This window comes from Hippoglossus hippoglossus, chromosome 13 (genome assembly GCF_009819705.1).
Source record: "Hippoglossus hippoglossus isolate fHipHip1 chromosome 13, fHipHip1.pri, whole genome shotgun sequence".
NCBI lineage: Eukaryota > Metazoa > Chordata > Actinopteri > Pleuronectiformes > Pleuronectidae > Hippoglossus > Hippoglossus hippoglossus.
In genome coordinates, this window is record NC_047163.1 from 28,215,136 (window position 1) to 28,472,500 (window position 257,365).

At 41.5% G+C, this 257,365-nt stretch overlaps 2 protein-coding genes and 2 long non-coding RNA genes across 9 annotated transcripts; 2 read left to right on the forward strand and 2 right to left on the reverse strand.

Annotated features, from left to right (window-relative positions):
* Window positions 1-6,468: 6,468 nt before the first annotated feature.
* Window positions 6,469-195,396, reverse strand: fat3a (FAT atypical cadherin 3a). Of its 6 annotated transcripts, none has more exons than XM_034603732.1 (31): window positions 195,130-195,396; window positions 108,985-112,305; window positions 83,448-83,771; window positions 69,070-69,131; window positions 66,611-66,925; window positions 66,251-66,461; window positions 64,492-64,560; window positions 59,272-59,411; window positions 54,633-54,908; window positions 53,055-53,265; window positions 50,201-52,929; window positions 48,719-50,090; window positions 44,543-44,739; window positions 44,221-44,374; window positions 43,708-43,941; window positions 42,439-42,831; window positions 37,558-37,772; window positions 34,234-34,371; window positions 26,801-26,944; window positions 22,198-22,395; window positions 21,060-21,861; window positions 19,539-19,673; window positions 19,118-19,272; window positions 17,796-18,047; window positions 16,925-17,171; window positions 15,915-16,068; window positions 13,993-14,705; window positions 13,357-13,470; window positions 11,525-11,584; window positions 10,782-10,817; window positions 6,469-7,413 (listed from the first exon to the last, which is right to left on the reverse strand). In XM_034603732.1, exons 2-31 carry the CDS (start codon window positions 112,286-112,288, stop codon window positions 6,788-6,790), a joined length of 13,980 nt encoding a protein of 4,659 aa, XP_034459623.1. In that variant the 5' UTR covers window positions 112,289-112,305; window positions 195,130-195,396; the 3' UTR covers window positions 6,469-6,787. The 6 variants fall into 6 exon arrangements, with proteins under 6 accessions (XP_034459623.1, XP_034459627.1, XP_034459625.1 ...); XM_034603736.1 differs by having other exon boundaries at window positions 112,261-112,305; window positions 195,130-195,395; XM_034603734.1 differs by lacking the exon at window positions 64,492-64,560.
* LOC117772571 lies at window positions 101,547-117,220 on the forward strand. Its single transcript, XR_004615798.1, has 3 exons — window positions 101,547-101,556; window positions 114,387-114,389; window positions 116,986-117,220. It is a non-coding gene; the product is annotated as an uncharacterized LOC117772571 (long non-coding RNA).
* On the forward strand, window positions 122,107-136,957 carry LOC117773157. The gene is made up of 6 exons (XM_034604862.1): window positions 122,107-122,147; window positions 122,499-123,413; window positions 129,724-129,787; window positions 130,116-130,151; window positions 133,105-133,235; window positions 136,517-136,957. The coding sequence occupies exons 1-6, from the start codon at window positions 122,118-122,120 to the stop codon at window positions 136,955-136,957; spliced, it is 1,617 nt and encodes a 538-aa protein (XP_034460753.1). The 5' UTR covers window positions 122,107-122,117.
* A 33,792-nt stretch (window positions 195,397-229,188) lies between the features above and the next one.
* LOC117772575 lies at window positions 229,189-231,189 on the reverse strand. Its single transcript, XR_004615802.1, has 3 exons — window positions 230,752-231,189; window positions 229,413-229,460; window positions 229,189-229,223 (listed from the first exon to the last, which is right to left on the reverse strand). It is a non-coding gene; the product is annotated as an uncharacterized LOC117772575 (long non-coding RNA).
* Window positions 231,190-257,365: the final 26,176 nt, after the last annotated feature.

The window sequence follows — 257,365 nt, forward strand, 5'->3', positions numbered from 1 at the left end:
CTCTGAGGACCAACGCTGCAGAGCTGGCCTCTCGTTTGGGAGTTCGATCCGTTGGACCACCTGCTCAATATTTGGAGGAGTGAGCTGACACAAACAGAACTATCCTTGTAGAATACTTTCTGTAAGGGTCACTGTCAGTTAAATGCTGACGATCCTTAACCCTGCACTGACTCTTACTCCTGACTTTATAGCCTGTACCGGTCAGCTGTTGGAGTCCAGTGAGGCCTCAATAAACAGGTTCAGTGTTCTGGTAGGAAAAACATGTACAAACTGATGGTAAAAATCTTAAACAAAGACAAACTCAATGGTCGAGCTGACACTATACAAAGTGGTTTGTATAGTGCTGTCCTGAGTGGACAGCACTATACAAACCACAGCTGACCAAAAGAGTTGGAGACTTGCAGTTTTATTTTGTTTTGTTTATGAATTTCTCCCCGTATTGAAAAAAACTATTGTTTGGATATAGAAAACCTGTTTTGAGGATATAAAGAAGTTCTGAAAATCAAAAATGTCTCTGTCTCTCTCCCTCTTTCTCTCTGTGTCTCACTCTCAGTCCTTCTTTCTCTCTCCCTCTCTCAGTCCCTGTTTGCATCTCTCTGTGTCTCTCTCTCTCCGTCTGTCTGTCTCTGACTCTGTATCTATGTCCGTTACTCTCTCTCTCACTCTCTTTCTCTCTTAGACCAGCCAGTCTGTCTCTCTCACTCTCAAACTGAAACAGTCTCTCTCTGGACCCGGCAGTAAGCACTAGGCACACATTCAAAATTTCTCAGGAAGAATTTTCTAGTTCTCTCTCACACGCACTACTATTCTAATTCACATATATCATTCTGACTTACATTCACTGTTATTTTGTGCCTCACACATGGTTATTTGCATTGACATGTTCTATTAATTTATCTTACATGTGCTATTATTCTGTTTCAAATATAATATCTCTGTGCAAGATAGATCACTGCTGTGTGTATGAGAGTATGATTGTAAATAAAAGAGATTATGATGGAGCATGTAAGAGAGTACAGTAGTGTGTGTGAGAGAGTATGATGGAGCATGTAAGAGTACAGTAGTGTGTGTGAGAGAGTATGATGGAGCATGTAAGAGTACAGTAGTGTGTGTGAGAGAGTATGATGGAGCATGTAAGAGTACAGTAGTGTTTGTGAGAGAGTATGATGGAGCATGTAAGAGTACAGTAGTGTGTGTGAGAGAGTATGATGGAGCATGTAAGAGTACAGTAGTGTTTGTGAGAGAGTATGATGGAGCATGTAAGAGTACAGTAGTGTGTGTGAGAGAGTATGATGGAGCATGTAAGAGTACAGTAGTGTGTGTGAGAGAGTATGATGGAGCATGTAAGAGTACAGTAGTGTGTGTGAGAGAGTATGATGGAGCATGTAAGAGTACAGTAGTGTTTGTGAGAGAGTATGATGGAGCATGTAAGAGTACAGTAGTGTGTGTGAGAGAGTATGATGGAGCATGTAAGAGTACAGTAGTGTGTGTGAGAGTATGATGGAGCATGTAAGAGTACAGTAGTGTGTGTGAGAGTGTATGATGGAGCATGTAAGAGTACAGTAGTGTGTGTGAGAGTATGATGGAGCATGTAAGAGTACAGTAGTGTGTGAGAGAGTATGATGGAGCATGTAAGAGTACAGTAGTGTGTGAGAGAGTATGATGGAGCATGTAAGAGTACAGTAGTGTTTGTGAGAGAGTATGATGGAGCATGTAAGAGTACAGTAGTGTGTGAGAGAGTATGATGGAGCATGTAAGAGTACAGTAGTGTGTGTGAGAGAGTATGATGGAGCATGTAAGAGTACAGTAGTGTGTGTGAGAGAGTATGATGGAGCATGTAAGAGTACAGTAGTGTGTGAGAGAGTATGATGGAGCATGTAAGAGTACAGTAGTGTGTGAGAGAGTATGATGGAGCATGTAAGAGTACAGTAGTGTTTGTGAGAGAGTATGATGGAGCATGTAAGAGTACAGTAGTGTGTGAGAGAGTATGATGGAGCATGTAAGAGTACAGTAGTGTGTGTGAGAGAGTATGATGAGCATGTAAGAGTACAGTAGTGTGTGTGAGAGAGTATGATGGAGCATGTAAGAGTACAGTAGTGTTTGTGAGAGAGTATGATGGAGCATGTAAGAGTACAGTAGTGTGTGTGAGAGAGTATGATGGAGCATGTAAGAGTACAGTAGTGTGTGTGAGAGAGTATGATGGAGCATGTAAGAGTACAGTAGTGTGTGTGAGAGAGTATGATGGAGCATGTAAGAGTACAGTAGTGTGTGAGAGAGTATGATGGAGCATGTAAGAGTACAGTAGTGTGTGTGAGAGAGTATGATGGAGCATGTAAGAGTACAGTAGTGTGTGTGAGAGTATGATGGAGCATGTAAGAGTACAGTAGTGTGTGTGAGAGTGTATGATGGAGCATGTAAGAGTACAGTAGTGTGTGTGAGAGTATGATGGAGCATGTAAGAGTACAGTAGTGTGTGTGAGAGTGTATGATGGAGCATGTAAGAGTACAGTAGTGTGTGTGAGAGTGTATGATGGAGCATGTAAGAGTACAGTAGTGTGTGTGAGAGAGTATGATGGAGCATGTAAGAGTACAGTAGTGTGTGTGAGAGAGTATGATGGAGCATGTAAGAGTACAGTAGTGTGTGTGAGAGAGTATGATGGAGCATGTAAGAGTACAGTAGTGTGTGTGAGAGAGTATGATGGAGCATGTAAGAGTACAGTAGTGTTTGTGAGAGAGTATGATGGAGCATGTAAGAGTACAGTAGTGTGTGTGAGAGAGTATGATGGAGCATGTAAGAGTACAGTAGTGTTTGTGAGAGAGTATGATGGAGCATGTAAGAGTACAGTAGTGTGTGTGAGAGAGTATGATGGAGCATGTAAGAGTACAGTAGTGTTTGTGAGAGAGTATGATGGAGCATGTAAGAGTACAGTAGTGTGTGTGAGAGAGTATGATGGAGCATGTAAGAGTACAGTAGTGTTTGTGAGAGAGTATGATGGAGCATGTAAGAGTACAGTAGTGTGTGTGAGAGAGTATGATGGAGCATGTAAGAGTACAGTAGTGTGTGTGAGAGAGTATGATGGAGCATGTAAGAGTACAGTAGTGTGTGTGAGAGAGTATGATGGAGCATGTAAGAGTACAGTAGTGTGTGTGAGAGAGTATGATGGAGCATGTAAGAGTACAGTAGTGTGTGTGAGAGAGTATGATGGAGCATGTAAGAGTACAGTAGTGTGTGTGAGAGAGTATGATGGAGCATGTAAGAGTACAGTAGTGTTTGTGAGAGAGTATGATGGAGCATGTAAGAGTACAGTAGTGTGTGTGAGAGAGTATGATGGAGCATGTAAGAGTACAGTAGTGTTTGTGAGAGAGTATGATGGAGCATGTAAGAGTACAGTAGTGTGTGTGAGAGAGTATGATGGAGCATGTAAGAGTACAGTAGTGTGTGTGAGAGAGTATGATGGAGCATGTAAGAGTACAGTAGTGTGTGTGAGAGAGTATGATGGAGCATGTAAGAGTACAGTAGTGTGTGTGAGAGAGTATGATGGAGCATGTAAGAGTACAGTAGTGTGTGTGAGAGTGTATGATGGAGCATGTAAGAGTACAGTAGTGTGTGTGAGAGAGTATGATGGAGCATGTAAGAGTACAGTAGTGTGTGTGAGAGAGGGGGTACCTCCCAGATCCTGGGACAGGACTTCCCCAGTTAATGAGTTACATCAAGACAGTATTTTCAGCAGAAATGAATGCGTGTGTGGGTGTGGATGTCATTGTAGCGCACCTCTTAAAGGGGTTAGAGGGTTGGCAAGTTGGAGCTGAACTATATACTAAATATGTATAAATATAATTTTATAAGCTCTCATATCAGATTTTTTTTTTTGCTACCAATTTCATGGCAGTAGAAATTGTAGGTAGTGACTGATCAATTTCAATATGAGCATTATCATATACTCTATTGTAAACAAAATATACAATCTCAACTGGTATAGTTGAAGATTTTAATTATGACAATAAATGATGAGGATGAAAGGGCGTCAATTTCATACTTATTTAATCCATTGGGTCAATGCATTAATAAATTAAATTATTGTTTATGGAGTTTTAATATACTATGCATTTAGTTAAAAGGTGTGTGTTTATATGTTTTGCAGCTCCAGACAAATTCTATTTGGTGGAAGAGGGGGCAAAATGGCTCTTTTGATAGTAAAGGTTGCCTACCCCTGCCGTAGACAGATGCCTAATTAAAAAACATCTTTCATCTTTCCAGGCCACTCATCAGTTGAGGGCAGCATCGTTGTCCTTAAATACGGCTCCTCTGTCACGGCTCCTTTAATTTCACTTTGACTATTATTACTGCTCTGCTGCAGCTTGTTTTCAAAATAACCACAATTACTATACAATAAGAAAAAATTGTCTTCCCATCTCTCCATTCACCTCTAGTGTTTGTGGGTGAATCAGCTGTGATTCATATTCATCACAATAGCATGTCAGATGTGTGAGACTGTGCAATGCAAAGTATTATCAAATATATTGAGCATGGCAGCCAGTAAACAGCTGTGATAATATGTCCAAGGAGATTAATCTCAGAATTGAGAACATTTGTTATGGCGAGCACCAACCTTTTTATTTTCTGCACTGAATTTAAAAAAAGTAAAAAAAAAAAAGATTATAATTTTATACACTCAGTTTCTGCAGACAGGGGACATATTTTTGACACTGCCTAATGTCTTTGAAAACAAATATTTGAAAAGAACTTTAGAAATTTATCAAAACATCCAGCATGAAAGAATTAAACAAAAACATTCCCTCCTTACGATAACAAGATGCAAAACGTCCTCTGGGATGTAAATGTCTGAATTCACTAATGTGCAATACTCATATAGTATTGAAATGGCTTTCTTGTTGAATTAAAAAGCAATACTACAAGAGTTAAAAACAACTTTCAGCAAGTCAGTGGCAGAATAAGAATGAGAAAATATTTGATATTCCACAGTCTCTTAATGTCCACATTCACATCAAACAATCAAAAACAAGCTCATTGGCAGCTCAGGATTGCCCAGGATTCCATATCTACAAAATCTGCATTTTAACATCCTAGTTATGTACACTGTACAGAGGTTTAAACACAAACATACATCTTTTACAAAGAGTAAGGTAGCTGCATGTCCAAGTGGATCAGGCAGTTCTACAGTATAGAACAATACAGTGATGATCTGAAGCAGTCTGTACTGGACCCCGGATGGGAACTAAGCCATTAGTGACCGACTTCTGTCTGAAAATGTGGTGAGGAGTAAATATCAGGAAACACGGAAATCAAGAGTTTAGCAATGTATCTACTCCACATGGATGTCTGGAAATAAATTGTGTAAACGTTAAAACTCAGCTTTACAGCATAATCCAGCTGGTGCTTTTTTCCGAAGGTTTTCAACTCTGAAGTGACATTTTAACCTTTATAATGTCTTTTCACTGCTTCGAAAAGAACAATTATAGTGGCATACCGCCACCTGCAGGATTTGTGAATATGGCACCACTATATTTAACCAAAAACACCATGACAAGCCAAAAACAAAACACTAGTGCAACATAGATAAAACAAAACAAAATGACTGAAGCTAAGAGTAGCTGTGGTTACTAATATATATTTCAAAGGATTTCTGTCTCAGTGATACTACTTAAGTATTTGGTTATGTGAAGATAAACCATTTAAACACAACACACTATGTTTTCGTGATGTCTGTATTTATTTGTGAAAATTATTCAGACTATTCAGTATAAATATAGTCCATTACAATGAAAAGTCAAGTGAAATAGAGCAGCATTAGGCATTGTTGTTGTTATAACAGTGCAGTGGCATTGCATGTGTAATAGCTCGTTAGCTATTTATGCTTCACAATGACTCAAAAGTCCAGATTAACCTAGGACAATGTTTGGCTGATAATAGCATTAAATATTTGTCCTAGTCTTTAAACACTAAATAGAAATACTCTAATCCGGTTTGTGATCTTGAGACAACAGGCCTTGAAATACATTACAAACTACATCAGCTATTAGCTTCATCACAAAAGATAAGGCAATTGAAAGATTGATGACACAATGGACATTTTGTGCTACTGACATAAGATCAATGAAATGTTCTGACTTGATGGGGCTTTGATATTTCTGGAAAAGGAGCAAGCACATTCCACATTAAAACAAAAACATGGCTTTTTGATACGTTGGCCAGAACATTGTTTCATACTTATTCACCTGTAAGGTCATACTATTTTACAAGTCTGTACAAGCTTGGAGCACCACAAAAGGTTACAAATCCAAGAGGGAAAATGGAAATTGTGTTGTTTTTCGTTTGTTTGTTTGGGTTTTTTTGGAAAAAAATGGTCCGCTGGGCTTCTGTGAAGGAGCAGGGAACTAAACAACCCTTTCACTTTCATGATTGTCCTTTCTCTTCTTTCAATGTTTCTCAACCTCTTTTAGATTTGTCTTTCTCATTCACTTTCTCAATACCATTTTTCTCACATAACAATTGACTCCCAATTGAAAAAGGATAGTTTTTTAACAGATCTGACACAACAGTCAGTAAGTTGTTCTCGGTATCGTACAACATTTACATCTCTGGAAAGGGTTGCATGAACAAGTGAAATGCAGTTTTAAGTTTGTGATCTCAATATTATTCTTCCAGAATGTGGTTGTAGCAGTACCTAGTGTTGCTGACAAAGCATTTCTTCACCTGTGATAACATCCACTTGTGCATCTTCTTACATCTACACTAATCTTATGCTCCTTCTGACCCATTCAATCAATCACACCTCAGTCTGTTGCTGTGAGTCAGTGATGATGGTCACCCCTCGACGAAGCTCGTCCATACTATCAAAGTCACTGCCATGTTCAGAATCATCCAGCCCACAGGGAGCTGACATGTCTGAGGCTGATGATGCTCCAACAGACAGTCGCATATTTAGTGACACAGAGTCATCAGTGTCCCCATTTCCTGGGGTTACGCCACAAGTGCTTAAGTCCCCATGAGGTGCCTCCCCAAGGGGTAGCTGGTGAGGAGGTAGGTACTGACTGGGATGGAAGTGTGGCCTGGAATGCTGATGCCCAGTGCTGCCAGAGCTCAGGGTGCTCTCCTTGGAGGCTGGTGGATTGGCGGGCAGTGGTGCGTAGGGCTCTGGATAGTCCTCACCTGTGGGCAGCGGAGGTGGCAGCTGGTCCTGGCTCAAGAACTCCTCTTCATGAGGAGGTGGGTAGTCACTGTCAATGTCGTAGCCCCCCAGGTAGTAGTCTGACTCCAATTCACGTGTGCTTCCTCCAAGTCGGGGCACTGAGCCTGCTACTTCGCTGCCAGGACCGGTCTCATAGCTTGGCACCTCTTCAATGTCTGACAGCCTGGTGCTTGGCATCCAGTCTGATGTGTCCCAGTGATATGCTGGACAATAGAAGGGCAGATGGTTACTAACTTTAATCAGCACTTTAAAAATGAACAGCCCCCGATGTGGCTGAGCCAACAAACTGGTTTCATCAATGTAGAACTGTGCAGCAACATGCCCTGAGTATGCACCAGGCACAGTGAACTCAGTAACATCAACATTACACATAGGTGTTGAAGGTCAAGTATATGACATGGCACAACCTGTACAGAAAACATTTTAGGTCTATGGAGGTATGTGACATGCACAATAGAAGCCTTTTAGGGTCAGGGTCACAGGTGTCACAGCATGCTGAGATCATCATGAAAAACTGCAGCAATCAAGCCATGTTGAAGAAAAAACAGCAATATATGATTCTGGATGTTAGAAGGATACAACAAATAGCTGGTAGATTGTCCTTTTGGTCAGTGTAGCAATCTACTCTTTGTGTAGATAATGGGTTGCTAGCTCAGATGCATCATGTTGCCACTGGCTAACACTTAAATGCAGTGTGAATACAATGAATAAGCCTCCATACAATCAGCTTAGTCGATGTGTTCCACCACAGCAAGAACCTCCTCATCAGAGCCCTGGTGAGATGATATTTTTTTTTAAATTCCGGGAAGTGACTTACTGAAGTCTTGTAGATGAAGACCACTTTCTCTCAGATCTTAAAATATTTGTATGTCTAACTAGGGGCTACAACAGATGCTGTGATGCCTAAATTTCAACACCAGAACCAGAACTACAAATTTTCTATCATGTGTATAAGAGATTTCAGCAGCATAAAGTGATGGAAGTGTCCAGACTACTAAAAACAGCCAATTGTATATACCTGGATTTCAGAATGTACATGAAGCATATGTCCTAGTAATAGAACAAACTAGTAGACTTGATTTTCTGATGTTGCAAATTGTTAAGACTCAATGCAACATAAAGAGGCGGGAATCATGGAGTACTACTGAAACATACATTGTCTCCAGATTCAAGCAAAAAGGTTGAATTATTGGCTAAATTTGCTAAAGCATTTAGAAAGGAGGAGAGTTCTTGACCCATTAGAGCATGTCCTGTATTGAAATTAAAGAAAACCCAATTAGGATATGCTATGTTATTAGCACTGGAGCCAACAGTCTAAATGATGTAACTAATCACAAGGTTTGGCTGACCAAGAAGACAATGTACAAAGAAATATTTAGAGTCATTTAACTGAAGGCAGATGTCATTTAAGAGCACATGTGAGTGAAGTTAAAACAAAAGCAATGACAAAACAAACAAAGATATCCATGCATCAAAGCAGAATGCAAACGATCTGAAGACTGAAGCTGTGAAAACCTCATCAAGCAACAACCGGTACAATACCATCACTTGGCTGGATAAAAAAATCCAAAGAATTATAGTTGGCAAAAAAGCCGGGGACCGTTTGGGGGTATGGGGCGGGGGGGGGGGGGGGGGGGGGGGGTTGAGTGACAGGCCAAGTCAGCTAAGCATGATGGGGTGGGGGGGTGGGGGCACATATACACAGATGTACAGAGGTAGAAAGATACAGGGGTAGACAACATTTTTTTTAAAATTAAGATAGACTGGCTTTAATAACTATGGGCTTGACAGAGGACAACCACTTATGACCATGTGGTTGTAGTAGAGGTTGGATGTTGGCTTCAGGTTACAGAGCTAAGAGTACCTCTCTAAAGGTGCAACTAATTTATTGGGTTTTTTTGCTTTCCCTTACAAAGTTTAGAGTGTAAATAAATAGATGTATACATGTAAAATGTGTAAATAAATACAATCCTCTTCATGAATAATATCTGCCTTTGTCTGGCTTACTTCTGTCAAGGTGAAGGAATTAAGTTATATTCTGGAGACAGATGATGTCTTAAGCAGAAATATTAATTTTCAATACCTGATGCATCAGGAAGACTAGGTTGATGAGTCTCATCTCACCACATCACAGTGGTCATATACCATTAGTCTTTATGTGGAGTAAAACTAAAAGTATCATATTTAAGTTTCTACTACAGTAAAAGTAAGTTCTTGTTTTTAAAAATATACTTACAGTATTTTAGTAAAAGTACTTGCCAAGAGTAGCCTATCCCCTGATGCAATGGTCTACTACATCACTAGCTGTGCCAATACTGCATATTATGTTTAATACAATACAAGGGAAACACTAAGCAAATCTGCAAAGTTACTAAGCCACATAAATGGGAACGTGTACAATTAATGGAGCTTTGAATGGTGTTAAATGTTCTTGAATTTTGGATTAAAGGGGACGCCTGATCTCACTTTTCAAAAGTGTACACACATTCTTCCACTTGGCCATATCATTCACAACAAATAATCCAATAACTGGATGCCACAAAATTACCTAAAACTCAACAAAGAAGTTGCCGTATGTGGAGCTGGCACCCCATCCCAAGGCTTCAAGCCTCTGCAGCGGCCCAGGTTTGGTTACGGCTTGCGGCCCTTTGCTGCATGTCACCCCTGTTCTCTCTCTGTCTGTCCCCTTTCACACTTAATTCTATGTCCTGTCAAATAAATACCCAAAAATATACCTAAAAATAAACCATCAAAGAAAAACTGAAAATAATTGTTTTTGGCAGTAAAGATTAGAGACTCAGGGTTGCAGTTTACCTAAAAGACTGATTTTACACAAAAGAACAGGTTACAAATATTGGATTACTGGACTAGCTCCTCAAGTTTGGTTATGTAAAAATAAAAAATAAAAAACAGGTTTCTTTTTCCAGAATTGAGAGCAAGTGTTTCATATATGTCAACACCTATAAGTGAATTCCAAGATTGTGATGATTCAATCCAAATAAACTGGTTTCTTTTCAAAATGTTGCTGTTTTGAATTTCATGTGCCTGGTCCATTATGCTGGATGCATAGTGTTCTCCATTATGTCTATAGGATGAGTGTATGATCTGTTCATTAACAGACACCTTAGTTGACTAACACTTTAGTGGGGATTAGTGGGGGGTAAGTGACTGATGACTAATGACTGATTATAATTATTTGTCATTTGAAAACATGTGTGGTAATCAGCACTTCAAGTATTTGAATACAGTCTATGGATGAAATTATTGCATAAAACCTACTTGAGCTCTAGAGAGGTTCCAAGTTGAAAAATGCTTCTGATTGAGATACAGCCTAATATAGCATATATACATTTTTTTCGCAGTATTTGAATTAACTTTATTTTGTCTACTCCCTGCAGACAGACAGACAGACTGATAGAGAGATAGATGATGGATAGATAGATAGATAGATAGATAGATAGATAGATAGAAGGATAGAAGGAAGGATAGATAGATAGATAGATAGATAGATAGATAGATAGATAGATAGAAGGATAGAAGGATAGATAGAGGAAAAGGGGCTGGTTTTCACCTCTGTTGTAGGTTTGACCTTGGTCCATGACTGACACTGTCAGATGGAAGAACAACATAACACAGAAGTTTTAAACATTGAATTCTGAGTGTGTCCACAATTGTAAATGTATGTTGGAGAGGCTCTGGGCACTCATCAATTTACTTGCTATCATACCAGTGTGAAATTCTTGATATTCAAGGAGGTTTTTCTAAAACTGCTGGTCCCGATTGAGAGGGCAGCTGATCTGACCCCACTGCTTTTTTACAGGAACTGTGAATGATGATTCGCCACAAAGACCAAACAGCCTGCAGGTTTTCATTCCAACCAAAGACTCAACAATTAACACTCTACTGTTCAACGAGTAGAGTAGAAGGCAGGGACTCCATCTATAATGATGATCAATTGCAATGACAACCAGCAGATGGCTGTCTGTTGGTGGAACATTGTTGGCCATCACTGGTCTTTGAAAAAATATTCTGAAAATACTAATTTGAGAACAGGGAATAGGTTGGACAAACTCTCTGACTGGGATTATGTGCGAGAGAAGAAATAATTTGTAAACATGAATAAAATTTGATTGATTGATTGTACACAAAGGGGTTCACTTGCATATAGATACAGTAGTTTACACACATAGTGTATTTAACTTGGTTATATTAATGAAGACACCTCTTTTAGAAGAGACACTGTAATAACAAGACTGAGATAAGAGAAGAGTGGAATAATGAAAGGATAGACACAAAGGGGATGAAACATGGTACCTTCACTTTCGATTGTGTCGACTGCATCATTGACCAGTCGAATGACAGTCACTATGGAGGCTTGTGGAAGGAAAAAAGGAGGAGACAAGTTTTGAAATACAGTCATTCAAAATGAAAACATGGTGTTTTCAGGTGTGTACCCTCACACCTATGGCATTACTTATGGTTGACACTCATGTCTGCAGAGAAGATTGCCTGGTGCGCCTTATACACAGTCAAGACTTCCTGCTGATTTTGATGTTTGGGGGCAATTTACACACAACATTGTACAGTACACAGATATAGTTTACATTACTAAACAAAGAAAATTGACTCCATTAATGCAAAGAAAGCCATGTGAGAACAAGACGAGTTTATGAAGTATAAAGCCACTCAAACATTTCTACATCTCTACACTTTAGCATCTGATGACACCAATCTGACTTTAGCAAGCAGAGGAATGACAATTGCAACATGTTCAAACAGTTGATGATTTGTTGAATTATGACCATTGTGAACATTTTTCGATGGGTTGCAAAAAAAAAAAAAAGAAGTGAGAGCAGCACAATGTAGTGAAAATGATTCACAAAACAAAATACATGGTTCCAGCACAAAGACCATGACCACCAACACCACTGTGAAGCTGTCAAATCCTTTTGGTCTCTTTGAGAAGCTTAAAATTATGCTGCTGAGAAATCATTATAAGGACTATGCACAGTTGTGAGAAAAAGTTTGTGAACTCTATGGTCAGGATAACATGGCAGAGAGACATGTGTACGACATACGACAAATGTCCTCGACTGCAATCAAAGTGAGGACACTATGGCCATGTGGAATGTAACCCCAAATGTGGAGGAACATTTGACGGGAAGAATGACACTAAAGTCATTGACCATGCTGTTTGTCCACTGTAACATTACACCAGATGGTGGTGTTAGAGGGGGTAGTAGGGCCCATTCTCTGAGAGCAATGAATATCCAGAGTTAAGTATATGTGAATCAAGTCAATATGTCATTGCTATAAATCTTTTTGTCTTCCTCTGAGCATGTTTTGTTCCTCATCATCATGAATTTATTAGATTTTTTTTAAAGTGGTCCATTTGTAAACAAAATACCTACATGTATATTTGTCCCAAAGGTTCAACACATGTGAAGACCTGCTACTTGGCAAAGACTTGCAGGACTTTACAGGAGCCATTTCCTGGCTCCTGGTTATCCCAGGAATATAGCTAGTCTTGTCTCAGTAGACACTAGTGTCTATAATATATTTTAAACATATGATTTAATTATTCATATAAGATAAGACTTATTAGTCCAAGGGCTCGGTGTCCAAATCCACTTTTGCTGGTTTAATGTCACCAGCTGGACTGTCCTCTTTGTGTTTTTTAATTTTTGTTTTTGGAAGTACAGAACTGTAATTGGTATTTATTTGGAGTGCAAGGAATGAAAACTGGAACTGCTCAAGCCATTTCTTAAATAACAAGCATGCCATTAGTTTATTCAGAGCATGTCTATATCTCAATGATGACGATTAGCTTCTGCAGTATTTTAGAAGCAAATAATTCAGCAATCTAAGTATTAGTTAACAATACAAATGTATTATATAATAATGATCCTAAAAATAGTACAAATGTTTTCTCACAAATGTATGTAAACCAAGTGTGTGATTCAATTGATTTTGCATAAACCTATATGAGCAAAGCTTTCAAATACAGACACACTCAGTGTAACCTAACCAAGAACAAGCAAACAAAGCATTTTAAAATACCCACATAAAAAAAAAACACAGAAACACTGCAGAACTTTGAAATTCTAGGATCCTGAATCGCTCTTGTTGTGAGGGATGTGTCTTACCATTGTCATCACAGGAGTCAGACTGGAAGGAGCTCAGTGATTGGACCTCTGAGTTACTGCCTTTGTTGCTCCCTGAGAAACACGTTAATTCTTCAGCCATGTCAACCATTTTACCTGTGGATAAAGATCAGGGATTCAGGTGGGTCAGAGTGTAGATTAGAATTACTACCTTGCAGTTGTATGCCCAGTCCCTGTTCCTTTCTGCTCCTTAGCATGTTAAATAGTAACCAGATTTTTTTGCACAACATTTTGATGTCAAGCTAAGATAAACTTTGACTTTTTGGATATTAAATGCCTTTAGTTTATCATTTTATCCTTTTAGACATTTATACAAAAACTTGTTATAACCATCAGATTGATTCTTGAGTCGAGGCAGATGTCCGCCCACATTGAGTCTGGTTCTGCTAGAGGTTTCTTCTTTTTTATCTCCAAAGTGCTGCTCACTATGGGAGCTGTTGGGTTTCTCTATAAAAAACTTTTAAGGTCTTGACCTTCTATGTAAAGTGCCTTGAGATAATGTATATTATGATTTGGCACTATACAAATCAAATTGAATTGAATTGAATATTCTTTCATTAAGTATCACTCGCTGCCAGTTCTACTAGCTGGTATCAACATGTGCACACACATACTTACCCTCATCACTGTCCCATGGGCTCTTGTGTATGGAGTCACAGTCTGAGCGACAGGGTGACACTGGCGGCAGGTTGGGGGCCACACTGCACACCACCACCCCCCTCCTGGTGGTTCCTGAAAGGATCCTTGGTGATTCTGGGTGAAAAGTGCTCATTTCTGTATGCTCCACACAACACCCATCCACCATCTTCTCCAACGTTGAGCGTGGGTCTCCTTGGAAACATGGTGTGTACGCCATGGGCCTCACAGGCACCTGTGGGGGTCCAATCATCCCACCCCCTCCCACCACGGTGGACCCCAGCCCTGGCTCTGAGTACAGGTTGAGTGGGTCTCCGGGTGAGCAGTGTAGGGTCTTAAACTGAACACCATTAGCTTTGTTGAGGAGTGCTGCAGTGGCCGGGTCCTGGACCAGAGACAGGTTGTTTCTCGAATAGTTCTTCTGGAAAACCTTCTTTCGGAAAGCGATGAAGAGGATGATGAGGGTGATGATGACAAAAAGAACAACAGCGATTCCAATCAGCTCCTCTTTACCGACCACAGTCGGACCAGCCTGCATGTTGGGGACGACGACAGGGCGCAGTCCGCAGCGCTGCCCCACGAAGCCTGCCGTGCAGTTACAGTAGAAGGACCCATGAGTGTTGACGCAGATGCCACCATTCTCACACTCACCCTCTGGATTGCTGCGGTCACATTCGTTCACATCTTCCTCACAGCTGCAGGATGGAGATCACGTTCCAAAGGCCAAAGATAAACAGAGTAAAATGACATGCATTGAGGATGCAGAAAAAAAACACCTCTGTGAAGGCTTTTATTTAAGCCATGCTGTACATGGAATATCAAAAAGTTGGCTGTGCCATTGCTTTGCACAAAGTCAAATTAGAATGTAGTGTCACTAGTGGAGGCTAGAGAGAAAACACTTGATTGATTTTGGAAAGACCTGTTTTTACCAATCCATTCTTTTAAAGATCTTAACCCTTTTAACATAATTTAAACACTAATGTATCAGTGATTATAAAATCTACAAAAGCTTCATAAAGAAATGTTGTGATATATTCTGATTGATTGATTGATTGATGTGTATAACATGCATAAGGCTTCTTGAATGTTTATAAATCAACATCTAAACTTAAAGTTTGTACTTCATAAAGGTGAAGTACAACCAACAAAAGTAGGTCTAGCTGCTGTGTGAGTTTCTAGTTGATTCAGTAGCTTTGTCTTAGATTTGTGAAAATTGCCTCAGGGCCATTATTATTTAAGTTTGTACAAAACATTCCTAATTAAATTTGTGTTTAATGAAATGATCACTTACTGAAACACATAAAAGCTGGGCCCTGGTGGTAGTATACTACTTCATTAATATGGCTTAGAGTCTGTACGCATTTATGTAAAGGCATTTGAGCAAGATGTTTGCTCTCCTCTTAAGATGAGATGAGATGATGGTTTTCGGTCCATGGGAGTACAGACCTAAAGTCAGGATTTGTCTAATCCTCACTAATGATCACGTTGTATTTCATTCATAAACTGTAACTGTAGTAAACGCCAAGGTTTAGTTCGTTTTTAGTTAGGTTAGGTATGAAGTAGTTATTGTTAATATTAGACATCACTGTGTTTGTGTGTGCGCGTGTGTGTTTTGCATATGTGTGTGTGAAAGAGAGAGAGAGAGTAAGACCATGCTTAAATTCATCTCTGTGTGTTCTTTGATGTCAGCTGTCACATTGCATTTACTTTTAACAGTGACGGAATTCTCCCTGCACCTGGGAAATGTGACAAGCTCGATAATATGTCTACAAAGCTGAAACCCCACCCTTTTTAGACAGTATTAGACACATATTTTCCAATGGATTATTCTGTATTGCATTGTCTCCGGGGTGGAGACAAACACCTCCGACAGATAATGTATCTATGTTTGGACTGGAACTCACGTCAAGCCCTTAAAGCCTCTTCTGCAGCTGCAGAGGAAAGCATTGCCAATGGGTTTACACACGCCACTGTTCTGACATGGGTTGGGAACACACGCCGTTATCTCCATCTCACAGTGCCCTCCAGTGTACAGGGGGTTACAACTGCATGAGAAACCTGGTGGTCAGAAAGGGAGGAGGAGGACAAGGAGAAAAGCTTCATTAAAAATTTAGAGCAGTCAGAGCACAGTTTACAATGCTGCTTGGCCAAAACACAAATCACACCTTTGGGAAATCATCTACACAGCATAATGAACACACGCACGCACGCACGCACGCACGCACGCACGCACGCACGCACGCACGCACACACACACACACGCACACACGCATATATACAAGGAATCGCTCAGACATGTAATCAGAGTCACAACCTTTCTAGCACTGTATAAAAGACAACAGTGGGCTGCAACAATTCCCATGCTGACTTTCTCATTACAGTGAAAATGACAAATATTTGGTATGTGGGGAGTCTTACAGCAGTATGCCTGCAGGTTTGCTAAGATAGCTTTACAACAAAAACGCACCTCTGCTGTGTGCTATCACTGCGACTGCTACATTCACTTTACCTGCTCAGTATAGGGATTCCAACCATCAGTTGCTGATCACACTTGACCTACTTACCTGGGCTGTCTCTGTTTGGAAGATTCCAAACCAAGTCAAATGACCCAGAGGTATCTAAGTTGCAGCCATTATAAGTGCTGGTTTACTTCTCTTAATACTAAGGATATATAGGATAAACTGGACAATCCTCTATTAAAGGATAGAAGATAATGCTGTCTCACAATTTTATTTGGATGCTACATCTAAAGAGAAGCACCTTTTTAGTTTAACCAGTTTTATTCTTGTGCCACTATGTAAAATTATCTTCACATAATTGGCATGTTGAAGAACAAACATATTGAATTTAAATACATAAATGTTGCATCAATGAGCTAATGCTAATAATAGCTGCTGTATTTCCTGTTACTCACCGCCAGAGGGCAGGCTGGTGCAAGTGGCTCCATTGCGACAGGGCTGCTGCAGGCAGGCGTCGGGGTAGAGGATGCAGCCCAGCTTCAGCTCCGTCAGTCCCACCACCTCTGCGTAGCGAGAGCGCTTGTTCTGCAGCGGCAGCTCATTGTTGTTCAGCATGACCGAGTCCAGGCAACCCTGGAAACCCTCAAGCACCCGCGGGTCCTTCTGGGAGTCCATGAGGCTGCGAGAGTTTGGGTGCTGCACCTGTAGTGAAAGAGATGAGAAATGTATAGATTAAACAAACACCCACTGAAATTACAAATCTGGACAAAATGTAATCAAATGAATTCAGAGGTAAAGATGACTACTTCAATAATAACAATTATGATGATGATGCTTGTTATTATTATCAGCATGTGCTTGCATTCAGTGTTAATCATGAAAATGCATTGTTTATATGAGATGAGATCTAGCACTGTGTGCAATGCATTTCCTTCCTTATGAAGCAGTTGATTTTCCTTAAGTTTGAAACCAGCCCAGATATACATGCACACAGATGATAGAGGATGAGACAGATAATGTTGTATTATGTTGTATTTGTGTCATTGATAAAAAGAGAGCAGAAAAAGGGGCCTTGTACAGCAATGCACACAGACATTGATCACACATCAAAATAATGATTAAAAGACACTTACATTCAGCATTCAACTACACTTCTACCTTCTACCAGATTCTAGGTACTGCCAGCTAGTAGGTGTACTTAAGCATCATTTTATAACAATCTGAAAGTGTTTCTGAATGCCCCAAAGGTGAGGTGCCATAACATGAATTGCAGTAACATCCAATACAAAACCCATGAAGTGTAGCTACAAATACTCATGGACTGACCAGTGCTCCAAAGTAGATGGTTCTATCTGGAGAGAGTGGTTGTATGAACGGTGGTCCCCGGCGTTGCTCAACGTAGCTGTCATCCAGCGCCAGGCTGCTGAAGTTGCGGTTCAGCTCCAGTGCCACAGTGTGCCAGCTGCCGTCGCTGATACGGCGGCCAGAGATCCCCAACATGTTGTGACTGTCACCACCTCCACCTCCATCACTGCCAAAGCCACAGGCCAGCTGGAACCAAAGCTTCCCCTCCTCCAACTGCTCACACAAGCACACAAACATGCACACACGTTCATTGTCCAGCAATGGATTATATCCAATCAAGAGATTCATCAATGGAAAATCTTCTTGTTTACATTACATCTTCTATCAAACTTACATACAAACATTTTAAATCCCTTGTTGGGATTCAGTGTTTTCTTGGTTGTGCCTAAAAAGGCCACTCAGGATGCTACTGTAGTTTTGCAAAATGACACGTCGTGAAGTCGAAATATTATGTGAATAAAGTAGTAATATAGAGTGAATAAAGTAGTAAAGAATAAAATTGGTATTTTACAAGAGGTAATAAAGTCGTAGTTTTATGAGAATAAAGTCATAATATTACGAGAAAAAACACAAAAGTCAGAATCTGTGAATATCTTTCAAACTTTACCGCAGTAGAAAAAAAATAACATTTCCTACTCCACAAAAGAGGCGATTTTCCTCAAGTCCGTGTGGTTCTTTCGGCTGAATAAACCCAGTTTCTTGTTCAATCTTTTTGAAGTACGGATACTTAGATAATGTGGTGCTGATGTGCCAAAAGATTCAGTATTTTGTTATTTGTGAATCCTATACTGAAGTAGTTTCACAAGATTCTGCATTCATTTTAACACTGGGGCAGGCTGCTTTTCTGAAATAACATGTAGCCTAAAATTACGAGTTTATTTTCTGAATATTATGAATTTATTCTCGTAGTAAATTTTACAACTTTATTCTCGTAATATTATGACTTTTTTCTCGGTATTAGATAGAAAACCTTGACGAACAAAAATATTTCAACAAATTGCAAGTTTGATTGAGTTCATTTACACAATAATATAGTATAATAATAGTTCAGGGTTTGTCAGCTCTGTCAGTAAATCTCTCATGACTTCAGCAAGAGAGTTGACCTGAGGATCTATATCTAAAAAATCTTTTTAATAATTACATCTAATATGTAATACTTAATGTCCTTCAGCTTGTTTGTTCTTTGAACAATTCAGGAAACAGAAGTATGTCCTTTCTAGCACTGATTAGCCTAAGAGTCTTGACCAACATCTTTGTGTGTGTGTGTTTGTGTGTGTGTGTACCTTGAGCACAGTGCAGGGCTCCGTGTGTGAGTACATGATGATTCCTCGGCTCTGCAGTGTTCTGATCCTCAGGCTAATCTTCAGCTCTGTCTGCAGCCAGTCAGATAGTCTGTACTTGATGTAGCTGTTACCTGAGAAGCTCAGAGACGAATGACCTGCACCCAGAACAATCACATGTACATAAATCAGGTTAAGATAGAACTATATAGGAACAATTAGACACACAACACAAAAATTACAGTACAGCTGTTAGTTATGATATTGAACTTGTGTTGTCAAACTAACAGCAAGTCAGCAGATATAATGTATGTTAACATGACATTGTAAATACATTGTCTGCTGCATGTGTTACTTTCATACATTACAGATCTGTAATGGCTGCCTGTTTTTTTTTTCTCCTTGACAACACAGACTCACACACCTGCACACTCTCCCAGTTTTCCTGGTGGACACTGGCACGCATATCGCCCTCTGGTGGCCTCAACAGAAACACACTGCATGTCTGCTGGACAAGGCTGGTCCTCACATTGTTCTGTCAGCACAGCACAGGTGGCATCTACACGAACAGGAAGAGAGAAAACATACAGTTATCATAGCTCCAGGGGGATGATTTCTTTAGTAAGAGGAAAAGGAAAAGGCTCTGCAGGTTTGTTTTTCATTCAAATGATCCTTATGGGGCTCTGTGGGCCATGAATGAACTAGAGCCTTGTACTGATTTTCATGTTTGAGTAAGATTGTCATATAAGCAGTGTTAGCCCATAATGTGTTATTTTCTGCCACAACGCATTAAGTACACATTAAAGGGGAAATCACTGTGTATAACATAATGAATTACTACATTTGATTTTCGAAATAAGTGTATTATAACTACAATTGTTGCACCTCACCGAAGTTTCGCTGGGCAAGATTCTGAACCCCAAATTGCCCATGAAGTGTGTGAATGTGTTGATGAATGGCAAAAAACTGTACTGTTAAGAACTTTGAGTGCGCATCAAGAGTAGAAAAAGCTCTATATAAAATACAAACAATTTACCATTCATGCATCTTTGTGAAATTTCATCTACAACGTGAATGAAATCATGTCTGCCAATGTAACACTTTCTATTCATGCACAAAACACAATTGGTTAGCAACTACTCCCATCACACATGTTGCAATCTGATTCCAAGTTTCCATTGATGCACAATTACATTTTAAGTCAATATCTAGTCAATTGTAATGATATTGCCAATGTAATCAGATCGGTTTCATTCATTTGCTTCAGTTTGTCGGACACTGATGGTGCATTTTGTGCATGAAATCATGACACTCCTGGCTTCACACCCACACTGCTCTGTGGTCTTACACACACATACTGTATATACTACTGACTACATCAGTGTATGTGTTCATCAAAGGCATCTGAAAAAATCTCAACACAACTAAACTGCATCATTTTTCTAAAGACTGCCTTTTATGCTAAATGGTCTGTATTATTGAGCTTTTCTAGTCTTGATGACCAGTTAAAGCATTTTACAGTACTGTTAGCTATTCACACACACATTCATACATTACATCTAGGGGCAAACATCAATCACACACTGCCGGCATAGCCGTCAGGGACAGTTTGGGGTTCAGTATAGTTCAGTTTATTGCCCAGGGACACTTTGGCTTGCAAGACAGGAGTCGAGCCACCAACCTTCTGGTTAGTGAAGAATCCACACTACCTACTGAGCCTATTCATTTGTAGACATATGTAGACATATTGACATATAGACATAAATAGCTGCATAACTCAATAAGAGGATCTGCTCCAAGGCTGGAGTTTTACTTTTTAGGATGACTATACATTTCAATTGGATCTTACATGTGCTCTGTGTTGTGGAAAACACTACGCATATGAAGACAGAGGAAGACTTCAGACCTCTAAGCCCGAATCACCTGTACAGATTTGGTCACTCACCACTGCATGTACAGCGCGAGGTCCGTTGAAAGCGTGGTGAGACAAAGCTGACCCGTGGCGTGCTGTATGTAGCCAGGTTGTGTGAGTCCAAGATGATGCTCTGTTCACACTGTGCCCCGCGACACTCCAGCCCTGAGCAGTTCTTATCTAGGATTGCTGACACTCTGAGGACCTCTTCCAGCTGCCGCCTCAATGCACTCAGTTTCTGGGTGAGGTAGGCCGCCTTGTAGTAGCCACCCCCCACTGTTTCCACGGCGACAAGCAAGTCCAGTTGTTGCGTCCCACCAACTGGCTGCAGACTGAGAAGATGCAGCATGTCTTGCTGCTGTGATGCAGCCGCCCGTTGAAGCACCTTCAACACACTCTTCAGGTGCAATGCCACAAAGTCTTGTGGTGCCACACTTTCAAAACGCACTGTCACTGCTTCGTGCAGCATCTCCGGTGTCGCCTGTTCCACGTGCACACTCACAGGCACAGGCACGGCAAAGCGGCCATCACTAACACTTGCATTAAGGGAGTACCTGCCTGCATCCAACCCACCAAGGGCAATTATTTTCCCATCTCGAGGACTAATCTTAAAGAGACTGCGTTGGGCCGGGGGAGAATGGCCAAAGGTCAGCACATCATAAGGGTCAGCATCAGTGGCGTGCAGCTGGCCAATCACACCACCAGGAAACTCGTCCTCCATAGTGATGATATGAATCTCGAGTGGTAATGCCACTGGGCGGTGAAGACTCTCCTCAATTACCCTGACCGTCAGCATGGAGGAGGAGGACAGGCGAGGTTTCCCAGAGTCCTTCACCTGGGAGGAGGAAGGAGAACATTGAGAGTGAAGAAAATACAGATGACTGTTACTTTGGTCTGGAAGCTAATTGATGGCATATACAGCACTCATCATGTTTCCAGAGGTCTTGTAAGCCTTAATTAAAACTTAAACTTTAATTACTTTAATATTACTTTAATATTATCATAACCTTACAATTGTTGTTATTTAATCCACTCTACCATTCACAACTCTCAATATGTTAACAAACCCAGAGTAACTATCTCTAAATGATGCTTAATAAAGAAAAGAGTTTGTGATTTGTTAGAAAATAACATCAGCAGCTCTGTAGGAGAAACCACAGTTCGACTTTACCTGTATCTGAATAATATATTCAGTTGCCAGGTCTCTTCTGAACACTTGATTGGTCACCAGGGTTCCATCCTTCTCGAGCACAAACTCTTCGCCTTCATTTCCTGACAGGATGCGGAAGTCAAAGGGCGGGCCATTGTGGGAGGAGTCCTGATCAATTACAGATAACTGTAGGATGGTGGTGCCAATTGGCTTGTTTTCCTGAGGGACAAGACACACAAGCATATAACAAGTGTCATCAAAGGGCTAAACGCAATAAAAATAATCAAATGTAAATTATAAGAAAGGCAACATTTTTTAAGGAATTAAAATGTAAAGAACAGACACATAAGATGTTTTTAGACATGAACTCTGGAGGATGTCTTTAGAATTGAGTCCGGACTTTCTCCCGAGTTTGCCGTTCACGCATGAACAATGAGCTAGAAATCACAGAAATCTCCGGAGAGCTCAGGTGAGGGTTGGCACAGCATGCAGAGACAGAATGTAATGTATTATTTTTCTGCTAAGATCATGTGTTTTTCTTTACACCGGTGTCATCCCTTAGTACCAAAAACTCACTGATGTGTATGGTACCCCCACTGGAGGTATTTGTATTTTTTATTTATTTAATTATCTGTCGCGTGATATAAACAGCATCAACACACCCACTCACTCGTGGTGAACCCTGCGGAGGATCTCCTGCTGTGTTGTCACATTGGCTCCTTTGGACATTATCCAGAATTTTTACTAGGGGGCTGGCAGGAGAAACTCTGGAGAAAATCCGGAGGCTGTCACTTAGACATTTGCTCTCACGCAGACAGGCAGAGAATGTCCGGAGTTTCTCCTGAGTTAAGTGCATGTCTCAAAAGCTATTTTCAGACATGAGAAATTGTTTTTTCATTTTTGCGTCGCGCATTAGAAGCGTCATCAAACCCCCACTCGCTCGTGGTGAATCCAGCGGAGAATCAGCCTTCACACATAGACTTCTCCATGTGTGAAGGAAAATGTACAAGTGAGACGCTACGCAGTTTCGACGGACTTTATCTGCCTGTAGTCCTACTATAAAGTCCATAGAAACTGCATAGCATCTCACACGGACATTTGCTTTCACACATGCTCCTCCTCCGGAGAAAATACAAAGGATCTGCGGAGTTCAGTGCATGTCTGAAAGCAGCTAAAGCAGTGATAGAGTAAATACAACAGAGGCAAAGTCTAAGCAAGTCTAAGGCCCTGTTCACACCTGTATTAACATCAATCTATGGTGAAAGTTTGTCAGTTCACACATTCTCACTTTCCTATTCTCCACACAAATAAAGAGCTACTTAATTGTTATTTGCAAAGACCCAATGTCTCTGTCTCTGTCTGTCATCTGTGTGTTTGTGTCTGAGAGACAAGGAGAGAACGATAGGCAAGGAGGGTCTGAGTGAATCAATGCACTGCACAGCTTTTTCAACAAAATAAGATTTTACAACAAAATAAGATTTAATTGTTAGAGGCCACAAATAAATAGATGTCGGTGAAACACTGAGAATTGTAGATATACTTAAGTTCAGAGGTGGGTGGTCCTTTAATGTGACACATTTGCATCTACACTGAGAAAAGAATGTGGCCACGTATGTCCCAGGTCCTGCTCACACCTGTTCTTAACATCAGTCCTGAGAGATCCAATCACAGGTGGACAACACTAAAATCTTCTGTTGACACCTGGCATTAAAATGCATCCAGAATGCGTCTGTGACCACTTGTGATTGCATCTCATTCGCCCACTAAACATACAAATACACACTTAAGTCATTTCAGTTTGCTAAGCACAAATTATATTGTTTTTACCCAGTTTGTGTATACAGATGTGTTTATTGTCGATGTGTTGTGCATGTGTCTTTCTTTGTATCAGCATGAGCTAGCGTGTGAGAAGGAGGTAGAAAAAGAGAGAGAGAGAGATGGGTCAAGAGGGGCTAAATGAATCAACGTGTTGCATGCAGCTCTGCTGTGAAGGAAGATTACACACATTTGAAAAAAATACATAATATGGGGTTATCAGTGTTGATATTGTGGATGTTGCCACAAACTAAATACATTCAATTTTTTGTGAAACTGTTGTCAGAATACATCAACTGAGTAGCTGGTCCTTCTTATGTTGCCTAGGATGGGGTCCCACGCGACCATGAATGTGGTATGAGAATTTGGATCTCAACTGTATCCTCAAGGTATTTTGAGTGTGTTCACAACTGAACTTAGAGCTGCAGAGAGATCCTGATGGCGGATCATGGATCGTGATCTTGTTGGCAGCTGGTCATGGACTATGATTACATCAAGACTGCTTGATATACAATATGCCTACTCATATACTCTACCTTTACATACAATAACTCCTCAGTTCATTTGTCATTGCTGCTCCTTTCATCTCTATCAGACATTTTCTAATGTACAAATATTTAAACATTGACACACTTTTCCATTATGTTACAAACTGTTTCTTTTAATCAATGCTGTAAATACTATTATTTTGCTGATGTTCTCAGTTACACATGACATCTATTGCACTTCTGTCCATCCTGGGAGAGGGATCCCTCACATGTGGCTCTCTCTGAGGTTTCTACGTTCTTTTTACCCTGTTAAAAGGGTTTTTAGTAGTTTTTCCTTACTCTTGTTGAGGGTTAAGGCCAGAGGATGTCACACCATGTTAAAGCCCTATGAGACAATTTTGAATATGGGCTATACAAATAAAATTTGATTGATAGATTGGATTACTCAGGACAGATGTAATTACGAGGTGTGAATGGGGCCTGATATTCAATTGAAAGTTTGTTGCAATTCTGTGGTGCAGTCACTAAATGAAGCTTATGTAATGAGGGTTGTTTCTTTAGTCTGGGTGTGCTTTGATTTTCTATTGATTTTCCTGAAGTCACTGGGGTTTGACAGACATGGTGATCGACTAGTTTCTCTTTACTGCAAGTTCACAACAGTATAAAATAATTGTACTTTAAGGTGTAAATTGTTGCCGTGGTTTTTTCTAACTTACGTCAGTCAGTTTATGATATCCAAACCTTTGTTGCTTGTTCAGGTTAATTCTTTCATAAAAATTAATTTGGGCATTATTGACAATCACTTGACTGATCACCAAGGGAAACTGCTATTATTTTCCTGCGCTGAAAGTATAATGCTGCTCAAACAATTTTGTTTTGCATTACAATTCTGATTAACACCACATTTCCTTTCATTTTCAACCATAGAGGTCTTAGTGCTGTAATGGGGCACATATCAGAACTAAATGGCTCCAGCAAACCAGAAATTGTAGTACTCTGTCATATAATTGATTCATTGATAACTAACCCTGATCCTTCATCTGGAGATATGTCATTTTACTCAGTCCCAGAATTTCTCAGGGCAAGCTTGCAAACTGCATAATGCAAATTGAACCAAACTCTGTTGTGGTTGAAATTGTGGTCAGCCCTAGAAATATCTGTTACTATTCCTCCGCTGCTTCTCAGCAACTAAACACAGCCTTGTAAACAAAAAGAGGAATTTTTGAATGATCGTTTTGTCTAAATCTAACTTCTGAGCACTCATATTAGCTTACAACAAACTTTGGAATATACTTTAAGCAGTATGATGGCTGTGGAATTTGTATTTTATTATTTTCTTTGAAATGGAGGAAAGAATCTCTCAGCGAGAATGGAGAGGGTGAACGAATTTTGAAAGCCAAAATCGACCTATGATGGGAATCTAATTGTTATTTTAAGACCAATTTAAAAAACTCTTACTCAAACTGGACATCTTGTCCCACCAGCACCTGACAAAAACACACTGCCTCCAACAGTACAATATTCCCAATTTTCTGCCTAAACTCAACCTTAAAGGTTGGGGACATGGCATATTTCCTTGCAGCAGTTTCAGCAGTAATTCAGGGTATAAAAGAGCTGGGGAAAAGTTTAATCTGTAAAGCTAGCTACCTACAGAGTACTAGCTACTGAAAATAGTGTAGTACAGTGGAAACCAGATATAGTGATTTAGTATATAGTTGATGAACCGTTTATATGGATCAAAAAGCATGGGACAGAATCCTGCTGATACAAATGCTGTTTAAATAATTTGGTTATAGTAATTAAGTAATCCGCTTACAGTGTTCATTTGGGCTGTTTTCATGTGTTTGGACCGTAAAAGTTTTATAATTTTAAATTTTTTTAAAATTTATTTTTTACCTTGTGTTCTGGCTCTGTCAGTAATTGACTGCTTCTCTCTGTGTCTTCTATCACTGTGCAGAAGCTACGCAATTTGTTTATAGTAATCAACCGCTTATAGGGATCACTTTGGCCCGGTATAAACATGGTGAATTTAACAGGTTTGCACTGTAATACAGTAATTACCAGGAGACACTTGTCCCTACAATGTCTACATTGAACTGTTTAATTTATATTGTAGTTTTGGGGCCCTCAAAAAGACCGGAGTTAATTATAAATTGTTAGCATTATAAGTAAATCATTACCTTATAATGATTTACACAGTAATTTTTTAAACTCTGCTTATTACTGACTGTTGACTTTAATAACTTTAAATACTTTAATAAACGATACATTCTTGTCTCAACTGTGTTGTAAGTGAGCATCATATCAATCAGGAGATTTACCTGTATGACAGTAGAGAGGTTGGCCGGGGAGAAGGTGGGCGGGTTGTCGTTGATGTCAGAGATATCTATGTTGAACATCACGTTGGAGGACATGGGTGGGATTCCACTATCCAGAGCTCTGATAGCCAATGAGTAGCTGGAAACCTAAAGGATAAATACAATGAAAGGTACATGAGAAACATCCACACCATGGAAAACAAAAAAAAAAACCTCATCGTCATAGAGTCTGTGATATCACAGCCACAAAGTAGTTTTCTGAAAGCAGGACTGGCCGCTTCAAGTTTTGCAATCATAGCAATTTGTAGAGGTAGAAAACTGAGATTTGATCAAAGTGGTTTTGTTGACCTGAAGTTGGAGGAACAGTTTATCCTCGATACCCTCATATTCATTTCATCCAACATGTTAAAAACTGCTGGACATACGCACACAGTGATGAATTTACTATTATTAGAGCCTTTCCTTGTGGTGAAAATGTAAGGTTTGTCCTCAGGGTAGCAGCGCAGAATAAACAATTGGATATTAAAATCGGAAGTAATTATCTCTGGAGGAATATGAAGGTGTTCATGATGTCATCATTTTAGATTTATCCTGTGTAGGCTGATGTTTTTTTTTTTAGAATGAATCCTGAGCAATGGACTACTCCTAGCCTGATGCCCAGGCTTAATTACTTTATTTAATCTATATTAAATAAAATTGTTTATTTACCCCTTTACAGGAAGTTTCAAGTTTATTGGACTCTTATTTTTGTATCCCTCACTTGTGTATTAAGTCTCTATGTCTTCTTGGCTCAGCTGTCCAGTAAATGGTAAATAGTCTGTATTTCTTTCCATTTCCAAATCTAAACTGCATAGTTTTTCTAAAGGCTACCTCTCTTATGCTAAATGAGTTTTTCTAATCTTGATGACCATTAAAAGCACATTACAGTACAGTTTTTTGCAGTTTTTCACCCATTTACACACAGTTTCATACAGTGCATCTGTGTGCAACACTCTATCATACACAGTGCATATTTCTACCTCCGGAGCCACAGCCGCCCCATAAGCGTCACCTAATGTTGCTGTTCTGTTCCCTGGAGTTTCCTTGTGCTTGTGTATCTGCTGTTTTCCCCTGCCAGTCTGCCAGAAGTTCGTCTAACCTGTTGATTGTATTTCCAACCTATTACCAACCTATTACCAACCAAACCAGAACAGTGTAATCAATTAACTAAAGTCCAAGCATGTCTCAAGGACATAAAAACCTGGATGACCCGCAATTTTCTTTTATCAAACTCAGATATAACAGAGGTTCTAATACTTGGCCCTAAACACCTTAGAGATACATTATCTAATGATATAGCTGCGCTAGACGATATTGCATCCAGACTGGATTATTGTAGTTCCTTATTATCATGCTCCAGCAGTAAGTCGTTAAAGACTCTGCAGCTTGTCCAAAATGCTGCAGCATGTGTCCTGACAAGAACCAAGAAAAGAGAGCACATTTCTCCAGTATTAGCGTCGCTACACTGGCTTCCGGTTAAATCTAGAATAGAATTTAAAATTCTCCTCCTCACCTTCAAGGCCCTTAATAATATGGCACCATTATACCTCAAAGAGCTGATAGTACCTTATCAACCCACTAGAGCACTGCGCTCCCAGAATTCAGGCTTACTTGTCGTCCCTAAAGTCTCTAAAAGTAGAGTAGGAGCCAGAGCTTTCAGCTATCAAGCCCCTCTCCTGTGGAATCATCTCCCACTTTCAGTTCGGGAGGCAGACACCATCTGTACATTTAAGAGTAGGCTTAAAACCTTCCTTTACGATAAAGCTTATAGTTAGAGCCGGTCCAGGCTTGTCTTAGACCTGCTCTTAGTTATGCTGCTATAGGTCTAGAAGGTCGGGGGACACATGACACTCGGAGCTTCTCTTTCCAGCTTCTCCTTCCTCTTCTCAATCGTTATCACATCAAAGAAATTAATATCTCATCAATACATGTTACTGACTTGACTTCTTCCCCGGAGTCCCCATGCCTTATAAGGGCCACCGCTGCGGCCACATCGTGGATTATGATGGTGGATCGCGAATCAGAGATCTTGATAATAATGGCGGATCCTGTATCGTGTTGGCATCTGATAATGGTAGTGGACCACGATCGAGGTGGCAGCTGATGGTGGATCCTGATGGCGGCAGTGGATCATGATTGTGGACTATAGTGGCATCCGATCTTGATGGTGGATCATGATCGTGGTGGCTGCTGACCATGGACTATGATTACAACAAGACTGCTTGATATATAATATGTCTACTCAGTGTTACGACCCTGAGGTCATGTGAAATGTTCTATACATCGGTGTATGTGCTTTTATCTACTGTGCCTGTGTTGTGGATCTCTCTCCCTCTCTCTCTCTCTGCTGTGATGCTTGTGTGTGATGTGTTGCAGGTGTGTCTGGCTCAATGACTGACTGAGTGGATGATTGACTGTGAGTGTGTAGGTTTGTTTCCAGGGAGCTGATTGGTTCCAGCCTCCAAGCTGCAGGATAAGAGGACGGCTTCCCCCAGCTCTTGCAGTCTCTCCTCTTGCCACTGCCAGCCAGAATTGTTTCTTGTAAAGTGTCTTAAGATCTGTTGTTTGATGTACCAGCCCGGTCTGATAGGGGTGGGTAGCATTTTTGTTTAACCCATGTTTTGTCCTGTTTTGGGATTAGTAGTTAAGTTAGTAATATGTCTTTTTGTTTCTTTAATTTGAGTAGGTAAATTTAGGTTGTTAGCCTTAAGGTTGTTTTTGTATGTCTTTTTTGCTGTTAGCCTACCCTCAAGCAAAAAGAGTTAATAAACCTAAATGGGCTGTAATAATTTGTTGCTGTTTGTTGTTGGGAGCTGAGAAGAGGGGAGACTCATTCATCATGTTGCAACTGGGTTTTCTCCTGGGCTGGGTCGTAACACTCAGATACTCTAGCATTACTGACAATAATCCATCAATTCATTTACCTTCCATTAGGCTACAACATCTTTATTCTAATCAATGCTGCAAATACCCTTATCTTTCTGATGTTTTCATTACACGTGGCCTCTATTGCACTTGCATGCAGTTTTTCCTTACTCTTGTTGAGGGTTAAGGCCAGAGGATGTCACACCTTGTGAGACAAATTGTGATTTGTGAATATGGGCTATACAAATAAAATGTGATTGATTGAACCTGTCTGATCATCTGACTGTAATGTTTCTCCAATGGTATGACTTCTTTGCTTTCCCAAATCTTAGCAGTTAACATGTGGGCAATGTTAATATTATAGGTACAAATAACAAACCAAGGAAAGTCAGACAGAAACTTAAACAAACCTGAACTGTCAACCTTTTCAGTCAAAGGCCAAAGATGTTTTTTATATTACATTCACCTATCTGCCTCTGAAAGTTTCCAATTACTTTCTAATATGGATATTTTCTATATAATAACCACAATTATTTGGACACAAAGGACATTTATACTGATTGATTGCTGATTGCTTTCCTCAAACTTTACCAACTTAAAGATGGCCTAATAAATATTTTTATAATAAAAATGACAAGTCAGTTGTGGAAAATATGAGATTCACACTTGATTTTCATGCAACAGGACTGTTGATTATTCTGGATAAATGTATGACAAAAAGAGGAATCAGCAGCTGAGTTATCATTGTTCTGAAATTAAAGGTCAGAGTTTTAAAATCAGTTTTTATTTGCGCTGGGCTGGAGAGGTCTGAGGACAGAACCACACTCAGAATGTCAAGAGCCCTGAGTGAGGAAAAATACAACTCATGCCCTGACTACTTGGTACTGACAGAAGGTGGTACAAATTTGATATCAGGAACTCACCGATATTGTAATTTGCTGAATACTGTTGCATTTTTTTGGCCAAAAGGAACACTTATTTTAACAAATAGAATAAATGAAACAAGTGGATTAACTTGAACATAAGAAATGTGAAAATCTGTCTTTAGGAGAGAAACTTGATCTTAAACTGATATACCTAGAGAGTTATCAGCTGAATCAGCAGCACTGCTCGGCTTTACAGAAAGTTTCAGCCCAGTGTTTCTGGACTACTTCTTTATTGTTCTAGTTCAATCCCACTCTGTTCTGTAAAGCTGGTTATTGACTGGCTCTGTTAACTCTGTGTTTTCTTATACTGCTACGAGTGTGTTCATGTGGCAGAATCATTAATTACAGGCAACGTCATCAGAACCATGAATATAGTAAAATGATACAAATGTTTATACCTGTAGGCATATTCCGTTATAATGAAAGATGAGGGTGATTTGTTGGTGTTTTGTGCTTGATTTTGGAAAGACCTGTTTTTACCAATCCATTCTTTTAAAGATCTTAACCCTTTTAACATAATTTAAACACGAATGTATCAGTGATTATAAAATCCACAAAGCTTCATACATTATTTTTGTGATATATTCTAAACTGTTTTAATGTGTATAACATGCATAAGGCTTCGTGAATGTTTATAAATCAACATCTAAACTTAAAACTACATAAAGGTGAAGTACAACCAACAAAAGTAGGTCTAGCTGCTGTGTGAGTTTCTAGTTGATTCATTAGCTTTGTCTTAGATTTGTGAAAATTTCCTCAGGGCCATTATTATTTAAGTTTGTACTGAACATTCCTAATTATCACTGAAGCTGCTTTCAGACATGCACTTAACTCTCCACAGGGGCTGTATGCGTGAACGTGTCAGAGTGAGAGCCTCCTGGGTTTCTGTGGACTTTCTGTCTGCCCCCAGTATAAAGTATGCAGAAAGTTGAGGGGAACGGATGTGCGAACACAATAAGAGATCCTTTGCAGGATTGTGGGGGAGTTGATGATGGCACAAAAAAAAAAAAGAATTCAAATATCTCAGGATGAAATAGCTGTGTCATACACATAGAAGACACTGACGAAGATGTCTAGAGAGTTTTTGATAACGGCCAAAATAGTCATGAATGTGAGAATCTCCTGCTGCGTTATTCATGTATGAGTGGAAACCTTTAGGGAAAGTCCGGACCCACTTCCTCTGGAGGTCCCGTCTGAAAACGGCTATAGAGACAAACAACCATTCACACCTGTTCTGCCCTCACTGTTAGACCTGCGCACGGGGTGACATATCTGCATTCTTCTAGAGACTTCTCTCGGAATGCCCTGCATTTTTTGAGCGCATGGGGTTGGGACAGATGATGGAACTGGAGACCTGAAACTAAGGTCATTAATCTTCCTTGCTTTATTCTTAACAAAGCTGGCAAAAACAGAAAGGAGGAAATTGCACCAAATGTTGTTCTTTGTCCTGCAGGCCAAACAGGAGTTTTTCCACTATGGTATCGATTCCACGTGTTGTGTCGACGTATATAAGTCCTGGTATGTAGCCTTGGTTCTTGGCGGAGTCTATCTCAAAAAGAAGGTCCCCAAGATCACACAGAAGTTGAGGCTCCTTTAGTGAGATTTTAGGGAAGCGTTCTAGCCAATCAAAAAGAGCCTTCTCCAAAGCTTATGGAGAGCCATTCCCCACACTTTGGTCAGTCCAGAAAAAGGGTTGTTGATGTGCACTGCTTTGCATGTTGCGAGGATTCATCACGCAACCACTTAGTCAACAAGTCAAGCTCTTCACTAGCCGTTAGGTGTAGACCTTGAATAGCATCCTCAAATGAAGATTTCCGTGCCCAGTAGTTGCCTGGCTTGTCACTGAACCTTCTGAGTCCTCCCATGAGCAACTCGCGTCTGGCTAGAAATCTGGTGAGGTCAAACATATTTGAGTTTTCTTATGTGGGTTGCTGAGGCGTATAGAATGGTTTGGGTTGATGTGTAGCAAGGCTTGGATATGTCCCTTTACTGTAAACCCTTGTGTCAGGATCCTGTAGAATGATAACTGGTTTTCCAGGGATCGGATTGGTCAGTAGTTGGGCTGACGACGGTTTTTATCTGCTATTTTAAACTTAACCTGCTCTGGGGCAGGGTAGAGGTGCAGTGTCTATTACCATGGTGATTAACATCGGGAGGAAGTGACCCAGCTTCGTAGGACTGAAAACCATGAATTAAACCTGAAGTTATTCTGATAACAACAAATCCTGACTCGTAGTACATGCTTTTGGTGAATATAGTGGCGCATTTGGCAACTTAAGAGACAGAAGCTGTTGCACAACAGAAACAGAGTGAATGATCCTGTTGCTCTGTAACTGTCAGATGTGAAAATAAGCAGCTATTAATCAAACATTGCTATATTAACTTAAAGGGAGACAATATGTCAGTGCTTAGTTCACAGCAGTTGTCATTACCTCAAAGTGGCCAAGAAATCAATCATCACAGGAATAGACAGCACACAGGTTGTCAGTATCCCGGGGGGCTGTATCCATGTTGAAAACACCACCAGACTATAATTTAACTTAATAGGTGGGAATTTGTAATTATCTTGCAGCTGCCATAATAAAAATAAACAATAGCAGCAGATGCTAATCAATTATCACTTTTTAATGACAAACAAAGAAGTTGTAAGTAGCAGATAAAAACCATGACGTTTAGTTGATATATTTGGTCCTTTGACCGCACACACACACACACTTCTGGCATGTTGCTCCTTCTTCAAAAAACCTGCTGCGGCATATTTTTCTGTTTCCCTTCACATTGCACACGATGGAGAAATGTAACAGAAGCAACTAAACAGTATTCTGCTGCCTGAGATGTATGAAAAAATGAATGTCAGTAATTAACAACTATGACCTGCTTCCCAGAGAGGGAGAGGGGCAGAGGAAATAGAGGAAGATGTATAGAAATTAGTCGATGAAACCTATGTAAACACACACACACACACACACACACACACACACACACACACACACACACACACACAGCACAGGAAGCGAGAGAGAAGAGAAAGCTGCTGCTCTGTGTGATAACCCCAAACACACTTTCATCAGTGAAAAGCTTTGATCCCCCACACGCCCCTGCGCTCTCTTTCTGAGCACGCTCAGCCGGCTCATCGGCTGTTCTCATGAATACTTTATGATAGGAATATGAACATTTCTGTTTTCAAGCACTGCGGAGAAGGAGATGAGGAAAAAGCAGTTGATGAGAACCAAGAGTGAAAAAAAAAATCAGACAAGGGAGACTGGTTCAGGCCTGCTGCAAATCAGCTAGAAAAAGCAGAGCTGCTAGGCAATAACCTACTAAGTAAAACAAAGTAAGAAGCTAGATTTTTCTGGCCGTTATGACCTTGCAGATTATAACAATGCAGCTTGCAGGTTGATATACAGTATATCATGAGTAGCGAAGCTACAAGGTAACAAGTCTTTAATCTTTGTTCACACTCTGTAAAGCCAGTGTCTGTGTTTGAAACATTTGTTGGATCCATTTTATAAACATAGAAAGATGGCAACACTGAACAGTGAAGCCAAAACATCTCGATCTGCCCCTGTAAGAACTGTGTGTGTGTGTGTGTGTGTGTCTCCTCACTGTCTCATGGTCCAGTTGCTTGTTGACCTTGATGACCCCACTGAGTGGGTCAATGAAGAACTGGTTGTCTCGGTCTCCACTGACAATGGAGTAGAGGATGGCTCCATTCAGCTGACTGTCCACATCCTCTGCTAATAGCTACAAACACAGCAACACAGTAGCATGAGTGAATATACAGCAGTCACACCACTTGTTCCTTTCTTATATTTAATAAAAACATTCTATGATGAAGTATTTTTCATCCATGTGGTATTACCATTTACCAAACCGTCTCCTTTGTAAAGATCAGGTTTAACTTAATCCAAACTTAACCAAGCTAAACTCAAACTTCTGTGGCGATCAGAATCGTCTGTGATCTCAGGCTACAATATACTCCAGCAATGAATGTAATAGTTTTAACCATGCAAAGGCAACACTGTTTTAAATAAGACTGAACAGATAACAGCAGAGCAAAAGATTCTGGCAGTTTAAAATAATACGACACTATCAAGGCTACAGACAAACGCATTTAATGCTCTGCGTTCACTTGTTGCTTTATAAATATAAAACACTAACAAATAAAGAGGATTTTCTAACTAAATGCCTTTCAAAGATATAAAGGTATATTTCACTGCCTATGGACGCCTTTTTATTGCAGACATTTTGACTTGTTAAAGCAGAAAACGCACTGGTGGAATGAATAATATGATTGATGGCTGCATTCCATTAAGATAAGACAGTCCCAGGTCTCTGACATTGTGCATTCTCAGTTGCTGACATGGTTTACTTGGAAAGTTATTGGAATGGCGCAGATATTAATGCCATTATTTATAGCTGTGCTTTCTCTGAGAAAATGTCTGCTGTGAAAAGGGTATGATACATCGCAAGTTTAAGATACTTTATCATAATTTATTATCTAGTGTCACTTAACATTGGGCATCATGATAACCTATATTATGAGGTTGATTATTAACTGTGGTGCCGTTATTAACAAGAAACATCTTCAGAATCATGAATAAAGTATTGGATATGATACAAGAGGAAACATTTACACCTGCCTGTAAATGTGATGATGATCACAGCAAATTTACCGGCCATTGGAAAAGTTCAAATCAAGAGGATTCATGATCAATGATGAAGCGACAGAAAAAGCCACATCATAAAAAATATTAAAAAGTTATCCTCAAATGTAGTGAGTGTGTGTGTGTGTGTGTGTGTGTGTGTGTATGTGTATATATATACACATATATGGCCTGAATGAGAACAATTGAAGAACTATTCGTTACTGTAACCATCCTATGAGCATTTTCTCTCTCTTGTCATCCAGGTTTAGGTGAATATCATTCATGTATTGATTAGTTTCTTGTCTCAATGCAACTCTTATCAAAGATTAAAAGCTGCAGGTATGATAGCATAGTGATTAGCGATCATGCAATTATTTCATTGAGTATGAATATATAGAAATTGTTTCAGTTGCTACAATTCGTTACATAACCCAAACTTTGCTACATGTATGGACAAATAAATTTGACAGTTACTTTGTTGAATACATAAAAAACTAGTGCCTAGTGAAACATTCAAAGTATACATTAACATGAAAATGTTCTGTCATACAACCGCTAAGCTCAAACAAAAGAAACATGGAAACATTGGGATAACAAATTCAAACTGTAGAGATAGATCTAAAGAAAAGGGGACGATCCAACAAAAGCATTCCAACCTCTTTTGTAATGTAATCTATTCTTTTATGAATCAGAATCAGAAACTGGGTTTTTGCCAGGTAGGTTGGATCTGATCATGGTTGCAGCTGATCGTGGTGGTGGATCGTGGTGGCAGCTGTTGTTGCGGCTCCCTTCCTCTCTATCAGATATTTTCTTATGTATGTATAATATACACATTGACACACTTCTCCATCATGTTACAAACTGTTTCTTCGAATCAATGTTTTAAATACTGTTATTTTGTCTATTGCTTATCTATTGCACTTCTGCCCTCACATGTGGCTCTCTCCGAAGTTTCTATGTTTTCTTTACCCTGTTAATAGTTTTTTGGGGTAGTTTTTCCTTACTCTTGTTGAGGGATGTTGCACCTTGTTAAGCCCTATGAGACAAATTGTAATTTGTGAATATGGGTTAAACAAATACAATTTTAACTAGGAAATTGAAGGTTTACACATAGGAGGAATTTGCTGTGGTGTGTTCTTTTTAAGAAATATTAAAAAAAAGTATAAAAATATTATAACACTCTATACGAATTTGAACAATTGTACAAATCAGAATGCCCTCAAGCCTCAGAAGAGACAGATTTCTTGATCAGCTTCAATTCCAGACCCTGATAGAAGATGCAAGGGAGATTAGATAAAGGTTTAACATGGGATGCAGGCTATCCAAATTATTGCCAATCGTAAAGTACCACGTCCTGACGTCCTACCTATTGAATTTAACAAGATATTACAAGAAAAATTACTAATTATTTTCTTGAAAATGTATGAAAAAGCTCATTCGAATTTTTCATTTGAAGAAGTGGTCGCCATTTACTTCAATTATTGGATTATTGTATTTGGCTGCAACACTGTTTACCCATGAAACTCCACAAGTCTTTTGTGGACTTAAACAGTTCACCCACCCCTCTATCTGCATAGTGGTGAGTAGATAATAGGTGAATTTAAATTTTTGGGAGAACTATCTCTTTAAGAAGCTGATTGGGGAAGAACATGCTTAAAAGCCTCAAAACAATCAACATGAAAGTAAAGTTGTTTCAATACCACTGGTTGATGAGAACTTATATTACTCTGGTCAGTCTGAACCAGTGGTTTCCTGATGTTCTGAATACTTGTGCAAAATGTTGAGAAGTAAAGGTACAATGTTAGGAATCGTCCAACAATTTTGGAAATAATTTGTTCTATTTACGATAAATTTAGAGTGAAGGGGCCTTTCCAAGCAAATATATGTGTACTAGATATACATCTAGGAAGCTTTATTGTTAGTTCAAAAGAGTCAACTTTAATCGACTTTAGACTCCTGCAGGCCAGGATGATGATTGCTCTATCTTGGAGAAAAATGGATGTGCCATCAATGCATATAGGATGAAGGAGATGGCATTTTGTATTGTACTGGAGAGACTTAAATAATTAGCGGGGTTAGAGGTTTTTTTTAAATGAATTGCTCTAGGTTTGAATTTGAATTCTTTTTTTTTTATTGTGTTGTTTGTCTAATTGATGTGTTCTTGATTTGAAAAAAAGAAGTTGTCCTATTTGGATCTTATGTTGTGCAACACATCTGGACCACTTTCATGCTCAGGTCTTCCACACTTGCAGGGAAAGTTTTACTATGTTGCTGAGCTTACCTGTACTACAGATTCTCCAATGTTGGCATCCTCGGACACCACTGCACTGTAGACGTCATGGTTAAACATGGGTGCATTATCGTTGACATCCGTCAGGTTTATGTTCACTGTAGAAATTGCACTCAGTGGTGGTGTGCCACCATCACAAGCTTCCACAGTAAGGAAGTAGTCCCTGCAGGTCTCATAGTCCAGAGATTGGGCAATTAAAATGGCACCTGAGGAAGGTGAGGAGTGAGAGGAAATATAAATATACATTTGATCATATGTAAATATTACAGGTTAAATGCACATGGGGATTTTTTAAGTTCTACTGTCAAATGGAAATCCCATCCAACTCTTGTTGGTTGCTATTACTGATTATCGCCAGTGCAAAATTGGTCAAGGTCATTCAGGTTAGATCTGCATTCTATTTTTGCTGACTGATCAGCAAAGACATCTCTGATATGTATAATGCTGTGGGCAACTTTTAATGGATACATATCGGCTAAAAGAAAGCTTGGTGCTCCAATTTTCTGTACTGTCCAAATTAGCCTTCTAGTGCTGCAGCACTGCTTCACTTTCCAATAATAATAATACATTGCACTTATATAGCGCTTTTCACAGAGAATAAAATAGTGAAACTATCAATATACTCTTTAAAATCAATGAAAAAGCTAAAAAGTCAGGTATACTATGAAAAATATAAAATATAAAATTAAACAGAATAAAAACATGGGGCCGGGGGTTTAGCTGGGGAAGGCAAGTCTGAAGAGGTGGGTTCTGAGGGCCTTTTTGAAAGATAGCAGCGTGGGGGCATTTTTAATGTTGGGTGGCTGCAGAGAGTGGGGGCGGCGACTGAAAACTCCCTGTCACCCCAGGTTCGGCGCTTGGTTCTGGGGACCTGAAAGAGGTTGGCATCAGCTGATCTCAGCTGTCGGGTGGGGGTGTGCTGGTGGATGAGGTCCGAGAGGTAGGGTGGACCCAGGTTGTTGAGGGTCTTGTAGGTAGTGAGTAGAATTTGGAAGTTTATCCTGTATTTTACCGGGAGCCAGTGAAGGTCATGGAGGACTTGGGTGATGTGATCAGTTGATTGGGTACTGGTAAGTAGGCGGGCAGAGAGCTGACAATAATCTCCACAGTACAGCATATTGTAGCATATTTATCGGAAAATTTGTGTGTGATTGTGAACAAATATTTGGGCAGAGTAGTGCAAGTGCTAGTTCAGACACTGAGGTTGGCAGCAAAGAGAGGTGTAAAAGCATTCTAGGCCGCAATAATGTATATGAAAAGTTCAAGTCTGGTTTTAAACCTCATCATAGCACTGAAACTGCTCTTTTAAGAGTTTTTAACCCTCGTGTTGTTCCTGGGTCGGATTGACCCAGAGTGTGTGTGCGTGTGCGTGTGCGTGTGTGTGCGTGCGTGTGATCATACGCAAGCCCTGGCCGGTCAGGGTTAGGGTTAGGGTGACCCAAGGATTGTCATTATCCAATTCTCCTGGGGTAATTGAGACCAATGGATTGTCATTCTCGATTCTCCTGGGGGGTCATTTAGACCCACACCTGATTCCAATTGTAATCTAGGGGGGTACATTAGACCCACATAGAAGCCGGTGCGCCATTCTCCGTGTGCCACTCTCCCGGACCATGGCACGATGTCACGTCAGGAGCGTTTCACCAGAGAACAGGTTCTCCAACAGCTATTCTCCCAGCAACCATCCTCTGAACCCGAAGAGGACGCGAAAGAGCCAGACTGAGAAGCAGACAGAAAAGCAGACCGAGAAGAAGACAGAGAGGACGGCGACGACGATGACAGCGACGAAGACGACGGTGACTACGAAGACTACGACCCAGTGGGTGATGCTTCTGCAGATTCGTCATCCTTGGAAGAAGAAGAAGGACAAGACCACGGCGACACCACCACCACCGGACTCGTGGAAAGAGACCTTCCTGTCAAGAAACGGGGAAATAACATGGTCCTCGAGAGCGTATGGCCGAGAGGAGGGCCGCTGCTCCTCCTCCTCCTCCTCCTCCTCTTCCTCCTCCTCTGCTGCGGCTCAAAGCGGGGTCCCCCCGGGCCCCACCATCCACACGACGTCCCGCCCGGCCGCTCTTGGCGGCCGGCAAGCCGGTGAAATACGGGATCAAGTCGTGGGTGGCCTGTGATGCGAAATCCAGCAAGCTTGGAAGATGCAAGTGTACACTGGAAAGCCGAGCGGCGGGCGCCCAGAACGGAACCAGGGGTTGCGGGTAGTGCTCGATGTAACGGAGGGACTGCATGGTCGTAACGTCACGTGCAACAATTACTTCAACTCCTACGAACTCGCGCAGCAGCTCCTGGAGAGGAAGCTCACCGTGGTCGGCACTGTTCGGAAGAACAAGCCCGAGCTCCCGACCGGGCTGCTCGCAGTCAAGGGAAGAGAGGTGTTCTCATCCAAGTTCGCATTCACGCCCACCGCCACTCTGGTGTCCTACATCCCAAAGAAAAACAGGAACGTGGTGCTCCTGAGCACGCAGAGGCCGACGTCAGCGACCACGAGGACGGGAAACCAGTCATCGTCCTGGACTACAACCGCAACAAAGGTGGCGTGGACAACCTAGACAAGGTGATCGGAACGTACAGCTAACCCTAACCCTAACGTACGCTGGTCCCTGGTCGTCTTTCACATCATTCTCGACGTCTCTTCCTACGATGCCTTCGTGATATGGAGAGAGATCAACCCAGACTGGATGGACTGGGGCAAGCGGAACAAGCGGAGGGTTTTCCTAGAGCAGCTGGGAAAGGCTCTCGTGACTCTGTTCATCGCACGAAGGGAGCGCATCCCCCGCACGGAAGCGTCCGCCGCGGTTGTGAAGGCTGTAAAAGCCGCCGCCGCCACCGCCGCACAGAGAGCTCTTGACCACGGCGCTCGACCCGAGCGTCCGGCCTCCTCCATAGCCCTAGCAGCAGTCCCACTCGGGGCGTAAGAGGAAGAGGTGTCAGATATGCCCCAGGAAAAAGGACTGTAAAACTCACACCGTGTGCCGCGGGTGTAACAAATACATCTGCAAGGGCTGCTCACTTGTCTATTGCCCTATGTGTGCGTCCTAATATGGGGTGGGCTATGTGGGGGGGCCAACAGCCGGGGGAAGCAGGGACAACACAAGGGTTAATGATCTGATTTTAACTGTTGATTCTGCCGTCCTGGTGTTCTTAGACCTTAGTACAACACCATCACTGATCACAAGTTATTAGGACATGTACAGGACTGACTTTTACTTTGTGTTTGTTTGATTCGCTCGAGAGTTTATGACACATAAGTTTCAACCTGCTATATACACAACACGAGACCTAACGTGGCGCACAGTCCGGACATCAGGGATAAGACGCAGCACAATCATTGGCACACTTGTTAAGGAAATGTTCAAAGGTTTTGCCGTCACGCAGCCTGTATTATTTAGCTTGATTGATGTTAACACCTCACAGCCTCTAGGTGCCAGTAATGCGCCATAGGCTGGATGCTAATCGCCATTAAATAATAAGAAGAAGAAGCCTCCCAGCCGGCGCTGCTCACGTTTTCCCACATGAATCAGACTATGGCTTTGTTTTTCATAAGGACCGTGCTGTGTGCACGTTATGTTTTGAAAATGTTGTGTGACGAACGTCCAGTTAAGCACCACTTTGAGACAAAGCACGAAAGAAGTTTCAAGGATCAGGCAGACAAGGGAGAATCAATCAAACGTGCAGTGTCCAGGTATGGGAAGCAAACTCTCTCAAAGTCTTTGAACCAAGCTTTTGCAATTCTGAATATGAGTGGGGTTGGTGTGGGTTAATGACAAACTTATTATTGCAATCATAATGAGATAAACATGTTTCTTGTGTTCTATATATAGCCAATATGGATGGAATAAAATGACATGTCTGTTGGAAATATCAATGTGGTTCAATAATAAAACTTAATATAACATTTTTTTGATATGGCACACTAATTCACAAGAAAATTTTACATTGGCACTTATTGTCAAAAAGGTTGCCGACCACTGGTGTAGAGGCTATAATCAGAGTTTGTCCTTTTAAGCCTTAAGTGCAGCACACAAGTCTAAACTGAATGAATGTCAAATCAGTGTGGAGAGAACTGTCATAGACCACTGTTGTAGTCTGATTTATGAATTGAAAACCTTATTTTGTAAATTACAGCACACTTGTAATAACAGTAACAATAATACTTTTTAAAGCACCTTCTAAATAAAAAGAGAGTTCATATTTGATTAGTTCATAACTGATGAAAAAGCAGCCATGTGCAGTAATATAGGAAATTGTTGATGTGATACATTGAAATACATCAGGATGCATCATTGTTTCCTTTGTTGTTGTCTGCTCTTGTGACAAACTTAGTGTATACCAAAGAAGACCATTGTCTCTGTGTGAACTGTTGAGTATTTAACAATTGCGTGAGTGTGAGGGTAATAAAATAAATTAAGTAAGTCAGAGATGTTCTACTATATTCAACTTTTTGTTTTAAAACATTTGTTTTTATAAATAATTATGATAATTGCCCTTTTTCTCATGCTCCTGCCCCCCCAAAATGTCTGTGCATGTCACTGCTCATTGTGGTAGTTTTAGAAAGGAAAGAAATGGAGAATAACACAGCATCACAGTGAAAGTGACCTAAGGAACGTGATCAGTGATAGTACTATAACTATAACTGACGTTCCATGCGGAATATGGCTAACCAGTTGAGCCCCTGAACCCCTGAGATACCTGTGTCAATGGAGCTCATTTGTCAGTGGGCAACGTACTTCATTCCCCACTGGACAGCTTGGAGTGTTCATGTGTACAACAATACAACAGGAACTTGTTAAAATGTGAATGAAGAGTGAATAAAATGATGGATGACTAGTGAAGAAATGTGCTTAGCACTCTCACCAGTCAGTGGGTGGATGTGGAACCTCCCGTGCTCGTTGCCTGATCGGATACTGTAAGTGATCTCAGCATTGGTTCCGATGTCCTTGCTTGCAGCATAAACTCTCAGAACTTCAGTGCCCACTGGCACATCCTCCAGCACTGTTGCCATCTGGTCACGGCGCTCAAAAACAGGCGGGTTGTCATTGATGTCAAGCACGGTGATCGTCACATTGACCAATGAAGAGAGAGGCAGCGGTGAACCCTGGTCTGAAGCAAGGACTGTTATCTGATAAGCTGACTGGACCTCACGGTCGAGAACCCGTTCCAGGACAACAATGCCTGAGGATTTATCGATGGAGAAGGAGCCTCCAGCAGAGTCAACCAGGGAATAGGCCACCATCCGGCCTGGACCTGCTGCAGAGCCACAGGAAGAGTGCCAGAAGAACAGCAGGTGTTTAAAGGCATCAGAATGTTTGACACAAATACCTGATATCATTGACCTCTGTCTCCCTATAATGGTTTCTGAAAAATGTTTTGAATAGTTTGACAATCACATCTCATTTGCAGAAATTGGTCAGTTGTGTACAGAGGAGGCAGGGGTTTTGAGGACTTTTACGGTAAAGCTTGTGTTTTTCATTCATTACATAGCTTCTTATGTCACTTTCCAGGCCTAATTATGTTTTAGGAGCTGGTGCTTTGTTATCAACATTGTGTTTTTTCCCAGTTTGACATTCTATATTGTTACCCAAGTCATATTTCATCTGCGTTTGTTTGTGTGTTTGTTATTTGTCAGTTTGTTATATAACAGAAAAACTACTGGACTGTTTCCCACAAAACTTAATGGAGGCATTTGTTATGGGTCAGGGAAGAACCTGGTGCTGATCAAGCATTGCGTTTTCATTTTTTAACATTGCGAGTATGTCAAAGTCTTTGTTGATTTCTTTGAGAATCATTAATGGATCTTGATGAAAAAATTGTGGCATGTTTAGGGGACTGATATCAAAGACTGTATCCAATTTGGTGCAGCTCCAAATAAAAATATGTATCGAATAAATGTACGTGTAAAACTACTTGGCGGATTACCAGAAAACTTCGATAAAAATCTGTATATAATGAATTTAAATGTGGTTTCATAACGAGACTGTTGGGCAAAGGTTTGCCATTGTAGTGGAAGATTGCATTTACTGAATTAAGGTTTTTTTTACAAATAAAATAGTGTATCGTTTCAATCATGACCTGAAGTAGTGGTGATAATGGCAGTAATTTCAACAATACTTATAGTTGCATCACCTTCATCAGGGTCAATAGCCTGGATACGGGTGAGCAGGGCTTTGTTGGCAGTGTCTTCATAGATGCTGGCTGTGTAATGTGGCATGGTGAAGATTGGGGGGTTGTCGTTCACATCAGTCACTACCAGCTGCACCTTAGAACGACACCATTTTCCACCACCATCAGTTGCCTGGGCAACCAGGCGATAGCTGGGCGTCATCTCATGGTCCAGAGTCACAGATGACTTGAGCTCACCTGGTCAGATGATAAATGACATGTGAAGCATTGAGAGATGGAAGTAAAGAGTTGGACATGACAATGTGTCACACAAGTTTTAAAGTATCCACACAAATAAATGTATGTTTAACTGTGTAAGCAGAGCGATAAGATGGAGATAGGATATCGTTTCTCTCCTGCATCTCACTCAATACTGGACTGATCATTGTAAAAAATTATGAGTTTAGTTTAAAAAAAAGTTCCACAAAGAGAAATGTAATTTTTAAGTGTGCTTTCAAAGTGAGACTTTATCCATACCAGTGTCTTGGTTCATGCTAAAATCCTGGGAGCCAGGACCATGTAAGGAGTACTGGACCCATCCACTGATGCCCACATCCGCATCTGTAGCTCCAACCCTCAGCAGCACACTGTTGACTGGGAGGTCCTCTGGAAAGGAAGCAGTGTACACAACCTAGACACACACACACACACACACACACACACACACACACGAAATAAAGAGAGGCAGTGTATGGAATAAAATGTTAATAAACAGTTAATAAATAGACAAACAATGTATCTAACAATATCTGCCAATTGCAAAAGACTTAAACCATTATCATATGGTTTTATTCCTCACCTGGTCACAGACGGGGCTGTTGTCATTCGTGTCTATCACTGTAATTTCCAAGGTTGCCTGGGAAACAAAAAGTCCGTCGCTTGCAGTGACATTGATGATGTAGAGGTTGCGCTCCTCCCTGTCCAGCAGTCCCTTCACATACATCTTCCATTCACCCTGAACCAGGCCCAGCGCAAACACGCCCCGATAGTTTCCACCTTAACATAAAGACAGATATCCAGGTCAGCAAACATTTTTTGACATGTAAGCTGACATGGAGTTTGAAAGTGATAACAATTTGTATCACAAAATAAGTTTAAATGTCACATCGCATCACACCACAATCAATCAATCAATCAAATTTTATTTGTATAGCCCATATTCACAAATCACAATTTGTCTCATAGGGTTTTAACAAGGTGTGACATCCTCTGTTCTTAACCCTCAACAAGAGTAAGGAAAAACTACTAAAAAACCCACAAGACAAGTGGCGTTCCATTGTACTTTTTATAGTAGCAGCTTGGAAATCTTTTGTTTGTCTGAAACGCAATCGGGAAATTGCAAGTCAGACATTTCCAACTTCCGAATACGAAACGTAGCATATGGGACATAAACTGTTATGGATGTTGCATGATGCCTACTTGGGGAATGGCCAAGTACCATAATTACGGAGGTGTTCATTTGTCAAGTCCTAAATTTACATTAAACAATTACATTAATCATTTAGATACTGCTCAAAAAAAATTAAGGGAACAATTAAATCACAAATCAGATCTTGATGAACTAATATTCAAGTTAAACTTCGTTACTGATGTACATTGTATAATTTGCTAAGAACAAATGTGGTAAAAACGGTCACCAAAATCCTCAACCCATTAAGGGCTGGATTCAAAACCACTCTGAAAATCATAGGCTGATCCAACTTGCATGAATTTCCTCACTGCATCACTGGGCTCCTGGACAGACTGTGGCGGTTCTTGGCGGCGTCGAATACACCGATACTTAACGTCCCATAGCTGCTCAATTGGATTTAGTTCAGGGGAACGTGAGGGTCAGTCAGTTTCATCCTGGTACCTAACAGCAGTCAGGGTACTGTTGGCTAGGACATGGAGGTCTGTTAGACCCTTCAAGGATATGCCTCCCCAGACTATCAGTGACCCACCGCCAAACCGGTCATGCTGGATGATGTTACAGGCAGCATAACGTTCACCACGTCATCTCCAGACTCTTTCATGCCTGTCACATGCTCAGTGTGAACTGCCCTCATCTGTGAAGAGAACAGGGGGCCAGTGGGGAACCTGCTAATTCTGGTGTTCTCTGGCGATTGCCAATCGAGCTGAACGGTGCTGGGCTGTGAGCACAGGTCCCACTAGAGAACGTTCAGCCCTCATGACACCCTCATGGAGTCTGTTTCTGACAGTTTGGTCAGAAACATGCACACCATTAGCCCTCTGGAGGTCATTTTGTAGGGCTCTGGGAGTGGTCCTGCAGCTGGGTTGATGCCCTTCTATGGCCGTGTCCAGCTCTCCTTGTGTAACAGTCGGTTTCCTGGTATCTCCTCCATGCTCTTGAGCATGTGCAACCTGATTGGGCTGTCCACCACATGCAAAACCATCACCTTTTTGAGGGTTGTCTTGCTTTTGCCTCTCCATTGCACCTGTATTCACTTTGCTCTTGGAATGTGCACTGAATAATTGTAAATACATTTCTGTCTAAATGTTTTATAAAAAGTAACAGTTTTTTTTCTTGGACCACTGCACTAATGAGAGTTACAAAAAAAAACACAAGACAAAATAAATGTGTAACCAGGGTGGGGAAAATCAATGTTGCAGCAAAATGGACAAAAGTTGGACCATAATATTGTGGATTTATGAGATTGCTACGAGACTGGCTGCAAGAAGCACATTCTTCCAGCCCTCCATCTTGAGGCAGCCCTGTCTCTCAGAGTGATGGCTGGAGGTAGAAACAGCCCGTAGCATAAACAGAACATGACAATAAATCACTATAATGTAAATAATGGGACAAACACACACGCACACACACCATAACTTCAGAGGACATTACAGTTGCAAGGTAAATTGAATGGAAATATAATGTCTTAATTTAGGATTAGGATATAGACCTAAACTGGCAAATATATTTTTTTAGAAGTATTGCTTAAATCTTGTGTTTTTTCACTGTAAGTAGAAGTTTTTGTTATCACACAAAGTTATAGAAACATGTATTATTTATTTTCAATGGTTTCTGTGTCAAATGTTTGTGGAACAATTTTTTTTTTTTATCATAAATACAGAAAATATATGATTTTCATCATTTTTTGTGTGGATGCATGCTCCATCATTTCTTCATAGTTTGACAACTCTATTGCAATTGTCTAGCATTACTGTTGGTGTGTTAATGTGGGCATTGATGGAATTGAACCTTATATTTAAACGGCTGTCAGGCTGCTGTGGAACTGCTCTCAAACACAGTACTTTCACACAGGACAAGTCACTGTGCATTTATTAATAGACTAATACTGTAGCATTAGCTGTGGTTGTGGCTCTGAGTCCAGAGAGTTTAGTACTAGTGCAGTGCCCATTCTAAACAGTTTGGAATGGGCTGTTTGCTTGGCCTCTGGTAATTTCAGTTGCAGCTTTTTTTCTTAAACTGTAAAACTGACCTGCAATAACTGAGGCTTGGCAAGTAAAGACCGGCTGTGGGAGTCAGGCCTAAGAACCCTGTAGCCAGACAAAGAGCCATTCACCTGTTAATTTAAAGTTCAGTAAACCTTGACTCAGTACTCAGAACCTCAAACTGGAGAATCATTTGTCATCGCTGTTAAGACCACGTCCATTGTGAACACGCTCTTGTCATGATTTACCAGCCGCTGCTGCTACAGACCGCAGGTCGTCTGTTTATTCAAAGTTTATTGGTATTGATTCTTATGTCGAAATTAAACCAAATTTGACAGTGCACTTTCTTAGGCCTGTAACAATACACATGCCAAGTGGGAAACCGATCAGAAAGCCACATACAGACAAAAAGACAGACAGAGATTTTGGAATTATTAGATAGATATGGGTTTCCAGTATAGGTCTGCAACAATCATTTGTGGACATAAAATCACTTTTTTTTAAAGTCATGTCTGCCGTTTACTCCAGCTGATGACTCATACTCATTATAATACGGTCAGGGGAAGGATTTCCTTTCCTTTCTTTCCCTCACTGCATCTCCTGTTGGCACTGTAGTCCTCTGCCACAGTCTCTTGGGGTGTCCTAACTTCATTATTACCTTATGCAGACTGCAATTCAGCCAAGTAAGTCCTTCATTTTCATCAATACAGTTTCACCATTCACCTGGCTTTCCTCTCCTCCTTTATTCCTTTTGTTCTGTTTTGGGGGAAAAAAATACCCTTGCACCTTTGCGTATAACAACTCAAACAGTTTTTCTTCTTTACTTGATTGCCATACAAAGATTTGACATTGATCTCCCTCTGATTTCCATGAGTAAACCAGACAGTACTTTAAATTATCTACTTTAAATCTATTTACAACTTCTTTCGCCTCTTGAGATCTGTAACTGTGTAAATGTTATAGGCTGCCATGAAATGTCATCTAATTTCAATACCTGTTTCTCATTTTTTTATATACTTTTAAACCGTATCATGGCTTTAATTTAGTGTACAGTTTTTCTCCATGACTACTACATAAAATAATCAGATGCAAATCTGGCACCAAGACAGAGAGAGACACACACAATGGTTCTCAGTAATCAATGTTTGCACGCACAAGGACGAAAATACACAGCCCAGGATTTTGGTATTTTTTCCTGCTCAATTTATGTCAAACACAAAAATTCAGTGCCATTGCTAAAAATTCTATTCCTTCTATGTGCAGTTCAGGGTAGAGGATGTTCATGTACAGTATCTAACCTTCATGTAGAACACTAGGGATCCTGTCAAAGATTATCTTATTGTTGATGTTATTATTATTTCTATAACCTCAATCAAGTGATTTAGTTGCTATGACAACCATAGTAACCATAACCATGATAACCATAGTTTACCTGTCACAAAAACCTCTGCCTTTATTATACCAAAGTTGCCATCCCTAGATAAGGAAAACAGGAACTAAACATTGACATTAGATGTTAAAAAAAAGAAAACAAATCGGCCAGGGTTATGCGGTAATGATGGTCATTCACAGTGGTACTCACCAGTGATGTGGTAGCTGACTTGCCGGTTAAGAGCAGAGCTGTCATCATCTCTAGTGTTCAGCACAGCTACCACCTCTCCTGGATGGTCACTCTCCTGAACTGAACTAAAGTAGTGCTGCTCCAGAAACCTGGGTGGGTTGTCATTGATGTCTGCCACTGCTACTGTCACGGTAGTGGTACTGGAAAGAGACAACGTTTCCCCAAGGTCTGAGGCCACAACTGTGAATGTGTAAGATGGATTGGTCTCATGGTCCAGGTCTTTGCATGTTGAGATCCAGCCTGTGTTGCTGTCAATACTAAAAGTGTCAACCAGTGTGTCTGAATCTCCTCCTGACTGGATTAATGCCCCAAGATTGTATGTTACCTGGCCATTTGCCCCTGAGTCTGGGTCTACTGTTTGCACTTGAATTATTTTGGTTCCAATTGACATTCCCTCCATAACTGTGGCCTCATATGAGTTAGCTTCAAAGGCTGGTTTGTTGTCATTTAGATCAAATACTTTGATTTCCACATCAACAGAAGTCACAGAATCCAGCTTAGCCTGTTGTACAGTGGTAGTGATTTTGAAGTGGTATCCTTTGATTACCTCATAGTCCAAGGGCTTATCGAGCTTGATCACACCAGTGTCCTTATTCACTAGAAATACTCCATCTTGGTTGTTTTCTCCAGTCTCTCCATTAACCAGGGCAAAAGTAGCAGAGAGCAAAGCATATCCAGGAGGAGTATTGAGTCGCACCATCCCTATGGTTGACCCTATGGGAGTATCCTCTGGCACGCCAAATGAATATTGATGTTGGCTAAAGTAAGGAATTAAGGAATCTGGAGAAAGAACATGGATGTAGACAGACACTAAAGAGTGTCTGACTGGATGTCCTCCATCCACAGCTTTCACAAAAAAAGATAATACAGAGTTCCTCAAGTGACTGAAGCTGCCTTTGGTCACCATCCAACCATTGTCTGGGTCTATTTCCAAAATGTCTACCACTGGGACATGTGCCTCACTGTAAAGTGAGTATGTAACTTTGGCGTTAGTGCCATCATCAGGGTCATAGGCCTGGATCTGTGTCACCAAAAATCCTGTGGCAACATCAGATTTGACTGAAGCTCTGTACTCAGTGGCACGGAAGCGAGGTACATTATCATTATCATCCAAAAGAGTAACTTGTACTGTACAATAGGAGTCACGTCCACCAGAGTCCCGGGCTACCACTGTCAAAATGATGTTCTTGTTGGCTGGGTCCTCACGATCAAGCTTTTCTGCAGTGGTGATCTGACCATTTGCATCAATGCTGAACTGGTCCTTTCCCACATCATTAACAAAGGAATAAATGAAGTGACCGAACACTCCGGGATCTGCATCTGTGGCCTTAACCTGGAATTAAAATGCATTTGTCAATACAGTTAAAAGTATTTTATCATTTCAGTAATATAGTATCAATATTACTCCTGAAAAAAATTAGAATGAATTCCAACAGCACTTACCTGTATAACTTTGGTTCCTACTGCAGCATTCTCTCTTAACTCCGCCTCATACACATTGTGTCCAAACACTGGACTGTACAGGTTGGCTCCCAACATCTTAATATGAACCTGTGCAGTGCTGGTGAATACCCCATCAGACACTGAAACATTGAGACTGTATGCAGGCTCCATTCTTTGCTTCCGGTGACTAGACAAGGTGAGGATTCCTGTCTTTTTGTCCATCACAAAGTTCATCCTTTCATTTCCTGACAAAATGCTGTAATCCAGTTTTTCACAATCTGAGCTGTCAGCGTCTGAGGCCTGGACACAGGCTACAAAATGGCCCCTTGGTGCTAACTCATTCACATATGCCTCATAGAGTAACTGATTGAAAAGTGGTGGATTATCATTCACATCATTTACTAAAACTGTGACAGATACTTCACTACTAAGTGGTGGGAAGCCATTATCAGTGGCCCTGACAATGAAGTCATACTTCTGGAGTAGTTCATGATCTAGCATACGTGCTGTGAGGATTAATCCACTGCTACTATCAATGTGAAAGTAATCTGTGCTGTTATGTGCATCTGAGAAGATCTGGTAGCGGACAACATTGTTCTTCTCTGAGTCTTTATCAGTGGCAATAACTTGAAGGGCTGGGGTTCCAATCATGGCTGTCTCAGACAAAACTACCCTGTAGGACATTTTCTGGAAGATAGGCGGATTATCATTAACATCCTGGACAATCACATCAACATCGACCTCTGCACGGGCACCAGTTAGATAGTCTGTGGCTCTGATGGTCAGGTGGTAAGATGATGCTGCTTCATAGTCCAAACAGTGGATGACACTTATGACTCCAGTGTCAAAACCAATGTCAAACTGAAGAGATGGATCTCCATCAACAATAGTGTAGATGATGTTTTGACCTTCAGGACTAGTGGCATTGATGCCCATGATAGGTGTGTGCAAAACTACATCCTCATTAACAGAAACAGAATAAAATGATCTGTCAAAGACAGGCATTGCCTTGTTGACTACAGTGATGGGGAACTCTATAGTAGATGAGAGAGGTGGATAACCACCATCTCTGGCATATATCACCATCTGGTATTCCACAATAGACAGGTCGGATTCAAAGGCTCTCTTAAGGCTGAGAACACCTGTCTGTTGGTTGATCTCAAAGTGATCATGGTCATCCTGAAGATAGTAAGATATCTCTCCATTAATCCCTTTGTCACCGTCTACTGCCATGACCCTGAAAACAGGTGATCCTGGCTCAGCTTCTACTTGAACAGCTGCATAATAAGGAAGTCCAACAAACATAGGAGTATTATCATTTATGTCCTCAACTTGGACTCTAACCATAACTCTAGCCACATGCAGATGGTCATATTCCCTTCTTGCCTCAACAACCAGTTCATAAAACTCTTGCTCTTCACGGTCAAAGGGTATTCCTGTGGTTTGGATCACACCAGACGTCGGACGAATTTTAAAGCGTGTACCAGAATTCAATAAGGTGTACTTCAAAGGTTCATTTAGACGGTTTCCCACGGCATTAACCACAGCAACTTGGGTGATGTTTGACACGTTCTCCTGAATAGAGGAAGAGTAAAGACTATGGGTGAAGCTGAGGCCAGAATCCAGAGCTTCTTGGACAAGAATAGTCACCAAAGCCATGCTGGAGAATTTACCATCTGAAACTTTGACACTAAAGCGGAAATGTTCTTTGGTGAAGTTATTGTTTTTGACAATGATGACTCCACTTGAAGGTTTAATGTCAAAGTAATCCAGTACATCATCAGTCAGAGAGTAGGTAAGCTCTGCGAGAACACCTTTATCAGGGTCTACAGCTGAAACCTGCAAAGCTTCTACTCCCACAAAGGTGGGAAGTAGCAGGACTGTTTCATAGGCATTCTGGGTGAAACGAGGCGGTGAATCATTCGTGTCAATCACTTGTATTGTAACTTCAGTTGGACTGTCTGCTGTCAACTGTGGCCTACCGTTATCCCTCACATGGACATGGAAGTAAAAATTGGAAAATGTCTCATGGTCTAGATTAGCAATTGTTCTAATGGAGCCAGTCCCTGAGTCTACTGTGAAGAACATTTTTGCTGTATCCTCAACAATCTGGTAGACTAGCAGAGCATTTTGGTTGCGGTCAGCATCTGTGGCCTTTATTACGAGAGGTGAGTCATCTGAGTCCCATACCACACTGTTCACTGGTGCTGCCTCGCTGATGCTACCACGATAATGGAGCAGCTGGAACACTGGCGGGTTGTCATTTTCATCCACGACCTGAATTAACAGAGTAGCATTGGAGGCCATGCCAGCCATGTTGGTGGCCCGGACTATCAGAGTATAAGATGCTGTGGTCTCAAAGTCTAGAGGCCTTTGAATAGTAATCACTCCACTGTATTGATTAATCTGAAAAACACGGTCTTTGTTACCTTGCTTGATGTCATAAGTTAGGGTGGACTGGCTTACAGCACTGACTGTAGTTACAGAGGTCCCAATCACTGCATTTTCTGTGATTTCAGCTTGGTACTCAGGCTGAGGGAACTTTGGGCCAGCATTGTCAGAGAGGGTGACAGCAATACGCACAATAGTGGTGGTGGATAGGGGAGGGGAGCCATTGTCAGTGACTCTGACAGTGAGAACATAATGGCCTATGCTGGACAAATCCAGGTCATGTGCAACAGTGATGATACCCAAAACTGACTCAATATTGAATGCATTTCCAGTGTTCCCTGTGGGAAAATAAACAACAGAGATTAAAAAAAATGTATCACTGTGGTAGACATTTTAAGGACAGTTACCTAAAGAACACTTACAACTTACAAGAACGGGTAGGCTAGTTGTCAGAGATGCCTACCTGCTTCAATGGAGTAGTGTAGCTCTGCGTTCTCTCCTTTGTCTTTGTCAAGAGCAGTGACCTGGACCACACCTGATCCCACTGCTGCTGACTCATAAACTTGGCCTTCATATAAAGCACTAGTAAAGATGGGTACATGGTCATTTATATCTTCCACCTCTATTAGCACACGAGCCAGGTTCTTTCTGTAGGGGAACTCTTGGTCCTTTACCTGTAGTACACAAAAAACAACAAGAAAAAAGCAATTATTCATGGTCATTATAATCAGTATAATTAGATTATCATTCAAATGCAAAATCTAAAAGTGACATCATAAAGTATAACAGACAAAAACTAAATTCTAAATGGCATCAGACCAGACCATTCACTGTCCTCTGGCATATATATTTCCCCTAATTTCAGTAGTTTACCAATAGATGCATAATCAGTTCAAAAAGTCCCTTTTCTTGATGAGGTGTAGAGACTGGTTTGCTGTACAGTGTAATTATCTGAATTGCTAAGTGATTAGTTCATGAATAGAATGAGAGCACAGATTCAACAAATTGGACTTAGGAATACAACCCTGAATTTATTCAAATTGAATTGATTAATTAATATCCACAAACACTTCTTTTGTTCTGACCACTCCAGATCAATTCTATAGAAACAACAACAATAATATTATTATTAATAATAATAATACTAAGAGTATAACAACTGCAGTGTTCTCACACTGCACATATTTTGTGTACACTGTATATATTATTTCTGCCATTTATATTTTTTGTATTTTTTATACATCCTTGCATTTACAAGTATTGCATGTTTATGGGGGCTGTGGCTGAGGGGTAGAGCAGTCGGCCTCCAACCAGAAGGCCGGCGGCTCGATTGCGGTCTTCCCCATCTGCATGCCGAAGTGTCCTTGCGCAAGATACTGAACCCCGAATGGCCCCTCATAGAAAAAAGTACTGTACTATAGAGTGCTTTGAATGGTCATCAAGACTATAAGAGTGCTATATAAATACAGACCATTCACCTACTATTACTTTACTTTACAGTACTGGTTAATATGTCTTTTTTTATTCTCTTTGACTCTCTTCCCCCTTTCATTTTAAATGAAAAAGAAATAGATGTAATATCACTGCTTTAAACAGAATTAAACTAGCAAAAATTCGCTCAGCTTTGAAACCATTGTAATTGAGCTGCATTCTTCTTTTTAGTGCAAAAATGTTAAAACCTTCTATTGCCAATATTTCATCTTTTGGGTATTTGGGGTTTGACAAATATCATGTCAATTGATTATTACCCGCTATATGTATACACACAAACTGTTAGCGATATATCCCTTTAACACCTCAATTATTTGAATGCTCTTAACCAGTCCGGAAACCATCAACAGGATGAACAACCAAAGGGAGTGAATGAACTTAATACAACACTGTAACTTTATTGGACGACAATATAGGCCAGACTGGACCCTGTAAATGTAAACTGAGGCAGTGAAAGAGTCACAACTGTTGGCACAAGATCCTAAATATAAGGCATTGGCAGACACTGACTTAAATTTAGTGGTGCATACAGGACCAAAGCAAGTCTTACAACAACAGTGAGGATGTGCTGGGCGCAGGCCTCATGATCCAGCCTCTGAGCAGTGTAGATGGTGCCCACGGTAGGGTGGATGCGGAACAGACGCATGCTGCTGGGGTCGATGGAGCTCTGTAGTGAGTAGGTCAGCCGGTGATGCTCGTCACGGTCAGATGCCAAAACCTGGACCACCTCAGAGTCTGGTGGTGTATCTTCAGAAATAGTGACATCATAGGTTGATTGGGAGAAGATGGGAGCATTGTCATTGTTGTCCATGACAATGATGTGAACCTAGAATATGAGGGGCATTGACAAAGAAAAGAGAACAGAAGAATAAATGATGTGACATGATAAACTGAGTGCATAGTAGTTTGTCATATTTTCAGTTTGAGCTCTTTACATATAGATATTTTGAACAACACCAAATATTGGCATCATAACATTTCCTACAAAACATATTTGCAAGCACAGATTAGTTGTATTTGAACATATTTTGTAGGAAGCAGGATTAGCAATTCAGTTAGGACAAGTTGAGGGAGTTTCAAATCCATTAAATTCTCAGTCATTATTATGCCAGAAACAATCACTGTACAGTACAATGATGTCGCAGAAGACAATAGGATTTGGCTTTCTGTCTTTGGTTTCTGCTTTTGTTAAATCACTACTTTCATAATAGCCCAGTTTGACCAAGTCCTGGCTGTATCAGCACCCTTGAGGGCTCAGGCATTTCATTACCACAGTGACAAAGAGTAATTGTACACAACTAATTTTCCCATTTTGAAAACTGGTCTATACACTCACAAAGACAAAGGACATTTCTGTGCTTTTATGTTCAACTTTACTGTTCATATCTGTGAATGGCAAACTTTTGTGTTATTGGAATTGTGTAACAGAATATAGGTTAAACAAAAATTAACAAGACTGAATGCACGTCTTTGGGCCCACTGCAGCGAAGTCATGCAAGGTGTTGGATGAGGTGTGTGTCATGACTCATGGGAAGTTCCTGAGTCACAGATGACTGGTATAGAATCCCAGCATGAGTCAGGACAAAACAGGGGGAAAGGCAGAGATAGACAGGTAGTGAGGCAGACAGAAAGGCAGGAAATCAGAAAAAGTAAGTGTAGATTTAATTCAAATCAATTCAATTTTATTTTATTTGTATAGCGCCAAATCATACTACTACTATACACAGAGAAAATAGAAAAAATGAAATCTGATCAATCACCGACTTTAGCAATATACCTGCTTAATGCTAAAACAACACATTGGTATCAGGGCAAGTATGGCAGGATGCCAACCATGGTTCACATAAGAGGCCAGGACAGGAAGCCAGAGGCATCAGGATGCAAGCTGCTGCTCTGGTGAGGAGCTAAGCAGGTGGAAAAGAGGTCAGGATTTTGTGCAGTCTTGCTGGTTACAGAAAGTGGACCGCCCGGAAGATGAGGCTGATGGGCAGGGTAGAGGGGTATAACATATAGAGAGAATTTCTGCCATAAAATGTACAGCGTGTTTTTTTTATTTTTGCTCAGTGTCGTATTTTATCCATAGACTTGGACATAGACTCTGGGTCCAGAAGTGAAGCCAATGCGAATGGCTGCATTATCGCGAAAGACGAGCAGAGACTATACTAATTGCACAAAGTAGTCGAAGTCTGTGACTCTACTTCTCACTTGATTTATAACATCAGTAAACATTTTCATACAGAGTAAATGGACTCAAAATAGCCTCTAGTTTTAAGTTTTCTTCAATATAGCACAATGTTCAATGTGTCAATATGGTTCCATGCGCCGTGAGCATTGGAGCATGGATACTGTGTAATTGAAAGCTAGTACTGCCCAATGGGGGAAGGTCACAGGTGTAAGTGCGGCTACAGCTAGTGTCCTTAAACTCTGTCAGGATCAACCCCTCTCCTTCAAACATGGTTCCGCCTGGTTTCAAAAAAACAAAATAGCAATGGCCAAAATTCGAAATAGCAGATCACAAACCACTGAACAGCTCTCCATAACACTAGGGATGTCATGCTCTGTATAACTATGTAACTTTCGGGGGCGGCTGGGCTGAGGGGTTGTCCTACAACCACAAGTTCGGCGATTCGATCCTCCCCACACTTCCCCATCTGCATGCCGAAGTGTCCCTGGGCAAGATACTGAACCCCTCAATTGCCCCTCATAGATGTTGAATGCACTAATTATAAGTCGCTTTGGATAAAAGCCAAATGACATGTAATGTAATGTATCTGGTTTTAGTATTTTTCCCTCTAGTGGTTTTTTGTGAGTGATGCACTTTTCTTTCATTTCAACTCTGTTGTTTTTGTCATGTGACACATCCAGGTCAGAGATAACATCAGGAAATCCTTTAGCTGACAAGTTACACATGCCCTGAGTACAGCTCCAGCCACCTAATCCTTTCCATCTTTCATTCACATTACTTGTAAGTCAATTTAAAGTTTACAGTTAATTATGATAACACACAGGTGGTGTGTGGTATTTGTATGTTGTAGATTTTTATTTACATACTTTTGTTGAGCATTTATTGTGTTATTTAAATAGCATTAGGTAATTATTATTATCTATTACAACAGTATGGAATCTTCCACTTTACTCCAGTGTCTGACTTTTTCCAGTGTCTCAACAGCCTTTCTTTTAGTTTTTGAAAAAAAAAAAATTAGAAATCAAACTCAAACCATCTGTCTGACACCAATCATAATTTCATATTTTTTTTATTTATGTCTTAATTTCTTCATGATATTTCTGATGCAATATTTACTAAAGCTCCTGACCTGTGCACTGCACTCACCACATGGCTGGCGCAGTGCACGACAAAGAGGATGTACAGGTGTGCGTAATAAAATAACATCATTCTCACTGACAGGAGATTGCTGACTGGGGATGCTGTGAAAATAGGAGCCAGATTATAAACCACTTGTCCTTTATCTACAATCTGACTATTGCTCTCAGTGAAAGATTATTTCCCTATATGGGACCCACTGTTTACTGACGAGGTGAGGAGCTGCATGGATTTAAAACTTCCTGTAAAAAAAAGTAACTCTTGCAGTTGACCCATAACATACCAAGTCAGCATTTTGGTAAAATGACAGGACTATCTCTTTGTGTGTAACAAAGGGGTTATTGTTATTAGTTCAGTTTAAACTTGAACTTTACTACTACCTCTATCAATTTTTAAGTGAACAGCGACATATAACATGATTTATGTCTGAGGAGATCTGAATTCATTCAGTTCACTGAACATCAACACTAGATTTGCGAGGTCAGGAGCCAGGAGGAGGCTACAATGCTCTATAATCCAATGTGGCCATTTGGAGCAGGAAGGAATGCTTTGCCCTTTAGACACAGCTCCAAAGCACATTTTATGACCTGATTCATAGGACCTCTTGCTGAAATGACCCAATATTCTTGAGCAACTGAGGACAGTAGGGCAGACAGTGGATGCATATGTAGTTTTGCTTACACTACACTGTATATCTGCTATATAGTCGCTGTGGCCCTAAATTGTAGGTTGCTCACAGCAATCTACCAAGATAATAGTGAGTATAACATGAATGATCAAAATAAAAAAACACATTTGACACATCGCAGGCTTTATATGGCCGGATTTATTCAACACTTAAACTGGACTGGAATGTATAAGCAATGTATAATGCAGCTATTATTGTGAATGTTATGCTTGACATATTTTTGTAGGCAAGCCCTTACATCAACATACTGCAACTACTACTGTTACTACTGCTAGTACTAGTAGTACTAGCTGTACTACTGACAGCATGTGATAGACAGCAGAGTGGGAGCCATCATGACAGAGAGATAAGTGAGGATGTGATGAATCCATGTTACTATATGTGACCGGATACAGACTGCATAAATGACCCTGTCAATGACCAATGTCCCTGTTCACTATGTTTTATTTAGTTTACAATCTCCAGAGTTTTTCCTGCAAGCCCCCTCGTAAAAATGTCCGAATGAGCCCATGTAAGAATACAGCAGGAACATTTTGAAGACATTCAGGATTTGTAAAAGACAGTAGTTCTCCCTTGAATCAAACCTCAAAGTGGTCTCATCCCTGAAGATGACCTTTGTGATTTGGTCAGTACATCTGACTTTACTGTTCAGTTTTTCGTAATTAACTTTTCCATGCTCAGATGGTGAAGGATGTGTATCATTTCTACTGAAAGGCAAGATAATTACTCTTTCTACATTATCTGTTTAGAGGAATCCTTGTATCTAATATTTTTGAATAAGGGGGACTAGATCATACCATAAATTGGAATGGCTAAAACTGAGTTAAAATATTTATTTTGACATAAAAAGAATTATGATGTGGCACCACAGTTACAACATATTGGCTGTAGGTCTCAACTGGCTTTTGTGGGTGGCGTTTGCATGTTCTCCTCTTCCTGGAGTGGGTGGTTTTTTCCACTTACTCCTGTTTCTTCCCACAGTGCAATGGTTAACTTACAAGTCTAAATTGTCAATATGTGTGAATGTGTAGAATGATTGTTTTTCTGTCCCTGAGTGGCAGTCCTATGACTGACTGGTAACCTGTTTACCCAACCTCTCCCCCAAAGCATGTACAGTTGTAAGGTACAAGTCTAACACACCAAACAATGAAAGGCTGGTAAGTAACGGTAACGTGGTACCTGTGTGTATGCAATGTTGGTGCCATCTGTGGCTTGCACTGTCAGGTTGAAGAAGGAGCGCTGCTCAGCATCCAGAGGCTTGGCGATGATAATAGTGCCCACAGACTTCTCCACATCAAATACACTGTCGCTGTTCCCACCTGCTCCACAGGAGGAAGGTTAGACAAGAGGAGGGAGAGGCATATTGTCAAACAGAGTGTCAATCATATAGATACACCCAGAACACACACCAGTAATGATGAATATATTAAAACACTTTCGCACCAGACTGTTTATTTATGGACCAATTGTTTACAGTCATGTCCTGAAACATCCAGATATTTTGTAAGTATGCCATATACGAGTTCCTCACAGGAACTAGAAGAAGATTACTCCTGTCTAAGCTTCTCTGCATTGGCTCCCTGTAAAATTCAGACTAGAATTATGTGTCTGTCACACCCCCTCTGCCTTTCATCCAAAAAAAAAAAAATATATAAATCTTAAATATTGTCTTAAATAAGAAATTCTAAATAGAAATTCAAAATCCTGCTCCTCACATACAAAGCTATTAACAATCAAGCCCCTTCCTCTACAGCAATACTGGAGTCAGTAAGAGCAGAAGAGGAGGTAAAGCTCTCTCCCTCTCTTTTCTCTCTCTCATATCCTGCAGGCATCTCTGAATCCAGAGCTGAAGGATCCAGATTTGACACAACTCAATAACATTAACAATTATTATCATTAGTAACTGGTGATGCTATCATTAATAACATTATTACATCCAAAAATATCACTCTGATTATTTTCATTTTAACAACCAGTCTGACAGAGATAAAATATGATGGTTACACACACACACACACACACACACACACACACACACACAGTCAAAAGACCACAGAAACAGTGAAGCATAAGCACAGGCCATGCAAGCACACAAAAAACATTCAGTGCGTGTGTTCCAATTACTGTCTGCACTGCATGCATGCTGATTTGATTTGAAACATATCGGAATCACAGGTTCAAGATCTCTCGCTGTAATTTACTACAAAATAGATGATGTCATTAGGCCACATGGCCCCGCGGCTGTGGCTCAGGTCGTCCTCTTACAGGAAGGTCGGTGGTTCGACCCATTTGCCAAAGTGTCCTTGGGCAAGATACTGAACCCTAAATTGCCCCCTTCTAGTAGAGAAAGTGCTGCACATAGATGCACAGTATGCATGTGTAAAATGTTTTGAGTAGTCATCAGGACTAGAAAAGTGCTATATAAGTAAAGACTGTTTACCATTTACTGATGATGTTGATTTCACAAGGCAGAAAGGGAGCTGGAACTAACCATTTTTTTGTTGTTGACCTCTCCAACCAAAGTTTCAGCACTATGTAGGAAGAGGTAAAGCTGTGATGTTCCATCAGGCCTTAATTCTCATCTCAGCACCCATAAAGTGAATTAAAAACTGAATTTAGTCAGAGCTGGACTGTTTGTGTTTGTGTGTAGCAGACTCATAAGGATTGGTGGCTTCTCTGTTTCGTTAATCTATGATCCCAGCTCGACAGCTCATAGCCCCTCCTGTTACCACACACCACGTAAGTGTGTGTGCCCAACAATATGTACCTTTATGTCAGTTCAGTGACAGGTCGAAAAAATTATTTTAACTGCAGCCTTTTCTTAATAACTCCACTAGGGAACACAAATTTATTTTGAACTCAAAATTAAAATTTCTAATATTACATGTGACATGAAAGAATACATGAAAATATCAACAAAATGTTCCAAAAGATAATCTCCAATGCAACTAATCTCTGCTCTCCTCAGCTCGGTAAATATATATGACTGACCTATACAGAGCTGTATGAAGAATTAATTCAGCCTAAGAAGCTAAATTTGACAAACGGTGACCTACTTGATTGACAGCGGCAAAAAAGAAAACCTAAACATGATAGAAATCATCTCAGGCTGTTAAACCGTACTTCTCAGGGGATGGTAATGATTTCCAGTTCCAGGTCCAGTGGGGACTACTGACTTCTTTACAGAAGTCAGTCAGATGGACTGAAACTGCTTCATCTATTTAAGTACACAGCCATTAAAACATTTTTAACAGAACTAATAAATATTCAGAGAGGGCAGAATTTTAAGTTGACCTTGGAGTGAGGCAAGCACTCATCAGCACGACACTTTTTAGACATTTACAGATATATAATACGAGGCAAGTGACTGAGTACTGTCATCTGGGCTGTGCTTGTGTATACCAAAAAATATTAATGACCAAATGAAGACAGTAAAGGCACTAAACCATTCTGTGATTAACGCAGCGTCAAACCCCATCCAACCTGAACATACACACTAAAGGCCTTTACATTCAATTTATTTTAGTTTTGTGCAATTAATTTGCACATTATTAATGTTTTTTGAATCTGTCCCCAATTAATGCAAGCTTTCACATTAGCGTAAGAAATTTGCAGAGTGGTATTACGACTTTTATTTTTTAGACCAAGGTAGATTTTTCCAAGGTTTTCCTTCTGACATGTACACATCTAACCACTCAGAATGTGTGTTGTTGATGATGTCACATACTGAAGCACTCTGATATCATGTTTATTTGTCTATTTATGCCATATACTATGATGTAGCCTAATAGGATCAAGCAACAGGCAACCCAACTCTTGTTGAAGAAAATTAATGAACTAAATGTGGAAAGCTGGGACTGTTTACTAACAAACACAACCTTCCTAAAATTAATTAAATAAATTCTCATGAAAAATTATCTTGGTGCACCAGTTCTTCACACTGTCGAATGGAGGTACTGTAATTTTCCTAAAGCTGGTGTGGTACAGTTTAAACTATTAAACCAGTGAAACTCACTAAGTTCTCCTCTCTTTGTCAATACCCAGGTATTTCGTCTTTTTTCAGATATCATTGCTTGATGTTGATTCCATCTTTCGTTTATGCTGTGCAATTTTTTCCATATAAGTTATTCACTTAATCTCGTCGCACTTAACGTGACTATTCAGGCACGTCTAAATCGCCTCTGAATTATTCTCTATTTCGTGAAGTTTAGTTGATGTGCAAAGGCCTTTAGCCCATAAAGAAGTAGAGGGATGGGCAAGATTCTTGCTGAGGCTGGAAAAAGCTTCTGCTCTGCTGATGCCAAATTACAGAGAAAGAAAACCCACAAAGTAGGGGAGACGAAAAAAAACTAACTCTGCTCTGTTCTAAAACAGTTTCCTATGTCTGTCTCACCACAGAACATGCTGGTGTCTCACCTAACCAACATTAGTAACATGAAGCAGAGAGACAAACAAAAATATTTTTTGGATGTCCGAAGTTCTAGGAGATTTTTATCAAACCAAAAACGTCCCATGACTTCTTATGACATTAACATATATTTATTTTTGCCAGTATGTGTGTTCTGATAGCTTATTATCCTGGAAAAACTTGTTTTCAATTAGAATTAGAAGTTTAAATTTGAGTTATTTGCCTGTGTGTCAGCATGTAGCTAATTGTGTAAACTGACAAACAAAGCTAGCATGCATAATGGATCTGGAGAAATCTCTGGATTATATGGAGCCAAAGCCATGGCACATATGGGAAAGACTGTCATCTGAATCTTAATTCAATCTCTCATTCTACATTTCTTTCCTTGGTCTTTCGGGGCAATTTGGGGTTGAGCATCTTCCCCAAGGACACTTTGAAATGCAGACTGGTGGTGCCAGGGATCGAACCACTGACCTTCTGGTTTGTGGATGACCCTCTACCTCCTGATCCACAGCTATATAAGAATGGTGTGACCCAAAGCCACAGCTGTTAAAAGTGTCCAAATATACAATTTAAATTAACCCTGTGTTCCATGGTTATATAAAGACTTAATAATGTGCACATACAATTTGTGTGGAGGTTTATGTGGGTATATACACTGTATATTTTAGTTGCAGAATGTGGGTGTGTATGGATTCTGTAGACCAGACTGAGGCTGTCTGTGATCTCGTCAGATCTCCGCTCTCTGCGAATGTGTGTGAGTCTGTCTCACTCAGCCTGCTGGGTGGGGCACGAGCAGCTCAAGCTATAAATGGATCACTGGTTTGTGTTTAGAGGATGTGGTGTGAGCATGCATATGGTCTGTGTGTATTTTGCAATATACGTGTGTGTGTGTGTGTGTAGAAAGTACTCTTTTCTATCACACAGAGGCTCCAGCTTCTCTACTCATCCATCTATACTGTTTTTTGTTTCTAAGGTAAACTGCTGAGCCTCTCTCTACACCACCTCTGAGAGACACACCTCACACTTCATCCTCTGTAGTATCCAGTTTTACATTTTTTTCGACTCTGGTGCAATTTTCACACACATTCCAAGTTGGTGTGCATTAAAATGAATGGATAGCTCAGCATCATGCAACTAATGTCTCTTGTGAGGTTAGGGTCACACGCCAGCCTTTCTTTGCTTCTTCAACATACAAGATATAAGTCTATGAATTCCTCATACAGTTTCTTTGCTTGTTTTCTCTTCTCTTTGTCTCTGTCACTCCTCTACCATGTCTCACTTGCCTTTTTATATTCACACTGTTTACATTTTGTGAGGGATTTTATTAACATGCTGGATGCTAATTGCTGTCTGCTGCCCTTGAAGGAATGATTTGGGGACTGGTGTTTTTGCTGGAAGTGGGGGGTGATAAAGGTTATGTTATGCTTCTTCAGTTCCAAACCAGCTGCCCAACAGTCAGATAGATCCATTAGTGTAGCTAATAGGTCAGTGAGTAGTGGAACATTTCCGTGCATGTGTGAACCTGCCTTTATATTGTGCCACATGAAGGCATGCATAGATTCCATAAGGAATGTGTGTACAGGTGTTGCTAACAGCAGGTCATTAGATAGGCTGTCACCCAAGTGACCCGAGGGTTGTTGACATGGGAGTAGATAAAAAGGTTGTGAAACATTTTTACTAAAGTTTCATCCCTTCAATTAACCATGGCTGCAATGTAGTCCATTAACGTGAAACACACACACACACACACACACACACACACACACACACACACACACACACACACACACACACACACACACACACTGTGTGATTTAATCCACCCATCCAACCAAGTGATCATAGGAATATATCAGCAGCACGGATAATTAGCACAGGGGTGGACGATGAGCACCAACAGAAGAGACAAGGTAAAAGAAATAAAGGAAAAAAATAGGCAGTGGAAAGAAGATAGCAAAGAGAATTAGTGGAAGTTGGAAGTGAGATACCTTCTGATGAACAGTTCCTGCCACAAGCGCTCTGCAGAATATAGAACATCTCACGAAAAGACCTGGGACCTTCCAGGCAAGAAGCATTGAGGAGAGAGAGGAGAGAGAATGTGAGACAGGAGGGAGAGACAGGCTCTAGAAGAACATCAAGAGGATGACATGATAAGCAAGGAAATGAGGAGACGGACTGACAAGACAGGTAGAGACACAACTGCCTCCGATGAGCTGAATCTTCCTCAAATTATTTTACTTTGAACCCAGTCTACCGAAAATACATGTCACTTTATGGAACACTTTTTTGTCAGAGGGAAATTGTTAGTCGTCTTGGTTTTGTGCTTCTACACTGATTCATAGGTTTTCACCACACTGATGCTGATATTTGTTTCTAACAGACATCCTCCCTGAACTCTAACATAAAAAAAAAATAACAGTCCCAAAATTTGTATTATTTCGGGCTGTTTCATATCAACTCTTTTGATAAGGCTGTTTTTTGTAAAGCCTTTGCACACACACACACATATATATATGCTACGTCATTTGACTCTTGTACTGCAGTAATGCTATATTGTTAAAAGATGATGGTGACACTAATTATCCTGATGATTGTCTCGTTAATAGAAGTTAATGAAAAGTTTAAGAAAATATTTAATTATTTGAGATTGAGAGTGGCTGTAAACACAGAAAAATGGGAGAGTGTGAACAGACAGAGAGAGAAATGGTCCCAGAGATAAAGAGAAAGATAGAGGAGATGGGCGGTGCTATAGGGAGCCAAAAGCCTGAACCTTGGCTGCAATGTAGTCCATCAACGTGAAACACACACACAAAAGCACAAGCCAGAAGGTATCTCCAGCTGGATACACAATGACTGTCACTGCTCAGTGACAATAAAAGGAAAGATGGATGGTGCATTGTGGGAACCTGGTTGCTGTTTTCAATTTAGTTTGGGCTGAGTTGGAGCCCACAGTGCTTACATCACAACAAGGGAACTATCAGTGTATATGTTGTACTTTATGGCATTGAAAATTTATAGAAATGAGAATTATTAAATCACTTTTACCACTTTTACCAAAACCACTATACATAATAAATGAAAATTAAGCTTAGTGAGCTGGGCATGACATAATCTGGTTAAGCCTTTCAAGTGGGCAAAAGTGAACTTTGTAGGAATTTAAGTCTACCATACTGATTTCCTATTCATACAGGTGAACATCACACTAGCTTTACAGTGTTCTTCATGTAGCGCAAGTCTGTGCCTTCTCTGAGCAGAGACTTCAAACTAAATAGGTTAATATTATTAACAAGAATAAAACTACATCTCCTGTCAAGTCAAGTGAAAAAGGAGTCTCAGGATAACAAACATAAATATACTTTTATTTATATATAGGGTTATAGGGTTAGGGTTAGATGTCAAGGTAATTAAAAATCCTGCTCCTCACATACAAGGCCCTTAACAATCAAGCCCCTTCATAAATATATATCTTGTATTCAAGTTCTTTATGAAAAGCAACAGTTCTAATTGCTTCACCTCCCACACGGTATACAGACCTGGCCACTGGACAAGCGGTTGCCATGGTGACTGGGATGGGCAGAGCAAAACAGATCATGCCGCGAGGCCACAAAACCTGACCTGCACCTCATATACATATACACTGTCAGCCCCACTCACACCATGCACCGAGCCTGGGCAGACAATTGCTCAGACTACACAAAGACCTCCACTCGCTTACAGACATCGTCCTCAACTACAGGGGCATTTTACCTGTGATGTCAAACCATAAGTGGGCAGACCTCCGCTGCAGGGACACCACACCAACGATCTCTGCCACCTTATCATTTTCCATGACAGTGAAGTTGTAGAATGGCTCATCAAAGAGCAGTGGGAGAGTCAAGGGAGTAGGTCGACGGACCCACTCAATGTGCAGGCGAGCTGTAGAGGACTTCTGAGGACGCCCATTGTCTGTTGCTTTGATCTGAAGCAAAACCGCACAGAAGTTAGTCCAATGCCAATCATTTTATATTTTTTGTGGTCATATTGTCATAATATGTGGTCATAATATATTCAACTACATGTCCTAAAACATGCTAGCCAACATGCTTCATAATTGATTAGTTTTCGCACAGTTAGGATGTCGTAGCTCCCGGCAGTGAAAGCCTTGCGTGATGAAACCACTGCTGTTTTGGGGTCGATGAAGAACTTCCCATCCTCGTTGCCATCCACAATGCTGTAGGAGAGGTCGCTGTTGGGCCCCTCATCACGGTCGTAGGCAAACACCCGATAGATGGGCTCACCCTTTTTCTTCCGCTCTCTCTCTGGAAGTTTGACCTGGTAGACCTTCTCTGGAAAAGTGGGCTTGTGGTCATTTTCATCCAGGACCTGAACCATCACCCACACTGTAGTCTGTCTGGGACTAGGACCCCCATCCGACACCAACACCTGGAAGGGTGGAACAGAGTGAGAGACTCAATACACATTCAATGGCCCCCGTTCAGATCTGGCATTAACATCACATCACAATTGGACAGCTCAAAGTCAAAGTAAAACACCTCAATGCACTGCTCAGTGCACAGATGTTGATTTGTTTGTGGCAACTTCCCCAATTTCAAATCTGATCACAACATATTATTTCCAAAATAAGGCTTTTCCCTTTTTTTATGAGATTGGCTTTGGCTCAGGAGATAGAGCTGGTAATTTACCTACCAGAAGGTCTGTGGTTTGATCCCAGTCTCCCCTAATTCTTCGAGCTTGTCCTGAAGCAAGATCCTGAACCTCAAATTGCCCCTGACAGCAATGTGTGATTGATGTGTGAAACTGCTTCACGTGGAGCAGTGGTTCTCAATCTTTTTACACCATGTACCACCTTAGAAAATATTGGGCTCTCCAAGTACCACTGTTATGACCAACATTACAATCCAGTAGCATAAGCCGAACCTATTCAGCTACAGACAGTTCACTTAAAGGGGACATAGCATGCCCATTTTACCACAAGTTGATATGGTTCCTTGGGGTCTTAATGAAATGTCTGTAACATACTTTGGTCAAAATACCACAAGGATCATTTAAAACAGCACCCTTTTTACCCTGTATAAAACAGCCCTCCACAGAGTGACCTGTTTTGAGTGCCTGTTCCTTTAAATGCTAATGAGCCAGCTCCCCCCTCCCCCCTCTCCCCCCATGATTTTAAACGATACAAATTATCAAATATGCATCCCATACTTTGTATTCCCCTTCTGTTGTCCTGGAGTTTTAATTTTCCCAATCACATAATTAAATGTCCCCCTCTGCCCATCCACTACAAGCACACAAGCAGACAGACAGAGAGAGAAAGAGAGGGGTGGGGGGGGGGGGGCTATGAAGACCATCATTTACCCCCGAACCCCGACATTCAACGGGTACAACAACAAGCGGAGAAAGCAGAATCGCGGGCTGACCTTATATATACAGTCTATGGGGCTGACCAGCGCGGAGAAATGCGAGTCCCGTGTGAACAGCCAGGCGGCTGCGCGCTTGAGAACGGCGCTGCGCTGCCTCGCAGCCTCGCTGCGTCCGGTGTTAACCCGGCGTAACGAGTGTGGGGGGGCGGGGGGGATGAGTGTATTGTGACGACATAATACACAGGAAGCTCATTCGAGTCACTCAAGCATGACGTTTCTGACTTAGAGGAACCATAACAAAACGCGCGAGTGGTTTTTTTCCAGAGTTTTTGGGTTGGTAGACATGCCAGATACCCACATTAATGTGTAGAAGCACTAACAAAGTGGAATTTGCATGATATCTCCCCTTTAAGGGAAAAGTTTATTCCTAATAAGAAAATGTTTTTTTGTTAACAGCCACGCTGTACAAAGGTGTAGAACTAGAACTTAAACCCTTCCACACACACTGGTGTATAGATATAGACGTGGCTCCATCAAATCTCGCTACGCCTCCTCCAACTAAACTCTACGGTGGAAACTTCCAGTGATCTTGTTTGCCCGAGTTAAATTCATCATTATGAGCGGTTGATTATATAAAAGGGTTAGGGCTAAGGTTATTGTGAAGCTTATTAATGATCCCAGAACCTGAGGGAAAAGTAACAGCACATACACAGAGGCACAAACACAGACTCCGCTGCTCTGTGTGTGTGTGTCTCTCTCTCTCCCAGCTGAAGCCTCATGACTTGCTACACTTTTAAAGTTTATTTGTTTGTCGCCACAATATCAACACGGATCATCACATAATGATCAATTAATGAGTTAAATCGTTCTTCAGGGCAGTGCATTCATCAGCTGTCAGGCTCGCTCTAATATTCTCTCTCTCTCTCTCTCTCTCTCTCTCTCTCTGATCAGACACATGTATAAACTTAGTCTGTTTTGGTGTAAATAAAACATGCTGAAAAGCAACAGGACCGTCTCTGTCTGTGTGTGGAAGAGCCCCGTGGCATGGTCAACTGCCACAATGACTTAAACAGTTAAGTAACAGTATTTGGATCTTTGAATTAGGTTATTTCAGTTTCTGCGTGGGTTTGTGATTTGTTAAAGTTCTGTGAATTGGATATGTGTGGTGAGGCTTTTCACACACTTTCATTACACACACACACCCACCTCCAAAACATGCTCTGTTTGTTGTTCACGGTCCAGTTTCCTTGAGGTTGTGGTGATCAGACCTTAGACAGAAAACAGCAGAGAAAACTATTAGAAAAAAGACAAGACACACACACAAACACACTCCACATATGCATGCACGCACAAACAAAGACACTGCTGTGCCACTAAGCCCAATGAGCAGAGTGACATGGTAATTATATGTGGATGTCAGACACGATGACTGACTTGATCTAATTACATGCAGAGAGGAGTAACTTTAACACAGGAGACGAGAAAGGCAACAGCAACTAGGATCATGGAGGAGCCAAAGGAAGTGTCCAAGAAAAGTTTCTGATGCTTCAGATAAATAAGAAACTCTGTGGTTACGATTACTGTCTATTAAAGAAAGTAATCAATAGCCAGATCAGAAGTACCTCATCAGTGTTTGTGTAATTACTCTCACTGCCAAAAGAGGGATACAAAAGTTCCGTACCCCAGGTTTATAGGAAAAATGTTTGCAAAGGAAATATTTTAAGAAATGTGCATATTTGTCATAAAATGAAGATATGGATATATGTTCCATGTTAAGTAAAGAGGTCTTGTGTATGCACCTATCTTGTCACTCCACAGTACATTTTAAAGACTGCAAAGCTATGTTAAATAAACTCATGGACAGGGAACATTAATATCATTAGCATGCCTCATAAGTTATGTTCACAAGTATTCAGTCAGTTTGGATAGGGTTGGTTGGTTGTCATTAACATTAATTATCCAATCATGTCATTATGGATTATAGAGCCCTTATATCTGACTTTGGTAACATCATTCCTGATGATTTTTGGTGATGAATTTAAAGATGTGATGTTAAAAAAGGGATTGAGACATAAAACTAAAAAAGTGGGGAACTAAGAAGGAAAATTTAGCATAGCATTATGTGAGCAAGGAAGTGGCCCCCACGGTACCAGGGGGTTTATCAGTGCAGCTGATAGGTGTTGGCTGATTACTTATAAACTAAAGGCAGCAGGAGAGCTGCCACTGGGGCAGAGAAACACATAAGGGTGACGCATGAAAAGACTGTACAGACAAAGCAAGAGAGCTGAGCTGCTGGGGGATTTCAGTTGCTGTTTTTGAATTTATGTTGGTTGATTTGGCAGTTAAATAAAGCATGTTGAAACCTGAGTGGTTTGTATCTGGCTGTGTTGGGAGACTCCCAGTGGCAACATCCCAGATAGTTCCACCTATCTGCAGCAATGCCATAACAATATGCCAACTTTGGGAACTTGCAAACTGCGGTCCCTGGTCTGTGTTGACAGTGCTGTTCCTCCCACATCGCATGTATCAGCATCTGCAAACAAAACTGCACAGTTCATGCTGCTGAATACTCTTTTCCTGAACAGAAAGGCACTACTCATCCACAAAATCATTACTGGCAAGGAACTTGACCCTCTCTGGCCCACTGAAACATGGTTAAACCACCAGGACTTTATGGCACTCATTCAAGCCTCACCCCCAAAGTGTCATATACCCAGACCAACATCTTTGCTGCGGAACTTCCAGTTCTCACTGACACCTCATTTGAGCGCATTGCCATCACACTGGCAAGATCTTCACTGCTCCCAGTTGTCCTTATCAATCACACACTAAAGCCTCCACTACCTTCTCATCTGAACTGTCTGCTCTACATTTCCATCTCCACTTCTTCTTGGTGATTTTAGCATTCATGTGGACTCGATCAGCTGCATACTGGCTAATGAATTCTTGTCACTGCTGGACTGCTATAACATCACAGAGAACGTCAAAGGGCCCAACCACACCAGAGGTCACACATTGGATCTGGTGTGGTCTACCAGCACAACTCCCTCCTACCTGTAGTGCCTGAACTTAGGGGAATCTTACCTTCATGCTATTCTTTTTCCAATTTCTCTGCTTTTTTCTCCCACTGCTTCACCTGCACACCTGCAGTCAACAGCCAATCATGACCTTAGGCCTCGGTCATACACATTCTGATATATGGTTCAGTCACCAATGCAGTATAAATGTCTTGGTTTGTGTGTTTTGTTTTTTTAACTCTACACATTTCACACTTAATGATTTCAATTGCATGATGATTGAAGTGATGAAGAAATTAAACAAAAATCAATTCTCATATAAAATCAGAGAAACATCAAATATTTTCAACTTTAGAAAGAAAACCATGAACACCAAGACCAAGAAATTAATTTGAATATAGTTGGTATATGGTTTTTGTGTTGCAGAGACCCTTTCAGAGAGGTTCCTCATACCATGTAAAATGAGCTTTACAATATAACACTGCATACAGCCTGTTATCACAACTGTGGTAAAAGTATTTGACAGCTACTCATGTTTTGTCCTCTGGGGAGAGCAAAGTATTTCTCTAACTTAGCTGACAGAACCTCTTCAGAAAAATAAAAACTTTGTACTTGAGGAACTTGACAGGAGAGACGGAAAAGAGAGAGAAAGATGCCAAGAATAGCGAGGATCAAATGAAAGGAGGGATGAGTGTAGAGATTTTTTTGCTGACTGGAAATGACCTGGAGGACAGTTCACCACATTAAAAAACAAAATGATATTGGCCGTTGGTTGCAGAGATTTTTTTTTTCTGAATGAAAATAACTATACTATACTACAGATGTAGCTAATATCAGACATTTCTCCTGGTGCCTTCTTGTACTGGACAAGAAAAGGAAGGACTTACAGATGAAGCCTATTGAGAAAGCAGGGGTCAAACATACATTGACAATGAACCCTCAGCCCCAGAGTTAATCAGTCAACTCTCAACACATATCTCATAATCACTCATCTGTATAGACCCTGATTTACAGAGATAGAAGCCTCCAAAGAAATGTTGCTTTGTCAACGTAGTCTACTGTCGTCATTAATCGTTTTAATAGGATTGATGGTGCTGTGTTTCAGATGAGCTAACACTGCAAGGAACCTTGGAGTTATGTTTGACCAGAAAATGTAATTTGACCCACAGAGAAAAATAAGTCTCTTGGACAGCTTTCTTCCACCTGCGCAATATTATGAAAATTAGTAACATCCTGTCTCAGAAGGATGCTGAGAAACGAGTCCATGCATTTGTTACCTCTAGACTGGATTACTGTAATTCTTTATTATCAGGATGTCACAGTAAGTCTGTGAAAAGCCTCAAGCTTGACCAAAATGCTGCAGCACGAGTGCTGACAGGAAGTAGGAGAGATCATATGACTCCTGTCTTAGCTTCTCTGCATTGCCTCCCTCTAAAATTCAGAACAGAATTCAAAATCCTGCTCCTCACATACAAAGCCCTTAACAATCAAGCCCCTTCATATATTAAAAAGCTCATAACACCGTATTCTCCAAATAGATCAATTTGCTCCCAGTTTCTTCCAGAGTATTTTAATTTAATTGAAATATTTATCTACGACCTCTGTACGTAGCACTTAGCTGTGGACTGTTACAGTCATAAATGTAAGCTTAACAAAAAGCTACTTATTAATGAGTTCACAACTTGTGGGTTTTACTTTAATTGCCAGGCAGGCTGACATGCTAACAAGCCAGGAGCAGCTAAATTCAGCTCCTGCATGCCACATTAATAGAACTGACAAAGAAGCGAATGTGACAGCACGCAACAGCGACACTGCGCACACGCACACACACACACACACACACACACACACTTCTGTATACTCTCCTTTCCTCCTGGAATGTAGCAACCTTATAAATAAAGCAGGAGCCTATTGGCAATGCGAGTATGCAACATTAGCTCAAACGCCCTAGCAGACAAGAGTTTATTTGCTGTTGTAAGACAGAATCAGAAACCCAGGGAAGAAATGGCTTTCGTCAGAAATGGCTTTAGTCTGTATTATGGATTTGACAAATATGGCAAAAACTGAGGAGAAGACACAGTCAGAAGTGGTATCATCAGAAATACATAATAGACTGAACAGAATGAACTTAACTTTTCATTCTAGAATTAAATACAGAAAACCAAATTTCTTCAGCTCTGAGTTAAGGCGTCTCAACCAAAGGCATAATTACTGTTCCAAAACAATGTAGTCTATCACAGGTCTGACATATAGAGACCAAAGACAACTCTTCACATCTATGAAGAAGTTATTGTCGCATTATAACCTAAAATAAATTAACTCTTTCTCTAAAACTGGAGGAACTCTCACTATCTGCACTTTCTAATCTCACTGACACATTGCATATTGCAAAATACAGTGTCAAATTGCAACTACACATTCCAGATGCATGGTGGTTATGTGGATTTAATCCTACACAACAAATGGGAAATAGTCTGTATTTAAAAAAACGCTTGTTCAGCACTTTCTTTATTACACATTACCACAATTAACAGTTATGAAAAAACAAACCCAAGAAACATATTCACAATGCAGGGAACATACACTACAATAACCAAAATGTAAGATCCTAAAATGACTAAAGATGAATAAAAGACACACATTGTTATTCTGGGTCTTTGCTAAGAGTCTGGCAACATTACACATGTACTATTAGATGCAGTTGAAAGCTCTGTGAAGTTAAGGAGTGATTAACAACTCTATAGAAGAGGTAATTATGCCAATCATCTAGAGCAGGGGTCAGCAACCTTAGGCACGCGTGCCATCATTGGCATGCGGAGCCATAATCATTGGCACACAGGTGATTTCTTATTAAAGAAATGTTCAAAGGTTTTGCCGTCACGCAGCCTGTATTATTTAGCTTGATTGATGTTAACACCTCCCAGCCACTAGGTGCCAGTAATGCGCCATAGGCTGGATGCCAATCGCCATTAAATAAGAAGAAGAAGCCTCCCAGCCGGCGCTGCTCACGTTTTCCCACATGAATCTCCGTAAAGTGCAGCCGTTCAGGTGTACTGGTGATGGCATGCCCGCTAGCTAACAAACCGAAGGTACGGGCATTTCAGCCCTCATGGGCAGAAGACTACGGCTTTGTTTTTCATAAGGACCGTGCTGTGTGCACGTTATGTTTTAAAGTGTTGTTTGCAGAACGTCCAGTGTTAAGCACCACTTTGAGACAAAGCACGAAAGAAGTTTCTAAGATCAGGCAGACAAGGGAGAATCAATCAAACGTGCAGTGTCCAGGTATGGGAAGCAGGCAAACTCTCTCAAAGTCTTTGACACTGCCAAAACCATGTGACTGAAGCAAGCTTTCACAATTCTGAATATGGGTTGGTGCAGGTTAATGACAAACTTATTATTGCAATCATAATGAGATAAACATGTTTCTTTAGAGTGTTGTTCTATATATAGCCAATATGGATTGAATAAAATGACATGTCTGTTGGAAATATTAATGTGGTTCAATAATAAAACTTAATTTTAATATTTTTTGGTATGGCACACTAATTAAGAACATTTCACATTGGCACTTATTGTCAAAAAGGTTGCCGACCCCTGATCTAGAGGATCTGGAAGGTTTCATTTAAAACAGAGACGGGGGGGGGGGGCTGACAAACAGGTAGATATATTATATAAAATGTCAACTTCATACTTTCAGCATATAAATGTGAAGTTGTGGTAGTGACCTTTCCATTACATGTCTTACAAGTAGTGGGATTAACATGTCAGGTCCCATTAAATGAACAGTGGAAATTTCCTGGAGAACTGATTCAGATTTCACTGACTTCCTTCCTGTGTGTGGCGGGTTTAAAACACATACCTTTCCATCTGCCCTCTTAAACTGCTTTTCTCTGTGTTACTAAAAGCTTATTGGTTTAAGAATTATTTTCTTGTGTCATGCATCCATATCATGTTTCATAACACAATCGCTATAAGGCAAGTAAGCATTTAAGTCGTCATTATAAATGCAAGCCTTCCCTCCTTAATGAATTTCAAGTTTAAATAAAGAACTAATAATACCATTTGATGGTAATTATGCTAATTTTCTGGGATTGGAGATACATCCTGAGTGAAATAAAAGAAAGTAATGAAGACAACTGCAGCTTTCATGCAACAAAATCACTGGCTCTCGCAAAAAACCTGAAGCAAAATATTTCCGCCCCCATGTTAAACAGTTGGAAACTTGTTCTTTTCATCAATCACTGTTCCTTTTTTCCTCCAAGCACCTTTTTCTGCGAAAAGCTCAAACTACATGGCTTATCCAGATGGTGCTCTGCAGACTTCACACATTGACATATGATGAGGTAACAGGTAAGGTTTCCTCCTGATGTCTTTTCCATGTGCACATGTTTGTGAAATCAGTGAATTATATAATTGGCCCCATGACTCCCATATTTTACAACTGCATATAAAAATAGATTTTCATTTAAGTTTGCCATGACTTTGCAGAGACAAATGGGAAATAGTCTCCTCTATCCAAGACCCAATTGGTGACTGACCAAAATATATGAGTGGATCAACAACGACAATGTTCTGATCATGTGGTGCACACAGGTAACAGGGCAAAAGATTTCAGTATGTCACGGACAATCAGATTAAAACATGACCTTTGTGAAAGAGTAAAAACTGTTAAGTGCTGTGACTGTATATATATACAAAACATTTATAAAAAAATGTGAGCTGGAATGTTGACAGTTAAAGAAAGTAGGCAAGAAAATGCAACCTGTCATCCTCTGCTCCGTGGCCGCCAATCCCTCCTCTGGGAGTGTGAGTATGTATGAGGATGTGTGTTCTTCTGATTGGTGCGGCAAGTGTTGGTGTAAGTATGATTGGTAAGGCAGGTCTGGCTGTTGCTTCTTCCCTCTGCAAGTCCTTGCGTACCTGCAGCATATCTCCATTGATCTGTACCTTAATTCTGACTCTCTTTTTCAAATTAAAACTTATTATTACTGCCAGTAGTGGTCTGAGTCGTGCGTCTGGGTCCAATTCCTGATCTGCTCACAACACAACCAAAATGTTGTACTTTTTAGAGTAGTGGGAAGAAGAGAGGACCGAGAAAAGTTGAAGCACAAGAAGAAGCTTGTGATCAATAGGGCTTCAAGGATTTCACAATCCGTGTCAGGGAGCATCGAGGTCAGTGACACAAAGTGATAGTACAACTGACACTAATCACATTCTACACTGTGCACTTTACAAACTGACACTGTCTGCAATGTTTGGTAGTTTCCTGTTGTTGAAATATATGAATGTTCCTAGAGTTCAAGCAACATTTAGTTGATGAAAGACCTTCTTTTTGGGAAGTAGGAAAATTGTATCATTGCGTTTTGTTGTTAACCACATTGTTAATCCAAGCACTCATTCCTATAACAGCGCAGGAAAGAAAAAGCTATATTCAACAAAGGAGGAATTTGGAAGGAGGAGGAATTTTGAATTTAATTACTATGAACTAGTGCAGTGCCCATTCTAAACCTGCCTATTTGAAATGGGCTGTTTGTTTGGCCTGTGGTAATACTCCAGAGCTACTTCAGATTTGTTCCGTCATTACAATATACAGTCACTTTTTATGTTTCGATGTGTTCATCACTTTATCTGCAATTAATATTGTTTCATAAAATGAAACTGAATTTGCTTTATTACTGTCCACATGTGTGGCTTATATATAGGTTTGAATGATTTATTTATCTCACTGAAACCTGAATCACACCGGCCAATACATCCAGGGGTGGATGCTCTCTCCTCTGCCTACTCTTTCACCCACACACCCAGACCCACTGGTAGGGGTGGTGGTACAGGTTTACTCACCACCCCCAAATGGAGTTCTTCTCTCTTCTCGCTGCCACATTTTACTCCACTGTCTTTTGAACTTCATGCTGTGACAGTAACTCATCCGGTACAATTAACCATTTTTGTTCTCTACCATCCATCAGGTCCTTTGGGAGATTTCTTGGAGGAATTAGACGTCTTCCTCTTGAACATCCCAGAAAATGGACCTCCACTTGTCCTCCTGGGTGACTTCGACATCCAGACAGAGAAGTCGTCTGACCTACTACTTTTACTCTCTTCATTTGCTCTCTCACTAAATCCTTTCCCTATGCACAAGGCTGGTAACCACCTTGACGTTATTTTCACTAGAAACTGCTCTTCCACTAACCTCACTGTAACCCCACTTTACGTCTCTGACCACTTCTTTATCTCTTACTCTCGGCCACTCTCACAATCTGACAACCCTATCACATCAACAGATTCTGTACCTGTCAGCGCAAGATTCACTCCCTCTCTCCCTCCTCTCTGGCCTCATCTGTTTTATCAGCCCTGCCTTCATCTGACTCTTTCTCACTCATGCATCCTAGCTCTGCCACAGACACTCTCCTTTCTACTCTGTCCTCCTCTCTTGATTCTCTCTGTCCGAGTTGTACCGACAGTACCAGAAAGCAAATGGTGAAAATCTAAACACCCTAATGACCTGCGCACTTATCAATCTCTTCTCTCCTCCTTCTCTGCCTCTATTTCTGCAGTCTCTCTCTCCTCTGTGGTCATCCTTCTAGACTTTCTGCTGCATTTGACACAGTGAACCACCAGATCCTTATTTCCTCCCTTCAGGATCTGGGTGTCTCAGGCTCTGCTCTCGCCCTGCTCTCATCCTACCTCAAAGACCACACTTACTGGGTAACTTGGAGATGAACTGTGTCAGAACCTTGTCTTCTCACTACCGGGGTCCCTCAAGGTTCCGTCCTGGTTCCCCTCCTCTTCTCTCTGTACACCAACTCTTTTGGCTCTGTCATTAACTCACATGGATTTTCTTACCACAGCTACGCTGATGACACCCAACTTATTATCTCTTTTCCCAAATCTAAAACACAGGCAGCAGCACAAATCTCTGCCTGTCTGACTGACGTCTCTCAGTGGATGTCCACACACCACCTGAAAATCAATCTTGACAAGACCAAACTATTTTTCCTTCCAGGGTAATGCTCTCCCATCCAAGACCTTACCATCACCATCAACAACTAGCACCCACCCAGACCACAAGGAAGCTGGATGTGACACTCGACAGTCAACTCTCCCTTACTGCCAACATTACTGCAACAACCCGTTCCTGTAGATACATGCTGCACAACATCAGGAGAATACGTCCCCTTCTCACTCAGAAGGCAGCGCAGGTTCTGGTCCAGAGTCTGGTCATCTCACGCCTAGACTATTGCAACTCCCTCCTGGCTGGTCTGCCTGCTAGTGCCATCCAACCTCTGCAGCTCATACAGAATGCAGCAGCTCGACTGGTCTTTAACCTACCTGAATTCACTCATACTACTCTGCTCCTCCGCCCTGTTCACTGGTTACCAGTGGCTGCTCACATTCGCTTCAAGAAACTAGTACTTGTGTACCGTGCTGCAAACGGATCAGGCCCAGTCTACAATCAGGACATGGTTTAACCTTACACCCCAGCCCGTTTACTCCGCTCTGCAGCTGCGAATCGACTTGCTGCTCCCTCACTGCAAGGGACAACTAGGCACTCAACAAAATCACGACTGTTTGCTTGTCCTGGCTCCTAAATGGTGGAACAAACTCCCCATTGACATCAAGACAGCAGAAAGTCAACACATCTTCCACAGCAGACTAAAGACTAATCTCTTCAGACTACGCCTTGATTAAGAAGATCTTAGGTCTAGTAACCAATTAAAAAAATAATAATTATAATAATTTAAGTTTAGTTGCACTTATATTTGTTAAGTTTAGTTGCACTTAATATATATATTTATATATATTTTGCACTTACATGTAGCACTTGTGGTTTGGCTTTTGAAGTTAATGTACTTACATGATTCTTGCTGTTCTGGGTTTGTACCCTCGTAGTTGAATGCACATATTGTAAGTCACTTTGGATAAAAGTGTCAGCTAAATGAAATGTAATGACAGGTAATCTAATTTAACTGGTATTGTTTTTCATACATTGCATGTTGGCTATTTTATAGGTCAGAGGACACAATCTTCAGGCCCATTTCACAATTTTTCTAAATAAAATCTATGATAGAGATCAGCATCCGTAACACCTGTACATGTCTGTGTCAGTCAGATATGGTGAAAATAAAAAACGAATTACCATAATGATGTGATTTTTAGTCCAGGTGAACATTTATGTGTTCCTGAGATATTGCATTCATAAGACCAAAAACATGTTTTGTAGTGTCACACTGACCTTGACCTTTGAGCATTGACAAACTAAATCAAATAAACTTTTCATTTTAACTTTACATTGGAACTAAATTTGCAGAAATTCCCTAGACCTCCGGCCACTGGTTGTTGCCAGCACAGAGGCATGAAGTGTCAGTAGATGTACAAAAATGTGTATATCAGAGAGGCTTTGGGCTTATGGACCCTCATCAATGTTTCATAAGAACAGATACAACTATTCTACATCCACTATCAAGACTGAGAAACGTGGCTAAAAGTGTATGTAAGGATGATGCAGAGAAAGGAGGCGATATAAGATGACAATACAAAGTTATATCTTCCCTACTCTCAACCAAAAGCCTTATCTGTAGACCAAACTGTGAGGCAGCATATAGAGGGGATATGTGTGTGTTCTCTTTTTCCCTTACTTCTTCTCCTTACTTCATTATTTCCCTCAACACATGAACTGCACCAGCTATCTCCAATTAGATATACAGTGTGTACTGTAGTGCTATCATTACCCATGTGAATGGCATTTATGATAAAACATCATCAACGCTGGTGAACTAGAAATGTCAATGGTTACTGTCAACTCGATATCACATCACTGTTTATGTCCAGTTGCTGGTCTACTTTTCTCAGCTTCAATCTGGGACTTTAAGAGAAAATTAACACTTTTAAATGAACACTGTTGTTACAGATAAAGTTTGCTGCCTAGCTCCCACATAAACCTTAGTCGTTTTATGATTAGCCATAACCAGAGCCGCTAGCTTACTTGTAACTTAACAGACAGCTAATGTGGCTATTGGCTAAATTCTAATAGTTATATCTTAATATCTCCATTAGATGTCCATTAGTCGCAGCATCGCCATGTTGGATCGCCATATTGCTAAAGATGTCGAGAGTGGACAAGCCAGTCTGAGGTGGCATCTGGCGTATGTTTACTACCTCTTCTTCTGGCTTTTTTGGCGGTTGGCAAAGAACGATTTGATGCATTACTGCCTCTAGCTGGTCTGGAGTGTGGACACATAGACTGTGAGTGTGCGTTTGTTTACTGAAGAAGCTTGAATTCCCTGAAAAGTTTCATGAGTTTTTGGGCATGTCTAGGCCCTGAAAAAGCTCCCAAAAGAAAATAATTATTATAATAATAATAATAATCATTTCCATCTCAATAGGGCCTTCGCACAGTTGAATTAAAGTTGTAAAGCGAGGCTTACTTCTTGTTGCTACAGTCCCTGACAAAAGTCTTGTCGCTTGGGTACAAGTTGACCTTAAGTGCCCCTCAAATATATTTGTAATCAATTTTTTTTTACAAGAAATGGCTAATTTCAATCCCAACAGCTTTTGAAATAATGTTTTGGTGCCAAACGAAACTGCTGAAAAGCATTCTAACGTTCACAGCTTGGTAAAGCCCACTGAGTCAGTTTTTGCAAAGACAAAAGTCTTGTCGCCTTGTCATATGATGCACCCAATCCTAGATTACAGCCTCGCCTGTGATCAATAATTGATCAATCAATTAGTGGGTGTGTATAAAAAGAACCCCAGCACACCAGACCTTCACATCAACTGCAACTTGACCTCTGACAACATGCCTAAGATTCACCCTGAGACCAAAGCGTTGATTATCAAGAGGTTGAAGACCAGATCCACTGCTGAGGTGGCTGACACCTTCAATGTGTCTCAGCGTCAAGTACAAAGAATAAGAAAAAGATTTGAAGAGACTGGAGATGTTTTTGACAAGCCCAGGTCCGGCAGACCCCGCAAGACAACTGCTCGGGAGGACCGTTTGTTGGCTCGAAAATCCAAGGCCAGCCCCTTTTCCACTGCAGCAGAGCTCCACCAGGCCTGGTCACCTCAAGGCCCCGTGTCAACCAGGACAGTTTGTAGAATTCTGTCTCGAAATGGCCTCCATGGTCGAATCAGTGCCCAGAAACCAGCACTAAACAAAAGGCAATTAAAAAAACGTGTGGCATTTGCCAAGGCCCATAGCCTGCTAAAAGGATGGACGCTGGAAAAGTGGCAGAAGGTGGATTTCTCAGATGAATCTTAGGTTGAATTACATCACAGCCGCCGCAAATATTGCAGGAGACCTACTGGAGCCCGCATGGATCCGAGATTCACCCAGAAAACAGTTAAGTTTGGTGGCGGAAAAATCATGGTCTGGGGTTACATCCAGTATGGGGGTGTGCGAGAGATTTGCAGGGTGGAAGGCAATATCAATAGCCTAAAATATCAAGAAGTATTAGCTACCTCTTACATTCCCAACCATACAAGGGGTCAAATTTTGCAGCAGGATGGTGCTCCATCGCATACTTCCATCTCTACATCAAAGTTCCTCAAGACGAAGAAGATCAAGGTGCTCCAGGACTGGCCAGCCCAGTCACCAGACATGAACATCATTGAGCATGTCTGGGGTAGAATGAAAGAGGAAGCATGGAAGACGAAACCAAAGAATCTTGATGAACTCTGGGAGGCATGTAAGACTGCTTTCTTTGCTATTCCTGATGACTTCATCAATAAATTGTATGAATCATTGTCGAACCGCATGGATGCAGTCCTTCAAGCTCATGGAAGTCATACAAGATATTAAATATGGATCTCACAGCACCACTACTTAATTCACTGATGTTATGCAACATATTTTTGTATTTGAAGTAAATTATTTGTTAAATTTTCACATTACTCTCTGTAGGCGACAAAACTTTTGTCTTGCCAAAATCGGACATTTCTGTGTTCATTAAATGATCAATCTTTCTTCAGTGAAGCAAATTTATTTTAGTATATTAAACATAATTTGGGAGGGTTTTAGCTTTCATATGAGCCATTTCTAAAACCAATGGATAAATTAAAAGTCAGGTTATAAGCTGTTGTTTCTACAAAATGGATAAGTGACAAGACTTTTGTCAGGGACTGTAGTAGGTGGCGCTATCACTACATACAGAGTAATAGATATGTTCAGGTCGGGGCTCTGATGAAGCCTGAGCAATTTGGGGCTGATTGGACAATGTGCAGTGAAGTTAAAATAAACTTCCTTTTTCATGGCGAATCAGTAAGTGGCGCTTTGACCCTGAGTTAGCAGTTGGAGCAGTTAACCCTTTGATACACAACATGGGTCAAAACTGACCAGGCTCAGTTTTTATTTTCTATATTTTTGCAGTGAATGAATATCATCATTCAGTATTTAAGGTATTCCCCAATTAACTTGTTTTTGATTACCACAAATCATTATTTTCCTTTTTCCTTTCTTACTTTATAAACAAATGTAAATTTTGCATTTCTACATCACTTTTACACACATGGGTCAAAATGACCCATACAGTATGTATTCACTACGGAACACCTACCACTCATTTCACACAGCTGCTTTTGCACGTCTAATGAATGTAAGTCTTATTTTACAATCCATTACTAGTGAGAAAGAGAAATATGTACCTTACTAACTACCTGTTAGCTAGCTAGCTTCTTTTCTGGCTAGCTAACCATTGCTAGATCAACAAAGTAAAACTCAAAATATAACAGAATATACTTAATAGGACGATTGATATACATGCTTTAGATTTTCTTTATCCAGAGTGTTAGTATGTCTGGTCACATCCAAGTGTCCACAAGCCCCGACATTCATAATCAACTCGAAACGGCGTCATTTACACCGTGTTTTAAAGCCTAAATGTCTGCTGATATCTTCCGATGAGGTGCATTCAGGGACCATCAGAAATGCTAATGTCCTAGCTCAGCCACTTCTGGTGGACTTTAAAGAATTTCAGTATGTTCAAGCAGTCAAAAATGTGATTAATTTTCCTGAATAATCAAACGAAAAGCAATAGGTGGATTCTGTGCTGTGCAGTGAGGAACTCTCTGACATCACAAGAGACGTGCTACAGGCACAAGCACCCATTGGCTTTAGCCTCCTTGCTAGCAAAGCCATGTGAGATCAGAGTCGGGGTTCAGAACTTGCTTGTCTACACAACGCAGGTTACACAGAGAATAGATAAAACAATAACTCAAGAAATAAAAAAGATAATGGATAGGCCCCCTTAATGACCTATTTGAGTAATAAAATGCTTTTAACTACCAGTTTTATCTTCCCTTTCTACATTGTGAATAATACATGTGCATTATAATCCTGACTGCTTCTTTGATATGCTGTGGAGACTACGCAAGAATTATTACATGGCACTAATGAGCCCTGTTTCAAGAAGACTGAATTTGCTTTATTACTGTTCATGTGTGGCTTATATATAATTTAGAAATATTGACTTTACTGCTGTTAATTATTTTTCCTTTCTTTTATGTTAGAGGTCTGTCAAGCAAGCAACACAAGTTTGAGATGTTTAAAGGACAATTCATGATCCTTCTTACCGGTGCGGCTGTTGATGATGAAGAAGTTCTGTGGATTTCCACTGATTATGCGGTAGTTAAGCCTGTCAGCAGCAGCGGGGGGCGCGGTATCAGGGTCCTGGGCTTGAATCTGGATTACAGAAACATCACGTGGAGAGTTCTCAGGCACTGAGGGTCTGTACAGTGGCTCTGAGGTCAGTGGGGCATTGTCATTAATATCCTCCACCTGGACGAACACCTCGATAGTAGTGAACTGGGGAATCACACCATGGTCGCTGGCATACACAGTTAGCCAATACGAATCCTTGGTCTCTCGGTCCAGCACATCAGTAGTGTAGATCATTCCTGATGGGGGAGGAGAAAAAGAGAGCAAACACTTTCTGTTTATTTATATCCTTTACCCTGTTTGTTCTCATTATACAGATGTATTTTTGAGTGAATAAAGGACTGTGGTCTAGGTCTTGATCAGGAGGATAATTATACTGTATACAAAGTAACATCAAGACTGTTATTTACTGCAGTGGCTGAGCCAAAAACTTCCTTTTTCATCCAGGGTAAAAATGTCACTGTACTTTATAGCAGGAGTCCTCAACACAATGAGTCAAAGGTCAGGAGAGCATGTAACAAACACAAACACACAGCTACCAACGCATCCACCATTTGCACAATAATATTTAACATGCTCAAGAGTTTCCCACTTTGACCTGAATGTAGTTCCTTGAAATACCCACAGAACATAGTGTCAACAGGTTCCTACTGCCTTGGTCCAAAGAAGCAAGGACTTTCCAGGGTAACCAGTGAACTCTTCTTACTTACTTTTTGTCAATGCTGTGAGCTCTACAAACTCAGGTCTGACCAATCCAATTTAAGTTTTTACCAATACATCACACAACCTGGACACACTGCAAAAAATAAAAATAAAGCAATGGTTTTTGTATATTTCTAGCATAGCTAGTGTCCAGCAGCCCACTACCCATTGGCAGTTATCATAGCAACTGATGACTGTCATGATTTACACATATCTTCTCTGAGAAAAATTCAAGTGTCTCATAGTTACACACTATAGTTGCTTTCAGAAATGCACTGAACTCCGCAGTTCCTCTGTATTTACTCCAGAGGAGGTGCATGTGTGAACGCAAATGTCCGAGTGAGAGGCTCCGCAGTTTCTGTGGACTTTATCTACCTGGCTACCTTGTATAATGTCCGTAGAAATCCAGGAGAAGTCGATTTGTGAGAACACAGCAGTTGAAAAAAACCCAAAAGAAAACAATTATCTCCCGGTGAAAAGGTGGTGAAACACACGTAGAAGTCACCGACGAAGATGTAAATGGATGTGATGTGGTTCCATGAAGACTAACTTTATTTTGACATGTAGTAAGTATGGGATGGCAAAACAGGAATGTTGACATTATAAGTGTTGACCTGTACTGTTCATCTCATTTCTCCCTGATTGATCAAGTTTTAATAAGTACTTCTATTCCATCAGCCCTCAGTCAAAGGCTGTTTGACAGCTGTGTGAAGACTTATTTTTTCTATCACAGATGCCTCACAGCAGTTTGGTTCGATGTGGCATATACAATTGAAGCAGTAGGTAAGTGTCTCAGTAAGACGTGATTTTATTCTTAAATATTTTGACTGTCAAAGCTAACAAATATTCTAAACTAGAAGGCCTCATGTTGGAGCCCTGTGATCTCCTCTGAGACTCTAAAGTTACAGTACACATACCTCCCCCCCCCACACACACACTCATGCACTCACGCACACACAGCAATGAGCTGCCTCATAAGAGCTCTTGACAGCCCACCCCATGTTCTAATAAAGCACTTTGTTCCTTTCATCTAAATGCAGACAAGATGAGTAAACAACCGCCCGACCACAGGCTTTCAGACAGGTGAAACAATGTGACATAGGGATATGTGGGTGGGGGGATATCAAGGCCAAAGACAATCTGTTAAACATATGATCTAATCCCATGATGCCTTGCCAGTGGAAAGTCTAGTCAAAACTCATCTGACCTCAGTGTGTGTCTGTGTGAGTGGGTGTGTGTCTGCTTTCCTGTGCCTTGTGTGTGTCACTGTATGTGGCATAAAAATGATGCTTTTGTCTACACCAGCTTGTGTCTGCGAGGTGTTTGTGTGTGTGTGTCTTTGACGGCAATATGTATTAGGCATATTGTCAAAATGGCTGACTACTTCCTTCTAAAAGCATCACTTTTCAAGTGGACTCCTCTACAGCTTTCACAAGTGCTGCTGGCTAGAAGCACACACACATGCATGCACACACGCAAACACAGATTGGGGTATCTTTGGCATGGTAGTGTAAAGCTCTTAGCCTCTCCAGAGATATTTAGAGTGGGTGTTGCTGCTGCAGCTTTCAGGACGACTGTAAAAGGTGGACACACCGGAGCATTACAGGACCTTTTACTGTGTCCTGTCCCCAGTAACCCATCTTCACTAGCAAGGACCTTGTCACAAAAACATGTAATTCAAAGGTCTGAATGAATATTGAATTTTGATGAGAAATGAATGGACGCTGAGGAAAGGGGTTGGGGTGAACATGTGTTTGCTAGGCTGGTCAAGGAGGATGCACTGGTGACCAGGCAGATTGCAACTCAGTTTGAGTGTTCTGTCTTCATCATTCGACTTGAGTTTATTACATGGCCCCCGACCAGTACCTAGAATGAGACACGTGAGAGGTATGCACCAAACTGAAAAAGAAAGGATGAGGGACATGTGGGTAGGGATGAGTAGAGGGAGGGATGCGGTAGAAGGGTCAATGGATGAAGGGAATGGAAAGAGTGAGTCGACAAATATCAGGTGAGCCCTGAACCATCCTTTAGTGATGCTTCTATAGGCCTAGACTGCTGGGGGAACTCCCATCATGCACTGAGCACTCCTCTCTCTCTCTGTCTCTCTACCCCCCCCCCCCCCATTTATTTTACTACATGTTAATAACTCTACATTATTAATATGATTTAATTTCAAAATATTACATTACATTACATATCATTTAGCCTACGCCTTTTTCCAAAGCGACTTACAGTAAGTGCATTCAACCGTGAGGGTACAAACCCAGAACAGCAAGAATCATGTAAGTACAATTTGCCTTAAAAAAGCCAAACCACAAGTGTTACATCTAAGTGCCATATATAAGCGCAACTAAACTTTATTATTATTATTGTTATAATATATTTATAAATATATATATTTTTTTAAACATCAGAGTTGACGATGGTTAGACATCATCTTCTTAACCAAGGTGTCATCAGAGAGGTGGGTCTTTATTCTGCGGCAGAAGATATGTAGTTTTTCTGCTGGCTTGATGTCAATAGGGAGCTTATTCCACCATTTGGGAGCCAGGACTTCAAACCACCCAGTTTTTTGGGTGGTTAGCTCGCAGTGAGGGAGCAGCAAGCCCATTGGCAGATGCAAAGTGGAGTAGATGGGCTGGGGTGTAAGGTTTGACCATGTCCTGGATGTAGACTGGGCTGGATCCGTTCGCATCACGGTACACAAGTACTAGTGTCTTGAAGCGGATGCGGGCAGCCACTGGTAACCAGTGAAGGGAGCGGAGTACTGTGAGTGAACTTAGGTAGGTAGAAGACCAGTCGAGCTGCTGCATTCTGGATGAGCTGCAGAGGTTGGATGGCAGTAAGGGAGAGTTGACTGTCAAGTGTCACACCCAGGTTCCTAGCAGTCTGGGTGGGGGCTAACACGGAGTTGTCAAAGGTAATAGTCAGGTCATGGGTGGGAGAACCTTTCCCTGGAAGGAAAAGTAGTAGTAGTAGTTTCTCCCTTTTTTTCTCCGCTCACCTCAACAGGTCGAAGCAGATGGTTTCTCCCAGTTAATGAGGTAGTTTTTTTCTCTGCACTGTCACCAAAGTGATTGCTCATTGTGGGAACTATTGGGTTTCTCTATAATATTATAAGGTCTCAACCTGACTATGCCTTGAGAAAATGTATGTTGTGATTTGGCACTATTCAAATAAAACTAAATTGAATTGAAAACCAGCATTACAACAGTTTAAGCAAATAGGAAATTCCAAACAGACAGATTTACAATGGGCACTGCACTTGCTTACTAAATGCCAATGCATCCCTATCTCCACCTATTACTCACAGGTTTATTATCCAGAACCCTGTACAAAACAGACCGTCATCTACATAGACAGTTGTCCAACTCTTCCCTCTATATAACAGCTATATAGCGTTGCAACAAATTATTAATAAATCAATTAGTCTGTTGTTAGAAAATTAATGTGAAACTATTTTGGCAACCAAAAACATAATTGGCAGATTAGTTAATAAGCTGCTGCTATAAGGTGTGTTTGCTTTCATTAGCTTGGGTTTTAGTTCTATGTAAACAATATATCTTAATGTACACTTGCACTGTGTAAAAGTATACTGAAAGCGAGAAAGAGAGAATTCTGTAGACAGACACGGTAAATTAAGTTCTTAGACACTTAGATATACAAGATCATTTTTTTTAAGACCTAAGAGAGTTGCATAAAGAAACACTCCTTTTAGAATTGTTTAATAAGTACTGAACACCACTACAAACCACTGCTGCAGTACAATTCACTTCTCTGCTGTCCATTCATTAGCTTAGAAGGATCCCCTCCTATTTTATAAATATGGGTTTAGAAATGTACTGCATTCATTGCTCACAGGATGAGCTGCTTATGTTGGTCATGATGTGACAAATATCCTTTAACTGCCACCTTTAAGCTGCAAAGGAGAAGTGCTGCTGAGAAGTGTCATCCTGAGTGAAATTAATAAACCCACTAAAATTTGCAGTTGATCGTATTTGGTGTAGAAAATTACTATCATCAACTATACACACACAAGCTCTCTCCCTATCTCTCTCCTCCGCTCTCTCTCATGAAACACACACACACACACACACACACACACACACACACACACACACACACACACACACACACACACACACACACACACACACGTCACTGCATGTTCAAGGTTGGCTGGGATTAAATCAGAGTTGCCCTTGTGCTGTGTTCTCTGCCTCACTGTTCATTCATCTCTGACTCCTTCTGCCATGCACCATAGCCTAAGCTCCTGCTTGAAAAGCCTGATTTAAAATTAGGAGTGTGAAATTAACAACAAATATCAGAGTGCAAGACATAAAACACTGTTGAATGGGTCAACTTCCTCACAGCATAGAGCAGGAGCACATTTTTGAACAGCTGCAGCAAACAACTGATATATACTGATATAACTGAGTATATCCGTGAGGTAAAGCTGCCATGTGATTATTGGGATCATTTATAGACAATAAGACGATTTGTCTGACAAGGCTGAAGAAAAATATTAATTTAACATTAATATTATTAATAATACTGTTTCTGATTAGATTTATGATATCACTATTGAACAGTCAAAAACATAAAGATTGACTATAAACTGATGTCTTTGATATAATAAGAAAACATATCTTAAAGTAGAGATAATTCAAATTAAATGAGAAAAAATTAAACTCAATAACTCAAAACTTTGAACCATAATAGAAATTAATTTAAGTTGCGAATTGTGGGCAAATTTTTACATGAAACTGATATTTGAAAAATTCATCTTTATGTTCATTCAGGTCTCTGCTTTTGGTATTTCTGTATCTCTTACTTGTTAGATGTCTGGAATGTAGAATCATTTGACAGAAATATAATGTAATATTCATCTTGATGTTTTCTTTGTGTATTATATTATGTGAAGTGCCCGTCCTCTAACTAGAAGGTTGGCGTTTCGATCCCAGTCTTCTTCTCAAGGTGCACAGTCAGTTAAGCATTTCACTTTCTCTCTGCTCTCTTTAGGGCGCACATATACTATCTGTATTTAAAAATGTTTCAACATCTTGATTTGGATCAAGGTCAACTGAGGAGGACAGAAGTGCATCTATAAAATTAGATGCAGATAAAGAAATGTGCACTATACAGGGTTGGACTTCTCATTAAAATCATAATTTGGTACCACAGTTGTAAACATTATGCATTTGTGTTCAGCAGGGGTAGACTGGGGCAATAATTCAGGCCAGGAATTTGACTCCTTTCCAGGCCACCCTTTTCATGCAAATTACCAGACCTCTAATTTTGTATAGACTAATCCTATTTGTTGATGTAACGGTTACCAGACTACTAAACAAGTAGGCAGCTCAGTAACTCACTGCACTTTGCCATCTTTCCAATGACCTCATTATTATCAAGTGCCATATGAATCTCCTTCTCTGTTGCCACAACCAAATTCTACATCAGATTGTCCTGATATTGTCTCTATGAAAATCCAAGGTGGTGAACTGTCATTGTGAAGGGAAGTTAATCTGTGGAATTAGGTAGTTTGTTTTAAGTATCATCTGAATTTAGAGGAAAAACTGTGAAAATAAAATACTTCCAAGGGCTTTTGCTTTGAAATTCTACATCAGGATGTCCTGATATTATCAGAGTGAGACTGTGAGATGGTGACCTGTCATTGTGAAGTGAAATTAGTCTGTAGAAACAGGGAGTTTCTCAATGACAGTCTGTTGTTTTGTTTCTTGAATTGTCATGATTCATGATTCATGAATTCATGATTTCCCATTACCACTGTGTATGGTAATGAGAAAAGTTAACATTTTCTCAGAAATTGTTTCACACAATTTGTTATCATTTATTTTATTTATTATTTATCATTAAGCCCCTGCCCTTTATCTTTGTCGAGAGAAAGTGCCTGTTTTCTGGTGTTAATTATTTTTCCTTTCTTTTATTCCTTTCTGGTGCTTATTATTATAAATTTTTTTTAAAAATAATGAATATTATATGTCATGATTATGGGCTTATTTGTACTCTGGACTTTTCAGTTTTGGATCTTATGCCTTCTGAAATGAGGTGTTTTCATTTTTATTATAGAGTTTATTATATTATTTTGCCTTATCCTGTGTCTCCTTGTGTTTGGATTAATGTTTTCTCGGTGAGTTCTGTTTCCTGTTTTATTTTGTAGTTTCTGCTCCTTGTGTGTTTTCCACCTTGACTTCCTGTCTTTGTCCTGTTTCCAGCCCTTGTGATTGTCTGCACCAGTTCCTCATGTGTTTCCTATTACCCCTGCATTACCTGTGTATATAATTCTCTGTGCTTCCCTTGGTCTTTGTCGGTTGTCGTTCATGGTCGTCATTTACATGGTCTCTCCACCCCGTCGTCTTTCCTCCAGTTACCTCTTAAGTGAGTTCCTAGTGTATCCTGGTGTTTACCTTGTTTTTGCTGTCAGCCCGTCTTGAGTTATTTTATTTTTAGATCTTTTTTGTTTTTGTAAGAACCCTGCTTTTTATTAAAGAACACCTTTTGTTTCCCTACACCTTTTGTTCCGCATTTTTAGGTCCACCTGCTTCCTGCTTTAACTAAACCTGACATTATGCTTGTGACGCACAGTCAGGATATCAGGGTTAAGACGCAGCACAGTGTTTTATCTTCAAGCGACGCCCTGTTTATCCGGGAACATAAATATGAATCCAGCAGGTTTTTATAAAGATCAGTTGTATGTGTGAGTGATTAGAAAACAACAGAGGAGCAGAGTCACTTGTTGACCTGCGCATTAATGCGCCTCAGTGCCGTGGCCCTGCCAAGGGGGGCCAGGCGGGGCCACTTTGATACAGTAGAGCAGGGGTATTCAACTAAAATTTAAAGAGGTCCAGTTAGAGAAAATTTCTTGAAGCAAAGGTCCGGAAGATCATAATGTCTAACTATTTAGTGTGATATATATTTAAGTAGCCTAGTAGTTGTATCAACATCTGCATGTACTAAATACCTGACTGTCAAATCAAATGAATTCAGTACGATTCAAAAACTTTTTGACAATATTTATTGTCACGTAACATAGAACTGAACATATATGTATGATTGCAGATATGTATAATGTTCTCTCATTAACTAAATAAAAGTAGGACTGCATTTCAAAATAAGAGAAAATAAATAAAATGTGAAAATTGTGCATGTTCAAATAAAGGGCTTAACTTCAGAAAAATTAAATAAAGGGAGCAAAAGCTGGAATTTCCCTTTTTCTGTTTCACATCTTGACTCAAAAGTCTCAACCAATTTTACAGAAAATAAATCTCAACACATCTTAACAATTGAACAGTTTTAGAATCACTTTCTTCCCCTCTTATATCCCACTCCCCCACTTTGTTCGTCTGTTTCTCTCCCTTTCTCCGTCTCACTCCTCCGTTTCTCTCCCTTTCTCCGTCTCACTCCTCTGTTTCTCTCCCTTTCTCCGTCTCACTCCTCCGTTTCTCTCCCTTTCTCCGTCTCACTCCTCTGTTTCTCTCCCTTTCTCCGTCTCACTCCTCTGTTTCTCTCCCTTTCTCCGGCTCACTCCTCTGTTTCTCTCCCTTTCTCCGGCTCACTCCTCTGTTTCTCCACTTTCTCCGTCTCACTCCTGTTTCTCCACTTTCTCCGTCTCACTCCTCTGTTTCTCTCCCTTTCTCCGTCTCACTCCTCTGTTTCTCTCCCTTTCTCCGGCTCACTCCTCTGTTTCTCTCCCTTTCTCCGTCTCACTCCTCTGTTTCTCTCCCTTTCTCCGTCTCACTCCTCCGTTTCTCTCCCTTTCTCCGTCTCACTCCTCCGTTTCTCTCCCTTTCTCCGTCTCACTCCTGTTTCTCTCCCTTTCTCCGTCTCACTCCTGTTTCTCCACTTCTCTGTTTCTCTCCCTTTCTCCATCTCACTCCTCTGTTTCTCTCCCTTTCTCCATCTCACTCCTCTGTTTCTCTCCCTTTCTCCGTCTCACTCCTGTTTCTCTCCCTTTCTCCGTCTCACTCCTCTGTTTCTCTCCCTTTCTCCGTCTCACTCCTGTTTCTCTCCCTCTCCGTCTCACTCCTGTTTCTCCACTTTCTCCGTCTCACTCCTCTGTTTCTCCACTTTCTCCGTCTCACTCCTCTGTTTCTCTCCCTTTCTCCGTCTCACTCCTGTTTCTCAACTTTCTCCGTCTCACTCCTCTGTTTCTCTCCCTTTCTCCGTCTCACTCCTGTTTCTCAACTTTCTCCGTCTCACTCCTCTGTTTCTCTCCCTTTCTCCGTCTCACTCCTGTTTCTCTCCCTTTCTCCGTCTCACTCCTCCGTTTCTCTCTGTCTCACTCCTGTTTCTCTCCCTTTCTCCGTCTCACTCCTCTGTTTCTCTCCCTTTCTCCGTCTCACTCCTGTTTCTCAACTTTCTCCGTCTCACTCCTCTGTTTCTCTCCCTTTCTCCGTCTCACTCCTGTTTCTCTCCCTTTCTCCGTCTCACTCCTCGTTTCTCTCCTGTCTCACTCCTGTTTCTCCTCCCGTTTCTCTCTGTCTCACTCCTCTGTTTCTCTCCCTTTCTCCGTCTCACTCCTCTGTTTCTCTCCCTTTCTCCGTCTCACTCCTGTTTCTCTCCCTTTCTCCGTCTCACTCCTCTGTTTCTCTCCCTTTCTCCGTCTCACTCCTGTTTCTCTCCCTCTCCGTCTCACTCCTGTTTCTCCACTTTCTCCGTCTCACTCCTCTGTTTCTCCACTTTCTCCGTCTCACTCCTCTGTTTCTCTCCCTTTCTCCGTCTCACTCCTGTTTCTCAACTTTCTCCGTCTCACTCCTCTGTTTCTCTCCCTTTCTCCGTCTCACTCCTGTTTCTCAACTTTCTCCGTCTCACTCCTCTGTTTCTCTCCCTTTCTCCGTCTCACTCCTGTTTCTCTCCCTTTCTCCGTCTCACTCCTCCGTTTCTCTCTGTCTCACTCCTGTTTCTCTCCCTTTCTCCGTCTCACTCCTCTGTTTCTCTCCCTTTCTCCGTCTCACTCCTGTTTCTCAACTTTCTCCGTCTCACTCCTCTGTTTCTCTCCCTTTCTCCGTCTCACTCCTGTTTCTCTCCCTTTCTCCGTCTCACTCCTGTTTCTCTCCCTTTCTCCGTCTCACTCCTCCGTTTCTCTCTGTCTCACTCCTGTTTCTCTCCCTTTCTCCGTCTCACTCCTCTGTTTCTCTCCCTTTCTCCGTCTCACTCCTCTGTTTCTCTCCCTTTCTCCGTCTCACTCCTGTTTCTCTCCCTCTCTCCGTCTCACTCCTCTGTTTCTCTCCCTTTCTCCGTCTCACTCCTCTGTATCTCTCCCTTTGTTTTCTCTACCTGTATCTCTATCTTTCTTTTTCTTTCTACCGTCTCTTCATGTGTAACTTGCCTCTAACTCTCTCACCTGTCTGCACTGTAGAGTCGCAATGTTTACCGCCTGGAATGCACAGACTTGATTGGCTGAGTAGTATCACATGGGATGGCTTAACTCGCATGCAATTGGTCTGTGCGTTTCCTCATCCGCTAAACTATTACCGTAAAGACTACAAAAGCTGCGCCGGTTACAAATAGAAGCGCCCCGTCAGGTTTTTAAATCATAACCTTCTGTTTTGGCTGTAGGTCCGGGTCCGTACGGGACGGCTTCTGGGACGGCTTCCACTGCGGTCCACCTTCTAGTGATCCTTTACATACACACCATTTATGTTCGCAAAGACCAGAAGTGTTGTTGTTTTTAATTGACATAAGGCAGAAATTCCTGTGCCTAGTCTGCAAGAAATTAAAAGAAGAATTTAAAACAATACAGACTGGGTCAACTTCTTTACGTGTTCCTGGCAAACCAAATCATGCAAGATGATTTAGCAGTCAAAATATTGCTCTGTAGGGGCTTTTGTCATTGTCTGAGGTTGTGGACAAACCTAACTTACATTATTTGTAATGTTTGCTAACGAGTACACGCACACTTACAATTACATGGAGGACATACGCTGATTAGGTAGTCTTTCAGTGTTTCCATGGACAAATTTGCGTTCCCACTGCTAAAAGAATGACGCCAAACAAAGCCCAGATCTGATTGCTCTGAGTGATCAGATCTGCGTCCTCATTGTGTCCTGGATTATCTTTTCATCTGTACTTAGAGCGATCCACTTGTTCTTGGATCACCTGAGATGGATGTAAATACCTGGTCTGAACAAGGCCAGAGAGAATCTCTCTTGACACCACACCTTATTCAACATTCAAGAAAGGTCAGAGGAGAGGTGGAAGATGAGGATATACAAAGGAAAGAAAGAGAGGAGAGGAGCAGAAAAAGTGAGGGCTGCTGCTCCATTAAACCTAGGCAAACACTGCAGAACCTGCATCAGTAAAATAGCCAAATCCGTCTGTGGGGTTTGGCAAGGTAATTTATGAGTCAGCACTGACTGCATAGAAAGGGAGGACTGTAGGTGTGAGAGGTCAGCTGGTCAATCATGTCAGATAGTGAGGAGGCTATTAGTGAAAAATGAGGAGCAGGAGCCTTTCTCATCGGTTATAATGAGTACTCAGCTAGTCCCTCTGCTGTGAGCAGAGATTAGCAATTGAGACCCCTCAGGTAAAACCCTCATTAGCCAACTTGCAGAGCGATAAAGTGCTGTTTCACATTGTGGGGAGAAGAGCAGCCTCTGTATGTAGGGGAAGCTAAAGGTCAGCACAATCAACTCAAAAAAGGAGCCAAGGAAAGGTGCTTGCTTGGTAAAAAAAATTACTTTATCTAGTAATGTTTACCAATAAAGTTGAAAGAAATAATGTGACTTTTATGCTGATAGTTATCGATATTTACATTTTTGGTCATATCACCCAGCCCTCTGCAGTGGCGACTCTGTAGAACCTAAAGAACAAGCTATGAGCTTTTCTTTGGAACAATTTTCTATTAATGGCGGCTGTGCTGCAGATGGTTGGAATGAATGGATTCAGTCAGCAGAAACGCTGGAGTGCTTTTAATTTGAAATGGGTGCAGGAACTGAAGTTCAGGTGTAAATAGTGTTGCAGCCAAATCTAATACAATTGAAGTAACTGGTGACCCCTTCTTAAGATGTAATAACACAATAGAAAACTGCTCATATGGTGTTAGCCAAGTGTACGGAAGCCCCGAAATTCAAATTTGACTCAAACGATGCTTTAAGTCTAAATGTCCTCTCATATCCTCCTCGGAACCATCTTCAGGTCCGTGTGCACACACCGGAAACACGCACACACTGCACACAAGCTCTCGCCCAAGGGCGCACATGGGATGTGCATTAGCATTGCTACTTCTGGTAGTGGACTTTTAGGCTTAAAACACGGTGTAAATGAAAAATGTCAAGAGAACAGGTTTACAGGAGGCAGAAACAATGCGAGGAGAAGCTCAATATCAAATGAATGTAATAAATGTTTTGGACGAGTTCTTGAACTATTGCTTCATTATTATCGAAACAAACAAATTCATTAGTCAAATATCGGATGTGTTGCAATTGCTGTGTTGTAAGCAATACAATTTTGGGGCATCATGTCTCTGTGTATTTGTGGAGAGCTTCACTCTAAACCTTCTTAGTAGAAAGTAGAGAGATGATGGAGTCTGAGGGATGATTAAGTGATGGATCTGTGTGCAATGACATGAAGAGGAAACTCTCTTTGACTGACTGGGTCCTATCACAGCTTGATTACTGGAGCCCTGATCATGGTTTAATAACGATCCCACCTGCTTTTTTAATCTGCTGCCATTCAGAACTATAGTGTGCTGATGCTGTTATTACAAAGTCAACACATCCTTCATGTTAACATGTTGTTTGCAGCACTAATTTAATAAGTACAACAGGGATGTCATACTCACTGCTCTGCTGCTCTCATTTTCTACTTTAACACAATGTACTAAATCCTCTAAACTAAACATCTGCCCATACACTGCAATTAATTGTACCTCTCAGTTGTTATTTGCAAGTTACCATCAATACAACCAATTCCTGCACTTTCACATTAAGAGCATAATAGCACATCAAAAGTCACAATCTCTTCCTTTACTGGCAAGCGTTTTAATATGTAACATTATTTTGTTTGATACATTATACATTTATTATTGATATATAATTGGTCAAATCTGGAATTGAATGAACCAGAATTGTCCACTAGCACTCTTCTTTTTAATTTAAGAAAATTAACCAAACTTGTTTCACTTTTAGTTGTGTTACAGATGAAGGAAAAGACTGCGGATACTCGGACAACTGCTGGTAAAAATGCCCTGCACCTGATTCCACTCTCTAACTCCACCTGACTACAGCACGGATACCCTACACTAATCCTACATCTGTCTAATCAGCCCCCCTCCAGGGCCTGTTTACAGTGTGCCCTGTTAGCAGCTTTCTAATTAATGTTTTCCCACAACACTGAAAAACCCTAAGGAGAAACAAACAAACAAACATATAGACACAGGCACACAGACAGGAGGGAGGCCACATTTGACACAGAAGAAAAAGGTTATAAAACAAGAGTATTAATGATAATAGAGGACCTGCAGTAAGAATGTGGCTACAGCTTGTGTTTTAACACTAATAGAAATGGAGAGCTATAAACAGATACATCATTTAAGGGAGATGTAGTGAGTGACATCGAGAGGTGACTGACAGTTTTTATTTCTTATAATGCTGTTAATGTACATTCACCCATCTTTTTGGGGAACTACTGTGAGATGTGGTTGTGGCAATTGACCATGCCACGGGGTTCTCCCACACACAGCCAGAGACAAAGGTGTCGCTTTACAGCATCTATATTTATTCACACTGTGCAAACGTAATTAAAAGTCAACCTAAACTTGCCAGCAGAAAGTGCTGGTATCTAAGCTTTGGAGCTTTGTTGTCTCCAGTCTCTTCAGGTCCTTGTGTCTCTGTGTATGTCTCCCAGAGGCAGCTCCACTGCTGCCTTTTAAAGGTGAGGAGCTAACAGCTCTCACCTGCGCTGATTGATCCTCTCGTACAGGTGGCGGTGCTCTCCCAGCCCCCTCCACAGTGGTATATCGCACCAATCCAGAAAAGTCTATTAATCTCACTTAAACTCCACTTGAGTTTGGACAGTGGAAACCCAAACACTGTCCAAACCTCCACACAAGCAGATAACATTCAAACAACTGCCAGATGCTGGAGCTTGCAGTCTCATGCACTGTGTGTGTACTGACATACAGCAGCATGACACACAGCGAAAACAGCACTATACCAGGGCAGTAGTCATAATAGTCATTGGGGGGGACACATCCCCATGGTGTTCTAAATGTACCTCAAAGGGATTTTTTTTCAAGTTTGTAATACTCTTATCAACATGGGAGTGGATAAATATGCTTGCTTTATACAAAATGTATGTTTATTATTTTTGCAGCAATAAAAAAAAAAAAGACAAATACCATCCAGAATATTCTCCAGAATACCCTCAAAGGTACTGCGTGATCAAAAAATATGCTGAAAGCATAACATGGCAAACTCAAGCCCAACAAGAAACAACAGATGGGAATATTGACAATGTTAGTTGGCCTACAAGCTGTAGCCACCCATTTTGCTATCACTGTTGAAAGGTTGTTGCTTGTGGAGTTCTTCATGTATCTCCATTGTAAACTATTCAGCGTGGTCTGCCTTTGGCGAGGGGGAGGAGGGCTCTCTGCATCAGCTGTATGCTTGGCCAGCAAGTGGTATCTAAGCCTCAACGTACTCTGGTGATAACTCATTTCACATCGACAGTAAATGCATATTATTTGGGTCTTGTCGAGAGAACCATCTCGCTTGGCTTTGAAGCTGAACTTGCCATTCAAAAGACCCTTTTCGTTATCCATTTGAGGCTTGTTTCTGCTTGCCATCCACAATCTTACATCTATCAGTAGGATGGCGCCGAGGACGGCTGCCGTGTCTCAAGCTCCCCCACAGTTCTGCTCTTTTTTCAGTTTTTTATTTGATATATTCTGCTTTATTCTGCATTGTGCACAATGACCAAGCAAGCCCTATCATACAATATGATAGAGAACAACTTCTGCATATCAGGTCGACGGTGGAAAACACTTTTTCACCGCCACCAGCAAACAAAGGGGAATACCCATGGCGGTGTCTACCTGTTGTTCCTTGAGCACGGAGGCGACAAAGGAAATAAGGGTCGTGGGCCGGCGTCCTAGTCCGGCTGAGGAAACGTGACAACCGGCCTCCACTACCGAGTATTCTTCTTGCTAATGTTCAGTCTCTGGATATTAAGCTGGACGAACTACGGAGCAGGATGGTTTTTCAACGGGACATTAAGTATTGTAACGTTATTGCTTTCATAGAGACTTGGCTCAACCCCTCGATCCCGGACTCCTCCATTGTTACCGAAGGGGTCTCCATTCACCGCCAGGACTGGACAATAAACTCGGGGAAGAGCAAGGGAGGAGGTGTCTGCTGCATGGTGAACAATCTGTGGTGCTCAGATGTGGAGATTCTTTCTTGGGCTGTTCTCCGGACCAGGAGCACCTCATGATCAGATACCGACCTTACTATATCCCGAGGGAGTTTAAATCGGTCGTTATAACAGCGGTGTATATTCCACCACATGCCGACACTAATCAGGCACTGGACGAGCTGCATGCGGTTAACGACAGGAGGCTGCGTTTATTGTGGCCGGTGATTTTAACAACACCAAGCTGAGGAAAGTCCTGCCGAGATACCATCAACACATCAGCTGTCATACATGTGGTGAGAACACAATCAACCATGTTTACACTCCCTTCCGGGGATGCATATGAGGCCCTCCCTCGCCCCCCGTTCGGCAAATCAGATCACGTCTCAGTTCTGCTTCCTATAGGCAGAAACTCAAACGTGACAGAACGGTGACTCGGACCATTCAGCGGTGGTCTGTCAAATCAAACTCGGCTCTACGGGACTGCTTTAGCACTGAGGAGTGGTGTGTGTTCAAGGACAACAACATCAACACATACATGGACGCGGTCATCTGCTACATCAGCAAATGCATCGATGACGTCGTACCAAGGATTACTGTACGAACATTCCCAAACCAGAAGCCCTGGATTAATGATGACATCGATGCCAAACTCAAAGCACGGACCGACGCCTACAACTCAGGTGATCTGGAGGAGTACAGGAAATCCAGGTACTCGCTCCGATAGACAGTGTAGGGGCAAAGTGGAGTCTCACTACCAGGGTTCCAACACAAGGAACATGTGGGCTGGACTAAAAACCATCACAGACTGCAAAAGAAAGACCAGCAGTGCTGAGATGTTGTGTGCATCTCTCCCAGATGAACTGAATGACTTTTATGCTTGCTTTGCGAGCAACACCCCGGCTGTGGAGGTACAAGAGGCCCAGGAGGACCGCTGCACCAATGTAATATCCAGGGCAGATGTGGGAGATCACTTAAGCGGATTAACACACGCAAGGCACCTGGACCTGATGGCATCCCTGGTCGAGCTCTCAAGGTGTATTCAGATCAGCTGGCAGATGTGTTCCTAGACATTTTCAACCTGTCACTGCTCCAGTCTGTAGTCCCCACATGCTTCAAGCGGACCATCATTGTTCCTGTTCCTAAGAAAACTGAAACCCTCTGCCTAAACGACCAGTAGCACTCACCTCCACCATCATGAAGTGCTTTGAGTGGTTAGTCAAATCTTTCATCACCTCCTCCCTCCCTGACTCACTGGACCCACTTCAATTTGCCTACCACTGCATGAAAAGAAGAATTTGTGTCAGTTAGTGTCGCTGCAAATTTCGGTGGAATTTCAGGTTAACGGCTGTTCACAGGAATCTGCAGGCAGCACAGAAAACTGCCAGGAACTGCCGGGAATTGACGTGGGGTTCCAGTTTCTGGCAGTTTTACAAGACTGAGAATGTTGGCAGGTGACCCCCCTGCTCCTAGGCCTAGAGGAGGCTTTCACATGTAAATTACAATGCTGTGAGCTTTACAAATGCAAATCAGGATAGTTTCTAAAAGGTACTAACTAACTAAAATATCTGGCGTAAGTACACCAGGCTTCAAATAAATATAAAATCTGAAATTGTAGCTTATATAGATGTCCCTTATGTAAGTAAGTGTGCTATAATGAATTACATTGTATACCATGAGCAAAGGTCAATGCTATGAAAAAAATTAGAAACAGTGCAATTTATTTCAACATTTGCCTGTCAAGCTCATCCAAGATAATACGTTGGAATGGAGAGAGTGGCTGTACAGTTTTCTAAGAGAAGTCTTTCTGCTGACACCAAAACACTGTGCTTCACATAAATCAGTTGTGTCATCGCGTGTCAAAGTTCCAACCATTTGTCCTCCCAAAATACTGGCAACCTCAGCACCATATTCACATGTCCATGGCATGCTAGGCTGTTGACTCTGCTGAAATTGCCTCATAATTTGAACTTCAATTGTCCTATTGTTGTTATTAAACTTTCTCAGTATTCCATTAAAACACTCAACACTTTTATCCAAAGTGACTTACAATAAGTGCATTCAACTATGAACAGCAAGAATCATGTAAGTACATTAACTTAACACCAGAAAGAATAAACTGGTCCTTAGTCACATACTCATCCCATATAAATGTAAAGTACAATTTAAAAACTGTTATAACCGCTGCTTCAAAAGTGAAAAGGTAATTTGTGAAGTTTAACTCTGAAAACGTCACACTCAGCTCGTGAATACGTCCATTCCTGAAGATGCCACGTCAGTCGTTAACGTCAACGCGGTAGAGGGCTTGTCCAATCACAGCCTCGTGAATGAAGCGTCTGTCTCCTTCAGACATGAAACTACCGACTCTTGTTTTGCGTGGTCCGATGAGTGACTCTGTTTTCGGTGTAAAAAACTTGCTGAAGTCGACACGACACTGTTTCCCTGGAGGAGAGGATGAGTGCGTTGGAAAGTAAAGCCGCGGGCCCAGTGTGGTCGAGTCGAAGCGGAAAAGACAGGCGCACAATCCACAAATTACGGTAAGAGCTAAGCTACAGAGAGAAGCCATTGCTAACTGCTAAGTAACTCTTAGATCTGAGTAGCGTGTTAACAACTGTGGGATTAGCGAGAAAATTGCTAAAAGAAGAAGAGAGCATCGAGTGCTTGAGCAGAACGAGTGCATGTTTAAATATGTACTAACTGCTTAAACTTAAGAGTTTGTTCTCGTTAAGTTTTTTCATAAACGTGACTTTTTGTCCTGTTGTATTTTATAGGAAACTGCCTGTCTCTTCACACCTCTGATGCAAATGGCCGGCGCCACGAACCGGAGCAAGGGGAAGATTAAAGAAGAGCCAGGCTGTGCTGTATAAAATACACTGTCTAAATTCACTTAATCTGATCTATTTCATCATTGTGTTTTCACAGCCTGAGCCCCCCCCACACAACGAGGCAGTCACTGCACATTAGGCCGAGACTCTCGCTGCAAGTCCGGATTTGCAGTGTGGAAAATGACGCCATTGTATGTAAGTAACTGTTTAGTAATTGTGTTTTTTTGCTGTAGATGAATTAGAATTAGAATTAGAACGGTGAATTAGCGAGGCTATTTCCATTTATTAATAATATATTCATGTTACTCATGTTGTTTTCCAGCTGGATCCATCCTTCCACAGCCAGGAGCTCACCGACCTGTGTGCCACACTTCAAATAAGACTGGAAGCTACACTGAATCTCACAGCTACACATCACAGACGTCTACACACTGGAGCAGATTCGGACAGAGTCCCGCAAAGAACTTATTACCCAGAGGTGGCAAAGAGACATTTCAAGCTTCACCTGATTAGTTTTTCACTGGCTAGGCCAGTTGTGTTTTTACATTATTTGTGCTGTATGTAAATAAAGCTTTGACTCAACATATACCTTGTTAATGTTTTTTCCCCCCTACAATATGTTCAACATATAACATCAAGCATCACATGAATGAATGTATAGTCTTCAGTAACTGCAGTGCTTTTGGTAAAGGCTTACTAATAATTAATAATATATATTAATTAATAATATATTTATTAATATATAAATTATTAGTAATAATAACTATATATTAATTATTATTATTATTATTAATATTGTGTGGGAGGGGTTTACCCACGTGTGTATTATAATGACCCAGGGTGACCAATAGCAACAGATCTACCAGCCAATCACAAGTGACTTTTCGTTTCAAAGGTCTGTGGTTTCATCCAATGGTGAAGTGAGATAAGTTCTCACAAGCAATTGCGCTGCGATTCATATGCTAATTAGATCACACCTTCGCTCCACGACTCCCCGGCAGCACTCCCCCCTCCCCAGCCCCCACCACTGTGATACCGGGGGTATGTTTCTGACCGTTTGTGTCACGGGCGAACGCGGAATTCGCATCCTGTAAATGGGCACTAACTGCCAGGAATTAGGCGAGTTTGCAGGCGTTTGCAGTGGCGAAAATTCGGCTTTTCGTGCAGTGTACAGGCCAAAAACGTCAACTGCAGATGCTATCTTCCTCAGCCTACACACTGCCCTCTCCCACCTGGACCAGAGGGACACATATGTGAGAATGCTGCCACAGTTCAGCGTTCAATACCATTGTGCCCCTGAAGCTCGTCACCAAGCTCAGAGACCTACGGCTTAACATCTTGGTGCCAGGACAACAACCTCCATCTCAACATCAGCAAAACAAAGGAGCTGATCGTGGACAACAGGAAGACACAAGGAGTAGACCCTCTCCATCAACAGGACTACGGTGGAGAGAGTCAGCAGCTTCAGGTTCCTTGGGGTTCACATCAGTGATAACCTGACCTGGACTCACCACACAGACTCCATCAGGAAGACGGCCAGAGAGCGGCTCTTCTTCCTCCGCAGTCAGGATACTCTCCATAGAGAGTATCCTGACTGGCTGCATCACCGCCTGGTACGGCAGCTGCACCGCCCTGAACCGTAAGGCTCTACAGAGGGTGGTGAAATCTGCTCAGCACATCACCAGGATGGAGCTGCCATCCATGGAGGACCTCTACACCCAGCGGTGTAGGAAGAAGGCCAACCGGATAATTAAAGACCCCTATCACACCAGCAATAAACTGTTCTGCCTGCTGCCGTCTGACCGACGGTACCGCAGCATCCGGGCCCGCACCACCAGGCTCAGAGACAGTTTCATCCCCCAGGCCATAAGACATTTAAACTCCTACAATCTGCCATAATTCCTCTAAACTCTGCACCTTACCATATTTGCCTTACCATATTTGCACTACTTTTTTTAGGTGTATATTTCTTTATATATTTTTGGGGGATATTCTATTCTATATTTATTTAAATTTTTTGCTTGTGTAATATTTTGAGCATCGCTGGAAGAGACCCTGTGACCCAAGCATTTCATTGCCAGCGACTGCTAAATGTAATTGTGTGCACATGACAATAAAGTCTTGAATCTTGAACTTTACTGCTCCTATTTCATGTGTTTGTATGTATGTTTTATATATACTGATATACTTATGTAATTGTATTTATAAAAATATATAAAATTAATATATAAAGTTATATAAAATACACATAAACATGTTTATATTACCAAGCACACATTATACTTACAATACAGTATTAAACATTGTTTTAAATAGCTAAATACATAAAAATGTATCTTGAGTGTTAATGAGTTGTGAGATTTTGGTCCACCCCCCAATGTTCGCATCATGACTACGGCCTTGCACTATACACTTCTTAAGCTGTTTTCATAGTGTCACGCTACAGTGGCTACTGTACTTTTATTGTTTATAAACAAGATAAGGGTGAGAGATTAATTCTTGGTTTGCTAGGCTTCAGTGTGGCCTTTGACACTGAAGTTCCCTCCATCTTGGTTCAGTGTCTTGAAACTAAGGTTGGTGGAATACGATCTGCTCTCAATTTATTATGGTCTTATCCGCCAAATAGAAATTTCTCTGTTGTTGGCTATCAGTTTCCTATTTCAGACTTGTGACTCCTCAGTGGTAAATTCTGGGTCCATAACTGTTCTCATAATTGCTCTTATGAAGACACAGTTATTCGTTCAGTTACTCTGTTCCTCTGATTAAGACTTTTGTACTTCTGAGAACCTCTTCAAACCTAATAATGACAAAATCAAATTAAACAAACCAAATTCTTAAAAGGTGCAGTGTGTAAGATTTAGGTGAAAGGGATCTATTGACAGAAATTTTATATAAAATTATTAACTATTGATGTTTTCACGAGTGCGTTTCATCTAAATTATACAAATTGTTTTATTTACCCTAGAATGGGATTTTTATATTGAAATACATTATATTTACATCAGGGGGGGTCCTCTCTATGGAGGCCGCCATGTTTCTTGTAGTAGCCCAAACTGGACAAACTAAACAGCCTTTGAGTTTTTATGAAAACTGAAGGCTACCACTGTTTGGAAGGGGAGGATGAGGTGAGGGGTATTCAGCTGCAACATGCAACTTCACCACTTTATGTCACTAAATTCTACAGACTGCAACTTTAAGTCAGACCGGCCAGTTGCCATGGATCTGCTGCACTGTTCTGTGTAGCCCCCAACTACTTCAAAAGTACAAACTGCATCATATCTCACTAATAATGATAACAGACTATATTTCTACATCTTAACCATAACAGTGTCTGAAATTCGCATCACCTGCAGGTTTGTTCTTCATGGCAGGAACACAGCAGTACAATGTTTTGTGTCTTTGTTTTTTGGAGAATGTTTTTCCTTTGGGTGAAGTAAGAACACTTACTTAACCCAGTGTGTGTGTGTGTGTGTGTGTGTGTGCGTGTGTGCGTGTGTGTTTTTCTTTAGTCATGAGGATGAGGTCTTTAGCCTATTCATACAGGTTTAATCCTATCTGCTTTCCAAGCCGCACTGCTCTGTCACTGAAATTATACACTACCAGTACACATATGCGCGTGTGTGTGTGTGTGTGTGTGTGTGTGTGTGTGTGTGTGTGTTGGCTGCCCCCGCAGTAAGGGTGACCCCAGGCTAACATAACCAATGTTTTTTTTCTCAGTGCAGGAAATCTAGCCCCACCCCTACGAGTGGGTGAGTGCAGCCAGAGGCCTACCAATGTTCTCCACATGGCCAAGCCACAATCAGGTCTACCTCAGCCAAGAAGAGGCACAAGATGCAGGAAACGCATAAAACATTGGTGAAGGACATGAAACCACTTCCTGGTTAACGATATATATTAAGGGTTGACTGATTATCACATCCAATATGCATTTTTCCTATAATTGGAATCTATGATATCTTGAGCAACGTCCAACCCACAGCATCTGAGTGAGTGGAGCTGTGTTTTGGAAGTAAATGGTAAATGGTCTGTATTTATATAGCGCTTTTCTAGTCTTGATGACCACTCAAAGAGTTTTACAGTACAGTTTGTTGCCATTCACAGACACATTCATACAGTGCATCTACGGGCAACACTTTTTTTTTTTAATTATGGGCAATTGGGGGATCAGTATCTTGCCCAACGACACTTCGGCAAACAGATGGGGAAGACTGGGATTGGGTAAGAGGATGACCGCTCTACCCCCTCAACCCCAGCCACCCCAGCTAAGTAAAGCTGAAGTTGACATAAACATAAAAATCCTCGGTATGAAGTTGCAAAAACACCACAATCTTTTGAAAAAATGTCTTTGCCAATTCAAGACACAAAGAGCGAGAGAGAACCGAAGAGGGAGATGCCATCACAAAATGCTAAGCTAAAATAACTACCAGATCTGAATGATACGTGAACCATTGACAGAAACTCTTAAGAAGGATGGGTGCAAGTTTACAAGTTTACAAAACTCAGACACTAATAATCATTAGCAAACATTACTAGCATTAGCAATGTGGTGTCAAAACACCCTACTGCAGCTTCTCATCTTTACTTGCTGCTGAGCAATGCTGTCACCGTTAAAACAACAAACATGAGGCTGGTGCTTTGGAGCAGACGTAACTAGATAACTAGATAACAGCCTTGAATTAAACTAGGCTATTGCCAGTTTGTGTTCCTCTGCACATCACTGCCTCTTCAAAGATAGTTTGTGAGAGAGGAACCAACAGTCTGTAACAACACTGTTTCTGCAGCTCCAACAAATCCAACAGAGTGAGACATGGTGAACCATGACCACAATGTTGGACTCAACATGATGACAGCTATTAGCCATCAGCAACTGACGATGGCCTACCCTACTTACCACTGTGAAGTGCTCTGTTCCAGTTTGGTTTATGAAGGCGATTTGGGTCTATCGGCTGGTACATCCTGACTTTCCATTAAGGCTGCACAATTAATTATAATTAAAATTGTGATCTCCATTAACGCTAATATGCAATCTCATTTCTAAATGACAACAATTATGCTGCATTTTAATTGGGGACTTCCGTTGCATCAAAACAAGTGCTCCTACTTTCTCCCTCAACCATTGACAAGGTGGCGTTACCCCATGTGATGCAGAGTAGCAGGAAACCATCAGTGAAATAGACAGAGTGAGTCTGAGAAAAACAAGTTTTTGATTACAAGTTAATGAATCCAGAAGAGAACCCTGCAGAAGGCGGTGAGAACCAGATAACCAACCCCATCATGTTTGTACAGAAAAAATGTGGCCCTGCTCAGACCTGGTATTAACATATCGTACATACAATGAATGTGTCTACTGTGACCACTTGAGTCTAGATCTCACTTCCTCGATGTACATATAAATGATATACACATAGGTCATTTGTGTTCATGAAGACCAAATAATGTTTTTATCCAGTCTGAGTACTATAGAGAGGCGTCCAATAACAGTTAAGTGTTTCGGTGTGTGTGTGTGTGTCTGTGCGTGAGAGAAATATTCATGATAGTCAGGAACATTTTACCCATTTGAAAAGGGTATATATGCACACTCCAAGGATATCCTAGGTTACACCTTAACACAGTAAAGACACTAAACAGTACACAACAAGACACTCATATACCTTCTTAGCCACTAATTATGATAAATGCAGTCAATAATGTACAAATTATGATTATAGAGGGATAGAAGGGGCTCTGTGTAATGAACAGAATGTATGATTAGTGTGTGCTGATGGTCAAACATGTTGCTGTGTGCTCCTTGTGTGCCACAACAGGCGGCAGAGGGCTGTAAAAGGGAGTGCGAATTGGGCTTCAGAAGTCACAGTCACATCTAGCTTATGTGAGACATGATCAAAAGTTGTCCACATCCATTACAGAAGCAAAACCATAATAGGGTCACTCAACCCAAAATAAAATTAGACAAGCCATCCAACTGCGTGTCACCTAAACCACAAAACATTGACATGGAGCCACTGAGTTAGCTGCCTACATGTTAGCTCTTTCTTTCACCCTACATTTCTTCAAATATTGGAGCATGAAAGATCATGATCCATCATATTATAGTAGCTCCTGTTTTAACCATACACATGCTGACAACTATCAGCTGGGATCACTTGACTCCGAAGAAGTTTTTTAATCTTGACGATTAGGTAACACTTTATATTAGTTACTTATTAGCAAGGACATTAGAAACACATTGGCTCTTTATTATTCATTATGAAGCATTTATTAATGTTGTATTTTGGTATGGAGAATGACTATCCATGTGGTGCTACTACTTTAAAAGGCCCATAGTGAGTTAATCATATAAAGATTGTTATTCATGTAAAGCAGCTTCCTCACTATCAATAAGCAGAAACAATGCCACATGAATAAATTAAATAGGTTCACAATATCATTCAGTGCTATATATATATATATTACTTTTCTTTGACTCACTTCTCAGTCTGAATGCTCATTGAAAAGCACAGATTTGATTGGCTGAATTTTAATCACAGATGATTTACAATGCAATGGTCTGTGTATCAGTGACATTTGCTCAATAACATGACTCAGCTGATTATATATACAAGCATAAATGTTTTTCAACAAAAAAGGCATCTTTGCCAGACCCTCCTGGATGACCAAGCAGAAGAAGAAATTCCACAAGTTTAATGGGAGCACTGTAATACTGCAAGATAACTAGCTTTGTACTTTCCATGTTTAGCTTCACCTTGTGAGCTTACCATAAATGTCAACCTGTAATAGGAATTTTAAAGTGTGTGTAAATGTGAGCGTGTGAGTGGTAGTATGGGTTTTCTTAGCCTCTGTGTAACCTTCTGGCTCCATAGTCAAAGCTTTCCAAAATGCTGGTTTTGTTGGGAAACAAAGCTGTAGGCCTCCTGTTAGTAGTTAATCACTATTGAATTTAGAGCCACGAATTCTCCTTTACCTCCTCCTCTTTCCTTTCAGTTTCTCCAATAACACATCAGTTCCCAGGGTGGACTGCCCCTGTGATTAAAAATTATCTGGATGTGAAGAGCCTCTTGCTGAGATGTTTGGCTTCCAATGTAAGTGTGAATGTGTGTGTGTATGTAGTAACTAAAGGCAGAAATTCAACATGAAGCCTATGCAGTTACAGCAGCTACTATACTACAATACATCTATATCAACATATAAGGCTAAGATTTCCTTTCTCCAGCATTATGTTATATCTCTCTCTCTCTCTCTCTCTCTCTCTCTCTCTCTCTCTCTAGGAAAAACTACCAAACATTTTTTCTACTGGGGTGAAAAAAAGGAGAAACCCTAGAGAGCCACAAGTGAGGGGTCCCTCTTCCAGGACAGAAATGCAATAAATGCAAAAAATTTGAGGTCAAACTGGACTCACCAGTGAAAAGAAAAACATGGCAAATTTACACGAGTCAATTGCATTTTTTTTAATGGGTTTACCCATGTCGAAAAAACCCATGTATACCCACTAATTTTTCAGGCAATACTGATTAAAAGCATAATACACATTGGACAATTTTCCAATGAAACTCACCTGTCTCTTCATCAATGGCAAATCGTCCAAGCCCACTCCCATCACGAATAGAATACCGGATTTCTCCATCTCTGCCAGTGTCGTCATCATTAGCGGTGACTCTGAGTAGGGTAGTTCCAATGCGGTCATTCTCTTTAACTAATGCTGTCAAGGCAAATTGGGAAAAGTATGGAGCGTAGAGGTTTTCATTTACATCTACCACTTCCACCTCAACGAATGTGACAGAAAGAAGAGAAACAGGCCTTCCCTTATCTTTGGCCTTCACAGTAAGGTTGTAGAATTGTTGGATCTCATAGTCAAGCTCTTTTGTCAGCCGAATAGCCCCGCTGGCCCTGTCTACCTCAAACCATCCATTGTAGTCATTGGCTAAAGAGTACCTGACCTGGCCTCCCAAACCCAGATCTGGATCCAATGTTTCTAACCATGCCACAACCGTACCGACTGGAAGATCTTCCAGAGCCTTGGCTTTGTACACATTGGGGATAAATTGTGGGGGACAGTCATTCACATCCTCCAATATGATCTTTAAACTTGTGACAGATAACCTCTGACTCCCTTTATCTGCCATGTCCCGAGCCTCAATTTTCAGATTAAAAGAAGAAATAAACTCCCTGTCTAGTTGGCCAGCAACATATACTATCCCATTAGTGGAGTTTATACTAAACTGGGTAGTGATGGTCAAAACAGAATATACAATTTCCCCATTGGGTCCAAGATCTTTGTCAGTGGCCTCAACCTGGATGACTTCTGTGCCTATGGCAGTATTTTCAGGTATTACAATTTTATAGCCTCCTTCTTGCAAAAACTGAGGTGCATTATCATTAGCATCTTCTATGTAGACACTAAGCAATCGCCAGGCAGTTTTCTGTGGCAGGCCAAGATCAAAGATTGTTAGGTTGAGGAGATAGCGATCTCTCTTTTCCCTATCTATGGGCAGAAAGACACTGATGAGGCCTGTCTCCATGTCAATGGTAAAACAGCTGTCAGTGTTTCCATCTGAAATGGAGTAAAGAATCTGACCATTGAAACCTGTGTCACCATCGTAGGCATTCACCTTGAAAACACTCGAGCCAATCTTTAGATCTTCCCGCACAGCTATATCTCTAGGAAAAGTTTGATCAAATCGGGGTGTTTGGCGATTGACAGAGAAAAGGTCAATAAAACCTTCCTCAATTTTGGGCTTGGTGCTAGCTTTGGACTTTTTAAGTAACTTTTCTGCTAACTTTTGGGCTACCCTTGTCTCTTCACAGTTAAAACCTCTGGGAGGAGATTTTCCTTGAACAACTGAGATGTTAACAAACATAGGATCAGAAAAGTTCTCACCATCTGTGGCTGTTATTTTTAGACTGAAGACGCTGTTCTTTGGACTAGCTGTCACAAGGGGACGTCGCAGTGCAAGGACCCCTGAATCTGGGTTCAGGTCAAAGTAACCCCATTCGTTCCCTGAAATTATTTTATATTTCACTAGCTCTAACTCATCTATATCAATCGCTGACATTGTGGTGATCACTTCCTCCACTGGAAAATCCCTCGAGATCACCCCCCGGCATGCTACATTCTCAAACAATGGCTGGTTATCATTAACATTTTCCAGGTGGATTGTTACATTGACTTCACTCTCTCGCCTATAAGGCGAGCCCCAGTCAGATGCTCTAACAACAAACACAAAGCTCTCTGGTGAGGATTCAAAGTCCAGCTCTTTAGTGGTTCTAATGATACCAGAAAACTGATTGATTTTGAAAGGTAATGGCAGAAGGCTGGAAATGCTGTAAGTAATGTATCCATTTTCTCCTTTATCCTCATCTACTGCAAAAACTGTTAATACATCGGTCCCAACTTGTACACTTTCATTCACAAAAATCTCATAAGAAGACTGATCGAATGTAGGTGTGTTATCATTGGCATCCTCAATTGTCACACGCACTTTAACTTTGAGCTCACTACCTATTTCCAATACCTCAAGACTAATGACATCCTGTGTCCCCTGAGTGAGCCAGGCAGTGGTGGATATGACACCTGTTAGGGTGTTCATTTGAAAGAAAGCTGAAGTTGGAGAAGGTGCCAGGATATATTCTGCATCATCAGGCTCTGGTTTAATTTTAACAACTTCTACAATTGTTCCTGGTGGTGACATTTCATTCAGACAAACTTCATACAACTCCCGTTCAAACTTAGCTTCCCCTGTCTGCCGTTTCTTGAGGATAATGTGGACAACCTTGACAGCAGAGAACTTCTGTGGGGCTCCCCTGTCTTTAGCTTGCAAAGTGAGGTTAAATCCATAAGGATATATCTCCCATTGCACTGACTCAGAGGCCTTTATTGCAAATTCGCCTTCCTCAGATCTTCCTATGAAAAACTGCTCTGAGGGGTCTCCTCCTACAATATCCACTGAGTCTATTTCTCCATTTATACCTTCATCTAGGTCTTCAACAGTGACCATGGCATACACAGGGTTTTTATCAAGCCATGTGGGACTGTGGGTGACCACATTCATCACTGGGGCATGCTCATTCACGCGCTCTACATGAACAAAAAGCTTGGCTGTGCTGCTGACACCATTATTTCCATAGAGCTTCATTCCGCGGTCCACTGCAAGAATTTCTAAGTCGTACCGATTTTGCTCATCAACATTAAGCTTTCCACTGAGAGAAACCACTCCACTGGTTGGGTGTACTGCAAACAATTCCATTCTCTCCTTGAAAAAATAGTAAAACTCCCCATTGGAGCCAATATCTGCATCTGTGGCAGTAACTTGTGCTATGCTCGTCCTGAGAGGTGTGGTCTCCGCTATGGTAACTGAATAAGTAGTGGGTGAGAACAAGGGTCGGAGGTCATTCATATCCAAGACTTGGATGCTGACTTTAGTCCAGGTCTCAAGGAAAGCTTCTCCCTTGACAGAGGCTTTCACTGTCAATACATAATTATCCTGAATCTCTCGGTTTAAGATGGCTGCATTGCCACCTTTAGTCCTTATGCGCAAGAAGCAGAAATCCCCAAGCACAAACTCCTCTGCTTTGAAAAGCCCTTCATCATCACCTAAAGTGATTCTGTAGCGGACCTCCCAGGAGTGCTGAGCCAGGTGGATGCCCATTTTAACTTTACTATTGGCAAAGGTGCGTGCAGCTGAGTTTTCATAAACTGTAGCATGGTAGACAGCGTGAGTAAAGCCAAAATTAGGTCCATCCTGAGGAGCCCCCTGTGTGCTCTGGCTGCAGGAGAGTGGTAGTTTGAAAAGCAGCAGCAGCAGGGCCAGGCCGAGGAGAGGGGCTCGCATGCCTGCCCACTGGCACATCTTCACATCCATCCCATCATCACTCAATCCTAAAATAGAAAGAGACAGAGAAATAGAGAAAATTGTTAGCCACAGGGGGAGGGAGTCACAGCAACAAAAGGCATTCCACAAATCCAGGACTTGACTTTTCAACTCCCTGGCCTGACAGGATACTAATTATCCATTGGACTACAGAGATTGATTAGAGTAGGGAGGGGAGGAGGTGTCCACAGTTACCAGGGAACCAAAATGAAGGCTGACATCATCTTTGTGTGGTCTCTGGACACTGATTTTTAATTGCAAGTTTCTGAAAAACCAGAGGTGATTTCAGAGGGAACAAAATAATTGTATAGCTAGGAAGAGCAGTTTAGCAACAACAAAACAAGCACTAAAGAAAATAAAAGCAGAGAACGAAATGGGCTGCTGCACCATGACACTATCGTGACCCTTTTCTTAAAATATATGACAACTGTAGCCCTGTGTCTCCAAACCATGGAATATCTCCAGAGGCAAACCAGATATGGTTATGAAACAGTTAGACAAGTCAATGATGTGTTTCTGTTCTCTTTTTCAGAAATAAAAGTGTTCTGAAAGTAAGAAGCCACAAATATGTGCCAATCTAGGCTCTTGGGGTAAAGCCTGATCCGCTAAAAGCCATGTTGTGGCGATGGGGGTGCCACAAAGGTCTGTATTTTGATGATTCGCCACTTTCCACCACAAGGGATGGAGAGATGAGACAGGAAACGACAGTCCATGTCCGAGCACACTGATAATAACACACTACAAAAAGCACAGCAAAATCTATTAATTGTCAGCATAACAGATAATTACATACACATGCATACAGTTCCCGCAAGAGGGATCGGGCGGCTGTGGCTCAGGGGTAGAGCAGTTGTCTTCCAACCAGAAGGTCCACAGTTCAATTCCTGTCTTTCCCATTCCACATGCCTAAGTGTCCTTGGGCAAGATACTGAAACCCACAGAAAAGTGCTGCACTGTATAAATATGTGTGTGTGAATGGGAGGATGGCGGAAACTGTACTATAAAGTGCTTTGAGTGGTCATCAAGACTAGAAAAGAGCTATATAAATGCAGTCCAAAATGGTACACATTTTTAGAGTCTTACCTTCTGACAAAAAGAAAAAAACATTTGACTTTGTAAGTGTAGTTTCAGCCAAAACAATGGAGACAAATGCTCAAGCCAGCATTTAAATGCAATTCAGCAGCCATCCAGGATGAAAAGGATAAATCCCAAAACATAACACATCAGTTTTTGTTTAATCTCAGTGTCAACTTCATTATGGGCAGATGTGGGAGGAGGGCAATCAGCAGCACTAGTAGTGTCTCAGAGCCGTCTCGGTCAGCTTTACTGGGTCAGTACATCTTGCCTTTGAAAAAACTACTGCCAGCTGGGAGGCAAAGTAATGCAGAATGCGGAACATTGTGTTAACCCTTTGGATCCAGGCTGTTATTGAGCAAATTTTACTCTTTACTTACTAACTTATGGCAGAGACGCTACATCTCTAACCTAAGTATATGGATAATGCTCATCATTTGGCATACAAGTGGTACCAAATTTGCATGGGTTTTCTGCCTGTATATCAACACTACAAATTCACAATGTGAAAATATATATGTGAAAGGCATTAGTGCCAGTGTCCAAGTGAAAATAACAACCCTGTTGAAAGTCATTCTGAGCTCTGCCGAAAATAATGAACCCTTTTTGATTCTCTTATTATTTGTGTTTAGGTTCTCTCTCTATGTGGGTAAATATGATTCAGTTACCAATGACAAGAACTGTGCAGTGTAATACAGCTCATTAGAAATATAGGGCTACATGTCAGTATGCAGTACTTTACCTGACAGTATGTCAGACAAAGCATGGGAGCTATTAGGTAAGGTTAAAAAAGGTATGTCGTTCAATTAACTGCAGTTAAACTTTTGACACAGCTTTTAACCAACTACATAAATATGACATTTAGGCAAATCTGCTCAATGTAATGTCATGCTGCATTAGATACTCCCAATTCTTGTTTGTAATGTATCTCCTCCGCCCCGTGAAAACCTCTGAAAGTGTGTGTATGCTGAAAGAAATGGAATGTGTGTGGAAAATTCTCATTAGACTGCAACAGCTTGTGGTAGGGCTGCACCTATCGATTATTTTTTATTGATAAATGTTTCGATTAATCGAAGGATTATTTTTTATTACTATTAATATAATGATGAATTCATAAAATATAAAATTTCCTCAAGCAAAGGTCCAAAACATCTAATGTCTAACATGCGTTATGATTCAGTGCCATATATTTTTAAGTAGCCTAGTAGTTGTATCAATGTCTCAAAAACTGTCAAATAAAGTAAAGAAAGTACAATTCAATAGTCTTTCAACAGTGTTTATTATAAATTTTCACATTGAACTGGAGGGTACTCTAAAAATTAAATAATACCTTTCTCCCACTTTCTCTTGTTCAGTGAGAGAAGTAAACTCTACCATGGGCTGCAAGGATTTACAACAGTAAATGCAAGAAAAGTTGCGCAGGTTAAAATAGATACGCTCCGTCTATATCTAATAATAGGTCCAGGTCCGTATAGAATGGCATCTGGGTCCAGATCTGGACCACAGTCGGCCTATTGGTGACCTATACTTTAGATGATCTTGGGCGATTTTTATTGCTTCAGCTTGGTCTTCGGGTGAATCCATGCTTTGACTGCAAATCTACGTATTTACATAATCGATGACGTCAATTACATCAACGCATCTCCCCAGCCCTAGCTTGTGGCACCACTGCTGTTACTACTGTGGAGCTTAAATTTTGCCTGCTGTTATTCTCACTTGTTACTATCCCACAATACCTTAGAGGCAGCCAGATTTGGAAGGACTATAAACAGACATCTGGGTAGATAGTTCTCTAAAAATGTTGATATCACACACACACACACACACACACACACACACACACACACACACACGGCCATCAGAGCTAATTCTTGCCCCCATATGTAAAGCTTTGAAGGGGAGTGTTCAGCAGGTTGACATTGAGCATATATATCTAATATGCTGCTCTGGTCTTCCCTTTGGAGAATACTGCTGAAATACGTGACAACATATTTCACAGCAGACGATCTACCAGAAACAGAAGCCAACGGCAGGATGGAAAGTGCAGCTGTAAACACGTCCCTTGTTCTGGTTCACAAACTTATAATAGGGAAAATAGCATCCCTGCCATTGCCACAGTGTTCCCAGAAAACCTAGACTTGCACTATGTAACTCTGGTGTCCTGTGCAGGAACATTTGCAACTTGTTTTACAGTAAAAGCCAACAATACACCAACACCTACCACAACCAGAACTGGTGCTATAAACTGGAGCTAGCAGCTCATAGCAGCTTGAGTTAGCAGCTATCTGTAAGAAAAAAGTAAGCTCTGTATTATTTTTTTACCATGTATTTTGTAAAGCACTGTGTAACCTACTATTATTATTATAACCTGGCAGAGCTATCGAAGAAAATGAACAGGAAATTGTTGGAGGAATGGTAGAAGAGGAATAGAGAAAGTGGCCCAGTGATATATGGCTGAATGTTACTCATTGGCAAGAGCTAAGGATACAGGACAGATGCTACCCTGGTCAATCATCTTGAGACTGTGGTATATTCAGCTAACATAGATTGTTAATGACATGTTCATAATTAGGGGGCCCCTTGTTAATGACATATTCATGGTTAGGGGGCCCCTCGTTTCCTGACTCTCAGAGGAATCTAATTATTATTCGATATGATACTTGTTAAGTTCTCTGTGACCCGGAGAAACTCTCTTTGACCTGTTAGATAGAGGGGTTTCCATCTTTAAGTAGGAAGTGGATAGAGGGGTTTCCATCTTTAAGTAGGAAGCATGTTTTGTATTAGAGGCCCCTATGTATGACGTCATTTTGTCTTATTTCCTGGGCGGAAACAACTTCCCTATATGAAGGCTTGTCCGGCACCGGCGAGGTAGACTTCTTCATTGGCCGAGAACGTCTCCGGGTATACCTAGGTACCCGTCCTGACCTGTAACTTCTGTGTAATAAACCTTATTATACAAGCAAGAACGGTGTCCGCGGAGATTCCTTCATCATCATCTTCAACATCACTGCTGCTTAAATATACGACAAATTTGGCGTCACGAACTCTGGACGTGCTGTGGCCTGCGGCATCTCCAAGACCTTCACACACGGTGAGCATTTCTCACTTGACTGGACGCTGGTTCATTCATTGAGGCTGTTGTGTGTCTGCTGTCTGGTCACACCGTAAAGAACCTTTTCTTTTTATGGACATGTCATGTTGTGTTGATGTTTGAAGTGAAGCTCCGTGCTAAATTTGCTTTTATTTGCGTAGTGCACAACGCAAATAAAGGGGGGATTATTATAAGAGAAGATAAAAAGTGAAGAAAGGAAATAACATAAATACAAGAGATGTATTGTATGTGTAGAATAGCTTCATTGTAACGATAAGGTGAGCTAAATAACATTGTGCAAGATTAATGAAGATTGGGCCCTCAACTTCTTAACGGTAAGACATGTGTAGATTAGTCACTGCATGACAGTTGGCTTTGGCATAGTCAGGAATTGAGTTAAAAAGAGAAAATTGGGATAATCCTGGATCCAGGAAATTTGAATAAATAAATATAAACAGTGATAAGGGACAGAGTAATGAGAGAGAAATAGGATCAAAGAGATGATCAGGGAAAGACGCCGCAGAATCTGGATATAGAAGCCCTCAGGAAGAGGAGCTGTTAGAATGGGCCGCAAATCCTCACCACAGGTCAGTTTAATAAACTGGAGATTGTAGAATTAAAAATTCGATTGTATGTTCTCACTCTGAACATTTGTTGACGAACAGTGTCTGATGCAGCCTCTCATCGAATATTTACATCTCATAGGTAGCATAAATTTAAAAGAATAAGAGAGAAAAGTGCGCGGCAAAAAGCATGCTATATGAATGTATGGTATGAATGAGTTGTTTTGGGGAATATAAGATGAGTGCTGTTTGTGTTTTTGGGTTGAATTTGCAGTGTTTTTCATTGTGTGGCAATGTGTGTGCGTTCATGAACAGGGAGACATCTCCCAGCCGTATCCTGTGTGTGTGTGTGAAGCGTGGTCATTACTGTGTTCCAGCTGTGTGTGACAAACTGCAGCAGGGGTTGGTCTATGTGGTTTAGGTTAATAAATAAGATTTTATGATTGAATAAACATATATAGGTTGTGGTTGATAACGGGAAATTTGATAACTTATAAGGAAAGATATTCTGCTTTCTGTATTAAATAAAACAATGAGCCTCTTCCAGAGGACGTAATGAATCATGTGGGTCTAGCTTTCCCTCCCTCCACTCGCCCCCACCTTCCCCATGTGTCGCACTGGTGTGTGTGTGTGTGACAGGCTCGCTCTCTCTCTCTCTCGTGTATAAAGAGAAAAAATAACCTCTGTGATTAACACCCTCTTGTGAGACGCAGGGGCAGAGTCACAAAGTTTTTAAAACCAATTCTTTAATGGGGTTTAGTTTAAGCTAAAAAAGACAATTTGTTTGTTTGTTTGTGGGACAGCGAGATTGTGCAGACAGTATTAGGAAATATTATTGTTTGTTTGATTCAGCTAGATTGGATATGTTTGTAGTTCTAAAATTTCTTTAATCGCTAAAGCTTTTTGATTCATTTGGTTTTCATTAAATTCTACAATGCTTAGTTAGGGGTTTAATTTGGGAGCAAATTGAGTTTAATTTGACATTTTGGACTTTAAATACTGGATAATGATAATTTTGATAGGAGAGATAGTTAGAATTTGTTTTAAGGTGATAACGAGAGGAAATTGGTTGCATTGACTAGAGAATACAAATATGCTGGTATCAAGAGTGTCCACATCTACACTACGGGCTGGTATAAATAAGAATAACATATCTGTTTTTCCTCACTGGGACTGACACATGTGCTGTGTGCAGGCAGAGAGTCATACAGATATATATTGGTTTATGAAAGGACTGTTGAGTTATTAATACAGCCGTGAATAAATAATAAACTATTGAGAACTTTAAAGATATTATTAGAGTGAAATAAACTAAATTATATATTGATGATGCATGGTATGGGATTATTACTGGTATTTAAAGGGGAAAAACATCTATTGACCTAAATGCTGGCAGATAACGTGTGCAAATGTGTGCAAATCATACTGAATCGCTTATGATGCTGTTCAAAGGACCTAATGGGTTCATAGGATACTAAATCATTGCCTGTTTCTTTCCCTTATCCATTTACGGTGAGTGGGAATTGAGGCAGGAAGACGAGAAGGCAGCTGGCCGGTGCATCACACAGATTGAGGCTTGCTGACATCTGCGTGTGCAGCTCCTGTCTCCAGTCTGATCAAGGCCGGTACAGTTTATCCAAAAATAAATAAATAAATAAATAAATAAATAAATAAAAGGCTTGGCAACGGACTGACCAGTTAATACATTTAACTAATTAATAGAATATGATTGTTTGGTCTAAACTCTGCTGTCAGTTGCAGATGTGAGTTTTATTGTTTGTGCGTGGTTTATTCTGATCTGTGCTGTGTTGGAGATTCACTATTGTGACTGTTTGACGATTTGAGGTGAATATTGGGTGATAATTAGGTGATTGTCTTGCTGCGACCAAGAGCGCATTTGGTGACAGTGAGTCACTTGTGAGAGTGTGATCTTTTTGTCAAATATTATAAGCGGACTTTGGGTTGTGCTATTACATCAATGAGCTTTTGATTCCTTTGGAGTTGGCAAATCAATTTCATTTTTATTATTGGCTGTGGTGTCTTAATGGTTGTAATACATGAATTGATGAATTGATTAATTTGTTAGTTGGTTGATTGACTGATTGAGTGCTTGATTGATTTGTTGATTGATTAATTGGTTAGTTGACTGATTTGCTAATTGTTTGATTGATTGATTTGTTAATTGTTTAATTGATTGATTGGTTAATTGGTTGATTGATTGAAAAAAAAAAAAAAAGGGGGGAGATAAGTAATCTAAATAGCTTTAAGTAGTTTTAATCTTAGCAATTACTTTTTAATTTACAATAAGGGAACATAAGGAAGCCGTTACAATGGGGAAAAAGGGCACTAAAAGTCCAAAAGTAACTACTCCTGTTGATGTAGTACAGAAGAATAATCCTTTAGTTAAAGGCATCGCAAACATTGCAAAAAATATCGGAAAAATGGCATAAATTCTGGCCTGAAATTGACCAACCATGGCCAGTAGAGGGGACTCTTAACCCAGATGTAATTATAATAATGGAGGTACTTGTGTCCACATACAAGGCAGAGAAGGAAAAGATGGAAAATGAGAAGGTGGACAAGGAAAAGATGGAAAATGAGAAGGTGGACAAGGAAAAGATGGAAAATGAGAAGCTGGACAAGGAAAAGATGGAAAATGAGAAGGTAGACAAGGAAAGGATGGAAAATGAGAAGGTGGAGAAGGAAAGGATGGAAAAGAGAGGAGATGATACCACTAAATGACAGTGAGAATGGAGACAGCGATGAAGATTTGGAGACCAGGACTCCTTCATCTTCAAGAAAGTTTTGTCCTGCGACATTCAGTACTGAAATAGAAGAGGATGTACGGAGGACTTTAAGAGAGGTCGAAAGAAGTATGGACCGATGCTCCTATGACTTGGGAAAAACTAGTAGTCCAGAAAGACAAAGAACACTGGAGAACCAGTTAGAGGAGTTGCAGATACGGAGGGATGAGCTGCAGAAAGAAGTCTCCCAACTATTGGGCATGAAAAATGCATTGCGCTCAAGAAAACAGTTGACACTCAAGAAGCAGAGAAATACTCTAGGCTTAGATCAGATTTACAAGCCCTCCCATTGCGTGAGGCGGACCTGGAGTATTGGACTGATGGGTCCTGTTATCGTGTGGGCGATAAATTGAGTGCTGGCTATGCAGTAGTAAAAGCCCAAGGAACTGGATTTGTTGTTGAGAAGGCTGAAGTGATACCACAGCCTGCATCTGCACAGCTTGCTGAGCTTGTGGGGCTAACTGAAGCGTGTTTGTTGGCAGAAGGTAAGCGAGTGACAATATATACCGACTCTGCATATGCACATAATGTGTGCCACTTGTTTGGATCGGTGTGGAAGAACCGAGGATTTAAGAAAACGGATGGTTCTCCAATACAGCATCACGCCCAAATCATGAAATTGTTACATGCTATGATGAAGCCTAAAGAAATAGCAATAGCTAAATGCACGGCACATAAGATTGATGCGTCAAAGGTTTCATAAGGGAATAGAGCGGCTGATGAAGCTGCAAAAGCAGTCACTGGAGCAGATAAATTGGGCAAAGTTCTTCTGGTCACTCATGAAGTGAACTTGGAAGACAAAATTACGCTTAAGGATGTGATTTTAATTCAGGAAGCTGCTCCTGAAATGGATAAACAGTTGTGGCTAGACCGAGGTGCCACCCGAGATTCTACTGGACTTTGGAGAAATCATGAGGGGCTGATAATAGCACCTCCAGACTTGTTGGGTCTAATGATTCAGGAGGCGCATGGGTTGGCTCACGTTGCAAGGGGGGAAGTTAGGAGAAAAATTACAAAGGAGTATGGTTTTTGGGCACCATGTTTGCTTGAACAGATTGATTATGTCATAGGCAGGTGCACTATCTGTCTGAAAAACAATGTTCGGAGGGGAGTGATGGTTCCTCCTGGTCACATTCCAACTCAGAGGGGTCCTATGCCTGAACTAGTTGTGGACAATGTTGATGATTCTGTGCACATTTCTGATGATGCTAGAAATGACTTCGCAGTTAATGAACAGGAAAGAAGATTTAGTGACATTGTCTTTCAACATGTCCCAGACACAGCAGGACCTATTTCAGTTGCCTGCGAAGCGCCAGAGATATCAAAGGGCTGTGACTCCGCTGCAGGACAACTCAGGGATCCAGTTAGACCAAGGAGCCCGAGACCAGTTAGGAAAAGGGTTAAACCAAACCGTTACTAGAACCAGGGTTGAAGTAACCTTGGGGAAGTCAGTTCAGCTTCCATGTCAGTGTACAGGAGAAAATAGTGATGAAGGGAAACTTAGAGTTGAGTGGAAAGATAGCCATGGTAGGGTTCTAGTTCTGTTAGGGACATCACCATTAAGGAAGTATACGTTAATTAATGATAAAAGGAGACTGAAGGTTGAGGGAGATTGTAGTCTTTATGTATATAGGCCTCAACAGGAAGATCAAGGTGATTATAGGTGTTCTTTTTATGATCCACGTTTTGGAAGTGAGCGGTCTGAGTTGGGATTTAGAGTTCGTATAGTGTCTCTAGTGATAATAGGTGAGAATAAGAATATAGACCTTCAAGATGTTGGGGAAACAAGAGAATTGACGACGATGACATCAACTCCCCAGACGAAAGCTGGGAAAATGGAAGGGAAATCTACCCTTTTAGTGTTAAAAGTTATTGAAGGTATAAATGTATCGCATTTAACTACAGTGGCGCCTCAGATGATTTCTATAACGCCACCTCCTTTGAATACTGTGATCAGAGTTAAGTTAGGAGGAACAGCTTACCTTCCTTGTCGATGTGGAAGGTGGAATGTTGGTAGTAACATTCCCCCCAAGTGGGAAAATAGTCGTGGTGAAGATGTGTTGTTGACAAGACCTGAAGTTGATATTGTGCCTCGTGATCAAAGGAAGTATGTTTTGTATAATGACATGAGGTGGTTGAAAATTAAAGATGATTGTTCACTTGTCCTGCGTAAAGTTACATGGGAAGACCAAGGGGAATACATGTGTACTTATTTAGAACCGGAGTTTAAATTTGTTCCATATCAAAATTATTGGATAAAAGGTCATATAACTCGTAAAGTGACACTCATGATAAAAGATTTGAGTCCTATTGGAGTTTTCACGGTTACTAAAGGGGTTCAGGAACAATTTACCACAGTAATCACTCCAAGGCTGAATAGTACACAGATGAAGCTTGTTACTTTAGCTCCAGAAACAACTAAGAGTGTTCATACATCAACTCAGGCTACTACTCTAGCTATGACTTTGAAGGGGATGAATGCTACAACAGTGATGACATCTTTGACGTCTACGACATTTGTAAATGTGACGCAGACATCTGACATGACACCTTTGACATTTAAGGATGTGGTTAATGTAACCCAGAAGCTAATGTTAAAGATAGAGCCTAGGGTGAACAGTAGTAATGAGATTGTTGAAGTTAGAGAACAGATGATGGAAGAGAATGATGCAGATTCATCTGTGACAGCTCAGAGGACTATTTCAGACGTAGATAATGATTTCTTTGACTCTGATCGGACACCAGAACACATGACTGATCAATACCATACATTACAAAAGAGAGAAACTAAATGGAAGGCGTTTGGGTTTGATCCTTCAGTATTACAAATTGCAGACCCATGGGCAAGTAGGAACTTATGGTTCCAGCAATTAACGCATTCCGTAAGATCGGTTACGAATTGGAATGGTCCATGTGTGGTAAAGATTCCATCGCCGAACTCATGGCCTTCAATTTTAGAGACTGTACCAGAACCACTAACCGCTATATGCCAAAGTTATGCACTATCGTGGCTGTTGTATCAGCAGCAGTCAGCAGAAGATATAGTGATGGCTTGGTCAGTACATCTGTTTAGGCCTAGATCTACTTGTTCTTGGTTGGGGGAATTACCATATGTAAATTTACTTGATCAGCATGAAAATATCAAAACGGCGGTCCCTGATATAATGGAAGTGACATCAGTGAGAGCTAACAGCTGTTTTTGTTCAAATAATACTCATGATGGGCCGGGAATGTTTATGGGGATATCAGATTGTGACGAATATATGATGGACTTGGGTAAGCGTGGACATAAGATGAGTAATGATTCGTATGAAGTAACTTTTTATGTACCACATCACAGACAGAATATAACTTTAAGGGTGCAGATCCAAAGTTTGCCTGGGAATGTGACTATAGGGAATTTCAAGGATATTTGGTGGGTTTGTGGTGATAAGGCATATATATTTCTACCGTATGGGTGGACAGGATGCTGTTATATGACAATGTTGAAACTCCCATATGAGGTTTTTACTATGCAGAAGGGAAAAGGGCCAGATGAGGTCCAATCTAATGTCGTTTCCGGAAGTAGGAAGAAACGGGAGATGGCACAGTTTAATAATTTGGAATCGTACCATTGGAGAATAAGTCTAGCAGAGAAGTGGGCTATAGGATTATTTCCATGGTATGGGGTGACATTCTTGGCAGATCACATTGATAATATTACCTATACCCTACAGGGTTTTGCAAACGAAACCATAAAAGGTTTTGAATATTTGTCAAATACTCAGAAAAGCCACAGACTGACGTTGCTAAAACATGACATGGCTCTTGACTATATTTTGGCCAAACAAGGTGGCCTATGTGTGGCTTTGAACTTAACTGGGAATGCTTCCTATACTTTGATTCCTGATAGTTCTGATAATATGACTAGTGTTATAGATGCATTGAAGCTTATAAGGGATGCATTTGGCCCGTCGGAAAATGCTGGATGGTCTGCAAATGCTTGGTTGCAAGACAAATTAGGGCCAGTAGGAGCAGTGTTAGTTCAGGTTTTGGCAGCACTTGTTCTAACGTTGAGTGTGATGTTTTGTTTTTGTACGCTGTTGTTGACCTTTGCGAAGGTTATGATATTGAGATGGGTTGGAGTTGTGATGCCCGGTGATCAAACTCAGATGCCATTATTATGTGGTGCTGACACGGACCTTGATGAGGACGACGTGATAAGGGTGGATGTATATCCATTTTGAATATCTGATGTTATTATAATCCTAACATTTACCTCTGTTATTGCTTAGTTATTTTGTAGTTTCTTCTTATATTAGTGGTGTGTTACAGGGGGGAAATGGACAATATGACTTATACTTTCACATTTACTTAAAGAGTGTTAATCTATATTTGATGTTTAATTTGTATCTGTTTTGTATGCAAAAGATACTGGTTTTCTTTTCTTTCATTCTAGAACATATTGGGGGAAGACCACTGTGAGGGTGGTTGATTGTTCAGGGACTCCGATGTGTTGAATGGATTCAGACACTTCAAACATGGACAATATGAATGGACTGAAGGATTCTGAACAAGGACTTATGATACGATATCCAGATTCAACACGTCATCGATACTACAACTGAGAATCAATGCTGCTGAGAAACTACAGTGTTATACATTCTTATGTTTTCTCTTATATATTGCATGAGTAATATTAAAATTGAACTATATTCTCTGTGTGTTAATTGCTAGGAAAATGATGTTTTCTGTTATTGGGTAAATATACTGGGACCTCAGATGTTTTCTTTTTCTTGGTGTTTAGGGATAGAGGGGTTAGGCAGGAAAAGGTCCGTTGGAAGGTGCGATGGGTCGACCAGCCTGACTTTGGACATTTGTTTTGTTTTGATTTGCTGAGGGTTCCATATGTATTTGCTTAAATCATTTCCTTACACAATTTGCTAAAATTCCTAATTTCATTGGTATGGAGTACTATGTATGGTCGCCTAGGCAGAGGGGCCGTGAGAGAATTTTCCCGTCTAGTTTGTTTGATGGATATTTCAGGAAAGATAGCTGCCTGACGGGTTTTTCACTCTCACTTTTACGCTCCATACAGTTGCTTTATTGTTACAATTATGTTACAGGACGGATTGTTATTTTTGTCATGATTATACACCTGTATGTTTTCTTCTTTTGTTCTTTCGAGACTTTGTGAAGTCTCGAAGGGGGGAAATATGTGGTATATTCAGCTAACATAGATTGTTAATGACATGTTCATAATTAGGGGGCCCCTTGTTAATGACATATTCATGGTTAGGGGGCCCCTCGTTTCCTGACTCTCAGAGGAATCTAATTATTATTCGATATGATACTTGTTAAGTTCTCTGTGACCCGGAGAAACTCTCTTTGACCTGTTAGATAGAGGGGTTTCCATCTTTAAGTAGGAAGTGGATAGAGGGGTTTCCATCTTTAAGTAGGAAGCATGTTTTGTATTAGAGGCCCCTATGTATGACGTCATTTTGTCTTATTTCCTGGGCGGAAACAACTTCCCTATATGAAGGCTTGTCCGGCACCGGCGAGGTAGACTTCTTCATTGGCCGAGAACGTCTCCGGGTATACCTAGGTACCCGTCCTGACCTGTAACTTCTGTGTAATAAACCTTATTATACAAGCAAGAACGGTGTCCGCGGAGATTCCTTCATCATCATCTTCAACATCACTGCTGCTTAAATATACGACAAGACTGAGATTGTATTGGGTTGTATTGTGTGAAACATTTGATTATCTTTTTGAAACCACACATTGTGTATACATCATAGCTTATATAGAACCATCCCCCCAAAATCAATCACAGTGAACATCATCTGCTCTGGTTAGTGCTTGTATCAAGTCAGTGGTATATTACTTCTGTGCAGCAATGCATTTTTCATGATCATATAGAAGAGTGTGCATGATATTCTCATGAAATACAAACACAAGTTTGACGGCAATAAAACCTTTACTGTGTGATTATTTTTGAAAGAGGATGCCCACTGTATGGGTAGGCTTTTCCTAAGATTGTGAATTTGGGTAATTATGTCAAACTGACACATAGAGAAACTTTTAGATGTTTGCAAGACCTCAAAATAATTTTCTGTATGATCAAGCGATGCTTGGCTGTGCCACAGGAGTGTGTAATGATAGACAAAAGTGGTGAATAATTCTTAAAATGTTATATTCCTTTGAAAAAAAACTAAAGAGAGCCTGGGAAGTGAAATCAATCTGCTTCTCTGCTTTTAAACAAATAATTGCTAGGTTGCTTCTATACAAGGAAATCCCACAAGCCAGTGTCTGCTGAAAGTCTAACACACACACACAGCTGAGATGCAGAAAAAACTATCATTCTCTAAAGAGAAGCCCCACTTACTGTCAGATCTACACTACCTCTCATTAGCTTTTCATTAGAGGCTAATTGGCTTTGAATTTTGTGGCAAACAGCAACCAGCAGCCTCCACGCCCTTGACACACAGCTGCCATCACCATCTCTGACCCTGCTAATACACAGCTATATGTTCAAAACTAACAGACAGAGGCAGGTCAGCGGGTGAGGCTGCCAACTTCATCATCCCACCTTAGCTACCAGCTCCAATGCTGACAAAGCAATACACACACACACACAAACACACACATATACACACACTCAAACACTTTTGCCCCACATACAATAGAGGTACTGATTTACTTTAAAGGTCAGAGATCTATATTTGAAATTTTTATTACAGGCAATAGGGGAAATAGTTTGCAATGTGCAAGATATGAAAATATCAACCAAACACCAAATGTAATGATGCTGCTCCATTCGAGTAAAAGATCAAGACTGAGACGTGAGAAGATCTCCAGTCTCCTGGGGAGAAGGAGTGGAGCCCACCGACCAATCATATTCAGAAATCTAAGTGTCTTCTTGGCCGTTAAGAAGCTGTCAGTTATCTCCTCTTGGTACACACAAAGGAGCTGTGGAGACACATAAGACTTCCTTCTGTCAGCACATACACACACACACACACTTCTGATTGTTGATACTTGTGTATTGTCACATCTCTTTTCCCTGTTTCTCTTCTCTTCCTCTGTCTTCCTCCCTTTTAAATGATTTCCTCTTCCCTCTACTCTTCCTTCCCTTTTTTTATTTACCCTTAATTTGCTCTCATTCGTTTCCTCTCTAGCTGACATAACTACAGCTGTTTTCACACTAAAGTAAGGTCCAGATTTTTCTCTTTTTGTCCTTCCTTTTATGCATCTTTTCCTCCCTACACATCGATCCTTTCTCTATTTTCCTCTGTCTCATTATCTGCTTCCAATTCTCATCCCTTCATCATTTTCCCTCTCCTTTATCTCTTGCCCATCCATCCACCCACTCCACTTCCTTTTCTCCTACCTCTCCTCCTCCCCTAAACCCAACCCCCTCTCTTTCTCCTTGTCATCTGTTTGACTTTTCTCATATTCTCCATTGTCTCTCATAATTCTCCCTCCCAGCTCACCCAGCTCATGAAATGTGTGAAGAAATGTATTCCCTTCAAAGTCATTGCATGAAGTCTTCTAGTTATCTGTGTATTATACATGTTCATATTGAAATGGTGACGAAATCCTGAAAATATGATTTATGACACCATTATGACATTTAAATGTGCAATAACATACAAACTTTAATGGCACATAGGACCTGCCAGAGACTTTACAGCTGCACATCCGAAAACTCTCCCCAGTGATAGCCTACAAAAAGCTGAAAACAAAAGCGCACAGTTAAAGAAGCACTTTCCTGTCGAATGCTTTCTAATGAACCCACATTGGTGGTCAGAGCAAGGACATTAACCTCGACTGAATTAAGCGACAAAAGGTGGAAGAGCTGATGAAGAGGTTGAGGAAAGTTTTCGACTGCAAGCTCTAAGAGAGGAAGCTATGGAAGCCCATTTCCGCCACTGTGATGAAGAAAATAAAAATCCTGTATCTCATTATTATGACTTACTATCTCATAATTATGAGATACTGACTGTGGGCGGGGCGCAATAGAGCAGGGAAGCCGTGGTTGAGAGGCTGCGGTCAAGACAGCCGCCTGTCTCGCAGACGTGGGTGACTATGCATCGATGCAGAGACATAACATAATCGATTCATGTTTTCTGCTACGTTCATTGTCTTAGCGATGTGCTGCGGCTGCATAATTATAACCAGCGCTGCTCCACGATCATTAAAGGTCCGGTCGTCCTGCATGTGTCGGAGTCTGTTTCCGCCTCACTTCCCCCCTGACCTGCGCTCAGTTTACACTTTAACAATAAACACCAGCACTGATGACAAGTTATTAGGACACGTACAGGAGTGACGTTTACTTTGTGTTTGTTTGAGTTCATGAGACACATGTTTAAACACCGTGTGCACGCATTCCCCTGCCTCACACAACACAAGACCTAACGGGCACAGTCAGGAAATCAGGGTTAAAGTGACGGAACGATCTGGAGTCATGATCCGTCATCATCGATAAATAACTAAATACATGTGATTAACAGTTTGTGTGAAGAGGGACAGAGACGAGCACACACACACTCCCGCAGACAGACCCTGGCATTCACCAAAGTCAGGAATCTGAGTGTTATCTTTTGATAGGATAGGCGTTGTCCTTCTGACAGAGGATTATTCAAAAAGTACACATTTTGAGTACTTCATAGCATTTGTGCCAGTAGTCTAACTAGTACTCCAACAATATCAGTTTCATGAAGAATTTATGGTAAAAAAGCTTTTTATCCTTCATCAACTATAGCAGAAGAAGCTCATTCTTGTTTTGTGGAGGGGACTTTGACACAGGATTACTCAAAAACTACACAGTGTCAGTACTTTGAGGAAAGAAACAGCTCCTCTAAACCTCAGAACCGCTTCACAACGATTACCGTAAATGTGCAATCAATTGCACATGCGAGAAACAACAGTCGGCTGTTTTGACAATGCAAACACGAGAGACGGCTGGTTTGACTGCAGTCTCTCAACCATGGCTTCCCTGCTCTGCTGCAGTCAGAGTAGCAGTCAGTAGTAGCAGTCAGTAAGTCATAATATTGAGATACTATCTCATAATAATGAGATACTAAGTCATAATTATGAGATACTAAGTCATAATTATGAGATACTAAGTCATAAAAATGAGATCATAAGTCATAATAATGAGATAAGAGAGGAAGCTATGGAAGCCCATTTCCGCCACTGTGATGTGGCGGAAATGGGCTTCCATAGAAGCTGAAGGACTAAGTTACAAAGTTGTAAAACTACTTGTTTCTCAACCAAAATGATCTAACATCTACATCTTTGTTTTTGTGACTAGTCAGGCATACTTTGATTTTTCTGATAATCTAAAGGCCAAATACCAGTTCAATGATTAGTTGCGACAGTAACATTATGTTTAATATATGAGGATATGTTCTCAATAGAATAAAATAATAGAGTGGGATAAACAAGTTATTGCAAAACCACCATTAATGATGCGTCAGAATATTAATGTAATTAAGAAGCTAATAAATAAGCAAAGGAAGGAATGAATTAATTAAATTCTCAATTTTGTCTAAACGACAACATCTTATACAATCATATACAGGAAAAGCTGTTCTAATATGTTCTAGAACGTGAAGCGGGGTAGAACATTTAATTGCCCTGATAATAAAAAATACCTGCGGCTCGTGTGGTGAGACTTTGCTTTAAGAAATGTTTAGTTTAACCACAACTAGAGAGAGGTTTATTTGAGGTTTGTCTTGCAGGCCTGGAGTCACAAACCACACAACTGCATTATGTGGGGAATTTCTCTCTCTTACACACACACACAACCTATGTTAATCAAATAATTCAGCCACAAGGACAAAATGGCTGCAGAAAATGAAGCAGTGTTTCACACACTGTGAATCCCCCTCCCCCAACCCCATTCAGCTGCTGCAGAACATGAGAGCCCCCATGTTTACCCAGTTGAGTGCTCTGAAAGAGGAAGAGGAGAGTAAGATTGGGCAGTGGAGGATTGCAGTTTAAATGCTTTTGGAGAAGAGGAGAAGTAAAGACAGAGTGCAGGTCTGTAATATCAATTACTTGACCTGCAGCTCAACGCTACAACAGGATGGATGAGGGAGGGAAATCTATGGGTTGGCCCTCTTTGGTCACCTGTTAAGTCCAAACACACTGTACTAAACATGGGTTCATCCATCTACTAATTCCAGGAAATCTCTGTCTTTGTGTCTAGGCTTTAGCTCGTGTTTTAGCATGAAGTAGCATGATCATCAGCGCCAGCTTTCAGGACTTGAACAGTTCGTGTGTTGTGTTTCATTCAGGTGAAAAAGGTCACACTGGCTGTGTGAGCGGCAAGGGTGAGTTGCTGAATGTCTTGCTTTTAATTTCGGTTATCAGGTTAGAGCAGCAACACTGCCTGCGTGAGCACCACATCTCAGGCGTGTCTCAGGTATGTGAGGTGCAGTTCAATTATTTGCAACACTTCCTGTACCAGTTTCAAAGTAAAAGCACTACAGCATTTAAGGAAAAACAGTAGTCATACAAGAAACCCATGTGGCAGCTCTGCTGCAGGCACACAGCAGAAAAGCTGTCTGAACAACACACCTGTGTGACGGAGCCACCGCGTGCCGCACATGCAGCCAGTGTGGCTCAGGTGTCCCAAGGTATAGCACATCCATATTGACAAAACTTTATTTCATATGATGATACTTTGTGCCTCGTTAGAGTGTGTAATATAGCTGCTGACATTAGAGAGGATAAGATGCTCACTGCACACCACTACCCACTTGTTACCGTTACATATGCATCTCCCACATGCCTGAATAAAGACACAAGCCAGATTATGCGTCAATCTTATTGTAGACTTACTCTGCCACATAAAAAAAAATTGATCCTGGCACACCTCTGTGCCTCTGTTTGTTTATGACTGACTGTACAACCCAATTTGATGACAGTAAATCAGTTCACTAAGCACTCTGTAAAAGTCTGTCACAAATGTCACTGCATGGCTTACAAAAAATTGGCAAGTGGTAAAACTTACCATGTGATACATTTAATATTAATACAAATTTTATAAACAGGTGAACAGCGCTCTGTTGCAGTCAGTGGGGCAGGCAGACTAACAGTCACGCTATAGACTGAGTAGAACATGTGTTCTTCTACATCCTCAGATACACTACACCAGATAAGTTTGATGATTCGATTATATTTATTTCACAATATCGGACTGAGACACAGACGGAGTGACCCACGACTGATGCAGGTCTCCATCATGGCAACAATATTCAGTGAATCACTTTGTGTTTGGTAAATTGTCTTCAAAGTAAAAGCACAACATTGATTTTGTTGCAGCAATTCTTTATATCCAGCTGAATTACAGAGCTTTTACTTTGAAAAGTTGTGAACTTGAGTCAGAAGACTGTCGATTGCTAAACAGCCCTCTGAAATAGCTGACATGTAATGTATGAAAAAATAACACCAGTTCAGCAAATCATTTAAACATATAAAAGCCACACACATGAACAGTAATAAAGGAAAATAAGTTTCATTTTATGAAAAACATTGACTTTAAAATCTTTATTGCAGAAAAACCAAGTATGATAACTGCAAAATTTTACTTCACTCTGCACCATAGACTGTATATAAAAAGCTCTGTAGACAATGTCCAGCACACAAACAAAGAAAAGTCACAGTATATTGTAGAACTGTTTCAGGAGGACTCACTAATTACGAGGAATAGTTCTGAAGAAGCTCTGGAGAATGAACACAGAATAAGCACAAAGCCCATTCCAAACAGATTTAGGAGTGGCACTGCACTAGTACAAATAACATTGAATCAAAAAATATTAAACTTCGCTAAAGTTAGGGAGTCACAAGAGAGCAGAAAAAAAATATAATGCAGAGCTAGACAGCCTGAAATGAGCCAAGCTCTAAAGACACCCAAGTGTCCTTGGGCAAGATACCGAACCCCTAAATGGCTCCTCATAGATGTTGAATGGACTAATAGTATGTAGGTTTGGATAAAAGCATCTGCCAAATTATGTAATGTAATATAATAAAAACACAATTTACTCAATCAGACTCGACCAACCCAGCTGCTTTATTTGACTTTTGGAAATCATACTCAAAGATCTAATGCTGACAGCTTACATTATGGGCCTACCCTGCTCTTTGAAGGTGTGTCAGAAAGTGAGGATGTCCTCAGTCCAATAGTCCAACACCCAAACTGGTCTTCATAATGTTAGCCATACAAGTACACACACACACACACACACACACACACACACACACACACACACACACACACACACACACACACACACACACACACACAGAGAGATAATGAATCCAAGTGAGCAGCCATGTCTGTGTCTCCAAGTCTTGACTCTATGAAAGAAGATACTTGAGCACCAAAGACGACAGCTACTATCTGCTCAGTACTTCAATAAATATAAGTGGCTCCCTGTCTCTCATACACACACATTTTAAAGGTGTGATACAAAAACAACACACACAAAGTGAAAAAGCAGCTTTGACCTTGAAGCTGCCTGATGAAGTGCTATCTCCACTCATGGTCATCTGGCAGCTGGATAAGCATCGTTTCACGTTCACTCAGGCAATTTTCAGATCCATACATGAGTTGAATCAAAGAGAATCTGGCTAAGACTCATAAATATGCATGATGTGCAGCTCTCTTTAACTAAGACTGGCTGTAGTGTGCATGGGATGGTTCACACTTGCCATGTTTCAGTGATGCAGAAAGCATTCATTTTTCACCAGAGAGGCGTGGGTGCTGCTGTGATTCAAGAAGATATACCCTTTATCTCACACACCCCCACACACACACAAACACACACACACTTCAGATTGGGTGCATTGCAGAGAAGTAGAAATAATTGCATAAGACTGACTTCGACACCCTTTTTACTTTAGAGGCTCTCAAGAAAGACAGGGGGACAGGAAGTGTGTGTGTGTGTGCGTGCGTGCGTGCGTGCGTGCGTGCGTGCGTGTGTGTGAGAACGCAAGCGAGACAGTGTACCCATGCAGAGCTGTATAAATATGAGAGCTATGTCCAGACCACCACTTGTCTCTGCTTCTGTTCCTACTGGGCCCATTTGTTCTGCTCTTGAAGCTGTGATCCATTTAAAACCTGTGTTTGTGTGTGTGTGTGTGTATGCATGTGTGTGTGTGTGTGTTTGTTTGTGTGTGTGTGTGTGTGTGTGTGTGTGTGTGTGTGTGTGTGTGTGTGTGTGCGTGGTTCATTATTCCTAGCCTTACCATGTAACGCTATCCCCACCATGTCCCTCCCAGAGTCCCCAGAGGTATTGAGCTGTAGAGGCAGAATACAATATGGGGAGGATGTGAAGGTGAAACATGAGGAGGAGGAAGAGGAAGAGGAGGAATGGTGTCTGATAAAGCGTTTAGTCAAGAACAAAAGAAAGGTAAATGATTGAGAAGTGAAGTTAATGTAGTTCCTCAAATGGTTAGATGCTGGCACCACTAAAGTTCCAGCGGAATGTTGTCAACATTCTCAGTTTGAGGGCTCACATAATGTAAATGATGGGAAAGATTCCAGTATATATTGCTTATGAACGCTCACATCATCACACAGCTCAACATGATCGGATGTAGTGGTGGAACAAGTAAACTTAAGTAAAAGTAACAATAATATATGTTTTAAAATATTTAATTAGAAGTAAAAGTCTTGCATAAATATATATATATATATATATATATATATATAACAAAATAATATACAGTAAACCAAAGCTATGTATAATATACTTTATTCTACAGCTACTGTATACTGTAACTACAACTATAACTGTATGTTACTGTAGCTTCACACCTCATTCTACCAATCTTACATACCCTTGTGGAGGTGGCTCAGTGAGAACCTCCAGGTGAACCATGGAGAGAGGATTGGCAAAGCTAGGACTAGTTGGCCAATCAACTCTTCCTGGATTCAAAAGGCAGCAGCTGAGCTGCCAGAGAGAGAGAGAGATACTTCATGAGAGACCCTAAGAGACACTGAGCGGAGCTGCAAAGCTGCCATGCCAGTAGAAAGTGCTGGTTTATTTAAGTTGACTGTTGTGAGTTTAGTTAATAGAGAATGCTGAAAAGCGAATGGTTTGTCTCTGGCTGTTGTGGTGAGACCCCTGTGGCATCGGACATTGCCACAACCCTGTAATGTAATATAATATGGAATTTAACTATGTACTTTTAAGTTTACATTTACATTCATGTCCTGAAGTGGCATATTGCAGAATATTCACATATTCACAGAAATCTGTTTATCACTGTACCACATTGCACAGTAACATTTAGCAGCAGCCTATCAAGGCTGGATCTACACACAGTGAAAGTAGCAGGTCGAAAGTTCAGCGCCAAACTAATTAGCAATACATTTTTCTTGCTGACATTCTAAAATGGCATGACAGAGACCCACCTAAGCTGGCTTGAAGTCGTGTGTGTGTGTGTGTGTGTGTGTGTGTGTGTGTGTGTGTGTGTGTGTGCTTTTACTTATATATTTGTTAGGACCATTTTGAGCATAGACCTTAAGGAGTGAGGACATATTTGGAAAGTGAGGACATTTTGGCCAGTGTGTGGGTGTATGTGTGTGTGTGTGTTGTCCAAACTTGCTAAGCGCTGATGGATAATTCCACATGGTGAATCAGCTTCACACAATTAGGCCAAATGTAAGAAAACATTGGGAATGTCAAACAAAGTGTCCAACAAACAGAGTGGACTGATGAATGATTAGCAGATCTACATCTGGGAGGGTGCAGTGGGTGTGTGAGAAGAAAAATTCAGGGTTTTATCAAAACACCAACATTTGGAACAGAAAAAGAAGAACAAGTTGGACTTGACTTCACATAAAACTACGTAAATAAAAATAATAGAAAAGAGGTGAGGGTGTGTGTGTCTCCCACCGTCTAAACGTCCAGAGTTCAATCCGTATATATTTACAAAGTCCGTTTCAGTCCCACTCCCCCACAGTTTAGTTCAATGCAGTTCAAACAACAAAAAACAGATACATCAAAACATCTGTTCCTGATTTTACTGCAGATCTTCAAAAATCAACAACTCAGGAAAGTAAACATAAAGAGAAGCGTCCGTACCACTTCAATACCAACAACATTCCCATACACAATATGTACAGTACCGTCAATGGTCAAATCGGTCAGTCGGGCATACGCCGGCAGCTCAAGGAAAACTCCATTAGAAATAAATCCATCAGTTGATAAAACCGAAAAAGTGTACGGCTGGACTGCAATTTCGGTTTTGGTTCGAGAAATACAGCCCAAATTATTATTATTATTATTATTATTATTATTAAAAAAAACAGAGAGCAAGCTGTGAAGGGGGGGAGGCAGAAAGTGGGGGAAGACATGCAGCACAGGGCCATGGGTTTGAATCGAACATGGGCTGCTACGGGTGAGGCCTAGCCTCGATGGGGCGGCAGCTCTACCAGGTGAGCTATACAACGCCCCACAGCCCTAATTATTATATAGAAAATTGTGGTATTATTTGAACAACTTGGCATTTGAAATGATTAGAATACTGAAAATAAATGAATATTTGCTTGTTAAATCACCAACTCTACCATCACTCAGATCACCAATTCCCCCATCACCCTGCCTGAACAGCTCAACCAATTCTACGCCCACTTCGAGACCGCCAGCAGCGACACACAGGGGAGGCACTCACACACCCACACCACACAACTCCCCCCAACTGACTGTCTAATCAGCTGATGTACATAAAGCCCTGAGGATAATTAACCCAGACAAAGGCAGCAGGCCAAGATAACATCCCTGGGAGGCCCTCAGGGTATGTCCATCGTAGCTGGCTGATGTTCCCACCTCCATCTTCAACCTGTCCCTCTCACAGGCCACGGTCCCCACCTGTTTCAAAACCACCACCATCATCCCAGTTCCCAAAAGGAGCCCAGTGACTTGTCTAAATGACTGCAGGCCAAGTGTTTTGAGATAGTGGTTTTGTCCCACATTAAGAGCAGAATAACTGACACGCTGGACCCCTTGCAGTATGCCTACCGCCCTAATAGAAGCACCTCGGACACCATCTCTGCAGTCCTTCACATAGCTCCCTCCCAACTGGCAAACAAAGACGCCTACATCAGGATGCTGACCACAGCTCTGCTTTTAATAAAGTTGTCTCCTACAAGCTCAATAACAAACTGCTAAACCTTGGACTCATCTCCACACTCTGTGACTGGCTGTCAGATTTCCTCACTGGCCCTTCTGACAGTCTGCCAGAATTGGAAATATAACATCAAACAGCGTTGTGATTGTTGGGGATCGGGTCCAGACAAAGGAATGGTGAGGCCTACATCACATTTGAGCAGCCTGCCTAGAGTTGTTTGTCAACCATGAGGCCAGAAAACCCCCAGAATTCCCTTGGGGCATCCATGTTTTTTTGAGCGCCGCCCGAGGTCAAACTCGGGCCTTCCATTGGCTGAGAGCCAACAGACCCCATGGCCCCCCCTAAAGGGAGGCCGGACACTTCTCAGGTAATAAATACCGAGAACCCCTGAAATTCATCGCTTTTTTCCCATGCGCTGAAGATAGGACCAGAACCTCTCCCGGTTCCTCCAGATGATCCAGACACTTAAAGGGAGCAACCAAACGTTTGTATTTTTATTTGTAACTTAAGTTCATTCTCTTTTAATTTTGTGAACTTCCCTTTTTTTTTACCCGAGCTTTATTTTGAAAAGACCGCGGCAAAGTCGTTTCACTCGCGGGCCGAGTTCCACAGACTTTTCCCCGATCCAAATTCACAGCTGCTCCTCAGCTGTTCATTCCTGCAGAAGGGCAGGTTAATTCGCACTAAGAGCAAGAACATTCACACTAAGAGCAAGTCAAATTTCGCCAAAACATACGGCAAGATTCCATTCGCCACGAAAGGCAAGATTCAATTTCGCCACAAGGAGCAAGAACCATTCGCCCCAAAGAGCAGGAAATTCACCAGAAGAGCAAGAACTTCCGCCAGGAGAACGAGACGAATTCTCTCCTATCCGGCCCGCTCGTTTCCCACTGCCACCGCACGAATCAGCTACTCTAGAGGCCACGAACACAAATTCACTTGTCTTCCCGGAATGCGCCACTCGCGCATCAATGAACCGCGGACCAGCAACAAGTAAGAGGCTTATGTCTGGGCAGAGACTAGTTTTAAACATTAGCGTGTTATTATTTGAGTGTATATTTGTGTAGGACCGCCGAGTCCCTTTGTTTTGTGCCAGCGCGTCGTGACGCGTCTGCATTTCCGGCCACGCTGCCGTACTGTGTGATCGTCAGACCTATTTTGCGGAGATTTTAACCCATTAAAAGATCGGTACACAGCTGGACGGATCCCAGTTCGTCCGCTTGGGTACCGAGTGGTAAAGTCCCCGCAAAACTGTCTCTGGCGGTGTTTTAGATCTCCTCTGATCGTTCTTTGCATGTTTCCTTTTCTCTCTCTCTCTCTTTTCTCCTAAACCCGCCTGTACACACGTTCCGACCTGCATCCACATAATTCGGCGCCTTGAACCACGAGATAGACCAAAGCATCCCTTTGTTCTCCATTTCCTGTTGGTCAAACCACGAGTTTATACCGCCATCTTAAATTCAGTAACACGACACCACGCGGTTAGACCGCCATCTTGTTTTCAGTAATACGACGTCATCCCCCATGACTTTGTACGCCATCTTGACTCCCCCTTCTCTCTCTCACACACGCACACACAGACCTACACATAGGTATTACATGTGTGTTATAAATCGTGTTAAGTGCTAGTGTTGTGATCTTTGATATAGTGGATTCTTGTTAGGATAATAGTCATTAATTAACATTGATGTTATTATCTTTAATAAATTCTATTGTATTTAAAGTACCGGTATTTTGTGATTATTTGTGCATATGTATGTGACTACAGCTGGAACATGATAGCCAGTGCTTGAACTTTAACCATCACTGTTCATTTTACAATCATTAATAGTAAATATTGAGATTTTATGAGACTGATCTTTACAGATTGATTGTTGGTCCCTGATACCAGGGTGGTGCCCCGTCTTTGATCAATTATAATTACAAATTGTATTATTCTTAATTGATAATTTTATTGTTTTTAATTAATAATTGTATTATTTTGATAATTTTATTTATTTAATCATATTTTAGGATTATTAATAATTAGCCAACATCAAGTCTATCTACTATTGCACAACATGATCAACATTTGTTCCCCACAGGGATGTGTTCTCAGCCCCATGCTCTACACACTGTTCACATACGACTGTGTCGCCAAGGACAACACCATCCTGAAATTTACTGATGACACCACAGTCATTGAACTTATTACTGGCGGTGTGGAAACAGCATATAGAAGTGAGGTGGCAAGTCTTGTGACATGGTGTGAAGAGAACAATCTCCCCCTCAACACGGACGAGAGCAAGGAAATGATCGTTGACATGAGAAAGGAGAGGAGAACCCATCGGCCGCTGTTCATCCGTGGGCTTGAGGTGGAGAGGGTAAGCAGCTTCCTGAGGAGGATGAATACATTTGGCATACATATGTCTCCAAAGATCCTCAGACTGTTAAATACTCACTTGCCCTGACACAACCCTGGGCAACCTCAACACACAGATACTGTTAGGATTTTAATAATATAATTAGACACTATAGCCCCGAAAAGGATCGATTTTACACGCACCATGTTTGTACCTTAACAGAAAGAATTAATGTTTTGTTATGTGTTAGGACTGTAATCCGTGGCATACAATACACTGTACTTAAACTTGTTCTCATACATAAACCTTTATATATATTACAGTATTCCTTTAGCTTTATTCAACATCACACATACATGAATGCACTGTGCTCATTAAGACACTGTGACCTATGCCTTAGAAAGAAATGAAGAAGCTGCCCCAGCTTCTGAAGGCCAGATAGGAAAGGCGTTGTCTTGTCTGATAAATACGCATGCTTACACACACAGAACATACAGACGATAAAACAGAAACACAATGTTTCACACTCCAATGAACAAAAACACTGTGTCTGCAAAACTACTGAAGACTCACAAAGCTTCAGCCGGATAAAGGCTTTTTCTTAATACACAAAACTTAACACTGTCAGAATGTGAAGATTTGCCCAGCTACTATCAAAGGAGTGACGAACCTGGGAGCGGCTCCTCATCATTGGTGGATTCCAGTTCCAAGATGCTGGGACCACGCCTTCAACCTACTATTATAAATATTGCACCTGTCATCCGTTCGGGGCGACTCTTGACTACCCCGAGCTACGGACTAAAAGCCGAGGCTGTGCATTGAGTGCCCATAGCTATGCTGTACCTTTTTCATTGCTTCTAAATAAATACTTTTTGAACCAAGACCGACCCTTCTCATACCTAAGGATAAAAGAACACGACAATACTTCACTCTTATACGATTTTTTTTCCCTTTACCCAATAATTATGATAATTAATTTATCAAAAATAAAATTTCCTCAAGCAAAGGTCAAAACATCTTTATGTCTAACATGCGTTATAATTCAGTGTCATATATTTTGAAGTAGCCTGGTAGTTAATGTCTGTATGAAGTCAAAAAGACATCTTAAAATAAAGTGCTTAATTTTAGAAAAAAATAAACATGTAGGTGAGTATCACCTTTTCTTAATTACATTACACATATAAACAATCTCAACCAATATTAACAACAAAACAGCTTTAACACTCCTTTTCTCTTTGTTCCCACTTTCTCTTGTTCAGTGAGTGAAGTAAACTAAGAAATGCGCTGACAAAAATCTAATAATAGGTCTCCGTCCGTAGAGAACGGCGGTGGACTGCAGTCCGCCTATTTGAGGATTTCTTTCTTCAGCTTGCTCTTCGGGTGAATCCATGCTTTGACTAGGCGCAGCCACCTTCCTTACAACCCAAGCTCTAAAATTAATGCTGGTATTAATATTATATTCATTACCAAATTTGTTGGACATGGCTCATAACCCTGCCTAGTGTTTCAAACTGTCTTAGGGGACCCCGACTACCAGCAACTGTTGTGAGTGGATCTGGAAATTTATTTCTCTGCAAACTGGAAAAAGCTCATCACAGCATAACAACAGCTCTGCATGGTCACCTGAAGCTAAATTATCCAAAGCCAAGCAGCATCATACATCAGGATTATTAGCAGCATAAACATCGCTGTTTTTATGCACCATGCTTTTATTCATTTATCCTTGAATGGCCATTAATGCAGACTATTAATGAGATAAGCAAGTTTTGAAATGACACTGCATTACAACTACTACTAGTACTACTACTACTACAACTAATAATAATAATAATAATAATGATATGAAGAAGATATTATTGGTATCTGCAAAAGATAAACTATGAGTCTGATCACTCAAACTGATCTCTAATCAATCTGCATTAGTCACAGAGCTGTTTGCTTCCTCTACTTCCATTGCTGCTAAACTAATGTCTGACTGATTAACTGACATGCACTTGATTAAAAAAAAGTGAACTCACTAACTAATGAGCTACCTGGCAATAGCTTGTTCGAGACTTGGGAATTGTTTCCATGAGATTTGAATGTGCACGAGATGAGCATACCAACACTATACTACAGCGCATAAATTAGCATAGTGCTTTGGGAAGAGTCTCATCCACTACCATGAGTAGCAGAATTTATTTTGCAGAATCATGCATCCTGCAATTGGAAAGTTTACAGGTTGAAAGCTCGTGGGAAGGCTGTGTAAAAATGTTTTTAAGTTTTCCTTAAAACACTGTCTATTGACTGTCTGAGTCCCCAGACAAACAAATAGCTTCCTCGCTTATTTCTATATTGATATTATGCTACCTCAGACTTTGGGTTAAGACTAATGATTCAGATTCTACTTAGAAACTGCAGCCAGCCAGCCTCCACAGTATGAGGTCTAAGAGTGCATAGCAATTGCATGACTATTTTAGTCTTGATTGTGGGTTGATTCGTCACTGGGGTGCTTGGTGTAGAGGACAAGCCTGCAGCCGTAACAGCCACAATGTGTTAAGGTGAGACAAGATGTATGGAGCCCAACCAGGCCTGGCTGATGGGATACAAGATGAATTAAGAGAGTGGAAAGCCAGAAGAGAAGAAGAAGAAAAAGATACTGGAAGAGAACATCGTACTCTTGAGTCTGGGTCTTCCTAGAAACTGACACATAATGCAACCATGATGCATTTAGAGCAGATTTGAAGGTTCAACATCCTCCTGGTTTTAAATAGGAGTCATCACCATATCTGCTGCTGCAGCAGTTATCAGGGATTTTCCAATAGGATTGTGCCAAATCTGAAGGCTTCAGTCCTGGCCTGTTCACTGGGAACACAAGCTGGTATTTATAGCAAACCTACACTCTTGTTCTGTCCTGAAAGAGATGCTATTGTTGGGAGAAAGCTTCTGTGCCTTAGTTTTCGCCTGGGGCTGTACACACAATAATAAAACACATATAGACACACATTCACATGCACCGGCATGCATACATTTACACAGAGCAGTTTTCTTTGAGGAGAATTGAGCTGGGACATCTTGCCTGGAACTTAACAGCAAGTTTTAAAAAATCCTCCAGGTTCTTTTCAAACTCCATCTCAACTGTAATTTGTGTTCATGTGTGTCTTCATGACTTATGTGGGTTTCGGCAATACTTCGGCTACAGGGGGCGGCTCGATCCCAGTCTTCCCCATTCCAAATTCCAAACCGAGTTAGCATCTCATGCACAGCGTCACCACGGGAAGTCAACAAGATAGAGAATGGGGGAAGATAGCTACTGTAAGTGAAGGACCGAGATCAGAGAAGGGCTGGAGGAAGATAGAGTGCATAAGCAAGCTTCTCTTACCCTATCTAAAAGCTAAGTGTATATTTGCTGTGGTTTGAGGGGGTAGAGCGGTCGTCCTCCAACCAGAGGGTGGGCAGTTCGATCCCAGTCTTCCCCATCTGCATTTCAAAGTGTCCTTGGGCAAGATACTGATACTATTCTCATAGAGAAAAGTGCTGCACATAGATTCACGATATGAATGTGTGAATGGGTGAATGTAAAACTGTACTGTAAAGCGCTTTGAGTGTTCATCAAGACTAGAAAAGTGCTATATAAATACAAACCTTCTGAAAAACTGACTTTCTGAGTTCTCTAAACTTTGCAGTTTGCAGTGTGGAGACATTGGAATTACAGTCACAAAAAACAGCTGCATAATGCTGGTGGCATAATGATACAACATATCAACACAAAGGCTTGAATTAGTAAATGGTTTGTAAATATATCACTTTCTGAGGCTTATTATTCCCTCATTCACACACATTTTCATACATGTACAGCACTTTCTATACCACACACTACCCACAGCCATCAGGGGCAATTTTGGGGTTCAGTGCACTTTGACACACTGAATGGGTGAGACTGGGATCAAACCAATTGGTTCGTAGACAACTTGCTCTCGCTGCTGCGCCACAGTGGCCTGTTTTTTTTTAAGCAGTCAGCAAGCAGGTTGGATTAGAGGAAAACAGACGATGAAGAACAAATTGTAAATGGTCTGTATTTATATAGCACTTTTCTAGTCTGAAAGACCACTCAAAGAGCTTTACAGTACACTTTTGCCATTCACCCATTCACACACACACACACATCACTCACACACTGTCAGGGACAATTTGGAGTTCATTATCTTACCCAAGGTCACTTCAGCACACAGAATGGGGGAGACCTGAGCCACAGCTGTAAGTGCAAATTTATAAATAAACTTGCTTATATGTAATGAAAATTCTCTGTGAAACTTTGTACTCAGTGACCACCTACTCTATGAAATTTCCTTTACCCTGTGCAGAGAACATCCTGGTATATAAGCAAATACAAATGCAACTCTAGTGCTTATTGCACTTAACCCACAGTGTGAGGTGTTTTCCACTATCTGACAACAGCTGTGGATGTTCCCACTATCTAACAACTGTGTAAGCTGGAGTACCATAAATATCCAAAGAAGGGAGTTCCTCTTGGTCAGACTTCTACACCACGCTGTGGTTTTAAGAATTCTGTCCTATTCAGCTGTTATTATTCTCTGTTGTATTTCCTACTTAAATAAATTGTCGAAGATAATTTTGTCTTCAGGCTCTTTATTTTATTTCTCTTACCAAGAATTTCCACCACAAACTTGGCGATGAGGACGGGATTGGAGGCATGATCTGGACTCCGAGGGAAGGACAGAAGGCACCACTGTAGAACATCTGATTCTTCCCCACAGGTGAGAAGCTGTCATCCAACAGAGTCAGGTTCGCCAATCCAAAGCGAAAAGAATAGAGAAACCATGCGCTGAGAGAAATTTTAATTTAACTCGAGAAATATAACAGAATCAAAGAATTTATGATTGATATTTATCTCACATCCAGGAAGGGAGTTGTTGACAGACGTGTCATAGTTGTTTTTTGTTGTGTTGTATAGTACTGATGTATACAGCATTATAAGAGTAAGAGAAGCAGAGGGCTGACAGCACAACCTACCACATTTATTGAAACAAAATAATTAAGCCTATCCAGGTAGTCTCAGTCAAGTGGACTAAAATGGGATTCCCAGCAGGGGCAAGTCTCAGTCTAAGACAACTCAAACAGTTAAAAGAGAAAATGGAAAAGAGACAAACAAAAGATCGAGAGCGGATTGCAACTCTGTCCAAAATGAAACAGAAGAAATGTAAACCATTTCAAGCAGATTGGAAAGCTTACAGTATGTGGGTAAAGGACGGAGAGAAAAGGGAAAGACAGAGAATAAGAGTGCAACAAACAGAGCACACAAGATACTCAACAAGTACAGACACAAACACAGCAATCTACTAACACATTGTATCCTTGTCTTTCTGAGCATAAGAGGAAAGGTGGACGAGTGAACCTAGATCTGGAATCCGCTTCCCCTCCTCCATATGCCCCAGTACCAGCCTAACAACGTCAACCACTGCCAGACCATGAGGACAACTGTCAGCTCCACCCCCACAAACATCTCGCCTGGATGAAAAAGGAGATGATGCAAGTGGCAACGATCCAGATGAGGGTGCAGTAGGACAACTACCTGACTCCACCACCAGAGGCAGTATGACCACTAGAGTAACAAGAAGTACAAGTGGTCAACCATTACCCAAGGTGCTAATGAGAGTGTCTATTTGCAGAGACTTACTGCATCTTTTGATCTGCACAGTGGACTCACTTCCTCCTCACTCCCCCACTGACCTGTGCTCACTTTACACTTTACCAATAAACACCATCACTGATCACAAGTTATTAGGACACGTACTGGACTGATGTTTACTTTGTGTTTGTTTGATTCTCCAGAATTTATGAGACACATGTTTAAACCTGCTACACAACACAAGACGTAACGTGACGCACACAGTCAGGACATCAGGGTTAAAGTGACCGGAACAATCTGGAGTCATGATCCGACATCATTGATTAATAACTATTTTAGAATATAGGACTAGATGGTGAATATCCAATATGATTATCAGTTTGTGTGTGAAGAGGGACAGAGACGAACGGACACACAGACACACACTCACACTCCCGCAGACATAAGTTTCCTCCAGCAGATTATGTCGCAGCGCGGTGTTTTAACTTTACTGTTGCAGAAGAAGCAACGCCCCATTTATCCAGGAACATGAATATGAATTCATCAGTTTTTATAAAGATCAGTTCTAAGTGTGATGATTAGAAAACATCAGAGGAGCAGAGTCACTTGTTGACCCTAACCCTAACCCCCAATGCAGTGGCGCTGATTTAAGTTAAAATAAGATAAGATAAAACTTTACTGATCCACATATTGAGAAAGTTCAGTTGTTACAGCAGCAGGCAGGTCAGAATGAGGTAGACATGAGAATAAAGAAATAGAAAAAGGCAATAGGAAGAAAAAAAATTGTATTAAATAAAAAAATGCTAAATGAGTATTTACATTATATACACCTTTTCACTGTAGTGGTTTTGTATGAAATGTTTAAAGTAAAGTGGCACAAGATGATTGTACGAGCAAGTAAAATCTGTTTTGTGCGCAAGAAAAAAGAAATTTACACAAGAAACAACATTTTACATAAACACAATGTGCAAAAGATTTATTTTTTTGGTTATTTGATTTATATCTCGATATATATCGATGAAAAAAAAATTGTGATAGGATTGTTTCCCATATCGCCCAGCTCTACCCTGTTGTTGCGTGTACCAAATCACTAAATGTAGTGCCCCCACCACACTTGCTTCACATGTTGAGTGCCTTTCTTCAAAGCAGACATTACTATTATCTCTCATAAATATTGGTGCATGAATATTAATGAACCTGTGAATCAGTTAATCTATCATGCTTTCATGATTGGAGACCAGAGTCACCCTCCAGTGTAGACTTTGGGAACTGGAGGTAATGTCGAGCCTTTTTTCTGCTCTTCAGAGGAGAGTCAATGGAAAAGAGCTGAAAAGCAACTGCAAGGACGAGTGGCAGAGGAGTAGATGTTCGAACCCTGAGCCATTAAACTCTTTAGAGGAAATGTACCTCTGCAGTTTTGACCCTTGCTTTGTTACATTGTTTACAACTAGTATAAACATACTTATAACTTATAAATTAGAATTTTGTATACTGCCCAAGCAGGCAAATTACGAATCCTATTCTGAATTATTCATTAAGTATTAGTCACTAGTTATGGCACATCCATCCAAGCCCAAAAACATCTCAAAAACAACATCAAATCATTATATCCATAATCTGTCCTTCCTTATTATTTCTTGAATTAATCCTGTGAAATATAAAATGTCAAAAGTCCAAAATACCTATCACAATTTTCTGAAACCCAGTGTGACAAAACGTTTTCAGTTTAGTAGGACTGAAAAGAAACGCATGGAAGTAGAGGATATTTGATATCGTCACTCAAAAATTAAACCACAACAATCATATTACAAATGTCAAGTTCTATGTTCATTCTACTGATAATTTATATTAAACTAAATGGAAGAAAATAGTTTATTATGTTGCCACCTGGGTGAAACTTACTTACAGCACTGCACAATGTAGGGTAGCCTGATAGGTGAGTATTCATGCAGACGAGCACTGTCAGCGTCACTGAAAACCCTGTCTCCTAGAATGATGTGTATAAACGAAAGTACAACAGGAAATTTGTTTTGAGGGAAACACAGGTCTGACTTGATAATATATTCTGTCAATGTCATAAGGGTATATTGTTAAAGTTGAGGAAAGTGACTTAAATTCAATAGACATTTGTAAATTTCTGCCAATATCTCCTCACTGACTGATAACTGTACGTTCTGTGTCTATGTGTAATACCGGTTACATCTTAAACCCGATAAGGTAATCATTCCTCAGCCTTCTACTATCAGGGGATGAGAGGATGACCTGAAAAAGGGCCTCTAATAACATACTCCACCACTGTTTCAGAACTTTCAACTATTACAAAAGCCTTTATGCTAGCACCGCTAATTTACAGGCTATCTCACAGAAAGTTATAGCTATAATCATTATTACAATAGTGTTCCAGATGTCCTGAAGTCCTGAAGCACCAGAGTTCAGTTTACCCAAAGAAATAAAAGAGCTAAGTAATCAGGGTGAACAGTGGAGAGGGCTCCGGGAGTTGCAAGTGATCAAAAAGTGTCATGTTACACACACACACACACACTCAGTATTTCCTGTTTTATGTTGTATGTCACTTCCTGTTTTACTTTGATACTCACGTTTGTCTCTGTTCTCTTTAGGTAACTTCACTCCTGCCCTTGTGTGTCTCACGGATTACCTGCCCCTCCTTAGCCTCACGTCTTTTGGATACCTCTGCCTTGTCTTTTGCCTTCTGTGTACCGAACCCTAACTGGAGTAAAATGACCACTGTTTTTGGAAACTGGACATTGTTTCAAGAGTTGGTCTTTTGGGTTCTCAGTTTATGTACTCAGCCTTTACAAAAAGTTTTTCTGTTTCTGCTTGACAGGTGGTTAACACTTTTTTTTCTACTTTTCTTTTGCTCACATTTGGTCAGTAGTGTGATGTCCCTTTTGCTGATGTATGTGGAAGCTAATTCTAACATTTTGAAATGAGTGGTTCACCTTAATTATCCCACCTTTAATTTACATATTTGGCAAGTCACTAATACTTTGATACTGAACATATCTGTTAAAATCTTCAAACAATGTATTTTTTTTTACAGTAAAATATCTACCTGTAGTGACTCCAGTATCTTTAAACAATTGTATGGCTCTGTTTGGACTCGCAGCTCTTGGTTAAGGTTAGAGAAAGATCCATGTCTGGCTCAATACAAAAAAGTTTGCAATGTTTCAGACACAACCTGTTTATTAAACCAGAGCAACAAACTTTCACTGAACTTAACCAAAGTGCTGTTATTAAAGGAGACTCTTCTTCTCTTGCTTCATCCCCTACAAAATCGGAGCTTGGTGTGTTCATGAAAGGATAACCTTATTAAAACATTTAGTGAGCCAATTCTCAAGAACTTAACCCGCAAACAATTCAATTAATTTAAGGGGCAAATTTGTGACTTTTCGACGCACACTGCATCCTCTTAAGGGGTATAAACATTAGTTGTCTCTCATTTATAAATAAGGGTGGTAGGTAATAATCAATAAGCCACAATTTGATCGGACTCATACAAAATGGGTGCTACATTGTGAAATAATGTGGAGCAGCAGTAAACCCAGTGTTGCTAATTACAGGAAGTAACAATCTGTATCAAAATCAACATAAATCCCTCTTTTTGAGGACATAGAATACAAATAATATTAAGCGGAATTATTCTTCAAAGTGCTGTTGTTGCCTAAACCACTGATCGCATGGATCTCAACCATGCTCTTGGGTTTGATTGCTATGCACTTTGTACTTTGTCTGCCACATCGACCACCCAATGATGACACTGCTCCTGTAATAAATGTAATTTTTCGTTTGGAAAAGACATTTCTTCTGTTCATAATGCAGCCAATATACGTTTGCAATAAAACATATTTGCTCGTGCAGTTTAGTTGCATAGAAACATAAGTAGCAAAATGAGTTTTCATTCCTTCTCTGGAAGTCTGGGCTCACATTGGCAGGTCCAGGTGGTCAGGGGAACACACAACATGATCCCATATCAATCTGGCCAGGGAACACCTTTTCACCGGCCTGCTTGCATTGTTACAGACAATATATAATCAATGTCAAACACTGATCAACTTGAAATTGCCGCATGAATTTACTCCTCTGCTGTAAGCAGATACACTGCTGCAAAGTCAGTGAAATAAAATGCATTTTGAGATTTCAGCATTATTTAAGTGGGTGTCAGGATGCCATTTCACCAACTTTACCGTCTCACTCTGTATGGAAACAAACAAACAACTCACTGACCTGCAGATACTCCACAAATCTTGTGTGTAGTGCTGCAGAGCCCCAACGACACACCTCTCCACCGTCTCCCTCTGACTCTAAATCCCAACCAGTTACTCTCATTTAATTCTTTCCATCTTACTTTGTCATTCTCCCCTCCTCTTCCCTGACTCCACTTTCCCCATCTCCTACTAGAGTGAGCTCAGGTCTAAAAATCGTTACTGCTGCCACCTTATAATCTTTAACAAACAAACAGGCAAACATCCGTGATTAATGGCAGTTCGGTGGCTGAAAAGACTGCCTAAGATTTAGGACTACTGCACAGCTTCACACACGCATGCATTTCCCAGAGAACCCGGACACACACACACACACACACACACACACACACACACACACACACACACACACACACTCACACAAACACACACACACACACAGACACTTCTGCCTCAGTTCAAGTATGGGAGGGACTAACAAACTGACCGTTACCTCTGTCTCTAAGAGTTATTCAGCTTGTCCATCAGTCTTTTGTTTTTTCTTTCCCCCTTCTCCTCTATCTGCAGTTATAAATGGAGGTCTGGTGGGTGGGGGTTGGCGAAGGGGGTTGCCATGGCACTGAATGCCAGGGACTCTGGCTCTGGCAGTGCCTATTGCCTAGCATTCCTACATTTTAACACTAACACTACTCCTCTTAGCAACTGCAATAACAGTTAGTAATGAACTTAACGGTTTGGAATTGAGATCACCATCCCAAACCCTCTTCACAATTCAACGGAAGTCTGGGCTATGTGTTTGTAAAATCTACTCACAAATCTGTATTAACTGGGCTTTAAGTAATGCTATAACTTGGCAGCAGTAATAACCAACAGTCCTTTCTGCCATCTCTAAGTTGTATAAGCTATGAAGCAGCTTTAATCAGGCAGTAGTAAGCAAAGGGAGGCAGGAAAAGCAATGAAATAAAAACCTTGTATTCTCATCTGTCGAACAAAGGAACCAATTTTCTGGACTTTATTGCTATTTAACACTATGGTTAAATGTTTAGCTACATGTTAATCCACATGCAGACTGAGCTGATCGTGTTTCCACGTTGAATTCAGGCCTCTCAGTGTTAACAGAGCTGAGTGACATAAAGCAGGTGGCAACCCTACGGGCTCTCTGCAGTTTCTCCTCCATAAAGAACTGTATCAGTGTTTTACCACCACAATCCCACTGACTTCCAAACAACCTATATAAGATGTTGTGCTTCTGTGAGATAGGTGAGTCATTTAGAGGAAAATCGTTTTTGGTCATAAAGGTAGAAGTGTGAGCAAGGTCGTTTTCATAGTGTTGTGAAACAAACTGAACACAATGGCTGTCTGAAGCCACAGAGAACACATTCAAAAATTCAACACTACAGCCATCTACAAAATGCACTAATGTTCACTTTCACCACTCATTTCATTGTACATTAATGTAAGAATTAAAAAAAGGTCAAATTCAACACAACAATATGTGGCATGTAACTTACAGTGGATGGTATAAATCTTTTTCCAGTTTCCAAAATGATTAAAAGTGAACCTGTGTCATTCAATCATGTTGCAGCTGCTGCAGACTATACATTACAATGTGTTCTTTAAAAGCCCTATCATGACTAAAACAGATTTCCTGTGGCTGGCTTTCAGGGCCGGGCTCAGCTTTCATACCACTGAGGCTCATAAAGGTATTTTAAACCTAGAAAGACTTGTACAAGGTTGCTCCTTTACAGCAGGTTCGATGGAAAACATGAAGCTGTCATGTTTGTGCTATGGACACCTTCTAGTTGTCTTGTTGGGGCTTAGCAGAAACTGAGACCTGCAGTGTACATCAGCACATTAGGCTCAGTCATTATTACATATTCCATACCTTAGTTTATTCAGTAAGGCCTTCCACTCAGAGCCAGATGGGGATTCCTTCCCTGAATCACATAGTGCTGACAAGACTGGAGTGCTCTCATAATGTAATCGACTAATACATACCACTTATGTAAACCTTGTTTGAGCTGCTATTGCTGCCCTTTCTTTCTGCAGACACACATTTGTACTTTGCAGTTTTCTTGATCTGCTTGACCTGCTCATTAACCACAGTTCTATGCTTGAAGACCCTTTATTACACACACTGAGGAAAAACTAAAATTTTAGTTGCACAGTGCGACTAAAATCTGGTGAGTGCGACTAAATATTTTGATTGGTTGCACCAGTGCGCCTGAAATTTATCAGGTCCCAAACTGTTTTTTTTAAATGAATAAAAACTGTGTATGGACATTTGCCTTTGACAAACATTAAAGTGATTAATAATGATTATTTTATCAGCGTATAGCTGGGATTTTATTTTGTCCCCGAAGTTGAAATGCCCAGCGCAGACCCGACATCATCGGCGAATGTCATTCCATCTCCCGTGGAAATGGCTTCATCCGATTCAGAGCCAGATCAAGATCCAGAGCCTACTAAAAAAATAGCTGCGCTTTGAAAAAGCGACCAACTCGATGCATTGCGTTTACTGCAAACATTGCGGGGAAAAGTGCTTTTGCTGTGTTGACATCAACATTCAGAATTGAAACCCTAATAAAGCACAACTTGTCTAAAAAGCACATCTTGTGCCGTGACAGGTGCGTCCCTGGCAGAGCAGCTCTTCTCACCGCAGCGTTTCAGCACCAGGCAGCGGCAAATCAAACAAGTGAGGAATCACAAATGATGATCAAATTTAACACTGCTTACAATATAGCAAATGAGGAGTGTCCCTTCACTAAATTCAAATCACTGATAGTCCTCATGAAAAAGAACGGGTTAAATGTCAACCCGACCTACGCCAACGACACTGCCTGCGCATAGTTCATCGGAGTGATCGCTGACTCATAAAAAAAAAAAAGAAGTCTGTCAAGATCGCGGATTCCATGTACATTTCCACGAAAGAGTGTGAAATCGTCTACTGCCGCATCCTTTTGTGTGAGTTATATTTGTTTGGTTTATCTATTTATTTGAGTTTTTCAAGCACTTTAAGTTTGTTTTATCATCACAATTTTTTGAGTGCTCTGTGATTAAAATAAAAAATAATTCTACGCCTTTCCTCCTGTTTACAATAATTTACAAAATTAGATATGGATTTACCTATGTCTATGGGAAGCGACGCTGAAAATTAAATATTGGGTGCACCTAAAATATGTGGTGGTGCACCTAAATGAAAAAGTAAGGCGCACCAGTGCAACCAAGGAAAACGTTAGTCTGGAGCCCTGGTGCATAATCCAAGTGCATTGTCACAAAGAAGGACTCTCAAGGGATTATTTACTAAAGACAGGACATCTGAGAAACCATTTTCTAATGGAAAGATTGAGCATAAAATTATTCAATGTAAAGAGCTGTAGTAGGGATGTGGGGATGAACTGTTGCTGTTATATGTTTAAATAATAGAAACAGAGCGAAGGAAAGTATTAAAATGTTTTGTAGAAACCACCTTTAGCACTTAGGGAATGTTTGTAACAGCAAATGTTTTTAGAAACATCATACCCTGTTCATAACACGATGCCATTCATGGTAAACTGAGCCTGCCCACCCCTACTATTGACACAAAAGGAAGCATGGCAAAATGAAGTTGAAAAGGGTTAAACATTATTCTTTTACTGTTTGTTTGTTTCAACCCACAGGTTCTACACAAAAACTACAAGACATAAAAAGGGAAGACCTAGGAGATCTAGTGGAACCCATGGACACATTTCCACTTCAGAATAGGGCTGAACGATATTAGGAAATCATGCGATATGGGATAACGTTGTTTAATACCGCGATGAAGATATGATTTGCGATAAATAAACATAAACCGTCCCTGGCTACTGACACAGAGACCACGGACAGCTCCTTGGCCCGGAGAAGGCGCACAGCCCGGCCGCAGCGCCACAAAGTTGGGTGCTGACAGAGGGAGCCATGCACAGCTTTAGCGATACGTCTATCGCGCACGTTGATATCGCAATGACTTTCGATATATCGTGCAGACCTATTTCAGAACCTCTTCACAATAAATACACTGCTCAAAAACAATTAAGGTAACACTTAAATCACATATCAGAACTTGATGAACGAATTATTCAAGTTGAAAATCTTTACTGATACATTATAAACAATTACAATGCATTCTATAATATGTTGTGTATGGCCTCCGCGTGCCTGAATGCACTCTGACAACGTCTGGATGTGCTCCTGATGAGTCAGCGGATGGTGTCCTGGGCAATCTCCTCCCAGACCTGGATCAGGGCATCACTGAGATCCTGGACAGTCTGTGGCTGTACTTGGCATTGCGAATACACAATATATAACGTCCCATAGGTGCTCAATTGGAATTAGGCCAAAGGAACCCAGGTCCCACTGCACCAGTGTAAGGTCTGACAATCGGTCTGAGGATTTCATCCCAGTACCTAATAGCAGTCAGGATATGATTGACTATATATATATGACATGGAGGTCTATGCGACCCTCCAAGAATATGCCTCTCTAGACCATCACTGACCCACAGCTAAACCGATCATGCTGGATGATGTTACAGGCAGCATAACGTTCACCACGGTGTCTCCAGACTGTTTCACGTCTGTCACAGTGAACTGCTCTCATCTGTGAAGAGAACGAGGGCCAGTGGGGAACCTGCCAATTCTGCTGTTCTTTGGTGAATGTCAATCGAGCCGCACGGTGCTGGGCTGTGAGCACAGGTCCCACTAGAGAACGTCCAGCCCTCATGACACCCTAATGGAATCCGTTTCTGAGTGTTTGGTCAGAAACATGCACACCATGAGCACTCTGGAGGTCATTTTGTAGGGCTCTGGCAGTGCTCCTCCTGTTCCTCCTCACATAAAGGAGCAGATACCAGTCCTGCTGCTGGGTTGATGCCCTTCTACGCCCCTGCCCAGCTCTTCTTGTGTAACAGTCGGTCTCCTGGTATCTCCTCCATGCTCTTCAAACTCTGCTGGGAGACACAGCAAACCTTCTTACACCCACCCGTATGGATGTGCCTTCCTGGAGGAACTGCACTACCTGTGCAACCTGATTTGGCTGCAGGTACCACCTCATGCTACAAGTAGTGACAAGGACACTAGCAGTACACAAATCTAGATAAGAATCAGTCAGGAAGGATAAGGAGAGATCAACTGTCTGTGGCCACCACATGCAAAACCATTCCCTTTTTGGGGGTTGTCTTGCTTTTGCCTGTCCATTGCACCTGTAGTCACATTCATTTGCACCTAAGCCGGTGAAATTGATTTAAAATCACTTGTGCTTCCTAAATGGACAGATTGATATCCCTGAAGTTTAACTGACTTGGTGTTATACTGTGACGATTAAGTGTTCCCTGTATTTCTTTGAACAGTGTATAAACCAGGCCAAACCAGTGGCTGTCATAATCAGTGCCCTTGGTTATTGATTAGATGTGAGGTCCGAAACTAAAATTAATTTTATTATGTTACAGAATCTGATCAAAGCAGGTTACTCACTTAACATTTAGTATTACAACATCTTGGTACATATCTTATTCACCCACATGAGGATTGGAATCAGTCCTGAGTGCTCTTTGAATCTGCTGACTCAAACAATAATATTCGGGCATAATTGTTCGCTATAGATTTTAGCTGTTACCTCAAATAGCAATTGTTGTAGGCTTAATTGGCCTTATTCCATATTATTGTGGTTGAATTGGCTTTCTTTATTAAATTATGTAGCCTATTCCTCCTTCTGCCAATTACACACAGCAAATGGAAGGCCAGGGAGGTTTGTCTGGCATGGTTATTTGGGGGGGTCATTAGATGCTGCTTACACTGCCTCAGACTTTCCACGTGTGTCGAAGGGCAGGGACATTCCAGAACAGAGCGATATGACAATACTATAACTTAGTGCAATTATTATTCAAATTAAAATGGAATCCTAATTTCATCTCAGTTTGATAAGTCTGGCTTTCTCAAAGTTTACCATCCATACTGAAACACCAACATGAAACAAGAACAACAGAACAGTGCATTTCCAAATGTATCTGCAGATATGTCCTTCTGTGTGTATTTCATTGCCAAAGGAACAGGGTTAAAAGCACACATGTGAAGGATAGGGAAGTATGCTCCTGCAGACAATGGTAATGATCCTAAGTATAGTCTGCAAGCCTCTGAAGAAAAGGTGGCCTATGGTATGCAGGCAACGGTGACAGATGATAGTGAGGAAGCGAAACGGGTCAAAGAGCTGTTCTCTGCTGTGTTTAGTATGCATGGCTACACTCATGGCTGTGGCATGGCAGCAGAGTGTTGATTCAGATCAAAGCTCACTGCTTAGCTCAATTCAGTCACTTATTCACAACTGCAGAGCTTGCATCCTAATAGCCGCTGTGCCCTGATCTCTGCTGAACGATGAGCACTTCTTAGGTTTCAGTGTAGTTGGCGCTGAGTGAACTGAAGCTCACATTCTCTGTGTATGCTCCCTTTGATTTCAGTTGCTCTTACTGTGTTAAGACTAACTTAAGGCACTACAGGTTACTGTTGTGTATAGAAACAACAGGATGTCAGCTTTTCCTACAGACAGGCAGTCCCAACATAGGTAAGGTGACATATGACATATGTGTTATTATCCTCATCTGCTACCATCAATTCAGTATGAATGAATGATGCTACTGTTATTTGTCTGACAGTAACAAGGCTGGCAAGCTCAGAAGGAGCAGTGCCGATGCCAAAACCGAGCTAGTCAGTATGTACTGCCAATCAATCTATAGTGTTGGGACCTAGTATATGTGAACTATAGTTGGGCCTACATGTTTAGCCAAAGCCTGCAAGCACATGTTTTCTTTGTTCTGGAGACAAAGGAGAGCCTCCAGGACACAACTTTCAGCCACTATTGGTCACTCTGGGCCCACCAGGCCTATAAGGTCACCAGGCCTATAAAAGCCCAGTTCCCCCTCTTTTCCTTTCTCTTTTTACTCACTTCTCCTGGAGGAGAGGTGTAGCTCTCCAGCTCACCCAGCCAGGGAAACTTCCTCCCTACCCAAGCTCTACCAACCTTCAAGCAGGCCTACCTGTAGCAGACTGCTAAAACCTTCCAAAAGGCAGCGACGCTAGAGCCTGCCTAAGAACTTCAGCATGAGCTGCTCCGACAACATCTTGCCAGCAGAACCACAACAACAGGAGCCACAAACCAGCAAGACCACTTCACTGGACTTCAAAAAAGGACCTTTCCCCCTTTTCCTGGACGGGTAACACAATTGGGCTTAACAATTACACTAGGCTAAGCAAAGACTGTTCAATTCTATTCATATCATGTTTATAAGTGATATTTTGGTAATAAGTTATTTGAAAACTAATGTTAGTTATGATATGCTCTTCACTGTCTTTCTTTGCATGCAACTAACTACTTTCTCTAACCTGGCACCAACACCTCACACACACATCTCCCCAAACTTAACACATACATGTGACATCAAACACATGGTGTAAACACTCCAGGGGGTCTTTTGTTTCATCGTGGCCAGCCGCCATTTTGTAACTTACTCACTTACTCACAAATACGCACACATACTCACATACACATCTGCACATCTGTATATAGTAAGTACACCTTTAGTTAGTTTGTGTGTTTATACTTTTATTACTTTCATAATAAATGTTTTTCTTCAACACAAATGTTGTCTTCAGTAATGTTGCATAAGTGTGAATTTTGCCAACCTTTACACTGTCAAGAATTCCATATCCTTCAACTTTGCTCACTACTTATGTGGTAATTTTGGTTATAGTTATTCATTTAATTATTAATCAGAGTTCCAAATTTGTAGTACGTAATTTCATGAGACTTAATCAATAATTTGGCTATCTTTCCCCTTCTTTTGAAAGGTGGTGCCCCGAGGTAACTTTAATCAATTAAAGTTAGTATTAAAAAAAATTTTATGAAAAAAATATTTTATATTTTTCGGATAACCAAATTTATTGAATGCCCAAAGGCACACCACCTAATGGTGTCATGCTTAAGGTATAATAATCACAAGAATAGATTAGATAGATGGATAGATGGATAGATAGATAGATAGATAGATAGATAGATAGATAGATGGATAGATCTTGCAAACCGTTCATCTAATCGACTTGAATCTTAGTATATCTATTTTCAGTGGTAATGGTAAGTGCAAAGCTGAGTTTGGTGTGATTTGGACACACAATATGTTCAATATTAATACAAATTGACTGACCAGCACTCTGTAGCAGTCACTGTGTGTGTCACCATATCGGACTGACACAGATACAGACAGTCAGGGTAGCAGCGGGTTCTGCAATGCTTTTTATCAAGCTGAAATACAGAGCTTTTATATTAAAATGTTGTGACTTTGGGTCAGAAGACCGTGTCATTGCTTAACAGACCTCTGAAATAGTTGACATGCAATGTATGTAAAAAAAATTCATTCAAGCTTATAGGTAAATCACACATAGGACCTGTATTGAAACAAATTCAAATTATTTTAATAAAGAAAACATTGACTGTAAAATATTATATGCAGATAAACCATCGCCGTATTTACAAAGCTCTGTAAACAACGTCCAGCACACAAACACTAAAAAGGTAACAATTTATTACGGAAATGTTTGAGAAGGACTCACTAATGATGAGCATTACCCCAGGCCAAGTTTGATAATTGTTATGTCACAGCTCCTCTGTGCCCCCCAGTGTTTTCACCCCTTCACTTGTGTTTCTCCTCTCCACAGGTGTGTGCCATCTCCCTCTGATGACTCTGCGGTGACGTGGTCAGGGATAGCTTACCAACTCACCTGCAGCTCATCCACTAAACACCTGCAGTAAATGTACCCTGGTCGTGATCCCAGTCATTGCCAGTTCCTCCGTCAACGCTACAGTGGTAGTCGCCCGTTCTTGGCCGCTCTGAATAGTGGATTTAAGAGTTTTTTTCCCATGTCTTTACTTGTGTTCGCTCACAGTGTTTCTCTTTGTGCCTCCAGGATTCACTGTCCGGTTCTCCTGCCATCACTCCTCGCTGCCTGGACTGTGCAAGCAGAACATTCACTCTCCACTTTCTCCTCTCATCCTCTTGCCACCTTTGGTCAGAAAATAAACACCCCTGAACTGTTCGTACTGTGTGACGCCTTGTGTTCTGTCTCTGTGGTAGTTTAAAGTCGCTTTAAACATGACATGTTAAGGGAATTTGTGACAGTGTTTCTCACTATTTCTTTGCTGACAAAGAGTAAATCAAAACCCAAACCCCAAAATGGTTGACTTGAGGAATATCAGTCAGCTGAAGGGTTTTGAACTGCTTATTCGTATCATCAACTATCAGGGGGCAGAACCTTTTACAGTGATATTTGTACATTTACTTATGTAAAACATATGATACTAAGGCAATTAAGTGATAACTGAAAAGAATTATAGCAGGGTTTTTGCACCACTTTAAAGTCAAATTTATATATGCATAAATACTATATATGCACATATACTGTATATATATATATATATATATATACACACACACACAAGTGTGTTCTTTGTGTTGTTAATATCCTGTTTAAGTACAAGTATCATGTTATTACCGTTGTTGTTGTTACTTTTATTATATTATTATTAGTCTGTTTGTTTATTAGTTGTACAATGTTGTTGTCATGTCTGTCGATAAAGCTTCATTGACTTGAACACAAAACTTGTTTCCGATTATGTCAAGCAAAATTCAAGTGCTCACTTATTCTTTACATACACCTCATGACCACACGAGAAAGTTCTGATTTGCCAAGGCAGGCAGGAGGGGTAAACACAGGCTACCTACCAGAAGTGCCAACTCAACATCACCATCAACCATCTATCACACTGCCTTACACAATGAACCAAACAACTCTGCCTCAAACCAAATTTCTCTCACTTTCTCCAATCCACTTGGCCTCTGTCTCCTCTGTGCATAATTCATGGCTGTGGTACTTATACATTCCTTGTTGGTGGCTTAGTGGAGCAGTTTAAAGAGAGAGGCCGGTCCAGCCAGGCTGCCTTTCTGTCAGTCCTGCTCTCCTGCTCTGTTGGGAGCCTCTCAATTGCTAAGTGGCTGTTTTAACATCCACGACAAACTAGAAAACCTAGAATCATCTCAACACTGTGTCAATATTCATGCAGCGCTGACTGAGCTGACATTTACAAAGTGACTAAATGTAAAAACACTCCAAAGTGATGCTCACACTCCAAGGCTCAGTGTGCACACTGTTGCACAGCAGAGTAAACACACAGCGACTTGCCATTGTTTGTAATCCTTCACAATATTTTCACAAACTGAATTTTCTTCAATTTCTTACACTCAAAGCTTAGTAATAGACATCTCCTTCACACACAAACATGGACATGCACACAGTGAAAATCGTATTGGGTACAGACCCACATCTGAAGTGTACGGAGGTCAGAGGTCAGAGCTCCTCCTTATCACCCAGCCACCAGCCATACCTGCTTTGACACACTATGAGCCTCCAGAATGGATTACCAAACAGCTTCTATGAAGTGAGACGAGGGCCCACCATTGGCTGTTTGCTACTATTTGGTATATCTCATTTATATACTCTGCCCTGCTCCCTCCAGCCTGAATCTGTCACCCTCAGCTACCAGGCCAGTGGGAGTTTCCCACTAGTCACCTCCCTTCTCCTGCTGGCTGACCCTCCTTCTGTTAGACCTGATCCTCCAGTTTTTCCCGTCTCTATATATATTTTGTGGCAATTTTATAGGACAGCAAGGCAAACAACACCAAAGCGAGTTAGCATCTCATGCACAGCGTCACCAGGGGAAGTCAACAGGATAGAGAATGGGGGAAGACAGTCACAGTAAGTGAAGGACAGAGAACAGAGGAGGGCTGGAGGAAGATAGAAAGGTCATGAGCAATCTTCTCCATACCTATCTAAAAGCTAAGTGTTTATTTCCTGTGGCTGAGGGGGTAGAGCGGTCGTCCTCCAACCAGAAGGTGGGCAGTTCAATCCTAGATACTGAACCCGACATTGCCTGTCATAGAAAAATTGCAGCCCATAGAATCAGTGTGTGAATACTGTAAAGGCGGGCTGGGGCGATGTGTCGACGTAATCGATGTTATCGCTTCCGTAAATACGTCAACTCGTGGAACGTGCGTCGACGCGTTGTATGAAAGTTGGCTGCGTTTTGTTTTGGAATAATGCCTTGCAGTGCATACTTTTTGATATCAGATTTGTTTGTATTTAAGAGAAGATTATTAAATAAATATAAAAGACACAAGTTTTTTAATTTGTATTTTTGATAAATCCATTATTATATAAATCTAGTAATAAAAAATCATCATTAGATTAATTGATTAATTGAAAAAATTATCGTTAGATTGATCGATAGGTGCAGCCCTACTGTAAAGTGCTTTGAGTGGTAATCAAGACTACAAAAGCGCTGTATAAATACAGACCATTTACCATTTAGACTGAGGAAAAAACTAAACAAATGTAGCTGCAGAAAGGTTAAACGAGAGCGTAAACGCTGTTAGAATTCTCATAACATTTTTATAGTCTTTGATTAGATAGTTCTAAATCTGAATCTAAATGTGGCCAATTTAGGTGACTTTCAAGGTTAATATTGAAAAGTATTCAACAACTCAAGCTGCTTTCAGACATGCACTAGACTCCGCAGATCCTCCATACAGGACGAGCGGACCTCTAATAAGCTTCTGTCCTGATCCTGAAGCAGCGGTGTTATAATTATTCAGCTGTGGAAACCCAAGGAAACCATGAACGTAGCAGAAAACATGATAATGTTCAGTTACTGCATCGATGCAGAGTCATCCTCCTCTGTGCAGGAGCCCAAACATGAACACATGTGCTGCTCCTCCTCCGCTCGGTGTTGTGTGCGTCAACATAACCTGATGTGGGTGTTACTCTATTTCAGCCACATGATTGGTTCGGTGCGGAGCTATACTCATTATCATTGGCTGTCCGTGTTGTTGGTCAAAACATGGACGGGATGAGTTTTATCGACTTTATATCGACATGTCTTAAATTTCTATTACACAAAAGTTATATTGCGATAATTATCAATATCATTTTATCGCCCAGCCCTACATGAAGGAGATCAGAATTTCAAAATAAAACTGAAAATACAGAATGAACACAAATCTAAACACAAGGAAACACAGGTAACAGTCAAATAACCAAAAGAGTCCATAATCAGAAAGTGTTCAACTGAAAAAAATCCCCAAAACTCTTATCTAAGAGTTGAGAGCCTAGAGTCATGACACAATATGCATGTGTGAAAGGCAAACTGCAACGAAAGACCAGATACAATTCCCCGGACTTCACCCGCAGGTCTTGTCAGAAAACAGCCTTAATGGTGTCTTAAGTGTCGAAGCTACGCCACAGGTGCGCACGTAGCCTAAGCACCGGGCAGAGCATTCATAGTTGCTTGGTTCGTAGGTGTGTGTGAGATGCGCTGCAATTACACCCCCAAAACACTGGTGGCGGTAGACTTTCTATGCTGGTGTCTTCTGGTTTCTAAGCGGATCGTGTTGGAGTTGGAGCTGATAGATGTTGAAGTGCAATTACTTTTACTTAAAGAACTGCAACGAAGACATGAAAGATGTTGTCTGTGTTCGTTTCTTCAACTCAATTAATAAATGGCGGCGAGTCTGCTTGAGATGTGACGCTACCAAGCGGACCAATCACAGCTCTTGTGGTCTACATCGCCTTGACACGCTACATTTTCGGACTTCCATTTCTATTATCTACATACAGTTTTCACTTCGCTTCAACTAAGAATTTGCCAGTTTATCCAATTCACAAAGTCCCAATATCTTCCCACCCTAACAAACACCAGGCACGCTTTTAATAAATTAGCTTAAAATTAGTTTGCTGAATCACATCAGATAGTGAAATCAAACCATGACCCTATTCTCATTAATTGTCTTTTTTTAATCTAATTTGACTGAAACTAGAAAATATGCTCAGTAGAGCGTAGTCCTCCACCAAGGACATGTATTGAGTTATTTGTGTTCAATTAATTTAAGTGCACTGCTCTAGTGTGTAGGCTGATAATCCTGAAGTTTGCACTCATTCACAGTTATTGTAATTCATGTTTATTAATTTCATGCTGAAAAAAACTGTAGTCTATGTGATGATTAGTGTTTTCCATGCACTGTGGTGATCTGATGTTCCCTTTACATATGTTGATGTGATTCCTTTGGTTACATTTGGGCGATTGTGGCTGAGGGGTAGAGTGATCATCCTTCAACCAGAAGGTCGGCAGTTTAATCCCCAATCTTCCACATCTGCTTGCCGAAGTGTCCTTGGGCAAGATGCTGAACCCCTTGTATTTCCCCTCATATAACAAAAAAAAGCTGCTAATAGATGCACTGTATCTGTTGTTTGTGTGTGTGAATGGCAAACTGTACTGTACAAACACATTTTATAGTAATACAAATGACAATTCATGCCATGATTACCAGTAGCAGTTAAAGAGTATAAATTTATTATTAATGTTGTTGATCTCAAACTTGACAACAGTGTTGTGCAAGTTCACACTTAGATAAAAAAAAGATAGCTCAAAGTTCAGTTAATAAAGATTAAAATGAACAAGGTTACGTTCATATTCACAATTTTGAAATTTGAACCATGTTCACTATCCCAAAAATGTCCACAAGGCCAGTTTCCAACAATCACGCTACTTCTATCAACACAAGCCCAGATGCCAAATATTCTAACAGTATCTTTCTTGTCTTTCTACAACCAACACTCACTGAACTAGCTGTCAAAGTTCACATCAAAGAGCGACATACATAAGTTACATTTCACCTCAAAATTTTTTTCACCATAAATTTTGTTTTAGTCCATAACTCTGGTAAAGCTACTAATCCAATATCTCTGTGTCACTTTGAAACAACTGCCATGTGCCCCACCCACTGTTATTCTTCTTATTCTTCTCTCGGCCCCTGCTAAAACCTCTCTTACTTTGCCCTGCTTCATTTTATAAGGATAAAATGTCGCTCCCTAGTGGCTCCCTGTTGTCTTTTTTCGTTCTTTCTTACTGTCTTTCGTGTGTTTTTGTTAAACCAACATTTATGCACTATGGACACTGAGTGCATCACGCTTGTGGTGTTCTTTCTCCTGTTTTTTACACTTTCGACCGTGTCCAGAGATCCTGTGTGGAGCCATGGCCCTATTTCTTACAGTAGGGATCAGCTGTCAGCACTCTGTAACACAGCTGTGCTGCCCGAGGAGAGACCCGATGTCCCCCGCGAGCTAGGGAGAAGGAGACGGGGGAATCGTGCTGGAGCCCAGCGTGGGGGGGGGGGGGGAGCGATACAGACCCGTGCTCCCTCCTATCGTCATGGGGGGAACGTAAGATCTCTACCCAATAAGATGGACGAGTTAGTGGCATTGACCCGACATGAGAGGGACATGGCTAACAACACCGGACACAGTAAGGAGGAGGAGGGCTGGCAGTGTTTGTGAATGATAGATGGTGTAACTCTGGGCATATCACTATTAAAGAACAGCACTGCTGTCGGTACATTGAGGTGGTAGCTGTTAGCATGAGACCCCACTATCTATCGCGGGAATGTTATCGCAATAGCTGCGTATGTTCCCCCCTCTGCTAATGCTGATGCAGCCTGTGATGTCCTGCGCTCTGTGGTGAGTAGGCTGCAGACACAGCACCCACAGGCTCTCCTCCTTATCTCTGGGGACTTTAATCATGCCTCTCCATCCTCTACTCTGCCCACCTTCACCCATTACATTACATGCCACACCAGAGACAATAAAACACTGGACCTTTCCTATTCCAACACCCAAATCCTGCGCTGACCAGCTGTGTGGGATTATGGAGAGGGTCTTCAACATGAGCCTGACTCGGCAGAGTACCACAGCTATTGAAGACCTCCTGCGTGGTAACGGTGCCAAAGATTTTGCACCCAAAAGAACTCAGCAGCTAAAGGCCACTGGCACTAACATCCCACCTAATGAAGACCCTGGAACGGCTCGTCCTCAGACATGTCTGCCCCCTGGTGAGACCATCGATGGACCCATTGCAGTTCGGCTATCAGCCTGGCATCGGGTGGATGACGCCGTCAACCTACAACACAGAGCCCTTTCCTATCTGGAGAAGCCTGGGGGCACTGTGAGGATCATGTTCTTTAAATTCTCTAGTGCTTTCAACACCATCCAACCAGCACTTCTGAGGGACAAACTGGAGCCTGCTGGAGTAGACCTCCACCACAAATCCTGGATATTGAGCTAGCTGACCAACAGACCCCAGTATGTGAGGACTGTGTGTCGTACACAGTTGTTTGCGGTACAGGGGTCCCGCAGGGAACGGTCCTGGCTCCATTCCTCTTCACCCTCTACACTTCAGACTTCATCTACCACTCACCCTCCTGTCACCTGCAGAAGTTCTGATTACTCTGCGATTGTCGGCCTCATCACTGTCGAGGACGACAGGGAATACAGAGGACTGATGCAGGACTTTGTGGACTGGTGCCAGCGGAACTGCCTCCAAATCAATGCAGGGAAAACTAAAGAAATGGTGGTGGATTTCCGCAGGCGCAGACACTCCCCCCCCGACACCGGTGAACATCCAGGGAATGGACATAGAGTTAATGACCTCTTATAAGTATCTGGGTGTTCACCTGAACAATAAACTGGATTGGACCGATCATGCCAGTGCACTCTTTAAGAAGGGCCAAGGCAGACTGTATCTGCTCAGGAGACTGAAGTCTTTTGGAGTGCAGGGGGTGCTCCTGAAGACTTTTTATGACTCTGTGGTGGCATCTGCCATCTTCTTTGGAGTAGTTTGCTCGGTTAGCAGCATTTCAACTGACAGGAAGAGACTAGGTAGACTAATTAGGAGGGCCAGCTCGGTCCTAGGATACCAGCTTGACTCAGTGGAGGTAGTGGGAGAGAGGAGGATGATGGCGAAGCTGTTTTCTCTGATGGACAACCAGTCCCACCCCCTGCAGGACACCATCTCAGCACTGGGTAGCTCCTTCAGCAACAGACTGATCCACCCTAAGTGTCTGAAGGAGAGGTATCACAGGTCGTTCCTTCCTGCAGCAGTGGGACTGTACAACCAGCTCTGCTCCTAGTAAAAACTACATGCACCATCATTATGGACTGCACTTTCACATTTTTAAGTCTCAACTGTGCAATATAACAAAAATGGTTCATGTGCAATCCATTCATTGTAAATATCCTCACACTGCATATATTTATTTCTGTCTTGCACTGTATATACTAGTTTAATTACATTCATATGTTTCTATATTTCTATATATTTTTTTGTATTCCTTACCCTTAAGTATTGCATGTTACTTATTACTTGCTGATGTCTTTTTGACTCTTGCTGCTGTAATACTGCAAATTTCCCCATTGTGGGACTAATAAAGGACTTATCTTAAAATATGGCACTGATAATGTTTCGATGTGCTATGATAACTTTGGACTACAACTGCATGATTTCATAGGGGGTATTCCCTCTTAAAGTTTTAATTTTGTTCGGCAGAAATTAAATCTTTAATTTTAAGGTGCCGTAAAACATGTTGGTCGTTCAGTCCCACAAGACTAGAGGTTTCTTCCAGTTAATGAGGGAGTTTTTCTTGCTCGTTGTACGAACTGTTGGGTTCTTCTATTATATTGTAAGGTATTGACCCATAATGTAAAGTGCCTTGAGATAATGTATGTTGTGATTTGGAACTTGGAATGTTGAGATAAAATTTCATTGAACTGAATCGAATACCCCTATGAAAAGCCTTGAGGATGCTATATGTGAAATTGTAAAATTGTTTCATATATTCAAATTGCTTGGTCTTTGTGTGTGGATTGGACAATGCATTTGTTAGTACTGACAAATTAGGCACAAATCAATGTACAGATCTGTCAATCTATACTACATGTAAGATCAAATTAATAAAAATGGAACAGGTTTTTGCTTAAAATGCCCTTCAATTTTTATGTTACTCCTGTTAACGTACTTGTTAGACTTGATTTCTATTTTCATTTGTCGCATTTCCCTTTGGAACCTTAAATTTTGTTTCTTCAAAACACTCATGTCATGTTTCAATGACGTTTTCCTTTCATCACAACGTCTTTTTATGTCGTTCATATGTTTAGTTCCTCAAAAAGTGTTGTTATTGTCATAAATAACAAAGAAAAAAGTCAACCTGCATTCCACAGGAGGTTATAGATTAATGAGAGTAAATTAAGGATGGATGTGTGGGGAGAGAGTAAGAGAGGGGGGGTTGGGGGGTTGTGGCATGGGACGCTTCATTCCTTTTTGCATCTGCAACAGAGCCCATGGTTACCGCCTGAGTGTGTGTGTGAATGTGTGTGTACTTTTGCTAAATGAAGCGGGAGAGAGAGAGATAGAGAGGGGAGCAGTGTAATGTTAATAAGGGCAGTGGGATGTGAACAAACAGCTTCCAGCCTCATGAATTAATTCAGACAAAGATGGCGAGAAGAGGCTGGGGGTGTAATGCAGGAACTTCAGGGGTCAGACATTCAAAATTTAAATATAAATGGACACAGATGACCCAGCAGCTCAATGCTGTGTGTGTGTGTACATGTAAGGAGTGCATACACACATGCACCCCTTACATGAAAAAGAAAAAAAAAACATGCTTTTTCCCATATTTATTCCATTTTTAGTTTTTTTCACTTTTTAGTTTGAGAGCAGGGCTTAATGATTTCATGCTCAGATTTTGCAATGCTTTCACTCAAAACCCTGCACTTGCACTCAAATTGCCCCTGTTTGCACTTTGCTCTGCATTTGCTCAAACTGGAAAACTTGCAGTCAGATTTTCTGCCCTCCAGCTTCTGCCCCTGTTACTTCAGTGCTCGCATGAAACATTTGCTGTCCGATTTCTACTCTGATCTCAGATTTTTTTTATGCCAGATGTAGTATTGACATATGAAATTGTTCCGCCCTCATTGTGGGTTTGTTAGCTCTATGTCTCTGAGAATCCCCGTATGGATGGTTACTTTAACCGGGCTCATTTACTCCTGCCCTCCATGGCATTAGTATTACACCAGCTTCCTGTCTGGGAGTTTGAAGAAAAAACAATAACAACTTCATGGATCAGAAGTCCAGCAGATCCCTGGTCCACATGGAGCGGCAAAATCAAGAATGTCAATTAAGTGTTTTACATTATGGGAAAACTATTGCTAGCAACTATAACAACAAAACTATAACAACGCCCTATTTCTTTCCCACCTGTCTTTTATGGGAACAGTACCAACAGCAAAAGCAACCACAACAAAGGCCAGGCATATTTATTTGTCAACACTACACATTGCATTCTATCAGAGAGAATGTTGACCTACTGGTTGCACAAAAAAATAAAATCCAAGCACAAAAGAAAAAATCCAAAAGTTCATCACCAAGTCACTCTTATAACAATGAGCCAGTGAAGAGTAGGGGCTCGTACAGCATCAGTCATATTCAACCCCAAATCAGAAAAAGTTGGGACGGTATGTTACATTTACAATTAAAACTGAGAACAGTGATTTATAAATGATCTTTGACCTGTATTACAATAAAAACAATACAAAAACACATTATTTGATGTTTGACCTCATGAATTGTGTTGTTTGTGTTGTTATTTCAATTTAGATTCTTGCAACATATTTCATCATATAAAGCATTTACCAGTTTGTAATGTTGCCTTTTCTTTTCACAACACTTTAAAGACGTTTAGGAACTCAAGACACCAAGTGATGAAGCATTTCAGGGGTCATTTTGTCCCATTCTTCCTGCAAACAAGTCTTAAGGTGTGCAACAGTACGGGCTCTCCGTTGTTGCATTTTGTGTTTGAAAATGCACCACATATTCTCTATTGTGGCCAAGTCGGGACTGCACGCAGGCCAGTCCAGCACCCCCACCCTCTTCTTCCGCAGCCATGCTGCTCCAAAATCTCTATGTACTTTTCATCATTAGTGGTGCCATCACAGAAGTGTAAGTTACCTTTAACAGGGGTACTGACACAAGCCCATACATGACAGACCCTGGCTTTTGGACTTGTTGCTGGTAACAGTCTGGATGGTCCTTCTATTCTTTAGTCCTGAGTACACAGCGTCCATTTCTTCCAGAACATTACATTTCTGACCACAATACACGTTTCCACTGTGTTATGGTCCATCCCAGATGCCTTCGAGCCCAGAGAAGTCGACGCCGCTTTCGAACACGGTTAACATAAGGCGTCCTTATGGCACAGTAAAGTTTTAACGGGCATTTTTGGGATGTAACTATGTATTGTAGTGCTTGACAAAGGTTTGCCAAAGTAATCCTGAGCCCATGTGGTTATATTGCTAAATGACGGTTCTTGATGCAGTGTTGTCTGGTACTGAAATTCCTCCAGATTCTTTGAAACTTTTAATGATGTTATGCACCGTAGAGAATGAAATTTCCAAATCCCTTCATATCCTTCTTTGAGGAACACTGTTTTTAAACATTTAAATAATTTTCTCACACATTTGTTGGCAAACTGGCGATCCTCGGCCCATCTTTGCTCCTGAAGAGCTAGGCCATTCCTTGATGCTGCTTTTGTACCAAATCATGATTACAATCACCTGTTGACATCACCTATTTCAAATCACTTAATTTTTTTATCATTGTACCTCATTACTAGCCCTAAATTGCCCCCGTCCCAACTTTTTTTGTAATGTGTTGCAGGCCTGAATGGCAGGAATGGATGTATATTAACAAATAAAATGAAGTTGACCAGACAAAACATAAAATATCTTATGGTCATACTGTCTGCAATGAAATACAAGTCAAATTAAATTTAGAAATCACTGCTGCTCTCATACCGTCCCAACTTTTCTGAGTTGGGGTTGTACATTTTGATGTTAGGATTTCCAGGATTTGGACATGAAGTTCTCCTGGGTGAATCATCAGTAGGGCTGCAACTAACGACTATTCTGATAGTCGATTAATCTATCGATTATTGAAGCGATTAATCGACTAATCGGATTATGAATCACACAAATACTCAATGGCTCTTATTTAGCTATCAGCTTTTAAATTTAGCTTGAGGTTTTTCGCGGCATGTGATGACTGACAATAAAGACAATAAAGATTGATACTTCATTCAAAAATGTCTTTTAGGCAAAGTGCTCATATAAAAAAATTTAATTAAATTCAAGTACCCTTTTTATTGTGAACCAAGAACAGGCAAAGTGATATTCATTATTCATTCAGGATAACATTACGCTTTTAAACTCGTTAAAAAAAAGTTTAAAAAAATCGACATTCAAACCATATTTTTGTAATGGATTCTAGAATCCTACACACAGGTATTGAGGGAGTTGCCAAGACAACTCCGTATATATAGCAAGCTAGATAACAGGCTATCTTACCGAGGCGAGCCTGCATCGTCTACGTTATGATGTCCAACGTGCCTGCTCTTCAAATGCTCGTGCATAACGGACGTGCTCCCATGGAAAGCAAGGTCCGCCTTATAAATATTGCAGGTAGTTTTTTTTCGGGCTATGTTAAGGGTGAAATTCTCCCATACTTTTGACTTTCTGGTACGCGATGGTGTTGCAACGGACGCCGCCATTGTGCTATGTTTTGTCGCTATTGCACATGCGTGACTTTCAGAGATAGGAGGCGAGCGAGATGGCTCACTCCTCAGCTACTTCCATCAGCACCTCCGGTAAAACAACATTTAGTTCAGCTGCACGGCACGAAAAACAAGCGCTATGACGTAACCAACGAATCATCGACTATTAAATTCGTCGGCGACTATTTGTCATCGATTTTTGTCGACTACGTCGTTTAATCTTTGCACCCCTAATCATCAGAATGAACATTCCTGCTTTTTGATGGCAGCAATCTGCTTCTTTGTAAGAAGTCAAAAGTACAAGACAGTATCAACAACAGCTGCAGGAGAGAACAGCTACAGACCTATAGCACACGATTTTAAACATCTGCTACTACACTAGTTCTTGATCACTCAATAAATCAATCAAATTGTATTTGTATTGCTCATATCTCAAATCACAAGATGATCTATCATGTCAAGACTATCTCCCCACCCTAAATATTCCATTTCCATATTCCATATTCCATGTATGCAGACCGACCCCCACAGGGGCAGCTGTCTTTAAGACACATCACCTGTGATGGCCACGCACTCATTAGCCACTCCAACCCAGTCATGTTGGACATCATCCACACTTTGGTAAATCCGAAAGGAAACAAAACAAAAGAGATGGGAAAATGGGGACAACCCCTCGGCCCACTTGGGCTTTCGTGTCTGAGTGGCTAAATGTATGAGGGGTGAAAAGTGTCACAGAGTGCAGTAAACACATTCTTTTTTTGAGAAAAAAACACAGGCAATGGCGAGTTCTGCTAGCCACACCTATGTGGGCTGTGGGATAAGAATGCCTATGGAGAACGGTCATGAGCGGTGAGTGCATTGCTAAGGACATGACCAGCCAGGAAACCAGTATCCTGCATGAATTGTTTTATCCTGCCAGCTAGAGTGAGGAAAGCTAGGGTTCAAGCTGTTTCTCGCAAAAGGCCAGCCACTCTATTTGGGCAGCCTCAACAGAAAATGAAGCAGCCAAGAGTAGTGGTGTGGAATGACCAGGTGGTGTCTCAATTGATTCCTTATCAGGGTATTGTGGTCAGGAAGGAGTTGGCAATACCCTCCCCAGCGGCTGCCCGTACAGCCCCATCCACTACCCAGCTCCCAAACTCCTGTTTGATGTTGGTATGATATTATATGGTTATAATTAACGGATATATCCGTGTATGCTCAAAATATATCTGAAATTAAACAAAATTCAGAATCGGAAAAGTTTATTAAAAAACAACTGTCACATCAGCATGACATACAAAATTCAAACAACATAACATTTCTGTAGCAACATAAATAGCACCAAAATAAATTATAAAAATTCAAATGAAAACAAAATGGTGTCTGTAGAACAAAAATAAATCATCAATAAGAGTGCTGATTTTAGCACATTAACAAAACATTCTCATCACCATAACTGAGACTACAAATAAACTCACACCAAAACAACACTGCAATCTTCTAATCTGACAATCAACTAAATCAAATGTGATTATAAGTGATCAGAAAATGAACTGAGTCAATCACTCTGAAACTTTAGCACAAAAATGAAGCTACTACTATGAAAATACAGCTGCAAAAGTCCGGTAGCCAGCTATAGGTTTCATCTTTTTCTTCGGTGGCATTTTTAAGTTTTCCTTCTTTTGTTTACTCGAGAAAAAACGGGATCTCATCTGGGGCGGTATGTATGTGCAGACCCCATCCGAGCATAACTAAAAGGAGGCAACCTTTCAAAGTATTTTTTTTAATCACAGCCAACTGAGTATGTTTTTTTTATTTTATTACAGCATGTTCATTCCACGTCAAAACATTGTTGACATGAGTGAACGCAGTATGGAGAAGTGGAAATGTGAGTTTATTTACTACTATGAAGTTTGTATACTTGATTGTTGAAATTAAATCTGTGGTGACTGGCTTGTTGTTGTGGTAGTGGCTAAAGTACTATGCCGCAAGTCTGGGCAAGTCTCCCTCAAAGGTGGCAGCCATAAAGGCAGTCCGTATTTGGCCTCGTAACCTGGCAGATGTTATTGCAACTTCATCTCCCAGTTTCTTAAGGGTGCCTGTAGCGTTAATCAATACAACGGAAGGCCAGCTGTGCCGCCATTGGATTTGGAAGTGGTCCTGTCAGCCTTACAGCATGAGCCATCGAGCACCTGGAATCGGTGGAGCTGAAATTGCTTTCTCTTAAGATGGTATTGTTGCTGCCAAAGAATGGGAGAGCTCCCTGCACTTTCGGTGCATGAGGAATGCTGTAGATTCTTGCCGGGTGATGCTCGGGTGGTGCTGCGCCCGAACCCTGCATTCCACCCTAAGGTTTTGTCCGAGTCCCACACCAGTCAGTCCATTGAGCTCCACCCTTTCAAACCTCCTCAGGATGGTGGAGCAAGAGTAAGGGGATAGTCACTATTATGCCCCGTCAGGGCCCTGACTGTGTATCACACTTGATGACTCTAAGGTGCACAACTGAAGTTATGTCCCAAACATCCACTGGTGATCACAAATAACTGCTAACATCTACTGGTAGTAGACCTGATATTAACATCCATAAAGTGTAAAGCTTTAAGTTTTAATGTGTTTCCTCCACTTGTGATTGCATCACACTTCCAAAGTTGTCTTTACCAGGTCAGACTATACAGATGTGTCCAATGTCAAGGGTTGTGTGTGCCGCGCAGCTCAATTCTCGTGCACGCAGCCGCCTGGCTGTTCACAATGCAGGCGCATTTCTCCGCGCCGGTCAGCCCACGATTCTGCTTTCTCCGCTGGTTGTTGTATGCTGCGTTCAATGTAGGGGTTCGGGGGTAAATGATGATGGTCTGTCTGCTTGTGCGCTTGTAGTGAATGGGCAGATGGGGATATTTCATCATGTGGGGGAAAAAATCTGGGAAATTGAAACTCAAGGAGAACAGCAGGGAAATCCAAAGTAAGGGATGCATATTTGATAATTTATATCATATATAATATGTCATTTATATCGTTTAAAATCGATTTTCATTGTGTTTTCTGGTGCGATACGCTAAAAAAAATAGACCAGATGGCGAAACCATCGCTGCAGAGCGCGAGCCGTCCTCAGCGCTGCGCACCGCTTCGCAGTCGATGTGAACAGCCCAATTGATTAACAAGGGGGCGGAGAGGAGGCGGACAGCTTTTCTTGGCGCTGCGCTGCACGGCACTTCCGCGTCCGGTGTGAACCCGGCATAAGCCCACCTGCCTAATCTCCATTAATCTTCATTCTGCACCAAACCTGTGCTGCTCTTATTTTCTGTTGATTTCTCTTGTTTACACTGACTACATGCACCACATATCAATCACTGCAACCCTGCACTCTCACCCATCACTGATTCTAACTAGCATATCTCATTCTGATTATTGTGACTTTATTAATTTCAGATTTTTATAGCTTTTCTGCATCTCACATAGAGAGAGAAGGTGGAGTTCAGAGGAAAATCAATACACTACTATGGATTGAAAAGTCTCAAGTAGTGGTAGTTTGGAAGCCAGGTGTAAATATCAAATTGTTTATTTCAGAAAGTTAAAGACATTGTTGACACACCAATTGACACAGTATAGAACAGAGTATACAGACTCAGAGTCAGGGCACTACACTTTGTTTAAGGATGGGAGAGGATAGTGGTTTTGATTAAATATCAAAGAAATACCCTCATCATGTCTTCTGCTTCCTGCAAAACATATTTGCTAATGGAAACAAATTGTGTGAATGTATTTAAGGAGTCAGAGACAGAGGAAAACTCTGAGGTCGAGATGAAGTTTGACCTTGAATAAACCATCAAGTCACCTTGACTTTGCGGAATTCCTCACCTGCATAGGTATATTTTGGTATATATATAGCTAAGCAAAGCTTTCTGTATAATCCACCTCTGACTGATTTACTGTTCAAAGACACTTTGCTATTCATCAGAAGCTTTATCAATTCTGCTAAAAATGCATTGAAAATAGATTGTAAGTAAGTTCAATGAGCTGAGCTGACTATCCTTTTACATCCTGTCAGGGTTTAGCTGCTGTTTGAAATTTAACTGTCTAAGCTGTAGCTCCTCTTTCTTTGCATTTAAAGATAACAAGACTGTTCTCCTTTACAGGTTTTGATACCTCTGTGCTCACTTGTCAGGCCCTTCAAAAATACAGTCTCACACACACACATTTACTTTACTTGACTATACATCAGCACCCAGCTCTGTTCCTCAAAGAAATTAAAAATCAACTATTGAAAGAGGTCCATGACGAAAAGTATTAAATAATTTCATCTAGTCAGGGACAGATACAGAAGACAAGCCAGTAGCCGGTGAAGCTTCATAGTCCTCTTAAGCAGAGAGAGACTTTGACCCTGACTCTTCCTCTTAATAGTACAGTCTCTATGGATTGGATAATTGACATAGTATTATGACAAGCAGTTCAAGTCTGATTAATGAGATTGGTAAAAGGGAAACGAGGAAGTGACTTACATGTGACCTCCTAAAAAATAAAAGACCCTGTGTAGCCAAAATTGTATTCATGGTTTTGAATAGTGTATAGTGCCTCCAGGAACGCCCACCACAAAAAAGGGCTTGATTTCTTATTACAAATTAATATGTAGTGTTGGGACCGGGTATTTGTGAACTACAGTTCGGCCTACATGTGTAGTCAAAGCCCTGAGCACATGTTCTTTGTTCTGGAGACAAACCAGAGCCTCCAGAACTCAGTCTCCCAGGGTGCTTCAATGTCACACAGAGGTGTGAAAACTGACCGGGGACACAAGTTTCAACCACAATTGGTCACTCTGGGCCCCATGACCCATGAGGTCACCAGGCCAATATAAGCCAAGTCCCCCCTCTCTTCTTCCTCTTTTCGACTCATCCTTTCGACTCAACTCTCCGAGAGGAGCCCACTCACCGAGCAAGGGAATCTTCCTCCCTACCCAAGCTCTACCAACCTTCAAGCAGGCCTGCCTGGAGAAGACTGCTAAAACCTTCCAAAAGGCAGCGACGCGAGGGCCTGCCTAAGAACCAGCACAAGAGCTGCATCGCACAGAAGAAACAACAAAAACAGGAGCCACGAACCAGCAAGACAACTTCACTGGACTTCAAACAGCACATCAACCTTTTTCCCCTTTTCATGGACGGGTAACACAACTGGGCTTAATAATTATACTAGGCCAAGTAAAGACTGATTATTCGATTCCGTGTGATGTTTATAAGTTTGATTTGTGTTGCTGTGATATTTTGGTTATAAGTTATTTGAAAGTTAATGTTAGTTATGTTATACTCTTCGCAGTCTTTCTTTGCATGCATCTAGCTACTTTCTCTAACCTGGCACCAACACACACACACACACATGCATATCTCCCCACACGTCTCTCTGACCCCCGCTACATGTCGTAAACATTCCAGGGGGGAATGGTTTATTGCCCTCATTGTGGCCAGCCGCCATTTTGAAAGCACACTCACTCACACAGACACACACACACATACACATCATTATATAGTAAGTACATCTTTAGTAATTTGTGTTTTTATACTTTATTATCTTCATAATAAATGTGTGAATTTTGCCAACCTCTACACTGTCAAGAACTCTATATCCTTCAACTTTGCTAACTATCTATATGGTAATTTTGGTTATAGTTATTCATTTAATTGTTAATCAGAGTTCCAAATTTGTAGTTGGTACTTTCATGAGACTTAATCAATAAATTGGCTATCTTTCCCCTTCCTTTGAAGGGTGGTGCCCCGAGGTAACTTTAATCAATTAGTTATTATTTAATATTAATATTTTTAATATGTAATTATGGTCTCACGTTTAATGTATCAATTGCACAACAGTAGCTATCACATTAAACAATGAAAAAAAACATTGTGATCATTCACCAGCACAATTAATCCAATAGATTTAACAATCAAGTCTACAACTTGCCTCCTCCTCCTATGAATATAAAATAATCATGGCCAGCGAACTATTACTAAAAGATAACTGAGGGCTTTGCGTCAAAGTTAACAGGCAAAATAAAAATGTCTGTCTCTGCAATACATTTTATGGGTCCAACGGTCATCCATCAGAGAGAACTTCTTACTCATGACATCACTTAACCTATAAAGTAGCTCTTTTAAAGATTTTTTGGGATAAATAAAATACCATAAATATAAAAATGTAAATAAACAATGAATAAAAAGTTAAGAAAGGAGTGAAGAGATGGCCAGAGCAGTTGCTCTGAACGTCCAAATATAATGCGGGTGGGAGTTAATTGAAAGCCCAATGCGTCTCTTTTAGAAACAGAAGGGTATGTTTTGTGACATCACAGTGACCTTCTGAGAGCTAGATTCTATGCACTTTTGAATCTTTGATACCAAGAGAATGTTTAGCAAATTTGAATAATTTCCCTAAAGGCATTCCTAAATCATCATGTTCATGAGAATGGGGTGGACGAACAGACAGACAACTGTCAAACACCTGTGTTAAGCCCCAGTGATGAAATGTAACTGAAGAATGAAGCAGCATGCCTGTAACATCAACCATTCCCCTGGTTCACATTCACACAGAGAAAATGGCAGGTCAGAGGAGTGCGGCCGACAACCTCCTGGTCACAGGCCTCTGATTTCGGGACAGCTGCTGTCCCAAACGACTACGTTCCCAGGACATCACAGCCTTCAGGCTACACAGCCACAGACGCTAGTTGCAGGACTGCACAGAGTTTTTGCTTGATCCAACAAAATGTAATCAGGGGGAAAAAAGCAGGTATGAACTGCTCAAATAAAGCAAAGAAAGCCTCCAAGTCAGACGCTGCACAAGTCTGAACAGATCAGAAACAATTCAAACAGAGATAAGACATGTCCTATTATGAACATGAAATATATAAATTGTATTTATGAGTGAGTGAAATGGTTGATGTAATGACATATTTTGCAAGATGGCAAACACAACTCCACATTATTTCTTTGAACTGATTTTTACATGAGACCAAGCTCTTATTCACTCTCTGTCAAATATAAAAAAAAACGTTGATAACTAAATGAGTTTGTAATTCCAGTTTTACAGAACTTCCTTGAACCCTTAACATTTAAGGAGCTAAACAAAAACTGCAAATCTGGATCAAATAATGAGTAAACAACATTACAATTGTGACCAGACTTTTACCTCCAATGTCTGTCATTTGAGAGATGGTTAGAATCACTTTATTTAGCTTTATTTACCTAAACACGTTACAGGAACAGGGCTGTGGTCACTAAGGGGTGTGGTCACCTCATGGATAATGATAAGGGTAAGTGGTTTCAAAAATATAAACTTTGTACAAGTTTGTGATTAAAAAATTTCTACATTTATTTAAAAATGTCTACATTTATTTAAATATGTAGTTCTGAGTCCATATGTTAATTAGGTAGGCAGGGGTAACTCAGTTAATTTCTGCATTGATAAATGTAATTTTTTTGTCCTTCATAACTCTGAACAACCTCTTATTCTGGTCCAGCATGTACATTCTACCAGTCTTTTAGTGCATTCCAATACTGTATCGGTGTGTAGAGTTTACATGAGTTGTTCTGACTTGAGGTTCTTTGATTAGCGTGTAAACAACAGACTTCCCAACAAGCACTGTGTACACAGAGAGAGAGAGAGAGAGAGAGAGAGAGAGAGAGAGAGAGAGAGAGAGAGAGAGAGAGAGGTTACTGTGTGTGTGTTGCCCTACACATGCAGGCACACACACCCACACACAGCGAAATTGGCAATGTACAATTCCAGTCATCTTACTTCGATACCAGTGGTGAAGTGAAAACATACTCTACATTAATGCCAGTCTAAATTTTGTGAAGAAGTGAAGACTAAGGGAGCAGCACAGTTAATATCTTAGTTAATAAATGAACATCATTCTACATTCCCCAAGAGGGAGGCCGGACACCTCTCAGGTAATAAATACCGAGAGCTCCCCCAAATCATTGCTTATTTCCCTGTGCACTGAAGATAGGACCAGAACCTATCCCGGTTCCTCCAGATGATCCAGACACTTAAGGGAGCAACCACCAAGCGTTTGTAGTTTTATTTTTTTACTTTAAGTTCATTCAACTTCTTTTGTTTTTCCACTTGAACTTTATTCTGAAAGGACCGCAGCAAAAGTCGTATACTCGCCGGCCGAGTTATCCCCAGACTTTTCCTCCGCTCCCACAAATCACGAACCAACCGCGGAACATCGACAAGTAAGAGGCTTATGTCTGGGCAGAGACTAGTTTAATCATTAGTGTGTTATTATTTGAGCGTACATTTGTTTGGGACCGCCGTGTCCACTTTTGTCCACATTGTGCCAGCGCGTTGTGACGTATCGGCATTTCCGGCCACGTCACCGCATTGTGTTACCGTCAGACTAATTTTACGGAGACTTTAACCCATTGAAAGATCGGTACACAGCGGAGCGGATCTTAGTTCGTCCGCTTGGGTACCGAGTGGTAGAGTCCCCGCAAAGCTGTCTCTGGCGGTGTTTGAGATCTCCTCTGATCAATTATTGCATATATTTTCCTTCCTCTCTCTCTTCTCTCCTAAACCCGCCTGCACACACGTCCGAACTGCATCCACACACATCACGTCTTATATACATTCTAGAATCTAGATAGTGCGGTCGCATCTCGACGCCATTCGGCGCTTTGAACCACGAGATAGATCAAAGTAACCTTTGTTCTCCATTTCCTTTTGGTCAAACCACATGGTTGCACCGCCATTTTGTATTTCGTAACACCTCGTGTACGACTTCGTACGCCTTTTTTGATTTCGTAACACGACACCACTTGCACGGCTTCAGACGCCATCTTGTCTCCGTCTTCCCCGTACACATACACACACACACCCACCCACACACACACAGACACACAGACACACACGCACCCGCCTCCGGGTATACACAGTGGAGGTATTACATATGTGTTACGGTTGTGATAGATGCTTGTGGTGTTTTATCTCTGATATAGTGGGTTTTTGCTGTGATAAAAGTCATTGATTGACGTTGATGTCATTATCTTAAATAAATCCCCTTTGTAATTAAAGTACCGGTATTTTTGTGATTCTTTGTGCATATGTATGTGAATACAGCTGGATTATGACTGCCTGTGCTCGAACTTAAAACCTTCACTGTTCATTATATAATCATTAATAGCAAATATTGAGATTTCTAATTGAACTTTTCAGACTATGAGACTGATCTTTATCGACTGATTGTTGGTCCCTGATACCAGGGTGGTGCCCCGTCTTTGATAAATTATAATTACAACTTTTATTATTCTTAATTGATAATTTTATTGTTTTTCATTAATTGTTTCATTATTCTTAATTGATAACTCTATCATTTTTAATGAATTATTTTATTATTTTAATTAAATATTTTTTATTATTTTAATAATCATATTTTATGATTATTGAAAATTAGCCAACATCCAGTCTACCTACTATTGCACAACACTCCCCTAACGAGCTATCGATCCCCAAAAAAACACCATTCTCTGCTTTAAACATAAAATTTAGCAATTTCCTGCCAAAAAGGTCTCTTGCTCTCCAAAACAACATCTATCAAAGGCAGGAAGGGAGCAGGCAACTACAGGGACTGGCCTATTGGTGAACACCAGTAGAAATTGATGAAGAGGTTCTCGCTGACCAGCAGCTCTGCTCAGGAAAAAAGTCACAAGCAGTTTAGCCTCTACTGTATAACTATTTTACTCTTCAAACTGAGCCAGAATTAGGGCTGTAGTCATAATAGTCATAATAAAACATGTTTATTGTTTAAATATGGTGAAATTGTCACACCGAATAAACTAAATTGTAAACTGGCCGATGTTATTGCAACTTCATCTCCCAGTTTCCTTTTATAATAATAATAATAAAACTGTTATGCTATGATGACAAGCAAAAAAGCACCGCCGTCCGAAACGGTAACTATGAAACTTTGAACAATTAAGGAATTACGGTGTGGTGTAGCTCATATACTGTTTCTGGCAGCTCTGCATGTGGGTTGTCCAATATCACTTTTCCACCAACGCTAACCAGGTTCCAGTTCTGGGTTGGTGCTATTGCTGGTTCGCAGTTGCTTTTCCACAGGCCAGTGCCATTCAAAGAGCCACATCATGACATCATTGTATACGTCTGTATACGGCTCTGCTCTTCCAGCTAATGCTAGCGCTAACTTTAAGCACAACAACAAAAACAGCGGCGGATACATCCTATTTTAATGTGTTGCTTGTGGCTTTGCTTTTCTGTGTTTGAGCATACACAGACATCCAAACACAACTGGTTCAGCATATTTTTGCTGCTCGTCGCGATAGCTACGGAAGGCAATCAAACCTCACAAATGTTGGCAGTCATTAACGTAATTTGTTTCCATGAATGCTATTCGCTAGTTGCATTAGACGCTGTTCTACTACTTCCGTTTTGAGGACGGTGTACACAATCATTTCCAGTTCAGGATGGTGGTCAGTGACAAGACAAACAACAAAATTACTTTCTATATGCGGCATCTCCAGGATCTACCAAAGATCACAATTAAAAACACTCATGTACTCTGTTTTTTGGGCCTCTAAAAACAAAAAAAGTGAGTTGAGAACAGTGTGGAAATGAGTACCAGTAAGTGGATTACTAGTGCACGAGATGTGTTAATGCTTTTTAATGTAACTTAAATAATCATTGCTATTCAGACCTCTTTACTGATAATATTTATTTCATGTTCACTGTGGAGCGTTCAGAGTAAAGAGAGAGAGGGAGAGGAACATAACCTGGATGCTGCAGGGAGAGCAGGTGACATGGAGGTAGAGGTGACAAGGAACCAATGTTGATGATTATAACCAAATAAGGACATCATACCAGTCTAATCCGAATATACAGACTTGGCCCACATGTATTTGTATTAGGTCTATCAATCGATTAAAATATTTAATCGTGATTAATCCCACATTTTTTATCTGTCATTAATGTACCTCAAAGGGATATTTTTCAAGTTTTTAATACTCTTATCAACATGGATAAAAATGCATGTTTATTATTTTTGCAACAAAACAAAGACAAGTACCATCCAGAATATTCTCCAGAATACCCTCAAAGGTACTGCATGCTCAAAAAACACTCTGAAAGCATAACTTGAAAAACTCAAGCCCAACAAGAAACAACAGATTGACAATGTTAATCGACCTGCAAGCTGTAGCCACCCATTTAGCTATTGCTGTGGAAAGTTTGTTGCTTGTGGAGTAGTCCATGCGTGGGGTAGGGGAGAAGAGAGAGGAGAGATGACTGGAGAGCAGCAGAGAGAGGAGAAGAGAGGAGGAGAGGAGAGGAGGAGAGGAGAGAAGAGTGGATAGGAGGGGAGAAAAGATGACTGAAGAGAATGTTACTGTAGGATCAATCAAAACCAATTTGCTAAACCTTTTGCTAAAATAACTGTACTTTTCTTCATAGATCTATAGCAATGCATATATTTATTTTAATTGCTTAAAAAATAATACAATAAAATATTAAACATTGTGGGCCCTAATGTGAATTTAAACATTTTATTTAATGTGATATACTGTACTTATGTAATTGTATTAAAAAATATATATAAAAAATGAATATATAAAGTTATATAAAATACACATAAACATGTTTATATTACCAAGAACACATAAGACTTACAATACAGTATTAAACATTGTTTTGAATAACAAAATACATAAAATGTATCTTGTGTGTTAATAATGAGTTTTGAGATTTTGGTCCCCCCCAATGTTCACTTCATGACTATGACCTTGGCCAGAACATACAATCTTTCACAGTGTCTTGAGTTGTAAGATTGTGTGGGAGCTGTAATTCTGACACAAATATTCCCAGAACCAGTTTCTGCTTGATGAGATACTGTAGCATGTAGTACCTGCTGTTCCAGCGAGTCTGTATAATGCATACTTCTCAGAGCTAAAAGACCCTTATTAACAGCCAGCTAGAGGGTGTGGGCAAAACACGACAGCGTGGAGTCCAGCATCATTCATAGCTTAAATTAAATTTTTGGCATTATTCCAAAGCACAACATGAACAAAACTATTGGGAATGCTGCACATCTGAAGATTGTCATCAAACACACCTGCGATAGCTGACTACTGTGTGAACCCCGAAACAGTTTTGCATGTAGGGCTTTTCATATCAGTCGATATCGATATATATCACAATATTAAGTGGCCCTATGGGGCGAACAACATAAGATCACTGACCACCACTGACACAAATCAACAACAGAAAGCCTTTAAAACAGCCCAAACCATGGGATTTATTAACATCAAACGACAACACACACAATGTTAAAATCCCAGGCTGAGGCCCAGTAGAACCAGCAGTTCCCCCCACACCCTGACACAGGAGGTTTTAAAGGACCTCTATTCACTGGCCAGGTACACCTTATTGATGACTATTCAGTTTAATCAAGGTGGAGCTAGAGGAGAGACAAGAGAAAAAACAGGGACACAGAAAAGGAACACATACAGCCGTAACAGAACTGATCTTTATTAAAAAAAACTGCTGAATTCATATTTATGTTACTGGATAAATGGGGTGTCGCTTCTTCTGCAACAATGAAGTTAAAACACCATGTTGCGTCATAATCTGTGGGAAGAACTTCTGTGTGTGTGTGTGTGTGCGTGTGTTTGTGTGTCTGCTCAACTCTGTCCCTCTTCACACACGAACTGATAATCACATGTATTTAGTTATTAATCGAGGGTGTTGGATCATGACTCCGGTCACTTTAACCCTGTTGTCCTGACTGTGAGCGTCACGTTACGGCTCGTGTTGTGTGGCAGGTTTAAACATGTTTCTCATAAACTTTAGAGAAAATCAAACAAACCCAAAGTAAACATCAGTCCTGTATGTGTCCCAGGGACATGCACAGACATTTTTTGAGGCAGGGGCTCGAGTGAGAAAAAGGCACTTCTTATAATTATTTCTAAAAAATATATAGATAATATAAATGAGTATAGTAGAACATCTCTGACTTACTTAACATTATATTTAATACCCTCACACTCACGCAATTGTTAAATACTCAACAGTTCACACAGAGACAATGGTCTTCTTTGGTATACACTAAGTTTGTCACAAGAGCAGACAACAACAAAGGAAACAATGATGCATCCTGATGTATTTCAATGTATCACATCAACAATTTCCTATATTACTGCACATGGCTGCTTTTTCATCAGTTATGAACTAATATTAACTAATCAAATATGAACTCTCTTTTTATTTAGAAGGTGCTTTAAAAAGTATTATAGACTGTTACTGTTATTACAAGTGTGCTGTAATTTACAAAATAAGGTTTTCAATTCATAAATCAGACTACAACAGTGGTCTATGACAGTTCTCTCCACACTGATTTGACATTCATTCAGTTTAGACTTGTGTGCTGCACTTAAGGCTTAAAAGGACAAACTCTGATTATAGCCTCTACACCAGTGGTCGCCAACCCGTCGATCGCGATCTACCGGTCGATCTCCCAGTCTTCACTGTCGATCTCCGAACTCTCTGGACTCACTGGCTGTCGTCGCGCCGCAGATCAGCTGTGTGTCGGTTGTCTGTTTTTCACACGCGCTGTGTGTCCGCTACTGGTGGTGGAGCAGCTGGTTTATCTCCTGCATTTCCTTCAAACAAGTCAGTTTATGTACTAAACTAAATGTCAGGATACGGTATGAAGACGCGCATTTTCCGGTCTGTCGATAACAATCAAAGCCCCGTTGGAACAAATTAATAAGAAAGTGAAACGCTGGAGTGCTTTTACTTTGAGACGGGTTCCGGAAATGTTGTAAATATGTTTGTGTCATAGACATAATTTGTTGGAATTATGTCACAAACATGGATTTTAAAATGTTAAAACCACTTTCTGTATGCGTTTCAAAATAAAAGCACTCCAGCGTTTCTGATGTGTCAATATTTGCAGGAGCGGAAGACGCACGGCTTCATACTGTATAGTACTTGTATTTATTTGAGTACAAGGGACAACTTTCATACAAGGAAAAGTAAATTTTATGGACATATTCAAGGCAAAGCCTATGTAAAAACATTGTGATGCAGTAGCAGCTCCTCTGCAGAACATATTGTCGAGCTGAAGCTAAATATTGTGCACTGAACAGATGCTGTAAATATGAATTGATATTAATGTGAATATTGTGCATTGAATAGATAAAGTTGCACAACTGCCTTTCTTTGTGTATATTCATGCTCGTACATTCAGCCTTTAACAGAAATTGCAAAAACTAATAAATATGACCCTCCTAAGTGGGTTTTTTGGAAGATATCAGGGTGGTAGCTCTCAGCTTATGTTTGGAATTAAAAAGTGATCTTCGGCCCGAAAAGGTTGGTGACCACTGCTCTACACTATCAAGGTGCCCCCGCCTGGCCCCCCTTGGCAGCGCCACGGCACTGATGCGCAATAATGCGCAGGTTAACTAGTGACTCTGCTCCTCTGTTGTTTTCTATTCACTGACACTTAGAACTGATCTTTATAAAAACCTGCTGAATTCATATTTATGTTCCTGGATAAACGGGGCATTGCTTCCTTTGCAAAAGTGAAGTTAAAACACTATGCTGCGTCTTAAGCCTGATGTCCGGACATCACGTTGCGTCTCGTGTTGTGTATATATTAGGTTTAAACGTGTGTGTCATAAACTCTCGAGCGACTCAAACAAACACAAAGTAAATGTCAGTCCTGTACATGTCCTAATAACTTGTGATCAGTGATGGTGTTTATTGTTTAAAGTGTAAAGTGAGCGCTGTGAGGAGGTAGCGGACTCCGACAGAGACTCTGACACAGGACGACTGGGCCTTTAATGAGCGTCTGTCTGATCCTGAAGCAGCGTTTGTTATAATTATTCAGCAGTGAAAACCCGCTAAAACAACGAACGCGGGGAGAGAGAACAGGAACAGTTGTGCACCATCAGGTTTTTACACAGGGTTTATGCTGAAAATGACCATACGTGTGAGAATGAGTGAGAGAGAGAGAGAGAGAGAGAGAGAGAGAGAGAGAGAGAGAGAGAGAGAGAGAGAGAGAGTGACTACTGCCAATCACTTGAAGTTATTTACATTAACTTTTAATATAAAACCTTTATGAAGTTTCTGGTATAACTACAGTATTTCCTTGCTTAAAAGTAGTCCTGTGTACTCAAATAAATACCAGTACTATACAGTATGAAGCTGTGCATTCTCTCTATTTCACAATAAAACTATTTTTAAAAGAGATGAATGGATTCAGTCAACAGAAACGCTGGAGTGAATTTGGCATATTTATAGATGACAATGACTGGGATAGTGCAGTAACTCGAGTGAATGACAGTACGTCCTGCTCCAGGCTCAATCTGATACAATTTAAGGTTGTCCATCGAATCTATTTTGCCAACTCCAAACTCTCCAAAATATATCCCAGTGTCACAGATGCATGTAATAGGTGTTGCATGTCGCCAGCAAATATGACACACATGTTTTGGTCTTGCCCTCATATACGAGGTTACTGGACAGCTATTTTCAAACACCTTGTTGAGGCTTTAAACATGGCACTGACACCGTGTGAAGAGGTGGCTATTTTTGGAGTATTACCAGGACATCAAACAATTAGGAGGGACACAAAGATTAGTACTGCCTTTGCATCCTTGTTAGCACGTAGAAGAATATTGCTGGAGTAGAAGTCACTATTTGCACCAAATGTTTCTCTATGGCTCAAAGACCTCATGATGTTCTTAAATCTAGAGGAAATTAAATACAACTTGAGGGGATCACATGGAAAATTCGAGTCTGTTTGGGCCCCTATGATTAAATACATAGATAAATTAAAGACACTACAGGACAAATGAAGCACTCACCATTGATGCACACTGTCACTACATTTCAACTGATTTACAGTGCTGATTGGCTTACATGCTCTTTTGATTCATCATTTTCTTAACCAATATGCTATTCCCCTTATTTATTCTTTCATTTTTATTTTATCTATTTATTTTATAATTACTTTTTTTTAATACATCATTTTTTTTTGTATTTGCAGAAACTATATGTGGGACCAGTGGGGTGGGAACGTGGACTAAATGTTATAAAAACAAAAAAAAAGAGTCCTTAATGCTCATTGTATTTCATTGTACCTTTTTAAAGGAATAAATACATTTATCAGAAAAAAAGAACCGCTGGAGTGCTTTTATTTTGAAAAGGGTGTTCTACAGGAATTGTTAGGGAGCAAGAAGAGCGCTGGCAGCGCTGAAAAATAGCTCTTTCGCAGTCGGAGTGCTCCGGTCCTGAGTGTTACAATACAAGCTGTATGTTTCCTGTGTGTGCAATGCTTTGATTTCACTCCATGCAAGAGAACCTGCAGTGCCTCACTGCAAAACGTGCGTTTCTTTTTCTCTCACTGCAGCAGCTGTCACGTGTACATCTATAATAACACGTTATGTTAAGTTAACAACTTATTCTTTACAATAATCAAAATTATACATAGCCTTCATGCATGAGTACAAAGAAAAGACAAGAAAAAACTATAAGTCTGGCATTTCATGGTGATGAAGCTCAAACCCCGGATTAGCAGGCACACTACTGGTAGCCTCACAAACTAATTAAACCCTCTGCTACGACAAATATATAATATAAAAAATATTTTCAACCAATTTTTCTGTCCTTTTTTTTCACAATTTTCTGGCATTTCATAAACCAACTCATAACTATATATATATATATATATATATATATATATATATATAATGGGCAATCGTGTATCTCTTGAAAAGAGCTTTAAAACACTATGAGAAACATTCCTTTAGGACCTACTGTACATCAGAGGATATATGACCAGTTAAAGTCACAGCCACAAAAGAAAAGTTCACACTTGGTTGTCCCATATCTATTAATTAGAATCCGAGATTCATAACATTCATTTTCGGTTCCATAGGTTTCTCATGTGATCAAATCAGTATGAAACAGTTCATTAACTGTGACTGTGTGGTCCAAATGTGTGATGATTTGACATGGAATGGGCCACAAATGTAAACCAATAAAATGTTTTATATAAAAACATATTAGTAGTGACAACAGACATTGGTCAGTATCTGCCCTCTCTCCTCCTCCCTCTGCTGCTTCTGTGATTCACTGTCTCTAAGTACCACTGTGGGAGAGTTGTTTGTCTCAGATAGAAGAAAGGTTTATAAATATCAATAAATTTAACCAAATTCATCACAATCTCACATCATCACTCAGACATAGACAGACAGCTATCGTTTTGATATTTAGCTTCAGTTCAACAATATATTTTGGGAGAGGAGCTGCTACTGCAGCACAATGTTTTTACATACAGTCAGCTTTGCCTTGAATATGGCACTAAATATGACTATTTCCTTGTATGAAAGTAGTCCCTTTTACTCAAATAAATAAGTACTTTACAGTATGAAGCCGTGCGTCTATCGCTCCTGCAAATATTTCGCAATAAAAAAACGCTTTTTAAACAAAAGAATGGTTTCGTCAACAGAAATGCTGGAGTGCTTTTATTTCGAAATGCACACAGAAAGTGGTTTTAACATTTGAATGTGTCAATGTGTCAATTATATCAATGTGTTTTTTAACACATTGACATAATTTCAACAGATAAACATTAAAACTCAGGTAAAAGATCATTTTCTCTGTTTATTCTGCAGTGAAACACAATGTTTGTCTATGACACAAACTTATTTACAACACTTCCCGAACCCGTTTCAAAGTAAAAGCACTGCAGCTTTTCACTTTCTGAATCCATTCATTTGTTCTAAAGGGGCTTTGATTGTTATCGACAGACCGGAAAATGCACGTCTTCATACCGTAGAATCCTGGTGTTTAGTTTAGTACATAAACCGACTTGTTTTGAAGGCAATGCAGTAGATAAACCAGCAGCTCCGCCGCCAGTAGCGAACACTCCGCTGTGTGAACAACAGACAACAGACAAACAGCTGATCTGCGGCACAACCGCAGCCAGTGAGTCCAGAGAGTTCGGAGATCGACAGTGAAGACTGCGAGATCGGCCGGTAGATCGCGACCGACGGGTTGGCGACCACTGTTTTACACAACATACATGTGGTGTCTCCTGTTCACATTCCTGCTCGTTCATGACTTGGACCTAGATTTTCAGCCCAATTAAACACCTCCAAGCCAGTTACACAATCTCTTAACTGCCCTCTTGTTGTATAGACATGCATACTAGCACTAACAGGAGCCATGCCTTCTACTCACGTCATACACATAGAAACTGGAGTATGCTTGCCCCACATGTTAGAGAATACAACTGGCTCGAAGAGACGGTACCTTACAGTCTCCAAACAAATGCCTGCCTAAATTAAGATTCTCCAGTTATATTAGCAGAAGTACAATAATTCACCAATAATGACTTGTGCTAGCAGTCATTGTGTCTTGGGGGAAATGAAATGCTAAAGTGATGTTTTCTGCACACACTGGCAAGAAGTAAATTTTTCTTTCAGTGCATGTGGATCTAAAAGGAGGTCCTAGCACTTTGTCAGCTAAATTTTACACATATGAACAACAGTGGACATGATTTAACAGGACAAACAGCTCTCTGTCAGCTGTTGGCTGATTATGCTGCATCCAAAGAAAAGCAGTTGCTTTTGTAGGTGCACTAATTAATACAGAGCTTCATGTACATGTTTGGCTAACCTGTCTAGATCAGTGGTCACCAAACTTTTCAGGCCCAAAATCACTTTTTAATTTCAAACGTTTTACAATTTCTGTTAAAGGCTGAATGTACGAGCATATATACACACAAAGAAATGCAGCTGTGCAACTTTATCTATTCAATGCATAATATTCACATTAATATCAAATTCATATTTACAGCATCTGTTCAATGCACAATATTTAGCTTCAGTTCAACAATATGTTTTGCAGAGGAGCTGCTACTGCAGCACAATGATTTTACATATAGGCTTTGCCTTGAATACAGACAGAACTATGACTATTTCCTTGTATAAAAGTAGTCCTGTGTATACAAATAAATACCAGTACTATACAGTATGAAGCCGTGCATCTTCCGCTCCTGCAAATATTTCACAATATAACCCCCTTTTTAAACAAAAGAATGGATTCCGTCAACAGAAACGCTGGAGTTTTGAAACGCATACAGGAAGTGTTGCAACCATTTATTTTTGTCACGTAAATTCATCAGATAAACATTAAAACTCTGGTGAAAGATCATTTTCTGTTTATTCTGCAGTGAAACACAATGTTTATCTGACACTTCCCGAACCCGTTTCAAAGTAAAAGCAATCCAGCGTTTCACTTCTGAATCATTCGCTTAACGGGACTTTGATTGTTATCGACAGATAGGAAGATGCATACCGCACAGTCCTGATATTTAGTTTAGTACATAATACGAATTGTATAGAAGGAAATGCAGTAGATAAACCAGCAGCTCCGCCGCCAGCAGCGGACACACAGCACATCTGCAAAGCAACCGCAGCCTGTGAGTTGACAGTTAAGTGAGCCACTAATGTTACATTGTTAGCTTTCCACCCAGGTGATATTCAAAAATATTTGAAAACATAGTGCGTCATGTCAACTTGACTTTTGCAGGTAAGATTTTCTGCTTTGGCTAAAAATCACCAAAAAAACACCAAGCAATGGAGTAATCTTACATTCTATAAAACTGCAGGGACAATACCAATATACAGCTAACAGCTATTGTCACTCACGCTGTTATGTGTTCACACTTGTTAGCAAACAGCTGAGTCTGTAGCAATCATAAATGTGAAAATGAAGTGAAAGAAAATGAGCCACAGTAAAAGTGTTGTTTGTGCAGGCAGGGGTCACAAATGTTTGCAACTATGCAGCACGTTTAGTTTTGTACTGAACGTTCAGTGTGTGTATTAGGGCTGGGCAACATGAGGACGGTGTAACTTACCGTTCAGAAACATCCTGTTGTAACCGACTGTAAATATGTGGATGGTCTTCTATAGCGGTATCCAAACATAATGTGTCTTTCAGCTGTGTTTACCATCGTAAATGCGCCAGAATGAGACCAGTGATGGGCCTGGTTGCATGTCACTCAAAGTGTAATCAGCCAATCAGAGGAGGGGCTCAAGAGGCAGGATAAAAAAACAGCCTGTTCTGTCTACAGCTCCAGAAGGAGGCAGAAGAGAGGACATGGAAATACACATTGCAGCAGTTTTTTCGACTTTAAACCACTGATATATCATCTTAGGGGTACCAATACCTCAAATTAAATCCCAGAAAGGTGTAAAATGTGGGCCCTTTAACTAGTTGATGCAGCAGAGATCTGAAGACTTTCTGGGAAAGTGTCTACATTTCTTCATGACAGTGTAGGCAAATTTGTGAGTGCTAACTCTCCAGGATGGGTGAGCTGGGACTCTGCTGCCTCTTTTGCACATACAGTGCTGCTGGCAGTAAATCTTGGATTTCAGGGCTGCAACAAGTAATCAATTTAATCGATAATAAAAATAGCTCGTAACTAATTTAGTAATCAATTAGTCGGGTCTGTTATAATGCATGGCACACACTGTGGCAAGGTCTCCTGAGGTGGGGGCAGTAAACCAGCTGTTACACTGCCGTCTCCTCTTTTGAACACTTTACTACAGTCTTAACCCTCGTGTTTGAAGATAATCGTGATATTGAAGTCATATCACTGAGCCCTAGTTGATACCACAGTGATGGTGTGATGCTGTGCCATGTGAAATCAGCTTTGTACAGGTTCTATTTGATGCTTTAATGTTAGGTTTTTCCACACTTTTAACGACAGTTGCTTCCACGACGCAACAAGGAGAAAGAGAGAGCAGCAGTGATCGAGAGACACAGACTGAATGAGGAGAGCTGATAGTGAACACAAAGCAGGGAAACAAAGCTACAAAATGTGGATTTAACCCTAACCCTAACCGGGTTACGTTCTAAATCACAAAAACAACCTGCTTGGAAGATGTTGTATTGTCAGGTTTTGTCAAAATAGAGACATTAATTCAGCCCAGTGCAACTTGTCTGCTGTGAGACTGCTAAGTGACAGCCATCAGTAACACAGAGGCACATTCAGCAGACCAAGCTGTTTTAACTTTTGTTTGATAATCGAGAATCAACTTCACAGACAAATTACATACTTTTGTTGTGACTACAAATCATTTTTATATAAGATATCTAACATCACTCTACCCAGTCAAAACAATATCTTTAATAAATAAACAACTCAAAACTCTACATACGTAATAACATTTTGACTAATAACATTCAAACTACTTTTACAGTAACTTTGCAGATTGCAGTAAGCAATCACAACAGCCCTCCATATAGGCCCTTGAGGCCAAACTAGAACAAATAAAACTTCTGAAACATCAGCTCATTTAGTCATGCAAAACTCATTGAAGTCACTGTGTGACATGTTCGGAAGACTTCTTGAACAATCGTGGTTAAGAACAGCTGTTGTCTTCAACCAAACAATAACAAAACTGTAAGAAACAAGAACCCTGGAGACCCTATACAAGTACTGGAAGATAATGCAGAGATTGTGCCTGTGTTGACATTAAATGTGCAACCACTGCCATGTCTATAGAAAATGGCATGTCAACATTTACCCCAATACCTTCTGCCTACCTTCTGTTCAAGCTGAACAGAGAGAGTGAGAGTTATTTTCATTTATGGTGTAAATGTTTCCTTGTTAAATGGAAATAAAGGCAGATTTATTTTTGTCAGATTGTATTTGTCCCGGCATATTATTTTCAATTCAATAATAGCCTATTTCTATCAGTGAATAATGTCTGTTATGAATTAAGAGTATCATTCATTAGGCAATATTCACCACAGGTTGACATGAATTAGTTGGTGGCTAAACCAGCCCTGATTGTTTCTGTCCTGGACCTCCTCCTCCTTATTTAAATGTGTCCATTTTTTACAACAAGGGAGAGAGAAGCTCCTTCAGTAAAATGTTCAAATCCATCCACTGATGTCAGTAATGGAGGCGTAGCAGCTGGCAGCGAAGCACTTCCGCTACATTTCTGGGACATTGGTACCATCTGAGCCATTCTTCTCAGCCACAGGGGAAAAAAACTCTAGGAGAACCAGACTCAACATGGGTGGCCATCTGCCTTGACCGGTTGGGGTGAGCGGAGAAAAATTTGGGAGAGAGGAGAGGTGAAAAAGATGGGAGAGGAGAGAGGTGGGGAGAAGGGGAAAAAGAGGAGAGAGAGACCAGAAACAGTAGTGTGTCATATTTAAGCTCTGTCAATATGTCCTAAATAGTGTCAATCAAGTCGACGACCTTAGGTATTTCTGGTTTCCACCACAAAATCTGAAACAAATGTAATTATCAACATGAGAAGACGCATATTCTGAAGAACCCACACATTCTCCAACACGTAAAAAGGTATTGTATAATATCTCTTTTGTAATGGAGTAATTAAGAACCCAATGAAGTTTTTTTCTAGCAAATTCTCTCAAAATATATGTATTTGAAATTTTCCATTGCAGCTCATATAAATTCTCCCTTTCCTCATTTGTTTTTTCCAGGTTTCCTTAATTGTCCCATATATGTTTCACAAACAATGACTAACATTTTGCTTGTTGTAAGCCCCTCTAAAGTTTTACGATGGATTTTTGATTTGATTTCAAAAGATATGCCAGCATTATCCAGGTACTTTATTTATTCAATTAAATTAATTGCTCATTAAATTGTTGGGTTTCCTAAATTAAATCTGTAAAAAATTATTATTACTCAAGCCATGCTGCATCTTTAGGTCTTGAAAAATCATCATAGATCCCCAATGAAGAAGATAAGCTGTTAGACCTTGAGTCACCTTAAGCCTTACATCTAATGTAGGTACAAAATCTGGTTCATAAGCAAACCATCTCAAAACTTTTTTACATACATGCATACCAGTATGTGTTGCTGCTGTCGGCACATGTAAAATATGTATGTATGTAAATAAAGCACTTGCAATAAAAATATAGGCCTGTTTGTTTGTTTTGAAAATGGGTCACTGGCAGCACTGTTTAAGAAAATCATCTCATGATTAAATGTTGAAATTATTTATTGATGGTAAACTGACACAGCAACTTGAAATTAAACAAAATTTTAATCTAGATTTTACACAGTGTTGACTAGTCCACATGCAGACAGCATGTTCAGAGACAGTGTAACAGTGAGACCAAGCTGTCGGATACATGCAAGCAAAAAATGAACTGTACAAATGAAAAGACAATGCTGATGGGCATCAGTGTCTACACCACCATTCAAAAGCTTTCCAGCAGTTGCTTCGAACAATAGCAGGCCGTTCACACGCACACTCACAAACCAGCCAATTTCTCAACACAGTCAGGGTGAGACACTAGTACACAACAGGCAACCCCCAGCCAGAATGAAAAGTGGAACCAAAGAAATCCCCCAATCTCACCCTCTCCGTCTTTCTCTCATACATAGCGAGAGGAGGAAAGAGGGGGGAATGCAGAGTGCTGGCATTTGGCACAAACACACGCTCACAAAGCCCTTGGGACCCTAAGGATGAGGGGGAGGGTGGAGGAGGACAAGGAGCGGTTGCAACAAAGCCATTTATTTCCATGCTGGCAGCCTGTGGAGCAAGGCACTCATGGAGAAGGGGAACAAAACGAAGAGAGGGAGGGCTTCTAACCCCCCACTCCCTTTCTTTTCCATGTGGAGGTCAGTGTTCTCAGGAGGTCAGCCACTGCAGGCAGCAGCTCCTCTGCAAAATCTCATGCACATTTTATTTATTATTGTGCAGCCACTTCATTGTCATTTAAATGAATATCTCACTTCCAAATCAGTTGTATTAGTAAATCTGAGCAAATTCATCCAAAAGCATTAATGTGTTTGTCAAAAGAGAGGAAACGCGAAATCATGGTCCAAAATTGTGTAACATAGTGTAATTCACTCAGTGCCAACCTCATAAAGCCTTAAAAAAGTGCTTGAAAGGGTAGATATTCTTGTAAAGACAGATAACATGTAATCATTTGTCTGTCACGTGACCCTGAGTCAGACGAGAGGAAAACTACTGTGTCCAGTACAGATATGTTTCGCCTAGCTTAGCAAAGGTTACTAACTTGCTTACTAACTCCATTAAAAAGTGGGAAAAATAATATAAATAGAAAAAAAAGAAAAATCCTACAGAAAACCTCCTGTTAGTCTATCTTGGAGGCATTTTACAAATTATTCCTAGATGAATGTGTAGACAAACTATATAAAGAGTGTAAATAGTAAATATTATCAATTAGCAAACACTCTGGGTGACCAAGTGTTGCTGTCACAAAATCCCAATGTCTCAACACAGAATTACAACAAGGTGGCTAATGTGAACATTTCCCCCAATTAGCTGCTCATATCTAGTTTGGTTCTGAACCCAGCATAAAAGTTGACTTTTGAGATCTACAAGTGATTGCACCCAGTGGTTGTTGATCCTAGAAATAACTTCAGAGAAGACTGCTCTAATGATAGCAGTCTCTTCATGTGACTGTGGGAGAGTGTATATAAAAAAAAAAAAATGTTAGGACTTTTAATTATAGAAAGTTTAGTAAGTCATAGAAAGTTCTGACAGCCAGGATAACCCCTGTTCTGCTAGCCTGGCTGCTAATCACACTTATTAAACAAAACTTGGTTTTCTTGAAGGTGCAGTTATATTTGAGCTCTTTTCCCATATGAATGTATTCAGAAGGGGGGAAGAAAGACTCGGAGGTTGAAGGGATAGTTCACCCAAAAATTAAAACTCTCTCATTATCTACTCACCACTATGCCAATGGAGGCATAGGTGAAGTGTTTGAGTCAACAAAACACTTTTGGAGTTTCAGGGATAAACAGATAAAATGCCTCCATAATGCTCCTGTGGTGTCATCCAAGTGTCCGTAAGCTCGCTCGTGTGCGTGAACGAGGTTCCAGGCTGAGGATAACAGCGGACATTTAGGCAAAAAACATGGTGTGAATGGCGCCGTTTGAGTCGAATTTGAATGTTGGTGATTACAGATACTTCAATGACACCAGGAGCAGTATGAAGGCAAACAGTTAACATTTCACCCACCCCTCCATCAGCATATCTTCATTTTTGGGTAAACTATCCCTTTAATAAATTTAGAGGGCAACCATTCAGGAAATAAATGGTTGTTTTCTGAAAATGAAATTTCTTTGGTATCTTTCTAGTAGAGGTCATGCATTATCTGCCATTATAGTCACTAGCTGCAATTAACAGCAGCAAGAAGAGAACATGCTGCTGCTCACAGTAATTCATACTAACACAGCAGTGTATAAAGGGCCTGTCTGAGGTCCAACCAGCCTGTGAAAAACAGGTGAAAGAGAAAGAAGTGAAGGGAAGAGAAGAGAGGTGATAAGGAGGACTAAGAGGAGGTGTTGGAGTAAGAGGTAAGGAGGAGAAAGAGGAGCGTAACAGGGGCCAGTACAGCAAGTGAACAGACAGCTGTGTGGCTGCTTGGCCGCTTGCCAGCTGAAAGGTGAGAAGAGGAAGGAGAGAGAGAGAGAGAGAGAGAGAGAGAGAGAGAGAGCAGATGTATGTGCATGTTCGTGCTTGTGGTACACACAGCCAAGCAAGCAGACGAACGTCCTCTTCAGTCTAATGCAAACCCTGTCTCCTGCATGTTGATGGTTTTTACAGAAGCCTCCCTATAAAATGACAGTTCATGGAGCTCCACCCTGACAGAGCAGCCCTTCACTGACTGCTGGTAACCTTCATGATGCAGCCTCCCTATGAACACCCACGCACGCACACACGCACACGCACACACACACACAGAGGGAGAGAGCGAGAGAGATTCACTGAATGCCCATGGGACACTTCAGACCAGCCCCAGTTGTTGCTTCCGACTATCGGCACCAATACACATGCACCTATTAACTCTAACATGTTAGCACTGCCATCACATTCTGCATTTTTTTTCACTGTTACCAGGCCTCCAGCTTATTAAATAACACACTCATTATGATTTCTTCCATTCACTTCCATTACATTCCGGCAGTGAATGTGCCGCACTGTAGGTTTCAGTGTTCACATAAAGGCGCAGGGAAGGCCTTCTTTCCTTAGAAGAACATTCTGAAGTTGTAATATCTCATGCGTAAAGAATAACAGAGATACACCTGCCAACATAGAGAATATACTAGCCTGCGTGGATTCAGCAAAACGTTCCTATTAATGCACATCTGACTAGACCGCAAATTATATTTAATAATATCGTTTACAATGCAAGGAGAAAGCAATGTCAACTACACAGCGATCAGGTATGGATGGCTGCAGCGGGGACCGATATCTTGTTTGTCCCATGCAGCTGAATCTCGAGCCCCACAACCCGCTGTTCATCTGCACACCACACTCTTCTGTACCGCCCGGTTAGCACTGCGTGGAGCCCCGCGGCTGCTGCGTATCGACCGCTGTAGCAGATTATTACAGCACATATTACATGGCTCAAGTCACCCACCTTGTCCCACTGTGTCTTGCGGAGGAAAAACGAAAACGCATCACCGACTGTGGGAACTGTCGACACCGCACGTTGTTCTGCGCAGCACTAACTTCGTCCACGTTTCTCCATCGGGACTCACGCGATCCTGCTGCTGAATATCTCGGTGAAAAGGTCCGTCCCGCTCAGTACCATCCACACCAGCAGAGCCGCCACAGACACGGACGGACCGCTCACTGCTGACTGACCGTGCGTTACGCGGGCTCGGCTCTACTACTGCTGCTGCTGTAGCTGCTGCGCGCTCATGACGGTAGCGGGTCGCGAGCAGGGGTGCGCGGGCACAGCGCAGCCTGCCGGAGACTCCATATTTCTCGCTCTACATTTGTTAAACAGGCTACGTTAATGCAACTAAAATATTTATTCAATTCATTAAATAATATTAACAGCATACAACCAGCTGGTCGGCACACATTAACAGACGTTTACAGTCGTGTAAAATAAACACAGGTGATCAGGGACAGTTTCTTCAATTCCCAAATGAATTTGACTTCAATTTGGCACCAATTGATCTTAATACATTTGAAGAAATAGACAGATAGAAATAGTCTTTATTAATAAATATGATTCAAAATGCACAGTATATGTGGCACTGTACATGTCCACCATAGGCTGATGGAGAACATAATTATCAATGTGAGGATTACACAGAATCATAGAGCATTCTTCTACCTTCCTTCCTCTTTTGTTTGTGAAATAAAATCCTGGATGCAACAATTTTCTCAAACCAAATTCAGAAAAATCTAACATAATCATCATTGGTCCCAAATCTCTCTCAAATCCTCCCTTTCGCCACACCTTTGAATTCCACTCTGTCTCTCTCCCTAGCATGTCAGCAACCTTGGAGTCTCTTTTGACAATAACAGCTATGCACCACAGACAACTATATAGAATGTGTTGCACATGATATTGAAATGAAGCACTCATGATAAATATATTTGTGTGAGAAATATAAAATTGTAAACATTTGTGTCAGCCTGTGAAATGTTCCTGAGATATCACTCCTAACTAGCAGAGTAATGACTATTTTCCAAGAGCTTTATTCACTGTCCATGATATTTGCGAATACAGTGTACCAAAAGGTGGGAGAATGCAGCAGTCAAACTACTTTGGCAGTATTAATACCTTCATGTTTCTGCTTGTCATGTTTGCAGGAAAGCAGCATGCATATCCCTATTTCAACAACTCCATAGCCAATTCTTTGGATTTTACCCAGAGGTCATGTCTGAAAACGGTTAATGAAGACAAAAGGCCACATAGGATCCATTAGACCATTGAAAAGTTTTACAGGCTCCAATGTTAAGAAAATGCTTAAGTTTCTTTATTTTGTAAACTGCTGTACCAGCTGCCTCCGCTCAGACTCCCAAACTTCTGCCTCAGCTCCTGCCCCCCTCACAAGAAAACTAAGTCTGCTCTGATTAAACAACAGTAGTAAGTAGTAGTAAGTAACTACTACAAGGTTGGATACTGTATTCATGCATTAGTAGATGTTGAAGTAAACGTATACATAATACATGCATATTAGACTGTCATAAATATATAGGTAGGTATGGTATACAAAATTACCATAAAAGGCTATGTGCTCTATACATACAACTGCTCAAAAAAATTAAAGGAACACTTAAATCACACATCAGATCTTGATGAACGAATTAATCAAGTTGAAAATCTTGACGTGGAGGTCTATGAGACTCTCCAAGGATATACCTCCACAGACCATCATTGACCTACCGCCTAACCGATCATGCTGGATGATGTTACAGGCAGCATAACATTCCCCACGGTGTCTCCAGACTCTTTCACGCCTGTCACATGTGGTCAGTGTGAACTGCTCTCATCTGTGAAGAGAACGGGGTGCCAGTAGCGGACCTGCCAAATCTGACGTTCTCTGGCGAATGCCAATTGAGCTGCAAGGTGCTGGGCTGTGAGCAAGGGTCCCACAAGAGGATGTGGGGCCCTTATGCCACCCTCATGTGGTCAGCTGCTGAGCATGCTTCATGTGGATGATCCACGTGCAGACGTCGACCAGATGCGGACATATCAGAAAAATTGATGAGGAGGCGTTTTCACAGCTTACGGAAAAGTGTTTACTGTGGGAGAAAGGAGCTCCCTCTGCTGCTGACTATGGGATACTGAACCATGCACACCATGCAAACAACATATACAACCCATTAGAGAAAAGACACTGGAAAAGAATAATATGTCTCCTTTAAGTTTGGGGAGGTGCACGTGTGAGGTGCTGGTGCCGGGTTAAAGAAAGTGTTTTTTACATGAAAAGAAAGACCCTGTGTCTTTGTGCAGGCAGTATTTAATCCCAGCCAGCAGGTGGCACTGGGTTTCTTTCTTGTATGTTGAAACCACCAATAGGAATGACTTAAGGTGGACAGGAAACAGGAAGTGAGTGTCACATGTTTAGTTATGGCAGACAGGCACAGAAGTTGGATTTGTTGTGACTGAATCTGCATTAGGGCTGTGCCATATTGTTACGACCCGGCTCAAGGGAAGCAACAATAACTGAGTTTTGCCAAAACAAGTTTATTGTAAATTAAAGTCAGCAAAGAGCATAGAGTGGTGGCTGATAGCAATGCTGCTGATCCTGGCTGCACAGAGAGAGTGAGCTAGAAGCTTGTCAGGCTTTTTAAGGCCAGTCACCAGGTGCCAGGTAACGAGGGCAAACAAGGGAAGTAGGAGCTCCAGGTTGGCTGGAAAACATGGCACAGAACAAGTTTTGGGACATAACACCCCCTCCCATAAACAGGTTGCTCTGGGGCAACCTCCTAGTTACCAAAACAACAACGATAATATGAAACAAAGATGAATGAGTGTGGGAGAGAGAGACTGAGAGAGAGACTAACTATCTTTCTTCAGAGAGGACTGTGAAGGAACCCAGGATTGACAAAACAGTACGAGTTGGAAAAAAGATTGTGTCTGCCTTTGCTCACTGCTGGAAGTGGCAGCAGGCACATAGGCCTACCTCAGCAAGAACTGGTCACAGAAAGACAAAAGATGATCCAGCAGCTTTTAGAACAAGAAAAGGCCGTCACACAGGTCTGGGCGGACACCTGGTGCTAACGTTGCAAGAAGGAAAAGAAGGATGGAAAATGGCCTTAATTTTGATTGCACTAATAAATGCTGCTGCCTGCAAGCTGCAATCACTGATAAAATGTTCCGAATTTTTTGTATCTTTATCGTCATAAATATTCTTATCGCAAATTTCCTTGAAATATCGTGATCTAATTTTAGGCTATATCGCCCACCCCTAATCTGCATCCATCTTACTTGTTGTTTTATGAAAAGTGTTGCCTGTAAGTATTTACATTGGTTAAAAGGTGTTATCAGTGACTATTTTCACATAAGTGTTTTTAGTTGGTTACAACTAACAATGTTTATGTGCATAGCTGCATGGTGGCTAGGTGGCTGTTTAACTTGAATGACTATAGTTTACCACGGCTGAGTATCTGACATATGTTTTATTATTTGTTTCCTTTTTTTTTTACTCTGTCGACATTTTGAAGGAAACATCTCAATAAAGAAGACAATACACCTATCATCTGTCGAGGAGTTATCTGTCTGCTTAACTGTGCGCAGGTATAACAGTGAGGGCATAACAGTTAAAAGGCAGTTCCACCAACAGCAACAAATCTCAAGTAGATACACACATCAGCACATCAGAATCAGAACATGAGTCAGCCGCAAGATGAGGAAGCCAAATTGGTCTGCTCTCACACATCAAAATCATCAAAAGGCTCCAGTAAGTCATCAGCCAATATGGTCACAGTTAATGCACAGACTAAAGCCGAGGCAGCATGAGCAAAAGCAACATATGCTCAAAAGGAAATTCAAATGAGACTCAAGCAAGCGGAGCTTAAATCAGAAGAAACACATATGGGGGCTACATTGGAGGCACATCAGCAACAGGACGCAGACGCAGCCCTTGCTGAAGCCAATGTATACGAGGCTACAGCAAGCGAAATAGACGAGGGGCGACTGAGCAGTTGCCTTTCTCAGACATTCCACCCCGCAGATCGCACCAGTGAGTATGTAAAAGACCAACTTTCCCTAAAAGTGAAATTATCTCAGCATGATGATACAACGCTTAAAGAGATGCCAGTCGTCTTTTTTTTCAACTAAAGCAAGAACTTGACAAGTCTGACCCCAGTATCAGCCCTTACATATCACTGCCTCTCAACAATGAAAAAAATAATGGTGTCTCCCAGCCATATCCAGGACTTGATACGCATCAACCCCAACTATTCTCTACGCCTCAGCAACCTACACAAGAAAACTAAAATATGTCTGGCCTCACCAGATTTCTAGCCAGACGCGAGTTGCTCATGGAAGGATTCTCAAGGTTCAGTGACAAGCTAGGCAACTACTGGGCATGGAAATCTTCATTTGAAAATGCATTTCAAGGTCTACACTTAACGGCTAGCGAAGAGCTTGACTTGTTGACCAAGTGGTTGGGTATTGAATCCTCACAACATGCAAAGCGTCTCAGAGCAGTGCATATGAACAACCCTTCCTCCGGACAGAACAAAGTGTGGGAAAGGCTTGAAGAGTGTTATGACTCTCCATAAGCTTTGGAAAAGGCTCTTTTTGATAGGCTAAAACCCCTTTCCCTAGCATCTCAACTAAGGAGCCTCAACTTCTGTGTGATCTTGGGGACGTTCTTTTTGAGATAGAATCCGCCAAGAACGAAGGCTACATACAAGGTCTTCTGTACCTCAACACAGCATGTGGATCCATCCCATAGTGGACAAACTCCTGTTTGGCCTGCAGGACTAAGAAGAACATTTGGTGTAATTTTCTCTGTTTTTGCCAGAAATGTAGCAAGGAAAATAAATTACCCTAGTTTCAGTGCAATCATCTGCCCCAACCTCAAAGGTAGCCAAATATCTGGGGAAGCATGACAGAGCAAGAACAACTGTTTGGTCAACATGAACAAAGGCGAAAGTGTGGAAAAAAGAGTCAAGGACCCTTCTTCTATCGATCAGGCTAAGAACTGTAAAGTGGAAATTCAATGTGCAGAATGTCGCAGCAACTCCAACATTGCTGCTCTCCATGCTGGTCCTGCACCATTGGCAATTCCTGCTGTCACAGAGCCTGCCTCTGATCGTGTCGGGAAGCAAGAGCTGGCTTCACTCACTGCCACCTCCACATGTAAGCAGGTATGCATCATTGAGATTGGTGGACACATGTGCCAACATCTGCCTCATCTACCCAGAGGGTCACCTTAACAAGAGAATCAGAGCTTATGCCATGCTGGATGATCAAAGCAATAAGTCTCTGACCAGATCTTTCTTTGACATATTTGGCATTGCCAAAAACTCTTCCCCACCCATTTCTTAAGACTGCAGGAGTGTCAGAGGTGACAGGGAGAAGAGCAAGCAATTTCATCGTGGAATCAGTTGATAGCCGGTCCAATCTGCTCTTGCCCACACTCATCGAACATGCTCCCCGCAATCATAATGAAATCCCCACCCCTGAAGCTGATAAATACTATTCTCACTTCAAGGACAGTTCTGCATGTTATTCAGGCCCATAACGTGCTCGAACAACCTCCGAATGCTTCATTCGCATATAGGTTATTGCTGGGGTGGGTTATCGTTGGTGACGTTTGTCTCGAAAGGGTCCACAGACCTAGCCATACATGCACGCTGTAATAATCTCCAGCCAGCGTGTACACACAAACTAGTGGGAACGATACTTGTAAGTAATGCGCCGGAACATTTATCCAGAGTCTATACTATTATGTCTGTGACATTAAGTGTAATTCTCTTTTCCTGCTTTAGTACTTGTCATCAAGACAATAAGGACGGCGTGGATCTCTGCTTTATTGTAATGAATTGAAGGTATGGCATAATGATGTGTTTTATGTCTGTTAATGTTTTAAAACATTTTGATAAACTTGTTTAATAATTGTGTGACCTAATACTACATGTCTGTTTCATAGGGCTGCCTTCAGGCTATATAATGCCAATCGGGATATAATACCCAATTGGCATTCAACTGTCACCCCAAACTTTTGACCACTACAGAATTGGCGTTGTTGGCAGTGTCGGAGGCTGAATATAAAATGTTTTGGTTTGTTTAAATTTTTTTTATTGTGTTATGTTTTTTGGGGTTTATGTACCTAGAGAGCATAAATGCCCCAAGTTCACTGGTAAAATGTCAGTTGATCTGTTAACAGTTGAACAATGGATTGAAGAGGTACGTAGATGTCTGGAGGTTCGGCATATGCCTGTACCTGAACAGTTGCTGTTTATCACAGACCATTTAGATGGAGGTGCCAAGTCAGAGATACATTTTCACTCTTGTGCCAACAGAGATACTCCTGAAAAAATCTTTCGGATTTTAAGAGAAAACTATAGTTGCGCTCAGTCCTATGTTGCGGCACAGTTACAGTTTTTCCAACGTACTCAGCGAGAGTGTGAATTTTTACGTGATTACTCGCATGCCCTTAAGTCCTTAATGGATTTAGCAATACGTAAAACGCCTGGTGGTATCCCCAACTCTGATGTCCTGTTGCGTGATCAGTTTGTTGAACATGTGCTTGATGATATGTTGCGTAGAGAGTTGAAACAGCATGTGGTCCAACAACCAAGTATTCCTTTCGTAAACCTTCGGGCTATTGCTATTAGGTGGGCAGAAACAAGTAGACAGGGAGGTAAAATTAGACCTCGGGTCTACTCTTGTGACACATACTCCCAGGCAGTGGATAGTTCTGAGGGTAGCACAAATGCAAACAACAAGCTCAATTAGATACTATTATGAAGCATGTCACTGCCCAGTCCTCACAGCCTACTCAGAGCGATGTAGCCCTGACCCAAGCTAAGCAGTTACGATTTCCAACAGATGGCAAACTAATTTGTCACCGTTGTAATAGAGCAGGCCACATAGCCAGGTTCTGTAGGGTAAACCTAACTGCTACTAAGACCCGAAAAATCAACATGGGGGTGTGGTGGTCCCCTGCCTCTTGGATACCGGGTCAATGGTAACCACGATCAGAGAAAGCTTCTTTGAGAAACATTTCAGGTCACAGGGTGTTATGCTTCTAAAGAAATGTCACTGGTTATGTCTTAAGGCAGCCAATGGACTAAAAATCCCTTATATAGGATATATGGAGCTCAATGTCACTGTTTTGGATAAAACCCTCTCACAAATGGGCGTGCTAGTTGTAGAGGACCCCCTAGATGAGCCCACACCACAGGAGCAGGCAGTATCTGGCCTCTTGGGAATGAACATCATTCGCCACTGTTACCGTCTGCTTTTTGAACAGTATGGACCTCGTCTTTTTGAGTCACCTGTCCTACAAGCTGCTAGTAAGGAGTGGAAATGAAACTCTTTCCATGTGTCAGCGCATTGAGGCTTTAAAGGGGACATAGCATGCAAATCCACTTTGTTAGTGCTTCTACACGTTAATGTGGGTATCTGCATGTCTACCAACCAAAAACTCTGGGAAAAAAACACTTGCGCGTTTTGTTATAGTTCCTCTAAGTCAGAAACGTCATGCTTGAGTGACTCAATTGAGCTTCCTGGGTTTTGTGTCGTAACAAGGCACTGGAAGTCTCCCTACATGGTCTTGCTATGTCCCCTTTAAACACACAGGGGTGCTTGGGTATAAGCCAAAGTCCATGTGTAATGGGGTCAATCCTTATAAAAAGCTTTAGCTAAAACAGGATAGTTTTAGCAGTATTACTTTCCCAGTTATGCTTACATGTCATTGTAGATATAAAATCACAGCTCTAATAACCTGACAGGACGGCGATGCCTATAGGATGAGGGGAGTTGGCGAAGGTTTATTTAGGGACAACGTAGTCGCTCTCTCCCTCTCTCTCTCTCTCTCCACTGCCGGTCCTGTGAGGAAGTGTAGCGTGGGCGCAGCCAGGTGTGGACGCCAATTGTTTGTTGCGGAGCCCAGTGTACAGCTGCTTGTGTGTGTGTGTGAGAGATGGTATCAGCGTCGCCATACAGGCACGCTGTAATAATCTCCAGTCAGCGTGTACACACAAACTAATGGGAACGATACCTTTACTTGTCGTCAAGAATAAGGACGGCATGGGTCTTTGCTTATTTAATGAATTGAAGGGCTGCCTTTCAGGCAGAATATTTATGGAGTGGCGCCGAGTTCAGGCCCCCTCCCTCACTCCCCTTGAGCTAAATGGTCAAACCATGGGCACAGAATCACATAGCTCTGGCACCCCACTATCCAGTTCAGATCACAGCCAAGAAAATGGCCCTAACAATGTTAATATAGTAGCAACAGTGCAGCCAAACATATCACAAAGTATGGCGTATGGACTCCTCTGCTCTAACACACCACACGGAATTGCACGATCATGCCACCCCTCAACTGTAGTGACCGGGAACCGGCTCATCGGTGACTGTCCCTATCTGATTGGATCCACATCAAATATAGGTAACTCTTGTTCTGGACTTGGACCAAACACAGATACATCTCAAATACCTGTAATAATCACTGCTTGCTGCCAAACGGACTTTGAAATAAAACAATCTGGCATCTGTCACAAAAATCTCAACCCCCTCACTCCCTCAACTCCTAAACAAGTCTAGTACCATAATCACAATCATTACCCCTCACCAACCCTCTGCAGCATGCTCACAATTACAACCCTCTGGTGAAGTTCATAACCATTGAGTTATCAAGTACCTAAACATTCTTTTGACCTCCCTTTTTTAGTTCCATTCCTGTAAAATGTAGTCTTTTATATATCAGATCCCTAAATTATAAAGCGTTTCTATGCCATGATTTTAATAATCTATAGACCACCCAAGCCTAACAGCAGTGTTTTTATTAAATGAGTTTGCTGAGCTTCGTCCTCTTCTTGGGTGATTTTAACATACATGTCTGCTGTCCTACTCAGAGTTTTATTACAGCTTTTATAGAGAAACTGGAATCATTTAACCTCACTCAGGCAATACATGAACCAACTCACTTAAAGGTCACACTCTTGATCTCGTCCTTTTCTGTTAGAAAGTTTTCAGAGCTTTTTATTCTGCCTCTTTAACTGCTTTTAATCCAAATTTTAACACAGAGGAGCTGGTCTCCCTTTTTAATCACACCTGCCAGATGGTCCTTGACTCCGTAGCCCCCTACAGTGACAAAAAATCCAAGATTGCACCCCAGCCCTGGCTAAATGAACCAACCCAGGCATTAAAAAGAGACTGTAGCAGAAAGGAAAGAAAATTGAAAAAAAACAGGTTTACATGTATCCTATGACACCTGGAAAGCTGCAATGAAAATGTTATGTTATAGTTTTCCTTGAGCCCAGAGCAGAGACAGACCACTGACCACCACACAGTTCTTATCGTGCAAGGGTTTTATAGTCCAATAAAAGGCTGGGTTGAGAGGAGATGACGGAGGGCGAAGGATTCGCTCGGCGATTTCGCCAGCGAGGAAGGTAGGCAGGTGAACCCCTCGAGTTGAATCCTGAAGGCACAAGGAGAGACACGGTAAGTAAAATGAACGAATGACACTAAGAATAAACTCTGAATATACTACACAGAGAGGCTGAGAACGAGAGACTACCACTGTAGTGTTGAAAACGATCTGGCGATGACTGGGAGAAAGACCAGGGTAGATACTGTATACTACCGATAATGAAGAATGAGCTGCAGGTGAGGTGGAGAGCTGTTCCTGGCCCAACCTCCGCTGCGTCATCTGGATGAGATGAAACACACCTACGGAAGGGAGGCGAGACACAACAACAAGGGAACGGAAAAACACTGGAAGACACAGAGGTGCTGTGCCTGATAACCCACCAAATGGCAGGTAAATTCGCAAAAGCGTCCTTCTTTTCTAACTTGATTTGAATCAATTATTCTAATCCCAGAATTTTGTTAGATCTTAGTGCAGCATTCGATACTATTGATCATAACATTTTAATACAGAGACTAGAACAGTTTATTAGCATTAAAGGAAACGCCCTAACCTGGTTTAAATACTATTTATCGTATCGATTCCAATTTATGCAAATTAATGATGAATCATCTGTGAGCAACAAAGTTAACCACAGTGTACCTCAGGGTTCTGTGCTCGGCCCAATTTTATTCACATTTTATATGCGTCCACCAGGAAACATTATCAGGACACACTCACCTAACCCTAACCCACTATATGGATGACACCCAGTAATACCTTTCGATAAAACCAGAAGAGTCTAATCAATTAACTTCAAGCATGTTTTAAGGACATAAAAACCTGGATGACCCGCAATTTTCTCCTACTAGCCCAAAAGACCTTAGAGATGCATTATCTTACAATGTAGCTATGACGACATTGCGCTTGCTTTCAGTGAAAGTCAGGAATTTGGGAGTCATCTTTGATCCTGCTTTGTCCTTTGATTCTCAGTTAAAACAATTTTCTAGGACTGCCTTCTTTCACTTATGTAACATCTAAAAAATCAGACATGTCCTGTCTCAAAAAGATGCAGAAAAATAATTCCATGCCTTTGTTACATCCAGACTTGATTATTGTAATTCCTTATTATCAGGCTCCAGCAGTAAGTCGTTAAAGACTCTGAAGCTCGTCCAAAATGCTGCAGCACGTGTCCTGACAAGAACCAGGAAAAGAGATCACATTTCTCCTGTATATCACTACACTTCACTTCACTACGCTTCCTGTTACATTTAGAATATAATAAAAAATTCTCCTCCTCACCTACAAGTCCCTTAATATTATGGCACCAACATACCTTAAAGAGCTCATAGTACCATATCACCCAACTGGAGCACTTTGCTCCCAGAATTCAGGCTTACTTGTTGTCCCTAAAGTCTGGAAAGGTAGAGTAGGAGCCAGACCTTTCAGCTATTTAAGCTCCTCTTCTGTGGAATCATTTCCCAGTTTCAGTTCGGGAGGTTTACACCCTATCTTTAAGAGTAGGATTTAAACCTTCCTTTATGATAAAGTTGTGTGTTTTTTGTCTTGTTAGTTTTTTGTCCTTTTTCTTTTCATAAGTCTTGTGCGTCTTTTCTGTATGTTTCCCTTTGTACATTTTTTTAAAATTAAGCAATGTATGTTGAACCCTGAAAAATGTCAACTAACGCGATGCTTCATTTCAGGTCTGTCTTTGACCAGCTCTTAGTTCTTATGCTATATAGTGTCGGGGGACACATGACACATGGAGCTTCTCATTTCCTTTCATCCCTCTTTACAACATTAATGTCTCGTTAATACATGTTAGACTTGACTTCTTCCCTGGAGTCCTTGTGCTTTATTGTTTGCAGATCCAGGACCGCATTTGCGGCCACATCTTGGGTCATGATTGTTGATCACGAATCAGAGATCGTGATGGTGGAACATAGATTGTGTTGGCAGGCAATCGTGGATAGGGGTGGTGGATCATCATTTTGTTGGCAGCTGATCCTGATCGTTAAATAGAGCTGCTGAATAACAGGGTAAAATGAAATGACCTTAGAATTATATTTTGTTCTCCTTTATTACTATTTTATATTTTTTCAAGCTGACCGGTGAAGGCCCTTCCCAGACGCGGACAGGAGATAGAGAATGCAATCTCCTCTCTTCGAGAAAAAGCATCCACGGATCATATCTACAGCTTGGATTTAACAATTCTGGGAAGTCAAATATCTCAACATCAGGACTGTGACAGCCCCTTTGTGCCCCTCAGTGTTTCCCCCCCCCGCCCCTTGTTTTTCTCCACTCCACAGGTGTATCTCCCTCTGATGACTCTGCGGAAGCGCGGCCAGGGACAGCTCACAACCTCACCTGCAGCTCATCCATTAATCACCTGCAGTATATCTACCTAGGTCGTGCTACCAGTTATCGCCAGTTCGTCCTCACTACTATTATTCATTCTCAGCCGCTCTGTTTGGTGAAATCAGAGTTTTTGCTGCTGTGTTGTTATACCCTATACTCAGTGTACTTCTCCTCATTTTCCTCCATGTATCAACCTTTCGGTCCTCCTGCCTACCCTCCTCATAGACTGGATTCTGCGAGCGAATCATTCGCTCTCCAGTTCCTCATCTCATCCTCGTGCCACCTTTGTTGATCAGACCATAAACTCCATTGAACATTGCATTCTAACTCCTGCTGTGTTCTGTCTCCGCATTGGGTTCTAAACACTTCCTGAACATAACAGTGAGTGCAAACAATGGTTTTGCCATTCTTGACAGACCTGCGATGAAGTGCGAGTAGTAGTTAGCCATGCCAAGAAAGGATCTTATCTTGGTTGGTTAAGGGGTTTCACCGTCATTTTCCATCAAATCTGCTGCTGTCACCTAGTTGATGGCGGACACTTTGGATGGGTCAGTTGCAATGCCCTCTGCAGTTACGATGTACCCTAAGAACTTGACTGACTCTCTGAGGAAATAGCAGTTTTCTGTGCCAACTTCAGGTTATGTTCCCTGAGGTGAGAGAATACCATCTCCAGACAATCCAGTGCCTCTTTTCCAAACACAAGGAGGTCGTCCAAGTAACAGATAATTCTGATCAACTCCAAAGATTGATGCCATTCTGACAAATGTCGCTGGGCTGTTACATAGCCCCTGAGCCAGCAGAAAACAATGCAGCTTTAACTTTTGAAGTAACTCTAACACTCCTTACAGTACAGACTTGCACTTTACACATTACAGGTTTCTTATATTGTTCTTTCAGAAAGTAGTCACAGTAACATGCATTAAACGTTGGAATGACACTTAGAAGCGGAACACTCCATAAACATACATGTCTCCTTCAGCTCCAAATGCAGACAGAGAGACAGGTTCCTGAGCGGCACGTACCACAGCGTGACAGGGGGGTTCACAGACCAGAATACTGATATACAACATATTCACATGAAAATAAAAGGTACATAGAACATTACTCCTTTTGTAAGTACTGAAAAGAATCTCACAACGATGTTAGGACTGATTTAGCCTAATCATTGGCTATAAAATAAAAAAAGTACTAGAATATCCCCCCTCCTCTCATTGTCGGCAAATGGAACATCCCCCTGAGATGATACTCACTGCAGGGTTTTTAAAGTTAGCTGGAATATAAAAAAACATCATTACAAATGCAACACTAAGGCTATCATTATTATTGTCAACATGAATATTAAAGTCACCGACAATAATATCTTTATCTGTTTTTAGAGCTAGGTTTGATACCAATCTTAAAAAATCTGAATAAGCCCCCAGAGCACGGTAAACTACAGCAAATATGATTGGCTGTTGTGATTTCTTGGGTGGGTGTGGAAGACTAAGAACAAGACTTTCAAATGAGTTGTATCTTAGTTTAGGTTTAGGATTAATTGATAGACTGGAGTTAAAAATAGCAACAACTCCACCTCCTCGGCCAAAGTCTCGGGGAACATCTGTATTTATGACTTGGGGGAGTAGATTCATTTAGGCGCACATATTCATCAGGATGCAGCCAGGTCTCAGTGAGTGACAATAAATCAATTTTGTGATCTGAGAATAGTTCATTTACTAAAATAGCCTTTGATGACAGGGATCTTATGTTTAAGAGTCCACATTTAAATGTCTTAAATGTCCCCGACACCTCCCACTAGATCCCCACACTCTTCACCAGCACCTGATCCAGTACCCCGCTCGTTCTCTGCTGAACTCACTGAGGAGCCTATGCAGCTGGGAAGATTCAAGATTCAAGATTCAAGAGTTTATTGTCATATGCACAATGATAACATTAAGCAGTCGCTTGCAATGAAATGCTTGGGTCACAGGCTCTCTTATAACAATGCTCAATCAAAATTTAAAATAAAATATACATATCTAAAATATATATATACACCTAAAGAAAAAAAGAAAAACAATAGTGCAAGTGTGTGCAATAGTGCAAATATGCAATAGTGCAAATATGCTAAGGTGCAGAGTTATGACAGATTGTAGGAGTTTAAATGTCTTATGGCCTGGGGGATGAAACTGTCTCTGAGCCTGGTGGTGCGGGCCCGGATGCTGCGATACCGTCGGCCAGACGGCAGCAGGCAGAACAGTTTATGGCTGGGGTGATCTTTAATGATCCGGTTGGCTTTCTTCCTACACCGCTGGGTGTAGAGGTCCTCCATGGATGGTAGCTCCGTCCTGGTGATGTGCTGGGCAGACTTCACCACCCTCTGTAAAGCCTTACGGTTGAGGGCGGTGCAGCTGCCGTACCAGGCGGTGATGCAGCCAGTCAGGATGCTCTCTATGGTGCACCTGTAGAAATTGCAGAGAATCCTGGCATCCATGTTGAGCCTCCGCAGCCTGCGGAGGAAGAAGAGCCGCTGTCTGGCCATCTTCCTGATGGAGTCTGTGTGGTTGGTCCAGGTCAGGTCATCACTGATGTGGACCCCGAGGAACCTGAAGCTGCTGACTCGCTCCACCATAGTCACGTTGATGGAGAGGGGGGCGTGTTCTACTCCTTGTCTCTTCCTGTAGTCCACGATCAGCTCCTTTGTTTTGCTGACGTTGAGATGGAGGTTGTTGTCCTGGCACCAAGATGTCAGGGCTCTGACCTCCTCTCTGTAGGCCTTCTCATCGTCGCCGGTGATCAGGCCTATGATGGTTGTGTCATCAGCAAACTTAATGATGGTGTTGGAGCTGTGGGTGGCCACGCAGTCATGCGTGAACAGGGAGTACAGGAGAGGACTGAGCACACAGCCCTGGGGGGCACCGGTGTTAAGAGTCAGGGTGGAGGATGTGGTGCTGCCTATCCGCACCGCCTGTGGTCTGCCCGTCAGGAAGTTCAGAATCCAGTCACGGAGGGCGATGTTGAGCCCAAGGTCTCTGAGCTTGGGGACGAGCTTCAGGGGCACGATGGTATTGAATGCTGAACTGTAGTCAATGAACAGCATTCTCACATATGTGTCCCTCTGGTCCAGGTGGGAGAGGGCAGTGTGAAGGGTGAGGGAGATGGCATCTGCAGTCGACCTATTTGGCCTGTAGGCAAACTGAAGAGGGTCCAGTGAGTCAGGGAGGGAGGAGGTGATGAAGGGTTTGACTAGCCGCTCAAAACACTTCATGATGGTGGAAGTGAGTGCTACTGGGCAGTAGTCGTTCAGGCAGAGGATTTTTGTTTTTTTGGGAACAGGGACAATGATGGTCTCCTTGAAACATGCGGGGACTACAGACTGGAGCAGTGACAGGTTGAAAATGTCTGTGAAAACATCTGCCAGCTGATCTGCACACACCTTGAGAGCTCGGCCAGGAATGCCATCAGGTCCAGGTGCCTTGCGTGTGTTGATCCGGTTAAGTGATCTCCACACATCTGCCCTGGATATTACTGGGGGGCAGCGGTCCTCCTGGGCCTCTTGGATCTCCACAGCCGGGGAGTTGCTCTCAAAGCGTGCATAAAAGGTGTTCAGATCCTCTGGGAGAGATGCAGACACTACATCCGCACTGCTGGTCTTTGCTTTGTAGTCAGAGATGGTTTTGAGTCCAGCCCACATGTTCCTTGTGTTGGAGCCCTTGTAGTGAGACTCCACCTTGTCCCTGTAAAGTCTCTTGGCACTGCTAATAGCACTCCGGAGCGCGTACCTGGACTTCCTGTACTCCTCCAGATCACCTGAGATGTAGGCATCAGTCCGTGCTTTGAGTTTTGCATGGACGTCACCATTAATCCAGGGCTTCTGGTTTGGGAATGTTCGTACAGTAATCCTGGGTACGACGTCATCGATGCATTTGCTGATGTAGCAGATGACCGCGTCCGTGTACGTGTTGATGTTGTCATCCTGGAACACGCACCACTCCGTAATGCTGAAGCAGTCCCGTAGAGCCGAGTCTGATTGGTCGGTCCACCGCTGAATGGTCCGAGTCACCGGTCTGTCACGTTTGAGTTTCTGCCTATAGGAAGGCAGCAGCAGAACTGAGACGTGATCCGATTTGCCGAATGGGGGGCGGGGGAGGGCCTTATACGCATCCCGGAAGGGAGTGTAAACATGGTCAAGCGTGTTCGCTCCACGCGTAGGACAGCTGATGTGTTGGTGGTATCGCGGCAGGACTTTCCTCATCTTGGCGTTGTTAAAATCACCGGCCACAATAAACGCAGCCTCCGGCCGTGAGGTCTCTGTCCTGTCGATAACCGCATGCAGCTCGTCCAGTGCCTAATTAGTGTCAGCATGTGGCGGAATGTACACCGCTGTAATAACGACCGATGTAAACTCCCTCGGGATGTCATAAGGTCGGTATCTGATCATGAGGTGATGCACCCCCGCTCCCACATACAAACCAGGACAGAAGGTATGGCTGCCTTCACAGGGCCTACAGTTTTTATCTTTTATATTTTTACTGTTTACTTTTAATTTTTTCAATTAGATTTTAATCAATGTTGTAAGCTTTGCCCCTGCTAAATCATTACCGTAAATATATAAATTAAGTTGTGGACATTACGTTTATGCTCAGTGTGATAGTAAATGGATTACTTTGGTGATTTTTTAAGCTTACTGATTCTTAAGGGTTACTCTAGTCAACCATTTTTACACAGATCCTTGGGGCTTAACAACGCCACTAAACAAATTCCAAGAGCTCAGATTATGAGAGGAGAGCTGTCGTTGAAATGTTAACAGGCGTGACTGAAATACGATTCTTCTCATAAGGCTATTCAGAATTAGACTATTTCAGTGGAAGCAGGGTAGATGCTTGGATGAACCCAGTAAGAAGCTAGGCGTGTCTCCTTGCCACCAGCTCAAACAAGTTTTAGTGAATCTCTTTTTGAGTAAATCTCTTAGGAGCCTGAGACTCGGACTCTTTAAACGGAGAGCTGGTCAGGAACTACTGTACAGGGGTACAGTGGGATCCAACACAGAAAATTGTGCAGAAAGCCCTGCATATTCCTGTCTTGTTAGGCATAGCTGGTTATACGCTAACACATGCCAAAGCAACCAGAAAAAGTGCTCTGAAAATTCCAAGTTTCTCTTACTCTCTCTCGAGTCTCTTTATCATTTCAGGTTGACGTCTTCATTGGCGTCTTCTGCATGTATGGCACCACCTTCCATCCTGAGATTTTCCCATCTGTCGCATGTTAGAAACATCATCAACATGCCCACTTCTTCACAGTGAATATCCGGACAATATCCTGCTGTGTTCTCACTTGGGATCACTAGGACATTCTACAGAGTTTTCACGAGGTGGCTGGCATGGAAAACTGACTCGGACAGTTGCATTTTCAAATATGGCTCCCCGAATAATTAAGAGATTATTCTCTCTCTCTCTCTCTCTCTCTCTCTCTATCTCTCTCTCTCTGTTCCAGTTTAATTTAGTTTTAAGACTGGCAGTATTTGTGGATCTGATCCATGAATTGTGGAATTGTGGATCTTTTTCAAATCAGTGCATTTTTTCCATGATGACTTCTGTCACCGAACTGTCCCTTATATAATACAATAATTTATTAACGACAGCAATCACAAAGGCAGAGGGCAGAATTGTGTACGGGCAAGAGGAGTTTTCGTTGGACCTAAACTAGTGAGACAAAGCATCAGGTTTAATATTACGGCTATCAGGGCAGTAAGTCCGATAAAAAAAATGATCTGCCAAAAAATAGGGACCATCGAGCCTACTGAGATTTGAGTCTCTTAGCTGAATGGATGAACCAGACGGAATGGGTGTTGCACCTCCTCCAGCCAGTGTCTCCACTCCTCCACTAGTGCTGTTTCCAACATGATAATTATTCTCTGCAGGTGAGAGTCTGCAGGAGAAGAAGGCGCAGGGATGGAGCTTTTGGTCCTTGGAGGAATTTTGTGACAGGACAACATCCAACCCCTGTGTAAGAAGCATCCACTTCCACAATGAACTGCAGAAAAGGATCAGGGTGGACCAGAATGGGGATGGTTGTCAATCGCCTCTTCAGCTCAGTGAAGGCTGCCTGAGCCTCCGCAGTCCACTCAAAAAAACAGCAGGTGGGCTGAGATTGGTAAGTGGAGCTGCGACATGACTGTTGTCTCTGATGAATCAGCGGTAGAAATTGACAAATAACAGAAGGCTTTGCAACTGTTTTTGTGAATCAGGAGCCAACCACTCCACAGCCTGCACCTTAACAGGATCCGCACCTTCCCCCTTTTTAGTATATATTCGAAGGTGGATACCGATTTGGCTTGAAATTCGTGAACTTCTCTGCATTAACAAATAGACTATTTTCAAGGCCAAACATGTTTCTGGTGTTTATTAGGGGCCTTCCAGGTAAACAAACGCTAACCGATCTTAGAGGATATCATCAAACAGGGCCTAGAAGACAGTTGGGGCATTTTTTTTGACTGGGAGATTCAATGAAATTGTATTTGTATAGCGCCAAATCATAACATACATCATCTTAAGGCACTCAACATAGAAGTTAAAGACCTTACAAATTATAGAGAAACCCAATATTTATGACAGATATGACCTGATATTCAGAATTGCTCCATAGACTCATGTTTGGGTCGAGACAGATTATACAAACGACTAGATGGCTGAGGAGCACCGGGGAGTGCGTTTGGTTCACTTCAGGTCAGTTTAGTTTATTTATATAACTAAAATATATATTTTATATTATTTATAAGATATTTTAAACAAAGGATTTCAAGTCTATGGATCAATCATATGGACGGTCTGGAGGGAGTGACAAAGCTTTTTCTTTACTGAATACATCATCTTAATTGTGGTAGATGTGAGGAATAGAGGACAGAATAGGTGGCTCAGGGACAGTTGCGCTCAGAAGCAGGGAAGATTCCAGCTGTGCAGACTGTAGAAAGAGTGTGTGGCAAAAAGGGCTCCAGCTGACCACCTTTCCACTCTTCCAGTCTATCACAGGGTTGTGGGTCTTAAGCCATTTAAGATTGGGGCATGATATGGAGTTTTAGTGTTTGTGATGGCCAGCTAACAGTAAATGGAGGGGTTCAGTTCTTTCTGTAAGTCTTTGACAGAAACAGTTATTAATTTTATGGAGAGAGAGATTAATTAATCCAAAGAGTTGATCTCTGATCTACCTGATAACCTGTCTTGAACAGCCTCATTGAGTCCTTTTAAAAAGACTCCCTGCAGTGAACGGTCATCTCAGCATTACTGCCACTCAGAGACGTGCGCAGACATTTTGGGGGGCAGGGGCTCAAGTGAGAAAAAGGGCACTTCTCAGTATTTATAAATAAGTGTTTTAAATATTAAAAGTCAAATATAATAGCACATCTCTGACTTACTTACCAATTTATTTTAATACCCTCACAATGGTCTTCTTTAGTATTCACTAGGTTTATCACAAATGCAGGCAACAACAAAGGAAACTATGCCACAATGTGCATGTTTTATTATAAAAATATAGTTTTGAGTATATATTTACAATAACACACACACACACACACGCACACACACACACACATTCACAATAACTGGTGACAAGGACTTAGTTTCAGTGTACCTATGACAAACTATGATTATAGCTTTTACTGTATCAAGGTGGCCCGCCTGGCCCCCCTGGCCCCCCTTAGCAGCGCCACTGCACTGAGGTGCATTACTCCACAGGTAAACCAGAGACTCTGCTCCTCTGATGTTTTCTAATCACTTACTTAGAACTGATCTTACCTGCTGAACCTTCTGAATTCATATTTATGTTGAATGGTTACCCCCGAAGTAGAGACACAGGGGATGAGCAAACTGACAAAAGTATATAACAACAAAGTTGATCCAATGCAAGAGCTACTACCACGTAGTCTGATGGTATAATCTGGCGATAAATGGAGGGATGAAAAGGTTCTTATACTGTGAGTGGTGATCATTGGAGATGTGCTGCAGGTGCGCCAAAACCAAGAGGCAACAACTGGGGCTGAGCGATGAAGCCTATGCGGAAGTGCAGTTTACTGAGTGGCCACTTGAGGCTGGCTCCAAGAACGATGTAAAAAAACTCACTGTTTCAATCACACTCTTGATCTGACATATGGCATAGACATTTGAAATATAATAATATTTCCCCAAAACCTTCTTCTGTCTCACCATTTTTTATTTAAATTTGAATTAACAATTATTAACTACACTGATTCTGGAAAGAAATTTGCTTATAGTCAGGGTTTATCAGATAATAATGTCAACAAATTAAACAAACATTTACGTCACAGCCATGTGTCAGTAAAATACAGGAAAGTTATCAAAACTTCACTCCCGTACTAGTTGATAACTTTGTTAATAGTACAGCAACCTCGCCCCCCTGAAAAAGAAGAAAGTAAACCAGGGGAGATTAACCTAATGGTATAATTCTCAAACACTTGTTTTAAAACAGACATCACAGAAGCTGGAGAGGAAGTGGCGTTCCACCATCCTAGATTATTTTGACCTAGCCTGGAAAGATGATAATCTAAAAGAAAGCACTCCGAAATGCCAGAACCTCCTATTATTCATCATTAATAGAAGAAAATATGAACAAACCCCAGGCTGACAGAGAGTCATAGCTCTACTGATCCATCTATTCCTCTAACTCTGAGGAGCAATGATTTTAATGAACTTCTCCACAAATAAAATTATAACCATCAGGAAAAAAAATCCACCACCTCCTCCCCATGAATAGCACAGATAGATTGTCTAGTACAGAAACCATAGAACCACCTGTAGCACCAGATTTATATTTGAACCACTTTTCTTCGATTGATCTTTCTGAACTGACTTCACTAGTTTTGTCTACTAGACCCTTTCCCAACTGAACTTTTAAGGACGTTTTTTCTCGAGTTAACAGTTCCATATTTAATATTTAATCATGTCTTTGTTAACCGCCTACGTACCACAGGCTTGTAAGGTAGCGGTGATTAAACCCCTCGTTAAAATGCCCACTCTTGACGCAGATGTTTTATATCAAACCTGCCCTTCAATTCCAAAATCCTTGAAAAAGCTGTTGCTAAACGGCTATGTAATTACTTAGATAGTAATGTTTTTTCTTGGAAGACTTTCTGTCAGGATTTAGAATCCATCACAGCACAGAAACAGCACTGTTAAGTACTAATGACCTTTTCATGGCATCAGATTGGATGGACTTGTCTCTATACTTGTCCTGCTGCATTTGACACCTTAGATCATAAGATTCTGTTACTGAGACTGGAACAACATGTAGGGATTAAAGAAACGACATTAGGCTGGTTCAAGTCATTTATCAGATAGATTTCAATTTGTTGATGTAGATTTCAATGTTAACAATGACTCCTCCATGTACACACAAGTTAGTCATGGAGTACCACAAGGCTCTGTCCTTGGACCCATACTCTTCACCTTATATATGCTCCCTTTAGCTAACATCATCAGAAAGCACCACGTACACTTCCATTGTTACGCAGATGACACTCAGCTGTACTGCCTGATGAATCTAATCACTTAGTTCAACTTCAGGAATGTCTCAAGAACATCAAGACCTGGATGACCTTACTTCTAAATTCAAACAAAACTTACTCATTGTAATTGGGCCGAAACATCTCAGAGAAACACTGTCACCTGATAGTCACCTTGGATGGCATTAGTTTGGCCCCTAGCTCCACTGTGAGGAACCTTCGAGTTATGTTTGACCAGGACATGTCATTTGACCCACATAAAAAAAAAGTCTCTAAGACAGCTTTCTTCCACCTGCGCAATATTTTGAAAATTAGAAACATCCTGTCTCAGAAGGATGCTGAGAAACTCGTCCATGCATTTGTTACCTCTAGACTGGATTACTGTAATTCTTTATTATCATGATGTCCCAGTAAGTTTGTGGAACGCCTCCAACTGATCCAAAATGCTGCAGCACGAGTGCTGACAGGAACTAGAAGGAGAGATCATATTACTCCTGTCTTAGCTTCTCTGCATTGGCTCCCTGTAAAATTCAGAATAGAATTCAAGATACTGCTCCTCACATACAAAGCCCTTAACAATCAAGCTCTTTCATATATCAAAGAGCTCATAACACCGTAATGTCGAAATAGATCACTTTGCTCCCAAAATACAGGCTCTATTGTGGTTCCCAAATTCTGTAAGAGTAGAATGGGAGGTAGAGTCTTCAGCTACCAGGCTCCTCTCCTGTGGAATCAGCTCCCACTCTGGGTTCGGGAGGCAGACACCATCTCTACATTCAAGGTTAAACTTAAAACATTCCCTTTTTTTAAAAAAGCTTATAGTTAGGGCAGGATCAGGTGAGTCCTGAACCATCCCTCAGTTATGCTGCTATAGGTCAGACAGACTGCTAGGAGATGCATTATTATATGAATTGTTGCATCTTTACATCCATAATTATCAGTCTTATTGTTTTCATTATAACAAGTAGTCAGAGCTGATACCTGCTGTGCTATGCTGTTCCTGGTTTGTCACTCCTCTCTCTCCCATCTCCACCCATCTCCCCGACCGCGCTTACTTGGAGAGGATCTGTGTCTGAACCTTGTCCTCTCACTACTGGGGTCCCTCAAGTTTCCTTCATGGGTCCCCTCCTCTTCTCTCTGTACACCAACTCTCTCGGCTCTGTCATTCACTCACATGGCTTTTCCTACCACAGCTATGCTGATGACACCCGACTAATCCTCTCTTTTGCCTTGTCTGACTGACATCTCTCAGTGGATGTCTGCACACCACCTGAAAATCAACCTTGCCAAGACTGAACAAATTTTCCTTCCAGGGAAAGGTTCTCCCACCCATGATCTGACTATTACCTTTGACCAGTCCGTGTTAGCCCCCACCCAGACTGCTAGGAACCTGGGTGTGACACTCGACAGTCAACTCTCCCTTACTGCCAACATTACTGCAGCAACACCGTTCCTGTACATACATGCTGCACAATATCAGTGAGAATACGTCCCCTTCTCACTCAGAAGGCAGTGCAGGTTTCTGGTCCAGGCCACTGGTCATCATCACGCCTAGACTATTTTAACTCCCTCCTGGCAGGTCTACTGCTAGCTGCCAATCCAAACCTCTGCAGCTCATACAGAATGCAGCAGCTCGACTGGTCTTAAACCTACTTAAATTCAATCACCACTACTCCACTCCTCTGCTCCCTCCTACTGGTTACCGGTGGCTGCCCGCATCCGTTTAAAAAACTAGTACTTGCGTACCGTGCTGCGAACGGATCGGTACAGTCTACATCCAGGACATGGTCAAACCTTAACACCCCAGCCGGTCCACTCCGCTCTGAATCTGCAAATCGGCTTGTTGCTCCCTCACTGCGAGCTAACCACTCAACAAAATCAAGACTGTTTGCTGTCCTGGCTCCTAAATGGTGGAACCGAGCTCCCAATGAACATCAGACAGCAGAAAGTCTACACATCTTCCACCGCAGAATAAAGACACATCTCTTCCGACCTATACCTTGGATAAAAAATTAATTGTAAAAAATTTGTAAAAAGTAGAACTTTAGTATCACTTATATGGCACTTACTGATAGCACTTGTAGTTTGGCTTTCTTGAAGAAAATTGTACTTGCTTGATTCTTGCTGTTTCTGGGTTTGTACCTCATGGTTGAATGCAAATGTAATGTAATGTAATGTTTAGCAATTTCCCCTTAAACCATTTTTTCTCAAACTCTTCATATTTCCCTTTACTGACATGTACAGTGCAATGTAAGGTGTCTTCACTCATGTTTGTTGTGGAATGAGATCAGCATTTAATCAGAGTCAGAGAGCAGGATAGACTGACAAGATAAGAGCATTGTAAAATCTTTCTTCAACAATTTGACCTGACGCCCCTACCAAATTCATGTAATTGCCACTCAATTTTGGTTTCTCTCTGAAAATGTTTCTGTCTTAAGCACGGAATAGCTGGTACCACAATCTCCAAGGAAACGTTACAACGTGTGAGGTGTGTGTGATCTTCTCTCTGTTTCTGCTCTGAGTAAGACATTGCTTCTTTGACTTACTGTGTGTGTGTGTGTGTGTGTGTGTGTGTGTGTGTGTGTGATTGGCCACAGCCACACAGGGTAATATGTTCCAAATTCACACTCTCTTACCTCATTTGTTTGCTACACACAGGTTCATTTCATCTGTAGTCCAGCCACACCATACAATTAACATCACAGTTTGTTTATTTGGAATCTGTTTATCTGCTTATTAACCTTACATTGTTTGTTGAAGTGCACACATTTTAACACTGTAGGGCATAGGTCACTAACAGTGCGGACCGCGGTCCGGGTCCGGACCAAGGTGCAACATCCCGGGCTGAGCGATGAGGCCAATACGGAAGTGCAAAAAGCTGCAGTTCACAGGGTGGCCACTTGAGGCTGGCTCCAAGAAGGAGTCAATTCCCATTGACTCCCATGTTAAAAAGCCCGACTTTAGAGCAGAATTAAACCTGTTTACAGCATGGTTCAAAAAACGGTTTTAGTCTCAATCACTAAGTTTCTTCCTTCATGACAAACTCTGAGGGGGGTGAATTTTTTCTAACTCACTCGTTTAAATTATATAGAGGTTTGATATTATGAATAATTATCACTTGATGGACAGGTGACGTCACCGTTAGCTCGCGACTCCAGCTCCTAGCCTGTTGCCTGCTCGGCTTCACCTGAGCTAACAGGCTAACAGGCTAACCCCCGTCACCGAACAGGACCTGAGTCTGTGGAGAGGTTTCACTCACATATCGGATGAATAATACGGTTTGATGTTCGGCTTGTTCTCCTGACGGAGAACTTAAAGACGTCTGCGCTCCCGTTTCTGTGGTAAGTAAAGTATAGTATGTTATTTATGTGTTAGTAGTGATGAGCAGGTATCGGTGTCTCTGTACCTGGCTTGTTAGTTTAGCTCCGCTAGCCTGCAGGCAAGATACCAGCAGTAATTGAGATGCTAACGGGACCGTACGGGAGTTATTGAACCGACATGAACCGGTCCACCCAGCAGAGAGAAGGCGTTTATGAATCTTTAAACTGAGACAGGCGATTGTGTGTGTTTGGAGAATAAGCTCCACCACGTAAGATATCTAATGTTATGTAAAGTTGTTTCACTCGCCAACCCATTTGACTTGACTACATTACACAGATTATTATTCTGCAGAAACAGATTTACTGTGATCAACTGAAACGTGAGTATTTAAAGTCACATCTGCATTTTAAGAGCAGCTGTTTAAAGTAGCATTACGTCTCCTAAAGCTCTTTATTCAGAGTATTGGTGTTGATGTGTTGTAACGTGTTAGTGAAAACTAAACCTGTCGGCTACATTCAGTTTTTACATCGTTAATCTTAGGCAGACTTTACTGAATTATTGTGTTAAATAAGTGGACATGCAGAATAATGTATTTTTTTGTCACATAAATAAATTATAGGAAGTGTAACTTTACTAGAATAGACAGTCGCATAGAGAACCTGAGGCTGATGTCCACCACCTATTTCCTAAGCTGAAATGATTATGATCTGATGAACTTTGAAGTAATAAACTTTTATTTTTACCATGTAAAAGTCTGTTAAGGAGTTAACCTGGCACATGTATGACTTTACATATCTGTGTATTTGTGTTGAATGCTCCTCTAGGTGACTCAGACAGCCTGCACCTGTGGATGTCCAACATGAGACACAACTGGAATCCAACCAGACTGAACACTGAGAGTCATCACTTCAATACTGACTCCAGGTACAAACCTGTTTTCATAATTTACAAACAATCAAAGCAAAGTATTGCACATAATACATAATCCATTAAATTATAAATGCAATACTATTAATGTGGAAGAACTCCATACTGTACATTCATTGTCTTGGTAGGGCACTGTTTAATCCAAAACCATATTCAAATACATAGTTGAATATCCACAGAAAATAAGGATACAAACTTTGTTCATAAGTAACACTTCCTCTACAATAATGCCATACTTTTATGTTTCCTGTCATTTTATTAGGGACAGACGAGCCTGAAGGACACAGCTGTGCTGACCGTGTTCTGTCTCTTATGGCAAAGAAGAAAAATAAAACACTGGGTTTTTATCTAAAGTGTATCAAATCAGAAAGTAAAAGATAAACATTGTTCTGATAAGTGTTCATTTTTTTAACCAACCATAATGAATATAGAAATTAACTCTATTATCCATGACACTTAGCAATGACTCTAAACAGTTGCAGGCCATCTTTAGTTGAGGGAGGAAAACATGAAGTGTTGTGCAGATGAAGCTGGTGCAGGTCGTCCTCATGTTGACCAGCCTGAAGCTGCCGATCTCCACCATGTTGCTGCTGCCACAGTGGATGCTGAGGACATCAGGTGCTGCAGTGCTTCATCTAATGAAAAGAAGAAACTCACTATAAAAGGATGTTTTATGTTGTGTATGTTGTGTATGTTCCAGCAAAGACTGGTTCTTACAGTTTATTCTGTGTTCAGCAGGTGGAAGCACCACAGATTTCAGACAGAACCAATGTACTGGGCTCTGGGTTAGTACCCTCATGGTTAAATGCACATATTGTAAGTCGCTTTGGATAAAGCATCAGCTAAATGAAATGTAATGTACTGAAAGAAATAAAACATTGTACAAATAGATAAAATGTCTTTCTACCTCATCTGTAATATTCAAGGTGATAATCTCTCAGAGCTGTTGATAACAGTCCACATCAAGTCTCTCCACTTCTCTCAATGTGAAAACATAATTATATAATAAATATGAGAACTGTTTACAACAGTGGTGTGTGGAGATTATAATCTTATCTAAACTGTCTAATTCACTGTAAATTCCATAACAGGCTAAATAAACAAGGTGGCTATAGTAATGGTGGTTATACCAGCCTGTATCAGAACATTTGTGAAATATAGTTACTATCACATGCAACTTACACATGTAGCGTATTGATATTAACTTATTAACTTATTAAAATTAAAATCAAGTCACAACCAAACACACGACTGTAGTAGTGTAGTTAAATGTGTTAAATAAACTAACTTTTATAACAATTACATATTAAAAACCACTTGAGGCATGTAAGCATATGATTATGATAATAGATAAAGCAATAGGTTTTGTTGTTGTGTAGTTTCAAGGTTACTTACCTCTAGTGAGTTCGTTGTAAAGATCGCGACCATCCTGAAGCAACAACACCGCAGCGCTAGCCAGTTAGCAGCAGCGGGTAGCATGTAGCCTAGCTCCTTAGCCTGAGCTAACCAGGTAACGTTGAGCTCTGCGGGCGTGGCTCAGCTGTCAGTCTTCACTCGCGCTCCTCCTCTTTGCCCATTTATTGGTTAGCCAGGAACTAGGAGGAGTCAGCACCGGCAAGATGGCGCCGGGTGAACGCCCACTACTAGCCTCATTTCCACTCTTCAGAAACCAACGGGTGACGTCACGGACCCTACGTCCATTATACTGTATATACAGTCTATGGTCCGGACCCAGAAGCCGTCCCGTACGGACCCGGACCTACAGCCAAAACAGAAGGTTATGGTTTAAAACCTGACGGGGCGCTTCTATTTGTAACCGGCGCAGCTTTTGTAGTCTTTACGGTAATAGTTTAGCGGATGAGGAAAAGCACAGACCAATTGCATGCGAGTTAAGCCATCCCATGTGATACTACTCAGCCAATCAAGTCTGTGCATTCCAGGCGGTAAACATTGCGACTCTACAGTGCAGACAGGTGAGAGAGTTAGAGGCAAGTTACACATGAAGAGACGGTAGAAAGAAAAAGACAGATAGAGATACAGGTAGAGAAAACAAAGGGAGAGAAACAGAGGAGTGAGACGGAGAAAGTTGAGAAACAGAGGAGTGAGACGGAGAAAGGGAGAGAAACAGGAGTGAGACGGAGAAAGGGAGAGAAACGGAGGAGTGAGACGGAGAAAGGGAGAGAAACAGAGGAGTGAGACGGAGAAAGTGGAGAAACAGGAGTGAGACGGAGAAAGGGAGAGAAACAGAGGAGTGAGACGGAGAAAGGGAGAGAAACAGGAGTGAGACGGAGAAAGGGAGAGAAACGGAGGAGTGAGACGGAGAAAGGGAGAGAAACAGGAGTGAGACAGAGAAAGTGGAGAGAAACAGAGGAGTGAGACGGAGAAAGGGAGAGAAACAGACGAACAAAGTGGGGGAGTGGGATATAAGAGGGGAAGAAAGTGATTCTAAAACTGTTCAATTGTTAAGATGTGTTGAGATTTATTTTCTGTAAAATTGGTTGAGACTTTTGAGTCAAGATGTGAAACAGAAAAAGGGAAATTCCAGCTTTTGCTCCCTTTATTTTATTTTTCTGAAGTTAAGCCCTTTATTTGAACATGCACAATTTTCACATTTTATTTATTTTCTCTTATTTTGAAATGCAGTCCTACTTTTATTTAGTTAATGAGAGAACATTATACATATCTGCAATCTTACATATATGTTCAATTCTATGTTATGTGACAATAAATATTGTCAAAAAGTTTTTGAATCGTACTGAATTCATTTGATTTGACAGTCAGGTATTTAGTACATGCAGATGTTGATACAACTACTAGGCTACTTAAATATATATCACACTAAATAGTTAGACATTATGATCTTCCAGACCTTTGCTTCAAGAAATTTTCTCTAACTGGACCTCTTTCAATTTTTGTTGAATACCCCTGTTGTAGGGTTACACTGGGAATTGTTTGCACTGCCTGCGTGTCCATATAGGCCAGGGGTAGGCAACCTTTACTATCAAGAGCCATTTTGCCCCCTCTTCCCCCAAATATTTTTTTCTGGAGCCGCAAAACATATTTGATAAAACAGCTTATAAAGTTTTATATATAGTTGCATTTATGAAATTATAGAACAACAATAAAGAAAACTGTTGACATTTTATTGCTATTTTTACCTGTTACAACAAAGAAAAACACCAAACTCTTATGAAGAGGAGAAGAAAATACACTGGCATGTGCAGGCCTACTTTGAAATAAATTAAACACAGAACTATGCAGGCCTATTTGAGTCCTCCCCATATATGTGGGAAATGTATAAAATAAGAAGCAGCCCTCTGAAATAAATAAAACATATAGCTGCAGCCTAATAGCTTAAAAAGAGTCAACATAAAAAATAGGCCAGCTTGTATTCAATTATGACTAAAGTCCGTTTCAGTGTGCTGTCATCCTCTTCTGTTTTTTCCCCACGTACAGCGATCTACCATCGGGTATGATGGATATTTTAGTTGACGAAATATTAAAACAAAAAGTGAGAGCAGGTCAGAGTGGAGGAGGACACAGAAACTGAAGCTTGGTACAAACCAACTGCAGCTTCTGCTCTGATCAAGAAGCAGCTGATCACTGAGCAGCTGTGACCAGAGAAACTCGGTGTTTTCACTGTTTCCTGTTTCCACTGTTAAGAAGCAGCCGGTAAGTCACTGACCGGCTGCTTCACGTGAACGAGCTCTGATCTCACTGTGTGTGTCTCTCTGAGCGAGTGAGTGGGGGCGGAGCCCCGGGGCCTGTGTGTGTGTGTGTCCGCTGTCTGGGAACGCACACACACATTCGCCCGCTCCTGGTATTTCATGATGGCCTGATACGATGATGATTTAAAAAATAAACGTGAACGTGACGTTCACTCATGCTCACGTTCATCATATGAAAACTGATTCGTTAAGTTCACCGTTCGCGAAAAATATGCGCGACATGCACAACACTGTAAAGAGCCACTGCAGAGGGGCTGAAGAGCCGCATGCGGCTGCCGCGGGTTGCCGACCCCTGCAGCCGCCTTGTTCAACCATAGACTGTATATATAGATGGACGTAGTGTCCGTGACGTCACCCGTTGGTTTCTGAAGAGTGAAAATGAGGCTCGCAGTGGGCGTTCAACCGGCGCCATCTTGCCTGTGCTGACTCCTCCTAGTTTCTGGCTAACCAATAAATGGGCAAAGAGGAGGAGCGTGAGTGAAGACTGACAGCTGAGCCACGCCCGCTGAGCTCAACGTTACCTGGTTAGCTCAGGCTAAGAAGCTAGGCTACATGCTACCCGCTGCTGCTAACTGGCTAGCGCTGCGGTGTTGTTGCTTCCGGATGGTCGCGATCTTTACAACGCTTACATGCCTCAAGTGGTTTTGAATATGTAATTGTTGTAAGTTACCGTTTATTTAAAGGGGACATAGCATGCAAATTCCACTTTGTTAGTGCTTCTACACGTTAATGTGGGTATCTGGCATGTCTACCAACCCAAAAACTCTGGAAAAAAAACACTCGCGCGTTTTGTTATGGTTCCTCTAAGTCAGAAACGTCATGCTTGAGTGACTCGAATGAGCTTCCTGTGTTTTGTGTCGTAACAATACACTGGAAGTCTCCCTACATATTTTGACAGTCGTCACTTTCACTGGTACATCACTTTGCAACTGAACATCAACTAGTGTTTTGGAAAATTCTGAATTCTTAGATGCATCACGATGCGGACGTGATTCATGTTTTCCGCTAGGTTCATTGTTTTAGCGGGTTTCCACCGCTGCATAATTATAACCACTGCTGCTTTAGGATCAGGACAGACGCTCATTAAGGGTCCGGTACCCCTGTGTTAGAGTCTCTGTCGAAGTCTGCTTCCTCTTCACTCCCCTTCTGACCGGCGCTCACTTTACACTTTAACAATAAACATCATCACTAATCACAAGTTATTAGGACATGCACAGAATTGACGTTTATTTTGTGTTTGTTTGATTTTCTCTAGAGTTTATGAGACATGTTTAAACCTGCTACACAACACGGGACGTAACATGACGCGCACAGACAGGACATCAGGGTTAAAGGGATCGGAACGATCCGGAGTCATGATCCGACACCATTGATTAAAAACTAAATACATGTTATCAGTTTGTGATACACACACAAACACACACTCCTGCAGAGAAAGTTCTTCCCGCAGATTAAGACGCAACACTGTGTTTTAACTTCATTGTTGCAGAAGAAGCGACGCCCCATTTATTCCGGTACATAAATATCATTTCAGCAGGTTTTTATAAATATCAGAGTTTGTCATTTTAATTGTAGCCCACAAGTCTAAACGGATTAAAGTCAAATCAGTGTGGAGAGCACTGACCACTGTCATATACTTACTGTTGTAATCTGATTTTTGAATTGAAAACCTTATTTTGTAAATTACAGCACAATTGTAATAACATAAACAATCAATAATACTTTCTCAGTAAAAAAGGGGTTCATATTTGTCTGACTGGTTTTACTAACTGATATTATTCAGGGATCATTTACATTACATTACATTTCATTTCGCTGATTCTTTTATCCAAAGCAACTTACAATAAGTGCATTCAACCATGAGGGTACAAACCCAGAACAACAAGAATAATGTAAGTACATTAACTTCAAAAGCCAAACCACAAGTGCTACATGTAAGTGCTACATATCAGTGCAACTAAACTTTTTTTTATTAAATTTTTTTATTGTTAATGACACCATCTTTTTTACCAAGTTGTAGTCGGAAAAGATGTGTAGACTTTCTGCTGTCCTGATGTCAATGGGGAGTTTGTTCCACCATTTAGGAGCCAGGACAGCAAACAGTCGTGATTTTGTTGAGTGGTTACCTTGCAGTGAGGGAGCAGCAAGTCGATTTGCAGATGCAGAGCGGAGCAGACGGGCTGTAGACTGGGCCTGATCCGTTCGCAGCACGGTACGCAAGTATTAGTGTCTTGAAGCGAATGTGAGCAGCCACTGGTAACCAGTGAAGGGAGCTGAGGAGCGGAGTAGTGTGAGTTAACTTAGGCAAGTTGAAGACCAGTCGAGCTGCTGCATTCTGGATGAGCTGCAGAGGTCAGTTGGCACTAGCAGGCAGACCAGCCAACAGGGAATTGCAGTAGTCTAAGCGTGAGATGACCAGGGCCTGGACCAGAACTTGTGCCGCCTTCTTAGTGAGAAGGGGGCGTATTCTCCTGATGTTGTGCAGTATGTATCTACACAAGCAGCTTGTTGCAGTAATGTTGGCAGTAAGGGAAAGTTGGCTGTCTAGTGTCACACCCAGGTTCCTTGCGGTCTGGGTGGGGGCTACCATGGAGTTGTCGATGGTGATAGTAAGGTCATGGGTGGGAGAACCTTTCCCTGTCAGGAAAAGTAGTTCGGTCTTGTCAAGGTTGATTTTCAGGTGGTGTGCGGACATCCACTGAGAGATGTCAGTCAGACAGGCAGAGATTCGTGCTGCCTCTTGTATTTTAGATCTGGGAAAAGAGAGAATTAGTTGGGTGTCATCTGTGTAGCTGTGGTAGGAAAAGCCATGTGAGTGAATGACGGAGCCGAGAGAGTTGGTGTACAGAGAGAAGAGGAGAGGACCCAGGACGGAAACCCCGGTAGTCAGAGGACAAGGTTCTGACACAGATCATCTCCAAGTCACCCGGTAAGTGCAGTCTTTGTGGTAGGACAACCCAGTCTCATCAGAAAACGTATACTACCTACGTTGGTCCACTTGAAAAAACGTAGGCATCTCACAATTTGGCCTCTCAAATTGTGAGATGTCTACGTTTTTGTCTGCCCATTGTTTTGCATTGGCCTGTGCCCACGTCACGTGACTCTCAAGTTCCCGGCTGCGAAAACGAAAACATGGCGGACATTCCTTATATTTTCAGATACAAATTTCATTTTATAATATAGTTTGGGCATTAAAATACATTCTGACACCATTTCTAGCGAGAAATATGCTCTTTGCTTCCAGAATCTTCAGCCAGTTCATGCTTACGATCTATATTTTATTAGTTATCACGAATATTTTTTCAGATCTCGCCAGAAAATCGTAGTAATGTAACGTTTTTATCGTTGCTATGGTGGTTGCTGTGAACGCTGCCATGCCGTAAACCATGTCGTAGCGTGCTGTTTGAATCATCGTCCGTGCGTTGTGTCGTTCAGTGAGCGTGAATGTTATTCACGTTCTTTGATATTAATATTTGATGATAGATTACACCTCTAATTCGAAGGATCTAAGAATTCCCCGCAACTACATTCATACCGAGGCGGGCCCGAGTGCGCATGCGTGAGCGGATCTGTCATCTTGGACGGCTTAGTATGGCGAGTGCACATTTTTACAGTATATATGCCTATTGTGTATTTGATCAATTTGATATGGACTGATGATGATGAACATTAAGATCTTTACTTTCTTCTTATAACTTTGTATTTGTATTTCTGCTATGTAAAGAGTTGTTTGTACATACTGTTAATCTTCATGTGCTCTGTAATAGCGATGAATAAAAACAAATCTGCTGTCTACTTGAATTTTTATTTTTTTATTTTGTATAACTGTATAGAGATGATAGACATACTGTATAAGGCAAGGGCTAAATCAATTATATAATTTATATATAAAAATCAGCAAACAATTCCAGCAGCAAATGGTTTCAGCAGTTCACACAATCACACAAGGCGTTGGGGTTTGAAGGGTTTTTAATGTACCATACATACAAAACAAATGTGACTACATTCCTAAAATATAAATTAACAGTAAGCTAAAGAAACAGCAACATAGTCTTTTCAATTAAACAAATAAAAATAATAGTAATATTACAATATTATTAATATATACTGTATATACAGTATATATATACTGTATATATATTGACATGCTGTTGTAATACATCTATCTATCTATATATGTGTATATATATATATGTGTATAAATATATATGTGTGTGTATATATATATATATATATATATATAAGTAATATTAACAAAAACCTCTTGAACAATAAACACTTAACATTGAACCTTTTAAGTCACATGTGTGATATAAAAGGTTGTGTGTGTGTATGCGTTTTGTGTATATTCGTGTTGTGTGTATGTATGTCAACTCCCTGTGTTCTCCTTTGGCACCCACTGCAAGCGCCACGTCTTCCCACTGTAATTAACCGAGAAGAATTTTTTTTACATTAGCATTGAATGGAATTCAAAACTTGACAAGGAAGAAGGGCAACGAGACAGTGAGCTATAAATGCAATACGCATTGAATATGTTAACATGCACACAGTAAGCTGATAGTGTAAATGACCTGATTATTGTAATAGTCAATTGTCACGACAATAGTTTATACTTGTCTTTTTAAAAATATTTTTCAAATAAATAAATAGCACCACATTAGCAGCAACAATTTACATAAAAGTAAAAAAATGCATGTTTGATAAGAAAAACTAACAATATAAAATACTAATTTCTTAATTGTAATATTGCAGTCAACATTAAGTAATTTTAGGGACAATCAAATCCAATTAAGAGACATTGTACATATCACATGGAACAGGGCTCCCGCTCCACCAGTTCCATTACGTTCGCCTGAAACACATTAAAACATGTTTATCATTACAAGCAAACCTATGGTCAGATGACTTTACAGTTTGAAGTTGTGGTGATTGTAAATCCAGTTAGTATCTCTGTAGTACAACATTTTTTTGTATATTACAACTGAATTTTTTTACCTCAAATTACAACAAATCAAACCTTCAGCCTTTTGCTTTTCAGTACCTTCTTCACTGGGTAATACTTCTCTCCTCAGTGATTGAATGGTTGCTTCTGAAAGAGCAAAACAAGAGTACACTTACTCTCAATCTGACGTCATATATATTAATATTAGCATTGTTGCACAATTAGATAATCAATTGTCAGTGAACATCCTAATACTCCGACCTAAGCTATGCATTTAGCACATGCATCATGGGAACCTACTGGAAATGCTAAAAAAACTGGGTGTGTCAATCTAGGGCTGCAACAACTAATCGATTAACAGTCGACTTCCACTCCAACAAAAAACAATAGTGTTTGGGGTTCCACAGGGTTCCTTCCTGTGCACTTTTAACTTTACATGATTCCCCTTGGCTTTATCAACAGCAAAAATAACATGATTATGTTGATGACCAGCAATATTTCATCTCATTATCCGCTGATGACTTCAAACCCATTAACTAGTCAGCTGGTTGGAAAAAAATAACCACTAGATGGCAGCAAACCGTATTTGGCTTTAGAACAGGGAAAACACAGATCATGCTTAAGGGTTTTAAATCATAGACACTAGGGCTGTACAAGATATCTAAAAATTACGGTCAGCGCGATATCAACATGGGCGATATACATGTCGTAAAAGACTGCTTGGACTGCGATGAATGGTGTTCAATGTGCCATGTATTCACGCTCTGCATGTCAATATATTTAGCCAATTAGATGGAGCCCTGCTGCCCTAGATAATAAATTTAAGATATTCAGATCATTGTTAGCCGGCTCTGTCAAATTTCGTACTGCCTCCTTAAAAAATTGTGTACAGTGGAAATTGCTAGTAATCACGCTTGTCCCGGGCCAAATTGATGTCTATAAACGGATGATTATATAAAAGAATTGCACAGCTTCTTTAATATAGTCCCAGAATCTGAGGGAAAGGTAACAGCGCACAAATACAGACTCCGCTGCTCACTTTTCTCACCCTACGACATATGTTTGTGAGTCCAAATCCACTAAAAACATGTGAAAAGATAAAAACTCTAAAGAGTAAACATGTATGGTGAGCTCAGTTTTAGGGATCATATCCATTCACACACTCAGATATATATATATATATATATATATATATGAATATAATACTGCAATTTATTACCACAATATCACAACTCTAGCAAAACAAATTTAAATTTACATAATGTGATGTAATGTCATGACAATTGTAGAAACAAAGTTCACAAACATCAATCATCTTTACGAAGATTTCCAAGGTTGGTTACTCTGACCAACATGTATGTATTATTTACTTGTGTAACACCTTAGTAAAAATATGACGTTATTGTGTTCGTTATCTAAAAATGTCACCACAACATACCCTGATTCAACATGGCACTGGGAGGCTGCATGTCAGGACTGGTGGAGGGTTGGTTGAGAGGACAAGCGGTCAGTTGGCTGATGGGTGGCTGGTTGGCAGGGATGATGGAGGGTTGGTGAGTGGAGGGATGCTTGTTACTCCAACCTCAATAGAACAAAAACACATTAATATCAGAGTAATGTTTTGTGGTGCATACTAGCATATTCATTATTTTCAATATATATAAATGAAATACATCCATACAACTTAATTTGATCTATGCTTTAAATGTGGTGTTTATGACTTTTTGCAGTAGACTGAGCTATATGTTGAGATTTCACATTCAAGTTAGTATACACATACACACTATACTATACTACACGTTTCACACCAAACTGAAACGTTAGGAACCAATATAAACTCTGCTCCATGGTAATTATTAACAAATGCCTAATACTTTTCAATAATTGCTCGTCCCATACCTGTCCAGCAGCATCAGCTGTTGTGGAGAATGTCAGGATTCCCGCGATGATGACAATGCCCGCCCCCTACTCTGGTTCTGATTGGCTAACCCCTGACCCTAACTCTGACGGTCCTCATTCCTAAACACCAATACATAGCTCTGGCGCCAATAAGGATTACTAGCCAATCAGAGGGAGAGTAGGGCGGGTCGTCATCCCCCCCCACCCCCCTACCCCCCTTCCCCCCTCCCACCACCACCACCATCCCTAACTTGCAGCCACCCCTCCCCCACACATACTGTGTACATACTCTCTGGACTACTTGTTTATTCTCTCACAACAATATTTATACTTGTGTCCATATATTATGTCCATATACTTACACCAATACTCTTCTGCATGATATATTTTGAATACTGTATGTATCTTAGTGTATTCATTTTCTACTTTCACTACCAATGACATTGACTCTGTATAAATCTATGGTATCCATCTGACTTGATACATATATCTGCATTCAATTTGGGCAAGTGTAGACCTAATTTTCCTTGTGAAACACTTTTCATATCACAGTCTTCCCTTGGATTTTTAACATTGCTACTCCCTTCCCCTAGACCCCAATGTAGCATTGTCCCTGATTTTCAGGATTACAGTATAGAGTACCTAGTGGGTGCATGTTTTAAGAGGACCCAAATATGAACTACTAAGACGTCACATTATGTTTCTCTTGAGCTCATGGAAATGACCTTCACCTTCCACCTACTGTCACCTGAACCATACCGTACTGGGTGTGATTTGAGGTTTTGACTGTTCATACCTGGACTATATCTTCACTCCAAGTGGTGGGACAGCCTCACACTTGGATGTAAACCAATTTTAGAACATATTTGCTTATACTGGAGATCTTTTAAAGTAATGTCCCAGAAATGATTTCTGATAGAAAACCCCTGCCTCATTCATTGTAGTATTAAAGTGTATGAATAAGTCAGGCTGCCGCTTACCAGCTACTGATTTAAAGTGAAACATCTATTGCTGTACTCTTTGTTCATTTCTTTGATGTTAAGAATGTTTCTCATATGACCTTGAATGCAATCAGATTGCATTGTGAAACATCTGGGTCACCTAATTTTAGTGTAAACAAGAGGGTGGACTCTGACTTATGACTGGATGTATTTAGCACTGATACACAAGCTTGATGTTACACATCTTAAACAATATGATATAGGCGCCACTTAGACAACCAGACCTGTGTGCTTTGCTGTGACTATAAATGACTGAAACCTCAGATAAAGAAAGTAATTTTCTGACTTCAGTAGCTGAGGTACTCTCTACAGAACGTAATGTGCCCATTCTACTTCAAATCCATTTGATCCTTTTGTGTGTTTATTTTGCTTATAGCAGAGCATTCACTGCTTTAACTCAATCAGCATCTTATCTGACAATAACATGGTGTAGAAGTGCAAGGAAATCACAATATGTTATGATCAATGTCATTTATTATGCACAAAAATTACATTAAGGCAGTTGCTGGAAATTATATGATCAACAATTCTCATGCAAAAAAGAGTTTAAAAACTACAAAAATGGTGTTTGGGAGAGGGGGTTTCAGAGGGAGGGGGCAGCTATGGAGAAAGTTCTGTCACTCCAGGTTTGCTGCTTGGCGTGATGGAGACAGGAGGTTAGCATCAGGAGTGGAGGCTGCTGGAGGGAGTGTGGCGCTGGAGCACAGTGGTACAGCTTCACTTGAGAAGAACTGAAGGACACAAACAAACCATAGTGTTAAATTATGAAGATGGTTCCCTTTGATTGTTTTTTTTTTAAAGATAAACGTCAGACAGGCCACTAAAAACTAAATATGCTGAAGCTAACAGCTACCCAACACCAAGCTAAGGCCTTCCTAAGGCTGCCAGGGAGTAGCAACAGTAGCAGTGCAGCAACAGAGTCATTCACATCTTTACCTAATCACAGCACTCACAGTTCTTCATCAGTGGAGAAGTAACTCTCCATGTTTTCCTCTTCAGAGGAGGAGTCATCCAAAGACATTGTTGCCGTTCCAGAATATGTCGGACCCACTGCAGCCTGCTGAGCTTGAACTTTGTGCAGTCTTCTCTTGAGCACGCAGAGTAGACCCTCACGTCCCGTCTCCGTAAATGCCTCAGTACTGCCTGAGAATGTATGATAAAAAACAAAATGTTTTAATAGTGCGTTTGTGTGTATGTATATATACACACATACAAGGCTTTCTTTTCTACAGAAATCTTTTTCCTGAGTTGATGTCTCTGCTTATTGCCATCTAGAATGTGAAACCAAATATTGGTCAAGATGACCAATGTAACACCAATAAAATCCAGTCTACTACACTAACATTTTAATGCCTCTGCAATAGCCAGTGGCCGGAGGCGTAACTGTATGTTTTTCGGGTTGTCCATCTGACTATTTGCCTTAAACTCAAAGGTCAAGGCCACAATGACCTCATCTTATGGTTTCAGTTGTCAAGAGGTTACAGTGACATTTATATGAGAAAAAGTATGTAGAGATATGTACACAGAAACTGCACTGGTTAGCGGAGTCATACAATTCTAGTTTAGTTTTTTTTATAAATGGGTTAGCTATTTTTACAATCTGCAAATAGTAATCAATACATTTTGTCACAGTATGTTACACAAAGAAATCGGCATTAAAGTTGGCATCTTGTTGTCTCACCAGTCTGACGATACAGCTGAAATCTTTGCTGCTTAATGCTCAAATAGAGTCCATCAATGGCGTTCTGCAAGTCATTTTGATTGGTTGGTCCTTGTGAAAAGGAGAATAAAATGAATTCGTGCCAATATCAGTTTACAATCAAACCTTTTTGTGTAGACCTTGTGTAAACAGAATCAAAGGACATTGTGCAACAATGACATACATTTTTTCCACAGTACCTGTCGTCCACTGCTGAACATCTGACACCCATTACTGGACTGTGTCTTCCTGTAGAGTGGTGATGTTCTCAAGGTTCTTTGCACAGTCTGTCAAAACAAAATCAGAGTTACAAAATGTTAATGCTGCACAACCCTTTGCAGATACAGCTAGTATTTGCACACCACATCGGAGCAAAACAAAACTGCAGTCTGTGAAGCAAGCAGTTTTTTTAGATATAAGGGAAGTGCAAATATTTCTGGATGGAACATATTCAGTCCCTTAAAGGGGACATGGCATGCCCATTTTACCACAAGTTGATATGGTTCCTTGGGGTCTTAATGAAATGTCTGTAACATACTTTGGTCAAAATACCACAAGGATCATTTCAAACAGCACCCTTTTTACCCTGTATAAAACAGCCCTCCACAGAGTGCCCTGTTTTGAGTGCCTGTTCCTTTAAATGGTGAGCCAGCTCCCCCCTCTCCCCCCATGATTTTAAACAATATAAATTACATATTTTATATGATATAAATTATCAAATATGCATCCCATACTTTGTATTCCCCTTCTGTTGTCCTGGAGTTTTACTTTTCCCAATCACATAATTAAATGTCCCCCTCTGCCCATCCACTACAAGCACACAAGCAGACAGACAGAGAGAGAAAGAGAGGGGTGGGGGGGGGGGGCTATGAAGACCATCATTTACCCCCGAACCCCGACATTCAACGGGTACAACAACAAGCGGAGAAAGCAGAATCGCGGGCTGACCTTATATATACAGTCTATGGGGCTGACCAGCGCGGAGAAATGCACGTCCCGTGTGAACAGCCAGGCGGCTGCGCGCTTGAGAACGGCGCTGCGCTGCCTCGCAGCTGCGCTTCCGCGTCCGGTGTAAACCCGGCGTAACGAGTGGGGGGGCTCGGTGTCTTTGTGCCAGTGTTACAGTAGTGCTGAACACTGCGGAAGTCTTCCACACTGCTGGCTGTGTGGCGCTGACACAAATTCCAGCTCACGCATGGGAGAGCGAGCGGTCGCGCCCGAGCAACTGCTGCAGCCTCCCAGTCCCAACGATCCAGACAAATGCCACATGTGAGTGAATCGCGGGCTGACCAGCGGAGAAATGCTCGTCCCGTGTGAACAGCCAGGCGGCTGCGTGCTTGGGAACGGCGCTGCGCTGCCTCGCAGCCTCGCTGCGTCCGGTGTAAACCCGGCGTAACTTTGTGTCATAAAATAAGGGACAATGTAATATAACTTTACGTGTTTTGTCGTCTCATGGATGTAGTCAACCAAGGAAGACACCTCAGAATCCTTGGCCAGAACAACAAAAAATCATTCAAGTCTCAAACATACAAAATATATACATATTTACAAATGTACTGTTTATGGCACTCTAAATTTTCTACCCTGATTGGCTCTTAAAGCCGTATAGTTTACGGATCCCATCCACTGCAAAAGCCAACATGGAGGGTGTGTCATGCCCTCTGCCTCATCTGCCCCCTAGTCTCTCTCTCTCTCTCTCTCTCTCTCTCTCTCTCTCTCTCTCTCTCTCTCGGTGCGTGTGGAGACTAATTGCAGATGAGGACCTGGTGTGCTGGAGTTGGGGCCTTGGCTACACAGCTGCTGGTGAGCGGTCAGCTGCCTTTATAAGCTCCAGCCCTGCTCTCAGTCTTCACCGGACTATAGACTAAGTTACCGTCAGTACTGCCAGCCACAACCTTTAGTAAAGATACTAGAAGATTCTGAACTTCCTGTTTTGCTGTGTCCTGACTTTCCCTGTCTCCCTGCCCAGGATCAACAGCTGGACATTAGCCCTGACTCCAGCCTCAGATTTCTGCCTGCCTGCCTGCCTCACACGGACATTCATCACCCCTGACTCCAGCCTTGGATTCCTGCCTGCCTACCTGTTCCACACGGTCATACTATTAAACCCTGTTTGACTTGACTTCTGTCTCAAGCCTCTCTCTGCCTCTGCGTCCAAAGCCTGGTCTTAACAGTATAGTCCGGCCAAGATGGACTTGGCAGAGCAAGCTGAGGCCCTCAAACAGACCATGGCCCTCCAAGGAGCACATCTGGGCCACCACGACGAGGCCCTGCATAGCATCAAAGAGAAATTGGATCAAGTCACCACCGCCCTGTCCGCTCTTATCGTTCGGCTGGATGCAGCCCCTGCCCCCCCCGCTCAGGCCCCTGCTCCTGTTCAACAAGCCCCTCCAGCCGCCCAACCTGCCCCTGCTGCAGGCACTGCTGCCCTCGAACCCTGTATTCCCCCACCAGCTAAATACTCCGGTGACCCTAACACCTGTCGCCAGTTTCTCACCCAGTGCCAGTTAGCCTTTAATGCCCAGCCCATTAGATATGCCAGTGATGCTGCTAAGATCGCTTACCTGGTTAATTCACTAGAGGGACGTCCGCTCAGCTTTTATAATGCCCTCTTCGAGCAACACTCCCTGCTGGCCGTGTCTGCCGATGCCTTCGCTACAGAGCTCAAGCGGATGTTCAATCACCCGATACAGGGCCAGCAAGCCGGGCAGCGGCTTTCGAGGATCCGTCAAGGACGACTGACAGTCCGGGAGTTTGTGGTTCACTTCCGGGGTTTGGCGGTGGAGTCGGGCTGGAACGAGGCCGCACTGGTCACGGCATTCCAAAATGGCTTAAACCATGACATTGGGAAGGAGATTGCACTCCGGGGAGAGTTTAAGACGTTGGACGAGACCATTCAACTCGCCATTAAAACCGGCGACCAACAACTAGTTCCCCTGATTACTGTCGCTCTGAACAGCTGACTCCCCTCGGGGCCCGCCGTGAAATGCCGTACTTTCCCGAACCAGAGCCCATGCAAATAGACGGCCTCCATCTGTCCCCCGGAGAAAAGAACCGCAGAATGAAGACCCAGTCCTGCCTGTACTGTGGCCGAACTGGCCATTTTCTTGCTAATTGCCCCGTCCGTCCGGTAAAAGGTCCGGCTCGGCAGTAGTGGGAGAAATACTGTCGAGCCGTGTTGTCAGTCCCTCTCCCCCAGACCGTCAGTTTATGGGATTTATGGGATGTGATGTTTGAAATTGCCAAAAAAAACCTTTGTCAGTGTTTTGACATTTTCTCCTTATGCACGAGCACTTTGACCAGTTTTCACCTGGAGTTTGTATCAGAGAGATACAAACTCGATGCCGCCCTCGTGTGGCAGGAGAGGTCATTCCCATTAACGGCCCTAATTGATTCAGGGGCTGACGAGAGTTTTATTGATAGTAGGGTTTGTCAACAGTTGGGCATCGAGACGGAGCCCCTCGATGTCCCACTGGATACCAAGGCCCTAAATGGTATGCTACTGGCCAGGGTTGACCCGAAGGACCGTCCCCATACCCTTACATCTATCGGGAAATCACCAGGAGAAGATCCGTTTTCATCTCATCGACTGTCCGCATGTTCCCCTACTCCTGGGATTTCCCTGGCTGAAACTCCACAACCCACATTTTGATTGGACTACAGGAAAGATCCGTTCCTGGAGCCCATATTGTCACTCCCACTGTCTCCGTTCTGCCCAAACCCCCACATCTGAGCCGCCGTCTGTAGCGGAGCCCCCGGACCTGTCCTCGGTTCCCCAAGCTTACCATGACCTCGCCCCAGTCTTCAGCAAGGAGCAGGCTCTCTCTCTTCCTCCCCATCGGCCATATGACAGCGCCATTGAGCTTCTGCCTGGGGCCCCTCATCCCAGCAGCCGTCTGTACAACCTCAATCGCCCAGAGCAGCTGGCCATGGAGAAGTACATTCAAGAGTCCCTGACGGCTGGGATCATCCGTCCATCATCCTCTCCGATGGGTGCTGGATTTTTCTATGTCGGGAAGAAGGACGGCACCTTAAGACCTTGTATTGACTATAGAGGGCTCAACAACATCACAGTCAAAAACAAGTATCCTCTGCCTCTCATTGACTCTGCCTTTGTCCCTCTCCAAGGAGCCTCCATCTTCACCACCCTGGACCTGCGCAACGCCTACCATCTGGTGCGCATCAGGAAGGGTGATGAATGGAAGACTGCTTTCAATACCCCGTTAGGTCATTTTGAATACCTGGTAATGCCTTTTGGTCTCTCCAATGCCCCAGCAGTCTTCCAAGCCCTGGTGAATGATGTGCTCCGTGACATGCTAGGCCGGTTTGTGTTCGTCTATTTGGATGATATTCTTATCTACTCCTGCTCTCTCCAGGATCATCAGGATCATGTCTGCACAGTGCTGCAGCGACTCCTGGAGAACAAGCTGTTCGTCAAAACCGAGAAATGTGAGTTTCATGCCGCCACTACTTCCTTTCTCGGTTTCATCATCTCTCAGGGGGAGCTCCGGATGTATCCCGCCAAAGTCTCTGCTGTCGCGGACTGGCCCACTCCCACCAACCGCAAGCAGCTGCAGCGCTTCAATGGCTTTGCCAACTTCTACAGGAGGTTTGTAAGGAACTACAGCACCATAGCAGCTCCTCTGACAGCACTCACCTCCCCCTCAGTCCCATTCCGCTGGACTTCTGAGGCCGAGGCGGCCTTCTCCGACCTCAAGTGCCTGTTCGTCTCCTCTCCCATCCTTGTCTACCCTGACCTGTCACTGCAGTTCGTTGTGGAGGTGGATGCGTCTGAAACTGGGGTAGGTGCTATATGGTAAATGGTTTTGTATTTATATAGCGCTTTTCTAGTCTTGATGACCACTCAAAGCTCTTTACAGTACAGTTTTACATTCACCCATTCACACACACATTCATACAGTGCATCTATTAGCAGCACTTTGTTGTTCTATGAGGGGCAGTTCGGGGTTCAGCATCTTGCCCCTCAAGGACACTTCGGCATGCAGATGGGGAAGACTGGGGATTGAACTGCGGACCTTCAGGTTAGAGGACGACCACTCTACCCCTCAGCCACAGCCGCCCTATACTCTCCCAACGCTCTCCCGAAGATAACAAGCTGCATCCTTGTGCTTTCTTCTCCCACAAGCTTGATCCCCCGGAGATGTTGGCAATCGGGAGCTACTCGCTGTGGTGTTGGCGTTGGAGGAATGGCGACACTGGCTCGAGGGTGCGGAGCACCCCTTCATTGTGTGGACCGACTACAGGAACCTTTCCTACATCCGGACTGCCAAGCGTCTGAACTCTCGTCAGGCAAGGTGGGCCCTGTTCTTGGGAAGATTCAATTTCACCTTGACTTACCGTCCAGGTTCCAGGAATGTGAAGCCGGATGCCCTGTCACGCCAGTTTACGGTGGAGGAGGCCCCCGCTGAACCAGAGACCATCGTACCTCCGTCCTGCATCATTGCTGTCCTCACCTGGGAGGTCGAAACCACGGTCCATCGGGCTCAGACCACCCAGCCTGACCCAGGTACTGGACCTCCTAACTGCCTCTTCGTCCCAGACTCTGTCCGCTCTCAGGTCCTACAGTGGGCACACTCCTCCCGCCTTACCTGTCATCCGGGGATCCATCGAACCATCTCGTTCCTCAAACAACGCTTCTGGTGGCCGACCATGGACACGGATACTCGGTCATTTGTAGCAGCCTGCACCGTCTGTTCCCGGAATAAGACCTCCACCAAGCCCAGTTCTGGTTTGCTCCATCCTCTGCCGATCCCCGGTCGTCCGTGGTCCCACATTGCCCTGGACTTCGTAACCGGTCTTCCCCCGTCTGGAGGTAATACTGTGGTCCTCACTATAATTGACCGTTTCTCCAAGGCTGCTCATTTCATTGCCCTGCCCAAACTACCCTCCGCTCGGGAGACTGCTGACTTATTGGTGCAAAATGTCTTCCGCATCCATGGTCTGCCGTCAGACATCATCTCCGACAGAGGGCCGCAGTTTACGTCCCAGGTTTGGAAGGCCTTCTGCACGGCCCTGGGGGCGACCGCCAGCCTGTCTTCTGGATATCACCCCCAATCCAACGGCCAGACCGAGCGGGCCAATCAGGAGATGGAGGCGGCACTCCGCTGCGTCTCCGCTGCTGAGCCATCGTCCTGGAGTGCTCGGCTGCCCTCGGTGGAGTACGCCCATAACACGCTCCCTAACGCCTCCTCCGGTATGTCTCCCTTCCTCTGTTCTCTTGGCTATGAACCCCCTCTGTTCCCAGATCAGGCCGAGATCGCTGTCCCTTCGGTCCAGGCCAATATGCGCCGCTGTCGTGGCACTTGGAGGCGTGCTCGTGCTGCCCTGCTCCGTGCTTCCTCCAGGACTCAGGCCCAGGCCAACCGTCACTGTACCCCGGCACCCGCTTATGCTCTGGGGCACAGGGTATGGCTCCTTTCCAGGGATCTCCCTCTCCAAGTGGACTCTAGGAAGCTTGCCCACCGGTACGTTGGTCCGTTTGAGGTAGAGGCTGTTGTAAACCCCTGTGCTGTCCAGCTGAAGCTCCCTGCCTCCTTTCGTAGGATTCACCCCACATTTCACGTGTCCCAGCTGAAGCCTGTTCAGTCCAGTCCCCTCTCTCCTCCTGATGCTGCCCCCCCTCCCCCCGGATGGTGGACGGTGGTCCCGTTTACACGGTGCAGCACATCCTGGACATGCGGTGCCAGGGGCGTGGCTTCCGCTACCTGGTGGACTGGGAGGGTTATGGCCCTGAGGAACGCTGTTGGCGCCCCCGGCGGGACATCTTTGACCCCTCCCTGACTTCCGCCGGAAGTCAGTGATGAGCGAATCCCCCCGACTGGTTCCTGGGGGCGCCGGGTGGCGCCCGTAGAGGGGGAGGTACTGTCATGCCCTCTGCCTCATCTGCCCCCTAGTGTCTCAATCTCTCTCTCGGTGCGTGTGGAGACTAATTGCAGATGAGGACCTGGTGTGCTGGAGTTGGGGTCTTGGCTACACAGCTGCTGTTGAGCGGTCAGCTGCCTTTATAAGCTCCAGCCCTGCTCTCAGTCTTCGCCAGACTATAGACTAAGTTACCGTCAGTACTGCCAGCCACAACCTTTAGTAAAGATACTAGAAGATTCTGAACTTCCTGTTTTGCTGTGTCCTGACTTTCCCTGTCTCCCTGCCCAGGATCAACAGCTGGACATTAGCCCTGACTCCAGCCTCAGATTTCTGCCTGCCTGCCTGTTCCACACGGTCATACTGTTAAACCCTGTTTGACTTGACTTCTGCCTCAAGCCTCTCTCTGCCTCTGCGTCCAAAGCCTGGTCTTAACAGGGTGTGCACGCAGGGCACTGAATGCTGCACCTGAGACAGCCTCTCGACTTCAAATTTGGCATAGGTCTATTCCAATAATGCATTCTGCATGGTATCCCCACATATCTTAATCTGCTAGAAAAAGACATAAAAATCCAACACTATATTATAGTAAATATATGGGGAACATATTGCAAGCAGTGGGTAATTACTTCCATTTTATACTCACCGACCTAAGACTTTTGTGCGATGTTCAGGCATGCTAACAAAAGCTTGCTGTGACATTTCCAGCGCCGCAATCTTGAGATCCTCATATATAGTGAACCAATCCACTGCATACAAGGTTTTAAAATTGACTGTTGCTGGCCAGTACCCACTTTCAACTAGATCAGCAATGTCCACTGAAAAAGTCTTTGATTGTATCGCCCTGAAATTCAAAAGACAAAAAGCAATTATTTCAATGCACAAGCAATCTTAAATGACATTACTGCATACATTTTTTTTTCCAAAAAACATTTAGATTCCTTCCAATCAAATTTACTTGCCTTCCTGTGGAAAAAGTTGTTTTCCCAGTTTAACAATCACAGCAGGGAAGCATGATTGGTCAAAAAAACAACCATTCTAGGAAGAAAGGGAAAAATAATTTGACTAAATTCCAGTAACATCAACGTTAAGGTAGGTATTCTTTCAGTGTGATATTAACTTATATTTCACCCAGCGTACTTTGGGGATTTAATAAAAATTTCTATTTAGTATATTATATAAAATGGTGTTTGGTATGTAACTTAAAAGTACCTCTTTAATGGTAGGAGAATTTCTCTTCCTCGATGTATGTGGATGGTGGTAGTGGCCTAAACCCGGCTTCTGTTTCTCTCCAGGTCTCCTTCTTTTTGGGAGAGGCTGCCCTTCCTGTTCCTCATCAAGCCAAACAAACTGTTCGGTCCCAGTTTTTGACATTGCTGAAACTCCTGTAGCTTCACTTGGATCCTCCTTGATTAAAAAACAGAACATACCAATTGTTACTTAAAATGTATCGCAACGCCCTAACACAGGTAAATGGGTACTGTGGTGGCAAGGATTGATAGAATGATTCGATTGCAACAGATGCGTAGTTATCCTTCAACGGTGCGCAACACTGCAGTTCTATCAGTTCCATTTGGATCGCCTCTGGGACCTCGGAAGCGTCAATGGTGAATGGAGAGCGAAAAAGCGCAAAGTCCTTTTCCAGTTCAGTAAAAACCGTGAATCGATTGTCAAACTCATGTCTGAGTCCGGAAAGCAAGTTTGCGTACTTGTCCATACTCTGATGATTGACAGGCTGAGATTTTAGACAGGGGAAGTGGGCTGCATTGCGCTTGGAGAGCTGCGTCTTCCATAACACCAGTTTACTTTGAAAAGCACGAACACTATCATAATACTCTGTGACGAGTTTGTTGCGGCCCTGCATAGTAACATTCAACACATTTAGGTGTTCCGTAATGTCCACTAAAAAGGCAAGATCCCTGGTCCATTCTGGGTCGTCCAATTCCACCACAGGCTTCCCTTTACCCTGCATGAACTCGGCTATCTCTGTGCGTAATTTGTAGAAATGTTTGAGCACTGCGCCTCGGCTCAACCAACGCACATCGGTGTGATAGGGAAGGCCATGATGAATATCGTTTTCCAATAAAAAAGCGTCAAATTGCCTATGGTTAAGTCCTCTGGCTCTGATAAAATTCACAGTGTCAATAACAACACGCATGACATGGTCCATTTTCAGACTCTTGCAGCACAAAGCCTCTTGGTGCAGTATACAGTGAAAGTTCCAGAATACTTGCTCTGGATTAGCCGCATTTACCTTTTCTCTCAACTTCACAACTACTCCTGCCTTTCTTCCTATCATAGAAGGCGCACCATCAGTAGCCACACTGACAGCGCGACTCCAGTCCACCTCCAGTTTGTCCAGGGCCCCGACAAGGCTAACAAACAAGTCGTTAGCTGTGGTGGTGTCTGTCATTGGCACGACTGACACAAACTCCTCAGTGACATTCAGGGAAGCATCCACTCCGCGAATAAATATCGCTAATTGGGCTACATCAGTCACGTCCGTGCTCTCGTCGAGAGCAATAGAGAATGCGATGAAGGACTTAACCTTGTCTTTTAGTTGACTCTTCAAATCACCAGAAAGTTCTTCAACTCTCTCCGTCACTGTAGGCCTCAATAAGCTTATGTTAGCCAAAGCTTGTCGCTTGTCAGGACACACTAGCTCGGCTGCCTTTAGCATGCAGGTCTTGACAAATGCACCCTCTGAGAAAGGCTTGGATGCCTTAGCAATTTCCCAAGCGATGATGTAGCTTGCCTTCACTGCCCCTTGAAATGAAATGAAATGTATTGTCATTATAGGTATAACGAAATTGAGACACTCCTCTTTCAGAAACGGTGCAGTAAAAAAGAACTAAGAGTTGAAGAAGATATTGTAACGTCCCCGCTTCACAGACGACACGGAACTTCTTCTTATATTTGTAACTTTATTAAAGTTAACATGAACATGTCCACTTTTTATTCCTATCTCTTCACTCCTAACATCAACACTCGTCTTCTCCCTCCACTTCCTCATTCACCCCTGACCCGCCAACAAACCAGCCAATGAGAGCCTGTCATCCCACACAACCCCACAGCCATTGGTCAAGAACTGTCACATGTCCCACCCCGAACTGTTCACTGACCCTCAGGACATCTCAGTACTTATTCAACACAGTGTACTTAGCTGAACATAAGTCATAACAACCACATAGCAGTCAAACAGAACATAACTCAACTATCAGTTCGTTACAATATGTATAAAAATAAAACGAACCTTCGTGTGTATCTCGACATTTGGAGAATACGGCTTGCTGTTTCTGTAGGGATGATGCTAGCTCGTTTAGCTTTTGAGTCCGAAGTTGCCCTGTGTACTCGCCGTATTTCTCGGCGTGGGTCTCGTAGTGTCATTTGATGTTGTATTCCTTTGCTACAGCCACTTGTTGAGAACAAATAAGACACACGGGTTTGCCTCCTACTTCCCAAAAGAAATACTTTTCTTTCCATCTATCCTGAAAGATGTGACCTTCAGTGTCGACATTCCTCTTTTTTGATAACGACATCTCGATCAGCACTACCGGCGCTGCTGCAGCTGAGGCGGGCAGCAGCAACAGACCAACTGACGGATTCCACCGAAAATTAAAAAAAAATAAAATAAAAAAAATGAGATAAAAATAAAATAAAAAAATATATTCTCCCCTTATCACCCGCGGGCCGGATGTGACGTAAAGTCGGGCCGGGTCCGGCCCGCGGGCCGTAACCCTGGCATCCCTGCCCTAACATCTTGTTTTGAAAACATTATTGTCATATTGCATACTATAAATTAAACCAAATTGATCTGATATTGTGGAGTAATGGACAAATACATCCCTTGTTAATCTAAAGCATTCATAAATCAAAGTTCAATCATAAACCATCCTTAATTTGAGAAAACGAAATCAAACTATCACACTCCAAAAATAGGGAAGCTCTCAAAACTTAGAATTAATGTATCGTGAAGGCCCTACATAGGGCCTTTCACCCTGCAGGCCCTACACTGTATCGTGTAGAACTATTTTATGGGCTGATTCATGGTTTCTGTTAGTTTCCTTATACCATTACATTATCTGTTTATGTTTATATTTATATTGTAGCGTCCCTCAATGATGAGCTAAGCGTCTTGTATTCACATCCCAGGTAACACAGGCTACCGTGGGCCGTAGCCTGAGTACAAACAATAGAATATTAGCAAATGAATAGTGTCATGTTCTTTTATCCCGAGATATGAGAAGAGCCGGTCTCGGTTTGGTTCAACAAGTATTTATTCAGAAGCAATGAAAAGGTACAGCATAGCTATGTGCACATAGCTATGGGCACTCAATACACAGCCTCGGCTTTCTAGTAGCATGGGGTAGTCAAGAGTCGCCCCGAACGGACGACAGGTACAGTACTTATAATAGTAGGTATAACTTCATTGGTCAATAACGAGGGGGAGTCACCATGGTCCAGACCTTGGCTCTCCCTTGCTGGTGTGCAGGCGTGGTCCCATCCTCTTGGCCCTGGAGTCTGCGAATGATGAGGAGCCACTCCCAGGTTCGCCCCTCCTTTGACAGTTGCTGGGCAAATCTTCACATTCTGACAGTGTTTGGTTTCATGTTTTACAGACAGGCCTTCAGCTGAAGCCTTGTGGGTCTTCAGTATTTTTTCAGATATGGTGTTGTTGTTCATTGGAGTGAGATGCGTAAGCATGCGCATTTTCTAGACAAAACAACGCCTTTCCTATCTGTCCTTCAGAACCTAGTGGCAGCTGCTTGAATTCTTTCTAAGGGTAGGTCACAGTTTCTTATGAAAACAGTGCATCCATGTATGTGTGATGTTTGAACAAAGCTAATGGAGTTTAGGCTGTAATATAGTAAGTTAGGTATGAGAACAAGGTAAAGTACAGTGTATTGTATGCCACAGATGTACAGTCTCCACAACAGGCATTATCAGACAGGTGCGAGACTGAACTGCGATGTGACGCACACACACACACACTAACCAACTTCAAGATTAAAACCAGCCAGCAACGGCTACTAACAGTCACTATGTGAAGGCCACACATTCTCCCACATATTCAGCCCAAACTGCCCCTGCCCCCACCCCTGTCTAACCTACTGCATTTGTTTAGAGTTCAGTTTCATTGCCATCTTCACAGACACACACACAAAGAAAAACATAGATTTTAGTCTTAACAATAGCACTCCATTGTCTGTATCGACAGACTCCACATTCGCTGTCTCAGCACTCGGACTGTAAACCCAGATAGTTACAATACTTAAAAACAAAACAAAATAAACGACTTACCTGACAGAAGGATTATAACATCGTCGTCTCCCAAGCGGTCCATGTTTATGACGTAGCTTTGTGTTAAATGGACCGGAAAGTTAACATTTTTTTTATTTACGACAGTCACACGACAGGTCCGCTCACGCATGCGCAATCGGGCCCGCCTCGGTATGAATGTAGTTGCGGGGAATTCTTAGATCCTTCGAATTAGAGGTGTAATCTATCATCAAATATTAATATCAAAGAACGTGAATAACATTCACGCTCACTGAACGACACAACGCACGGACGATGATTCAGCAGCACGCTACGACGTGGTTTACGGCATGGCAGCGTTCACAGCAACCACTAGAGCAACGATAAAAACGTTCCATTTCTACGATTTTCTGGCGAGATCTGAAAAAATATTCGTGATAACTAATAAAATATAGATCGTAAGCATGAACTGGCTGAAGATTGTGGAAGCAAAGAGCATATTTCTTGCTAGAAATGGTGTCAGAATGTATTTTAATGCCCAAACTATATTATAAAATGAAATTTTTATCTGAAAATATAAGGAATGTCCGCCATGTTTTCGTTTTCGCAGACGGGAACTTGAGAGTCACGTGACGTGGGCACAGGCCAATGCAAAACAATGGGCAGACAAAAACGTAGACATCTCACAATTTGAGAGGCCAAATTGTGAGATGCCTACGTTTTTCCAAGTGGACCAACGTAGGTAGTATACGTTTTCTGATGAGACTGGGTTGGGTAGGATGAGAGTAGGGAGAGTGCAGAGCCTGAGAGACCCAGATCCTGAAGGGAAAAGGATAAGGAAATAAGGATCTGGTGAGTCACTGTGTCAAATGCAGCAGAAAGGTCTGTAGTTCACCCAGGTTTCCTGAGGAAAGGGTTTACTCTTGCCTCCTTAAGAGAATTAAGGAAACAGCCAGTTGACACGGAAGTTGACAAGATGGGTGAGAAAAGGAAGAAGGTCGGAAGCTGTAGGAAGGAATGGGGTAAAGGGGGCAGGTAGTTGGGCGAGTGGAATTTACCAGGGTAAGAACTTGATTGGGAGATGGGGGTGAAAGAAGAAAGAGAATGGGATGAAGGTGAAGTTGATGGAAAGTTAATTACAGAAGGTGGGTTGGAGAATGAGGAGCGTATGTCATCTATCTTGTTTGTAAAATAGTTGACAAAGTGGCTTGGTGGAAGGAGGAGTGGGCCTGGGGGTTCAAGGAGGTTTGAAAAGATGGAGAAAAGTTTTAATCTCAAAATGTTTTGTACCATTTTGCTGCTGTCTTTGTGCTGAAATATTTAAATGTAACTATACCTGACACCATCAGATACGGGCTAGTTAACTGTAATTAAAGTTTTAAAGTAAAAGAACTTGTTAGACCGATTATTATATTTTATTAAGCTACATGACACCATTAGATGGTTTAGTCCAGGGGTCACCAACCTTTTTGAAACTGAGAGCTACTTCAAAGGTACTGAGTAGTACGAAGGGCTATTTGTTTGATACAAACTTCCTGAATAACAAAGTTGCACAGATCACCTTTTAATAATAATAATAATATATGTGAAGAGACTGTCTGATCACGTCAATGTTAATTGTTCCTCACAATAATTATTAACAATGATTTCCACAACAATGATGGTAGGAAACAGATATATTAAAACATGCAACATTTATTTCTGTTAATCTGTTTCAACATTTGAAAGTCAGAGGTATCACATCTCATTTTTGTAAATATCTTTCTTGACAGTTTTGTATGAATAAGCACATTTGTAGCATTTTGTTAAAAATCACACCTGTTATATTTTTTTTGCAAATTATCACTTCTAAAATTTTTTAGGAAATCATTAACTGTCATATCTTCAAATCATGTCTCGTTTGTACTAACCACTACCATTGTAACATTTTTGAACAAATCATGAACTCTGTCCCAAGTTGAACATAGCACTTAGTTGCTCAGCAATGCATGTCATGTCCACTTGCATGAAAGGATTTGAAATGAATGACACACATGGCTCAAGTTGATCAAAGTCACAAAACCTGTTCTCAAACTCTTGCCCTAGTCTGTTTATGACTTGAGAGTACTTTTCTACAGCTTTGTCAAAAGCCACAGATGCAGAAGCATTGTCATTCAACACTGACTGTACGGAGGGAAAGTGCAGCACTTTTTTTCTCTGTAAATGCACAGAGAAAAGGTTCATCTTAGCTCTAAATGCGTTTACAGCACTTATCATGTCAGCGACAGTCTTACCCTTGCCTTGCAGCTCAAAGTTCAAATGGTTCAGTTTCCCAGTGATGTCCGTTAAAAATGCAAGGTCAAATATCCACTCAGTGTCCTCGAGCAGCGAGGCGTCTTCCCCTTTCGATTGCATGAACTGTTTGATTTCGCCCAAAAGTGACAAAAAAACGCTGCAAAATTCGTCCCCTGCTGAGCCATCGGATTTCTGTGTGTAGTAACAGGTCACCATATTCAGCTGACAGCTCCTCCAATAGCACCTTGAATGTCCTGTGTTGTTTGTCTTTGGAGCGGATGCCATTTATGATCTTCACGACAGGAGTCATCACATGATCAAAGCCGGTTACTTTTGCACATAGCGCCTGCTGGTGAATGATGCAGTGGTAATGTAGAAATGTTGGGAAGTCTGGGTCCCCTTTGCATTGCGCAATGATGGGGCTCCCGTCACGGCGGGAGCCCCGTCTGTTGTCACCGACACCAGCTTTTCTAATGGTACCTTTTTCTCCACGAAGAACCTCTTCACCGCGTTGTAGATGTCAATTCCCCTCGTTGTTGTATTCAGGGGCAGAAGTGTCAGGACTTCTTCTTTTGTGGAGAAATCATCAAACACCATTCGGATAAACATCATCAGCTGAGCTGTACTGGTGTTGTCCACGGACTCGTCGCACTGGATGCTAAACCACCTGCACTTAACCAGATCCCGGTCCAGTTGCTCCGTCAAGTTTTCGGACATAGCCGACACTCTTCTAACCATCGTACTTGCCCCCAGTTGGACATCGGAGAGAGCGGAGATGGCATCGGGACCATTCTTCTCATCTTTGAACACAGTGTTTGCAACTATCATCATTGCTTCTTTCAAGACCTCCCCGTCCGAAAAGGCTTTCTTGTTCTTTATCAAACAATGTGCAGCTCTAAACGAAGCTTCAGTTGCTTTTTGTGATTTTATCACCGGCCTCGTGAAAAAAGACTGTCGTTTGCCCAAAGCTGCCTTTAAGTCACGGGCTTTTTCTGTCCGTAGTGCGCTGCCAGGTGGGTAGTTAGCATGGAAGCTTTTGTGACACGTACTGAAGTGTCTCTCCACATTGTGCCGCTTTGCCGTCGCAACAGTTGCCCCACACATTTTTCTTTCACTGTCGTAAAAAAGAACTATTCCTCCCAATCATTATGAAAATAGTATGTTTTCTTTCGCTTTTCTGCCATGTTTTCTTTAGTTTGGGGGGTAAAAACCACATCTAGCTCGCCATCGTTGCTGCTCCCGCTAGCTTGTCTCACCATAGAGTGAGATGGCGGTTTGACTTTTTTTTTTTCTTTCAAATTTCATTTTCTCTTTTTTTTCTTCATTTTCTCTTTTTTTTTTTCTTCTTTAATTTAGAGCATGCCTTTGCGGGCGACTCGCGGGGTCCCTGTGGGCGACCATGTTGGCTACCTCTGTTTTAGTCTAATGGTGTTTTAATGGTGTCTTTAACAACTTGTTTTAACAGCTTGTTACATTATTTATTGTTGTAAATCTTCATTATAAAAGGAACTAAGGGTGTCAAATAAATTTATTGCAGTATAAAATACAATAATTCTCTCTGAAATGTATCAGAGTAGAAGTATGAAGTAGCACAAAGTGTAAATACTAAAGTACAAGTGCTTACATGTTGAAATATTTGAGCTTTACAGTATTTTTGACATTGTGTAGTGTAAACTGTCAAGCCTATTATGTGTATCATGGCGTGTGTATATGTTCTTCTCTTAATTAGGGAACAAAATAGACTTGTTTAGTGTATAAATAAGTTTATTAATACAATAACTCCCCCCTTGCTCAGCCTTGGATGTTTTACTGTGCAGCTGACACCCCTGATCAGCACTAGAGTCACCATCCATATCTGTTGTGTACATGGGGATGAGAAGAGCTCTCCAAAAGCTGACGTGTACATAAAAGTAGAGTGATCCCGTGATCACATCAGCCCAGTTCTCCAGAATCTCCATTGGCTCCCCATCCCACAACGCATCCAATACAAATTCCTTCTCCTCACTCACAAAGCCCTCCATAACCAGGCACCCTCCTACCTCACTGACCTGCTCTACCACCACACTCATCCCGTCAGCTCTGCTCTTCTGATGCTAACCTTTTGTCCCATCCACTCAGGAGTAAGCACCGGACCTGGGGCGACAGAGCCTTCTCCGTAGCTGCCCCCTCCCTCTGGAACTCTCTCCCCAAACACATCCAAGACTGCAGCAATCTTACAATGTTCAAATCACAAATCAAAACTCACCTTTTCAGAATTGCTTTTAATGTGTGATGTATGTTGTGTGCTCTGTTTATTTTTGTGTCTAGCTTTTTATGTTAATTGTAACGTTTGTAAAGTGTCTTTGAGTACTTTGAAAAGCGCTCTATAAATAAAATATATTACTATTATTAGGGGCAAACTTACCTCTTGAACAATGGGGTTGCTGATAGCTTGCCCTATCGTGCTGTGTTAGGACGAGACTTTCTAGTATTCTTTGCTTTGTTGGAGTTAGACTGAAGCCGAAGATGTTATGCTGCCGTCACCAGAGCGCAGGAAAAATAATCCAACGAGCACTCTGAGAATCACAGTGCCGTGTCCTTTTACAACGGTAGGTTGGAGACAACATCCGGGAAGTGTCGGAACACCCGCAGACAGAAGAGGCAGGAGAAATTCAAAAACACAGTTGTTAAACCACCAACCAACACTGAGCCAGAGTTACCTTTAGGGTTTCAAATGCCTGCCAATACCATTGTATTACAGAAATAAGATCCATCTTTAGCATCTCTTTTCCACGGGGCGAAGGAGAGGGAGCTAGGAGCTGAGTTGGACCTTGACCAAAATGAGTATATAATGAAAAATGGCATGCTCTACCGTAACCAGGGGTCAGCGTTGCAGCTAGTGGTTCCCCAAGCAGCTAGAGAAACCATATGTTCTTTGGGACACTCGGTTCTCTGGGCTGGCCACCTAGGTAGACATAAAACCACAGCTCGTATCAAACATCGTTTTCACTGGCCTGGCCTGGGTCGTTCAATTCTGCAGATGTTGCCCATAGTGCCAAATGATATCTGCTAAAACTCCCTTCAGAGCTCCACTTCAACCGCTGCCTGTCATGGGCACTCCATTTGGGCGCCTTGGTATGGATATTGTTGGTCCTGTTGAGAGGAGTAAGGCGGGTAACCGTTATATGCTAGTGAAAACAGATCATGCTACAAAGTACCCATAAGTTTTTCCTTTGAAATCTATAAAGGCAAAATCATTCGCTTTCTGTTTGGTCCAGTTCTTTTCCAGAGTAGGCTCCCCACATGAAATATTGAAACTAATTTCATGTCCATTCTGTTGAAACAGGTGTATCAGTTACTTGGTAATTGGAGCCTGAGGACCACATGGTATCATCCCCAAATTGATGGACTGATGGACCACTTCAATCAGACCATGAAGCAGAAGTTTGTGAACAACAGCGGTACAGATTGGGATCAGTGGTAGCCATAACTCTTTTTTTCCTACATTAAAAAGTACCACAAGCCTCCACTGGTTTCTCTCCATTTCGACTTTTGTATGGGCACAAAGTACGAGGGCCTCTCTCACTGCTGAGAGAGATTTGGGAGGGAGACAAGGGGAGGGTGGGATCTGTTAACATTCTATCCTATGTTGTCCAGATGAGAGACAGATTGGACAAAATTAGTGAGCTTGCCCAATCACACAGGCAGTGGCCCAGCAATGACAGAAGTCCTGGTACGATCAGTCAACCCGGCAGAGATCCTTCAAGGTTCAGGGAGGTTCAGTATTCAAAAGTGGACAGTGGCACTGTCCATCAAGTGGGCCCTCGACTCCTTCTGGTAATACCTCCTGGGTAAGAAATTCACCCTGGAGACGGATCACAAACTGTTCCAGTGGATGAAAAGGATGAAGGGTACCAATTAAAGGATCACCTGATGGTACCTGGCACTGCAACCATTCCACTTCAGCATTCAGCACATCCCAGGCAAGGACTGTTCCAGTGAGAGTCCGGAAGGGCGGGAGTATGTGATGGCCACGGCCACACAGTGTAGAATCTTCCAAATTCACCAATGTTATGCGTAGGCTGCTCAGGCCGACCCCCTTTTCCTTGCCACCGCCTACATTCAGTCAAATTCTTGCATGTTTTTCTTCGGACAGTCTCTAGACCAATGGCTTTTTCCCCCCACAGTTAAAACATGCATCTGGATCGTTGTTCACATGTCTGCCTTGTCTTCTGCCAACTCTGATGCCTCTGGAACATTGTCAGTGTTGCCATGTGCAGCTGGTCTTCTTTTTTCTGGTTTCGTTTTTTTCTGTTTTTTTGTTTAACAGTTTTTCAACAAAGTTGCTGGTGTCACTGATGTTGATGAGGGTGTGGCTGATGATGGCACACTGGATGTAGATGACATGGTGTCTGCTGCAGCTGTCTACTGACCCTGTGGTGGGTTGTAGAGTGGTGGTGGAGCAACAGTCGTATCCAGTCTTTGCAGTTATGGATAGAGCCTTCTTGGCGGTGCTTGGTTGAGGTAAATGCTGAGACACTGCTGTTAATTTAGCTGTTCCTGCCTGTTGTCTTCTAAGTCTTTTATAGCAGAAAGAGAACGGTTATGCGAGGGGGAAATTTCCATGACAGTAGGCTTAATAAAACTCCTGTGCATAAGCATTTATCCATCCAATCATCCTTTTCTCTACTCTTCCTTCAGCTGCTTACAACAGTATGGTTCTGCTTTTCCATTTTCTTTTCAGCAGCACAAGACCCAGCCCCATACAGCAACCCTCGGGGCCAACCGAAGGCTAATCATGTTGGTGATTCCCAGCCTAGTCCTTTGTTTCCAACTGGTCTAACCCCACCTTAAAGGCTTAACAATGCAATTTATTTAACAGAAATAACTTCAATAATTGACAACAGAGGATTATCAAAGAGATGTTGTGGTCATCAATGATGTAGGATGTGAAAGTGTGGACATCATGGTGCATGGATATTGTGTGCAAAATAAGTAGAAGGGAAACTCTGGAAAACCACAGCCGCCACATCACTAGGGAGGTTGTATGTCAGAGAAGGGGGAGAAAGAAAGAGTGTATGACGAGGCCTGGATTTATAATCTGGGAGCACCCAGGTGCCACAACAAGGCACTAATTATCCTCCCACAAACTGAGGTCACCCACAGACACCACTGACTAACAACATGGGTTGTCACACAAAATAAAAGTTATAATTTTTGGAACATGTTCTCTATGCCCATTGTTTTAACGGACCTGTACGACCTCTCTCTTTTCAAGTGGTTTAAATTAATTTGATAATTTCTGGAAGGTAAAATTCCCCTAGGTAGCATTGTCAACAATACTCTTCCTCCATTGCTCTAGTCTCACTAATAACCATTCTTACCTTCAAAGTAAAAGGACTTAACTCAAGTAGTAACCTAGGCCCCCAGGGCTATGAACCTTACTATCATATTTCCACAGCCCATACATACCTCACTTGCGAGTTATGTGGAGTCCCTTCCCACCCTACCAAACCAGACATAGTTAGTGCTCTACCACATTGCTCATGTCCTACTTCCTCATGCACCACCCCAGTGTTTGCCTGCCTAAGCACTTCAGCAAGAGAGCTGCCTGACAAAATGTCTTGCCAGCAGAATCACAACAACAGGAGCCACAAACCAGCAAGACCACTTCACTGGACTTCAAACAGCACATCAACTTTTTTTCCCCTTTTCATGGACCAATGAAACACCAATGTGTGTGTTTTTGTGTGTTTTTCTTTAACACACATGTCCTCATTAATGTTGCATACATGTGGATTTTGCCAACCTCTACGATGTCAAGAACTCCTTCAACGTTGCTAGCTATTGATGTGGTCATTTTGGTTAAAGTTATTAATTTAATTATTGATTATTGAGTTCCAAATTTGTGGTTCGTACTTTCATGAGACTTAATCACTAAATTGGCTATCTTTTCCCTTCCTTTGATTGGTGGTGCCCCGAGGAAGCTTTAATGTCAATTAAAGTTATTATTTAATATTTATAATTTTCCTTTTAATATTCAATATTTTTCTGATCACCAAATTTATTGAATACCCAAAGGCGCACCATTAAATGGTGTCACACTTAAGGTATAATAATCACAACGCAGACGCTCATCCAAGAAATGGCTGTCCTCACCATCTAATCCCACCTGCAGACTGACTAGCTCCGCACTTTGGCACATCCATTAAGGTAAATGGATCACTGCTCTACAAAATCATCCGGAGAGATATTGGTCCACATTCACATGGCTTTTCACATGGGTTGTATAGAATTATTTTCTCAAACGTCCCACCCGTCACAATCTTTAGTCCACTCTGACAGAACCTCACATCGTTGGGAAAAAGAGACTGATAACAGACTTGTTTTGCCCATATGGGAAAGTTATACAGATTACATTATATTTCACCTTATGACGTGAAACATTATCATGTTATAACTATATATGGATCACGTTATATAGTGAAAAAGGTTTGTTCAAGTTTTGAGCAGCCCGGTGGCGTCATGAGATCGTCATCAGCTAAAGGATCAAAATCACTTAGTCGTTTTGAATCCTGAAGTTGTGTTATAGTTATCAGGCATCGAAACTGGTGAGGGGTGAACAATTTGAGAAGGAACAGAGATCTTTTAAAGAAAATAAACTACTAAAATCTAATTTCTAATGACTTTTTGGATTACTCCTGTGCTGCTCACTAACAGAATTACAAGACTGAGCAAAATAAATTACAAAGTATAAATTTATTAAGTGCAAACGTACCTTCACATATTAACATATATAGATGATTCTTTCTAATAGAGAGAAAGTAGGTCCGACATGAAAATGCTCACAATAAAGGATGTGGATTATGTTTAGTAACCGGGTCATGATTTCTGGAAGGAGACATTGCTGTTGAGTTTTTCAAATCTATTTTTTGGTGCTTTGAGCAAAGGAAAATTACAAATGTGGATATGAGAGTATATTATGCTTTATTTAGGACTGTTAGGGGGAACATTGTAAGAGGGGTGTGTCCTTATTTTTTCTTCTTGGCCTGGACCAGAGTCTCAAGGGCCTGTTTTTGCTGTTTTGCAGCATGTTTCAACCCTGCCCTATTCTCCTGTTCAGCCGTCAGTTTTTTGCTTTCCTGAGCACTGCCAGACACTGCTCTGCTGCTGTCTCTTTTAAAGCAGACTTTGCGGTGTTGTCGGTGGTTCCTGCTGACCGGATGTTCTTGCATAGTGTCCACCTCCCCTTATCTGACATCATCTTGTCTGAAGAACTCGACAGCCGTCTTCTCCCTTGATTGCAGGATGTACTTGACGGTTTGAATGGCATTAAATGTTCCCACTTCTGAAGTCGATTATCTCATTCATCAGACTGAAAGATGATTCCACTCTCGTACCATGAAAGATCGAGAGGCCACATTTGACTCCGGCACCATCTCTACCAGAGCCCTTGGTGACACTTGAGTAGTGTTTTTCACAGGGATAGCCAGGAAAGCCAGGAGCAGCTCCAGCTGCTTGTCATGGAATTTGTGAACCAACGTCTGGCTACCCTGTGTTTGAAAAACAAATTGTTGTGACATGAAACAAAAACTAGAATATACAAGTACAGTCAACAGCTGCAGTTATGTCTAACACAAAAAACACCCATGACATATTCCTTTAGAATAGATAATAAACCTAAGTAAGCACTAAGCTGCAGTTGCGTTGTCTTCTATTGCCAGACCTTTTGACAGACCCTCTTCTTCCGGTCTTTGCCTTGCTGTGTCATGCCTGTGAAAAGATATCAGTAATTCAAGTAAGTAAATTTAATAACAGCAGGCGAAACACTTTATGGCTGGTGTGATAGGGGTCTTTAATGATCCGGTTGGCCTTCTTCCTACACCGCTGGATGTAAAGGTCCTCCATGGATGGCAGCTCCGTCCTGGTGATGTGCTGAGCAGATTTCACCACCCTCTGTAGAGCCTTACGGTTCAGGGTGGTGCAGCTGTTATACCTGATGCAGCCAGTCAGGATACTCTCTATGGTGCACCTGTAGAAGTTGCAGAGAATCCCAGAATCCATGTTGAGTGTCCGCCACCTGTGGAGGAAAAGGAGCCTTGCTCCTTTGGCCGTCTTTCTGATGGAGTCTGTGTGGTGAGTACGGTGGCCCTGAGAGCTCAACGCACTGCAACTGAAGAAAACACATGCAAGTGGACAAAACACAAGCAAAGTAAGAAAACATCTTCATCAATTTCACAACACAACACAACACATTACAGAAACGCAATGCAAATTCAGAAATGCACTGCAAATACAGAAATGCGCAGCAAATACAGAAACGCGCTGCAAATACAGAAATGCGCAGCAAATACAGAAAACAACAACGGAAGTGTTTCCAGAGGACAGCTAAAAGTGATGGACACTGCTGCCACAGGAGACACAAAAACGTCCAATACATCATACAAATTCGGTTCCACACAGGGGTCGGCAACCCGCGGCGCTGGAGTCGCATGCGGCTCTTCAGCCCCTCTGCAGTGGCTCCCTGTACAGTGTTGTGCATATTTTTCGTGAACGGTGAACTTAATGAATCAGTTTTCATATGATTAACGTGAACGTAACGATGAACGTGAGTGAACGTCACGTTCATTTTTTAAATCATCATCATATCAGGCCATCATGAAATACCAGGAGCGGGCGTGTGTGTGTGTGTGTGTGTGTGCTCCCAAATAGCGCACACACACACTGGCCCCGGGGCTCCGCCCCCGCTCACTCGTGTTTTCTTAAGTTGCAGTGCGTTGAGCTCTCAGGGCCACCGTAGGTGAGTCTAGGTCAGGTCATCACTGATGTGGACCCCGAGGAACCTGAAGCTGCTGACTCGCTCCACCGTAGTCCCGTTGATGGAGAGGGGGTCGTGTTCTACTCCTTGTCTCTTCCTGTAGTCCACGATCAGCTCCTTCATTTTGCTGACGTTGAGCTGGAGGTTGTTGTCCTGGCACCAAGATGTCAGGGCTCTGACCTCCTCTCTGTAGGCCATTTCATTGTCACTGGTGATCAGGCCTATGACGGTTGTGTCATCAGCA

Bases quoted from the DNA above. Each gene is read 5' to 3' on its own strand.
- fat3a (XM_034603732.1), bottom strand. From the start codon at position 112,288: ATGGATGTGAAGATGTGCCAGTGGGCAGGCATGCGAGCCCCTCTCCTC. The intron at 66,462-66,610 runs GTGCGAAAACTA...GTTTTGCTTCAG, and splicing joins GGAGCTACGACATCCTAACT to ATCAAAGCAACAGACAATGG. The intron at 19,674-21,059 runs GTGAGTGACCAA...CTGTTCGTGTAG, and splicing joins CTCGCGCTGTACATGCAGTG to ATGCCACCTGTGCTGTGCTG.
- LOC117773157 (XM_034604862.1), top strand. From the start codon at position 122,118: ATGATAAAAGATTTGAGTCCTATTGGAGTT. The intron at 122,148-122,498 runs TTCACGGTTACT...GAAGAGAATGAT, and splicing joins ATTTGAGTCCTATTGGAGTT to GCAGATTCATCTGTGACAGC. The intron at 130,152-133,104 runs GTGAGTTGCTGA...TGTCCCTCCCAG, and splicing joins TGGCTGTGTGAGCGGCAAGG to AGTCCCCAGAGGTATTGAGC.